Source organism: Hemiscyllium ocellatum, chromosome 11 (genome assembly GCF_020745735.1).
Source record: "Hemiscyllium ocellatum isolate sHemOce1 chromosome 11, sHemOce1.pat.X.cur, whole genome shotgun sequence".
Lineage (NCBI taxonomy): Eukaryota > Metazoa > Chordata > Chondrichthyes > Orectolobiformes > Hemiscylliidae > Hemiscyllium > Hemiscyllium ocellatum.
This window is the reverse complement of record NC_083411.1, coordinates 29246703-29535060: the sequence shown is the minus strand read 5'-3', so window position 1 is coordinate 29535060 and position 288358 is coordinate 29246703. Positions and strand designations below refer to the sequence as shown.

Below are 288358 nucleotides of genomic sequence, written 5' to 3'. Positions count from 1 at the left end.
ATGGAAGGGGAGTGGCTAGTTCTTCCAGATCAGGCTTTCTCACTTTCTTTTAGCTGTAGCAGCAGAAACTGTTTTGGTTCCCAAAAACATTGCAAGCCTCAGTAAGTGATTTTTAAGTGTGACTTTCTCTGAAATCTCCTTCGATGTTGTTCCCTTCTGGATTGGAAACCTGCCTATCAGCATCTGTGTTTGAATTTACCTTTTTGCCAAGGGGTGTGTTTGTGGGATGTTGCTATACTTGAACAGTTAATTAGTAATAGATACTGTATCTATTGTTCTGTTAAGTTTTCCAATAGTTAAATTATTCTAAAGACCTCTTTCTTTTGTTTGCACTTTAACTATAGTGTTTAAATAATTTGTTTTTCTTGATGTCGAGTAGTTTGGATAGTTGCATCACATCTGGAACACACACTTCATATTTACTTCTAAAATAAGAAAAAGTTAGGGTCAAGGATACTTTCTTAAAATATTTTGAGGGGGTCTGGTCTGATCCATAATGACATAGACTTTCAAAGGCATTCAATACAGAACCACACAACAGACTGTAAAGCAAGTAATAGGTCATAGAGTCATAGTCATAGAGATGCACAGCATGGAAACAGACCCTTCAGTCCAACCCGTCCATGCCGACCAGATATTCCAACCCAATCTAGTCCCACATGCCAGCACCCGGCCCATATCCCTCCAAACCCTTCCTATTCATAATTTCTTAAGTGATAAGAAATTGGGAAGTATTGATGACCAAAGAGACTTGGATTTTTTTGTTCATGAGTCACAAAAACAAGCACCAAACACTTAGGAAACCAAATGGTATGTTGCCTTTTATCAAACAGGATTTGAGTATAGGTGTAAGAGTGTTTTGTTTCAACTGCACATAGCCTTGGTGAAAACAGACCTGGGGTATTAACCTCCTTTGGTATCTACTTAACATACAGGCAGTGTAACAGGTTCACAAATTAGATCTTTAAACATGAGGGGCAGAAGCAAAAGGACACAAAATTGGCTGAGGGATGGAAAGGAAAGAGAAATAATCAGTGGATGTTCTTTGGACTGGAGGATGATTTGGAGTGGTGTTTCCAAGGGGCTACTTGGTGATAATATATATGAATGATCTAGATTTTGGTGTGCAGAAGCAATATCAAAGCTTGGCAAATGGCACAAAATTTGGAAGGATTGAAAACAGTACAATGTATTCTTTCAAAAAGACATTGACAAGTTGGTGGCATGATTGGATAGGTGCCAGATGAGGTTCAATGCAAAGAAGTGCAAGGTGATGCTCTTAATACAAAGAACATACAAAGATAGTATAGGTTGCGATGGTTCAGGCAAGACTCCCTCAAAATATTTTAAGAAGACAACCCAGACCCTAATTTTTTCTTATTTAAAGACAAACATAAAATATCTGCTCCTAATGCAATGTGACTGGTCAAACTACTCAATGTTAAGCAAAACCTATTTTTTAAAAAAACTGCAGTTAAAATACAACCAAAGAAAGAGGAAATTAGAATAACTTAACTATTGGAAACTTGACTGAATGATAGATACAGTAACTATCACTAATTAACTGCTTCAATACAGTAACATCCCATAAACACTCCCCTTTGCAAAAAGGCAAATTCAGACACAGATTCTCACATGCTGTTCTCCAATCCAAGAGGAAAAAACATTAAGAGAAAAATCAGAGAGAATGGCAGCCAGGAGACATTCACTTGAAGCTTTCAACTCTTTTGAGACCTCAATAGCTTCTTCTTAAAGCTAAACTTAAAAACAAAAAAGCTAAAAAGTCTAGTGTCTGAGAGTTGGCCACATCTTATCTGCCTCCATTGTTCCAACTTTAAAAGATAAATTTCTAAGAGATAGCTCGTCATCTCTGTCTTCCAACCTCTCTTCAAAAATAGAGGATAAAGAAAGCCACATCATCATCATCATCATCAGGTGTGCAGGAATATACAGATAAAGGTGTGCAGCAATACAGATCTAGGTGGATAGATACATAAATCATTGAAGCTAACAGATAACAAATAGAGGCAATAGTTAATAAAGCGTTCAGGTCATTCTGCTATAATACAAAAGTTGCGTTCCTCTGCAACCTCGCTCTATAGAAAATTGTGCTTTGAAAAACTGCTATAGAAAATTGGTATACCTGTTCAGCAGAAAGTTTGTGTTATGCAAACTGTATCCACAATCATCAATCACATTCTTGCCACTTCACTTTGACAAATTACACGTTATACTAAAATGACCTGTACAATAGTCTGGACTTCATAAATATTGTGTTGGGTATAAGAACTGAGAAGTTTATACAATTTTATTTTATATGAAGTTATAAATGATATGGGTTAGACTTCAACTGGTGTATTTTGAGCAACTCTGGCACTATACTACGGGAAGGACATAAATGCATTGGAGAGTGCAGAAGAAATTAATGAGAGTGGTTTCAGAGGCAAGACACTTCAGTTCTGAGGAAAGGTTAGAGAAGTTGGGACTGTTTTCCATGGAGAAGAGTAGGCTGAGAGGTGGTTCGATAATGTTTTAAAACTTCTAAGAGGGTTGGCCAAAGTAGATTGTGAAAAACTGTTCAACTATTCATCAATGGATCAGACTGTTTGGCAAAAGAAGAAAATACGAGAAGAAAAAAAACGTTTTTGACACTGTAAGAGGTTCAGGTCTGGAATATTCTATCTCCAAGCGTTGTGGAGGTAGATTCACGGAGGCAATATAGAGGCCATTGGATGATTACTAAAACAGAAAAAGGACTAGGTAAAGGCAGGAGACTGGGATAAAGTGAACAGCTCAAAGTATCAATGCTTCAGTTTCCTTCAGCACCATAACAACTCTGAGGCTGTGCTTCTCTGAACTTGCTCCTTGACAATTAAAGTGATTGCAGTCCTCATTTATTTTTATAGCTCCAGATTGATCTAGCTGCCACAATTTATTTCTCTGACATTATCCAGGATGTTATCAGGTCAAGGATCCACCAATTGATAGGTATCATCTTTTACAGGCCAGCCAAATGTATCTATACTGCAGCATCAACCCAGGCAGCACAGCCCAGAGCCAGAGATTTCTACAGGCTAATGAAAGCAAAATACTGTAGATGCAGTTTGAAAAAAAGTCCTCAACATGGAATGTTAATTCTGTTTCTCTACTCACAGGTGCTACCTGTCCTAGAATCATAAAATCAAATAGTACAAAAGAGGTCATTCAGTTCATCAAGTCTGCAACAGCAAAACAACTCTAAACCTGCACTAATTCCACTTCCAGCACCTGGCCTTGAATGTCATGACATTTCAGGTGATCATCCAAGTCCATGTAAAAAGTTGTTAGGATTTTCACCTCAACTACCCTCCTAGACGGTGCATTCCAGATTCCCACAAACTTCTAGGTAAAAATATTGTTATTAAATTTCCACACTGTAGGGAAACTAATCTAATCTAATCTTAAATCCTCCCCCCTTTCCAGAAGAGAAAATGCTGGAAAATCTCAGCAGGTCTGGCAGCATCTGTAAGGAGAGAAAAGAGCTGACGTTTTGAGTCTAACTGACCCTTTGTCACAGCTTTTATCCTCCTCCCTTTCACCTTATTACCTACCTTTCAATTCAAGAAAATAGCTGCTTTCTGTCCACTCTGTCCCTGCCCTCATAATCTTATACACTTCAATCAGACCCATCCTCAGCTTTCTCTGCTCTAAAAAAGTACAACCCAACCTTATCCAGACGCTCTTCGTAGCTAAAATGCACTCACCCAAGCAGCATCTGGTGAATCTCATCTGCACCCCCTCCAGTGCAATTATACCCTTCCTATAGTGAGGTGACCAGAACTGCATACAGTATTCCAGCTGTGGCCTAACCAAAGTTTTGTGCACCTCCAGCTTAACTCCCTGGTCTTACAATCTTTACACTGTCCTGTTTGCCTTCTTAACTACCCTATTAACATGCTCTGCTGCCTTCAGGGATAAGCCAAGATCCACTATTCCTTTGAGCTTCCTCGTGTCCTGCCATTCATTGAGTGCTCCATTTCCTTTTCTTGGCTGGTATTGTCCAAATGTTGTTGAGTATTTCCAGCATTTTCTGTTTGCAATTTTATATGATTGCTGGATTTTTCAGGAAGTGGTAGGCACCAACCAATTGAAGGATATGAATACGTTCCCTCAACAATACCTTCAAATCTCACAATAGTACCTCCTAGGAGGCCAAGAGCATCAGATGCCTGGGAACATCATCATCTGCAACATCCCCTTCAGGCCACACAACATACTGACTTGGAATTATATCGCTGTCGTTTCACTACCACAGGATCAAACTCCTGGAACTACCTCCCTAATCACAATGTGAGTACATTGACAGGCGGATTGCAACAGTTCACAATGGTTCAGTGTTATTTTCCCAAGAGCAATGAAGGATCAGTAGTAAGTGCTAACCGGCCAGTGATGCCCACAGTTTATGAAAGAATGTTAAAAAGGCACCATCCACAACTTCTCAGGCTTGGAAAACATTCAAAATAGGGTTTACAAACAGAAAGTATCATCCACAGCACACACATGTGCCAGATATTCATCTTCACCAAAGACGATGCAAGCGTTTCATTTTGATATTCAATGATGCTACCATCACTGATCAACACATCAGGGCTCAATGTATATGACACCTATATCCCATAAACAAACAAATAAAACGAAGAAGAATGGGGTTCCATTCCAACTGGCCTGTTTTGCAAATCATGGCACATTTTGGCACACCACTGCAAGGGGTATCATAAAACAGATCCTGCAGGATGGCCTCATTAACTGATCAACTCTAATGGCAGAACTTTAGCCTTGCCTTTTTCCATGGAAAACATGGCACCAAAAAAGATTGGTTCATTTCAACAGAACGGCACCCAACAAGTTTCAGCTGTATGAAGAGCACATATGATGGTGTATTTCCTGATCTGCTGTATTGTTCATAAATTAACAACTGACAAGACAAGTTCCCAATGGACTTTAAAACGATATGCCTTTTATTGCAAAATATCAGGGTGGAAGGTTATGTACAGAGGGATGGTGTAGTCATTGTAGTTGTTTGTATGAAGTCAAATATGTGTGAATGCAAGGGGAAGAGGATGTTCCGGGGTTGAACAAGACAATTGGCATGAATATTTTGAAGATGCAGTAATTCTACTTCCACTTTTAAATGCTAGGGAATTTGGTAGCACCCAGGGTAGAGAAAGAGAACTGAGGGAGATTGCAGTGAGATGCCATCCTTATCTGTCACTTTGAGTAGTCACAAGTGAGGTGCTGGAAGACTTGAGGTTGGCTAACATGGTACCACTGTTTAAGAAGGGTGGTAAGGACAAGCCAGGGAACTGCAGAGCAGTGGGCCTGACATTGGCGGTGGGCAAGTTGTTAGAGCTAATCCTGAGGGACAGGGTGTACATATTTTTGGAAAGGCAAGGACTGATTAGGATAGTCAACATGGCTTTGTGTGTGGGAAATCATGTCTCACAAAAGTGATTGAGTTTTTTGAGGTAGTAACAACGAGGATTGGAGGGCAGAGCAGTAGATGTGATCCATATGGACTTCAGTAAGACATTCGACATGGTTCTCCATGGGAGACTATTTAGCAAGGATAGATCTCATGGAACACAAGGAGAACTAGCCATTTGGATACAGAACTGGCTCAAAGGTAGAAGACAGAGGGTGGTTGTGGAGGGTTGTTTTTCAGACTCGAAGCCTGTGACCAGTGGAGTGCCACAAGGACCAGTCCTGGGTCGTCTACTTTGTGTCATTTACATAAATGATTTGGATGCGAGCATAAGAAGTACAGTTAGTAAGTTTGCAGATGACACCAAAATTGGAGGTGTAGTGGACAGCGAAGAGGGTTACAACAGGAACTTGACCAGATGGGCCAATGGGCTGAGAAGTGGCAGATGGAGTTTAATTCAGATAAATGCGAGGTGCTGCATTTTGGGAAAGCAAATCCTAGCAGGACTTACACACTTAATGGCAAGGTCCTAGGGAGTGTTGCTGAACACAGAGACCTGGAGTGCAGGTTCATAGCTCCTTGAAAGTGGAGTCGCAGGTAGATAGGATAGTGAAGAAGGCATTTGGTATGCTTTCATTTATTGGTCAGAGTATTGAGTATAGGGGTTGGGAGGTCATGTTGCGGCTGTACAGGATATTGGTTAGGCCACTGTTGGAATATTCCATGCAATTCTAGTCTCCTTGCTATCGGAAAGATGTTGTGAAACTTGAGAGGGTTCAGAAAAGATTTACAAGGATGTTGCCGGGGTTGGAGGATTTGAGCTACAGGGAGAGGCTGAACGGGCTAGGGCTGTTTTCCCTGGAGCGTCGGAGGCTGAGGGGTGACCTCATAGAGGTTTACAAAATTATGAGGGGCATGGATAGGGTAAATAGGCAAAGTCTTTTCCCTGGGGTCAGGGAGTCCAGAGCTAGAGAGCATAGGTTTAGGGTGAGAGGAGAAAGATATAAAAGAGACCTAAGGGGCAAATTTTTTCATGCATAGGGTGGTACGTATATGGAATCAGCTGCCAGAGGAAGTGGTGGAGGCTGGTACAATTGCAACATTTAAGAGGCATTTGGATGGGTATATGAATAGGAAGGGTTTGGAGGGATATGGGCTGGGTGCTGGCAGGTGGGACTAGATTGGGTTGGGATGCCTGGTTGGCATGGACAGGTTGGACCGAAGGGTCTGTTTCCATGCTGTATATCACTATGACTCTATGACTCTATGTCTTTCTGCACTGTTGATCAGTCCTGGCTCTGAAGGACTTTGGAATCAGTGCTCACATCAGCTCCCCACAAGCAGAATGACCAATATTGCTGCCAAGTTTCATGAAAGAAAGATTTGGGACTGGAAGGTTCCTGACTTGTAGCTCAAAGAAAAGTCTGGTCATCTTCGTCTGAGAAGCCATTTGGACTTGCTCTGCCTGCTGCACTGGGATGGTACTGCACAGGCACACCTTAATGACCATAATGTAGCCACTCTGGATCGTAGCTGTGAGTAAGATTCTGTCAAGTGAATTCGTGAAAATTGCCAATGAAACCATTTGTTTTTTTTAAAACTTTATTCCTGTTAGCCAAATGTCCAAGCATTTTAAAGATACACACCATTGTTGCACAGATGTTTCCAAAGGATGTCGGCAACTTTTTATAAATGCAAGTTACATCAAAATACTGCATTTAACTGTTCCTGGCCCATAACAAATTTCAGCAGACAAGCTCAATGCTCAAACTGCTCAGAGCAAAGGCTTTGACTTATTGCTTGTAGATGTTGAACAATGCCAAAACAAAGCAAAAGTAGCTGTTACTTCCTGGCATGTGTTGCTCATTGGAAGGAGCTTCAATCTTCAAACTAAAATGCTTTAAAGTTCTGTTTACAATTTATACAAAATGTCTACAACAGAAAGAAATCTGGTCTCTTAGGACCAGAAACACCTCTTCCTATAGCCTGATAACAGAGTCTCAAGTTTAAAACATCCTGTCATGTCCATGAATGGTTTATTTCCTAAGCTTGCAACAGAAGGAAATACAAAAACTGTGTTTAATAGAACAATGCCTTAAAATGCATATTACAAAGTGAGCATGAGTATACACAAACCAGGCTATGATTGTGGATTACTTTTTACAGTATCTTATTCAGCAATGCAAAAAGCTGAACGTGTGTCAAAAATATAATTGTAAACTGTTGACAAGGTCTTCAGCAACTGATCTCTGCATGTTGGCTCACTATCTGGAGCTAAAATATTCCAATGTTAATTTCTTACTTCAGATAAACAGATTTTTCATTCGGCTTTATAAATTTTTAGAAACTTAAGAAGAGAAAATCAAGAAAAATTGGCACTCCTGATGTTACCTAATGAGTCGTGTACATAGACTTTGGGTAATTAGGATCACACATGCTGACTTTTTTTTGTTCACTTTATCTTGGGCAACGTTAATTGCCCATCCCTAATTGCCCAGAAGGCAGTTACAAGTCCAAAAGGCAAATGTCCCAAACTGCCTAGAGGACATTTAGACCATAAGACCATAAGACATAGGAGTGGAAGTAAGGCCATTCGGCCCATCGAGTCCACTCCGCCATTCAATCATGGCTGATGGGCATTTCAACTCCACTTACCAGCATTCTCCCAGTAGCCCTTAATTCCTTGTGACATCAAGAATTTATCAATATCTGCCTTGAAGACATTTAGCGTCCAGGCCTCCACCGCACTCTGCGGCAATGAATTCCACAGGCCCACCACTCTCTGGCTGAAGAAATGTCTCCGCATTTCTGTTCTGAATTGACCCCCTCCAAATTTAAGGCTGTGTCCACGGGTCCTAGTCTCCTCGCCTAACAGAAACAATTTCCTACCCTTTCCAAGCCATGTACTATTTTGTAAGTTTCTATTAAATCTCCCCTTAATCTTCTAAACTGCAATGAATACAATCCCAGGATTCTCAGCCATTCCTCGTATGTTAGACCAACCATTCCAGGGATCATCCATGTGAATCTCCGCTGGACACGCTCCAGTGCCAGTATGTCCTTCCTGAGGTGTGGAGACCAAAACCGGACACAGTACTCCAAATGAGGCCTAACCAAAGCTTTATAAAGTCTCATTTAAACAGTCATTGCTGTGGGTCTGGAGTCACATGTAGGCCACACCAGGTAAGGTAGCAGATTTCCTTCCCTAAAGGGCAGTAATGAACCAATTGGGCTTTTCCTGACAATCGACAATGGTTTTATGACAATCATTTGACCTTAATTCCAGACTGTATTTATTGAATTAAAATGCCAACATCTGCCATGGTAGGGATTGAATCCAGACTCTTGGAATATTGGTTGAGCTTCTGGATTAATAGTCGAGTAATAATACCTCTAGGCCATTGCATTCCAATGAATGCCTCCTTATGTGATTTTTTTGTTTCATCAAAACCCAATGGGCAGAATCCTACAGGGGCCTGAGTGAAGTTTGTTTTGGTGAGATTTGTGGCAGGAGCAGGCGAGAAACCCATGGAGGCCTATCTCAACATCGGGAACAACCCAGTGCATCTTTTCTGCATCTGTCAAGCAGGGAAGCAAGGTTCTTGCTCAGCAGCAGTGAGTTACGAATTAAAGGGGAGTATCACTTGTTAAAACACATTGGTAACAACCCAACTCACCTCATTAGTATTCAGCTTCTTATTTTACCAAACGTGCTGAACAAGCTAACCATCAAGGGTTCTCCACATGGAAGTCAGAGCGGGTACTTGGCAGCCTCATCTCACTCTTTACTCAGAAGGACCTTCATGTTGGACCTCGGCACTAACATCTCAGCGCATGCTCTGCATGGTCCAGCTAAATACATGCCAAATTGGCATCTGATATGAACCAATCTCTAAGAACCTTCATGATATATTTTCAATCCACTTACAGGATGCTTCTGTATTTCAATGATGTCCTTGGGCTGCATTGGCAACCCTCACTGCAATGGTGCAGCAAAGACACTTTGCTCCCAGGGACAGGTACCCAGTTCATGGACTGGGCCAGGCCACATCTCCAGAATGTTTACATAGTGCTCACTCATTCTGAGCCTACTTGGATATTCTCAGCATTCCTAACTTGCATTGACTTGCCTTTGAATTTTTCCACTTTAGTCCTTCAGCCAGAGGTAACAGGCTCCTTTAACTTCTATCCTGCCTTGAAATTTAGCACAGAGACAAAGCCAGGCAGCTTCTCATGTGGTTAGCAGTTTTCCATCAAGTCAAGGAAGAAACCCTTTGTTCAGGGGACCTCAGGACAGTAAGTCAAGATGCTGTCCACATGAAGATTGAGGAACTGAACATCAGAAATGTGCCATCTCTTCTTGTCAGTTTCAGACCTATTGAAGGTCCTCTAGAACTGAGAGAGAGGCAGATATTAAAAGAGATTAAAGTGGGTTGCTGAGATGTTACTTTTGATTCAGATCCAGGGTAGTGCCCTGGGCGAGTAGGTAGTGCAGGGGGCATGGCAGGGTTAGTCATGTCAGGTGTTGAGGTAGGTGGCAGCAAGTAAGGAAAGATGTTACAAATAGTAGTGAGACTGTCAAGTGTAAGCCTTGGTGAAGGTGGGTACTGTAGCAGAGATAGAGTGAGTGTGAGGTAACAGAGATAACATAGTGACAGTTACATAGGCAGAATAGAGAGGGTCATTGACCTTCTTCCTACATTACTGGTTATTCCTCCAGACAACTGAGATTTGACTGATATAGCTGGCAAACTCAGACTAGGCCAATATGGTTTAGCATCATGGCCTCCACTGCTGGCCCTGGTGGAAGAGAATGTCCATTTCTGCTCCACCATTCCCACATTTTCTTTGTCTACTATATCTGTAGTAAATGTGTAAAACCGTGCAGGGCCTCTCACACAGATAGCTCTAGTCCAGGTGTACAATGATCTTTTAAATATAGTACAGGCATAAGTGAAGGAGTCATAGAATTGTACAGCATGGACACTGATCCATCGGTCCAACTCATCCACACTGACCAGGTATTCTAAACAAAACTAGTCCCATTTGCCTGCATTTGGCCCATTTCCCACTAAAGCTTTCCAATTTATGTACCTGTTCAAGTTTCTTTTAAAGGTAGTAATTGTACCCACCTCCACCACTTCCTCGGGCAACCCATTCATATACACAACACCCTGTGTGAAAATGTTGTCCATCAAGTCCCTTTTAAATCTTTCCCCTCTCAACTTAAACTTATGCCCTCTAGCTTTGGCCTCCCCCACCCTTGGAAAAAGACCTTGGCTAATCACCTTATCTATGTCCCTCATGATTTTATAAACCTCAGCCTCCTATGCTCCAGGGAAAAAGTTGCAGCCTATCTGGCCTCTCCTTATAATTCAAACCCTCCAGTCTCGGCAATATTCTTGTAAACTTTTTCTGAACAAATTCCTTCCTGTAGTAGGGTGATCAGGATTGCAGGCAGTATTCTAAATGTGACCTAACAATGTCTTGTACAGCTGCAACATGACATTCCAACTCTTATACTCAGTGGTCTGACCAATGAAAGCGAGTGTGCCAAACATCTTGTTCACCACCCTACCTGCAAATCCACTTTCAAGGAACAATGAACATGCATCATTATGTCCCTCTGTCCAACAACACTCCCCAGAGTCCTACCATTAACTTACCAAAATGCAACATCTTGCACTTATCTAAATTAAACTCCACCTGCCACCCTCAGCCTACTGGCCCATCTGCTCAAGATCTTGTTGTACTCTTACATAACCTTCTTCATAGTCCACTACATCACCAATGTTGGTGTTTTCCACAAACTTACTAACCAAACCTCCTATATTCTCAACCAAATCATTCATGTACAAATGACAAACAACAGTGATACCAGTCTCTCGGCAGCTATCCACTGAGTGGCATGTGGGAAGATGGAAACAGAATTGGAGGCTCACCAAAAGGGTCAGGTAGGTCGTTACTGAGAAGAGTTTGTTAAGATACAATGAGAAGTGTCGCTGGGCCACATAGCCAGAAAACCTCCAAAAACAACTTAACTCAACTCACACTTAACCCAGAAAAGTAACACCCAGCCAAATGTTTCAGGTCATGCCTGATCAAAATGGCATCCTAGTGGAACAAAAGGAAGGATGGCCAATAGAAGCAGTGCTTAATGGGCCAGCTACAATCTGTCCAAACTATACTTACAAAGTGCTTTATAACAGGAATCATGGGGAGCAGATATGCTCTTTCTGGATCTATAAAAAGCTTCCTGCCCATGACTAGAATTTCCATGAGATCTTAGCTCTAATCAAACTCAACAGGTGGGCAGAGACGATGCTCTCCCACCAGAGTGAAAAATTGGGGATGGGGAGTAACCATGGAATTGCTAACTGTTCACAAAGTAAGAACTATGGCAGTTTTGATTAAGAATAGTGAAGGAATGGCAACATAATCCAAGTCAGAATGGTGTATGACTTGGAGATGGTGGTGGTGGTGTTCCCATGCAGGTAATGTCCTTGTCAAAGTCATGGAGATTGCAGGATTGGGTGTGCAGTCACAAGAGTCTGAATGAGTTGCTGCAGTATGTCTCTGGATGGTACACACTGTGTATCGGTGATGGAGGGAATGAGTGTTGAAGGTGGTGGATGGGGTGCAGCTTTGGCTGCTTTGTTCTAGGCATCATCAAGCTTCTTGTATATTGTTGGACCTGCATCCATCCAGGCAAGTGGAGAGTATTCTGACACACCCCCGAACTTCTGCTTTGTAAATGGAGTATAAGCACTAGATGCATTACTCGCGCCAGAATCCCGAGCTGTTCACATGCTCACTTTATTCATAAGGCTGGTTGAGTTCTGTTTTTACTCCTGGTAACCCTGAAGATATTGATAATAGAAGATTCAGCAATGGTAATGCCAAAAGCACATATTAAGATCTTATTTGTTGGAGATGATCATTACCTGGCACTTGTTTTTTATTGTTCATTCACAGAATGAGGGCATCACTGTTTGCACCAGCATTTATTACCCATCCTTAATTGTCCAGTGAGCAAGTGACAGTCTGCAGTAGGTCTAGAATGACTTATAGGCCAGACAAGGTAAGGATGGTAGTCTCCTTCGCTAAATGACATTAGTGAAACAGATGGGTTTTTCCAATAATCGACATGGTTTCATCGTCATCATTCGACTCTTAATTCCAGATTTTAATCGAATTCAAACTTCACCATATGCCATGGTGAGATTCAAATCGGGTTCCTAAAACATTGGCTGGGTCTCTGGATTAACAGTTTGCGAGACCATTGCCTTCTCCATGAATATTTCTTGCTACTCATCAGTCTAAGCCTGGATATTTTTCATTTTTGCTGCATATGGACTTGGACTGTTCCAATGCCTGAGGAGTGCAAATGGTGCTGAATGTAATGCAATCATCTGTGACCATCCACATTCCTGACCTTACAATGAAGGGAATGTCATTGATGAAACAACCTAAGATGGTTGAGCCTAGGACACTATCCTGAGGTGTCCTGGCACTGAAGTGATTAACCGTTAAAAGCCAAAGCCAAATTCTTTTTTGCCTGCATCGAGTGAAAAACCTTTCCCCTGGTTTACATTGACTCCAATGTTTCTTGATTCAAACTATGTCAAATGCTGCATTGATATAAATGTTGAATTTTTATTTTGACAGGCACAGAAAATGGCACATGTCTAATTGAGTTGAGCTTCACATTCAAGCCAAGTGTTAAATGCCACAGGTCCTACATCATCTCCAGGAGGGATTACAGCCTTCTAATGCAATACTTCGGTCAGGAATTGAGTACCTTTGGTCAGTAATACAGATTTGCCAATGGCTTTCCAACATATGCTATGATTTCTCAATAGCTTTCCCTGAATGTTTTGTTCCTTTTCATTCTCTTCTTTATCTGCCTAGCAGCAGTAATGTTAAATCCTCAGGGAAGCCCCATTACCTCCTCATTGAGCATTTCATGATAGAGAAGGGAAATCTCAAAGCACAAAATGAATGTTAAGTCTGTCATCAAGGTTCTTTTGGAAGTATGTTACAGTACTTCCAGTGATTAGTCTGATGGAAAGTTATGATAATTACAGTGCACTCTTTAGGGTCTCCTCAAATCCCATTTCATTTGTCAGCTACTGCCTAGCACAACTGAATATTATACCACATTCTTCATGATGGGAAGAGCATAGAAAACAACCAAAAGGGACTGGATATCTTATGTGACAGTAATCTCTAAGTAGAATAGCATGTGACTGGCAGTATTTGCGTGGGTGCATTTAGTTTCCAACCTGACTTCACAAGGGAAATGTGAACTGAGATCAGAAATATGATGCAAAATGGACCCATTTCAATCTCCAGTTGCCCACGCATGCTCCAAAACAGAAAAGAAAATAAGAAAATCAATATTGATGCCTTCAGAAGAGGAAAGGTGACGCCTGCAATGGCGGAATAAATGATCAATGCTAGTAAGTTAAAGGAACCAATTAAACAATAGCTTCTGGATCCAAATTGCCAAGTGATGAGTTAGCACTCATTCCTAACTGGAACTACCTTCACAACAACATTGACCTGTATCATCAACTTGTATTATTAAAACTCCCTTAATGCAATTAAATGCCTACCCACGTTCATCAATCTAAACATACAGGAACAAAAAATCACCACCTTCACCTCACCTCTGGCTATCATCACGAGTGCAATTTTCACCAAATACTTTGTTTATTTTTTAATTTGTTCATGGGACATGGGCATTGATGGGTTGGCCAGAATGTATTGCCTACCACTAATTGCCCAGGATGTTGATGGCTTGATAGGCAATTTCAGTAGGCAGTTAAAAATCAATCACACTGCTATAGGTCTGGAGTCATATTTGACCAGATAAGGACATTGGTGAACCAGATGGAATTTTACAACAATCAACAGTGGTTTTATGGCTGCCATTAGGCCAGTTATTTTAATTTCAGATTTTTAAAAATTGAATTCAAACTTCATCAGCTGCAATGTTGGAATTCAAGCCTCTGTTTCTGGATTAATAGCCTATTGATATTACCAGAACACCACCATATCTCCCCAGTTTGAAACATAAAGACCCTCCAAGGTGGCTGAGATATGAACAGGGTCAATATTCTCCAGTGCTTAGAAGAATGAACAGCAATTATATTGAAACATGAACATTTCTGAAACAGCTTATACAGCAGATCCTGAGAAATTATTTCCACTTGTTAAGGAATGTAAAACATGGGGATGTAATCTCAGGATAAGGGAGCAACTATTTAAGGTTATAATCTTTGTGCTATCTGTTCAAGAGAGTTGTGGAATCTGCATCATTGGCTACGTTTTAAACTACGACAGAGAAATTTTTGATCCCTCGGGAAATCTTGAGAAATGGGGAGCAGGAGGAAAAGTGGCATTGAAGCTCAAGAACATCCATGGTCCTGTTGAATGGAGGTTCAGGCTCGCTGGGCAAATTCGGCTCATTTACCTTGTGTCCTTATGCTCTTAAGAGTTATGTACATTTTTTATCTGAACAGTCGATGAATCTTTGACTTGCATTTAATAAAGTTGCTGCATAATTATATTTTATGGAACTCACTACCTTTAATAACCCCAGTGTCATAATGCATACAGTAAGGTATGTCAATGTATTTTCCCAAATATACACAGTTTTGAATATCTTTCAGTGACTACAGCAAAGGTAAAGTGATTGTGTTGATATTAAACCTCAGCCGTTCTGTAGTATTATATATGATTCTCATAGGCACATGAAACAACACACGTAACAGTGACAATATAAAACCACTCAAACATTTCACTTTTCTAATAAAGTCAGGTTTGATTTTCAGTTTACGTTATGTGCATGCACATCAGGTAGGGGCTGGTCCATTGATCATTCATGAGGGTGAAAGGGAGACCTGTAGGCACAGCCGGAGCATCACTGATTAAAAAAAGGTTGGGATGGGGGGGAGGTCAAGGCTAAAAGGGGAAAGCAGAGGCATGTGTAGAGGTGGGGACAAGGACAGATTGGAATCCCCAGGTATGTGGGACGTGTAGGCAGAGCAGCATCAGAGGGCATGGTAGACCACAACAGGGCAGGACATGGCCATGGTAGTGACCACCACCGTGGCCTCCACAGGGGAATGTACAGGAACACGTTGGGACCATTAAACTTTAGTGGCAGTGCTCGGGAGCAGAGAGGAACGCTGGAGGCAAAATTTAATATGTTAGGTCTCCACATGGATGGAAAGGTTGAGTTCAGTGTGGAAATGGGCTGTCAGGGCAGTACAGGTAAAAGGGAGATGGAGGGGGTGTGGCTAGTGACAAGGTACTGCTGGTGTCCACCATGAGCTGAGTTTCCTGTCATCACTTGCTGTTCTCTCGATATGAAATGTAACGGAAAATGGCTGGAACAATGCCTAGGATGGGTGCAGTCAGTGACAGTTTGATTGGGGGGAAGCATAGGATCCACATCTGATGGACATTAGGATGTTGAAGGCACAAATACATGATGCAGGAATTTGCAAACTACAGCTGCATTTAATTATCAATCATTTCATTGTCCATTTGCTACGCGTGCAGAATGAAGGTGCTTAGGGTTCGAATGCTGGTCAAAGGCAACTTGCATCACACCATTGGAGATTACAAACAGAACGCTGACATCTCAATGATGCTGAAATTGGCAGCAAGTACTTCAAAAGAGACCAGTGTTGACTAAAGAAGAACCATTATTTGTGCAACTTGAAAGGGAGCTGTGGAGGTGCGTACAATTGTCCCATCATCTGTCATGCAAGTTCAATAATGATTTGTACTGAGTTCAATGAAAAGTTGTCAGGTGGATGTAGGTCTGCAATAGGAAGGGGTTTAAAGCACAGCTGAAAATGTGTTGCTGGTTAAAGCGCAGCAGGTCAGGCAGCATCCAAGGAAGAGGAAAATCGACGTTTCGGGCACAAGCCCTTCATCAGGATGCCCTTCAAAGAATTCTAACAGATTTATCAGACATGACTCCCACCCCCTCCCCCCCCCCCCCCCCCCCCCCCACCCCCCACCCCCTCCACCTTGATGAAACCATACTGGCCAGCAACACATTTTCAGCTCTGATCTCCAGCATCTGCAGACCTCACTTTTTCCTTTAAAGCACAGCAGGCAAACTCTCTTGATGTCGTGTATTGATCTCACATGCTGAGGCCAAAGCTGGAGACGTGTTCCTTGTTTCCATGGTGCAGCATTCCTCACTATCTTGGGTCTATGCCACCCTTACCTGCAGGGTATGCTGGCCCCCGTGGCTGCCTACCTGACCAGATGCAAAAGGACGAGTGCCAATGACAACTCCAGGAGCAGCAGCAGGCCTGCCACAGAGGCTGAGAATTACCCAGCTCAGGGAGAGGTCACTGCCCCAGGGACCCTCATATTTGTGGGGTCCACCAAAGGATCAGAGTTTTCTGACCCTGATATTATTTCCTGGGGATGGGCAAGATGCTGTGTTGATGCAGGCTGTGTTTGTCCCAGGACACAGATGGGACATTGCCAAAAGCTGGAGGAGGACCTGAGGGCTGCAGGAGAGGGAGGCCATCCTCTCCCAGTGGCTGTCACTCTGACCCCTTCCAGGAAGCGATGGGGACCTGTGTGGAAACTCTCGGCCGTACAAGTCGAAAAGGGTGGCACTGGAAAAGTACAGCAGGTCAGGCAGCATCCGAGGAGCAGAAGAGTCAACATTTCGGATATAAGCCCTTCAACTCTCAGTCATACACCCACAAATGCATCAGGACAGTGACCAATGTTATCTGTACAAGATCACACCAGTTCATTTTGTTCCTCGATGTTAAGGTCAGTGCTGCAACCCAGGCAGTAGGATTCAAGAACATGGCTGGATATCCCCAGTTTCAGAGTGCTGAAGCTGACCGTCCATACATGGCACTGACAGAGGCCTTTCACAACACTGCGGAATTCAACCATAGAAAGGCCTTCCATTGGATTGATATCCAGGTGATCTGTGATCACAGCTAACACTTCCTGGAGGGTGTGTGACAACTACCCTGGTAGCTGCCAACTCTAACATCCAGGAGCACTCTCATGTACTTGACATGCTTGAGGCTCCAGGGTCCCTACAAAGCTAGTTACTTGAGGACAGGGCTACTCACTATGACTATAGCTGATGACACCATTGTGCAATCCCTTGACTGATATATAGCTCAGGTTTATTGCAGCTGGTTGCTCAGTGCATATGAGAAAGCAATTTAAGACATGGTTCCACTACTTGGACCAGTGAGGACATTGGGTAATCCAGTATAGTGCTGAAAATGTGTTGCTGGAAAAGCGCAGCAGGTCAGCCAGCATCCAAGGAGCAGGAGAATCGATGTTTCAGGCATGAGCCCTTCTTAATCCTTTCTCCTAACCCATTATAGTCTAAAGAGAGTTGCCACATCATCATGGCATGCTGCGCTCTGTACAGTTGGAGCTGGCAATGGGGCGACATTCGGGATGCTGAGGAACTGAGAGAACAGGAGCAATCTTCTGAGGAGTAGGGGAAGGATATTGGTTGAGGAGGAAGCTCTCTTTGTCTATCGCAACTCAGCTGCATTGGGCAGCACAAACCAGAAAGGACCTGACTGATATGCGATTCCAGTAGATGCAGCTCTGGGTGCAGCAGACCATCATGAAATGTAGAATAGTCATGGGTCATAGAGTCATAGAGATGTACAGCACAGAAGCAGACCCCTCGGTCCAACCCATCCATGCCGACCAGATATCCCAACCCAATCTAGTCCTACCTGCCAGCACCCGGTCCATATCCCTCCAAACCCTTCCTATTCATATACCCATCCAAATGCCTCTTAAATGTTGCAATTGTACCAGCCTCAACCACTTCCTCTGGCAGCTCATTCCATACATGTAAAACCCTCTGCATGAAAAAGTTGCCTCTTAGGTCTGTTTTATATCTTTCCCCTTTCACCCTAAACCTGTGCCCTCTAGTCTGGACTCCCTGCCCCCAGGGAAAAGACTTTGCCTATTTATCCTATCCATGCCCCTCATAATTTTGTAAACCTCTATAAGGTCACCCCTCAGCCTCCGACGCTCCAGGGAAAACAGCCCCAGCCTGTTCAGCCTCTTCCAATGACTCAAATCCTCCAATCCTGGCCACATCCTTGTAAATCTTTTCTGAACCCTTTCAGGTTTCACATCTTTCCGATAGGAAGGAGATCAGCATTGCAAGCAATATTCCAACAGTGGCCTAACCAATGTCCTGTACAGCCGCAACATGACCTCCCAACTCCTGTACTCAATACTCTGACCAACAAAGGAAAGCATAGTAAATGCCTCCTTCACTATACTATCTACTTTGACTCCACTTTCAAGGAGATATGAACCTGTACTCCAAGGTCTCTTTGTTCAGCAACACTCCTGAGGACCTTACCATTAAGTGTATAAGTCCTGCTAAGATTTGCTTTCCCAAAATGCAGCACCTCACATTTGTCTGAATTAAACTCCATCTGCCACTTCTCAGCCCATTGGCCCATCTGGTCAAGATCCTGTTGTAATCTGAGGTAACCTTCTTCGCTGTTCACTACACCTCCAATTTTGGTGTCACCTGCAAATTTACTAATTATACCTCTTATGCTCACATCCAAATCATTTAGAGATGATGAAAAGTAGAGGACCCAGCACCAATCCTTGTGGCACTCCACTGGTCACAGGCCTCCAATCTGAAAAACAAACCTCCACCATCACCCTCTGTCTTCTACCTTTGAGCCAGTTCTGTATCCAAATGGCTAGTTCTCCCTATACTCCATGAGATCTAACCTTGCTAACTAGTCTCCCATGGGGAACCTTGTCAATCACATCTACTGCTCTACCCTCATCAATCCTCTTTGTTATTTCTTCAAAAAACTCAATCATGTTTGTGAGATATGATTTCCCATCCACAAAGCCATGTTGACTATCCCTAATCAGTCCTTGCCTTTCCAAATACATGTACATCCTGTCCCTCAGGATTCCCTCCAACAACATGCCCACAATCAATGTTAGGTTCACTGGTCTATAGTTGCCTGGCTTGTCCTTACTACCCTTCTTAAACAGTGACACCATGTTAGCCAACCTTCAGTCTTCCGGCTGTGGCTATTGATGATACAAATATTTCAGCAAGAGGCCCAGCAATCACTTCCCTAGCTTCCCACAGAGTTCTCGGATACACCTGATCAGGTCCTGGGGATTTATCCACTTTTATGCGTTTCAAGGTATCCAGCACTTCCTCCTCTGTAATATGGACATTTTTCAAGATGTCACCATCTATTTCCCTACATTCTATATCTTCCATGTCTTTTTCCACAGTGAATACTGATGCAAAATACTCATTTAGTATCTCCCCCATTTTCTGCGGCTCCACACAAATGCCGCCTTGCTGATCTTTGAGGGGCCCTATTCTCTCCCTAGTTATCCTTTTGTCCTTAATGTATTTGTAAAAACCCTTTGGATTCTCCTTAATTCTATTTGCCAAAGCTATCTCATGTCCCCTTTTGCCCTCCTGATTTCCCTCATAAGTATACTCTTACAGCCTTTATACTCTTCTAAGGATTCACTCAATCTATCCTGTCTATGCCTGGCATATGCTTCTTCATTTTCTCAACCAAACTCCCAAATACTTTAGTCATTCAGCATTCCCTATACCTACCAGCCTTCCCTTTCATCCTGACAGGAATATACTTTCTCTAGATTCTCATTATCTCATTTCTGAAGGCTTCCCATTTTCTAGCCGTCCCTTTACCTGCAAACATTTGCCTCCAATCACTATTTGAAAGTTCTTGCTTAATACTGTCAAAATTGGCCTTTCTCCAATTTACAACTTCAACTTTTAGGTCTGATCTATCCTTTTTCATCTCTATTTTAAATCTAATAAAATTATAGTTGCTGGCCCCAAAGTGCTCCCCCACTGACACCTCAGTCAGCTACCCTGCCCAAGAGGAGGTCAAGATTTGCACCTTCTCTAATAATATCCACATACTGAATCAGAAAATTTTCTTGTACACACTCAACAAATTCCTCTCCATCTAAACCCTTTGTGTGGAGCCACAGAAAATGGGGGGAGATACTAAATGAGTATTTTGCATCAGTATTCACTGCGGAAAAGGACATGGTAGTCCCAGTCTATATTTGGAAAGTTAAAATCCCCTACCGTAACCAACCTACCATCACACCAGTATTTGGTTAGCATTGTGGGGATGAGCCATTCATTTTGTTTGTGTTTGATTTTGCTGCCTGTGAATAAAAGTTCATATTCGGAATTGTTCAATTGTTTGCCTCTACGTGATGTTCCCATACTAGACAATGACAAGATGTGTGTGTCCAGTGGACAGTGGGGACAGATTAGCAGCGACCTGGAGAGGATGTTTAGATTGGGTGTAGCTGAGGACAGATAAACTGAGTGGTTTGGTGGTTAAACAGTGACTAGGGTGAGACAATGGAGTTGTACATGTGAGGGAGTGCCAGCCATGCCATGAGTAATGTGAATCGGTGGCTGCTGTGCCATTAAGTTGGCAATGAGGGACAATGTCAGACTGCACTTGTCCAGCGCACAGAGGCCTTCCAAAAATGGTAACTGATATCAGTCTTTCAGCAGATCTCTGCTGAGTAGCAAGTTACTCTGGAACAGCATGTGATAAGATGAAGATGAAATCAGACATGAGGGACACCATGGGGGCTGAATAGTTAGTTCATGAGGTGAAATGAGGCCTCACAGCAACAATTCCTCTAAAAAACCTCGGCACTACTTGTACTAATCAAAGACTGTGAGAGATTCAGCCCCTGTATAATGGTGCAATGAAGAATGTAGTGTTCTTGGCCAGGAAGCCAGGGTTCAAGTCCCTGTGAAATAATATCTCTGAACAGGTTGATTAGCTAAATAAAAATCTAATCTGACTTATTTGCTTAATTGGTGAAATGGGTAATTTGGTGGTGGGTTATATTAGGAAAGAACAGTCGATGTTATTGTTTTGGGATTGTTTCCCTCATATTATCTGTGAGTTACAGCTCAATTAGGTTCTATCATGATTGGTTTGGATATAGGTTGGAGTAATGTTTTCTTTGATCATTTTGTTTTATATTTAACACAATAAAAATCTCATGTTAAACAATATGTCTTCTTCCTTCTTCTAAACAGTCCTTTTGTTCTTCCCCGTGCTTATTATTTATTGTGCTGAAAATTAAGCATTAACCCATTCATCTACAGCTGCATAACAGTCATATGGAGAAAAATGTTCTTCAGGCTCAGAAAGAGCTATTATGGAGATGACTAGTAGGTAACTTTTCAGAAAAGTGTCTCAGATCATTAAATTAAATTGTGGGCTGAAGTCAATGAATGTGCTGTGACAGAATATGGTAAACTATATGCCAAAATGGTGCAACTACACTACAGGACTTTCTGATATTAAGTAAACTGATGATGAAAAAATATAATATGAGCAGAAAGGGAAGTAATACAAGTCTAACAATTCATCACTTAAATACTGACAAAATCAATAGAAAATGTTGGCGATTGTGCGTAGAATTACTGATTTGTGCTATTCACATATATGTAATCTGCAAAAATGGAGTAGACAGTCTTTCTCTCTCCATCCTTTCTATACCTACTCAACATATGCAAATCCAATAAACAACCCTATTTGAGTGCTTTGTAAACAAATGAATGAGTTAAAATAATACCCAAATTGTTATCAAAATTAGGATTGTTGTCCTGGTTTAAATATACCACTATTTCACAAATATCTTTTAAATCAAATTATAGAATATTTGTAAAAATAAAAAGTATTAATGCCAGGATTGGAAATTCATCTATTCATTATTTTAAAGGTGTAAAACATTTTCTTACAATATTGCAGTGTAATTTTGCATCAAGTCATCAATGTCAAAGATAGCTCAACATTGCATTCTTGTGGATACTTGGGATACTGCATGTACCTCGCAGTAAAATAATAGGATGGCCAAATCACCAGTCTCTGGATCATCAGGAACCAGATGTATGAATGAATTTGCACATTGGGATCCTGTGAGAGTCTGTCCACATTGATCTCTCTGAGCACTGTCCACAAAGTTTCAACTTCTAAAAGGTAATTTCCCTGCTTCCTGCAAATATCTCAGAATCTGAATTAGATTTAAAGACTTCAGACAGTTCTAATGTGTGTACAACACATTTTCAGCTCTGATACTCCAGCATCTGCAGACCTCACTTTCTCCTTGAAGATTTTAACCTACTGCGAATCTTCTTGCAAGGCTGCCTTCCTTGAAGAAGCTCTCTTCCTCCCTCTCCTCATTCCTGATGAAGGGCTAATGCCCGAAACGTCGAATTTCCTGTTCCTTGGATGCTGCCTGACCTGCTGCGTTTTTCCAGCAACGCATTTTCAGCTCTTTTTACCCTAGTAGTTACCCAGAAAATGTTAGACACAAAAAAACACTAGGGCTGAACTTTCCCAACCTCTGGAATAATGTGGGCAATAATGAGTCAACTGGAAAAACATAGGAAGATCAAGAAAATGAAACTTTCGACATTAAGAAAAATAAGTCTGATTTTCCACCTAAGGTGGCAAGAATTTTGTGATTGAGCAGTGAGAAACCCATTCCTATTCATTGACACTTCACTATGACATACTCTTGTTTCATTATATGTAAATTGCTATTCTCCCACGCAGTACAGAGAAAGTCAGAGTTTGTTCCTCCAGGCATCCATCTTGGCAGCAGTCTCAACATTTCAGGGAATACTCCAGGATAGCGATTGCTTGTACTTTCCATCCACAGACACTGGAAGCAAACATGCATTAGCCTCCCAACATCCTCATGGTACATTTCCAACTCACTTACAATATAGTTCTCCACTTCATGCTGCACTTCAGAGTCCACCGTCACTTTCCATTGTGATGCTGTTGCCAGGGCACTTTGTGTCCTGGGATCGAGACCCATTTCATGCATGGGAGCAAAATGTATCTCAGCACTCTTCGCAAGCTCTCTTTGCAGTCTCTCACTTTACAACTATTTGGATAATCACAGCATCTCTGCTTTTTCATGTCTTGCCTTTATGCACTGTAATACATCTTTCAAAACTTACAGGCTCGCTATAAATCTGTCTTGCCTTGCCTTTTAGCACAGACAAAACACCAGGTTGCTTTTCTTCATTTTTGTGATCAATCAAGTTAGTGGACGTATTGTTGTACTTCATGTTGCCACATCAACATCAAACCTACAGCATGTGTCCTCAACTTACACAGCAAACATTCTGCGTGTGCATCAAAATCTATGGGGAGATGACCTCAGTCAGGAGGAACTGTCATCACAGTTCCAGTCAAGGGCAGCATCCATTGGGTTTGAACATAGTCAGTCAGTACGTGGGCATCTTGGGTCAGGGATTCCATATCATTGAGTCCGGGGAGTGGGACACAGTTAGTACTGAAGGTCCAAGGCAAATAGCCTGAGCTTCCTCCCACTTCCTCCAAACTAAAGGAGTTGCCATGGGCACCCGCATGGGCCCCAGCTATGCCTGCCTCTTCGTAGGATATGTGGAACAGTCCATCTTCCGCAACTACACTGGCACCACCCCCCACCTTTTCCTCCGCTACATCGATGACTGTATCGGCGCTGCCTCGTGCTCCCACGAGGAGGTTGAACAGTTCATCAACTTTACTCACACCTTCCATCCCGACCTGAAATTCACCTGGACTGTCTCAGACTCCTCCCTCCCCTTCCTAGACCTTTCCATTTCTATCTCGAGCGACCGACTCAACACAGACATCTATTATAAACCGACTGACTCCCACAGCTACACCTCCTCCCACCCTGCCCCCTGTAAAAACGCCATCCCATATTCCCAATTCCTTCGTCTCCGCCGCATCTGCTCCCAGGAGGACCAATTCCAACACCGCACAGCCCAGATGGCCTCCTTCTTCAAGGACCGCAGATTCCCCCCAGACGTGATCAACGATGCCCTCCACCGCATCTCCTCCGCCCTTGAGCCCCGCTCCTCCAACCGCCACCAAGACAGAACCCCACTGGTTCTCACCTACCACCCCACCAACCTCCGCATACAACGTATCAGCCGCCGCCATTTCCGCCACCTCCAAACGGACCCCACCACCAAGGATATATTTCCCTCCCCTCCCCTATCAGCGTTCCGCAAGGACCACTCCCTTCGTGACTCCCTCGTCAGATCCACACCCCCCACCAACCCAACCTCCACCCCCGGCACCTTCCCCTGCAACCGCAGGAAATGTAAAACTTGCGCCCACACCTCCACACTCACTTCCCTCCAAGGCCCCAAGGGATCCTTCCATATCCGCCACAAGTTCACCTGTACCTCCACACACATCATCTATTGCATCCGCTGCACCCGATGTGGCCTCCTCTATATTGGTGAGACAGGCCGCTTACTTGCGGAACGCTTCAGAGAACACCTCCGGGCCGCCCGAACCAACCAACCCAATCACCCCGTGGCTCAACACTTTAACTCTCCCTCCCACTCCACCGAGGACATGCAGGTCCTTGGACTCCTCCACCGGCAGAACACAACTACACGACGGCTGGAGGAGGAGCACCTCATCTTCCGCCTGGGAACCCTCCAACCACAAGGTATGAATTCAGATTTCTCCAGTTTCCTCATTTCCCCTCCCCCCACCTTGTCTCAGTCGGTTCCCTCAACTCAGCACCGCCCTCCTAACCTGCAATCCTCTTCCTGACCTCTCCGCCCCCACCCCACTCCGGCCTATCACCCTCACCTTGACCTCCTTCCACCTATCCCACCTCCATCGCCCCTCCCCCTAGTCCCTCCTCCCTACCTTTTATCTTAGCCTGCTTGGCTCTCTCTCTCTTATTCCTGATGAAGGGCTTATGCTCGAAACGTCGAATTCTCTATTCCTGAGATGCTGCCTGGCCTGCTGTGCTTTGACCAGCAACACATTTGCAGCTGTGATCTCCAGCATCTGCAGACCTCATTTTTTACTTATTAGCAGCAAGTTAGCCAGGAATATGCAGAGAGATCAATCAGAGCTCTGGTCACTGTGTCAGTCAAGGATGTACTTCTAAGAGCATTATGGACCTGGACTATTGCCAGTCCAAGGGCTCTACTCACTGAAAGTCAAGGAGAATTATCAGGAGCCACTGCTGTGGAGAAGTCAACTATAGGGTTTGGAGATAGCATACTAGAAAGCAGAAGGGACAATATTCGTGATGTAGGCAGTTCTATACATAAAGGTGGGAGAAAGGCCATTATGACACAGTGCTAATATCCCACCCTCTCAGCCAGTGGGCATAGGATCAAGTCCCACCTGCTCCAGGATTTTACCATAACATTTCTGTGCATTAATGATTAAAGATATCTAAGACTGTGTAGGTACTAACATATATAAGGTAAAAACAATGACTGCAGATGCTGGAAACCAGATTCTGGATTAGTGGTGCTGGAAAAGCACAGCAGTTCAGGCAGCATCTGAGGAGCAGTAAAATCAACCTGCACCAATGAACCACACTGCCCTGTGGCCCAACATTTCAACTCCCCCTCCCACTCTGCCGAGGATATGGAGGTCCTGGGCCTCCTTCATCACCGCTCCCTCACCACCAAACGCCTGGAGGAAGAACACCTCATCTTCCGCCTCGGAACACTTCAACCCCAGGGCACCAATGTGGACTTCAACAGTTTCCTCATTTCCCCTTCCCCCACCCCACCCTAGTTCTAAACTTCCAGCTTAGCACTGTCCCCATGACTTGTCCTACCTGCCTATCTTCTTTTCCACCCTCCCCCCGCCAACCTATCACCTTCATCCCCTCCCCCCACTCACCTATTGTAATCTATGCTACTTTCTCCCCACCCCCACCCTCCTCTCAGTTATTTCTCCACCCTTCAGGCTCTCTGCCTTTATTCCTGATGAAGGGCTTTTGCCCGAAATGTCGATTTTACCGCTCCTCGGATGCTGCCTGAACTGCTGTGCTCTTCCAGCACCACTAATCCAGAAACTAACATAAATAAGGCTGGAAGATAGTGTAGATTTTAGGAATAGGCTACTGTGAGGTAGAGGGATCATTGACCCCACACATTGTCTTCAACAGACAGACAATGCATTATGATGATTGGCATAACTAAGCTATAGGAGAAAGTGAGGACTGCAGATGCTGGAGATCAGAGCTGAAAATGTGTTGCTGGAAAGGCACAGCAGGCCTGCTGCACCTTTCCAGCAACACATTTTCATAACTAAGCGATAGGGTAAGTGCTCAGAACTATGGAAACATTGGGTGGCAAATTGTAGAAACTCAATGCTGATGCAGTCGATAGAGAGTGGAAGGAAGAAAGGAGCATGAAGGTTTGAGGGTGTCCACTGATTGACAGTCTGAATTACCTGGCCAAACATCGCCTATGCTTTCTTCCATTCTCACCTGAAACATGAGGACACAGGGAAAATGTAAAGTGGCTTCCACCAACCCAACATGAGGACGTCAGGTGAGGTTTTTTCCAGACAGTATTTGTGAATGATGTGGGGTCCTTCAAGGTTAATTCCATCAATCAGGAACCTACACAATACAGATTGAAGACATCTGTAATCATAGAACTCTGAGTGTGAAATGTATGAGGTGACTAACAATGTGGGATTCAAATCCTGGCTACAATCAATCTTGACCATATTATTAGTCATCAAAAACTGATCATGGCCAGCTCTGTGAAGAAGAGTCATTGGTGACATTAAAAACAATCATTTGAAGGCCAAAATTAACAAAGATAATTGAAGGCCTCATAGACCGCAACAGATGACAGAGCTGATTTCCTCTCATCTTGGAGTATTTACCAACAGGCAATGGAGAAGTTAAGGCATCAGTAATCCTCTCACACTTACAATCTTCTGCTAAATTTGCAAGACATGGCTTATAATGTATGCTTAAGAATAAAGTTCCTGTGTCAAAGGCTCAGATAGAGGAATTCCATGGCCCTCCTTTGCAAAGCCCTCCGTGCCCCATAGTGTGGAGAAGCATTCAAAACCATCATTTATGAAAGATATGTATGCTGACTGCTCCCGTTCTATTCCTGATGCTCCCCACAGAGGCTCATTGGAACCATGACCAATGAATCCAACCACTGCAAGGGTGATTGTTGCTGTGACTGCAGTGGAACAACAGCACAGAGAGAATGAAGAGGAACAGATGCTCCATGAAGTTCAGAACCAGCTGCTGCTGTACAGCCTCCACATCTGTAGGTCCCCTCGGGATGGGGAGGAGGTGCTAGAGGCCCAAGTCTATCATATTTAATGCCATTTCCTCCAATAAGTGAGGTGCATTTCCATTGCAGGCTAAGCGTGTCTTGGGGCACTGTTACGGAACAGTGCCAACTGCTGGAGCAGAATCTCTGAGCTGAAGAAGTGCCCATACAGTCCATCAAGGAGAAGCTACACTAAATATTTATTCAAATGTCTGATTCCAAAGGATCCTCTGGTGACATGTTTGCAATGTCATAACTCTCTGTCCTCAAATATATCCAATTTGTGCCAGACCACCTTGCTTCATCTCATTTCCCCATGAGGAGGTGAGTGACATAGTTTGGGTAGTCAGATTCAGGAATATAGCTTCCCCAAAGAGGAGGGTGTTACAGACTGTACACACATCACATTGAGAGAGCTGTATAACAATGTGTGGTGAACATCATCAATATACAAGTCATCTGTGAAGTACCACATCTTAGTTGTCTGTCCATGTCTTTTGGGAGCTGTCATGATGCCCATATACTTGAGAATTCTCATGATTGTGCTTTGATTCAAGGTCCAAGTGTCTTACAAAAGGATGGTTACTGGAGGACAAGTGCTATCCTCTGTACCCACAACTGATGATTTCTTATGCAACCCTCTGTCTGAGGACAAGTGTACATGTAATACAGATTATTCTTCCACCAGGATCATCATGAAGAAGATAAAAGGCCTCTTGAGGCAAAGTTCTGATTTTTGGATCAGTCTGGGGCTTCCTTGCAGCACATTTCAGACACCAAGTCCAGGCCAAAGAAGGATATGACATACTGAAGAGCTAATAGAGAGTAGCAGCAATATTGTGAGGAAGAAAATGAGAACTTTAAGCAAAAGGAACAATACCTTCTGCATGATAGAGCACTCCATCCAAAGATGCAACAAGCAGCCAGGATTTCATTCTAATGGATACAAGCTGGGAGAAGTGGCCATCCCTTCACGGCAATTGTGTTGCTGCACAAATGACAAGCAGTCACCGTTTGCCACCCCTTTGGGTTTTCATTCTTCACTCTTCCTGTTGTTCAATAAAGACCACATTTTCAACTTTTTAAAGACAAAATGCAGAAAGTTATCAAATATGTAACTTGCTCCGCAGAGTTATTACAATTTCACCAGTTAGTTCCTGAAAAGATAGTGGCAAAAAGAGAGGGAACAGCAATGGTTTCCAATCACCAATGTCCCATATTTCAAGTTATCTTCAATGCCACTCAATTGCTTATATACAATATCATGCCCCTCAATTGGGTAGGATATCCATCACAGTGATAGGGAGAACCACAAAATTAAACAAGTGAACATTCATGGTGGACAGATTTTAAGTTAATTCCATGCACTAGCTATTATATAGAGAAGAGTCTAAAAAGCTACTGAGGGGACTTATTCGACTCTCTTTAATCCTGCCATCTGGCATTGTTAATGCAACCGTGAAAAACAACTTATCCAATATACAACAGTACCCATGTTGACACCAGTGTCATCATCAAACTTGATAACCTTAAGTAAAGCTTCAGGTCTGAGTGAAGATTAAGGATATTTTATGGGATGGCCCTATCAGAAGCTCCATAATCATCATAGTTTAAAAACAATGTGGAGGTTATGGGAAAATGGTAGGGGATTGGTGTTATGTTGAAATGCTCAGGGAGCTGATGCAAACACAATGGGTCAAATGGCCTCCTTCTGCATCATAACAATCCTTCAATTATACTGTTGTTGCACTGCTGTATCATCCAGAGAGTCATAACAATGGATGACAGCTAGAATATACATCCAAAACCAGAAGGGGATCATATTTCTGTAAGAATTCCACATCAATCAGCAATAGCCATCACAGAGTAGCAGGAGAGTCTTGTAGCTGAGTGTTGTATGGTCCCATTGCATTAATACTCATGGTGTTATGCGTTCACTATGCAAGAACCAAATATACCTTCAGGAACGTTAGCCTGTGCACGCACTCCTTTATTGCATTTCTTTCATCAACCAATACCTAATGTAAATCATTCCAAGAATAGTCTGTATGTAAACATGGCTGTTTTTATCTCCTTAATGGTGGTGTATATTTCTGGGCCCTCATACCTAACCTTGTGCTTCCTCTCAGCGCGGCAGTTAGTGAAGTAAATAGCTGCTGAGTGTCTTTGGAAGTCACTGTGAATTTAACTTGACCTCCCCTGATCATAAGAAGCAAAATAAAAAGGATTTAGCTTCTTAAGTACAGCAGCTCTTATCCTGAACCTTTGTGTGTTTTATTGGTTTACGGTCTTAAAATACTTTCACTGCAATTCCCTCTAAAGTTCAGTAAAGCCATCCTTGAAATGAACATCAAGCAAATTCTCTAAAGTTACCAAACATATCAACAATGACCACCGAAGTGCCAATGACCCATGGACCAGATGCTGTCGTGTTCAGTACCCAGCCTACGCTGAATTGGTTGATCTCAGTTAAAAGAGTATTAATTGTCCTTGAACAAGTTCCATTATTAACATAAGTCATGTGTTTGAATTTTGTTGCTCTTTTCTGTGCTTTGAACTTCATAAGTAGAAGTGTTTTCTACAAATTTGGGGAATTTATACTGAATTTGTATAAAGCTCTGATGACGGTACCAGGTAGAATATTGTATTCAATTCTAGTCACTATCCTTCAGGATGGATATGAGATTTCTTGAAAGAATGCAAAAGAGATTGACTAGAGTGATAGGGAATTTACTAGGGATGAAGGGTTTACCAGAGGGATGTGGATTTACCAGAGATTGGAATTTTAGCTGTAAGACTAATTTGGAAAAGCAAGGCCTGTTCTTGAAGGGTGACAGAGATTGAGGGAGATTTAAGATTATGACAGATTTAGGTAAGAAAAGCCATTCCCATTAGTTACTCCTATGTTGACTAGTGAACTATTTGGCCAAGAGATACAGGGATGTGAGAAAGAATTTTTACACAGCAAGTGATAATGGCCTGCAACTTACTCTATACAAGGGGAGGAGAAGCAAAGATGACAAATGATTTCAAAAGGAAACTGGACAGACACATAAGAAAATCTAAACTGCAGGATTCTAAGGACTGAGCAGGCAAACTACTATGAACCAGAATGGACTTAATGAACCAAATAATCTTGTGAGCCAGTTTCACTCAATGATCTCTCTGATCATTGCCTTCTCTAACTTTTTAATAACCTTTTTATTTGCTGTTACATCACACTAGTTGACGTTTTGTACATAACATTTGTCTGATTAAGCTCATTCCTTTAATTATAACATTTAAACATTACAGTTTACCATATTTTATCTCTTCTACCTTGTGTTTTGCAACATTGTAAATTATTCATTACCCATGCAGTTGTGAGTCCTCAAGATGAGTGCAGTCCAACTGAAGCAGTTGGTTTCAGAGGAGGAATCATCATGAGCTATCGTACCCATATGCAGGGTCAATTGCTACACGCTCCTTCTTATGATTGCTCTTTTCTGTGGCAATCTCAAGACAACAGTTCTTCAAATTTCTACATTAAAGTATAGAGATTTCAACTCAAAATGCTTCAGTCACATGCACTCTGTTCTCAAATTTGAAGCTAATCTGGCATGAAGTATTGTCCCACTTGCATTAATCCTTCACTGGATCTTGCAAGGGTCAGACCATCCTTGACTGAAAATTCCACGAGGGCTAAAATAACTGGAAACCCAGCTTCCCACATCGATATTTCGTTGAGGCAATCCTAATTGGGTCAGATTGACACTTCCTGATATAAATCTGATTTGTCTGGCAGATCCACAGTCACAGTAATGCCAGAATTGAGTGGTGGGACAAGAAGTAACTCCACTAGAAGAACGGTCACAGCTTCTGGAGTTCAGGTAAGTCTGGTGGCTTCAGGTGGGTATGACAGACCCCAGCAGGAGGAGGAGTCAAAGGAGGGGTTTGAGGGTCTGTGTTTTTGAGACCAGCCATGAATTGTCCACGTTGCCAAGCAGGGAAAACCTATGGTGGGATTGGTAAAATTGTGACATATTTGTATGGATATTCCTTTATTCCAGTCATTTATAGTTATCACTGACCTTTTTTAGATGGACAAAAACATAAATCATATCATAAATGTCTGCGTTGCAACAAAGTTCATGTAGTGCAAGTAATTTTATATACAGCAATGTCCTCTTGAACACAACATTTGCAGAACCTATTACAGCACTAAAGAAATAGAAACTATTATAGTAGAAATTTTCATCAAAATTCTTTGAAGAAAGTGGAGCATTTGATAAAAGAGCACAGAACTGTTAGGATACTTATGAAAAATCCATAACTATATTGCACTTTAACTGGCTAATGCCGGAGATATTTCCCTTGATCCTTTCAACAAAAATAAATGCAATCAATGTTTTATGTTCTGTTATTATAATATGTTCAAACTCTGCAGAGCTACTTTTTCAGTTTTGGTTGGCATTGGTCATCCATTTTAATAAGAACTTTAGCTTTTTTCCTTTCTGAAAAGTGAGCTCTGTCCAAATAAATAAGGATCAGATCAATATTATAAGAATAAGGAACATTCCAAATATCCAAATACTTGGAAAATTGGACTGAATTCCAATCACTGTGCCACAAAAAACAAATACAACTACTGGAGTTGCTGCAGAGTGAAAAAACAAAGCTGACCTCAAGAGTAAAATAGAATCAAAAAGCAGCAAAGCTGAAGAAAGTATTTCACTTTTGTGTCTTTTTCATAGACAGGATTATTTCAGCTTTCATGAATTACACCACAATTCTTCAAGCATGTCTATCCTTGTCTTGAGATTTAGGTAGCTTTTAGTACCATGCCTGGGAAGTGCTCAGCAAATGCTGTTAGGTCATTTCTTTATAAATATTAGATCATTCGATGTCTTCATAAGATTTTACTTCAGTCTTTGAAACTAAATTAAAATATGGAGAAAATTTGTTAGATAAATAATGTATGGAAACAATTGAATGGGGATTGAACAGTTGTATTTATCAATCTCCTCAAATGGGTAAAATAATAAAAGATTGCAACTCTAAGAATTTTCTGCTTTTAAGATATAACCCAGTATGGGCGAGAAATTGAAGCAATGATGCATCTCATAGTGAGCAAAGGTAATTGGTCTTTTTAACTGCACCTTCCACTTTGCACTATATTTCCATTTCAAATTGCTGACTGATATATTAAATTGAAATAATGCGCCAATTTCAATGCCACATTTGGGAGCTGGTGTATGTCGTTTCCAATAGACAATTTCCTTAATCAACAAATGATGTGTATAGAAAGTTACAGTGAAAATAAGTTAGAGACAAATTAGATACAGATTTGACAACTAAAGAGAATGAAAGAAAGAGTGAATTAAGAGAGAGACAAGAGAGAAACAAGAAAAGGATAAATAAGAAAAAGAATCTATTCCCATTTGCCAGCACTTGGTCCATATCCCTCTCAACCCTTCCTATTCATGTACCCATCCAGATGCCTTGTAAATGCTGCAATTGTACCAGCCTCCACCACCTCCTCTGGCAGCTCATTCCATACACGCACCACCGTCTGCGTGAAAAAGTTGCCCCTTAGGTCCCTTTTAATTTTTTCCCCTCTCACCCTAAACATATGCCCTCTAGGCGTGGAATCCATCACCCCAGAGAAAAGACCTTGTCTATTTATACTATCCATGCCCCTCATGATTTTATAAACTTCGATAAGGTTACCCCTCAGCCACTGACACTCCAGGGAAAACCTGTAGCTCAAATCCTCCAACCCTGGTTACATTCTTGTATATCTTTTCTGAATCATTTCAAGTTTCACAACATCCTTTCAATAGGAAGGAGACCAGAATTGCACACAATATTCCAAAACTGGCCTAACCAATGTCCTGTATAGCCGCAACATGATCTGTCCTATACTCAATGCTTTGTCCAATAAAGAAAAGCATGCCAAATGCCTTCTTCACTATCCTAGCTAACTGCAACTCTACTTTCAAGGAGCTATGAACCTGCAGCCAAAGATCTCTTTGTTCAACAACACTTCCCAGGACCTTACCATTAAGTGTATAAGTCCTGTCCTGATTTGCCTTTCCAAAATGCAGCACCCCACATTTATCTAAATTAAACTCCATCTGCCACTCCTCAGCCGATTGGTCCATCTGATCAAGATCCCATTGTGCTCTGAGGTAACCTTCTTCGCTGTCCACTACACCTCCAATTTTGGTGTCATCTGCAAATTTACTAACTATACCTTTAATATTCACATCCAAATCATTTATATTAATGACAAAAAGCAGTGGACCCAGCACCGATCCTTGTGGCACACTGCTGGTCACAGGCCTCCTGTCTGAAAAGCAACCCTCCACCACCAACTGCTGTCTTCTACCTTTGAGCCAGTTCTGTATCCAAACAACTAGTTCTCCCTGTATTTAATGAGATCTAACCGTGCTAACCAGTCTACTCTGAGGAACCTTGTCAAATGCCTTACTGAAATCCATATGGATCACATCCACCACTCTGCCCTCATCAATCCTCTTTGTTACTTACACAAAAAATTCAATCAATTGTGTTTAGGAATTTGGAAAAAAGGAAAATACTGAAAATGCCGAGCAGGTCAGATTGATTGTATGGGGAGAAAAAAGAGAGTTAATTTTACAGGTCAATAACCAGTTATCAAAACATAGAGAAGTTAGAGATGGGACAGTTTTGAGGCAAATACAGGCTCAGTGTCAAGACAAGAAAGGAAGGAAAAAATGAAAGAGAATGTCTGTGATGATGTGGAAGAAAGAAAGGATATTATATGCCAAAACTGGATGTAATGGGACAAGAAAGAAAACATGATTCTCAAGACATTAATAATAGCTGGTGCCCTAAAATCATGTGAGCACAATTAAAAATGCTAAACTCAATGTTGAGTCTGGGAGGCTATAAAGTACTTAAATCGAAAGGTAAGGTTACTCAAGATTCTATCGAGCTTCACTTGAATGGTTCAGCAAGCCGAGGACAGAAAGATCTGTGTAGAATTTGAGCAGAAAGGCTTAGCGTAAACCTTACGGACTGAATGAAGAGTTTCCACCAAGTGATCACCTAATCTGAATTTGGCCTCTCCACTGTAGACTAGACTGTAATGTAAGCAGGGGATACATTACACCATAGATGTCAGCAATATAAGTCAACATTTGAAACCTCAAAACGTTTTACCAAAAATGAAGACACAAAGTATTAAAGTGAACCACTGGCATGGGTGTGAGTGGTTGCCATTTTGAAATGTCATTAGCATCTGATGCAGATTGGGCACGTCTTAATCTCACATGTATCTTCACCAAGCAGCCCATATCACCTGCTGATCCTGTGCACTCGGTTAGAAGGTACTGGTAAGTAAAATATGCTTTTGTGGGATGAAACTTTGAGGCCAAGACCACAAGTTTGGCATGTGATGGCTAAACAAAGGTGGGCTGACTTATGTGATAGCATATACAGAAATAAAACTTTTGGGTCAGAAGTAGGGTCGTGCTTTAAGCTGTGATTTAAAGTATTACATTAGAAGCACAAATGTAAGTCACTGCTTCACTTGGAAGGAGTATTAAAGGTCTTGGTCAGAAGGGTGAGGTAGAAAGGTAGTGCACAAAGGACCACCCTGTCCCAATTCTGCCCCTCCTGAGAGAGGCAACACCAAACACACCTTTTCCTTCTCTGCAATTGTAGTGTTCGAAAGGAACTATTCCCTGCACAACATCCTGATCCACTCTTCAATCCTTCAAACACCAGCTCTGCTTCTTATAACCACTATCTTTTGGTATGAGGAAATGCACCATTCCCTTACATCTCCTCCTTCTGTGTCACTGATTATAACATGTTGATGAGATTCCACTCTTCAAATTTTGGGAATAGATTGGGTTGGGATATCTGGTCAGCATGGACGGGTTGGACCGAAGGGTCTGGTTCCATGCTGTACATCTCTATGACTCTATTTGAAAAGAACAACAGACCACGTTCTGTACAATGGCCACAAGAGGGCAGGAGCTGCTAACATACAAAGGTAAATGCTTTCCTTGTACTGCTTGTGGGCCAGGTGGGGTAATTGTCCTCCATCCTCTGGGAGACCAAGAAAGTCTTTCCTTTATGAAGCCTTTCCCTCCCTTTGATCTCTTTCTCCCGTGCTCACTTTTTCCCTTAATCTCCTTCATCCTCTCTGCTACCTTCTGAGGTATCCAATACCTTCATTAGCACACAGTGATTTCTCTAATTATCGAGGAGTGTCCCTTATTGTCTCTGACTGCAATCCAGATTTTCTAACCTGTCAACTGATCAATTCTTCAATCTGACTGAGTGCCACATGGGAGATGGAAGGAAAAACATTGCTAATGAGATCCTGCTGTTAAATTTAGAAAGGTTTTTACATTCTCAGGTCTCTCCCCAGCAAATACAAGCTCCCTAGGGTCATTGTTTTCACAGGCTCACTTTGAACTTAACATTCCTTTAGCTACACAGCTTGTCCTTCCACCTACCTTTCTGAACAAGATGAAACAGTATGTCATGCTCAAGGATATCTAGCCTCTTTGGAATATTTAATATCTTAAGTGACATTAATTGCCTACTTAATGATCACAGTTGTCCATACATAAACTGCTCAAACTTGATTTAGTCAGACCATGGGAAACCCACATAACACCTTATCATCCGATTAAATGCCCTCATTCACCAAACTCAACTGAGAGGGGATAGTAAATTACACCCAAAGAATTATTGAATGGTACACCACAGAAACAGGTCACCTGCTCATCGGGCGAGTTAATTGTTTTGAAGAACACTCTAGTTAGTCCCACTTTTCTGATATTTTCCATATCTCACTATAATTTTCTTCTGCATCTACTTATCTAATTTGCTTTTGAAATCTCGTATTAAAGAATGAGGAGAGATGGGATAATATTTGTTAAATATTACAAACACAGGTTCACCAATAGTTTTACAAAGGGGAATTAGATAAATACCTGAGGAAAGAAAGTAACAGAAATATGAGAAAAGTGAAGGACTCAAGGGGAGCGAGCTGGGTTTTTTCTTAGAAAGATCCTCCATTGTTGTACAATTCATTTATTTCTTGTTTCCCCCAATCCAATCGGCAGTACATTTGAAATCCTAACCATTTGTTACTTACCTTTCATTCTTATTCGATTACTCCCTTGTAATTTATTTGTGCAATAAATTCTTCATGTCACTTCTGGTTCTATTTCCTAACACCTTAATTAATGTCCATTGATTATTCATTCTTCAGCCAGTTGAAACAGTTTCTCCTTACTTACCCTATCCAAACTCTTCATTTCTGAGCTTTCCCTGCATCAAGATGAATTTGTTTAACTACTCCAGTCTATTTGCTGTAACTGCAATCCCTCGTCACTGGAAACATTCCAGTATATTTCATTATCTATCTGTTCTAAAGTCATCCAAATTATAATTCCTAGAACTGGACATGATATTGCTGTTGGAGCCAAAAATTAGTTTTCATATTGACTTAAGATAACTTCCAGCTTTTGTCCTTGATATCTCTTCCATAAATTCAGGAATCTGGTTTGATTTATTAACTGATCCAGCGACATTCAAAGATCTTGGCTTAAACAGCGTCATCCACCTCTTTCTGCATTCTCTACCACACCATGGTGGTCTCAGTCCAGCAACTGCAAGCAAAATGCAAAAGACCACTATATCAATTTATTTCAATAAGACATTCAATCAGATGAACGGGGCAGTCTATTTAAGGTGCTGGAGAAAATTGTCTGTCCCCAAAGTTGTTTAATGTGATTTCCTCTTTCCATGATAAATTGGTGGGTAAGGTCAGTTATGTTGGAGCAACATCTAAACCCTTTGTGATCTGCAGTGGGTCAAACTGGGTTGTGTTCAGACACCGACATCTTTGCTGCTGTCATTTGCCATTAGGTTATCTACATGAGTGTCTACTTACATAACAGAATGTACAGAAAACTGGTCAACACTTGAGATGCAAGACAAGGTTTTAGCAGAATGCCAGAGGTAACCAACCATGAGCAACACTACGTAATGTGATTCAAGACAGTTTCCTTAAATAATATGCTGTGGATCCAACCAAGCGTCAAGATACACATCTGGTGATGTGTAATGAGGCAGCTTTAATAAATGCCTTCAGAATTAAAGATCTTCTAGGAAACAGTGATCATAACATGGTAAAATTCAACATTCAGTTTGAGAGGAAGTAACTAAGGTCTGCAACAACTGTGCTAAATTTAAATATGGGTAATGACAAAGAAATGAGGACTAAGCTAGCTGGAGTGATCTGGGACAATGATTTAGCAGCAAAAATGATCAAGGAACAATGGTGGATGTTTAAAAAATAGTTCATGGCTAATAACAAAGATATAACCCAGTGAGGCAAAACATTCTTGCAAGTGGATAAGTCAAGCAGTTAACCAGCAAAGCTTAGCATCAAATTGAAAGAAAAAGCACACAATGTAGCAAAGATTAGCTGGAAAAGGGTTGGGAAAGTTTTTTTTAAATCAACAAATGATGACTAAAAACTAATAACGAAGGAGAAGATAAACTTTGAGGGTAAATCTGGCAGTATTAACAAAGTGGACTTCAACACCTTCTTTCAGTATCTAAAAAAGGAGACAGAAACTCTATTGAACATAGGCTTCTTACAGAATGAGACAGAGGAAATAGTAATGGTGAACCAGGGAATAACAGATGAGTTGAATAAAAGATTTTTATCAATCTTTGCAGTAGAAAACACTAATAGCATTCCAAAAATATTAAATTATCAAGGAGCAAAAGGAGGAGAGAAAATAAATTCAAAAATTATTACTAAAGGAAACTAATCGGGTTAAAGATCGATAAGTTCCCAGGTCCTGTTGGGATGCACCTTAGATTATTAAAAGTGTCATTACAGTGATAGTGGATGCATTGATAGTAATCTTCCAAGAACTGTTAAATTCTGGAAAAGTCCCAGAAAACTAGAAAACTGTCAAGGCAATATCATTATTTCAAAAGGGAAAGAGACTGAAAGCAAGTAACTGGAGGCCAGTGTAACATCTGTCATTTCAGAAATGTTAGAGTATATTACATAGGTTGTAATAGCAGAACATTCAGAAATATTGTCAAGCAGAGAAAGTATTGTTTCATGCCTCACAAACTTATTATAATTCTTTGAGGAGGTATAAGTCAGTAATATAAAGCAATAGTCAGACCATATCTGGAATACTCTGAATGGTTTTAACCCCTTATCTAAGTACAGACACATGGGCATTGTAAGTAGTCCAGAGAAGGCTCATTAAGCTAAATCTTTGTCTAGAGGAATAGTCTTATGAGGAGAGGTTGAGTAGTTTCTGCTTTTACTTATTGGCTTCAGAAAATTGAGAGGCGACGTTATTGGAATATATAAGGAGATCCATTAGGGTAGATGTGGAAAGGTTGTTTATCTATGTGGAGAATGTAGGACCAGAGGGCATCATCTCAAAATAAGGGATCACCCATTTAAGGGAGAGATAAGGAGGAATTTCTTCCCTCAGAGAGTAATGAATCTGTGCAATTCTTTATCACAGAGAACCATTGAGGATGGGTCACTAAGTATAATAATGGCTGAGAAAAACAGATTTTCAATTTGTAAGGACATCAAGGATCAGGGGGAAATGGCAAGAAAGTGGGTTGAGGGTTATCAGATCAGCCATAATTGCATTGAATGGTGTACCAGACTTGATTAACTGAATGGTTACTTCTGCCCCTATATCTTGTGTTCTAACATACATTAGGCAGGAGAATAATCTAAACAGTATCAAATTTCCCTCTCTGGGGTATAATCTCAGCATCTCTTGACAAGACAAGGTCACTAAATCAGAGAGGCATTGAGTCATGCAGCATGGAAACAGACCCTTTGGTCCAACTTGTCCATGCCAGCCATGTTCCCAAACTAAACTAGTCCCACTTGCATGCATTTGACCCATATCCTTTCCTATTCATGTACTTACCTAAATGTCTGTTAAACCTTACATCTGCATCCACCACTTCTTCTGGAAGTTCATTCCACACACTAACCACTATCTGTGTAAAAAAGTTGCCCCTCATGTCCTTTTTAAAACTTTCTCCTTTCACCTTAAAAATGTGTCCCCTAGTTTTTAACTCCCCACCTTAGTGAAAACGACCTTGCTATTCTCCTTATCTGTGTCCCTCATGATTTTACTTTTTTTTTCTTTTTTTTAATAGATATTTTTATTAGAAATTTAACATTTTAACAAATTTACAAAAATAAACAAAACTCTCAAGTACAAACATTGATATAGAAATAAATCTTAAATATACAATAATCAAAATTTAACAAAAGAAAAATACTGAAAGAGAAAAAAAACTCAATTAACTACTAATCTAACCTACAATTAGCCAGAGTGTATAATTGAGTCACTTACATCTTTCAAATAAGAGAAAATGAGAGAAAAAAAAAGAAGTGGGGGGGGGAGAAAAACCTCCAACGATTAACATAGAAGTTGGATATTGAAATACTTGCTCGGAATGTGTTAACATCAGATATAAGAAAACCTGTATTCGTATGGGATTCCTCTCCCAAGGGGCCCCGGACCAGCCATGTTTGTAATCTCAATTAAATAAAAGCCCTTGTTAGGATAGCCAAAATATCTATGTACAAGGGCTGCCATATTTTATAAAAAATAATTCGGTCTTTCGGTGCACCATATTTATAAGGAAGTCAAGGGGAATACATTCCATGATTAATCTATGCCAATTTGAAAATCCAGGGGAACCTTCAACCACCCAGTTTACCAAAATATTTTTCCTTATATGGAAAGAGAGAACAGAAAATAATCTCTTCCTATTTGACATTCCAGGTGCACCACTTAACCGACTGATCAACCATAATCATCCGGGTAAATCCGAGGCCCCCCGGGAGGGGAGACCCTACCTAAAACATCCCAAGCAAAGAGCATATAGAATTTACAAAAATAAAGGTTCTCTAATACACTCAGAACAGTATGATAAAAAGGAAACTATTTCTAAATAATAAAAAAAAACATATTTGAATGGCGATTATCCCCCTTGTTCCCAGGGGGTATCACTTCTTTTCCAACGGTCCAGCCTATCCTCTCCCATCCAGTGCCCCACCTTTGACCCAGGCGCTCCTTAATAGGATGAGGAGAATTCAGATATAATACCGAGCTAGAGTTAACAGTGAGCACCCTACACCCCCTCCCCACCCCCACCCATACCTGAGTATATTTGGTAGTATCAGTACCATGTATAAACATATATAACTATAAAATTACAACTTCAACAAATTATAATTAAATATAATAATATAAAATAGCAAGGGAAAATAACCCCGCTCCTAGAGGCAAAAATAAAATAGAATAAGGTAACCACCTCTCCCCACCAACATTAACTAAACCCCCTGGTTTATATATATACATATATACACATACATGCATACACACATATATGTACATACACACATACAAACGTATAATAATAAAATTTTTTTAAAAACCCTAAGGGGGGGAGAAAATCGTTAAATGGAGAGCAAATAAATAATTCCCTCTCCCCCCCCCCAAGATAATAATAAACAGTAAAATAGGAAAAAGAAAAAAGTGGGGGGGATATAAATCGGAGTGGGGAAAAGGCAAGCCAACATACATTGTCTCTTACGATTTATTTAAGAGAGTCCAAAAATTCCTTAGCCTTTTCTGGCGATCTGAAATTATACCCGGATCCTTCATGGTTAAAACATAGCGTCGCTGGGTAGCGTAAGGTGTATTGAATATTTAAGTCCCTTAAACACTTCTTCACCTCATCGAACGCCTTCCTCCTTCGGGCCAAAGCCGGGGAGAAGTCCTGAAATAACATGATCTTGGATCATTTATAGATCATGGCTTTAGGATCTTTTCCAAGATTGCTAGAGGCATCTAGGAGTATCTGCCTCTCCCTATAGCTCTGCAGCCGGAACAGGACCGGGCGTGGGCGCTGGTTCGAGCCAGGCCCGCGTATTGCGACCCGGTAGGCCCATTCTACCCACACCTGGCCTGGTCCAGCCTCCAGATCCAAAAATTGTGGCAACCACTGCTCCAGGAATGCTGTGAGCTGGCCTTTCTCTTCCCGTTCGGGAAGGCCCAGTAAACGAATATTTTTTCGGCGACCTCGATTATCGAGGTCATCGATGTAATTCTCTAAGGTCCGGACTCGCTGCTCGAGAGTCCGGACCTGATCCGCGGCCGATTGAGCTGCAGTCTCGGAGGTCGCGGCCTTTAACTCCGCCCCTCCGACTCGGCGCTCGAGTTCCTAGATGTCTCGGCCGTGCTTCTGCAGCTCGGCCGAGAGTGATTCCCAGCGATGTCGGGACTCTTCGATAAACGCGTCGATCTTCGCATCCAGCTTGGTAATCATCTCCACAAGGCTCGTTATTGTCGGTAAGTCCCCTGGGGCGGCTATGGACGCCTCAGCTGCAGCTGGAGAGGGAGAGGGTGGGGGAGGGGTTCCTGCTTGCTGAGAGCTGTGGGCTCTCCTCGCTTTAGTCATTTTTCCTAAGAGATTAGATTATTTAAATTTAATACTAACACTACCAAACAATTAATTATATTAAATAAGAGCTATTTTAGATGATTTGGTGAGTGTGGTGGGGGTGGAAGATCCACTTTGCCCAAGTCTTGGAAGGAGCACTGTAGGCTCAGACTTGCTGAGTCGCCGCCATCTTGAATCTCCCCTCATGATTTTATAAACCTCTATAAACGTCAATCTCTTACCTTCCAGTGAAAAATGTCCCAGCCTATCCAGCCTATTTTTATAACTCAAACCCTCCATGCCCTGGCAACATCCTGCAAAATCTTTTCTGAATTGTCTCCAACTTATATCTTTCTATAGCCGAGCAACCAGAACTGCACACAGTACTCCAGAAGAGGCCTCACCAATGTCCTGTACAACTTCCACATGATGTCTTAATTCCATCAGCGCGCACTCATTGTTAACTCAACAACTTCCATGTAGACTTGGCCAGATTCATCAGATGGATGGCAGCCATATACCTAAAGACCTTCTGGATTGGGAAACTGGCTACGAGGTTATGATCTGCTGAGCTTCTGGACCTCTGTTCAAGGCAATGTCCAAGTAAGATATGAAGATGGGGGATATGAATATGAAAATTTGGAAGACGGTCACTGTTGGCAATGATCTCTGAAGCTGCAAATGTGTTGCTGGTCAAAGCACAGCAGGCCAGGCAGCATCTCAGGAATAGAGAATTCGACGTTTCGAGCATAAGCCCTTCATCAGGAATTTATTCCTGATGAAGGGCTTATGCTCGAAACGTCAAATTCTCTATTCCTGAGATGCTGCCTGGCCTGCTGTGCTTTGACCAGCAACACATTTGCAGCTGTGATCTCCAGCATCTGCAGACCTCATTTTTTACTCAATGATCTCTGAAGGCTGACTGTTCAGAAGGGCATTGGAACAGGCAAGTAGATATCAAAAGCTCAGCCAGCTAAAGGGCTAGAGAAATAAAAGGCCAGAAATTAATGCTCTTTCTCAACCCAGTGTCTTCCTGCACAGCAAATGCAGCAGAGGATGCACACCCGAGTGGGCCTCTTGAACCACACCATGTGATATTTGGCACTGAATTGTCGATCACAGCACAAACCATCTTTTTGCGAGATGAAGGACCACCACTGGTAAAGTTCTCTTCCTTAGTGAACACTGGTGTAAAGTATTCAATTGGTGTCAAAAACAGAAGTTGTTGGAAAAGTTCAGCAGGTCTGTCAGCATCTGTGAAGAGAAATCAGAGTTAAAGTTTCAGGTCCGGATCCAAAACATTAAATCTGATTTCTCTTCACAGGTGCTGCCAGACTTGCTGAGCTTTTCCAGCAACTTCTGTTTCTGATTTACAGCATCTGCAATGCTTTCAGTTTTTATTTCATTGGTATCTCAGCCATATCGTCTGCCTCCACCAATAAACCTCCATTTAATCCTTAATTGGTCCCATCTCTCTTCTAACAATACATTACTATTTGGCTTGACAATTAGGTTCACCCTTGATTTAGCAAGCAACCTATTCCCAACTTTGCCCGTTACCTCATACACTTTTACACTTTTCTGTTTTTACCTTCGACATTTGGCATGGTTTTCCTTTTGTCATATGGCCTCTTTCTGAATCATCTTCTTGTCATCAATGGAGCTCTGGCTTTGATTGTTTTGATATAATAAGGACAGCTGAGTAATTCTAGAAAGCACATGTGCCTATAAGATGCACAGAGGGGTGCATTCCAGCACAATTACCAAGATGTAAGCATAGAAATATAGAAGATAGGAGCAGTAGTATGCTATTCAGCCCTTCAAGCCTGCTCCACCATTCATCGTGATTATGTCTGATCATCCAACTTAATAGCCTATTTTCCCACATATCCTTTGATCCATTTAGCCCCAAGTGCAATATTTAATCCTTGAAATTAAACAACTTTTTAGACTTGACTGTTTTCTGTGGTTATGAATTTCACGGGCTCACCATTCTCTAGGTGAAGAGATTTCTCTTCATTTCAGTCCTAAATGGTTTACCCCATATCCTTGGACTGTGACCCCTGATTCTGGGTATACCTTATTACAGCCCTGCAGCTGACACTGCTATGACTTCTGGATCAGGGTTATGGATCACAAGTCCATAGTTTGGGTAAAGATCTGGTGCACTCATCTTTGCTTGGAAGAAATTGGAAACTACAAGCCAAAGCTGGCTGGTGGATGGTGGCTCTGCAGTGTCTAACCCTTATCTATTCTCCAGAAGTGTTCAGTTTCCAGGAGAATCCAGAGACAATTTTGTTAATGGTCTATACAGATCAGTGGAGAACTATAACCAGCAAATTTTGAAATCAGAATTCATAAGAGAGAGAATTGTTGTTGGAATTCTTGATGAAACTTTTCCAGATTACTTACCATTCAAAGAAGATGTAACTTAGGAGAAAACTATTCAAGTCATCATGGGAGCAAAATCCAGAAAGATTTATAGACAGACCCCAAGAGAAGATCAATTTTACCTCAAGAGAGCAACAGAGTGTAATAACTCTATGAACAGAATCTAAGAATCTACTGCACAATGGGTATCCTATTGATTTTGCATTTGATACAGGAGTAAGTGTTACTGTCCTATCAGATCAGTTGTCAGGGCTGAAGAAATAAAAGTTATATTCTTCAGAAATACTCTACATGGCACAGCTGGAATAACTGTCAGACATATCTGAAAGCTACAAGGTACACAATGGCACACAAGAGAGTTGAAAATGAGTACATTGTTCACAATCAATTTCACTTTTGAGCTTGCTTACATGCCTCAAACTCAACTTCCTCAGAAGAGTTAGAAGAGATCAATGAACTCCCAGAGAGAAACTGATCCAGGAGCAAACATGTGTCCAAAACTGGTCCATGATCAACCAGTCAATGTAGTAACCAGTTGGACTTCACCAGATTTCTTACAGTCATGGCAGAACTCAAGCAGAAGAAAGAATCAAGTGAGATCACTTATGTTGCTAAACAAGAATTCTGTCAAATCACACTCCACAGGAAGTGGTGGGAATGTTTAAATCTCTGTCTTCTAAAACAGAACAGTCAATGCCAGTGTCCATGATTGTGCTGAGTGCGCAGCAATCTTTCAATAACATTGAGAGCCTGTAAAAGTCTAGTTCGAAAATCTACTGTCAGCAACTGAAGAGGTCCGGCCTGATCAACTACTCAAGGGAGATGAGCTACACGTGACTCCATGGGTGGAAGATCATTGCGTAGAAATGTAGGACAGAGTCAGGAGGAAGAAACTGGCCGGTCTAAACACCTAGAAGACTGAAATAAAGAGATCACTTCCTCCAGTTAGAAGGTGATTACCTGATCCAAAAATCAAAGATACAATGAGGAAGAGAGTGCTTATTTCAACAGAGCTGCCATCTTGCAGGAAGGAAAGTCAGTAGACTAAGTATCTACTTGATAGATAATGGAGCAACAACAATGTCTACAAAGAGAAACAGCATCTGTGAAGGATATCAAAGAGATAAAAGACCCTCCAGTGAAGAAGAAATCCACGGATCAGAACCAGGATCAACTGTCAGCAATCAAGAGATCTACCGTGCCTCCAAGTCCGAAGAGCATTCTTGCTGAGAAAAGTTTGAAACAACCAGACCACGTGCATTTGCAAAACTAGAGAACTGGGGGAAGATGTGGTGATGGTAAATGTAGTATAGTCATATACATGATTGTACAATGGGTTAATTATGGAGAAGGTAGTTTGGGGAAGATATATAAAGGAATGGTCTGAAATGGTTAATATTTGTCTCTACTGGCTCCACACATTTCACTGATGATGCACAGTTTGTGGGTGGCTACAAGGGGTTCTACTATAGTTTTTGGAGGGAACAGATGTATCTGTATTTGCTCCCTCGGGTTCCAGTAATAATGCCTGACCAAATGTAGTTATACTTATTGTTATTATGCAATTGTTATCTAAGACTTGTACCTCTTCTCCAGATACTCTATAACGGTGAATCCTCTATCACTATTCACAAGATTGTCTCAAAATAAAGCAAAGGCAAAGAATGGTTAGTTGTGAGTGAAATACTTCAAATAACTCCTACTCAATATCAGATACTGCAGAGGTGGCAAATACCACAATGTACCAGGAATGGTCACATAGGAAAATACTACAAAAACTTGAGAATTGAAAATAAAGGTGGCTTGCCCATTACAATCTTTGAGTGGGCCTCACCTTAGTGGTCACCTCTGTCACTGGATACAGATGGCAGTCTCAAATATTTGTTTTAATTGAGATTGTATGAAGTATTTTGGACAGACGCGATTTTCAGCTATCGCAGCAAAGAGTGTGCTATTTTTTCCTAGTGGAACTAGAAGCAGAGCCGGTAAAACTGTGACTCTGAAAGGAACTACTAGAGATCACGCAAAAGATACGAAAGTAAATACTTTCACTGAATATTTTCAAATATTCCCATTGTTTTCTGTTCTCTCCTCTCCTTTCAATTATTTTCTGTTAGCTCATCACAGCAAAGGGACTGCTCAATTTTCTATCCTGATTGATAAAATATCAGCATTTGTTTCAAACTCAAGTTTTTGGAGGAAAAATAAAATACTATAGTGTTTGGAGGGAACAGATGTGTCTGTACTAGCTTCCTAAGGTTCTAGTAATTAAGCCAGACCAAATGTAGTTATACTTACTGTTATTATGCAATTGTTATCTAAGAATTGCACCTCTTCTCCAGATACTCTATAATGGCGTATCCTCTATCACTATTCACAAGATTGTCTCAAAACAAAGCAAAGACAAAGAAAGGTTGGTTGTGAGTGAAATACTTCAAATAACTCCTACTCAATATCAGATACTGCAGAGGTGGCAAATACCACAATGTACCAGGAATGGTCACATAGGAAAATACTACAAAAACTTGAAGAGAATTGAAAATAAAGATGGCTTGCCCATTACAATCTTTAAGTGGGCCTCATCTTAGTGATCATCTCTATCACTGGATACAGATGGCAGTCTCAAATATTTGTTTTAATTGAGATTGTATGAAGTATTTTGGACAGACGCGATTTTCAGCTATCACAGCAAAGAGTGTGGTATTTGTGAGTGAAATACGTCAAATAACTTCCACTCAATATCACATACCACAATGTTCCAGGAATGGTCTTTTATTTACAACACAAGTTTTTGAAACCCTTTCATATAACGATCTACTTTCACCACTAGATGGCGAGAAAGATCATATAATGAACAGCATTCCCAAGCAAAACAATATCACTTCAAGAGTCTGTGAAGAAAAGTAGACCAGTTAAGTTTAAAATACATATCCATTTTAGTTTTAATGTTTGAGGGAACATACTCAATTGTAGTGAAATTATTTTAATTTTGGAGCAAGTTCTACCATTTTTTTGGTAATGAGTTGCGTTGTTTTACCAAACAAGTAGTCAAAGACTGAAGAGCATCAGGAACATCTAATCAACTTATTTTTTACTGAGATTAAATGACATTTTTAAATTTCATTTTTGTCTTTCTGTTTAGTTTTGTGCTCCACTCAGCCAAAAAGCAAAAGTTCCCATTCTGTTGGTCTGTCCTGGACTGGAAGGGCTTCAGTTAGCTTAATTGGCTGGATGGCTGATTTGCAAAGCAGAGTGGTGACAACAGCAACACGTTTTTCAGCATTGATTGAATCCAACTAAGATCACCTTGAAGGATCTCCCTTCTCTACCTCTCCCCTCGGCTGAGGCACGATGACCCTCAAGTTAAAACGCCACCAGTTGTCTCTCTCATGAGGCAGTAGCCTATGGTCAAGGCAGACTAGGGTTTACTTTTATCTTAGACTGAAACTAGATCCCCTGGATTAAAGCATAGTAACTAAATGAGTGTAAAAACTGAGTGTTGTTCAATAATCAATGTATATCAATGAATTATGATTTATCCATTAAAGCTACTGCATGAGGTGATATATTAATGTGGCCAGGATTGCTGTTATCAGGGTTTATGAAGTCTGATTTTCTTTTTATACTTGCAGCACAATCTTTCCTGATGAATCTAAATTGCATGATTTCTGATAAAATTGAATCTCAAGAGAGAGGGGGCAGAGAACACTCATCAGGATCTTGCCTGGGATGATAAGTTTCAGTATTGAGGAGAGACTGGAGAGGCTGATTTGTTTTTCTTATAGCGGAGGAGGCGAAAGAGGGATTTAATTGAGATATACAAAATGATAAGAGGTATGTAAAGAAGAGATTGTGAGAATCTTTTCCCCATGGCAAACATGTGTAAGACCAGAGGACGTATGTTTAAGGTAACTGATTTAGAGGAGATCTGAGAAATAATGTTTTCATCCAGAGGCTGGTAGAAATATGAAACATGTTGCCTGAGAGGGTAGTGGAGACAGATACCCTTGTAACATTTAAGAAGCATCTGGACAAGCACTTGAAACATAGTAGGCTATGGACTGATCGTAAGTATTTGGGATTAGTGTAGTTTTGTGTTTGTTGGTCAGCAAAGATATGATGGGCCAAAGGGCATCTTTCTATGCTGTATGACTCTGTGACTCTATGAAGAAAAGTCATGGCACTGGTCTCTCTGGTATATTGGCACTTAGTTTTTGCACTCAGTTGGTTACTACATTTTAACCCAGGGAAGCTAGTTTCAGTCTAAAACAAAAGTAAAGTTGCCACAGTCCGATTGGGACCATAGACTACTCTCTCATGAGAGAGACCAAAATATAACAGAATAATCTTGCCCAAAACAGAAAGAAAATGCTTACAGCTACACTGTATATTATTATCTTGAAAAATGTATTGATGTATGCAACACAAAACAAGTACTTTTAAGTTAAGCAACACTAGGGATGTTAAGTTCTCATCCTTGTTTACGAATCCCTCCCTGGTCTTTCCCCCCCGTTACTTCTCCTCCAGTTTCCCTTGCTGTCAACGATATCTATGCTCATCAAATTCTCACCTCTTAGACAACATTTAATTGCTCTCTCGTTGGTTCTAAGGCCTAAGCTCTAGAATTTAATTTCTCTACCTTTCTGCCTCTACATCTTTCTCTTCCTTTATTTGCTGCTTAAAACATACCTCTTTGAGAAAGCTGTCAGTCAACTCCCCTTATATTTCTTTATGTGGTTCAGCGTCAATTTTGGCTTTAACACACTCCCGTCAATGAGTATAATTTAGTATATTAAAGAGGTTACATAGATTAAAGTTCTCACTTAGAGTGCAATATGACTATCATTACCTGGACATATGTGTAACCACCCTGTCCAACAAATTCCCATATATACATGACTAATTTACATGTGTTTAGCTGTTTTGCTTAAGTTAAGATGTTGCCCAGTGAATTCAATATTCTGAGGTGTTCTGAACACTTGAAAAAGCAGACCGGTCATCAGTTAGGTATTTTATTCCAGAGGACATTTCTGAAACAGTTCAGGCTCCCTTAGCACTGCACTACAGCATCAATTTGAATTATGTATTCCACACGGGGTCGAGATTCATAATCTTTTACATCAAAAATAAGAACATTACAAATGCTTTTTGAAAAGCATCCCAGCAAGAAGCAATCCTAAAATTTGTATGGTGTTATGCAAAAGCAGGACATCCAACCATTTAAATGTGGATATTTTACTCTATTTTTAGTTTTCATTAAATTCCATTGTTTGTCTTCACATGAAAATCAAGTAAGCCCAAGCTTTACAGGTATGTTTGTTTTAAAATATTATATTTCCATTAGGAATTTGGTTTCATCAACACCAGGGAATTTACAGTAAAATTAAGGTAAAGTCACCATTGTCTTACCAGACCTATAGAGAGATATAACTGGTGGTGGTTTAACCTGAGGGTTATCACACCTCAGGCAAGGGGAGAGGTTGAAAAAAAGAATCTTCATAGTAACCTCAGCCAGTGCAGGAATTGAACTCACATTCTTGGCACCACTCTGCAATCCACACTAGACACAGTCAACTGAGATTCATAAAGAACTAATCTGTAAACTGTCCACCAGATGGTGCAAGAGCATATGCCTGCAGCTACACAACTCTGGTCTTGGGTTAAAAATCACACAACACCGGGTTATAGTCCAACAGGTTTAATTGGAAGCACACTAGTTTTCAGAGCGTTGTTCCTTCATCAGATGGTAGTGGAGGGCTCAATCCTAACACACAGAATTTATAGCAAAAATTTTACAGTGTGATGTAACTGAAATTATAATTAAAGCTAGTGCTTCCAATTAAACCTGTTGGACTATAACCTGCCATTGTGTGATTTTTAACTTTGCACACCCCAGTCCAACACTGGCATCTCCAAATCATGACCACTTTGGTCTTGGATTACAACAGATAGACTTTTTCACCTTGTTAAAGCCAAGGTAGGCACAATATAGAGATCACTGCAAAGTTTTCTTTTAACAATTCTACAATGTTCCTGTTTAAAATAATCTTGTCAAAGCTTTTATCAAAGTTTTCACAAAGTTTCTCCCCTAGCTTATCTCTCCATGCTTCAGGCTCACTGCCTTTATTCCTGATGAAGGGCTTTTGCCCAAAACATTGATTTCGCTGCTCGCTGGATGCTGCCTGAACTGCTGTGCTCTTCCAGCACCACTGATCCAGAATCTGGCTTCCAGCATCTGCAGTCATTGTTTTTACTTTCTTAATAACTCTGGTTTTAACATGCAACAAGATTGGCAGCATTGTAAAACTGCAATATCAACCTGGACATATATGTAGGTAAACCCAACAAAAGGATGGGAATAGTCATCTTTACAAGCATGGCTATGTCAACAAATGCATGTTGTTTATAATGACTGGTCCATATTTATAACCATTGAACCTACCATTAAACATGAATGGAAGTTCTTAAAATGCAAGTTTAAAAATGCTTTCTGGACTTGTGAAAGACTAATGACCTGCTAAATAATATATAATGCAAAAATACAAACAGGGCACAAAAGTAGGTTATTTGGTCCTTTAAGCTTGCTTTGCCATGCAATATAGATCATAGTTGATCTGCTTTAACCTCAACACCACACTACTGCATATCACCAGTAATCTTTCATTGCTTTGATAATCAAGAACCATGATTGATAATCATAGGGGTCATCCTCAAAGACCATTGCATATCTATATATATGGGCACCCAAGACACATAAAAGCAATGTCTCTTTACACTCTTGCACATACACAATCAGTCCTGCCCAACATGAGCTAGCCAAATGGTTGGAAAAATTGCTCCACCATTTTTGGCAAAAGATTCCTTCAAATAACTCAGCAGGTCTGGTAGTTTCTGTGGAGAGAAAGCAGAGTTAACTCTTCAGAACTGAGACTTTTTTTAAACGTCATGTCAAGCTCAAAATTATTTGAAGTGAGGCCGCAGAGAAATAAATAAGAACTTTGCTGAGTACAGAATGGTCAGCATTGGAGAGGATGAGGCCAGAACAGATGGTAAACACCTGACAAGAGATGGGGTTAGAAGAAGGGATGGAGTCAGAGGGAAGGGGAGGGGAGAGGGGCGTGAGTTCTAAGGAAGGGAATTGTTAACTCTGCTTTTTCTCCATAAATACTGCCAGACCTGGTGAGTTTCTTGAGCAATTTCTGTTTCCTTTATAAAAGATTCCTTCACATTTGAGAAGTCTGTATAAAACTTGAATATCAATAGTGATGCCTTCATGTGCTCATTTCATATTACTAACATAATCATAAATGTATCACTCAAGGAAGCCATAGATATCTGCATTACAGCACTACATTGTAGCAATCTAAACCCCACCCTTTGACCTTTTAGAGGATCAGAATTGATTGCATTTATGAACTCAACAACTTTTCACAAGACAATGTATGTCTAAATAGGTATTGTTGCCTTGAGGTTCCATTAGCCCATTTATCACAAACATCTTTGTCACATTCCACAAGAAACATGTCTCTAATGCAATTACACTTTACCTCCTACCCTTGGCATATTTCCAAGATGGTTTTTTTCGCTATGTTTGAATCCACGTATGTATATAAGAATTTCCTGACACATCCTAATTAGTACCATCTTGTGCTCAGATTCATCTTTGAAATAGACCAGTCAAATGAGCTCCCATTCCATCATGTCCTAGTTGAGAAATCGGTTAGGAGGACTCATTATTACTGACTACCACAAGTGGTCAACATACCTATTGCAATTCCCACAGTATCATACATTTGCCCTTAACAGCAATGTTGTAGCTATGTCCTGAATTATTTGTTCACCATGCAAAATTGATGCAGAAATAAGGCACGTAAAGGTCACCTTCAGGGTAAAGGTTTCCTTGAACAGGTCATTTCTGACCGTATACCAAGCAACTTTGTGAATGAGTTGAAGGTCTTTGCATATGACCCTCAAAAATGCCCTGGCTATCTCAGAGGGTAAGATATCTTAAATGTTTGAGTTTTGCAGGCTGTTTCACGCTGCCACTATGTAATAGCAATAAATATGGTGCTTACCACTAACAAAGGCTGCTGTCAAACCAGAAGGACATTTGGTTTTCACACAATTAATTAATGTGGTATGTGAATTTCAGTGCCGGTGTGATGTTACATATGTAGATTATAATTCCAAACACTAGTGCATTAAATCAAACAACATATCACTTCAGCTTCTCCCAACATGCTCGGTACTATCTGCATTCAAATAGCCCCTGCCTGCAAAAGTCAAACACTGCACTCAACATTAGAAACCATTCCATGACCAGACAACATTTGCTAAACAACCCTAAGCGTGTGGAGAATTATACTAACAGCCAAGTTAAGATTGTCATTTGGGTTTGCAGTCTGACACTCTTACATGTATTAAAAGCTGTGTCTAGCAATACACAAGGCCTGGTCTTTTGCAAACAGAAAGAACATGTATAAACACTGCACTTGTCTCAGCTCAATAAAATAGCTGACAGCCATTCTTTGATTAATGTCTCAAGCAATACCTTGACCAATCATAATAAACCTGCCTGATTGAAAATTTAAACAAAGCTTGGCATATAATTATCAGCCATCATCTAACTGGTGCATTCACCATGGTAATTCATCAATCAGAGGCCACTTGCTAACCAATCAGTACTCTCTTCACATACAGTATAAATTTTGTTTCTCCATTGCGTATGTATTTCTTAAACATTACACTCTTTTCAATGCACAATAAAAGCTTTGTAAAAATGTACTTTCTCAGCAGTACTAAATTCTGTACTAAAAAAAACCATAAAACTATTTTATTTAGTATGATCAAGATGCCAGAGAGTAATGAGGATGTGATACTGCCAGGAGCAGCATAGATGTGTTTAAGAGAAAGCTGGATAAATGCACAAGGAAGAAATAATAGGGTTTTGCTGATAGTGTTAGATGAAGTAGGATGAGAGGGGGTTTATGTATCGCATAAACACTGGTATGAAGACCCAAACAGTCCATTTCTGGGCTAAACTTTCTAAGTAATCTTTATAAATTACTTGCAATCATTAATGACATTTTGTAATATTTAATGTACTGTCAGATAACATTTAAATAACAATTTTACAGTAATTAACTATTTGTTTGGTAGAGGTGAAAGAACAATCTTCCTTCCATCTCTCCCTGCATCCATCCATTTTTGATTGCCTTTAATGAGCTTTGAAAGTAAATATTTAATTGGCTATATGGGTGATTACAGGTGGTAATTAAAAAGGACAAAAAACAGTTTAAGAACAGAGTGATTTTGGAGGTAGGAAAGTTGCACAGGTGTGTATGATAACCCTTCTGGGTATAAAAATAAAGGACAATCTTTGATGTACTTCCACGGACAATACTTTGTTTACAAATCTATAGTAATATTTAGTTTGACACAACTTTACAGCAGTTTAGAATACACTGTTAAGTAACAAGACCTCGTTTAGCCAGTTTTGTTGACATTGTCACTGTACATTAATTTATGATGTTTAATCCTGATGTTAAAAAGAACAAATAACTTATACTTTTAAAGTAAAACTTACTGCTGATACTTTGTAATTAAAAAGTACCTGAACCTATTACAGAAATGAATGTGTTAAGGTCTCTTGAATCAGACAGCTATGTTAATATAAATCAGTGTAAAATTTAATAACCTTTCAAATTTACAGATCCCTCTGTCCTCAATGCATAAATAACATGTATTATCTTATCTTTCACATTCTTCCTGCACCTCTGAGGAATATAAAGTCCTGAAAAAGGGTTATACCAAAACATTGACTTCTACACCTCCTGATACTGCCTGGCTTGCTGTGTTCTTCCAGGCTCCTGCCTGCCTACACTGAATATAAAGCTGTAACCAGTCAATGCTATTCAATTCTGTCTGGGATTTCTACCTACAGTTCCAATATTTTCAAAGACACTTCACCTGCATCACCATTAATGTGTTGCAAAAGAGCTCCTCCTCATCAAATTCTAGCTCCTCTCCCACATATGATCCATTTCTATATTTGCATAGGGGTCCTTGTGTCAATCATTCTCAAAAAGCAGCCAATGTAGAGCCATTATCTGTTCTGAACAGTTATAACTTGGATATTGTCACTAGATAATTAGATTAGATTAGATTAGACTTACAGTGTGGAAACAGGCCCTTCGGCCCAACAAGTCCACACCGACCCGCCGAGGCGAAACCCACCCATACCCCTACATTACCCCTTACCTAACACTACGGGCAATTTAGCATGGCCAATTCACCTGACCCGCACATCTTTGGACTGTGGGAGGAAACCGGAGCACCCGGAGGAAACCCACGCAGACACGGGGAGAACGTGCAAACTCCACACAGTCAGTCGCCTGAGTCGGGAATTGAACCCGGGTCTTCAGGCGCTGTGAGGCAGCAGTGCTAACCACTGTGCCACCGTGCCGCCCACATCTAGAGACCAAAGTAATGTTCTGGGGAGACAGGCTCAAATCCTCTAGGTAAAAACAAATCTTCCCATGCTGGGTGGTTGAATTTGAATTTTTCTTAAATCTAGAAGTTACCTGGTTTATTGATGACCATGAAACCATTGTTGATTGTCGGGGAAAAAAATCCATCTGGTTCACTAATGTTCTACAGGGAAGGAAATCTGCCATCTTTACCTGGTCTAGTCTAGATGTGAATATAGAAGCACAACAACTTGGTTGACTCTTACTGTTTTCTGGCCAGTTAGGGATTGACAATTAATATTGGCCTAGTCAGTCCCACACTTATCCTCTGAATCAGTAGAAATAGAGAATTGGGAATATCTGTGATGCATTTAAAAACTGCTTTATTTATCATTTTCTGATATTACAAAAACATCACAAGCATCCACACTAGAACCGGTTATCTGATTCAGGTAGCTGTAGGTTGTTGCAAGGCAATGTGTTGGCTGAGGATCAGAAGCATGGGGGTGCAAAGGACTTCAACAATTCCAGCATGAAAAATAACCACAGGGTGATATAAAACTCAAAGAGGTAATGTGCTGTAAATCCTTACACCAAAACCATAATGATAGAAAAGCCAAATGAAAGTTATAGATCTTTAATGGTTTACTTGAACAGCAGAATTCAATTCTCACTTAATCAGATAGGAGGTTATTAAAGCAAAGAGATGTGATCATCCTAAGTACTGTCTGAGACATAAATAAGCAAAAACACTCTCTCTATCTCACCAATAAGGGCAATGAGACAGTCATTCACACGTTGCAATGTTCTGCAATTCTGTCACTTTTTAACAAGCCTTCTTTGAATTTATTACTCGGTTTTACAGGACAACTATCTTTAACTGTGCTTTTGACTAAGCATGCATCGCTTTATTTGAGATAAACTGTCTATAATGTTCACTTTTATGTGATTGTTAGGAATGTCTGTAATTTTTAGTAACTACTCACATCTTGTAACTAAAATAGGCAGGGTAAGAAACATTATACAAGGCAAATTAGCTAGAGTACTGCGATAATTTGTGCAGACAAGTTCTGAACAGTTGATTAGCCACCCTGTTATATAAGGTCATGATATAATAGATTTCCCCTCTACTCATCTATTTTGCACCTTTAACTTTTCATTACCATTAATTTCCTTTACCCGAGCGCAAATTAATTTCCTTTACCCAAGGCAAAACCTATCATTTATGGAAACATTCAGGTGCTAAATACTGGCGATGGAAATGTCTACAGTATGCAACAGGCAGAAAGATTTCCATTAGCAATACGTATGACTGTGAGGAGAGATGCTTTTGCTAATTATTTTTCTCAACAAATGTTGTGATGCAGAATAAGGCCAAATTCTTAAATGTCAAGATAAACATTAAAAGTAGGAAAATCTGAGATTGACAGTTATTTGTTAACTACAGGTAAGAAGAAATATTGGAACAGTTACAGCATGAGTTTGCAGATAAGCCATAATCTTATTGAATGATAGTGCATACTTCAGGGACTAAGTGATCTACTCCTGCTCCTATATTATTATATTCATTAGAATAACAGGTGCTTTGTTTAAGCTTTGCAACATTATCATGGTGGCATCAACCCCTCCAAGGTTAATATTCCTACTTCAGGTACAGTTCCAGAACTGAATGAACTCCTTCAGATGGGGTCTGATTCAAGGTTCCATACAACTAAAGTACAAAATCTGCTTCATTGCATTCCAACATCTTTGAAATGATTCCAAAATTACGGTATTCCAGATCTGGCCTTAGCAGCACCTTGTACAGTTGCAGCAATTCCAAATTAGCCTCTTCCATTGCTTAATGTAGCTGCCTGTTTTAATGGTTTGCACATATGGAAGGCTGAATCTGTTGGCTCTGCACAGTCACTCCTTTGTTACATTTAGAAAATGCTCTCATTACCTTTTTTTTCGATATCTTAATCATGGATTCTATCTGACCTACATTCCCACCTCGAATTCTCCTGACTCCTTGCAAAATTAAATATTATCCATTGCATTATCCATAAGTTCTAGTATACACATACGTCTATGCATTCATAAGACAGTGTTTTGTCTGGTATGTCAGCATAATATTAGTCACGATCCAATCCAAGCCCATATCCGATTACATTGATCTATCGCTAGGCCCGACATTTGTAATACACTGCAATTCTTTATTTTCATCAATACGATAGAACCTGTTCCCAGCTTCAAATTGACAGGAGGCCACTTTTATACTGCTCTAAGGCCTATAACCAAGCCCAAAATCTTCAAAATCAGTCTTAGTCCCTTAATGATGTCCTTGACCCTCCAATAATCACATGCACAATTGTTCAAAGGCAAAATATTACAGATCATGGAAACTTGAAACATATACAAGAGAAATTCATAAGGCCTGGCAACATCAATGGAGAGAGAAGCAAAGTTAACGTTTCAAGTCCAATGTGATTTGAAGAGTCACTCAGATGCTGCCAGACCTGCTGAGTTTTTTCAGCATTCTATGTTTGTTATATGACTGCTTGTTTCCCACTCTTTAGATACATATAAAACTATAAAAACATAAGAAATTAGCACTGCTGCCTCACAACGTCAAGGACCTGGGTTCAATTTTAGCTTTGGGCGACTGTCTGTATAGAGTTTGCCCATTCTCTCCATCTCCATGTGGGTTTCCTCCAGGTGCTCCAGTTTCTTCCCTCAGTCCAATGATGTACAGTTTAGGTGAATTGGCCATGCTAAATTGCCCACAGTGTCTAGGGAAATGCAGTGTTACAGGGATAGGGTAGACGGGGGAGTCTGGGTGGGATGCTTTTCGGAGAGTCAGTGTGGACTTGTTGGGCCAAATGGCCTGTTTCCATATTGTAGGGATTCTATCATTCTAAATAAGTTTAAGAAAAGGTTATTCAGCCCCGCAAGCCTGCTCCACCATTCAATAGAATCATGGCGGATCTGGCATTCCCGTGAACACTTTCCTGCCTTTTCCCCATACTCCTAAATTTCCTTTTGGATCAGAAATCTATCTCAGCCTTAAATATACACAAGGTGTGTGGTTCAACCCCACCCACCTCCCTCCCTGCCCCCACAGCATTTTGTGGAATGAGTTCCAAAGGCTCACAACCCTCTGAGAGAAGAAATTCCTCCTCAACTCAATCTTAAATTGGCACCCCTTTATTTTGACACTATACCAGTAAGTCCTAGACTCTCCCACGAGGGAAATCATCATCCCAGCATTTATCCACTCAAGCCTATTAAGAATTCGATATGTTTCAACGAAATTGCTTTTCATTCTTCTAAATTCCAAAAAGTAGAGATCCAATCGGTTTAAGTTTTGTACAAGTGAAAACCTCCATACTGAGGATCATCCTAGTGAACTTCCTCTGAACTGTTGCTGATGAAATATCTGTCCTTATATAAGGGGATCAAAACTGCTCACAATCCTCCAGATGTTCTCTTACCAGCACCTTGTACAGTACACTTCCCTACTCTAATACACCAACTCATTTGAAATAAGGCCAACATTCCATTTGTCTTCCTGATTATCTGCTGCACCTGTGAGCTACCTTCTATGTATGGTGCTGGAGTAACCTCCCTGCTACCCACCAACCTCCCCCATCCCCCGCCCTTTGTGTTGTAGCTTTGTGCAGTTTTCCTCCATTCCAGTTCCTTTGTTTTGCACTCCAAGTTAATTTTATGGGGAGTCATAGAATAACCGTGTGCTTTTATTATTGTGAAAAAATTGAAACGTACCTTAAAAGCAAATTGTGTGAAGCAAAAATGAATCAAAAAAGAAACAGATACAGGCTACAAAACACGCTAAGCAAAAGATGGTGACCATTGTCTTATATTTTCACGTTTAAAATTTTACTGAAATGTCCTGTTCCCTGGCTAAGGATGAATTACACATTTGCCGCATGCGGAATTCATGTCCCGTCCAATATCAATTGGAATTTAGGAAGTGCTCAGAGATAGGACCAGTTGGCCCGCTTGGACTGCTCTATAATCGAAAGCAAAGGACTTACAAAAGGTGTTTTATGTGGATTTTTTTCCGACTGTAAACTCAAACTTTACAATCCAGCAGTGAGCTCTCCGTGTGTTTCTAAGAAGTTATATATGAAACGTTCTTCTGCATTGGTGGACTGGGCCGAAGATGAGGATTTTGCAAATCCTACCCTTGGTCCCTAATCTCAGACAAATCGTAAGAGTGTAACTGCGTTTTACATTCATAAAATAATGCTAAAACCAGGCAAATCTTTTCTTCTGGAGTGTGTTTTATAACAGAGCTGTCCACGGGACGGTAAAAGTATATATCTTCCAATTGAACGTGACCCCTTGATCAGATACACATTCCTTTTGAGCGGGGATGGATTTAACAAGTGACACTATAACTGTGAAGAACTTTCAACTGCAATGTTCGCATTAAGGGAAGAAACCGCTTCATGATACTTTGCACCTCTTTGCACCGTCAATGGTTGTGTCAAATGGAGTTGTTCTTCATCTACATAACAATCTGAAAACTAGTGGACTACGTCCCTTTCGCGTGGTTTTATATGTTAAGAGTTGAAACTATCATTGCTGTACACATTGCTAAACAAAAATCCAAGAAGCGAGTAAAATAGTTTTATTTTGTAAATTTCAGAAAGCCACCTTATACCAGTTTGCATTTGCGCTTTTAAGATATTTAAGATCGGAAGTATCATTCAATATCCCACAAAACCAGGTAAACATAGAAAGATAAGGTTCAAAATTTCTCTTTCAGAATCATTCTCAAGTGAGAGGCCCACACGATTTCATTAGTTCTGTGACCCCGGGGGTAGCTTCATTGCGAGGGACTTGTTTTATCCTTCTCAAATTTATCAGGAATTTAAAAATGAAATCAAATGATCCTTACAATTTGAAAAGTATTATTGATCATTTGATTTCTTGCCCAATTTGAGCAAATCTTGAACCAGCAAATGGGCAAACTATCTGGTAAGTACATACGTTGCATCTGCCTGAAAGTGTCCTCGGGAGTTCAAATCATTTGGTTTCTATCACTGGTTGACTGCGGCCAGAACGCATTGAGAAATCCACTTAATTACTCGGCTTTAAAAAGCAACATGATACTCAAGGTCAGATATAAAGTATGCCACCCCGGCAAATGGAATAGTAGTGTGTGCATTTTAATGTGAAAGGAAGAACCGCAGATGCTGGAAGTCTGAAACAAAGCTCGAGAAACTCAGCAAGTCTGGCAGCATCTGTACAGGGAAAACAGAAACGTTTTAAGTCCAGTGATCCTTCTTCAGAAGGGTGTGTGTGTGTGTGTGTGTGTGTTTTGATTAATGATTATGCCCGTTAAAATGTTTGCTTCCCAAAAATAGACATCGTTCCTATAAGTCCTAGGAGCACATTACAAAGCGTATCCCATTGAAAATTTCAGATTTGCACGAAAATTCAATTTCTCTCCAAAGTGCAGGTGTCTCGGTGTTATTGTCGTGCTTTTGGTGTTTACAATTTATTGCTGAGGTGGACTTCTCTGGCAATAGGAAGTGCCACAGAGCAGAAAGGTGGCTTTATGTTTTAAAAAAAACTCGTTCTTATTTGAATGCAAATCGATGACCAGGCGGTGCAATGACGTCGCGGCGCCTTTGGTACACCGTTAGTAGCAGGGTCCTGTCAACAATGGTTAATCGTGTGTGATAGGGGCAGTTCAGTATGAGCCTCGCCAGGCAAATGCCAGTCCAAGTAGACAGCCACAACTGGCTGCAGCATGCACGCAAACCCTAACCCTCGCCATGTATGTGGGCTATATATTGGATAAAGAAGTAAGCATGTACCCAGGACCCGTTAGACGACCAAGCATCAATTTATCCACACAGAACTTCGTTTCTCCGCCACAGTACTCGGAGTACGCGGGATATCATGTGCCTAATATGGAAAACCATCCCCAAACCTCGGTGTCTTGGGCCTCTCCGTATGGTCCAGCAAGAGAGGACTGGAGTTCTTATGGGCCCGGGCCATCGAACACAGTGCCAGTTCAGATCAGTAACTCTACTCCAGGGCAGGTTTCTTACAGCTCGCCTGACTATAACCCCATGAACACCCCAGCTGCAGGAATCCTTCCTCCTTTAGACGCAATCTCAGGGGGGCAAACGTCGCCCAATAGTCAGAGGCGCAATCCCTATGAATGGATGAAGAAAACAGCACAGATCTCTGCTGCAGGTAAGAACTCTCCAACACTTGAAAAATCTTCTGGTTACGTACAATTCGGGGCCCAGGTAAAGTAGGTGCATATTAAACGGTGGTCGGAACATGGAGAGCTATATTCAGAAATACAGGTCTTAGTCACTTGCAGTTATAATATTTAACTTAAGTATTAATGCAAGTGACAATTTTGGCTTCTAGAAAGATATGTTGATATTATTCATGCTTGGCTTTCTGTAGATTGAAATCTGATGTTAAATGACGATAGTGATTAGTGTCCTGGGTACAGATCGTTCCATGTGGTCATTTTCACAAAGAATCCTTTGTCTTTTGTTTTGGGAAACGTTTATAGAAATGGGGTTCATCTATCAACAACACTGAGCAATCTGCTGGGCCGGGTGTGAAGCGTTTGTGTCGATGCTGGGGCTCTGTTTTAGAATGTTACTGTTAGAGTAGGGTTAGGTTCTCCATTGCGTTGAGTGCAGGAAAGGCCAGTTTGAGTGTGCGTGCTAAGCCCTGTGGAAGGCTGTATCACTGTATATTACAAAAAAGTCAGGATTTGGCAAAGTCTTACTAATAATTACGAGGCCTGAGGCTTTTAGATTTTGTTTGCAAATCTCATGTTTATACGATTGGCAAAATGTTTAAGTTTTATTAACTTCAACTTTGCACTTTTTTGAAATCATTGCAATTACTCGGCTCTTTTTTTTGAGAAATATTGAAACTGAGGGAACTGTACCCAAGCCAAACCTGAGCCCTTGCCTATTACAGGGCAAGAAATTGGGCCAGGTCACGCAGTTCCATTTACGTCGATGGAATGGAAACGCTAAGGCCAGTGATTCCAATCCCCTAATGTGTTTTACATGAAAGGTCGGCCAAGCCCTTCGTGTGTCCCGTCTTGCAATGTGGCTGCACGGAACACCTTCCAAATGCTTGGCTAGCCAGACTCTACATGTGAAAGGAAACTGCTTTCCCAGACTTCGACTATCTCCGCATGGACTCTAATAACAACAGGACTATTGGAAGGTGATTTGGAGCATGTCTGAAAGATTTGCTGGATCATTGCATGCGGAAGAGAAGCTGACCAGTGTGTGGTGACTGCCTTTCTTTTGATGCCTGTTTGTATCAGACTGAACAGATTGGTGAAATTTTAGTTAAATAAGGAAGTACGAGTGGTTCTGTTTTACAGCCTCAAGTATTAGCCATTTGAGATAAGAAGTTGAACCATTTTTCATTTGGTGTCCAACCCCTCTTTCAGCCGGTGAGCTTCTTAGGTATTTCTGGTTTACCGAATTACATTTGAAAGGGTTTGAAAATAAATGTTGTGATCTGGAGCCAGTTCAAAAAAAAATCATTGCTGAATATCAATTAAATCCAGATTTGTTCACTTGAAGCTTTCCTGGAACTGGCCAAATGATCGGATCTGGTCCCCACAATCGTAGGCCAATTTCCATTGCTTAAAATCCCTGGGACAACAAAATACTGGCGGATTTGAGACATGCACAATGGTTAGAGGACCATTTTAACAACCACTCCACACACTTCCTAAAGCACATTAAAACTTACTGTCCAATTTGAATTAAAATCAAAGAAGTGTAGGAGGAACTCAGCAGATCTGGCAGCATTTATGGAGCGAGTACAAAGAATTTATAATGGATTCAAAATATTAATTTTTTAAAAAATCTGCTGATGCTGTGAATCAGAAACAGGAAGAGAAATTGCTGGGAAACTCAGCGAGTCTGGCAGCATCTGTGGAGAGAAAGCAGAGTGCACTCAACAGATTCTGTCAGACTTGATGAGTTTTTCCAGAAATTTCCGTTGTTTGTTTCAAAATATGAAATTATTATTTTCTCCACCATGACAGCCGGCGCTGAATTTCTACCGAATTTTCTGTTTTTGTTTCAGGTTTGAAGCATCCGCAGTATTTTGCTTTTATTTTTCCAATTTAAATAATCGGATTGGCAGCGGCGAGCTGTTAAGGTCGGAAAGTGAACTGGAAGGTGTTAGTTTCTGACTTGGTTTTGGAAAGGCCAGCCTGGACGCGGGAACCAATCCCCTGTAAGCGCCTATTGTAAGGTTACACAGAGGTTACACTGTGTGAACGAACCTAGGTCCGGCTTCGCATGCTCCCAATGTTAGTCCTACCCAGGGTGTTGCTTCCACCTTGTTCCTGTTGTCAGTGTTGTGTCAACACTCCCTTCAACCCAATAGATTTCTGGAGCTAAACAGATCTCTTCCCTGTTATAATTTGCGTGAAGGTATTGTTTTTAAAGAAGTTTCCAGCAGGGGTAACAAAACCAGATTATTCTTTTTTTAAAAAAAGCGACAGTGTAATTGAATTGGGACAGTGGTCCCAGATTCCAGTGAGAGAATCCCATGCAAATTGCAGGAGGTGCGAATGTAACCAGGCGCCGGTCTCGGTTTGAATGCTAATTTGCCATCCTGTAAACTAGCTGTGAGGTCCCGTTTCTTCAGTCACCACATTGTTATTTGTCATATTCAGGCGGCATGCCCTTTCAACACTTTGCTAGCTTTGATATGCGCCCTGTTACGCTTCCTAACTCCTCATTATCTGGGAACATGGAGGCTTTATATTACCGGAAAGGGTGACGATTTTCACAATAAATAATGAATCTTGTCCTTGTAGCATTGTCTGGCTCGCAATGTCTCCCGAATTTTATTACCAAGGTGAATAATGCGAGTGCGGATGGCCGCGTTATAAACCGAGGTCATATTTACATAGGCTTCGGGTAACCTGTTGAATTTTAACCCTTGGCACACCCGCAAGACAGGTCAATTTTTGTTCAAATGCAAATATGTTCTATCTGTGGCCTGGGGGAGTGTAAGTAAATTATAAATCAAACTCATTTCTGATTTGGAATAAGGGAGGTTTGAATTGGAAGCTAGAAATGGTTTGAAGAATTTTCTTGAAATTGAATACATTTAACAGTTAGAATTGTGAGAGAAACATATTAAGACAATCTGCACTTAACAAGTGAACCAAATGTCAATAAGTACAATTCTAAGAATATCAGCTCATGCTGGAAATCCACAACTCTTTGGTCAAGAACTGTAAGGGAAGTGATTGCAATAGTGTAGGAGAGAATAAGGGTTAACTTTTAAGTTGTCTATTCGAGGCTATGGTCCATTTTGGATGAGAGTGACAATCAACACTTTGGTCCCTTATAGAGATATTAAAACTGTTCATAATGAACTAGACCACACATAAATTGTGCACCAGCTAGAAGCCTGGACAGAAAAGAGATTCAATAATAAATCACAGAATACGAAGTAACTGCAAAATGTTCTGGACCCTAGAAATGTCTGAATCGAGCTGTTATATTTAGAAATAAAAGCAATGAGTGTTATGTAGAAGAGGCAAGTTTTGGCCCATTAGACTCTCACTCATCAGTTTGAAGAGCAATCATTTAAATACTGCACAACGGCTTATTTGGTCAAGATTCAATTTAAAATACGTTTTTTTTTAGAAAGGATCCTTAATTTTTTTGTAGATTTATTAAAAATGAGTAAATGAGAAGATATTCTAAGAAACAGTATTAAAGGTGATCAATACTCGTGTTAAATGCAATGGAATAGTTTATTCTGAAGTTTCAATTGCAATTTGAATACCAGCTCATATTCAGTACTACTCTTTTAAAAAGTTTGGCTCCCTTGTACTCAAGGGCCCGAGAGCCTGCAGACGCTTCGGTTTCGATGTTGTATTTAAAAGATGCTTTTAAGATGAAAGTAAATGCCGCCAGTTGTTTATGTGAGGGAAATCAAACAGATTGCCCTGTGATCTGACTACTAGAAAGTCACCCTTTTGTAAAATTAACTTGTAGCTCTTTGTGTGGAGTGTGTTCGCTTTATCATATGAATACCGCGTTGTTAACATGTCCAAGGGGGTGTATGCACCACAGAGTGGTCTGGTCTCATCTTTCAAGTAGGGAAACGAGTTGCAAACATTTACAAGGATTAAAGAATCCCCGTTTGAGGGGACGTCGAGCTTCATTTCCATTTCTCGAAAGGATTTAAACTGAAATTCCAAGTACCTCACATGACAGTTTAACCTATAATTTTTTGTGACATTGCTAAAGGTGGGCGCATTGCACAACGTAGACAGATCTAACATTATCATTTTTGTGACTTCACCCCACTGTCTTTTCTTTTCCAAAGATAAAATGCTTGTTGTATCTATGTTTTTTTCCCGTAACTCGTGTTTGTGCTTTGAAACTCGCGGTTAGGCTACCAGAAACCAGACGACTGGTTGACATTGCATTGTAGTTGGGAGAGATTTGCAGAAAAGCTCTCCTGTGGAAATCGACACTTGGTTGAAGTGTTATTTCGTGCACTTAACTACATTTTGTTTTGAGAATTTACTTATCTGGGATGCAGGTCTGGTGGGAAGGTAAATATTTGTCGAAATGTAAACATACAAAGCTGAATTAGGATAGCTGTCTTGAGAAGTTCGTAAACTAGCCAAGAGAGATGAAGTATTCACAATAGGAATGCATCCTTGTCACTTTGTGGTGCTCAAGAAATATAAATAGCAATGTCAATTTAAATTTGACTCCGATCCGTTAGGAGGATTACAGAATATTTGTTTCATTTATTACATTCATTGCTACATTTATTACAGACACTGCTATACAACGTTTTAAAAAGAATACAATATTCTACGTTGGCATATTGCAACGTGTAACTTATTTTACTGGATAACATTAAGTTATTAAACGTTAGTTATTTCTTGTTCGACACAAAAACCGAATACTAAACATGCCAAAAAGTCCGAATTAATTTCGGGTATCTGGCCCCATCTCCGAGAATAATAAATATCACTGATGCGTGTAACAGATAACTAGTAAAGAATTAATGCAGAAATTTAAATCTAAAACAATAAGCTTAACTAGAGTTTGCTGGTCAAATAAAAGAGAAAGTCACTCTTTCAGATTCGGCTTTACTGGATTCGTCATAATGTTGCTTTAAATTCCACGATATCATTTTTCAGGTAAAACCCGGACAAAAGACAAGTACAGGGTAGTTTATACGGATCATCAGAGGCTTGAGCTGGAAAAGGAATTTCACTACAACAGGTACATTACTATCAAGAGAAAATCGGAACTGGCAACGATCCTAGGACTCTCAGAAAGACAGGTTCGTTAACAAAATCTTGTAGAGAAATCTGCATTGACGTTGGAAAATATTCGTAAATACAACACCCCTTTCTCCTGCCAGATTGTAATTGGGATCTGCGAAATAATTGCGCTCATTTTCAACATTGCCCTAAAGTCCCTACACACTCAAATCAAGAATTTCATGTCATTGCCTCTTCCATGCCTGAACTCCAGTCTGATATTTAGACACCCGTTGTGCATTTCCAGGTGTCGTTTCTGAAAATCCAGTATTAAGTGTGTTTCTTTGAAAAGGAAGTACTATTTCTCAAAACTGCACAGAGACAAAGTTAAAAATCACACAACTCCAGGTTATAGTCCAACAGGTTTAATTGGAAGCACTAGCTTTCGGAGCGACGCTCCTTCATCAGGTGGTTGTGGACAATGTTTTTTTTTGTTTTATTTTTGTGCCAGTCCCTCAGAGAAAGCCTGCTGATCAAATCTTTCTGCTAGTTTTATTCTTGCGACTAAATCACAATTAAATGAAAATCACTTCATTGCAATGAAGAAATATCCTTTCTGCTCAGTGGTGTGAGATTATTCATAACTGTCAGTAAAAGATTACTTAATTCTTTATTTGGTATTATGAATCTCATATAGGACTCTTCAAACTTAAAAATCTCTCAACAATAGGCAAATGAAACAGAAGCAAATGATGTAATTTACAAAAATCAGTAGAGGAAGGGTGAAATTCACCAGTGGCAGTGGGGAAATGATGGAGGTAAAAAAAGAGATGAATTTTGTGATTATTTCTAAAAATGAGGAGGTTTGATTTGAAGAGAAAATTTATATATAGAGACACGATTATTAAATGAAAACAGAAAATGAACAGGGCCAACGAAAAGCTATAGGAAAGTTAATGGCACCTAGGTTTTCCACCACAAACATTAATTCCTCCTTTCAAATGTTGACTGGCAATGTATATTTCCAGCATTTTCAATTTTCATTTCAGAGAATCAGCATTTACGTCTTTTCTCATTATCTGAAGGCTGCAGATCTGCAAGGTAACTATTCCAGCCCCCAAACTGTAAGAAGTAAATTCTCATGTGAAGCGTTTTGAAACATTTCAAGATATGGTACGAGTGCAAAAGGACAGTGGAAACATACGACCAAACATAAGAATATACAAGTTGGGAGCAGGAGTAAGCGATTTCGCTAAATCAGCCTACTTCACCATGAATGGAGCCCTCTACTCCCAAAAATTTGCTGAGTGGTTAAACATTTTAATACTGCATTTTAATTCATAGTTGGTAAACAAGACAGTAAGGATAGAGAAACCAAGGGCAGTAAGTAGTTTGATTCACATCAGCCATAATGTGCTTGAATAGTGAACCTCTGTGGACAGAGCGAATGCCCTTAACTTTCTAAAGTAAAATTTATTTCAAGTTATGACACTTGTTTCCCAACTATTGCCATATGCCTTACAGTTCTAATTCTGTTCTGATTTAGGTTAAAATCTGGTTCCAGAATCGAAGGGCCAAGGAACGGAAGATGACCAAGAAACAGTTAGCTCAATCTGATGGCTGTCTGGCTCCCCATGGTCCGGGTCCAGGGAGTCCTGTTGAGATGCCGGGGCAGATGCTGCTTGGGGGCCACATTTCTGGAGGCCCTCCTGTGGGGAATATGGCCCAAGTAACTGTCACACTCTAACCAGTGCACAACAGCAAGGACCTCAGAGCTTGTGAGGATGACCCAGCCATATACCAGGATTATGGACAGAGGAGCACTCCATTTAAGAAAAAAAAAGGCGCTTTACATTTTCAGAAGATGTGAATTTTATGGATATCAGGGAATGATTTGCAATTTGTAAAGTCAATGTAATGACAAGCAGATGCTTGATATACAGATCAAACTTTGTCTTCAACATTAAAAGTTATTCAAAAGACTTTTTTTTCCAAGAATCTCGGTAACATTCCAGGCCATATCAAGTTGCTTCTTTAAATCATAAGTTTGGATACAATATAGTAAAACCAATATACATTCAAAAAGCTTTTAAAAGGCTTTCCAAATATTTTAGAGGGGAAAAAAGTCACCTCTGAACATAAAGGGACAGCAAAGAGCATTGTGTCGCCTGTTGTATTACTAAAAGTGGAGTCGTATTCTGTAAACAATGCAGAACTGTATACTGGTACTCAGCTAAAATACACATGTTGTCTGGTGTGTGTTCAGCAAATTAATCTCTGGTCCCAGTTGCTGTGCTTCATGTTTTTTTAATCTAGACATGTATTAACTTACAAGAATTAATTTTCTGGCATCTTAAGGTACAAATTGTTATCTAACTTGTTAATAAAAGGGTGTTTGGGATGCATTTCATTCTGCATGTGTAGTACCAAGGAACAAAATTACATGGATTTGGGCAATTTGGAATTTTGCTAAGTTTTAAGGTGTGGGAGTTAAATCAATTAGTAAAGCTTAAATGTAAAATAATTTCTCACTGGTATGGATTATCTAACATAGAATTTTGAGCTTCTGGTTGGAACGTCACTCGTCAGTGGCATCTATAATTTGGATCTCCTGCTGGCCAATGTTAAGGACCAGAGGACTCATTGGTGTTATCCTGCACACACTAGTCCCAAATTCAAAGAGTTGAGCTGAGATATGCTTCCATCAAACAGAAGCTGCTAGGGTGGGGAAGAAGGACATAAATGCACCAAAATATTGCATTGGGAAAGTGAGTGGATCCATCAAAATAGTATGCCTTCATGGACTACTCAGAATCTGGTTCAGAAGTCTCAATAAAACAAAACTACTGAACAACTTTTCGTAACAAATTATTTCACAAGATAAAAACAGAACTAAAAGATTGCAGCAGTGTTAGCCTCTACTGCTTTGCTGTCATAAAATAAACAACATATTACTTATAATCAGACTGATCACAACCATCTGCAACTGCAGGTATGTTCCAATCAGACAGCTTGCTGCTTACACAGCCTGACCAGAGCTTCCATTTCTACTACCCAGCAGAGAAATTAGTGGATTTTTGATTACAGGCAACCTGTCAGCTCCCTCCTCAACAATTACATTATTTTAAAACAGCATAAGTGATGGTGTCTGCATTCTCAAAGCATCTGAGATCAGTGAAAACATACTTTAAAAGTGTCCACAGAGGATCTAAGTATCTGCAACCATTTCACATGCCCTTTCAAATATAGGAACTTACTATACACAGACTTAAAGTTATAAAGGAAATGCAAATGTTTTCCTGTCAGCAAGTTTGAATCATTTCAGGTTAAACACAACTAGCATCATAGTAAGAGGCACATCTAAAGACTGTGGTGCAAGTGCAATTACCCTTCCTTCAGGCTTAGCTCCATGCTTGGGGAATGGCATCCCTCAAGCTCTACATGACCAGTTGAGAGATTCTGTGGTCTGTTGTGGACTATGGCTTATTACTAGAACCCTGTATTTAGTTAAAAAAATCACCAATTTGATAAAGTTCAGAGGTCACATGTCTGGCAGAAGCATAACTTAGGGCCACATACATATTTTATGACCATATGTACAGTTTTTAAAAAAATTTCTAAATATCTTATTAAATCAGAGGGTATACATTTCTTACATCGGAATGTGCACACTGTATTCGTTATTTTGCATGCTGAGGTTTCACCGTCCTGCCCAATGCCAGCCAACAGCAAAAATGAGAATAACAAAAGATAGCTAACATTTACTTCTGTTATTATCTATCAGCTCTTCTCCCTGCTGTACTGAAGGTATTATCTCTGTCTGAGATACGGAGTTGGATCTTCAATCACTGGTGGGTTTGGGACCCAGTCTGGGAGCAATTTACAAAATGCAGAGATTACCTCTGGGACAGTTTCCAAATTTCATAATGGTCTCTGGGAGAGGGAATGAGGAAACCCATTCATCTCTTATAAGAGTTGTAACAGGTTGAGGTCTCCAATCTTTAAGGAGATTTTGGAAAAATGAAAGTTTTGTGCACATTGATGCACAATTGTCAGATTCACATTGGGGAGGACAGTATTTCTTTATATATTGAAAATTATTGGAGGGCCTGGATTATGAGCCTATTGTCTCTGTTTTGTCCCTGTGCCTCAAGCAGAAGCTCCATTTGGAACTCACCCCAACCAAGTAAATTATCAACCTATAAATCCTTCAACACGTGCCAATGCTAGATCATAAGAGTGGGAGACATTTCTGGACAGTCATGTAATGGAAAGTAAGTTGGGACCCCTAGCATCACTGTCCACTAATGTGGAGAAAACAATCAAGACCTCCTCATTGATATGTACCACACTATCATTTTGCCTTTTTGCGTCCAGCCCTCTAATGAGGAACAACCCAACTACTTTCTTGCATGCAGTGGCAGGCAGCTGCTACCCATGAAGGCTGTACGTGTTACAGCTAGCAGTGTACAGGCAGCTGGTGCATCCCTGTGACATGTACATTTACTCTGGACCAATTAAGGTATATGTATTTCCATATCTTACATTACTTGATAATGGGATTTAAGATTCATTTTCTGAATTTGTCATTACCTGGCCTGGCTGAGGAATCTAGAACATGGAATCTATTCTTAGGGTATAAAGGCTGATCATTTAGAACTGAAATGAAGATCATTTATTTCATTCAGAATATTGCGGAGTTTTGGAATTCTCTACCCCAGAGAATGTCTGTGCTCTGTCCTTGAATATATTGAAGTCTGAGATAGAGGGGAGACTTAGGAAATTCCATAGTATGGTGAGCGGGTAGGAGAATGGAGTTGAAGCAAAATATTGGCTATGTTCATCATGAACATCTTGCTATTAATTGGATCAAGGATAAGTGAATCAAAAGTGTCCTTTTCTCATAGTCAGAGATTTAGGCTGTTTATGAATTTTGCTTTTCTGTCATTAACCACTTTCACATTTCCTCCATCTGTGCAACTGGTAGCCCACACAGTAGATGGCCAAATGTATATCCAACTGGCTAGTGTTTAAAATGAGGACCTAAGCAGCAACAAACTTCATGCAATGGAATCTTTGGTATATTTTGTATTTTGCTCAAAACTTTGAAGAATAAACATAGCAAAAGATTTTAAAAAACAAAGAAAATAAAAACTAGTATAAAAATAACAATATCAAGTATCACTATTCACTTTTCGATAAGTTCATATTGATCAGTTAAGGTTCCTTTAAAGAGATGAGAGGTTAGTTTGGCAAGATTTAGTCTGTCAAAAGGCCTGTTTTATGAATCATTTTAATTAAATTCAAAATTAAACATCAGAAAAGTAGATTCACTCTTGCTTAACATGTTTCTCATCAAAGAGCAGGAATGGGAATATAAAAGTTAATCATCAACCTGGAAATCAGATGAATGAATGAGTGAATTGATACTGCTCATCATTAAGGAAAGAAGGATCAAATATTCTGAGTTTTAAGTAAGGGTATGAAGAGTTTAAATGTAACTGAAATTGCATCTTACAAATGCTATGCTAATGCCGAAGCTAAGCTGTACCGGTCGGACTCCGGTGCTTGTTGAATGGTGAGAGTAAGATAAGTTATAATATTTGCAACATTCTCTGCTCAGGTGAAATGAGTGCTACTACATAAACTCAAATTGTGTATTTCATATATCTGCAGAAGTGGGGCTGCTGACAGCTGGTGAAACCTGATAGAAAAGACTTGATGGGATAATTGGCTTTCTTAAACATTCAAAATGGAAAAATATCAGTGGACTGAATGGCCTTTTCTAGAGTTGCCAAATGTTTTCATAAAGATGTCAAGCATTGCAAAAATAAAAGCTTAAACCCCATCAAGCCTGTACAAATGATTGTTGTTGTAATGACTTTCTTTTAAATTTTAATGTTTCACCTCAGTTATATTCCAAACAATAAATAGCTGAGGATGTGAGAGACTTTCAACTAATTGAAAATACCAGACATCCAATACAATACAACATTATTGGCTATGGATATAGATAAGCATCATTTGTTGAAGTGGTCACAACAGACTGGTCAAATAATGAAATGTTAATTTATGTATTGCTGTGTAGAAAGAATCAAGCCCAAAATTGGAAAATACAACCAGAAACCTAATTATAAATGTCCTAATTATGATTCCAGTAACTGGAAGTGTATCAAAAGCACAAAAATGCCAAAAACCCACAGCAGACCAGGCAATATCTGCAGAGACAACATTTCTTACAATGATCATTCAGCAAAACCCAAAGGTTGCTTTAGCTTTCCAGCAGCTGTCACTTTTTATCTTCACGTATACCCGTACATCTGTTATTTCCACAGTGCATTGTAAATGGTGGCTATTCCATAGCACTTTCAGCCTCCAGCACATTGCAGAGTCTAAATGCTTCCAGATCAGAAAAAACAGCCTTCATTCTTCATAAACTGCTTGAGGGATTAGTTGGTTTTCAAGGCTCAACAGAGAATTAAAACAAAGGAGGAGTCATTTCACAAGCAATTGGAGTCTTACAAGCCTTTTTATCAGGTGTGAATTGGAAACATCATAAGTTATCTACATCACACAGGTTACTTTACCATGCTAGAAATGAGAAAAAGAGGTCTCTGTCTCCCTCTCTCTCATGGAATAGCTCTTCTCACATGATTCCGAAAACAGAAGTTTCCATAATGTGGCTGAAAATGATTGTGCAGTTTTCCACACAATATAAGATAAATTAATGTAGCGCCTTTCATGTCATAAAGATTTCTGAAAATGTTTCAACTAATTAATTACTTTTGAAATGCAGTCACCATTGGCAAATACGGCAAGCAATGTACATATTGTATTGCAAGGTCCCATGAACAGCAATGAAGCAATTAACCAATTATCCTATGCACTAAATAATAAGGCAATCAAAATATCATTAAATTATTAAACACACAGTGCAATATATAAAATTCAAAACATCCTGTTTGGAACAATATTAATTTGTTTGTTTGGCTAACATACCTTTATATCCTGAGTGAAAACAACAAATGCTGGAGATCACAGCAGTCAGACAGCATTTATGGAGAGAGAGCAAGCTAACGCTTCAAGTCTAGATGATTCTTCATCAAAGCTGAAGTAAAGTGTGCAGGGGACAGCATTTATGCTACAGTTTGGGAAGGTGTGGGTAGTGGACGGAGGCTCGCTGTCTTCATTCCTGATGAAGGGCTTTTCCCTGAAATGTCGATTTTCCTGCTCCTCGGATGCTGCCTGACCTGCTGTGCTTTTCTAGCACCATTCTAATCTAGACTCTGACTTCCAGCATCTACAGTACCCACTTCTGCCTTGTGGATGTGGAGTGCCAATTGAAAAAATGTTGATAGTTTAAGTAATTGGAATGAGAGAATGGCAGAACAATGGTTCTTTCCTTTATATCCCCTCATTCCAGTTTTAATTTTTAGGAAATTATTGCAGCCATCAGTGTCCTGAAGACATGTGTCAGTTCTATGAGAAATGGTTCTATAGGTGCCAAGTATCCTTCAGTATCTCTTCCAAATAGGGGTTATTCATGCATGAGCCTTGAGAACAAGCAGACAATACAAACTTCAGGCATATCGTAGCCAAGTATTCACTCAGTGTTCAAAAATGTGCACTGCTAATCTGATTATTGATAGAAATCAATGCAGCTAAAAGGTCTGTTGAATGCAAAATGCAGTAATTTTCACAAGTAGCTTCTCCTCCTATGTCAAATGAAACATTAGGTGCTTTCATTTACTCATTTGTTTTTCTTTCCCGCAGTAATATGCAAACCTTGGCAATACTTAAATTGAAAAAGCTCCACATTGAAATATTCACAAATCTCTGGATCAATAGCCAGTGCAATGTACACTGAACTCTGCTTACTCTTTTCTTCTCTTTTGATCCTTCAGCAGGAAATGGTCAGACTTTAGTAACATGTGCCTGACTCTAACTACCACCTATTATGCACAACCCTCTGAATAAAACAATGTATCTTCATCTCAGTCCAAAGTAATCAACCTTTTATCCTGAGAATGTGCCCCTATGTTCCACAGCCAGGGACAATAAATGCTCGTATCAACCTGCCAAGCCCTTTCAGAATCTTGCATGCTTCAACAAGATCATCTCATTCTTCAGAGAACATGTATCCAATTTACTTGGCCTCTCTAACATAGGGCAACTCACTCATTCCAGTAAACCTCATTTTATTATCTCAATAGAAGTACATAATCCCGTAAATATGGAGATCAGCACAGCACATAATTGGCTGGACTTTGCCACAGGTGGGAAAGCAGGTGTGTGGACACATAATGTAGAGTGCCGTGCAATGGACAGCGAACCCACTAGTGGTTCATTCAGATATGCTTTGTTAATCTTTCACAAATAGTGGGGGGTTAGGGGGTAGAGATAGTGGGCCACCAAGTAGCTTATGATCCAATTGAAACAATTAAACAGAGAGGGCATAGATTCTAAATGATGTGCGAATGGAGCTATGGTGACATGAATTTTTTTTTACACACAGCAAGTAGTTCAGGTATAGAATGCACTGCCTGGGAATACTTGGGGGAAGGTTCAATTGAGGCATTCAAGAGACTAATGGATGATTATTTGCATAGAATTAAAATTGGAATTAGATTTTATTGTCACGTGTACTCAAGTGCAGGAATACGTAAGTGTAGTGGAAAGTATACAGAGTCACCATTCTCTGGCGCATCTTAATTACAAATCTAGAATTTTATAAAACAAGAAACATTTTAAAAAGAGCCAAAAGGTTAGTTGTCAGAATCTTAGTCTAAAGTCTTATCTCCATAAAGTTGTTTGGAATGCTCAGTTACCGATGTAGGCACCCGGGCCTAGTTACAGTCAGGAGTGTAGGTCAGCCTGTGAATCTCCCATCGATCACTGGGAGGAGCCACATTCTTGTTACTGCTGATTATGCTGCCATTATGTCCAGTCACGGGAGGAGCTTTAACACTGCTGAATTTCTGTGAATTCCCACTTAAAGGTCCCATCCTGCCACCACTCTGATTCACCAGTTCCCGATATATACCCCCGCAGAACTGTCCCTGTTATTACCGGCCAGTGAAAATGGGGATTCCTTCCAAATCCACAGAGGTAACTCGAGGCACGGCCCTACAATGGCATTCCCTCCTGTGTTCCACCCTACCCTCTGCCTTGTCCAAAATGCAGTCCCAGACCCTCATTTTCCTACCAGACACTAGTAAGGAGCCTGAACCACATGGAGGGTCTGAGATTATCACTCAACTCCTCTCTCTGCCCTCCAATTGCGGGTAACAATTGAGTACGAGTAAGTCACTTATGATAGTAAGATGGTGTACAGGCCTGGAGGAAGAACACCTCATCTTTCGCCTCGGAACACTTCAACCCCAGGGCATCAATGTGGACTTCAACAGTTTCCTCATTTCCCCTTCCCCCACCTCACCCCAGCTCAGCACTGTCCCCATGACTTGTCCGGACTTGTCCTAGCTGCCTATCTCCTTTTCCACCTGTCCACTCCACCCTCTCCTCCCTGACCTATCAACTTCATCCCCTTCCCCACTCCCTATTGTACTCTATGCTACTTTCTCCCCACCCCCACCCTCCTCCAGCTTATCTCTCCACGCTTCAGGCTCTCTGCCTTTATTCCTGATGAAGGGCTTTTGCCCAAAACATCGATTTCGCTGCTCGTTGGATGCTGCCTGAACTGCTGTGCTCTTCCAGCACCACTAATCCGGCATCTAACAATAAACGTTTGGTTGGATGTAATACAAGGGAAGAAACAAAGCAAGCTTGTCAGATAAATAAAACAGTAACCACAAGATGAAATACAAGCTTGTGTCAGATATTCAGTCCCTCAAGCTTGCCCTACCATTCAACAAAATCATGGCTGATCTGCTGCAAGCCTCAATTCTTTTCTCACAGCCCGCAACTCCCCAAAACTTCAAAAGTCAATCCAGCTGGTGTTTAAATACTTCCGGTGATCTAGCCTCCATAACTTTATGGGGTGGAAAATTCCAGATGCTCAATATCCTGCAACAGAAGAAATTTTTCCACATCTGCTTTAGATGACTGATTCTTTATTCTGTAGCTATGGCTGCAAGTTCAAGCATCCCAACTCGTGGAAATATCTTAATAGTTACCCTTTCAAGATCCCGCAAAATCTTGTATGTTTCACTAAGATCACCCTCAGCTGTTCTTCATAAGTCAATCCGTTCATCCCAGGAATCAGTTCAGTGAATCTCTTTTGACCTGCAGTCAATGCCTATAGATCCATACTTAAATATGGTGACTAAAACAGTTAAGCCCTCCGAGTCCAAATCAGTCTAGTCCAGTCCATCTCAGCCTAGTCCTTCCTACTCTAGCCTTTTCTAACCTAGGCTAGACCTCCCCACTCTAGATCAGTCCAATCCAGCCCACCCTAATCCTGTATATCCCATTCAGTCCTGTCTGGCCCAGCCTAACCCAATCTATCCCAGTCCGGCCCAGCCTAACCCAGTCTACCCCAGTCCGACCCAGCCAACCCAGTCTACCCCAGTCCGACACAGCCCAACCCAGTTTACCCCAGCCTAACCCAGTCGGCCCAGGCAAAACCAATTTAGTCTGGACAACCCCACTCCAGCCCAGTCTCTTCCCAGTCCACCTCACTCTTGCTCACCCTATTCTAGCCTCGTCCATCTTGGTACAATCCACTTGATTCAAGTGCAGCTCTATTTTGCCTAGTGTATCCCAGTTTAGCCCACCCCATTCTAGCCAAGTCTATACCAATGCAGCCTACCCTAGCCCAGGATATCACAGTTCAGAGCTGAAAATGTGTTGCTGGAAAAACGCAGCAGGTCAGGCAGCATCCAAAGAGCAGGAGAATCAACGTTTCGGGCATGAAATTCAGAATTTCTGAAGAAGGGCTCATGCCCAAAACGTTGATTCTCCTACTCTTTGGATGCTGCCTGACCTGCTGTGCTTTTCCAGCAACACATTTTCAACTCTGATCTCCAGCATCTGCAGTCCTCATTTTCTCCTCTCCCAGTTCAGCCCACCTTAGACTCGTGTATCTCAATGCAGCCCAGGATATCCCACTGTAACCCACCCTAGCCCAGTCTATACCAATGTAACCCACTCCAACCCAAGGTATCCTACTGAAGCCCACCCTAACTCAGTGTATACCAATGCAACCTTCCCTGGCCCAGGATATCCCAGTGCAGCCTTCCCTGGCCCAGGCTATCCTAGTGCAGCCTTCCCTAGCCTAGCATATTCCAGTGCAGCTTTCCCTAGCCAAGAATACCCCAGTGAGCTCATCTTTGCCCAGTGTATACCAATGCAGCCTCCCTAGTTTAGGATATACCAATGCAGCCTGTTGTAGCCTAGGATATGCCACTGCAGTCTGTTTTAGCCCAGTCTATACCAATGCAGCCCATCTTAGACCACTGTATACCACTGCAACCCACCCTAGCCCAGGATACTCTACTGCAGCCCACCCTAGCCCAGGATACTCTACTGCAGCCCACCCTAGCCCAGCATATCCCAATGTAATGTATACCCTGATTAAAGACTCTTGCCCGAAACGTTGATTCTCCAATATGTTGCCTGACCTGCTGTGCTTTTCCAGCGCCATTCTAATCTAGACTCTGATCTGCAGCGCTCACTTTCTCCTACCAATACAGCCAAGCCCACCTGGGCTGCTGGTGCTGCTGCTCCAGGCGAATCAGCACGTGGCCGTCAAGGCGGCAGGCGGTGCTTGTGACGTCAGCGGGGCCGGGGCGTGCGCAGACGCGGGGGACGGCCGTGCCCCTCAGGAGCAACATGGCCGACTTCGATACGATATATGAGCTGGACGAGGAGGACGAGCGGGTGGTGATGGATGAACATTTGATCCGATATACTCCCGACCCTGTGGTGGTGCGAGGGGCTGGCCATATAACTGTGTAAGTTGGGGCCTAGGAGGAGCGGGGTTAGGGAGGAAGGGTGCAGCTCTGTCTCCCCGAAGCTTGTCCTCTCCGCTGGGAGTGTGGCTCGGCGGCGGCCCCGCTCCGGCTCTCGGCCGCTGCTGACAACGGGCGGCTGTAACCAAGCAAAAGGACGCTGAAGTATTCCCAGGGAGCGCGGGGCTGGCGCACTGCTGGTCCTGCAGGACATTATTATTGGCGTGATGTTGTCCCCTTGCTTGTCTCTATTCTGCGTCTGTTTCTTTTTTTTTGACCCGGAAAAACTGATCTGGTTTTGTAATCGTATTTTCAAGAATTAGTTACGGTGGCTACATTTGTAACAGCCGTTTTTAATGCTGTTTTTGTAGGATCAGCATTCTGTCACATGTAAGTAACAGCGCGTCCTGAGATTTATACAATCGGAACGATTGATTGTGAGCTCATTCAAACAAGTCGATTTGTTGACTGTATTTAACTAGGCTGTATTTATGTCAGAATTAATGTGATTACTTGGATCTTAAAGACGGGAAACTTGTGATCCATAAATTTGTTTCTATTTCTATTGATTAACTATACAGTGTAAGTTTCTGCGCTCCTAAATTTGGCTGTAATTTCGTATTTGATTGCTCCTCCCCTTTTGAAATTACGCTTGTGCTTTTAGTTCACAGCTGTGTTTTGGGGTCTTTCTTGAATAAACTCGACGTTTATTGACAAGAAACAATGTAATCCGTCAACGTAAATGTGTGTTTTTAAATGCAGTTTTTAAAAGTAGATGTTCATTTTGAAGTGATCTATAAAAAGATGTGGCTTGCAATTTTGAATAAACAGTTACACAACATATTAATGCAGAAGAGGGATTTGCATGTGAATGGATTTTGCTATTGCCCCATTGTGGTTGTTGTAAAGTGAGTTTTATAAATACTTCTGAGAAAGGTAGCTTACTGCAATAGCTAAATTTATGGGCTTGTAAACTGGAGGCCTGGGCTATTTGATTAAATGACTTCAAATCGCAATGGGATGGCTGGAGAATTTAAATTCAATTACTGAAGTTAGATTTGCAAAAAAAAGGACTAATACCAGTAATAATCACAATTGTAAGATATCATGTGTACACAAATGTACTTTATGGAAGGAATTTTGCAATCTGTACCTGGTCTGACATATACATTACTCTGGACCCACAGCAGTGTGGGGGATTCTTGCCTAACGACTGGCTAAAAGGGTCATGTAAGCCATGCAGTTGTATTGAGGAAGCTGGCTCTTAGCCTCATAAATTAAATCAATTAGAGGTAAGCAATATAATATCCATTTTCTGAGTGAACTGATAGGTTGTAGGAATACCTTGCTGTTTTGTGGGTGACGGACATATTGGGAAATGGAGCAAACTCCAATGTTGATTTAAAATGAATGAAAAATTTCAGATTAAGGATGTGATTTTCACAAACAGAAAATGTAGCTAGCAATTCAAGTCTGGAAACATCTCCCTATATCATTAGTGACAATAGTGTATACTATATACAAGATTCATTGTAGCGATCGCCAAATGCTTTACTTCATTGCCTTTGAAAACTGTCTGCTTCCAACTAGAAGCATGATTTCATCAGTTGGAATATCTCCTTCCAAATCAGTCTTTCTGACTTAAATAAGTTGTAGTTCCTATTTGTCACTGAGTCAAAAGCCTGAGGTTGGGACCTAATAACTGTTGCATAAACCGAGAACATTCAGACATTGGCAGTTAAAGAAGGTGGCTCATACAAACTTCTATTTTGCAATTAGGGATGCAATTCTTGAGCATTTGATTGAATACCTTTTGACATTTAACATTTCAGATTGATCTTATTTGTCTTTTGTGTAATACTGGCAGGTCTGCTGACTATAGCCATGCAGTTTTATTTTAAATTTTCCATTATCTGCAGTATTTTCGCCACTGTTTTCATTCATCTTCGGTAGAAGCAGCTTCTGTCATGTACAGGAAAAGAAACATATACACATGAAGGATTTCACCAAAGATTGGCACACAGATAAGGTATGGCCCCAGGATGAGCTATAAGTTCATAAAGTATAGGAGCATAAATAGGCCACTCCAACCATTGAGTCAGCTTGGCAGGTCCATGAGACCATGGCTGGTCTAATAATCCACAATTCCACATTCTTGCTTCTTCCCTATAATTCTTGATTCCTTACTGATGTAAAAAAAAACTAAGCATATTCAAGATTTATATAAATAACAAATTCCACCAATTCACTACCATTAGAAGAAATTCCTCCTCTTCCTGGTCTTAAATGTACATTCCCTTCCTCTGAGACTATGCCACTTGGTCTTGAACTCTCCTCCAATGTAGTCTAATGTCAACACCTTGTCAAATACTTTCTGAAAATCAAATCTATTACAACCACTGTTCCTTTTTCAACCTGGTTGTTTCCTCAAAGCATTTGATTAAATTTGTCAGGCCACATTTGTCCTTCATGAAGGCATGCTGCTTTGCTTGATCATATTATGTATTTCTAACTGTTGTGTTGTCACGTCCTGTATAACAGACTCTTGAAATTTTTCTCAATAACAGATGTTGGGTTAACTGGCATGTAGTCCCCCCCCTTTTTTTTTGGTCTCATTCTCTTTTCTTTTAACATAAAGCTGGTGCTTTTGCAGTTTTCTATTCCTCTGGATTTTTTCCAGAATTTGAGAAATCCTGGAAGATTGCTAACAGTCCATCCACTATCTCTGCAGCTACTTCCTTTTAATATCCTAGATCCATCCTGTCAGGACCAGGAGACTGGCCTTTAGCCCCATTAATTTCCCGAGCATGTTTTCTCCAGTGATAGTTATTGCGTTTATTTCCTTTCTTCTTTTTTGCCTCCTGGTTATTCACTAACATTGGGATACTGGTAGTGTTTTCTACTATAAAAACAAACACAATCTGTTATTCAATCCCTCTGCAATTTTTTGGTTCACCATTATTATTCCCCCAGCTTCATTCTCTAAAGGGCCTATGATCACTTTGGCTCCCCTCTTTCTTTTTCAGATATTTGAAGAAAAGCTGTTATTGTCCATCTTGATATTACTTAAAGCTTGCCCTCAAAATTTTTTGTACCATTTTTAAAACTTTACCACTTCTCTAGTTTACCAGTAATCTTTGCACATTATATGTTTCAATTTGATGCTGTCTTCAACTTCCTTAGTAAACTATAATTTACTTACCCACTTCCTAGAATCCTTCTTTCTCACTATAATATACCTTTGCTGTGAGCCATGAGTTTTTTTTTTAGAAATCTGCCATTGTTTCTCAACTTTTTTTTTGTTGCTGTAAACTCATTTACCAGTCCATTCCAACCAACTCTATACTCTTCTTTACAGGTCTAACCCATATTTATGTTTGGCAGATGTTTCCAACCTAAGCTCCTCACTCTCAAACTGATTGCTAAATCTTGCCATGTTTTGATCACTGCTTTCTAGGGAATCTCTTCCATTCTGATATGGTTTATTAAACCTGCCTCACTGCACATCACAAAATCCAAAATAGCCTAATCTCTGACTGTTCCCACAACTTTTACACTGAATTGTTTCTCAGGGTTCCCTCTGCTAACCTGACTCTCCCAATCTACATGAAGCTTGAAATTACTCCTGATTAATGTACAGACCTTCATTATCTCCTGATTTTGTGTCCAACCATATAGCTACTGTTAGGGGATGTATAGAATATTCGTATCGCTATCTGTCTCATGTGCCTTTTTCTTTGCCCTTACCTTCACCTGTATGGATTTTTGCCTTCTGATCAAAGATCATTTCTTTCTACAGTACTTATGCCATCCCAAACCAACATGCTACCCCACTATCCTTTTTTTTCCCTAACTGTCAAAGTCAATAACCGCAAATATTTGTATTGCAGCTTTGTTCTCTTTGTAACCACGTCTCTATAATGGTTGTAAGATCATATCCATCAACCTGTATTTAACCTGTTAATTCACTTTATTCCAAATATGTGAGGAGTTGGGAGGTCATTTTGCAGCTGTACAGGACATTGGTTAGACAACTGTTGGGATATTGCGTGCAATTCTGATCTCCTTTCTGTTTGAAAGATGTTGTGAAACCTGAAAGGGTTCAGAATAGATTGATAAGGATGTTGCCAGAGATGGAGGATTTGAGTTGTAGGGAGAGGCAGAACAGGCTGGGGTTGTTTTCCCTGGGTCAGCCTGAGGCTGAGGGGTAACCTTTTATAGAGGTTTACAAAATTGAGGGGCATGGATAGGGTAAATGGGCAAAGTCTTTTCCCTGGGGTCGGGAAGTCCAGAACTAGAGCATAGGTTTAGGATGAGAGGGGAAAGACATAAAAGAGACCTAAGGGGCAATGTTTTCACACAGTGGTGCGGGTATAGAATGAGCTGCCAGACAAAGTGGTGGAGGCTGGTACAATTGGAACACTTGAGAGGCATTTGAATGGGTGTGTGAATAGGAAGAGTTTGGAGGGATGTGGGACTAGACTGGGTTGGGACATCTGGTCAGCATGGATGGGTTGGACCCAAGAGTCTGTTTCCATGCTGTACATTTTTTTTAGATTAGGTTACTTAGTGTGGAAACAGGCTCTGCGGCCCAACAAATCCATACCGATCCTCCGAAGAGCAACCCACCCACACCCATTCCCCTACATTTACCCCTTCACCTAACACTATAGGCAATTTAGCATGGTCAATTCACCAAACCTGCACATCTTTGGACTGTGGGAGGAAACTGGAGCACCCGGAGGAAACCCACGCAGATAGAGGGAGAATGTGCAAACTCCACACGGTTGGCCGAGGCGGGAATTGATCCCAGGTCTCTGGCGCTGTGAGGCAACAGTGCTAACCACTGTGCCACCGTGCTGCCCATACCTTGAATGCACATAGTCATAGGTAAGAGCCGTTAATTTGGTCTTTGATCACACCTTCGTGCGCCCCCCCCCCCCCCCCACCCCGACTGTGTTTACTGCTGTTTAGTGTCTGTATACTCTGTCCCAGTCTGGGTATCATTATCCCAATAACTGCTCAGTAAAGATCTTGCTTTGCAAGCCTAAATTGTTGATAACAACCTGGTTACAGGACATCAGTCAGACAGTAAAGGTACACGAAGAACTGCTTAATCATAATAATTTAAGTATGATGGAGATATGTTCTCATCAGTTGTTGCTCTTATGATGTAGAAATCATCGTTGTATGCTTGCCAAAGGAGAAAATATCTGTGGAAGTACCTTATGGAGTAGTATGACAATTGGCTTAATTTGTCTATTAATGTTCACCTTTCCTCCATGTGTTAGTGTGAATTGGAATGTTTTTTACATTAGATTCTATTGAAGAATATGGCATCCATGGTGGACTTTAAGGGATGTGTTATAGATGTTTATGCACTTCTTAAAAAGACTGTTTTCTTTTGCTGGAAAAAATATTTTCTGCTGGTTTAACATTCTACAGATTGTGTTTAAATGCAAATACGCAAACTTCTCCCAAGTGTTCCTGTTCACACGTGTTTCAACATTTTCACACGTTGAAAAATGTCCATGTCTTGTACCGCTAGTATTTAGAGTCTGTATGTATACCAAATGGTGTAGTATTGAGTCATTGAATGCACCACCTGATGGGAAATTGAACCACAGATCAGTAGTTTCCCAAATTCAATTCTTGACTTGTCCCATTAGCTGATTACCTGTACAGATGGAGGTGTTACAAACGGCATCCGATCTCCTGTGTATATATATTTTTTTAAAAGTCATTACCCAAAACTGAGGAGACTCTGAATCTCCTGGTCATTTTTTTTTCTCTCTTTTTTTTTTCAGAGCCAGCACCCTAAACAGGAGAGATTCTAAATCTTCTGGTTGTTTGTTTTCCCTCTCTTTACCCTGACACTACCACCTAATTACGGTACCGCTTATATTTTCCCCATCACCCATGTTGTGTGTGTTGAGGTGTGAGACAACAGATGTACAAATCTTTACTCAATTTCCACCACCAGGAAGAAAGGAGACACCCGGATGGGCAATGCTGTGTGATCAAAAAAGTGAAAGGAAGAGTAGGAATTAAATCAAAATAGAGTTGGAGGAGGAAATAAAGCACTCCACTCCCTGCGGTGCCCACCTCTCCCTGAACAGCTCAAGGGCCGATCTCCTGTATTAGGGAAAAGGAAGATGCACCAAGTATTTCAAATTCTAATTGCTGCCTCGTGACTGAGTATGTGTTGAGATTAGGTGCAGGGATATAAATTTTCATGGGAGACGCTTGTCTAACCTCTTATTGCCAAAGATGTTGATCTGACAGGTGAAAATGTTGGGTGTACATATTTTTTAATACGTAGAAGCAAAGTTGACTGTATGTACTGTGAGGGCAGTAAAATGGAAGACCATTCATTTATATGTATTACTTATATGATGTCTGGAAAGTGGCTGATTTAATATTGCCAATCCAACAAATTGTGAGTAATCCTTTTGGGTCATGCATTATCCTCACTCTGCTTAGGAAGTCAGCCCAGGCGGTGCCTGTTGTGACTTGATAATGTACAGACAAAGTAACTATGGTACCCACAAGTTCATTGGTAATTATGCAGTAAGTTATAATCTGGAACTTATTGGCAGCAAAGATATTGGAACGAGAATAAATCACAATTATCAAAATAGATTTGGAAAAGTCTTAAAGGACACATCTTTGCCGTGTTGGAAAAGGGAATGAGACTTTTTCACCAATATAAACTGTAATACTATAAGTTTTTTAAGATACGTGTAGTTCTCTGATAACAGGCAACTTGATTGTAATATTGCTGAGGAATTGAGGAACGGTATTTTCGAGAATGCTTACCTCTGTTCACAACAGCGCAGTTCCAGTGACGATTTGTTTCAGGCACTTTGTTCTGCGTGTACGCCAATGTTGGCTCCGGTCTTCATGCCATTCTGCATATGCACTAATGTCAGCCGCAGTCAGCAGCTTCTGTGAGATACGTTGAGCAGCTTCCTGTGAAAAGTACACTACTTCTAGATTATCCCTGTTTTTGATTTTAAAAAAAAGGAGGGGCATAGTGACAAGAATGTTAGTAAGAAGCACCCTGGTGATAAAATTGCACATGTGAATGGAAGAGCAAGGCAGTAACACTGGAATAGAAGCTAGATATTATAAAGCCTTTTGAGCTTAAGGAGAGAATTTATGATATAGCTCACTTAACAGGAATGAGGGATTCTACCTTACACACCAGGATGACCCCTCTGTCCCTGCATTAACAATCTTTTTTAAATGTACTGTTAAATTTACTTTTTGTTTCATTGAGAAATATGATTTTTATACTTTCATTCAGACTGTGCTATACTTTTTGTGTTCGACTTTTAAGTTTTTTTTTAGCAATAGTGAGTGAGAATTTTTGTTGCTAGTCTGCCCCATAACCCACTTTTCCCGTAGGCCCCATTAGTTATATTGTGATTTTTCTATTAAGTGAGGTTTCCTGGAATGCAACTATGGTTTTATAGGAGGGCTACCCATAGTTATAGATAAGGAGAAGACTAGCCCTTGAGTGAAAGTGCTAAGTTGGTGGTGGCTAACTACAACAGTATTAGGGAAGACCTGGAGAAATTAGGTTGGGGTGGCTGTTTGAAGGTAATTCCCACATGTCAAATGTGGATTTTTCTAAAGGCCAGTTGACCAGAGTTCAGGACCAGCCTCTTCCTGTGAGCTGAATGAAAGATAAGAATGGCAAGATTCAGGAACCTTGGGTGATGAGTGATATTGAAAAAAATTAGTGAAAAAGAAAGCATATGTACCGTTTAGAAAACAGAAATCAAGGCCCTTGAGTAAAAAAAAATCTTAAGAAGTTAGGAAGGCTAGAAGGTACCATGAAATATCTTTGGAAAGTAGGATTTAAGAGTAATTGCAAGGTATTCTGTACAAACTATAAGGAACAAGAAAGTCGCTAGGGAAAGGGTAGGTCCATTAGAGGACAAAGGAGGGAATTTATGCAGGTAGCCAGAGGAAGTGAGTGAGATCATTTTTTTAATAAGTACTTTGCATCAGCCTTCACCAAGGGGAAGGACACGGATGATGGTAAGATTAGGGAGGACACATGTTGACATTCTGGAGCATCCTGATACTAAGAAGCAGGATATGTTGGTTGTCTTGAAAAACATTTTAAGGTAGATAGATCCCATTAGGTCCTGGTACCTATCTCAAGATACTGAAGAAGACAAGGAAGTAAATTGCTTTTTATTCTCTTTTAGCTGCAAGTGAGGACCGAGAAGACCAGAGAATAGCCAATGTTGGTCCTTTGTTTCAGAAGGGCAACAGGGATAATCCAGGAAATCATATGGTAGTGAGTCTTGCATCAGTGGTACAGAAATTTAATGGAGTGATTCTTCCGGACAGGCTTTACTCGAATTTCGAGAAGCATGGTCTTCTTAGGGATAGTCAGCATTACTTATTGCGGAGGATGCCTTGTCTCACAAACCTGATTGAGTTTTCTGAGAATTAATGAAAATGGTTGAGGTTCGGGTAATGGATGTTGTCTACATGGGGAGAAGGTCCTCCTGGTAGGCTAGTCCAGAACATTAAGTCACATGGGGTCCATGCTGAGTTGACATGTTCGGTAAAAGCTTGGTCATAGAAGACAGAGTGATAGAGGTGTACAAAGTGATGAGAGCCATAAATAGAATGGATAGCCAGAGTGTTTTTCTTTTCCCATGGTGGAAATGTCGATCATGAGGGGGCATAATTTTAAGGGATTGGAGGAAGGTCTAGGAGAGATGTCAGAAGTAGGTGCTTTTACAACTACTGCTGGTAGTGCATTCCATGCACCCACCATTCTCGGTGTAGAGTCAGATGCATTAGGGATATTTAAGCGACTATTGGATACGCATATGGAATGATAGCACAATGAAAGGTATGTAGGTTGACCTGATCTTACACGAGGATATAAGGGCTGAACATCGAGGGCTGAAGGTCCTACACTGTGCTGTACTATTCTATATGAGGTGTTCCAGGGTTTGAAGGAGATGGGGAGCACTGTCAGAGCTGGACTAGGTGACACAGATGGGGAGGGTTGTGGGGACTGAAGGGGGTTATGGAGTTAGGGATTTTGCAGAGAAACTCTGGAAAGAGGGACAGGTATTGGCCATTTGGCAACATGAGCCTGCCACATCATTCAATATGATCACAACTGATTATCTAATTCAGTACACTGTTCCTGCATTCACCCCATACTCTGCTGTTGCACTGACTGGTGGAATGTAGTGATGCAGAGGGCTGTAGAAATTTTAAGGAGGTTTTACCAAGATGGTGACAGCTATGGAGGCTGGAACAGGTGATAGATATAGGGAGGATTTTAAGAATGGGGAAACATTATACAGAAATGGAGATATGCAGGGATGTGACGTGGTTGGCACTGGGAGGATTATAGGAGCTCTTGTAGGTTATGGAAATAATGTAGTCATGTTTGGAGGTGGTTAAAGGTGGAAAGGTTTGTCATGACTGAAGGAGATTACATGCTTAGAGAGGGTCGCCAGAGTTTGTAGAGATTGAATGTGTTTTAGAGACAGGAGGAGGTCATAGTCATTATTTGGATTGTAGATACTAAATTATGTGATAGAGAATGTAGCTCTGGATGGTGCCCAGAGACCAGGAGGGTTCTAATATCTGGAGGCGGTCGCTCAGGTAGGGAGTTTTCTTTTGCTGTTGTGATAGAGGAAGGTTACATAGATAGTGAGGGTAGCAGGAGTTTGACGTAGTTACAAAGGTAGGAAGATTTTTCAGGTCTGGAACAAAGCACCAAAACAAAACGCACAAGAGAAAGAAGAGAGTAGTTTTTGGAGGTGTACTTTTCTGACTGCAGGTCTGTGACCAGTGGTGTTCCAAAAGGATCATTGCTGGGACCTCTAATATATAAGTTTGCAGACGACATGGAAATTGATAACCTCCTCATGTCCACAATTTCAGCAAAGGATACTGACAATGTAAACCAGTTGGAAATTTGAGCAGAGAAATGACAGATGGTGTTTAATCCATATAAGTGAGGTGACACATTTTGGATGGTCAACTGCAAAAGGAAACTGCAGTAATCGGCAAGACCTTTGGGAGCATTGATATACGGAGGGAACAGTGGGTGCAGGTCCATAGCTCCCTGAAGGTGATGGTCATATGGTGGACTGAAAGATTTCCTGTATTGTAAGATTTTATAGTTTGATGCAGATCATCTCCGTAGAAGACATTTTATTTATGGTTTTAAGACAAAATACTGAGCTTGTGCAATAAATTCATGCTGGCAATTCACAGAGTAAACATAACATAAATTCATGTGTAGAAATTACAGCATGGAACTAGGTCAGCTGTTTCATCGGTGTCTGTTGATATTTCCATTTCATGTGAGCAATGATTTATCAACAACGAGCAATAAGAAATTGTCCAATTTTAGTGCTTTAAGAGAGATGTTGTGAATCTTGAAAGGGTTCAGAAAAGATTGAGGATGTTGCCAGGGTTAGAGGATTTGAGCTATATGAATAGGCTGAATAGGCTGGGGCTATTTTCCCTAGAGCATTGGAGGCTGAGGGGGTCACCTTTGTTGTGGTTCTGTTCGCCGAGCTGGGAATCATCTGTGTTGCAGACGTTTCGTCCCCTGTCTAGGTGACATCCTCAGTGCTTGGGAGCCTCCTGTGAAGCGCTTCTGTGATCTTTTCTCCGCCATTTGTAGTGGTTTGAATCTGCCGCTTCTGGTTGTCAGTTCCAGCTGTCCGTTGCAGTGGTCGGTATATTGGGTCCAGGTTGATTGTGCTTATTGATTTGAATCGGTGGAAGAGTGCCATGCCTCTCGGAATTCCCTGGTTGTTCTCTGTTTGGTTGTCCTATAACTGTTGGCCCAGTTGAACTCGTGTTGCTTGTCATCTGCATGTGTGGCTACTAAGGATAGCTGGTTGTGTCGTTTCTTGGCTAGTTGGTGTTCATGGATGTGGATTGTTAGCTGTCTTCCTGTTTGTCCTATGTAGTATTTTGTGCAGTCCTTGCATGGGATTTTGTACACTACATTGGTTTAGCTCATGCTGGGTATCAGATCCTTTGTGCTGGTGAGTTGTCTGGGGACGAAATGTCTGCAACACAAATTCCCAGCTCGGCGAACAGAACCACAACATCGAGCACCCGAGCTACAAATCTTCTTCCAAACTTTGAGGGGTCACCTTTTTTATAGACTTTTATAAAATCATGAGGGACATAATTAAGGTAAAAAGCTGAAGTCTATTCCCAGGGTAGGGGAATCCAAAGGGCATAGGTTTAAGGTGAGAAGGAAGAGATTCAAAAGGTGCCTAAGTGCAACATTTTCCTGTAGTGGGTGGTGGTGTATGGAATGAGCTGCCAGAAGAAGTTGTGGTGGTTGGTAGCTTTTAAATATGTTATAAAACTATCTGGATGGGTCTATGAATAAGAAAAGTTTAAAGGAATATGGGCCACGTGCTGGCAAATGAGACTAGATTGATTGATTTAGGATATCTGGTCGGCATGGATGAGTTGGATTGAAGGGTCTGTTATCCATGCTGCACAGCTCTGTGACTGTATGACTCTCAATGACCATTACAGCAGAAGAGCATGAGAGTTTAAGGTTTTTAGAATTGTGAAGATTTTAATATTGTGAAGAAGGACAGGTATTTCCTTTTGGTTTGGTGGTGAATGATGATTGTGGTTAATCCATTTAAAAATTATTGCTGAGAATAAGGGGAGTAGTTAGAATGTTTTGTGCAAAGAGTTGTCAAAGCAGCAAATGCTTTATCAAAGGCACTGGTTGAGGGATGCAACAAAAGAAAGGTGAATGAATTATTAACCCTAGCAAAGGATGACCAAGCTGTAGGGAATCCACAGAGCAATGGGATTATTCCTTGAATACTCCCAACAAAGAGCACGTACAGATATGATTTGGATGAATTAATCTGTTGTCGTGCTTTTACAAGAAACATTTACCTAATGAGCGAACAAGATTTTCCCCAATTTATAAATTTTATTAAAAAGATAGCTGAAGCATCCTTAGTGGATACACAAACCTGCAAATGCATGAGAATACTGATTGGGGAGGAAACTGCTTAATTCAAAAACAAAATTGGAAAGAAGCAATAATAGAGCCAATTTAAAAGTAATACATGGAGGGGATAGTACACACTTGATCAACACTTTTTGTGCACAATTGAAAATAGTATCTTGCTGTAGAGGATGAATGAATCACAGTAATCTGTCCTAACATTTTAGCTGTACTGCTTTGATTTTTGTCTGGCAAAATGCCTTTCCACACTCAAAGCATTAATTTGTCTGATTTCCCAACAATTTCTGATTCAGTCTGCTCTGTTTCCAGCACTTTTTGATTCAAATGCTGAGCATCCTGAGATGTGCGGAAGGGAAATTAGTTGAGTTTTGCTGTAATGCTCTCCGATTCAGGATACTGATTGAAGAGCGATATTGATATAATCATGGAAGTAATATCATAGAATCCCAGTAGTGTGGAAACAGGCCATTTGGCTCAAGTGCAGCCCAACTGTCTGAAGAGCATCCTACTCAGACCCAACGCCTTACCCTGTCCCTGTAACCCTGCATTTCCCATGGATAATCTGCCTAACCTATGTATTCCTGTTATTAGGTAATTTTGGCATGGCCAATCCACCTAACCTGCATTGTCGGAGGAAACAACTGGAGCACCTGGTGGATATCCATGCAGACACTGGGAGAATGTCTGTCTGTATGGAGTTTGCATAGTTGCCCAAGGGCAGAATCAAACCCAGGTCCCTGGTGCTATGAGACAGCACTGCTAACCATTGAACCACACTGCCACCCTAATTTGATGAAAGAGAATATGGCCTGAGGAGAAAATAAAATGGAGATTTTTTTTGTGATAATGCATGTAAATTGAATTTTGTTTCCAGAGGTCATAAAAACATAATCCTCTGATTTAACAAGCTTTTATCATGTAATTACTTGTGCTACAGTATCAACCTTTCATGAGCTGCAAAATCCATTTGTACTTGCCAGAATTGCTATTGATGGTGTCCATGTGGACATTAATGTGGGTGTCTTTGACTTCTTCAATTAGTTACAACATTATATTGCTAGTTGATAAGGTAGTTAGATGGTTAGATTGAATGTTGCTTTCCCATCGAGAAACAGCCTATTGGATAGACAAAGTAACTTGTTTGGCATGTATAGTTTCTAATAACTTTGATTATTTATACTTGGTTTTGTGTTACTATTGGCAAGAAAAATGTTCCGCAATACATTGTAATCTGTAAAATCTAGTAGGCAGATTCTATTTCTTACATTTTTCTTCATTTGGGTAGCAGAACATTGGAAAGTACAATTCTGCTTTCGGAACTGTAAGTCAGCTAGTGCCTATTTTTCAGAATCTAACAGGACACCATTGAAATAATGCTTGAAGCAGAAGGAGAAGCAGGTGTCACTGCATTTCAAAGCATTCAGATCTGTAAGATACCTGCCAGTAGCTTCAATTGGCAGCAGTATTATATCTTTGCTGCAAGTTAATCTTAAAGTGGCACAGAGTAAATGTTAACACTAAGTCATCGCTAAAAACTTTTGAAGCTCACATCAATTTCCTTTTCCAGTCTGTTAGCAGTGTTTATTTTAACTAATGTTGGTTGGGCAACAATTTTTTTGTGGTACAGTTTGTAGTTTCTTTAAATTTGCTGCATGTGTTTTGTAATAATGCATGTGGCTCTTTGTTTTAAGTGTCTAAACCTTCATTTGGAAAACACGTTTTAAGGACGACAAGTACTTGTATATTTTCATATCTTTCTTCTCCCCCATCCCTCCCATCAACTGTATGTGTAAAAACAATATAATGCAAGTGATTTTAAGTAATATATGATATGTGTGCAGTACTATTGATGGCAATGTGGTGATAAAGTGAATGTGTATGCCTCTCGTCTGAAGTCTATAGCTGGCAGGAGTTTAAACATTTCAGTGACTGATAGCGATTGTAACAATGACAGGAGTAATTGTTTGTGATGATGGAAGGAATATGGAGCTAGAAGCTGGGACAAGGGTCGCACAGAATATGGAGAATTCCAAAGTTGAGACCAGTTGGTTTCATCTTGGACAGGGGTCATGGTAATGGTTTGAGTTGGTGGTTAGGGAATGAAGGTTTTTGGGAAGACCGACTTTAATCTTCCCAATTTATAATTGAAGGAAATATCTAGTCTTTTGTGGCTAGATGTTAGATAAGCATTGTGATCAATTGGAGACAGTCGAGAGAGAGCTGGGTGGCATCAGTGAAATTCAGGATCTGTTTTCCAATGATGTAGTTTGAGGTGTAACAGGAAAAGAAGTGTTAAGAATAGCAAGCGTACCTCCATCAAGGAGCGGTGCTCTAAAAGCTCACCAGTGTGTTTCCAGTTAAACCTGTTGGACTATAACCTGGTGTTGTGTGATTTTTAACTCCATCAAACAAGTTGACTTTTAGCTATTCATTAGGTAACTGACCAGTGAAATATGGAAGCTTTGCTAAGCTTGGCTTGTTTTAACTCCATTCCTTAAAAAGGGAAAAAATACATTGCACACCCTGGCTTTTTGCAAGCTTTTGAGAGCTTGAGAATGTAATTGCAAGGATTGATGACAATTTCGATAATTGCTTAGTTTTAAAAATAACCTATTAAAGATATGTACCCTTTTTTATTGTGTTCGAATCTAGTGAAACTTTGGATTATAAAATTTTATTTCTATTTACCAGTACTACCTGTAACTTGATATGTTACTGAACTTTCTATTTATAGTAAACAGTGAGTTATGATCCTTACAAATATTTTGTATTTGTGTGCACTCCATTCTGAGATGGAAAGAATTTTATTTAAGTGAGTCAGGAAATACTTTCACCTCTCCCATTTTTCTGTGTAATATGAAATCTTCTTGCAGGATCAAACACATTTGTCAGCTTTGATTTCTTGTACTTGAAACGTCTTAGAATTGTTTTGACATACTTTCATAGAATTGCCATTTTGTTGACAATGCAGTAAACCAAGTATTCTCAGTCTGGAGCAGCTAATGCTCCTTTTAGGGAAACGTTCTAAATTGAAATGCTGGCTTGAAATTATTATTCCTGAAAATGTTGTTGTATTTAAATTGACCAAGGTGCTATTTAGTATGTTCGCTGGCTTCTTGGTGTTCAACTTGCCATTTTGAAACCAGTGCTATTATTTGGTATCACGCTAAATTATTCAGGATGAAGGAGCAGCGCTTCGAAAGCTTGTGATTTTTAAATAAACCTGTTGGACTAGAACCCGGTGGCATGTGACTTCTGACTTTGTCCACCCCAGTCTAACACCCAGCACCTCCACATCATGGGCTAATGGTGATTATGTTGGAATGAATCTGAACAGCATCTTTTGGATCTTCCATGGAAAATCTTCAATCATTGTGGCAATTCCTAGGTTTTGGGGAAAAATTCTATTCAACAATTAAAGTGTAGCTTTGGCTTTTTTTTATAAAAGAAAATGTATAATTGTGAACTCTTGAATGGTACTTGCGCAGTAACTTTTGCCATAAAATCGTTCTTCTTGAATAACAAGCATTTACACATTTGTTTCTTGTTAAGGTTTGGCCTCAGCAACAAATTTGATCCAGAATTTCCTTCTGTGCTTACAGGGAAGGTGAGTAGTTATTGAAAACTGATTTTTGTTTTCCCTGTTTTTGATGTCCTGCTTGATCTATTTTCCTTTGCTTTCATTGGGCCTATCCTGTTGAACAGCTTAAATTAACACCTGAGGCTTTTCAGAAAATACTTCGGAAAGTTCAGGTGACAGCATGAAGTATATTACGTCGTGGCTAATTATTTACTGACCCAGTACGTATTATTATGAACGTCTAAGGGGTAAATTTATACATCTTATTTGGTAACAACTACTGAACTAAGATCATGGAGATTTGCTGGCCTTTAGTCCCTTCATGTGTAGTAGCCCCTTAGTTACTGTCTTTCAAATATGAAATTTGTCTTCTGCTATTGTTCAATGCCTCTGGGATATCCTCATTCTTCATTTTAATTGCATTTGCCTCTGCTTCTAAGAGACCAACAGTTACTTCAGCTTCTAAAGCATAGTACATGCTCTCCGGTCTTTGTTGTACTGGCCTTTTATCCTAATCTAAGATCAAACTAACTTGCATACCCTTCATTGTACTATCCTCCATGTGCCTATCCAAGAGTCACTTAAATGTCCCTAATGTATCTGACTCTACTACCGCTGCTGGCAGTGCATTCCACGCACCCACCACTCTCTCTAAAGAACATACCTCTGATGTCTCCCCTAAACCTTTCTCCAAACACCTTGAGATTAAGCCCCCTCATGATAGCCATTTATGCCCTGGGCTAAAGTCTCTGGCTATCCACTCTAACTATGCCTCTCATCATCTTTTACACCTCTATCAAGTTACCTCTCATCCTCTTTCACTCCAATGAGAAAAGCTCTAGATCCTTCAACCTTACTTTGTAAAACATGCCCTCCGTCCAGGCAGCATCCTGGTAAATCTTCTCTGCACCCTGTCTCTTAAAGCTTCCACATCCTTCCTATCATGAGGCAACCAGAACTGAACACAATATTCCAACTGTGGTCTAACCAGCTTTATAGAGCTGCAGCATAACCTCACTTTTTAAGTGTATTTGCAAAAATTCTTACAATGATTTTCATTTTCCTGATTATATGCTCTTGTGCTAATTTTTCCCTTTTTATTTTATTCAATATTTTGGTTGCTCTTAGCTTCATCCTAAAACTCCTAATCCTCAACGTGCTGCTATTCATAGTAATATTTTGTAAGCTTATTTTAATTTACTAGTTGTGGTCTTATATAGCACAGAAACAGACCCTTCCGTCCAACTAGTTCATGCTGACCATAATTCCAACCTAAATTAGTCCCATCTGCCTGCGCTTGGCCCATATCTGCCCAAATACTACTTATTCGTGTTCTTATCCAAGTGTCAGGTTGTAAAGTTGTTCACTGAGATAGTAGATTTGTTCTCAGACATTTTTTGTCACCATGCCAGGTAACATCATTGGTTGACGTATGGCAGGGTGGCTAGAGTCTTTGGGCGTATTGTGTCGTCTTGCCTAGGTCTGTTGCGCAGGAATCCATGGACTGTGTTTATCTAATACCCATTGTTCCTGAATATGTCCTGATGCAGCTCTGTTATCAGAAACTCAACTACAGGTGCAATCATCCCAACACCCACAGAGTTGCAAGAGGACTTTTTTTTTAAAACCAGCCACAACACTGCAGCACCCAGGAACTACAGGAAGTCGAGGAAAAAATACCTATACATTGTATTCAGGAACAGCGAGTACCTGATGACCACTGTCTGATTCCTGCCCAACAGATCTAGACAAGAAGACACAATATGCCCAGAGACTCGAGCCACTCTGCCATACATCAAATAAATCTCTGAGATGACGACCAGACTACTCCGGCCCCATGGCATTAAGGTAGCCCACAATCCTACCATCACACTGAAACAGGTCCTGATGAATTTAAAGGACCCCATACCAACAATGCACAAAATTAACATCTATAGAAAATACCCTGTAAAGACTGCAACAAACATTACGTTGGACAAATGGGCAGGAAACTAGCCACCACGACACATGAGCATCAACTAGCCACCAAAAGACCTGACCAACTGTCACAAATATCCATACACACAGACGAAGAGGGATACCAGTTCGACTGGGACAATGCACCCAAACCTTGGACAGGCTAAACAAAGACATGCATAGGAATTCCTAGAGGCCCGGCATTCAGACCGTAACTCCATTAACAAACACAGATTTGGACCCCATTTATCAGCCCCTCAAACATACCCAGAAATGATATCACCGACCATAATAAATAGATACAGATAAATACAGATATATGGCAGAAGTGGATACTGCAGATGCTGGAGATTAGAGTAGGGCTGGAAAATTTATCTCCACCCCCCACTCCCCCCAAGGCTCCCAGCCTCATCCCTGATGAAGGGCTTTTGCCCGAAACGTCTGTTTTCCTGCTCCTCGGATGCTGCCTGACCTGTGCTTTTCCAGCACCACTCTAATCTTGACAATACAGATAAATAGCAAGTGGGGCAGAAAACTGACACCACCAGAGGCTCACTGATGATGATGCTGAGCGTAGTGACAAAACCTCTGAGAACAAATGACCAGCTTCAGTGCATTTGCATTCCCCCTTAAATAAGGAAACCAAAACTGCACACAATATTTGAGATGTGGTTTTGCCAACACCTTGGATAACTGAAGCATAATATCAACCCCAAAGAATAGTCAGATCTGACTCAAAACATTACTTTCGTTTCTCTCTCCACAGATGATGGTGCCAGACCTGCATTTCTCCAGCCTTTTCTGTTTTTAATTGTTTTTATGTAATAAATACTTGTAATAATTAGCATCTCATTAGCCTTCTGGATTGCATGCTGTATCTGAATAGTAATATTTTGAGATTTGAGCACTGGAGCACCTAAATCCCTCTGCACCTCAGAAGTCGACAGTTGCTCTCAAATAAGTAATGCTGTGCTCATTTATTCTTCCTGACGAGGTGAACAATTTCATGTTTTCCAGCATTATAGTCTATCTGCCAATTTTAACTCACCCTCTCAACCTTTCTTTGATTCGTTGTATCATCTTCACAACATACCTTCCTGTCTAACTTGGTGTCATCTGCACCTCCTAGCTGCTACACTTTTGCTCAGTCATCTAAGTCATTGATTTAAATTATAAAAGATTTCAGTCATCACATTCTGCCAATCAGGCAAAGATCCAATTATGTACGCTGCTTTCTGCGAGACAACCAGTTTTCTATCCTTATAGTATGTTATCGTCTACATTAGTGCTTTTATTTTTCTCAGTTTTTAGGTGTGGCACTTTTATGTATTCTGTAAATCTAAGTACAGTGTATCTACTGGCTCCCGGTTATTCACCGTGCATGTTACTCCTTTGAAGAACTCCAATCAATTAGTTAAGCATGATTTCCCTATGAAATTCTCCTGACACTTCCCGATTATATTTCACATTTCTCGATGTTTACAGCTATAATCCCTTTTAATTCTAGATCCTCCCCAAGATCAACATCCAGCTATGTGGTCTATAGTTTTCTGCTGCCTTCCCTCCTTGAGTAAAAGGGTTATATTTGCTACTTTCCAGTCTGTCATCTTTCCTGAGTCTAGAGTACTTTGGTAGAGTAATATCAACATGTAATTCATTACCAGCTCCTCAGCCACCTTCCTTCAGACACTAGGAAAAAGTATGCCTGGACACAAAGTTTTCAGCTTTCAGATTCTTCAGTTTGCTTAGTGCCACTTCCCTGGTGATTGGAATTTAGTGAAATTACACTGTCGCTTTCCAAATTTAGAGCTACTACTGGAAAGTATCCTGTGTAGCAAAATGTTTGTTTTGTTTTGTTTTTTCCCAATTATCTACTAATAACTTGCCATTCTTGCTCTAGAATCATGAATCTATACAGTACCAAAGAGGCCCTGCAGCCCATCTGCACCAACAAAAACAACTGCTGTAAATCTACACTATTCCCACTTGGCCCATAGCCATGATTGTTATGACATTTCAAATGTTCATCCAAGAAATTTTTAGCAGGTTTTGAGGTCTCCTACCTCTATCACCCTCCTAGGTAATACATTCCATATCCCCACCACCCTATGGATTAAAAGTTTTCCTCCGATCCCTTCTAAGCATCCTGCTTTTCTTTTTAAAATTATGTCCCTTTGTCACTGACCCTGCAACTAAGGGGAACAGCTGCTTCCTATCCACCCTATCCGTGTTAAAGATCACACAACACCAGGTTATAGTCCAGCAGGTTTAATTGGAAGCACACTACCTGTGTTGTGATTTTTAACTTTGTACACCCCAGTCCAACACCAGCATCTCCAAATCGCCCTATCCATGGTCCTCTTAATCTTGTACACCTCAATCAGGTATATTGGGACCCCGGGTATGGAGCAATCATTAAAAGGCTTTTGTGGCACATGTGCTTCTATAACAATTTAATAAAATTGTTCATTACAGTTAGTATTTGAAATTAATGATATGATCTGAAGTAGTACTTTTTGAAGAGTGTATCTTTTATCAGGACAGGTGGGAAGTGGAAGAGAGTGGAAGCTGGTTTTGAGACAAAAATGTCTGAGGTGTTAGTTTGAATTTGTTAAGAGTATCATAATATATTTTTGGTATTTAAAAAAAATTAAAATTTTTAAATGAAGCTGTAATCCAGTTTGTTCCAGTATAAAGTTGCCATGATTTAAAAAATAAAATGTAGTTGTCACAAGATAAATAGCAACAATATGCTAGTTAATTTAGTTTCAGATTCTGACTACAAGATGCATGACTAGTAAGCCTCCAAGATGTTTTATTTTAGTAACAGATGTTTACCTCAAAATTTGAGTGGGTTACGCTGTTTCAGACACTAAAAGTGCAACACACAGGACTTCACAAGCAAAGTTTTAATTTTTCAAATTGAAGTGCACTTGTTTTGCAGATAATGATCTAATATTTTAATTCTGCAAGAAAGGCCGTCCCAAAGAAACTGGGAGACTTATGCAGTCTCATTTTGCAAGATCTGTTAATGTGTATTTCATAACTTCGATGATTAGGCACACTTTACTAATACCTGATACCTGCTGTGCTTGTTCATTTTGTTTAATCATGTTCCTTTTATTGCCTTTTCCATTGCATTGGTTTTATGGCTTTGCTGTTAACAAATCCTTGCAGAATTCTATTCTTGACTTGTGTATCTTCTCTTCCCCTGCATCTGCCTCCACCCCCTCACAAATAAGCAGGATTAAGAGTGTAGTGTAGTCACTTGTGGTGTCGTATGTAGCTCCAGGGGATATGCTGGATGAGTAAATCCTACTTTATCCAGGAAGAAAGGAAGCTTCCTACTCTAAATCTGCAACAAAGAAAGAGCCTGTGGAGAAGTGGTTGTGCATTGCAGAGAAGTGTAAGCAATAAACAAGTGAGTTGCATTGTGACTGTACCTGACAGTTGATAGATTAGAGGGCTTTCTTATTATGATTGAAGAGGTATGGTTAGCCTGCTGGGCTTTGCTAGTCTTTTCACTATTTGTGAAGTGTTTTTGCATCCTGTCGTAAAATGTTACAACCATGTTTTATTGGTAGGACCAATATAAAGCTAAGAGGAAGTAAGTCATTTGCAGTGTGGGAAGCATGCCTTACTGACCAGTAGCTGGATGCCAATTTGCATTTTTCTTATTACAATGCCTGGGTTATGGTTTGTAACAGAAATCTATTGCTATTGGTAATGATTCAAATGTTTTCTTGTGACATTTGATTACTTTTGAAAATATACTACTTTGCAGATCCTCCATGTTACGATGTTTTATACAAGTTATACAGAAAATAAGGAATGTATTTGAATATGGGGTTTCTATTAAGGCCACAAACTGCTGTCTGCCAGTATTAAAATGATGAGGATTGAATAACTTTGAGGACCATGTATGCATAGAGCGTGCAAGTCCAGCTGAAATAACACTCATTGAACTTGATCTTAAGTGCATTGTGTAATTGTTACTTGGCCCATAATCTGAAATTGCTTTCTTGACTAAAAGGTACTTATAATTGAAAATTGCTCAATTAGTCTTTGATTAGAAATTTTAAGCCAACTAGTAAAGCTTTGTAATTTTCTCCCTTTTTAAAGACAAATTGCAAGTAATTTTACAAGTAATACAATTTATTTTCAGTTGCTCTGTGGCACACCGTTTATTTCATTGTTAGCATTTTGAGTTTGGTAACATTTTTAAATCCCATAATCCATTTTGCAATCTTCCCCCTCAAATGCGTCTGTACCTGTTGATAGATTTGACTTTTTTTTTCTATTTTCAAAGTCTACAAAACTCACTACTTAAAATTAATAATTGACATTTTCTATATTTGTTAATATTATGTGTCTTTGCAGTTGGTGCATTGGAACTTTATTTGGCTTCCTTAGTCTTTGGAAGACTCTTAAAAAATGCTGTTAATTAGCCATAAAACTGCCTACTGTTGTAAACAAAGGTGATATGGACAAAAAAACATGCTTTCCCAAATCCCAATATTGTAAATATCAAACAAACAATTGACGAGTATTGTAGAAATTAATCCACTTGAGTCCAATAACCCAAATGTAGGAAAGGGAAATCATGTTGAAAATTGTCATGTGCTATTTATTTCCTTTTTTTTGAAGTGTAAAAGGAAAGTGGACTAAATTTAAAGATCTTAAATACAATATTTTTATACTGTTTTGCTTTGATTTCACATTTTTGTTAAAGAGCAACTTCAGAAAATTAATGGACATTATTATAACATGGACACAACAAATTCCTGGTTTTGTTTGCAGATCAAATGATTCCAATAATAATAACTGTTTTTATTCATTCTTTAAGTTAATTTGACTTGAAATTTGTTTTTTGCTATAAATAACTTTTAATGCGCCTTTCTCTTCCTTTTTTTTCCTTTTTGCTCTAGGTGGCTCCAGAGGAGTACAAGATGAGTATTGGTCGGGTAAATGGATGTTTAAAGAAAAATCTTCCCATCAATGTGAAGTGGCTTCTGTGTGGTTGTCTATGTTGCTGTTGCACCTTGGGCTGCAGTTTGTGGCCTGTCATCTGTCTCAACAAAAGAGTAAGAATTTAATTTCAATCTTCCACAGCTTATACCATTTATACACATAAGTGGTTGTAATGGTAGCTGTAGCAAATTTAGAAATAGAGCTAGTGCAGAAGCTAATTCTTCTTCTTAAATCATCTCGCGAAGATTCACAAAAACTCATTCTCGCTGAGACATTTAGTTTCTTACTGCTATGTAAGTACCAAAGGAAGTGGTCATTTTTTTGGGCATATTGATCAAGCAACCAGTATTCATGAGTGATATTGGTAAATATCAACAGGTAATTTGAGTCCGAAAAGCACAGCTGAGCCTATTTCTAACCATGTGCTTATTTTGGCTGTAGTTCCTTTTAACAGTAAAACTGTTTTCCTCAAGTTTTGAGAGGATTTGTAGCTCCGGTTGAGGTTCTGGACATAGGTTTGCTCGATGAGTTGGAAGGATCATTTCCAGACGTTTCATCAGCCTATTAGGTAACATCTCTTCAGTGGGCCTCAGGCGAAGCATTGCTGATAAGTCCTGCGTTCTGTTTGTATGTCTGGGTTTCTTTGGGGTGGTGATGTCATTTCCTGTGGTGAATTCACTTCTTGCTCTTTCTCTCAGGGCATGGTAAATGCGGTCTAACTCGATGTCTTTGTTGATAGATTTCCGGTTGGAATGCCATACTTCTAGGAATTGTCATGCGTGTCTTTGGCTTGTCCTAGGATGGATGTGTTGTCCCAGTCAAGGAAATGACATCACACAGGAAATGACATCTCCAACCCAAAGAAACCCAGACATACAAATTGAAAGTAGGACTTATCAGCAGTGCTTCACCTGAGTCCTGCTGAAGATGTTTCCTAGGAAGGTGATGAAATGTCTGGAAATGAACCTTCCAGCTCAGCGAGCAAACCTACATCTAGAACTCTTTTCTTGTCCTTACTCAGTGGCTGAAACCAGCTAAAGCACATTAAATATTACTCACTCAATGCACTTATGGCTATAATTAGAAAAATCTTAACATAAGATTGCAAAATGAGGGCCTGGGCTTAACCAGTCCATTCCAAAGCACTCGACAGTAACATTTTACATTAAAAATATGACCGGTCTCTGCAAAGGAGACATCAAACTATATAATCACAACCTTGGTCAAATAGGTAGGTTGATGTCAAGAATCTTTTAAAGGATGAGTGAAAAGTAGTCACAGATGTTTAGGGAGGGAGTTACCAAGGCAAAGCAACTGACACCAGAGCCACCAATAATAGAGCCCTTAAAGTCAAATGTGCAATTTGCCAATACAGGTCGTTCTGTTATAACACATGTTTTGTCAACGCAAATCCAATGTAACATGACTGACAAACTGGGGGCACTGTTTCAAAAGCAATAACTTTTTTAAAATGTGTGTTGGCTGTAACAATTACATCACCAGCACTTTAAGCGCTGTTTCTAAAGTAAAATCTGTCTATAACACTGGGTTGCATAAGAATGCAACCATCGCGTTATAGAAGAATTGACTGTATTGCAGAAGTGAAGAGATTTCAAAAGCTTGAGAAACTGGAGAAAGTTACTAATTAAGTGGTATTATCATAGAGGATTTAAAAAATTAAGGGCTCAACTAGGAGCCAGCGTAGTTTGTCATATGAAATGATGGGTGATTGGTCCTTTTGTACAAATTAAGATATAGGCAGCACAAGTTTTGAGATGTGCACAAATTATGTTGGGTATCAGAAAGAAAATTGAGGAGAGCACTGAAATAGGCAATTTTAGAGCAGATGAAGGCATGAATGAGGCTTTAAACAAGAGATTAGATGGGTTAGGATTGAAGCCAGGCAATATTATAAAGGAGGAAATAGACCAACTTGGTGATGGAGTATATATTTGGTTAGAAATGCATTACCAGATCAAACAGAGCATCCATAACTCAGCTCTCATTCCTGATGAAGGGCTTACGCCCGAAACGTTGATTCTCCTGCTCCTTGGATGCTGCCTGACCTGTTATGTTTTTCCAGCACCATACACTCAACTACTGATCTGCAACATCTGTAGTCCTCACTTTCTCCACAGCATCCATAACTGTTAATTATTTGGTTTGCATTCAGATAGTTGATGTGGAGAGGGATGAAGCTGATGGGTGGGAAAAGACATTTGTGATGACAAGTTGCAATAAATTTGTGTCCTTGCACACAGTTTAGAGGGGTGTGGGGGCCTCCATGTCAATGATTTAGCCGGAAGAATGAAATCTGCCTTGCATAATTTAACTCGGTGGACTCCAGTCTCATTAATACATTTGGTTCTGATATAACCAAATAGTTCCATTCTCGTTATTTAAAAAAAAGCTCATTAGCTGTGCTATTTAAAGTAATGGGGCCACAATCCTGTTGTAGCCAATACAAATCACTGTCTAAATTCTTCAATTGTGTTAAAGCCAGTTTGCTTTGAAGAAACACGCATTCTAGTAGAACCAACTGTATTTAGTTCAGAAAACTTGCAGTCATCCAATACTGGATGTAAAACGAGACCAATTCGGGCATTTGGAGAGTTCCAGAAAATTTGAGGTGCAATAAATTTCAACATGCACGTGAAACCTGAGGCCATAGAGTCTGCTCCTGCTCCTTTTTCTTATGATCCTATGTCAAAATTTTCAAAGTAAAGTCTAGATCATCCCCAGTAGCTAACTATTTTTAATCTTTTAGTGAAATTCAGGATTTTAATGCAAAGTTTGAGATTAAAATAAAAGTCTTGACCCCATAAATGCAGGAAGTCCACCCGCTCAGCAATGAATTTTACTGGAGGCAGTCTCTTAATTGGCCGCCTCCAGGCTTACCATTTAATTAAGGATGATAGGCAATTCCTCATCAGAAGTGAGCACCATTGAGGCAGATCAGAGCCTGAGAGTTCTTCAGCGTGGAGACAATCTTGAGTAAGTTTTTTTTTAATGAAACTTGTGGGGAAATGTTTGGGATACAGGGCGCAGTCTTTCCTTTGTTCAGTACCGTCAGACACAACAGAGCCTCTGTTTGCAATATCACTCTGGACTGCTGCAGGAAACCTGGCAGCCTTACCAAATGGCGGGCAAGTGTGGTTTGTGTTTTGCCACTGACAAAATGCCCCTTGTCCTATACAGGTAATCCTAATTGACTCCTGAAATATTTGCGTTCGTTGCATGTCTCCATTGATTGGGTAACCACTTTAGGTCTCCATCCAATATTGATACTAATGGTAGCCAGAGAAAACTCTAGATCACCAGAACCATTTGTAAAATATGTCGCTCCAATAAGGAAGAATTTTAAGACCATAAGACATAGGAGTGGAAGTAAGGCCATTCGGCCCATCGATTCCACTCCGCCATTCAATCATGGCTGATGGGCATTTCAACTCCACTTACCCGCATTCTCCCTGTAGCCTTAATTCCTTGTGACATCAAGAATTTATCAATCTCTGCCTTGAAGACATTTAGCATCCCGGCCTCCACTGCACTCTGCGGCAATGAATTCCACAGGCCCACCACTCTCTATTTCTAAGGCTGTGTCCACGGGTCCTAGTCTCCTCGCCTAACGGAAACAATTTCCTAGCGTCCACCCTTTCCAAGCCATGTATTATCTTATAAGTTTCTATTAGATCTCCCCTTAATCTTTTAAACTCCAATGAATACAATCCCAGGATCCTCAGCCATTCCTCGTATTTTAGACATACCATTCCAGGGATCATCCGTGTGAATCTCCGAATCTCCAAATTTTGGAGAATACAAAGAGACCACTTGATCTGTAATGCCAGCTTGAGCTTCTGACAGGTGTAAATTTAGTCCTATTTTGGTTATGTTTTGGTTATGCACACAGAGGGCTCCCTGCATTCCAGCATAAATGCCGTTGACAATCTGGGTCGCCCTTTTTTTTTTCTTTTTGTTTTGCACGTGACAGCTCTTAAGAGGTAAAATTACAGTTTGTCTTGAGGCTGTTGACCAGTTAGTGACTGGCAGTCCTTGAAGGAATCATATCCATGCTGGTACTGATTATTGATCGTGGCGATGAATGTTCAATGATTCATTTGGGCACATCCAGGATTTCTCTGAAAACAGACTGTCAGGTCCAATAAGATCAGTGTGGGCATGTTGTACACGGTTGGGGTAGAGAGATAGATGCGGAGAGGCAGAACTATAGCAAAGGAACTCTGCTTGGCACTGAGTCTTGGCAAGAAGCAGCTTCCCCCTGTCAACTAACCAACAACCTGCAGGGTTAACCCTACCAGGCTGCACATTGTTGATCTTAACAGCTCGCAGGGCTCATTGAGATGAGGGCCATGGTTGGTTATTCTAGTGTCTAATTTAAAGCTTCAACTGGGCTACTGGTCAATGATTATCATGCCACCAGTAGCATCCTGTCATAAAGTTACAGTCCAGTCATCTGCCTGTTGAAGTCTCATAGGATTCAGTTTCTAAGTTTGTTTTCATTTTTGCTTTCAAATATTTGTTATTGTCCCTTGCTTAAAGATATTACTAAGACTGCTTTCACTTTCTGTTAGCGTCAAATCTTACATACCTTTCTCTCAAATAGTTTCCTAGTAATTCCATTCTCTCGATGATCTTTAAATTTGTCTTTCAGTTACTAGCTTGTCCGATAAAAATATATCTTCTCTCTTTATCATTAGATTGCAGCTTTTATATCTTCTATAACTATTTCTGTCTTGCTCTAGCTTTACTTAGCTACTTGGTAAATCATTTCTGCTCCCTATCCAATGCCTTCCTGAATGAATGAATGGCCCAAACCTCAACAGCGCTATAAGGCAAAGGAGCAGAATTAGGCCGTTTGGCCCATCAAGTCTGCTCTGCCATTTTAATCAAATCATCTGATCGACTTGTCAACCACATTCTCTTGCCTGGTCCCCATAACTATTGACCCACTTGCTAATCAAGAATCCATTTACCTCTGTCTGAAATACACTCAATAAGTTGGCCTCTGTAGGCCTTTGTGTCAATGAGTTCCACAGATTCATTACGCACTGAAGAAATTTTTCCTCCTCCGTCTGAAATATCATCCCTTCACACTTAGGCCATGCCCTGATTCCACACTCTATATTGCTAGTGGGAACCTCTTCTCCATGTCCACTCTATCCGGTCCTCCGTATTCTGTAAGTTTCAGTCAGATCTATGTCATCCTTCTAAACTCCATTGAATACAAACAGAGTGTTCAACAGTTCCTTGTGTGACAAACCCTTTGTTGCCAGGATAATTCTTGTGAACCTTCTCTGGACCCCTTTCATGGCCAACACATCCTTCTTATGATGCAAGGCCCAAAATTACTTGCAATATTCCAAATGCAGTCTGACCAGAGTCTTCTGCAACCTCAGCAGTACTTCCCTGCTCTTGTTTTCTAGTGCTCTTGAAATGAATGCTAAATGTGCATTTGCTTTTCTAACTGCCAACTGTACCTGCATCTTAACCTTAAGAGAATACTGAACTGGAACTCCCAAGTCCCTTAAGGCGTCAGATTTCTGAAGCCTTTCCCCATTTAGAAAATAATATACACCTCTATTTTTCCTACCACGGTGTATAACCTTACACATTGAATTCCGCCTGCCACTTCTTTGTCCATTATCCAAGACTACATCCTTCTGCAGCCTTTTCTTTCCTCAACACTGCCTGTCCCTAGATGTATCTTTTGTGGGTAAGTTTGTAGATGACATAAAGCCCTCCATTCTTTCGACCAAATCATTTACTGTATAGTATGAATAGTTGTGGTCCCAATACTGATTTCATTTGTCATTGGCTGCCATACTGAAAGAGAATCTTTTTATCTCCATTCTGTGCCTTCTGCTAGTAAGCCACTCCCCCTATCCATGCCATACCTTGCCCCAAAACACCATGAGCTCTTATTTAGCTACCTACTGTGCAGCACATTGTCAAAGGCCTTCATATCCACTGGCTTTCCTTTGTCTAACTTGCTCTTTACCTCCTCAAAACATTCTAACCAATTTGTCAGGCATAAACTTCCAGCCCTGCTTTACCACACACTTTTTAAAGTACTGCGCAAATTCATCTATCATAATGGACTCTTAAAATCTTACTAATAACTGAGGTTAGGCGATTGGGCCTATAATTTCCTATCTTTTGCTTCCCTCCCTACTTAAACAGCGTTGGTACGTTAGCCATTTTCCAGTCCTTTAGCACCTTCCCTAATTCCAGTGATTTCTGAAGGATCACCACCAATGACTCCACAATCTCTTCAGTTATCCCCTTCAGAACCTAGGGGTGTGGTCATCCGGTCCAGCACAATCTAACTAAACTCTGCCTAGTTATTTTATAAATTAAAGCATAACAGCAAAGTGGTAATGCTCTATGCCCTTCCAAAAGAAACTTAATGTAAAATTTTATTACCTTATTTATAAAAACTTGTCCTCCAGCTTTTAAGGAATTGTGTCTATGCATCCTTTAGTGATCTTGCTTATTTAAACCTTTACACAATATTGTCATTTCATTTCCCCCCTCAATGCCTTTAATTGCATACTTATCAGCATTAGAGAGAGTACTGTTTTATATCTATCCTTCCAAATTTGTTGGGAATGGCCTTGGGAATCTTCAGTATTAACTCTGAATTCCGTGAAGTCTCCAAGCAGCACGTCAATCCAGGTCACGAAATCTGCTGATCACCATGCTGCACTCCATTCACATCTGATGATTTAATATTCTCCATATTGAATGTCAGTGAGAACATGCTGTGAGGGAGGTAAGGGCACCCATCCCACAATCTTGGGACATCAATGTGCATAACCAATGATGTTGCTACCAACATACAAGATCTGAAGGACCAGCATCGCATTTGGTGATAACTTAGTATTGGCATTTTTATCTACTTGATTTGCTACTTGTCACAGACTTGCCTATCCACAATTTTGCAGACAGATGCCACTGTAAATCCTTTGTGGAGTTGATATCTTGACTCTAACGTGACAAAATTATTCATCATGTGTGGTGCAACCACCGTGTTAAGTGAGGGGGGAAAAAAAATTGATTTTGCCACCAAATGTTGTGTGCATACATTACTTTAACAGGAAAGTTGTGCACGAGCACAATTTGTGACCCAGTATTGAAGAACGTCCAGCATTCCATGACCACCATCAAACCAGAAGATCAATCCTGGTGTTCAAAGACTGAGCAGAAGCAACTAGTATAACTTAGAATGAGGTACTAATCTAGAGAAGTTATTAAAATGGTGCCTTTCTGTTAAACATTTCCGTTATAAGATCCTGTGTCTGCACCTACATACATAGGCATTTTCATTATTTTAACACTCTCTTTTTGCACTCCATTACTTCCTCAAAGTTCTCAGTTATCAAATATGACTTTCCTTTGACAATTTCTAAGTATTAATTTTGTAGATTTTAGAAACTTACCAACTGTTGACATTTGGTTGATTTTTTTTTGTGATGTTTTAAGCATTTGTTTCACTCCCACTGTCTGGAGTAGAATTTGTGTAACTTTACACTTGCTTTTTGTGATGGGTCCTAGTGAGTTAAGTTTTTTTTTCACCTAAGACCAGGTTGTAATTAAAAAGGGTTAATAATTTCATCTTTCTACTAGTCAACATAAAATAGGCAAGAATAAACTATCTGAGGACTCAGGCTTGCTACACCATTTGATATGATCCTAGCTGATCTTTTATCTCATTCCACTTTCTACCTGTTTCCCATATTTATTTCATTCTTCATACTCAACAACGGAATGTCCTCAGCTTTCGAGGGTAATCATTTCTGAAAATTTGTCCCCCCCACCCAGCCCGGTAAGTATATTTTTCAGCAGGTCACTGGACTCAAACCATTAACTGTTTTCTCTTCACAAAAGTTGGCAAATCTGCTAAATTGCTCCAGCAATTTCAAGTTTTGTTTCAGATTTCCAGTATCTGCAGTTGTTTTGTGTTTTGTTTTGTTAAATAAATTTCTCAGCTGAGTTCTCAATAATCAGCCCCTTGTCCTAAGTCTGTGCCCATATTCTAAATGCCCTGCCAGGTAAAATATTCTCTGGTTTTGCCCTTTTTAAACTATTTAATTTTTTTTGTCAATGCAATCAACACTTTCTTCCAAATTTGTAGACGTAATTAACTCCATCTTTCATCTTAGGATAATTCTCTCATTCCAGGAACCAATCTAGTGAACTTCTTACCTGTACCACCTCCACTGCAAGAATATCCTTCCTTGCACATGGAGACCCAACCTGCACCAGGTATTTGTAGATGTGTTTCCTAAAGCCCCATACACTGTATTCAGCCTTGCTTTATCCTTGTGCCCTTTTAATCCTGTAAAATAAGACCAATACGGCATTAGCCTTTCTAATGTACTGCACGTTAAATTGTTCCTTGTTTGAGTACAGCAAAAGCTTTCAATATCAATGTTTTAAAGATTTCATGCTTTTTTAAAATCTACTTTTCTACTAGACTGTATACTGTTCTATTGAATCAAATATTTTATTTTATCAATGGGCTACTTAATTGCACGATTTAAATAGTAGAACATAGAACATTACAGACCCTTCAGCCCTCAATGTTGTGCCGATCTTTGGAACCAATCTGAAGCCTATCTATCCTACACAATTCCATTTTCATCCATATGTTTATCCAATGACCACTCAAATGCCTTGGAAAGTTGGCAAGTCGTCTGCTATTGCAGGTAGTGCATTCCATGCCCTACTACTCTGAGTAAAAGGACTATCTCCTGACATTTGCCCTATATCTATCACCCTTCAATTTAAAGTTATGTCCGCTCATGGTAGCCATCGCCATCAGAGAAAAAAGGCTCCCACTGTCCACCCTATCTAACTCTCTGATTATCTTTTATATGTCTCAACTAAATTACATCTGAACCTTCTTCTCTCTAACAAAAACAGCCTCAAGTCCCTCAGCCTTGCCTCATAAGACCTTTCCTCCATACCAGGCAACATCCTGGTAAATAGGAGAAAGTGAGGACCGCAGATGCTGGAGATCAGAGCCAAGAGTATGGTGCTGGCAAAGCACAGCAAATCAGGCAGCGTCCGAGGAGCAGGAGAAAGCCCTTCATTAGGTATGAAGTTTATGAGCCAAGGGGGTGGAGAAATAAATGGAAGGGAGGGAGGTGGGGCTGGGGGCAAAGGTAGCTGAGAGTGCGATAGATGGATGAAGATGGGGGTAATGGTGATAGGTCAGAGAGGAGGGTGGGGCGGATAGGTGGAAAGGAAGGTGGCCACGTAGGGAAGGTCATGCGGTCAATGCGGAGTTGGAAGGTTGGATCTGGGATAAAATGGGGAAAGTGAAAATGAGGAAACTGGTGAAATACACATTGATGCCATGTGGTTGGACGGTCCCAAGGTGGAAGATGAGGCATTCTTCCTCCAGGTGTTGGGTGGTTGGGGTGTGGTGATAGAGGAGGCTCAGAACCTGCATGTCCTTGGCAGAGTGAGAGGTGGAGGTGGAGTTGGAGTGTTTGGCCACTGGGCAGTGGGTTTGGTTGGTGTGGGTGTATCGGAGATGTTCTCTAAAGCGTTCCGCAAGTAAGCGTCCTGTCTCACCAATGTAGATGAGATCGCAACGGGAGCAACAAATACAGGTGGCGCGATGGCTCAGTAGTTAGCAGTGCTGCCTCACAGTGCCAGGTCCCAGGTTTGATTCCAGCCTTGAGTGACTGTGTGTGGAGTTTGCACGTTCTCCCTGTATCTGCATGGGTTTCCTCCGGGTAGTCCGGTTTCCTCCCACATTCCAAAGATGTGCAAGTCTGGTGAAATGGCCATGCTAAAATGTCCATAGTTGTCAGGTGCATTCGTCAGAGGGAAATGGGTCTGGGTGGGTTACTCCTTCAGAGGGTCGGTGTGGACTTGTTGGGCTGAACGGACTGTTTCCACACTCATCTAAAAAAAGTAAATGATGTGGGTAAGTGCAGGTAAAACTCTGGCTCTGGAAGGCTCCTTTGGGGCCTTGAATGGAGGTAAGGGAGGAGGTGTGGGTAGAGGTTTTACAATTCCTCGTAAATCTCCTGTGCACCCTTTCCAAAGCTTCCACATCCTTCCTATAATGCGGTGACCAGAACTATATGCAATACTTCAAGTGCACCCACACCTGAATTTGGTACAGCTGCAGCATGATCTCATGGCTCCGAAACTCAATCCCTCTACCAATAAAAGCTAACACACCGTATGCCTTCTTAACAACCCTGTCAACCTGGATGGTGACTTTCGGGGATCTACGTGTATGGATACCAAGATCTCTGAGGGTGGTAGTGGAGGGTTGTTTTTCAGACTGGGGGCCTGTGACCAGTGGAGTGCCGCAAGGATCGGTGCTGGGCCCTCTACTTTTTGTCATTTACTTAAAAGGTTTGGATGCGAGCATAAGAGTTACAATTAGTAAGTTTGCAGATGACACCAAAATTGTAGGTGTAGTGAAGAGCGAAGACGGTTACTTCAGATTACAAGCAGATCTGGACCAGAGGGGCCAATGGGCTGAGAAGTGGCAGATGGAGTTTGATTCAGATAAGTGCGAGGTGCCGCATTTTGGGAAAGCAAATCTAAGCAGGACTTATACACTTAATGGTCAGGTCCTAGAGAGTGTTGCTGAACAAAGAGACCTTTGAGTGCAGGTTCATAGCTCCTTGAAAGTGGAGTCGCAGGTAGATAGGATAGTGAAGAAGGCGTTTGGTATGCTTTCCTTTATTGGTCAGCGTATTGAGTACAGGAGTTGGGAGGTCATGTTGCGGCTGTACAGGACACTGGTTAGGCCACTGTTGGAATATTGCATGCAATTCTTGTCACCTTCCTATCCGAAAGATATTGTGAAACTTGAAAGGGTTCAGAAAAGATTTACAAGGATGTCGCCAGGATTGGAGAATCTGAGCTATAGAGAGAGGCTGAACAGGCTGGGGCTGTTTTCCCTGGAGTGTCGGAGGCTGAGGGGTAACCTTATGGAGGTTCACAAAATTTGAGGGGCATGGATAGGATAAATAAACAAAGTCTTTTCCCTGAGGTCGGGGAATACGGAAGTAGAGGGCATAGGTTTAGGGTGAGAGGAGAAAGATATAAAAGAGAGCAAAGGGGCAACCTTTTCACGCAGCGGGTGGTACGTTTATGGAATGAGCTGCCAGAGGATGTGGTGGAGGCTGGTACAACTACAGCATTTAAGAGGCATTTGGATGGGTATATGAATAGGAAAGGTTTGGAGGGATATGGGCCAGGTGCTGGCAGGTGGGACTAGATTGGGTTGGGATATCTGGTCGGCATGGACGGGTTGGACTAAAGGGTCTGTTTCCATGCTGTGCATCTCTGACTCTATGACTCTCTCTGCTCACCCACACTTCCAAGCATCTTACCATTAGCCCAGTGCTTTGTAATCCTGTTGCTCCTTCTAAAGTGAATCACCTCACACATTTCCACATTAAACTCCATTTGCCACCTTTCAGCCCAGCTCTGCAGCTTACCTATTTCCCTCCATAACCTACTATATCCTTCAGCACCATCCACAACTCCACCGATCTTTGTGTCATCTGCAAATTTGTTAATCCACTCTTCTATGCCCTCATCTGGGTCATTTATAAAAATGACAAACAATAGTGGCCCCAAAACAGATCTGTGTAATACACCACTAGTAATTGAACTCCAGGATGAACATTCCCCATCAACCACCACCCTTTGTCTTCTTTTAGCTAGCCAAATTCTGATCCAAACCACCCTCAATCCCATGCCTCTGTATTTAGTAATATAGCCTAACGTGGGGAACTCTATCAAATGCCTTGCTGAAATCCATAAACACCACATCAACCACTTTACCCTTATCCACCTGTTTGGTCACTTCTCAAAGAACTCAATAACATTTGTGCAGCACAACCTACCCTTCATAAAACTGTGTTGACTATCTCTAATCAACTTCTTCCTCTACAGATGATTATAAGTCCTATCTCTTGTAACATTTTCCAACACTTTATCCACAACTAAAGGCTCACTGGTCTATAATTATCAGGGTTGTCTCTACTCCCCTCCTTGAATAAGGGGACAACATTTGCTATCCTGCAGTCTTCTGGCACTATTCCCGTAGATAATGACATCATAAAGATCAAAGCCAAAGGCTCTGCAATCTCCTCCCTGGCTTCTCAGAGAACCCTGGGATAAATCCCAGCCGACCCAGGGGATTTACCTATTTTCACGTTTTCCAGAATTACTAACAGCTCCTCCTTGTGAACCTCATCCCCGTCTAGTCTAGTAGCCTGTTTCTTAGTATTCTCATTGACATGTCTTTTTCCAGTGTAAATACTGACAAAAAAAATATTCATTTAGCGCTTCTCATTCTCCTCTGACACCATGCACAACTTTCCACTACTGTCCTTGATTGGCCCTAACCTTTCTCTAGTTATTCTTTTATTCCTGATATACCTATAGAAAGCTAAGGTTTTCCTTGATCCTATCTACGAATAACTTCTCATGTCCTCTCCTGGCTCTTCTTAGCTCGCTCTTCATGTCTTTCCTACCAACTTGTGACTTTCTAGTACCCTAACTGAGCCTTCACATTGCATCCTAATATCAGCTGCTGTCTTCCTCTTGACAAGCGATTCAACATCTTTAGTAAACTATGGCCCTTGATCAACCACTTTCTCCCTGCTTGATAGGTACATACTTATCAAGGACATGCAGTAGCTGTCCATGAATAGCTCTACATTTCAATTGTGCCTATCCCTACAGTTTCCTTCCCCATCCTCTGCATCCGAAATCTTGCCTAATCGCATCATAGTTGCCTTTTCCCCAGCAATAACTCTTGCCCTGCAGCATATACCTATCCCTTTCCATTGTTAAAGTAAGCATAATCAAATTGCGGTCACTATCGCCAAAGTGCTCACCTATCTCCAAATCTTACACCTGCCTGGGTTCATTACCTAGTACCAAATCCAATGTGGCCTCGTCCTTTGTTGGACTGTGTCTGTCTGGAAACCATCCTGCACACATTGGACAAAACTGATCCATCTAAAGTACTTGAACTATAGTATTTCCAGTCAATATTTGTAAAGTTTTAAGTCCCCCATAACCACTCCTGTAACACTCTCGCTCCTATCCAGAAACATCTTTGCTATCCTTTCCCCTACATCTCTGGAACTATTTGGAGGCCTATAGAAGACTCCCAACAGAGTGACCTCTCCCTTCCTTTCTAACCTCAGCCCATACGACCTCAGATGAGACCTCATCAAACATCCTGTCTGCATTGTAACACTGACCTTGACTAACAACGCTACACCTCCCCCTCTTTTACCACCATCTCTGTTCTTATTGAAACACCTTAATTCTGGAATCTGCAATAACCATTCCTGTCCCTGCTTTATCTATGTCTGTGAAATGGCCACAACATCAAAATCCCAGATACTAACCCATGTTGCAAGATCACCAACCTTATTCCAGATGCTCCTAGCATTGAAGTAGACACACTTCAAATCATCTTCTTGCTTGCCAGTGAACTTGTGCAACCTTGAAACCTTATTTCTGAACTCACTACTCTCATCCTCCTTACACTGAAACTACAATTTAGGTTACCATCACACTGCTGAGTTAGTTGAAACCTTCCTGAAGAGCATTAGCAAATCCACCCGACCTCCACCCCAGAATATTATTATTCCTCTGGTTCACGTGTCGACTATCCAGTTTGTAGAGATCGTACCTCCCACAGAAAGAGCCTCAGGTATCCAAAACTCCCTCCTGCATCATCCCTGTAGCCATGTGTTCAACTCCTTTCTCTCCCTATTCCTCACTTTACTAAAACATGGTACGGGAAGCAAACCAGAAATGATGACTCTTTGTTCTAGCACTAAGATTCCACTCTAGCTCTTTGAATTTCTGCCTTGCATTCCCATCCCTTTTCCTACCTATGTCATTAGTGCCTATGTGGACCATGACTTGGGGCTGCTTCTCCTCCCCTGAAGGATCCCAAAATCATGATCCAAGACATCACAAACCCTGGCAGCTGGGAGGAACACACCAACCATGAGTCTCTCTTGTTCCCACAGAACCTCCTATCTGAACCCCTAACTATGGAGTCCCCAATGACGAATGCTTCCCCCCCCCCCCCTTCTGACAACAGGGACAGATTCTGTGCCACAGATGTGTACTCATGACTTACCCCAGTAAGTTGTCCCCCCAACAATATCCAAAATGGTATACTTGTTATCGAGGGGAATAGCACAGTGGTTCCCTGCACTGCCTGCGTGTTTCCTTTCTGACCCTGACTGTAACCTATCTGCTTTTTTCTTGCACCTGAGGTATGACTGCCTCCCTGTAACTCCTCTCCGTTACCCCTTCCTCCTCTCGAATGATCCGAGGTTCATCCAACTACAGTTCCCTAACATGGTTTTTATTGAGCTGGACTTGGGTGCGCTTCCTCCAGAGGAAGTCAGCAGGCACACTTATGGTGACCCTTACCTCCCACATTCTGCAGGAGGAACATTCAACTGTCCTAACCAGCATTCCTACTATTCTAAATTCCTAAAGAGATAGTAGAAAAATAAAGAATTTTTGAAAAGGTAGTTAACTTACCAGTTCGGTGCGCAGAAACTACTTCTTTTGGTTAGAGGAGTTGGATGGCTGGGAGACATTACCTAAGTAGTGATTCTGGTAACGCAACCACCCAAATATTACTTTACTTACTCAGCAGCCCCATGTCTGCTCTTGCTCAGTGTGTGCTCCACCTTACCTATTCACAAGGTAAGTTTTTAAATCAGTGATTCACTTTCCTGTCAGCCCCCTGTCGACACTCCCGCTCTTCCTGCTGCTGAAACAAAAATGGCATCAATGAATCACATTAGGATATTGTCATGAAACTATTAGTTTTGAATGATAATGTGTTCTAATATTGCACTATTAAAGTAAAATGAGTTCATTAGAGCTGAAGCTGATATGTTAGATTCCCTACAGTGTGGAAACAGGTCTTTCGGCCCAACCAGTCCACACCAACCCACCCAGACCCATTTCACTCTAACCAATGCACCTAACATTATGGGCAATTTAGCATGGCCAATTCACCTGCACATCTTTGGACTGTGGGAGGAAACCGGAGCACCCAGAGGAAACCCATGCAGGCACAGGGAGAATGTGCAAACTCCATACAGACAGTCACCTGAGGCCGGAATCGAACCTGGAACCCTGGTGCTGGTGCTGTGATGCAGCAGTGCTAACCACTGAGCCTGGTGCTTTTTTTTTCAAACCGATGCCCAAATTTTCACACATAACCAAATTGGTACCATAAATACAAGTTTACAAGTTGTGAAGAAAGTTGGTTTTAATATGAATCATTATGGCATGTTACTTAATTCCATGATCTGTTATGCATTTGTATCCATTTTTCTGAATTAAATGATTACACAATAGTACATAGAAAAATACAGCGCAGTGCAGGCCCTTTGGCCCTCGACGTTGTGCCGATCCAAGCTCACCTAACCTACACTAGCCCACTATCCTCCACAAGTCTATCCAATGCCTGTTTAAGTGCCCATAAGGAGGGAGAGTCCATCACTGCTACTGGCAGGGCATTCCACAAACTCACGACTCGCTGAGTAAAGAATCTACCCCTAACATCTGTCCTATATCTAACATCCCTTAATTTAAAGCTATGCCCCCTCATAATAGCTGACTCCATACGTGGAAAAAGGTTTTCATGGTCAACCCTATCTGAACCCGTAATCATCTTGTACACCTGTATCAAGTCACCCCTAAACCTTCTTTTCTCCAATGAAAACTATGGAGTCCCCAATGACGAATGCTTCCCCCCCCCCCCCCCCCCCCCCCCCCCTTCCCTTCTGACAACAGGGACAGATTCTGTGCCAGAGATGTGTACTCATGACTTACCCCAGTAAGTTGTCCCCCCAACAATATCCAAAATGGTATACTTGTTATCGAGGGGAATAGCACAGTGGTTCCCTGCACTGCCTGCGTGTTTCCTTTCTGACCCTGACTGTAACCTATCTGCTTTTTTCTTGCACCTGAGGTATGACTGCCTCCCTGTAACTCCTTTTCCATGTGGGCGGCACGGTGGCACAGTGGTTAGCACTGCCGCCTCACAGCGCCTGTAGACCCGGGTTCAATTCCCGACTCAGGCGACTGACTGTGTGGAGTTTGCACGTTCTCCCCGTGTCTGCATGGGTTTCCTCCGGGTGCTCCGGTTTCCTCCCACGGTCCAAAGATGTGCGGGTCAGGTGAATTGGCCAAGCTAAATTGCCCGTAGTGTTAGGTAAGGGGTAAATGTAGGGGTATGGGTGGGTTGCGCTTCGGCGGGTCGGTGTGGACTTGTTGGGCCGAAGGGCCTGTTTCCACACTGTAAGTCTAAAAAAAAACAGCCCAAAGTGCCTCAGCCTTTCCTCATATGATCTTCCTACCATACCAGGCAACATCCTGGTAAACCTCCTCTGCACCCGTTCCAGTGCCTCCATCCTTCCTATAGTATGGTGACCAAAATTGCACACAATACTCCAGATGCGGCCGCACCAGAGTCTTATACAACTGCAACATGACCTCAGGACTCCGGAACTCAATTCCTCTACCAATAAAAGCCAGTACGCCATATGCCTCCTTCACAGCACTATTTACCTGGGTGGCAACTTTCAGAGATCTGTGTACATGGACACCAAGATCCCTCTGCTCATCCACACTACCAAGTATCCGACCAGTACTCTATCTTCTTGTTACTCTTACCAAAGTGAATCACTTCACACTTACCTACATTGAACTCCATTTGCCACCTTTCTGCCCAGCTCTGTAGCTTATCTATATCCCGTTGTAACCTGCCACATCCTTCCTCACTGTCAACAACCCCACCAACTTTCGTATCATCCACAAACTTGCTCACCCAACCTTCTAGCCCCTCCTCCAGGTCATCTTTATAAATGACAAACAGCAGTGGTCCCAAAACAGATCCTTGCGGAACACCGCTAGTAACTGCACTCTAAGATGAACCTTTACTATCAACTTCTACCCTCTGTCTTCTTCCAGCCAGCCAATTCCTAATCCAAACCTCCAACTCGCCCTCAATGCCATACCTCCGTATTTTTTTGCAGTAGCCTATCATGGGGAACCTTATCAAATGCCTTACTAAAATCCATATACACCACATCTACCGCTTTACCCTCGTCCACCTCCTTAGTCACCTTCTCAAAGAATTCAATAAGGTTTGTGAGGCACGATCTGCCCTTCACAAAACCATGCTGACTATCCTTGATCACATTATTCCTATCCAGATGTTCATAAATCCTATCCCTTACAATTCTCTCTAAGACATTGCCCACAACAGAGGTAAGACTCACCGGCCTATAGTTACTAGGGTTATCCCTACTCCCCTTCTTGAACAAGGGAACCACATTTGCTATCCTCCAGTCTTCTGGCACTATTCCTGTAGACAACGAGGACATAAAAATCAAGGCCAATGGCTCTGCAATCTCCTCCCTTGCTTCCCAGAGAATCCTAGGATAAATGCCATCAGGCCCAGGGGACTTATTTATTTTCACCCTTTCAAGAATTTCCAACACCTCTTCCCTACATACCTCAAAGCCATCCATTCTAATTAATTGTGACTCAATATTCACATCAGCAACAATGTCCTGTTCCTGAGTGAATACTGACGAAAAGTATTCATTCAGTGTCTCCCCAATCTCTTCAGCCTGCACGCGCAACTTCCCACTACTATCCTTGTTTGGACCTATTCCTACCCTAGTCATTCTTTTATTCCTGACATACCTATAGAAAGCCTTTTGGGTTTTCCCTAATCCTACCAACCAAGGAATTTTTATGTCCCCTCCTTGCTGCTCTTGGCTCTCTCTTTATGTCCTTCCTGGTTACCTTTTATAACTCTCAATCGCCCCAATTGAACCTTCACGCCTCATCTTTACATAGGTCGCCCTCTTCCCTTTAACAAGGGATTCCAATTCCTTATTAAACCAAGGCTCCCTCACACGACCCTTTCCTCCCTGCCTGACAGGTACATACTTATCAAGGACACTCAATAGTTGCTTCTTGAACAAGTTCCACATATCGATTGCACCCTTCCCTTGAAGCCTACGTCTCCAAGCCACGCATCCTAAGTCATGCCTCACTGCATCATAATTTCCCTGCCCCCAGCTTTAACTCTTGCCCTGCAGTGCACACGTATCCCTCTCCATCACGAGAGTAAAATTCACCGAATTGTGGTCACTGTCCCCAAAGTGCTCACCTACCTCCAATTCTAACACCTGGCCTGGTTTGCTACCCAGAACCAAATCCAGTATGGCCTCACCTCTTGTTGGCTTGCCTACATATTGTCAGGAAACCTTCCTGTACACATTGGACAAACACCGACCCATCTAACGTACTCGAGCTGTAGCTTTCCCAGTCAATATCTGGAAAGTTAAAGTCCCCCATAACAACCACCCTATTACTTTCACACTTCTCTTGAATCATCCTCACAATCCTTTCTTCTACGTCTCTAGGACTATTAGGAGGCCTGTAGAAAACTCCTAACAGGGTGATCTCACCTTTCCTATTTCTAACCTCAGCCCAAACTACCTCAGATGGCGAGTTTTCAACCATCGTCCTTTCCACCACTGTAATACTATCTTTGACAAGCAATGCCACACCTTCCCCTCTTTTACCCCCACCTCTGACCCTACTAAAACAATCCAGTGGCTTTGTTTAAAAGGCTGTTTTGGACAACCTGTAGACCTGATGAGGCACTTCAACTTAGCAATTATCTTTCCAGTGTAATATTAGAAGGTGTAAAATGTAACTAGTTTCATATAGATTGTCAGACTGTAACAATTCGTCCCTGAGTTTCTATTTTTGCACTACTGATATTGCCGTTCCTTTTAGCCCTTTTTTGTATTGTTCCGATTTAGCATTTACCAGTTTAATGAAATTAACATTCTTTGGCTCTGTCCATTTCAATTCAAATTCTTTGACCCTCCTTGTTTGTATAAATGTTTACCTTTCTCAACTTTCCCTTCTTTCTTGCTTTTGAAATCCACCTGTCCACTTTATCTTTTCTTTCATCCTGTTTTTAATCTTGATGGCATCAACTGATGACTGAGCTCCCAAATAAACTTTCTTTGCAACACCAAGCTTTGTTTTTGGGCAATGGTTTCGCTGCCACCTTTTAAGGCTGTTTATATGAAGTGATTCAGTGGAACACCAAATGACTAAGAAAAATAAGACATGATTCTTTTATTTATCCATTCATTTGGAAACAATGCCTATTATATTTCTTGTTCAGTAACATTTTATGGCAATTTAATTGTTAAGGATGCAGGTTTTTTTTGCTAAGTGAAAGACTTATGTTTTTCACTTCCTTTTGTTTTAAAGAATGGATAACCATTATAGATTGCTTTACATTATTTGGTTTCGTGAGATGTCGCAATTCTTTTTATAAAAGACATTAGAAAGGATCTGACCTGGCACTAGTGGATCATAGAGAACTTGGCGTTCTGTCACTCTGCTCTGGTATTGTTTCACATCACTTTGTGAAAATAAACAAGATGTGCTGCTACATGGCCATTAAGTACACTCTCCTTCCATCCACTTTTTTGAGGAAACTGGCCCTTCAACATGTAAATTAGAATATATATATATATATATATATATATATATATATATATATATATATATATTCATTCTGCATTAAAGGGTTGAGACCATAAGACGGGATAGAAATTAGGCCATTAGACTCGATGAGTTGAAGTTTCTCAACCCCTTTCTCCCGGTAATTCCGGAATTCGTTGATACTCAAAGTCCTATCTATTTCGGTCATAAATGTAATCGATGACCTGGCCTCCACAACCTACTATGGCAGTGAATTCCATCGATTCACGACTCTGTCTGAAGAAGTTTCTCCTTATTTCCATTCTAAAAGGTCTTCCCTTTACTCTAAGGCTATGTCCTCTGGTCCTGGTCTCTCCTACCAATGGAAACATCTTGCTAACATCTACTGTAGACAGTATTCTGTATGTTTCAGTCAGTCTTAGAACATGGAAAAATACAGCGCAGTACAAGCCCTTCGGCTCTCGATGTTGCGCCGACCGAAGCCTACCTAACCTACACTAGCCCAATAACCTCCATATGCTTATCCAATGCCTGCTTAAATGACCATAAAGAGGGAGAGTCCACCACTGCTACTGGCAGGGCATTCCATGAACTCTCAACCCGCTGAGTAAAGAATCTATCCCTAACATCTGTCCTATACCTACCACCCCTTAATTTAAAACTGTGTCCCCTAGTAACAGCTGACTCCATTAGCGGAAAAAGGTTCTCACTGTCAACCCTATCTAAACCCCTAATCATCTTGTACACTTTTATCAAATCTCCCCTAAACCTTCTTTTCTCCAATGAGAACAGTCCCAAGTGCCTCAGCCTTTCCTCATACGATCTTCCTACCATGCCAGGCAACATCCTGGTAAACCTCCTCTGCTCTCGTTCCAATGCCACCACATCCTTCCTATAGTATGGCGACCAAAACTGCACACAATACTCCAGATGAGGCCGCACCAGAGTCTTATACAACTGCAACATGACCTCAGGACTCCGGAACTCAATTCCTCTACCAATAAAGCCCAGTACACCATATGCCTTCTTCACAGCACTATTTACCTGGGTGGCAACTTTCAGAGATCTGTGTACATGGACACCAATTCCCTCTGCTCATCCACACTACCAAGTAGCCTACCATTAGCCCAGTAATCCATCTTCTTCTTCCTACTACCAAAGTGAATCACTTCACACTTAGCTGCATTGAACTCCATTTGCCACCTTTCTGCCCAGCTCTGCAACTTATCTATACCCCGCTGTAACCTGCCACATCCTTCTTCGCTGTCCACATCTCCACCGACTTTCGTGTCATCCGCAAACTTGCTCATCCAGCCTTCAAGCCCCTCCTCTAGGTCATTTATAAAAATGACAAACAGCAATGGTCCCAAAACAGATCCTTGTGGAACACCGCTAGTAACTGCACTCCAAGATTAACCTATACCATCAACTACTACCCTCTGTCTTCTTCCAGCCAGCCAATTCCTAATCCAAACCTCTAATTCACCCTCAATGCCATACTTCCGTAGTTTTTGCATTAGCCTGCCATGGGGTACCTTATCGAACGCCTTGCTAAAATCCATATACACCACATCTACTGCTTTACCCTCGTCCACTTCCTTGGTCACCTTCTCAAAGAACTCAATAAGGTTTGTGAGGCACGACCTGCCCTTCACAAAACCATGCTGACTATCCTTGATCACATTATTCCTATCCAGATGTTCATAAATCCTATCCCTTACAATTCTCTCTAAGACATTGCCCACAACAGAAGTGAGACTCACTGGCCTATAGTTACTAGGGCTATCCCTTCTCCCCTTCTTGAACATGGGGACCACATTCGCTATCCTCCAGTCTTCTGACACTATTCCCGACATAAAAATCAAGGCCAATGGCTCCGCTATCTCCTCCCTAGCTTCCCAGAGGATCCTAGGATAAATGCCATCAGGCCCAGGCGACTTATCTATTTTCATCCTTTCCAGTATTCCCCAGATCTCCTCCCTACATACCTCAAGGTCATCCATTCTAATCACTTGTGACTCAATATTCACATCAGCAACAGTTCCTGAGTGAATACTGACGAAAAGTATTGATTTAGTGTCTCTCCAATCTCCTCCGCCTCCACGCACAACTTCCCACTACTATCCTTGACTGGACCGATACCTACCCTAGTCATCCTTTTATTCCTGACATACCTATAGAAAGCCTTTGGGTTTTCCCTAATCCTACCAACTAAGGACTTTTCATGTCCCCTTCTTGCTGCTCTTAGCTCTCTCTTTAGATCCTTCCTGGCTACCTTATAACTCTCAATTGCCCCAACTGAACCTTCACGCCTCATCTTTACATAGGCCGCCCTCTTCACTTTCACATGGGGTTCCAATTCCTTATTAAACCACGGCTCCCTCACAAGACCCTTTACTCCCTGCCTGACTGGTACATACTTATCAAGGACACCCATTAGCTGTTCCTTGAACAATCTCCACATATCATTTGTGTTCTTCCCTTGAAGCCTATTTTTCTAATCCACACATCCTAAGTCATGCCTCACCGCATCATAATTTCCCTGCCCCCAGCTATAACTCCTGCCCTGCAGTGCACACTTATCCCTCTCCATCACTAGAGTAAAAGTCACCGAGTTGTGGTCACTGTCCCCGAAGTGCTCACCTACCTCCAAGTCTAACACCTGGCCTGGTTCATTGCCTAGAACCAAATCCAGTATAGCCTCATCTCTTGTTGGCCTGTCTACATATTGTGTCAGGAAACCTTCCTGCACACATTGGACAAACACCGACCCATCTAACGAACTTGAGCTATAGCTTTCCCAGTCAATATCTGGGAAGTTAAAGTCCCCCATAACAACCACCCTGCTACTTTCACTCTTCTCCTGAATCATCCTCGCAATACTTCCCTCTACTTCTCTTGGACTATTAGGAGTCCTGTAGAAAACTCCTAACAGGGTGACCTCACCTTTCCTATTTCTAACCTCAGCCCAAACTACCTCAGATGGCAAGTCTTCCTCCATCGTCCTTTTCACCACTGTAATACTAACCTTGACAAGCAATGCCACACCTCCCCTTCTTTTACCCCCATCTCTGACCCTACTAAAACATTTAAACCCTGGAACCTGCAACAGCCATCCCTGTCCCTGTTCAACTCACGTCTCCTCTTAACTCCAATGAGTATAAACCCAGAGTCCTCAAATGTTCCTCATAGATTAACAGAAAGATTGATTGAGAATGTTATTGAGAGAAAATCAGAACATTAAGTAATCAGATCAGCCATGGTCTTATAGAATGGCAATGCAGGCTTGAGCAACCTTCTCCCAATTCATATTTTTGAAGGCTATCTTCAGTGCTATGCAGGGAAATCTTCTGTGGTCAAGTATGATCAATCTGCAATGAGCACTTGGTACTCTTAAATGTCTCCCCAATGAGACCAGGTGGAAATAACCTTTCTTTAAAATAAAATAAAAAGTTATCTTTAAATTTTTTATTTTTATAATTATTCATAGATTCAGCTTCAGTGAAATCTTTCCATTCTGTCAAGACTTCTGAAGGTCTTGCATGGACATAAACACACAACAGCACAGCAACAGGCCCGAGACCTACCATGCCTGTGACAACCTCAACATCATTCTGAACTAATCCCGTATGTCTGCACATGGGCCATATCTCTCCTCTTCCCTGTTCGTGTCTGTCTAAATACCTTCTAACCTTTGCAAACGTATCTGCTACCACCTCTCCAGGCACCTTCCACACTGTTTAAATAAAAACTTGCCTCTTGCATATCCTTCTAGTTAATAAGCTCTAATCTTGGCAACATCCTGGTAAACCTCTTTTGTTCTCTATCCAAAGCCTCCACATCCTTCTGTAATGTAACCAGAACTGCACACAATGGGCCAAATGTGACATAACTAAAACCTTACACAGCTACAACGTAACTTGCCAATATTTGTACACAATGCCCTGACCAATGAAGGCAAGCATGCTGTATGCCTTATTTACCACTTTATCCACTTGTATTGTCACTTTCAGAGAGTTCTGGACTTGCACCCCAAGATCCCCCTATACAGCAATGCTTTAAGGGTCATGCTATTTATTGTATACTTTTCCTCTTGAATGTGACCTTCTTAAATGCATCGTCTTCTGCTTTTTCTGATTAAACTCTGTCATAACGCTAGTTTCTTTTTTCTAAAAACTGTTCCTTTTCTCAAGGGCACTGTATCCTTGGTTTTTTTTTTCCAGATGGGTCATGAACTGCTATCCGTGCCCATTAGACTGGTTTGGTACAGAGATAAAGGGCTTTAAGAGGCCTTTTTGTTTCTATGTAAATAGATGAGACTTCAGGCCAAAGTGGCCATGTTTTAGAAGTGACCTGTATAATGAAAGGGGGGAGGTCAGCTCTAGAGCTGAAGAGTTCAGTTTAGTCCAGAAGTAGTTGGGAGTGTCTCTGTCTCTCTGTGTCTCTCTGTGTCTCTCTGTGTCTCTCTGTGTCTCTCTGTGTCTCTCTGTGTCTCTCTGGCTCTCTCTGGCTCTCTCTGGCTCTCTCTCACTCTCTCCCCACACCAGGGTGAGGCTGGGGCGTTGTTTCCCACTGGAGTGTCGGAGGCTGAGGGGTGACCGTAAACACTTATAAAATCATGAAGAGCGTAGCCAAGGTCTCTTCCCTGGGGTGGGGGAGACCAGGGTCCAGATAGGTTTAAGATTAGAGGGGAGAGATTTAAAAGGAACCTGAGGGATAACATATTCATGCAGATGGTGGTGCATGTGTGGAATAAGATACCAGAGGAAATTGTGGAATTGGGTATAGTTGCACCATTTAAAAGGCCTCTGGATGGGTATATGATAAGGAAGAGTTTAGCGAGATATGGGCCAAATGCTGGAAAATGGGGCTAGATCTGTTTAGATATCTAGTGGACATGAATGAATTTGACTGAAGGATCTGTTTCCATTCAGTATAACTCTGACTAGTGGTGGTAATGTTCAAATCTTTGTACCTAGCTGAGCTTTCCTGATATCTGTGTGGATATGGGAGATGATAACCCTTGTACCCTACAACTAGGTATCCGTTTTAAACTTTTAAAAACTACATTCTGAAATTTTTCGCTAATTTGTTAGGTCTTTGATTTTTTTTTTCCATGTACACTGCTCCCTGTCTTCAGAAGTTGCATATTTTAGGCAAGTACGGTTGGGAAGTTTGTAATGGGCTATCTCTTTGTATTGTAGTCAAAAGTCCACAATGCAAGGTAATAAAATGCTTCCAAAGCCTAAATCTTTACTTTTCCATTTCATTATGGAAATGCTTTGCATTTTAATTATAATTCCAAGAGAGAATCTTTATTGCTTTTCAGACAAGAAGATCAATACAAAAGCTGTTAGAATGGGAGAACAACAGATTGTACCACAAGGTGAGGAAATTAAAGAATTCTTTCCATAAATGAATAGTCGATAAATATTGTAGTTTGTTATTTTGAGTTGGCTAAACCTTTTGCTGCCAGAATCTGAACTTTGTTGAGAATCTTTGAGTAAACAGGTTTAAACCAGTAACTCCACTTGATGGCGCTATATTTTACGAACCTGGAACAGTACAGCACAGGAATGGGTCTTTGACCCATGGCGTTGTGCCGAACATGACACCAAATTAAACTAATCCCTTCTGCTTGCTTTTGGTCCAAATCCCTCCATTCCTTGCATATTCATGTGCTTATCTAAAAGTCCCTTAATTGCCCCTATTGTATCTCCACCACTACCACCACCATGGTAGCGTGTTCCAGACTCCTATTCTACATTTTGAAAAACATACTTGCCCCTCACATGTCCTTTTGAACTTCCCCCTCTCGTTTTAAATGTGTTCCTCTAGTATTAGACATCCCTACTCTGGGGGGAAAGATTCTGACCTTCAACCCTATCTGTGCATCTCATAATTTTATAAACTTGTATCAAGTTTCCCCTCCGTCTCTGCCACTTCAGAGAAAACAACCTGAGTTTTTCTAGCCTCTTTTGCTGATACCTGTATACTGTTCACATCTTGACTTGCAAGAATCATAGAATGGTTACAGCACAAGTGGCTGTTTCGACCATTATGTCCATGTTACGGCAAGTTTCACTCTTCTGACACTTTCTCCATTGCTCAATTCTACTGTAATGAATTTCAGAATGATCATTTTGCTTTAAATGAGAATAGTCATCTTTTCTGTTTAACCTGATTTACAAATTAATAACTTCATTAAGCATCCTGGTATTGTGGTGGGCCTATTTGAAGAAAAACTGTTTACAATATATCTTAATGACTTCGAGAAAGGAAGTGAATATGATGTTGTCAAATTTGCAGAGGACAAAAGTAGGTGGAAAGATAGAATTAGAGAGGTATGCAGACATTTTACAGAGAAATATTAACAGGGTATGTAAATTGGCAAGAAGTTGGCATATGAAGTGGGAAAATGTCGTGTTAGTTTTTGGCAGAGAGAACAAAGGACAGCGCTATTTGAAAATATCTGCCAAAAGCTGCAACATAAAGGGATTTATGGATATTTCTGTACAAAACCCAAATCTAGTGGAATATTCACCCTTCGTTTAGGGGGTTGCAGTAGAAGAGTCTTATTGCAACTATACAAGGTGCTGGTGAGAACACGTCTGGAGTATTGAGCAATTTTGGTCTCCTTACTTAAGGGAGTTTTCTTTTCTTGGAAGCAGTCCAAAATAGGTTCACTAGAGTGATGCTCGGTGTAGAAGGATCGTTTTGAGTTGAGGCTAAACAGTTTGAGACTCTACTCAGTGGAGTTTAAAGAAACGAGAGGTGATCTCATTGAAATATATAGGATCCTTGAGGAGTTTGACAGGGTAAATGCTGAGATGATGTTTCTCCTCATGGGAGAGTCCAGGCCCAGAGGATAGATTCTCAGAATTAAGGAGCACCAATTTGAGACTGAAGTGAGTAATTTCTCCTGATGGTTGTTTTTGGAGCTCCTTGCCATGGACAGCTGGGTGGGCAGACTCTTCTGTATATTTAAGGCTGAGATAGATTCTTAATCAATAGGGGAAAGGGCAAAAGAGTACACATGTGGAGTGTCACATCAGCCATCATCCTACTGAGTGATGGAGTAGGCTCGAGGGGCCGAACAATCTTCTCCTGTTCCTATTTCTTCTGGTCTAAAATGAAAAGCAAACAACTTCAGGGCAGATGCCAACATAGTCATAGAGATATACAGCACAGAAACAGATCCTTCAGTCCAACACGTCCATGCCAACCAGATATCCCAACCCAATCGAGTCCCACCTGCTAGCATCTGGTCCATATCCCTCCCAACCTTCCTATTCATATACCCATCCAAATGCCTTTTAAATGTTGCAATTGTACTAGCCTCCAACACTTCCTCTGGCAGCTTATTTCATATGCTTACCATCCTCTGCGTGAAAAGGTTGCCCTTAGATTTTTTAAAATATATATCTTTCCCCTCTCACCCTAAACCTCTGCCCTCTAGTTCTGGACTCCCCCACCCCAGGGAAAAGACTTTATCTATTTATCCTATCCATACCCCTCATGATTTTGTAAACCTCTATAAGGTAATCCTTCAGCCTCCGCGCTCCAGGGAAAACAGCCCCAGCCTGTTTAGCCTCTCCCGATAGCTCATATCCTCCAATCTTGACAACAACCTGGTAAATCTTTTCTGAACCCTCAAGTTTCACAACATCTTTCTGATAGGAAGGAGACCAGAATTGCACGCAATATTCCAGCAGTGGCCTAACCAATGTCCTGTACAGCCGCAACATGACCTCCCAACCCCTGTACTCAATACTCTGACCAATAAAGGAAAGCATACCAAATGCCTTCTTCATTATCCTATCTACCTGTGACTCCACTTTCAAGGAGCTATGAACATGCACTCCAAGGTCTCTTTAGAACATAGAAGAGTACAGCACAGAACGGGCCCTTCAGCCCACGATGTTGTGCCGACCATAGATTCTCATGTATGCACCCTCAAATTTCTGTGACCGTATGCATGTCCAGCAGTCTTTTAAATGTTCCCAATGACCTTGCTTCCACAACTGCTGCTGGTAACGCATTCCATGCTCTCTCAACTCTGTGTAAAGAACCTGCCTCTGACATCCCCTCTATACTTTCCTCCAACCAGCTTAATACTATGACCCCTCGTGTTAGCCATTTCTGCCCTGGGAAATAGTCTCTGGCTATTGACTCTATCTATGCCTCTCATTATCTTGTATACCTCAATTAAGTCCCTTCTCCTCCTCCTTTTCTCCAATGAAAAAAATCCGAGCTCAGTCAACCTCTCTTCATAAGTTAAGCCCTCCAGTCCAGGCAGCATCCTGGTAAACCTCCTCTGAACCTTCTCTAAAGCATCCACATCTTTCCTATAATAGGGCGACCAGAACTGGACGCAGTATTCCAAGTGCAGTCTAACCAAAGTTTTATACAGCTGCAACAAGATCTCACGATTCTTAAACTCAATCCCCCTGTTAATAAAAGCCAAAACACCATATGCTTTCTTAACAACCCTGTCCACTTGGGTGGCCATTTCAAGGGATCTATGTACCTGCACACCAAGATCCCTCTGTTCCTCCACACTGTCAAGAATCCTATCCTTAATCCTGTACTCAGCTGTCAGATTTGACCTTCGAATGCATCACCTCGCATTTATCCAGGTTGAAATCCGTCTGACACCTCTCAGTCCATCTCTGCATCCTGTCAATGTTCCGCTGCAGCCTACAACAACGCTCTATACTGTCAACGACACCTTCAACCTTTGTGTCATCTGCAAGCTTGCTGACCCCTCCTTCAATCCCCTCATCCAAGTCATTAATAAAAATTACACACACAGTTGAGGCCCAAGGACAGAGCCCTGTGGAACACCACTCATCACTGACTTCCAGGCAGAATATTTTCCTTCTACTACCACTTGCTGTCTTCTGTTGGCCAGCCAATTCTGTATCCAGACAGCTAAGTTCCCCTGTATCCCATTCCTCCTGACCTTCTGAATGAGCCTACCATGGGGAACCTTATCAAATGCCTTGCGGAAGTCCATATACACCACATCCACAGCTCGCTCCTCATCAACTTTTCTAGTCACATCCTCAAAGAACTCTAAGGTTTGTGAGGTATGACCTGCCCCTCACAAAGCTGTGTTGACTGCATTACATCAAGCCATGCTCTTCCAGATGGTCATAAATCCTATCCCTCAGAATCCTTTTAACACCTTGCAGATGACAGACGTTTGACTTACTGGTCTGTAATTGCCGGGGATTTCCCTATTTCCTTTTCTTGAAGACAGGAATTACATTTGCCTCTCTCCAGTCCTCCGGTACGACTCCAGTGGAGAGCGGGGATGCAAAGATCTTCGCAAGTGGTGAAGCAATTGCATTTCTCGTTTCCCAAAGCAGCCAAGGAAAAATCTGGTCCGGGCTTGGCGACTTATCATCTTAATGTTTGACATCAGCTTCCTCTACCTCTATCTATTCCTGCATGCACACCTGCTCTTCAAAGGTTTAATTCACTACAAGGTTCGTTTCTTTCGTAAAGACAGAAGCAAAAAACACATTTAGGGCTTCCCCTACCTCCTCAGACTCCACACACAAGTTCCCTATGCTATCCCTGATCGTCCCTACTCTTTCTTTGACCATTCTCTTGTTCCTCACAAGTGTAAAATGCCTTTGTGTTCTCCCTAATCCGTTCTCCCAAGCCTTTCTCTTGCCCCCTCCTGGCTCTCCTCAGACCATTTTTGAGCTCCTTCCTCACCTGCCTGTAATCCTCTAGAGCTGAGGTTGACCCTAGCATCCTCCACCTTATGTAAGCTACCTTCTTCCTTTTGAAGAGAAGCTCCACCGCTCTCGTCATCCAAGGTTCCCTTATCTTACCCCTTCTTGCCTGTCTCAGAGGGACATATTTATTCATCACTCACAACAGCTGTTCCTTAAACAGTCTCCACATGTCTATAGTGCCTTTACCATGGAACAATTGCTCCCAGTCCATGCTTCCTAACTCATGTCTAATCGCATCAGAGTTTCCTCTTCCCCAATTAAATATCCTCCCATTTTGCCTAATCCCCCCCTCCTCCATAGCTATGTAGAATGTGAGGCAGTTGTGGTCACTATCACCAAAATGCTCTCCCACCACAAGATCTGATACCTGCCCTGGCTCGTTTTCGAGCACCAAGTCTAGAATGGCCTCTCCCCTCGTCGGCTTGTCAACGTACTGAGTTAGGAAACATACCTTACTAAAACAGCTCCATTCAAATCTTCTGCTCGAAGGAGGTTCCGATCAATATTAGGAAAGTTAAAGTCACCCATTACAACAACCCTACTACGTCCACACGTTTCCAATATCTGCCAACCTATGCTTTCTTCAATCTCCCTGCTGCTATTGGGGGGGGCCTGTAGTAAACCCCTAATGAGGTGACTGCTCCCTTGCTGTTCCTAATTTCCATCCATACTGACTCGGTAAGCAGATCTTCCTTGACAATGGAAGCTTCTGTAGTTGTTATACCCTCTCTCATTAGTAGTGCTACACTTCTTCCTCTTTCTTTTTCCCCCCCCTCCCTATTCTTTTTAAATGCTCTAAACCTTGGAACATCCAGCAACCATTCCTGCCCCTGAGAAACCCATGTCTCTGTTATGGGCACAAAATCATAGCACCAGGTATTGATCCACTTTTATTCCTGATACTCCTTGCGTTAAAGCAAACACACTTTAACTTATACCTTGGTTCCTTCCCAGGAAAATCCTTCCCACTAGCTGGTCTACCTCTTGCTATTGCCTCATCTGCATCAACTCTCACCTCTGGTATACAGCTCAGTTTCCCACCCCCATTCCATACTAGTTTGAACCCTCTCGAGCTGCTCGAGCAAACCTTCCTCCCAGGACATTGGTCCCCTTCCAGTTCAGATGCAACCCGTCCTTCTTGTACAGGTCCCACCTTCCCCAGAAGGCATCCCAATTATCTACACATCTGAAGCTCTCCTACACCAGCTGCGCAGTCACATGTTAAGCTGCGCCCGCTCCCTGTTCCTCGTCTCGCTATCTCGTGGCACTGGTAGTAAACTAGAGAACACTACTCTGTTCATCCTGCTTTGCAGCTTCCATCCTAACTCCCTGAAATCACTTTTTATATCCTCAATCCTTTTCCTGGCTATATCATTAGTGCCAATATGTAACACGATTTCTGGCTGTTCGCCCCCCTCCCCTTTTTGAACCTTATACACCCGATTGGAGATGTCCCGGACCCTGGCACTAAGGAGGCTACATACCTTCCGGGAATCCCGATCCTGACCACAAAATCTCCTGTCGATTTCCCCTATCGACTCCCCTACCACAAGTACTTTTCTATTCTGCCCCCTTCCCTTCTTTGCCACAGTGTCAGGCTCAGTGCCAGAGAACTGACTACTATGGCTTTCCTCTGTAAGGTCACACACACACACACACACACACACACACACACACACTTTTTGCTGAGGGGAATGTCCACAGGGGATCTCTGCACTGTCTGTCTGTTGCCTTTCCTCCCCCTAACTAACCCATCTATCCTTGTCTTGACCAACTCCCAGTAACGCATCTCAGTTACCCCCTCAGCCTCCCAAATGATCCGTACTTCATCCAGCTTCAGCTCTATTTTCCTAACACAGTTTTCAAGGAGCTGGAGTTGGGTGCACTTCCTGCAGATGTAGCCAGCGGAGACGTGTGCCATGTCTCCCACCTGCCACATTCTGCAGGAGGAGCAAGCAACTGCCCTAGCATCCATACCCCACTTAGCTGAACACCCACTCAATACTAAAGTAGAAAGCTTAGTTCAAGTTGCTATAAAATTAATAACAAATTTATATTCAATAGAGGAAGTTTAGAATGAACCTTACCTTATTAACTAGGTTAGTGGAAGAGGCTGGGTGCGAAACACTACAGTTGTAGAGTCTCTGGTTTAGCCACCTTGCTGATATATATGGTCACTGCTTTCCTTCCTGGCTGCCCCTCTGGTCCTCCTCACTTCTTCCGCTCCTCCCTCGCCTACTGTGAAAGAGAAAACACTGCTGCCCGCTAATTTTTAAAAAAACTACCTTACCTTAGCTGCAGTCTTCCAGGTTTGTCTTACCTCCGTTGCTGCTCGCACACTTTGTTCAGCAGCACTCCCTAGGACCTTACTGTTAAGTGTATAAGTCCTGCTAAGGTTTGCTTTCACAAAATGAAGCATCTCACATTTATCTGAATTAATCTCTATCTGCCCCTTCTCAGCCTATTGGCCCATTTGATCAAGATCCTGTTGTAATCTGCGGTAACCTTCGCTGTCCGCTACACCTCCAATTTTGGTGTCACCTGCAAACTTACTAACTATACCTCTTAAGCTCACATCCAAATCATTTATCCAAATGATGAAAAGTAGTGGACCCAGCACTGATCCTTGTGGCACTCCACTGGTCACAGGCCTCCAGTCTGAAAAACCAACTTCCACCACCCAAACATAGCTAAGCTTATTCATTTTAAGCTATTAAATATGTGGTCAGCTCCCCCAAAAACCTGTTTGAATCTACCTAGTCCATTTTTCACCACTGCCATTGCATTGTAATAGCCCTAGTTGAAGTCACAAATGACATTCTTTGTGTCCAAGATCATGTTTGCTGCTCCTGTTTCACTGTTCTGAAGTAATAAACAATAAAATAAGAATGGAATTATGCATTGAGCTACTTCTTCATGGTTCCGTTCCATTCCATGCGACCTTTGATCTTCATATTCGATTATCTTCAGCCGCTTTGCTGGACATCCATTGCTTGAACTCTGTAAACATTAAATTTTCCAAAATGAATTGTTGCTATCCTGCACTGTTGCAATCATTAATTTAACTTTTCCCAGTAGTACTGTTTTTTAACTCCCTGCCCTCATTTTAAAATCTAGAAGTATGGTGCAGGAAAAGCACATCCAGTCAGGCAACATCCGAGGAGCAGGAGAGTTGACGTTTCGATCGTTAGCTCTTCATCAGGAATGTGGGGGGCAGGGCCCAAAAGGATTGAGAGATAAATGGGAGTGGGGGTGGGGCTGGCGGGAAGGTAGCTGGGAATATGATAAGTAGATGAAGATGGGGGCTGATGGTGATATGATGGGACAGACAGGTGGGCAGGAAGATGGACAGGTGGCACAGTTCAAGAGGGTGGTGCTGAGTTGGAGGGTTGGATCTGGGATAAGGTCGGGGGAGTGGAGATAAGAAAACTGGTGAAATCGACATCGGCGCCGTGTAGTTGAGGGTACCAAGGCGGAAGATGAGGCTTTCTTCCTCCAGGTGTCAGGTGGCTAGAATTTGGCAGTGGAGGAGGCCCCAGACTTGCCGTTGGCAAAGTAGGAGGGGAGTTGAAGTGTTCGGCTACAGGGCGGGGTTGTTTAATGCATGTGTCCCAGAGATGTCCCCTGAAATATTCTGCAAGTTGGGGAGACAGGATGCCAACTTGCGGGATGTTTCAGGGAACATCTCTGGGTCACACACATTAAACAACCCTACTGACCCGTGGCCAAACACTTCAATTCCCCCTCTCACTCTGCCAAGGACATGCAAGTCCTGGGCACACATCCACCGCTAAATTTTAGCCACCTGACTCGTGGAGGAACAAACATCATCTTCCGTCTTGGGACCCTCCAAACACACGGGACCAATGTCGATTTCACCAGTTCCTCACCTCCACACTCCTGTCCTTATCCCAGATCCAACCCTCCAACTCCATACTACCCTCTTGAACTGACATACCTGGTCACCTTCTTTCCCACCTGTCCCATCTTCCTTCCCAACTATCCGTTCCACCTTACATTCCAATCTATCACCCCCCACCTTCATTTACCTGTTGCATTCCCAACTATCTTTTCCCCAGCCCCCTCCCATGTATCTCTCAGCCCCTTGGGCCCCACCCACATTCCTAATGAAGAGCCTATGCTCGAAACGTCAATTCTCCTGCTCCTCTGTTGACTGACTAGCTGTGCTTTTCCAGCACTCCACACCTTTTTCACTCTGATCTCCAACATCTTCACTGCAGTCTTCACTTCCCCCTCATTTCAGAATATGACATTGTCTTAGACTTCCTACTTTGCACTCCTTTTGAGCCATACATCCTTTTCTTTTTATTGAACCTTTTTTTCATCCTCTCATTGAACCTTGTAATGCGTTTGGCAGATCTTATGCTTTTTTTTTAGAAACTGAACCTTAATCCTCTACATCTGTGTCCTCCTTTACACATCTTCCAAAGAGCCATCTTTCTGACACAGCATTAAGTCATTTCTTTGATCTCTTTCATATAGGCTGTAATTTTTATTAATAGGCTAGGAGACAGGAGTGCAGGAAAATGTATCCAAATGGTATCAGAAAGGGTTCCTATCTTTTTCCCACCAGCAGGAAAAGCAGTAACTTAGCCACTACTGACTTGGAGACAGACAACCAATATAAATAGTTGAGAGTCCAGCTGATGTCTATTTACCTAATGCAGACTCAGCCTCTACATGGCTTTTTTTGTGTGGGTAAGGTGGAAAAGTAATGCAGGTGCCATGAATTCCAGAGACTGCAGAACTTAAAGCGGTGATTCTTTGGTAATGATCTTCTGAGAGGAACCAAAGCCACCTCCGAAGAGGTCGTCCCACTAATCACTCACTGTGTCTTGACTGCCTGGCCTGGCACAAATGAAATTGTTTTTCTCCCTCAACAATACCTTAATGTAGTAACGTTCTCTCTTTCCTCAACCTTCAAAGCAGCCACTTGCCCTGATTGTTATAATGAGTCTGAGGAGTTATCAGGCCTCTAGGGTGGAAGTTGTGAAGTGAGCCAACAGTTTCTTTGACCACTGGCCTCAATGTGATTCTTGGGCCCCAATACTGGGTATTGCCTTGTGCCAGCAAAAGTTCATTTTGTCTCTGCATCTCTATAAAGCATCTTAAGATATTCCCACTGTTGGAGTTACTACATTGGTGAAAAATGTGCTTCACCTGAAAACTTTGTCGAATGTGTAGAGAAGGCATGGCATTGTTCGCTGATAACAAGACCAGTTAAGTTTCCTCCCTGCTTTTAGAACAGAAGAATGAATAGGGAAGCTGAAAGTTGGACTTCTGAGTACTGACCATCTTAGTATTGAAAGGCAGCTGCTTTAGTAAATGAGACGTTATTGGAGTTTTGCTTTATCACATATAGAAGTAATCAATTTACCCCAAAGACTGAAATCTTCTGCTGCATAATATTGCACTTGCACTAAAGCTAATAAGGGTCAATTCCAAATGTGTTTAACTAAATGTGATTTTTTTTGTTTTGTTTTGGGATTAGCTTGGTTTGCACTGGAAGTTAAGTAAAAGGAAATGTGAGTCCAGTAACATGATGGAATATGTAAGTTCATTTTCATTTAGTTAATCTTGTTACAATTTTTTTGGTTTTGCCAATATTCTCCAATCTTCCTCTGAAAACATTACTAGACCATACTTCATGGCCAAAGCCAGTAACCAATTTTTGTTGATTCTAATCAATGAATATCAGCAGGATGTTTGCAGGCATTGTGTGATTTTACTCATGCTTAAATCCATATGAACGTTCTCTAACTGGACTTGCTAGGTACTGAGTAAGAGTGAAAAATTGCCTAATTTTGCTGGAAAATAAAATAATTACTTGTCTGATTTGAAATTAAGAACCAGCAGCAGATCGGACATTAATATTAGGAAAATCAATAGGCTGGTCACCTGAATTGTCTTGATTCTTCGTGACTGACTTGAAACCAGCCACGTAAGAGGTCTGAGACTGGTTTCCCATCAGCGTTCTTGGTTTGACGTAGCAAAACGTGCACCACCTGAAGCTTTTTTTTTCTACTGTTTATTAGTTATTCTGGTATTTATATAATGTTACCTCCTTAACTTGTACTAATTGACCTTATTTGTATTCCACAAGTTTTTTTTTAGTTTTCCTACAAGTTTTAGATCGTATTCTGTAGACAATGAAATGTGAAATATTATTGAACGAACAAATATTTTCTTGTTCTTTACAGGTAATACTAATAGAATTCTTACCAAAATTTCCTATATTCCGACCGGACTGAGAAAAGCTTCAGTTGTCGAAGTAACAGCATATCATTCCCGCCCTTAGTGCCTTGTAGATATATGAACAGATGACTGCCAATACAGCTGTTTTAACAATAATCTACCGTGGTGATTGTAGATACCTTTCTAACCTACTTTCCTTCTTTCACGAAGCACATTTTGCACATGTATTATTTTCCCTTTCTCTAAAATGTTGCACTCAATCTGTTACAGCATTCACTTGTTGAATGTGGAGATGTTCACTTTGGGGGGAAAAATAACTCAAATCTTGTACGTAGTGCTTCAGTCCATACTGTACAGTGGCTATATTAATGTTTACAGAATGTAATGTTGCTCCTTTTACTTCACCCCAAGAATCTAAAAATATGGAAGGACATTTTAATTAATTATGAATTTTTGTGCAGATTTTAATCTGTATACTATATTCATAATAGGATTAGCAATGCAACTGGATGAAGAAGTGCCTTTATTATAGTAAGACATAATTTGCATTGAAGTAATGTACACTGCATGTGAAAAACCGCTAAGGAAGTGGATTAGATAAAACTGTTATTTCTGTGTTAGAACTTAAGTATTCACATAATTGTTGGCATCTACAGGTAACTAAATTGTTATTAATTACAGCAAAAGTTTTGAATATTATTTTAATTTGGATGAAGGATGAAATGGAAGATTCACTGTATGGTGCTTATTAGAATGGAGTACCATGGTTAACATGTTTCTCTCAACCCCATAATCATCGTTTAACCTCTGCTTTGCCTGAGTAGTTTTGCTGAAACTGAAAGCCATTTCACATTTGAGAATCACTTTTAGTGGTGACACCTTTCTTTTTCATCACATTGCTAAATAAGGATTTTATATATTGTGAAGTTTTTATTATGAAAGAAGAATCCATTATCAATATTTATGTCAACAAGAGTTTTTAATTTCTCTTCCTTCAAAGCATACGCCTGGAGTCATTGTTGCCATTCTATGCAGATTTAGGGGACAGAATTAGTAAACATGCCAATTAATTGTTGCTAAATTATTAGGAATATTAATTTTGCTGAATTTTATTTTTTAATTAAGCACAGTTTTTAGTAAGTGGTGTTAGACACTTTGCAAACCTTTTGAGGCGCCAAAATTCCTTAGTGTCTCATTGAATTTGCCTTTGTAGACTTTCAGTAACGCCTTTTTGCTTCAAGGATATATTAACTAGTGTCATACTTTTTTGCAACTTGAGGCAGAACGTTATGAACCTTTTTTTTAGTACATGTACCTGCTACACTTCTACTGTGTTCTGTAACAATGTTTCTTAGTTGACCGTATAGATACAGAGAGGGTGTCTCATTTTAAGTGTTAGAGCCTTTGTTGCACTGAAGCTCATCTCTCCAGTAGCCAAAATCTCATCACAAAATCCAGCTACAGTTTTACTGATGTTTTAGTTCATTTGCCTCCACTGCTCTTCATGCAAACTATTGCAAAGCTTAAAGATCATCCTTTTGAATTTTACATTTGTCCTTTTTAATCTTTCCTCTTACTTACATTGATATACATTAACATTATACATTTTTTTTAAGGTAGTTTGTTGAGTTGCAGCTCCTGTTTGGTTTCTGTCTCCAGTCCCCATTCCTAACTCGTACTTCAAATTAACGCACTTTTTATTGTCAAAACTCATATTTGTCTGTTTGCAATTTTAAAACCAAAATCAATCTGAAATATAAATTTAGCACACGAATTTTAGCCACTTATTGTTAAATTAAGTAAATTTGATCTATAGATGTGGTGAAGTGCCAAATTAGCTAAGTGGTTTACCTGTGGAAATAGTTGTGTTTATGACTATCATTACCTACATATTTGCCAGTTAATCAGAAAAGACAGATTTTAGGATAATTTGCTGTTCAATTCACCTTGATTTTTATTCTGCAGATTATCACTGCCCAACCAATTTGCATATTATTTTACAGTAACTTCTAATATGAAGGGAAATTTGGTTCGCAAGAGCCAAAGTCATGGTCATGACCATAATCTCTCTGTCTTGTCTTATTTTAATTTTGGCATGTCATTTATCTAACTCTAAATGGGTTATTTAAAGACTATCTTATTGCAACAATGCTGTTTAAAGTGATAGTAAGAAAGGGATATGTACTGGATTGCTCTGAACTAAAATAAATTACATAGGATTTCCACAAATCTCATATCAAACATTGTATGTTTAGCATGTTAGATATTAGTATTGGCCTGAATTCTTGTACTGTAATGCAGTTCATGTTGCCTATTTTAGTATAATTATGTTCTTTGCAAGGATTTTACTTCGTAATTTAATAGAAAATGTTACAAGATAGTAATTTGAAAGGTTCATGAGATGGCTATGTGCACCCTTGTGTTCCTACATTTTTTTAATAATCTATACAGTTGCTGGTACAGGTCCTAAGATGAAGGAGAATGTTCCATCTCCAATATTTTTGAATGTTTCACTTATTAAAATCTTAATTGCAGTTTGTTTTATTCATTTGGAAATGCCACAAATTGATCTTGTTAACCGCAGAAAACAAAGTTTCAAAAACAGGTTATGCTATTAGAAGCACTTTCTACAAATCTGCTTGTTGCTTGTGGATGAAGCAATTTAAAAATTGGTCCAACAATCAGGACTACAATATGGTGGCATGGTGGACTATATACAACTTAAATTGCATCAGAACTTAAAGCAGTTATTTCCTGGCAACACTTTGTGAAGAATGTAGAATAAACATTTCACTACATGTAACTTTTTTAAACTAATTTTAATTATTTAGTAAGTTATTCGACAGCTTAAAAGATTCTTTGTGAAGTAGAGCTTGTTTTCAGTCAATACTCAAATGATGTTAGCAGAAGAAAGTAAATTAATTCAAGCATTTTTATTTAAATAAAGGAAAATTTGCAAAGGTTTACCATAGTTGCATAATTGGTTATGTTATTAAATATGGGCTGGGGAAAGAAGAAAATCTATCCTAATTGTTTAAACAGAAATTGAATTTCATTATTGTCACACCTAAGCTTTGCAATGTATTCCAATAACATCATTTTTAGCATGTGATTTGGATGTTGTGTTGTAGACCAACGGAAAGCACATGGATAGAGATCATGTTTAATTAAACCTTACAAAACTATTGGCTTGATCAGCAAAACGCTGTTCTTCATTTGAATTGTACATGGCGTTAGAAATTCTTACCTGGTCAGTAATTCAAACAATCATATTGCAGTTGTTTGAATCTTTATCACTTAAAATATCTAATTCCCTTTCTTCTCCATCCGTCCTATTGTCATAATTGAGCTTACAATTGTCTGTTTTGTGTATTTATAAAATGTACTATTTTCATTCTACTGGGTCACTTATGAAAATGCATAAATTAAAAAAAAGTTTAAAAATAGTGTGCTGTTTTGACTTTGTCTCCCAACTCACAAGTCATTATCTTGTTACAACAGTAAAATTCCGCAATTGTAATTTTGTGTGGCAAAGTTGGTAATTCAGGTGGTGATGTTGAATGAATTCCTGATGCATGTTACCTGATGAGCCTCAAAACATTTTATCTTTTGACAGATATACTGATTGGTCACTACATGTTAAATGAATGCAAGAGTAGAAAGAAGATTACAAAAATATTATTTGGTCATTATCACGTGACAACTGATGTGCCTAATTCAGTGTCAAGTGTGGTGCTGGAAAAGCACAGCCAGTCTGGCAGCATCCAATATGCAGGAGAATAGACGTTTCGAGCATAAGCTCTTCGTTAGGAATGAGGATTATTCCTGACGAAGAGCTTATGCTCGAAACGTCGATTCTCCTGCTCCTCTGAATTAGTGTATTAAATACTGTAAGCAGCTTTCTTTAATCATTACCTGGACTGGGAAAAAATTATCTTTGACTCACCGCCTAGATGCATTAAAGTGGAGCATTGCACTGTTGTTCACTCCTGTATTCAGTAAAACTTTTTCTCTTTCATCTGTTTCTTTGCTTCATTGTTCACAAAGTGAAAATACTGTATGCTGATTATCACACATGCAATTTTCATTTATAAAGTTGATCTGAGCTGTGGAAATTTTTCAAACTATCTCTTGAAACTGCACAAATGTATTTTAGAATGCAATGTTTTATTTTGCAGGTGGTATCAAATGATCTAAAGCAGTCATCAATAAGCCTTAAAATTTTAAGGTCCTAACAAACTACTTTGTCTCCAGAAATTCCTTTCCAACTATGCAACAATTATTTTTGTAGCTTTTTGATCAAAATCATGTGCAATATTGTAAAGAGTTTTGGGTGTGAGTCACTCCTGATTGGAATTAGATTGATTAGAATCTGGGACCATCTCCAGCATTAGCAAGAGGAAATCGTCAATCAAATAAACTCAAATTCACTGAATAATTGAAGTATCTTTACCAACTTACTATTGTCTAATGGCTGCTCGTTTACTGATTTATTTCATCTCATGCTGAATACATTTTTATTCACAAATTCAATTGGTATTAAGAATTAGAATGATGTTTGTTCAGTCTATGATGTATTAGTTAATGTGAAGGATACTGTTTTTCTTTGTACCCTTTTTAATGCTCTTTGCCCTTGTTCTGGTTTCAGATAAATTAATCAATTAAGTGATTGAGTTTAATTCACCATTTTGTTAGTCATACAACACTCTTTCTTTTTTTAACATTCCAAGAGGAAAATTGGAATTATGACTGACTTGGCTTCAGTAATGAATGATTAACTTAGATTGTGAAATCCATTTTCATTACTTTTGGGGAAAATGGACATTGTTTCCGTCTTTCCAGTACCACATTTGTTATTCCACAAAAATAATTTTCTCTCATACTCATGCAGCAGGCTTAGTGAATTCTAATAAAACACAACTGTGGGTGCTGAAGATGTGAACCAAAAACAAAGTGCTGGAGAAGTTCAGCAGGTTTGTCAGCACCTTGAGAGAAAACAATTAATGTTTTGAGACCAGAAAGGAGTTGGGAAATGGTGGTATTTATGTTGTTGACTGGATCTGAGGAGTAAGTCAGACAGCTGGAGGCAGTGCGTAAAGTGAGCAAGCAAGAGGAAGTGGTAGGGGGAGAAAAAAGAAGCAGACAGGGATTGCTGATGGTAAACAAAAGTGCTGAATTGGCGCTGTCAGGAAGTATGAATGGTTAAAAATGGGTTGGCTGTGTTGGGATTACGTGTTACAGAACAGGACCTGAAGTTGAGGATAGATAATAATCACTGAGGATGCTGCTCATATTGTGTGAAATGGTTAGACTGCTGAGTTCTGAGGTCTGTAAAGTACATAGGTGGAAAATTGTGGTAACTGCAGCAGGGCTGACACAAATGTTGGTGTGCAAACATGGTGTATTGAAATAGCAAATGATTCAACACAGTCATGTTGTGGAAATGTTTCACAAATCAGTCACTGTGTTTCATCTCCCCAAAGTAGATCACACACTACATTGTGAGCTGCAAGTAAAGTAGACTAGATTGAAGTGCAGGTGAATCACTTTGATCTGGAAGGTGTCTAGGGCCATAGGGAGGAAGTAAATGGGCAAGTGTTGTATTTTTTTTGCAATTGCATGTGAAGGTGCTGGGAGGTCATGCGTGGAGGAGATGTCTACCATGGTGACCTGGACCAAATGGTCCCTGTGGAATGCTGATGGAGGGAAATCTATCTGTTGACAAGGGCCAGTTATGATCCTTTTGGATACAGAGGCTGATGGCTGAAAAGGTGAGAATTGGCAGAAGTATTGGAAACTAGTTAACTGTGCATTATTCTGCTGTTTTGACTTTCTTTATTCCATGTTACTACTATTCCACTCTAAAGAAATCTACCAATCACTATTAAGTGGAGAAGAATATACTGGGTTTGGAGAAACATTATTCAAGTGAATTCATGTCTCTCATTTATATATCCAGATCAGACCTAGGGATGAGTTTATTGATTTGCAAAACAAATTCAATTTGTAAACTTTTAATAAATTCAGTATCTTGCACTGATGAGAAATTAGGTTAGGGTGAATAAAACTACTGGAGTATAATGGACATCTAAAGCCATTGCATTGTGAACATAATGATTAAAAAAATTAAATATTTTCTCTGCATACAACTTTGATAAAATCAGAAAATAATACACTAACATTTTCTAGATTATTGCTTTCATAAAAAAGTTAGGTGGTGATTGATTGATTGATTGATTGATTGATAACTACCAAGCTTTGTTTAAATTTTTTAAACCAGGTCTGACTTCCATAGGGAGATAGCAGACCTGGCCCACGGCTCTAGTATCTTGTTGGCACCTTATCAATGTCATCTCATCCAGAGTTAAAAATCACAACACCAGATTATGGTCCAGTAGGTTTAATTGGAAGCACACTAGCTTTCGGAGCACCGTGCCTTCATCAGGTGATTGACAAAGGAGCGGCGCTCCGAAAGCTAGTGTGCTTCCAATTAAACCTATTGGACCATAACATGGTGTTACGTGATTTTTAACTTTGTACACCCCACTTCAACACGGCATCTCCAAATCATAACTACTATCTCATCCAGGCACATTTCAAGTGAACCCCTCTGATCCAGGAGGAATAGTACAGTCTGGAACAAGTTCTGTGTTAGCACAGTGGGGTCACTGTTTGAAGACACCGCCTGAATCAGGAGAACTCTTGCTGCCAATGAAGGATTCACATTTTATTTAGAAGTTTTGCAGTCACTGTTGATGTGGATGCTTTTTAATCAACCCTTTCCCACAGAGTCTGACAGGTCTGAAGTAGATGCTGCTTGAACCTGGACCTCTTGCCCCGAGTACTACGGCACCACATGAACTCTCTGCTGCACTTGATATTCCCAGGTGGCCTGCTGTCTGAGTTTTAACTGAGTCTTTTGAGCTTCCAAAATCTATATCTTTCAGATTAGTATGGCCCAGATTCTCCATTTCATACCATGCCTTGACCTGCCTCTAATGAAAGGTGAATTTTGTGTGTTGTCAAGTGTTTACATTTGTGTGATGCTCAGGGAGGGAATCAGGACAGATAGATAGGAAGAAAATACTCCTGAGACCACCTCTGTGCTTTGCTGAAGATGGTTTACATGTTCAGCAACTGCTGTCTGGTGCCCTCCCTATGAACTGTCAGGTAGTGGAGTCTGTCTGCTTGCTTGTCTTTACTTTGCCTGAAATGGATGTGATAGTTATTCTTGTCATGGAAGTAACTCTGGGGGGCATCTCCAGAGACTGCACCTGAATCATTGTGGAGTAATGCCCATCATAGCAACTCTGTCAAAGAGGTCAGGAGCTGAAATGAAGACGAAGCCCTGTGAGACATGATACTTCATCTTCCTTAGTGATATCCTCAACCCTTATGTGATGCTGCAGATGACAGCAAGAGAGTGCCAGATGGAGCACAACTGGGATCCTTTCCAGTACTGCTGCTTATTCATGCTGCAGAATGTAGCATAAATCTGATGCTTGTCAGTGGTCAGGGCACTCATATAGCTGCACCTCGTTCTCCATGAGTTTGGCAACTCTCTCCCGAAAGGAGCTCATGTGCACAAGAGATCTGTGCCATTTTGTTGCACATTAGATGCATGGAGAGTTTAAGGCCATTGAGTTCCTCTGGTAATCAGGTGCCTCTGATCGTAGCTTCCAACAGCCAGAGGTAGGATTTCTCCAAGGTAGGATATGTCCAAGGCTTGCTAGCCATTGGAGGACTGACAACTATTCTGTCTCAGCAGTGCCAATGAGGGTAGTGATGGCTGCTGGTGCTGCAGTTGTCCTTTAACTAGCACCAGTGCTAGAGGTCTGGAGTGAAGGTAAGTGGTGCATTCTCAATGGGGCCAGTAAAGAGACTCCAACAATGGGGAAGTATGATGGAGAAGCTGGAGTTTTTCTTCAAGAAAGTACATGGTTGAGCACCGACTGCCCAAGCAAGGTAAGTTGTCACCATTTGAGGCTCACAGTCAAGGTGCCAGTATATACCTGACGGGCCCCTTAAACGTTATTCTTTCCCCACCAACATCCATGCTACTAATAAAATACCAGCAATGATGCAAGGAGGATCTTAAGGGCCTCTGCATCACCAAGGGAGGTTCAGCTGAATATGACCAACTGGCTGCAGGTCAAGAACACATGGCACCAATTTATCATTGCATCAAATTTTACATTTATCATTCAACTAAGCCTGCTTCTGGAAGGATCACAAATACCTCATTAAAGTATACAGTTAAATTCATATTACCATGGCATCAGTCTCAATCTCATCATTCTGTCCTCGCTTCCACCAATTTTTGTACTACCAAGGCATTTCAAAGGGCAACAAGTATTGATGCAATCTGAAAATAGTTCATGACCTTGGTTTAGAACCCAAGCACCTATACATAGCAGGTCTACAATGAGAGTCATGCTGCAAGAAGGAATCGCACTGGACACCATCGCCATCCTCAAACGACACTTCCACTGTTTGGACTGTTCTGGAAAAGCCCTGCAGAACTCACCTAAGCAAGTATTAGGATGCATGATAGTATGCTGTGTGATGAATAACCCAACCATTATAAAGAACAGCTCTTGTCACCATGTAAATGAAGAAGTTGAGGAGCAGTACCAAAAGGGAGATGAGAGGTGGAGAAACAAGAGGAGCTCGGGAGTTTAAGTGTAGTTAGTATACTTCTGTCCAAGCTCCGTGAAATGCAAGACCAGTAACATTGACCACACCTTCATATTCATAACAGTTGCACATGCTCTATGACTGAGCAATACATCATCCTCTTGGAACAACACAATTTAAAAAAAACCCACCAGAACACAATCCACCTTGATAACTTCAATCATTATGTAATGCAGACATAAAATTAACACCCTTATGCATTCTTTGGTGTCGTTCTTCTATGTACCATTGTCTGTCCTACTGCTCCTACAAGGTGCATCCCGGTGACTGCGCCATGGGTAATGAAAGGCTATTGACATCCAATTGAGATATCTGCAGATGGCATTGTAAAAGGGTTCCATGTCTAAGAAGCTTGAATACAAACAGCATCATCTCAACATTAATAGCAGTAATCTATGTTAAATAGGTGAATGCAAGAGCACTTGGTTGAGTAGCAGCACTAGGAACATAAATGTTAGAACATTTTTCAGTACAGCACAGGAGCAGGCCCTTTGGCTCACTATGTCTGTGCTGACATTATGTCATTCTAAACTAATCCTATCTACCAGCATGTGGTTCATATCCCTCTATTCTCTGCCTGCTCATGTGTCTGTCTAAATGCTCCTTAAACTTTGTTGTTATTTCTGCTTCTACCACCTCCCTAACAGCATGTTCTAGACAATTATCACCCTCTGTAAAAATACTTTCCTCGTACATCTTTAAAACTATGTCCCCCAGTATTTGACATTTCCACCCTGGAAAAGAGACTTTGACTATTCATTCAATGCCTCTCATAATTTCATATGCTCATGTAGGTCATCCTTCACACTCCAAGGCTCTAATGAAAATAATCTACGTTTGTCCAACCTCTCCTTATAGCAAATACACTCTAATCCAGGCAACATCCTAGTAAACCCCTACTGCAGCCTCTGAAGCCTCCATTTCCTTGCTATAATGCAGCAACCAGAAATGCACATAATATTCCAAATAGAATTTGAGCAAAGTCTTCTACAACTACAACATGACTTGATAACTTTTATACTCAATGTCCCAGCAACTGAAGGCAGGCATGCGAAATGCTTTCTTTACCACCTAATCCACTTTCAGGGAGTATGGACTTGGACCCCAAGATCCCTTGAATATTAATGTTCCTAAGAGACCAGACATTTACTGTCGGTTTCCTTCTTCATTTGACTTCCCAAAATGCATGGCGAGACATGGGAACAGGCTCGTACACGTTGGAGCTGCTGCTAGTCCTGCAGGGTGGTGACTCAGCAATCATAATGGTCCATTGCAGAATGGGTTGATTGATATTTGTGATGCCCTGGAAGACCATTTCAACAGTGATATTCATAGTTATGATGCCAGCAATCAGAATGACAGTCTGACATTGCCCATCAGAAAATACATTATGGTGGTTCCACAGATGTGCTGATGGAGGTGACCATTCAATCCATAATAGAAGGGATGGGCTCTGCACCAGCTCCGTGCCAGGTTGGGAATTGACGCACTATCTCTGGTTAACTAAAAAGGTTAAGGATAGTATTAAAAGATAAAATTGTGCAAAGACAGGTGAGAAGTCAGAAGATTGGACTATTTTTTAAAAAATCACCTGCTGCACTTTGATTCACAATCATTTTGAAAGAAGTAATTTCTCCTCATCTCTGTTTTAATCTTCTATCCTTTGTACTAAAACAATAACCTCTCATTCTAGGTTGCTCCACAAGAGGAAACGTTCTCTCCACATCTGCTTTGTCAATTCCCTTAGCATCTTATAAACCCCAATTAGATCACCTCTCACTCTTCTAAACTGTAGAGAGTATAGGCCCAAACTGCTCAATCTCTCACACCCCTCATCTCTGGAATCACCCTAGTGAAATTCGTCTGAGAAGCCTTCAATGCAAATACATTCTCCTCAAGTAAGGGGACCAGAACTGTATGCAATACTCCAGGTACAGTCTCACTAATGCCATGCACAGTTGCAACAACTCTTCCCTATTTTTATACTTTATTCCTTTTAGCAATAAATGTCAAAATTCCATTTGCCTTCCTTATTACCTGTTTCTCCATTTTGTTTAACACTTATTCAACGCCTAATATTGTCTCTTTGAGTGTGTATTTGTATGCACATGGGAATTTTAAAAAGGGGTAGAGTTTACATTATACGATTATAAGTTAGCATTTCATGTTTCTTTCTTGCTGTTGGTTAAAAACAGTTTAATTACAATAAACAGTTTTTTTTGTTTAATGTAAAATGCCTGGTTTACATTTCCTTTTAACCTGAGGTAATATTGGGCATGTCAGTGGTTTAAATCAAATCTAGGAATAGTGGGGCATGATTTCCAATGCACTACACCAGTGTGTTGTGACACCAGACAAATGCAGCTGCAGAACAAGTATGTACAGGTAGTTCTTCTATAATGCGATGTTTGCATTCTTATGCAACCCCATGTTATAGAAAAAAATAGCTTTAGAAACAGCTCTTAAAATTTTGGCAATTTTATTGCATTACAGTCAACACATTTTAAAAGTTTGTGGTTTAGAAACAATGTCCCCAATTTGTTAATTACGTTACAGCGAATCTGCATGAATAAAATGTGTGTTATAGCAGAACAACCTCAGGAAATGCACAAGAGTATTTCATGATATGTTGGGTGTGATATTGGTTACTGCTGAAAATGTGTTGCTGGAAAAGCACAGCAGGTGCTGGAAAAGCCCAACAACACATTTTCAGCTCTGATCTCCAGCATCTGCAGTCCTCACTTTCTCCTGTGATATTGGTTAACACTGCTATTGGAATGATTGCTTTCTTCTGATTTTCATTTCAAAATTTTGAGTAAGATCACGTTCCACCAAAGAAAGATGGTAAGCCATAGAACCGATGAAAAAATGGTTACCCAACTCTAATACTGTGTTCATGGACAGCTCATCATAATGCTGGTGTGTTAGCTGTGGCCGGGTTCCTTCCTTGCTGTTCTCTATAGGTACTCACCGAGTGTGTGGTAGCAAACTTCTGCACCAGGCCAAGTTGTGGAGAATGCAGCCAATTATCATGAATTGTGGTATCCATTCCATTGGACAATTCTACAGAGTAGTCAAAGCAGCAGAAACATGCTTCAGCAACAGCTTCTCTCATGACAGCGTGGCTCTCATTATACAAGTGCTGACGTCCTGTGGTTCTCTGCAGAGGGAAGTTGCCAGGCAGAGAACGAGTCTCTGTTGCCAAACAATCATCCTTTGATTAAGATGATTGCTCAAAGATTTATGGGACAAGGGACTGGTGCAGGATAAACGTACCATGACTTGTGTCAAAATAGTGGAGTTTGCACATTCTCCCTGCATCTGCATTGGTTTCCTCCGGGTGCTCCAGTTTACTCCCACAGTCCAAAAATGTGCGGGTTAGGTGAATTGGTCATGCTAAATTGCCCGGAGTGTTAGGTGAAGGGGTAAATGTAGGGGAATGGATATAAGTGGGTTGCTCTTCGGAGGATCAGTGTGGACGTTTTGGGCCGAAGGGCCTGTTTCCATACTGTAAGTAATCTAATCTGGAAGTAATCTAATCTTAAATAACACAATGTGTGTGATTATTAGAATGGGCCATCAACACATTGAGTGAGAGCTTACATTTGTGGTATTTGGTGCATTTCACTATTAAGATGTGGGCCCCACAAAATCCCACAAAATGGCAGTGGGCATGAAGGGGACAGCCTGCTGTCCTAGCAATTTTTTGTGCAAGCTTCTTCTGCATCTGTCTGACTTCTGTCGAAATGTACAGAATCTCTACCACTTCTCAATTTCAGCATTAGATGTGAAAATGTTTGATAGGCTGTTTGATTCAGCTTGGAGGGATCCGTTTGAGAAAACAAATCAAGCCCACAGTCACTGGGAGTACTGTCCTCATTCTGTTCTCTGAGACTACATCTTCAGTATTGTATTGTTTTGTGATCACCTCCTTGACTGTATGACTCTAATACAGTTGCTCATGTAATAGAGTCGTACAGTCATACAGCACGGAAACAGATCCCTCAGTCCAACTTGTCAATGCTGACCAAATTTCTCAAACTAAACTAGTGTCACTTGCCTGCATTTTGACCCATATCCCTCTAAACCTTTCCTATTCATGTATCTGTCCAAATGTCTTTTAAATGTTGTAACTGTACCAGCATCTACCATTTTCTCTAGCATTTCATTCCACACATGTACCACCCTCTATGTGAAAATGTTGCCCCTTAGGTCCCTTTTAAATCTTTATCCTCTCACCTTAAAAATATGTTCCCTAAGTGTTGAACTCCCCCAACTCTAGGGAAGACATCCTTGTTGTTCACCTTATTTATGCTCCTCATGTGTTTATAAATCTCTAAACACTTCGACTGGACAGTGTGCCAAACAACTCGGAGTGGAATCCTCAGTGACCCACTGAGGGCACTCATGAGCGAACACCATCAAATAAAGGGATCTTTCAATCGCTCATCCAGAAAGCAAAAAAAAAGCAACTCAGAATGGCAATGTGAATCACACTGCAGCTGGATAAGTAACCGGTAAAATAACATTCACAGTGTTAACAGAGATGATGTGGGTGAATCTGAAAGTAAAAGTTCTGCATTTGGCAAGTCCTTTTCAAGAGAATCATGCATGTCTTGAGTAATAACTTCTCGGTCACATGGGTGTAAAACAGCACTCACAGTCAATACTAAGAAAATGTTCTCCTTTCATCAAAGGTGGGGAAGAACGAATAACAAAAATGGGGAGAAGGGTTCATATGGCACTTGTTTTTGAATGGTTATTTGCATTATACTGCATTATGCTGAACACTGCAGCAAAACCAGCAACATTATTATTGGCTAGCAACAAAAAGGCTAAAGTAATTGATAACTGTAAGCAATGTTGTAGAGAGGTGCTTGTGTGAGCCATTATCACGCCATTTTCCATAAAACCAGCTTACCCTGCACAGTGCCCCAGGGGTACTGGTATGCCTTTATCATCTTATTCCCAATCTATTTCTTCTGTGCTCTCAACTACAGCAAATGCCAAGTGTGCATTCATCTTTCTATTGATTACTCCAGACTTATGTAAAAGATGGTGAATACTTCCCAAAGATTCTTAAGTGGATAATGTTTCCTGCTCTTCTCCCCTCCTGCAAAAAGCTCATCCTCTTCGGTGACTTCACTCTATCCTCTCCTCATGCTGCAGAGCAAGGAGGGTGACAACTATGTCCCCAGTGAGTCGGGGCAGAAGAGAACTTGCAATGGCAAACAACACCTCACCAATGTCGCGTATCACTTCCTGCAGACTTACCAACTCTTCAGTGCTCGAAAGATATTGTACTTCCAGAATTACTGCAAAGGTTAATAGAAAGTAATAAGCAACTAACCTGCAAGGTGGATGATGCTGATTTTAAACAGCCCTATTGGAGTCTGGGGACGGATGAGGGAAGTGGTCCTTTGTGTTGCCGAATGCAAGCATAGCTGTGTGTGTACTTAAGAGAGGGCCATAAATCACATAGTGTGGTCAAAAATGGCAGTTCAGGTTTGAAATCAATATAGGCACTAATATAATCTGCTCCTTCATGTGCTTCCAGCACATGCATATATTGCCTAAGCAAACACTGTCAAGATGATGTTTCTTGCACAGTGATCCTGAGATAATAATGAAAATGCCAAAGTACAGAACATACTGGTGCTATAGAGCCAGATTTTGTGAACATGGTTTGTTATCATACCTATGAGCTCCTGCACTTCTCTCTGAAAATAATTTACAGATTTTCTTTTCTTCATCATTTCACTCTTGAATAATTTGTCACCTGGCTATTGCTCAAACTTGTTTGGCCTCCTTATTTGAGTATATTCAAAAAATGTGCTTAGACCTGTTCTGACACACCTCTGTGGCAAGTGGGGCTTGATATGACTGAGAGGTAGTGACAACAGCTGACGACAAGAGCCTCCTGATTTTGAACCTTAAGTTGTATATATATTTTTAATCAACCTCTTCACAGATGTTAAAACACAACTCTGGGACAGGTTGGACTTGAACCCCAGTCTTCTGGCTCAGAGATAGATACACTATCACTGCATCACAAGTGCCACCTGATTTTGCTTATATACTTTTATTTTTGTATTCTGCCCTTAAATATGTTTCATTTGTTCTTTATTGAAATGTTGTTGAGCAAACCTCTCCAATCGATTATAGACTGTATTTTGTTTATATTCCATCATGCATTATTAGTTTCCTCTAACTATGTTTTAAGTAAAACTTTATAATGATACATTCACTTGGCTAACAATATGATGACCTCCTGAGATGTCTAGTGGAAATATGAGCTGTTTGCAAATATCTTGGTATGTAGTTTGGTGAATTATGTTCGTTGGTTTGTAATTCATAACTCAGTCCCATTTTGGGATAACTCCCATTTGCCATTTGTGGAACAGTCAACCAAATCAACAATGCCCCCTCAGATTTGGTTGTGTGCTGTATGTTATCTTTTCAGGATGGAAATCTACCATCCTTACATGGTCTGGCCTACGTGTGACTCCAGATGCACAGCTGAAAATGTGTTGCTGGTCAAAGCACAGCAGGCCAGGCAGCATCTCAGGAATAGGGAATTCGACGTTTCGAGCATAAGCCCTTCATCAGGAATGAGAGAGAGTAGCCAAGCAGGCTAAGATAAAAGGTAGGGAGGAGGGACTTGGGGGAGGGGCGATGGAGGTGGGATAGGTGGAAGGAGGTCAAGGTGAGGGTGATAGGCCGGAGTGGGGTGGGGGCGGAGAGGTCAGGAAGGAGATTGCCGGTTAGGAGGGCGGTGCTGAGTTGAGGGAACCGACTGAGACAAGGTGGGGGGAGGGGAAATGAGGAAACTGGAGAAATCTGAATTCATACCTTGTGGTTGGAGGGTTCCCAGGCGGAAGATGAGGCGCTCCTCCTCCAGCCGTCGTGTAGTTGTGTTCTGCCGGTGGAGGAGTCCAAGGACCTGCATGTCCTTGGTGGAGTGGGAGGGAGAGTTAAAGTGTTGAGCCACGGGGTGGTTGGGTTGGTTGTTGAGCCACAGCAATATGTCCCTCTGGGCAACTAGGGAGGGTAACGAATGTTGGCCTAGCCAATGACAATTGCATCCTGTGAACTATCAAGCAAAAATGTCGAAGAATGGTCGAGGCCAAGGACCTCTGCTGTTGGGCTAATGATGAGGTGTTGGTTCTTTTTGCATAGGTCCCACAATTCTTTTGATCTTGCAAGCATGTTGATGCCAGCTGCAAGAATATTAGCTGCTTTTTCAGTATTTCCATGATGGAATATTTGAATGCGAAAGGAGACAAAGGTAATGACCACATGGTAGGAAGTGAATCATCTGGACATTGAGAAATAAATTTGTCAGGAGATCTCAGTTATCTGTGAGAATAATAGGGTGATTATGGCAGGGGATTTTAACTTTCCAAACATGACTGGTTCTGCCATGGTGTTAAGGGTTTGGATGGAAAGGAATTTGTTAAGTTTGTACAAGAAACTTTTCTGATTCTGTACGTGGATGCACCAACTAGAGGTGTAAACTTTGACCAACTCTTGGGAAATAAGGCAGGGCAGGTGACTGAGGTGTCAGTGGGGAGCACTTTTGAGCCAGTGACCATAATTCTATTGATTTTAAAATAGTAATGAAAAAGGATAGACTGGATGTAAATGTTAAACTTCTAAATTGGAGGAAGGCCAATTTGGCAGTATTAGGTTGGAACTTCCAAAAGTTGATTGGGGGCAGATGTTTGCAGGTAAAGGGACAGCTAGAAAATGGGAAGCATTAAAAAATGAAATTACAAGAGCAGAGACAGTATATTGCTGTTAGGGTGAAAGGCAAAGCTGGTAGGTGTAGGGAATGCTGAGGTTTTGGTCAAGAAAAGAAGGATGCATATGTTACATATCGACAACAGGAGCAAAGTGAATCCCTTGAGGTGTATAAAGACAGTAGGAGTATGTTTAAGAGGGAAATCAGGAGGGCAAAAGGGAAACATGAAATGGATTTGGCAAATAGGGTTAAGGAGAATCCAAAGAAATTCTACAAGTACATTAAGGACAAAAGGGTAACTTGGGAGAGGTTAAGGCCCCTTAAAGATCAGCAAGGCCACCTAAATGTGGAACTGCGGAAGATGGGTGACATAGTAAATGAGTATTTTGCATCAGCGTTTACTGTGGTGAAGTATATGGAAGATATAGAATGTGAGGAAATAGATGGTGACATCTTGATAAATGTCCATATTACAGGGGAGAAGGTGCTGGACATCTTAAAATGTATAAAGATGAATAAATCCTTGGGACCTGATCAGGCGTACCCTAGAATTCTTTGGGAAGGAAAGGATGAGATTGCTGAGTCCCTTGCTGATATACTTGTATCATCAATAGCCATAGATGAGGTGCCCAAAGATTGGAGACTGGCTGGTGTTGTGCCACTATTTAGGGTGAGCCTGACACGGGTGGGCAAGTTATTGGACAGAATCCTGAGGGACAGGATTTACATGTATTTGGAAAGGCAAGGACTGATTAGGGAGAATCAACATGGTTTTGTGCTTGGGAAATCATACATCGCTAACTGTATTGAGTTTTTGAAGAAGTAATGAAAAAAAATAATGAGGGCAGGGCAGTGGATGTGATCTATACGGACTTCAGTCAGGCATTCAACAAGGTTCCTTCTGGTAGACAGGTTAACAAGATTAGATCACGTGCAATAAAGGGAGAACTAACTATTTGAATACAGACCTGGCTTGAAGGTAGAAGATAAAGAGTGGTGGTGAAGGGTTGCTTTTTAGATTGGAGGCCTGTGACCAGGGTATGCCATAAGGATCGGTGCTGGGACTACTGTTTTTTGTCATTTATATAAATGATTTGGATGTGAACACTGGAGGTATAGTTAGTAAATTTGCAGATGACGCTGAAATTGGAAGTGTTCTGGACAGCGAAGAGGCTTACCTCAAAATACAACAATATCTTGTTCAAATGGGCCAGTGGGTTGAGGAATGGCAGATGGAGTTTAATTTAGATAAATGTGAAGTATTGCGTTTTGGAAAGGCAAATCAGGACAGGACTTACACACTTAATTGTAAGGTCCAGGGGAGTGTTGCTGAACAAAGAGACCTTGGAGTGCAGGTTTATATTTTCTTGAGAATGGAGCCCCACATAGATAGAATAGTGAAGAAGGCATTTGGTATGCTTGCCTTTATTAGTCAATCATTGAGTATAGGAGTTGCAAGGTCATGTTGCAGCCGTACAGGACATTGGTTCGTCCACTTTTAAATTATTGGTCTCCCTCCTATAGGAAGGATATTGTGAAATTTGAAAAGATTTGCATGGATGTTGCCAGGTTTGGAGAGTTTGAGCTGTAGGGAGAGGCTGAATATGCTGGGGCTATTTTCTCTGGAGCATCAGAGACTAAGGGGTGACCTTATAGAGGTTAATAAAATTATGAGGGGCATGGATAGGATAAATAGGCAAGGTCTTTCATGTGGGGGAGTGGGGGAGTCCAGAACTAGAGGGCATAGGTTTATGGTGAGAGGAAAAAGATATAAAAGGGACCTAAGAGGCAACTTTTTCACGCAGAGGGTGATGTGTGTATGGGATGTGTTGCCAGAGGAAGTGGTGGAGGCTGGTACAATTATAACACAAAAAAGGCATCTGGATGGGTACATCAATAGGAAGAGTTTAGAGGGATATGGGTCAAATGTTAGCAAATGGGATGAGATTTATATAGGATATCTGGTCAGCATGGATAAATTGGACTGAAGGATCTGCTTCTGTGCTGTATATCTCTATGATTCTATGACTCTTAATAAATGGGAAGGCCAGTAATACTCAGAATAACTCTAAGATGGTGGCGCCGAAATAGGCAGTGTCTGCGTTCCTCAGCTTGGTGTTCATCCATTCCGTCTGCTTTATTCTTTCTTATCTTTACTCGTTTTTCTTCTCTCTTTTAAATTTTTCAAAAAATGTTGTGTTTGGAAACATACCTTTGAAGCGACAGTGACAACATCGGAGTAGCTGAGGGTCAGAGCAGAGTGGGCTGGAGGCATGGAATGGAGCTGGCTCGAGGCCCAAGCAGAGCAGATGGCCAGTGGGTTGGAGACCCGTGCAGAGCGAGACGGCTAGCGTGCCACCAAGTGGAGTGGGACGCCCAGCAGCCTAGAGACTCGAGCAGAGCAGGATGGCCAGTGTGCCCCCAAGTGGAGTGTAACGCCCAGCGGCCTGGACACCAGAACAGAGTGGGATGGCTAGCATGGCCCCAAGTGGAGTGGAACACCCAGCGGCTGGAGGCCCGAACAGAGCAAGATAACCAGCGTGCCCCAAGAGGGGATGGTTGTTGAACTGGGGACAGGAGCGGCCAGTGAGCGGTTTGTGAGCCCAGTCACACCACATGTGGAAGCTCCCTGCATTGATTTACTGAAGGTCATTTATGGTCATAAGAGAAGGACCATAATGTTTAGTTTTAACTTTAGTTCTTATTTTTCTAATTTATTCTATTAAGGTTATTGTAAGGTTATTTAACTTATTCTTATCTGTCTATTTTGTATCTAAGATTTTTACCTCAGTACTTTGTAGCTAAGATGGCATCATGTGGGGTGGCACTGTAAACTTCCCATGGTAGTGTACTACTGTATTTGAGTACACGTGACAATAAAGGATATTCCAATTCTAAAGATTCTTTGCAACTCATGGTGTATGATGCGAGTACAAATCACTCAGATGATTGGCATTAGAATTGATAACAAGCACTGGTTTAACTTGTTGATGTAGGTTTGCTTGCTGAGCTGAAATGTTCATTTCCAGACATTTCGTCACCCTACTAGGTAACGTCTTCAGTGGGCCTCAGGCGACGCATTGCTGATAAGTCCTGCTTTCTATATTTATATTGGTTTAACTGTATAATCCTATATGACAGCACAGGGCCACCAACTAATAACTACCAACATCGGGTAAATACAGCCATGAAATAATGTGTAAAGGAGGGGGACAGATTAAGGATTCATTTGAACCAATATAAAGTGAAACAAAAATATTGCTGGAGAAACTCAGCAAGTCTGACACATCTGTCAAGAGAAAGAAATGATGTGGAGGTGCCAGCATTGGACTAGGGTAGACAAAGTTAAAAATCCCACAACACTGGGTTATCGCCCAACTAGTTTATTTGGAAGCAATAGCTTTTGGAGTGCTGCTCCTTCATCAGCTAGCTTTGGAAGAGAATCATAAGACAGAATTTACAGCAAAAGATTACAGTGTCTTGCAACTAAAATGAAATATTGAACAAACCTAGATTACTGGCAATCAATATTTCATTTCAGGTGCATGGCACTGTAATCTTTTGCTGTAAATTCGGTGTCTTGTGATCCTCTTCCAAAACATCCTGACGGAGGAGCAGCGCTCCGAAAGCTAGTGCTTCCAAATAAACCTGTTGGACTATAACTTGGTTGTTGTGTGATTTTTAACTGAGGGAGAGAAAGAGGGAGTTGATGTTTGGAGTCCGGTGATCCTTCCCCTCTACAGACGCTGCCAGAGTTGCTGACTTTCGCCACCAATTTTAGTTTCAGATTTCCAGCAGTTCCTTGCTTTGTAAAATTCTAGCTTTAGTTTTGTAAGCAGGCGTGTTATTTATTAGTCAATAGTTCGCTTCGTTAGGTTCTGCCAGGTTGACCGTTGCGTTGATGTTTGTGTTGTAGATTATGTGCTGTACACTTTGGATGTATGTGTATGTGTGAGGAGGGCGGGCGCTATGACCCTGCGGAAGAGTGCCGGCAGTTGATGGCGGCGCGGACTCGGTAGGGTGGACTTTGCTGCCGTGTCCCCGACTGTGCTCCCGCTCCGGAGGCTGCAGTACCATCCGGTTTCTCCTCCTCCTTCCAGCCCCCTGCTCCGAGACCATCGGTGTGGACCCCAACGCTTCCCCTGCCCCGGGGCACTCACTCGGAATGGCGACCGAAATGGACTCGCTGGGCTCGGCTGCAGAGAGTACGGCAGCGCCCGGCGGCGGCCTGGACGCCGATGATGATGAAGAGAACTGGCTGTATGGAGGTGAGCAAACCCCGGGAAAGCAGGGGGCCGGGGACGGCGCCACTTCCCCGGGAGCGGGCTTGCCTCGGTGCATTTTATTCAGGAGTGAACGAAGCGCTGGAAGTGCACGTTTGTGTCGTGTCTGCAAATGTTTCCAGAACATGGACTGTCCGGGGATCAGTCAACGTTGCCTTTAAAGGGACAATGCCCTTTTGTTGGCCTAAGTCCCCGAGCAGAAAGCGCGCACAACACTTACTTTTGCAGTATTCTCGATGTAAACAGATTACCTGCGACCTTTCACTAGTGTCGAGATAATCAGAAGCATTGCATTGCAAGTGATTCACTCAAAGTCATTCCAAGCTTCCTAATTTTATTTGAAAGGAGAAGGGGTAACGACCGAGTTTTAAATTGCTCTTCCTATGAGTGCAGCAATTAGATTTTACTTTTTTTACAAGTGAAATGCACTAAAGAAACAACTTGTGTTTACCATCTCAGCATGCCCTGCAGTGCCACTCAGTTCATGAATCAATTATCACAGTTTATATAGGTCAGTTTAAGGGAAAGCATTTTCTTCTGAATTGCCTCATAAATAGTTACTAGTTTCTAAAGTCCCCCATTCCATCCAATGCACTTCTTCCCTTGTAACCCATGCAGATTTAAGGTTTCACTGATGCCCTCCAAGCGTTCATTCTAGGTCATGTATTGTCAACCTGGCTAAGATCAGGTAACTCGATGCAGTGTGGATTGATCCCTGATGGTCTGTGCGGTTGTGCATTTAGTCAGAATTTGATGTCAACACAATAGTGAGTTAAATGGCAGCAAAATTATTAATGTGTAAATTTCTCAGCAATTTTTGCCAAGGAAACAATGTGGCATAAATTGACAATTGCCACGATTTGCTGGACAATTTGTGCTGCTACACTCGTCAGCCTCTCAAAAAAAGTGGATCAATTTGCTGTTGAACTTCCTGAGAATCTTGTGAAGTGGTTGCATTTGTGCATTAACTGCCAATAAATCCCACCACGGAAAGTTTTGTACCTAACCATGTAAGGTTTTTTAAATGGAATTGATGTTCCATTGATGTCAATCAACCCCCATATTTAGGAAATGCTGACAAAAAGTGTACTCTTAGCACTGAGTACCCTCCTCTCCATGTTGAATTTGTAGGAAATTAGTCAGAAGTGTCATAATTTTTTTGAATAACATCCCTAACTTGAAGAAAACAAGAGAAGTAATGTTAGATAGAACATATTTCCATGCTAACTGATCAAAGGACATCATTGTGTCTCCCTCAAATAACTCGCCCATGCAAGACACACCCCTAATGTTTGAATCCTGAATCTATCATCCCTGGATAACAAGCTAGCATACCCCCTATAGATGTAAGAGAAGATGTTTTGCCAATATTGCCTCTCCTTTGCCGAGTTGTCCTTCCTGCTTTACAACTATTGATAACAATTGGGTTATGGCAATATTCCTTAACTGTCTTAATTATATCCAAAAGTAGCAAGCTACTAAGGGGGCACCCTTCCTGAGAGGTTTTGATATCTAACCATTGAAAGAGTGTCCCCACAAGCCCAATCACTCACTTAAGATAAAAGTGAGCTTAGTTGATAGTTTTTAATGTCCAGGAGATCCACTCACCCCAATCGGTGAGGCAATTGCAGTTTAGCTAATTTTAATAAGGGGCCGCTTACAATGTCAAATAAAAGAACTGAACCAACGTTCATATCAAAAATCACGGGGAGCAGCCATATAGGGTACAACAAACGGGGGAGAATATTTATCTTAGTAAGAGCTATTCGACCTAACCATGAGACCAGAAACACCTCTTTAAGGTCTTGTTTGATTTTATTAAATAATTGAATAAATAATTGAATAATTAGCTTTAAAGAACTGAAGATAAGCAGGGCAGCCTTTGTGTGGAGCCACAGAAAATGGGGGAGATACTAAATGAATCTTTTGCATCAGTATTTACTGTGGAAAAGGATATGGAAGATATAGACTGTAGGGAAATAGATGGTGACATCTTACAAAATGTCCATATTACAGAGGAGGAAGTGCTGGATGTCTTGAAACGGCTAAAAGTGGATAAATGACCAGGACCTGATTAGGTGTATCCGAGAACTCTGTGGGAAGCTAGAGAAGTGATTGCTGGGCCTGTTGCTGAGATATTTGTATTATCGATAGTCACGGGTGAGGTGCTGGAAGACTGGAGGTTGGCAAACGTGGCGCCACTGTTTAAGAAGGGCGGTAAAGACAAGCCAGGGAACTATAGACCGGTGAGCCTAATTGGTGGTGGGCGAGTTGTTGGAGGGAATCCTGAGGGACAGGATGTACATGTATTTGGAAAGGCAAGGACTGATTAGGGATAGTCAACATGGCCTTGAGTGGGAAATCATGTCTCACAAACTTGATTGAGTTTCTTGAAGAAGTCACAAAGAAGATTGATGAGGCCAGAGCTGTAGATGTGATCCATATGGACTTCAGTAAGGTGTTTGACAAGGTTCCACATGGGAGACTGATTAGCAAGGTTAGATCTCATGGAATACAGGAAGAACTAGCCATTTGGATACAGAACTGGCTCAAAGGTAGAAGACAGAGGGTGGTGGTGGAGGGTTGTTTTTCAGACTGGAGGCCTGTGACCAGTGGAGTGCCACAAGGATTGGTGCTGGGTCTTCTACTTTTTGTCAATTACGTAAATGATTTGGATGCGAGCACAAGAGGTACAGTTAGTAGGTTTGCCGATGACACCAAAATTGGAGGTGTAGTGGACAGCGAAGAGGGTTACCTCAGATTACAACAGGATCTTGACCAGATCGGTCAATGGGCTGAGAAGTGGCAGATGGAGGTTAATTCCATTGAGATAAATGCGAGGTGCTGCATTTTGGGAAAGCAAATCTTAGCAGGACTTATACACTTAATGGTAAGGTCCGAGGGAGTGTTGCTGAACAAAGAGACCTTGAAGTGCAGGTTCATAGCTCCTTGAAAGTGGAGTTGCAGGTAGATAGGATAGTGAAGAAGGCGTTTGGTATGCTTTCCTTTATTGGTCAGATTAATGAGTACAGGAGTTGGGGGGGGAGTCATGTTGCAGCTGTACAGGACATTGGTTAGGCCACTGTTGGAATATTGTGTGCAATGTCCTATCGGAAAGATGTTGTGAAACTTGAAAGGGTTCAGAAAAGATTTACAAGGATGTTGCCAGGATTGGAGGATCTGAGCTATAGAGAGAGGCTGAACAGGCTGGGGCTGTTTTCCCTGGAGTGTCGGAGGCAGAGGGGTGACCTTATAGAGGTTTACAAAATTATGATGGGCATGGATAGGATAAATAGACAAAGTCTTTTCCCTGGGGTCGGGGAGTCCAGAACTAGAGGACATAGGTTTAGGGTGAGAGGGGAAAGATATAAAAGAGACCTAAGAGGCAACTTTTTCACACAGGTGGTGGTACGTATATTGAATGAGCTACCAGAGGATGTAGTGGAGGCTGGTACAATTGCAACATTTAAGAGGCATTTGGATGGGTATATGAATAGGAAGGATTTGGAGGGATATGGGCCGGGTGATGGCAGGTGGGGCTAGATTGGGTTGGGATATCTGATCGGCATGGACAGGTTGGACCGAAGGGTCTGTTTTCATGCTGTACATCTCTATGACTCTATAACCGATCTAGAACTAAAGTGATGAATATGCCCAAATAGATAAACCCCCGCTGTGACCACTTAAATGGGAATTGATATTCACCCTCAAGACCTAGCACCTTCGTAAGACCACCCATAGGCATAGCCTCTGATTTTGCAAAATTAATCTTGTACCCCGAAAAGGTGCCAAACATGCTGATGTGTTGTATCAGGTGAGGCACCGAAGCTGCTGCATTTGACAAAAAAAACGTCATCTGCGTACAACGAAATCTAATGTAATTTTGACCCCACTTCTGGAGCCGATATATCGGAATCCCTACTAATGGCCACCACAACTGTCCAATTACCAATGTAAAAAGCAATGGTGAAAGGGGACAGCCCTGCAGGCTGCCCCTAAAAATGTTAAATTTGCTTGGTTGCAGCGAGAGGATCACTGTAGAAAACCTTTACTCACTTTGTAATGGCTTCGCCCAAGCCAAACCGCTCCAGAGCATAAAAAAGGCACAGCCACTCAACTCGGTCAAATGCCATCTCAGAGATAGTAGGAGACGATCATGACTCTGAGTCATTGAACATGTTGAGCATCGGGTCAGACAATATGTTTATGTTTATAAATTCCTTGTAGAATTCACTGGGAAGACCATCAGGACTGGGTGTCTTTCCACTCTGAAGCTGTTTCACAGCCTCTTGTATCTCTTGCTCTGATAAGGGGACATTGAGAAAAGATTCTTCTTCAGGAGTCATGCCCTGGAGTTCCAGATCCTTGAAAAAGGACTCCATCTTGTTCTGCCCCTCCTCACAACCCCCAGATTGGTACAACTTCACTTCTACTATTTTAGATTCCTCTGGCTCTTAATTGAAGATACACTGTACCCCTAACTAAAAGTTAAATGCCAGTTTACGCTGTCAGTGCCCATCCCAGACCAGGCCTACTCTCTGACTTCTGCAGTGAGCCCTGAATTGTTTCCTAAATGTTTGAACTTCTCTGGGCATCAAGATTGCATATCAGCACTGCGCTACACTGTAAGACTGTGAAGTGTTGCTTAAGTTATAAAATAACTTTGATTAGCTCAAGCCCTTAGGGTGACCCTGTCTCTGGGCCAGAAGGCTGGGTTAAGTCCTGACTGCACTAGAGATATGTCATAACACACTTGAGCATACTGCACTTAATCACGTTTACTTAAATATATCTACACCCTTTCCGACTGCTACAGTCCCCTCCTGAGCTTGTCACTGGCCTACCAGTTTTTCTGGATATTTTTTCAGTTTCGGTTGCAGTTTGGTTCCTGGCCAGAGATTCACTCTTCTGTATTGAAGTACATTTCTGTGTGGCTTCTCAAATTTCGGATGATCTCCAATCACACCAATGTCTTTTCAATACCTTGTAACTGTTTCTGCACATCTTCTGAATCGTATTCCCATTCAACTATGGTCATCAATGTGGTGGTACAAAAGTAAAATACTGTGATGCTGGAAATCTGAAACCAGAAGAAATATTGGAAAAACACAGTCCAAATGATATCTTTGGATGAAAGCCATGTTAATGTTTCAGATTGATGACCTTTCATCAGAATGTTACATGAACAATTAGCAGATGCATTGATGCTCTACCTTTTAAATGGATTCAGTACTTAAATCATCAGGTGTGCCTTTCTCCAACCTGATCAAGAATTTGTCAATTTTACAGGTTAACTCTATCTGCATCAATTTTATTGGACTGTGACACTATTGGAATACATCCCCCTTAATAACCAGACCTTTGGAACTTAAGTTGTCCCTCCACTGATATTTCCTATTTTTATAATAGGTTATTTCCTCTATACTAGATTGGGTTGGGATATCTGGTAGGCATGGACGGGTTGGACCGAAGGGTCTGTTTCCATGCTGTACATCTCAACGACCCTATGACCTCTCTCTCCTCTCACTTCTTCATATTAGTACCCTCCTAATCCCTACCACAATCATTTTATAATTCTTGACCTTGGTCCTCTTCTGCCTCGGGGCCCAGGCTTGATACTTTCTTGGACAAGGCTACAGCTTCCCTCTCTGCCGTTCTTGGTATCTGACAAAGTTCACACCGAGTCACTTGTAGCTGCCTCCTCCTGAGCAGCAACCCTAACTGCTTCACTCAGCACCTTTTTAGACATTATTACCCGATATTCTGTCTGGTGCTAATCTTCCTCTTCCACTCGAATCTCTTCCTTGCTTGATTCACCCCTTCTTATTTACTTTTTCAGTTGGTCAGTTGCCATTACATTTCTCTTTGTCTTGTTTTGATTGATACCCTAACTATGTGCATGATTGTATTGACATCTGGACCTTTTTTCCCTAAATGAAACAATAGTGATACCTGCCTGTACCCTCCAACACTTGCCCTGCCCACACCATTGCAATGCTGCTGGGGAACTTGTATCTCACCAATTTACTACAATTCTTGAGGTAACAAGCAATTCTGAGGATAGATTATGGGGAAACCAGAGGATGTAATGTATTTGGATTTCCAAAATGTGCTTGATAAGAACCACTCGTGGAGTTTCCACATTCTCCCTGTGTCTGCGTGGGTTTCCTCCGGGTGCTCCGGTTCCCTCCCACAGTCAAAAGATGTGCAGATTAGGTGAATTGGCCATGCTAAATTACCCGTAGTGTTAGGTGCATTAGCCAGGAGTAATTGGAGGAGAATGGGTCTGGGTGGGTTGCTTTTCAGAGGGTCGGTGTGGACTTGTTGGGCTGAAGGGCCTGTTTCCACACTGTCAGGAATCTAGTCTAATCTAATCATAAGGCTACTTAATAAGGTAAGAGCCATGATGTTGGGGATAGTATATTAGCATGGATAGAGGGTTGGCTAATTATCAAAGACAGATTTGGGATAAAGAGGCCATTTTCAGGGTGGTAACTTGTAACTAATGGTGTGCCATAGGTATCAATGCTGGGGTGACCGTTATTTGCAATACACATTAATGACTTGGATGAGGAAAATGAATATACAATCGTCAAGTTTGGGGTTGACACAAAGATGGAAATGCAAGCAGTTAGGGTGACACAAAGAGTCTGCAGTGGAATATAGACAGGTTACTGAATGGACACAAGCTTCACAGACAGAATATAATATGGGAAAATAAGTTGTTTAAAAAAAACTGAAAGAACTGAGGAATTAAAGGATGAGTAGGGTAGGAATAGGGCCAGTCAAAGACAGAAGTGGGAAGTTAAATGTGGACCCTGTGGAGATCGGAGAGAAGCTAAACGAATATTTCTGATTGGTTTTCACTCAGGAAAAGGAGAATATTTCAGAGGAGAAGAATGAGATACGCGATATTAGACCAGAAAGGATCAAGGTTAGTCAGGAAGAAGTGTTGTCAATTCGAGAAGGAGTAAAAATAGACACGTCCCCTGGGCCGGATGGGATTTATCCAAGGATTCTCTGGGAAGCTAGGGAGGAGGTGTTGGAACCTTTGGCTTTGATCTTTGAGTCGTCATTGTCTACAGGTTTTGTACCAGACTACTGGAGGATTGCAAATTTGCCCTTTTTCAAGAAGGGCAATAGAGATGACCCAGGTAATTATAGACCAGTGAGCCTTACATCTGTTACAGGAAAGGTTTTGGAAAGGATTAATGAGAGATAGGATTAATAATCATCTCGCAAGCAACAATTTGATTGCAGGTAGTCAGCATGCTTTTGTCAAGTGTAGTTCATGTCTCACAAACCTCATTGAGTTTTTTGAGAAGGTGACCAAGCAGGTAGATGAGGGTAGGGCAGTTGACATGGTGTACATGGACTTCAGTAAGACCTTTGATAAGGTTCCACATGGCAGGCTATTGGAGAAAATGCAGAGGCATGAGATTAAGGGTGATTTAGCAGTTTGGATTAGAAACTGGCTTTTTGTAAGAAGGCAGTGAGCGGTGTTTGGTGGAAAATTTTCAGCCTGGAGTCCGGTTACTAGTGGTGTGCCATAAGGATATGTTTTGGGACCACTGCTGTTTGTCATTTTTATGAATGACTTAGACGCAGGCATAGGTGGATGGGTTAGAACGTGTGCAGATGACACTAAAGTCAGTGGAGTAGTGGACAGTGTGGAAGAATGTTGCAGGTGGACTTGGATAAACTGCAGAATTGGGCTGAAAGGTGGCAAATGGAGTTCAATGCAGATAAATATGAGGTGATTCACTTTGGGAAGAATAACAGGTAGGCAGAATACTGGGTGAATGGAAAAATTCTAGGTAATGTGGATGTGCAGAGGGATCTTGGAGTCCATGTACATAGATCCCTGAAAGTTACCGCCCAGTTGGAAAGTGCTGTTAAGAAGGCATACGGGTATGTTAGGTTTTATTGGTAGAGGGATTGAGTTCCAGAGCCGCAATATCATGCCGCAACTATACAAAACGCTAGTGGGGGTGCACTTGGAATATTGTGTATGGCTCTGGTTGCCATATTTCGGGAAGGATGTGGAAGCATTGGAAAAGGTGCAGAGGAGATTTTCCAGGATGTTGCCTGGTCTGAAGGGAAGCTCTTATGAGGAAAAGCTGACAGACTTGGGTCTGTCCTCATTGGAAAGAAGAAGGCTAAGAGGGGATTTGATAGAGACATACAAGACGATCAGTGGATTAGATAGGGTCGACAGTGAAAGTCTTTTCCCTAGGATGATGACATCAGCTTGTACAAGGGAGCATAGCTACAAATTGAGGCGTGATAGATTTAAGACAGAGGCAGGTTCTTTACTCAGAGATTGGGAAGGGCGTGGAATGCCTTGCCTGCCAATGTAGTTAATCCAGCCACATTAGGGAGACTTAAACAATCTTTGAATAAGCACATGGATGATAATAGGATAGTGTAGGGAGATGGGCTTAGGTTAGTTCACAGTTTGATGCAACATCAAGGGCCGAGGAGCCTCTCCTGTGCTATATTGTTCTATCTATTTAACTGTGGATGCTGAAAATCAGAAACAAAAGCTGAAATTGCTGGAAAAGCTCAGCAGATCTGGCAGCAACTGTGGTGGGAAATCGAGAATTAAAGTTTTGGGTCCAACGACCCTTCAGAACTGATGGTAGCTAGGAAAATGTTGATTTTTATGCAAAAAATAAGGTGAAGGTCTGATTTTAATTGTTTTACATTGAGAGCCAAACCTTAAGCTTCTGAGACCTTAGGACCTCGATCTCTCTTTTAAGACATTAATTAAAACCATCTTTAGACCAAATATTTAGTCATCTGTGCCTAATACGTGACTTGGTGTTGAATTAGACTTCTATGATGTGCCTTGGGATGTTTGATGTTAATAGTGCTATATAAATGCACTAGGAGAAAGTGGGGACTGCAGATGCTGGAGATCAGAGTCAAAAAGTATGGTGCTGGAAAAGCACAGCAGGTCAGGCAGCATCTGAGGAGCAGGAGAGAAACACTTCAAGCATAAGCTCTTCATCAGGAATGTGTGGGTGTGTAAAGGGGCGTGAGAGATAAATGGGAGAGGGATGGGGCTGGGAGGAAGGTAGCTAGGAATGCGATAGGTAGATATGGGAGGTGCTGGTGATAGGTTGGAGTGGAGGATGGATCGGATAGGTGGGAAGGAAGATGGACAGATAGGACAGTTCAAGAGGGTGGCACTAAACTTCACAAGCACCTTCTGCCCTGACCTCAAGTTCTCCTAGACCATCACAGACACCTCCCTCCCCTTCCTAGACCTCTCCACCTCCATTTCCTGCAAACAACTCAACATGGACATTTATTTCAAACCCATCGACTCTCACAGCTACCTGGACAACACCACCCCCCACAACCCACTCCTGTAAAAACTCTATCCCTTGCTCCCAATTTCTCTGCCTCCACCACATCTGCTCCCAGGAGGACCATTTCCACCGTAGAACATTCTGGATGGCTTCCTTCTTCAAGGACTGCAATTTCCCCTCCCACATGGGTGATGATGCCCTCCAGCATATCTCTTCAGCTTCCCACACTTCGCCTTGAACTCCACCTCTCCACCGCAACAAGGACAGAACCCCTCGGTCCTCACCTGTGAACAGACCCCACCACCAAAGCTATATTTCCCTCTCTACCCCATCTACACTTTGCACAGACCATTCCCTCTGCATCTCCCTTGTTAGGTCCATGCCCCTCACCAACCCACCCTCCACTCCCGGTGCCTTCCCTTGCCATTTCAAGATGTTTAAAACTCGCATCTACACCTCCCCCCTCACTTCCAGCCAGGGCCCCAAAGATCCTTCCATATCTGATTGAGATTTTCCTGCACATCCAAATGCTTCATCTACTGTGTCCATTGCTCACTATGTGGTCTCTTCTACATTGGGGAGACAGAACGCCAACTTGTGGAACATTTCTGGGGCACGTAGTAAACAAACCCACTGCCCTGTGGCTGAACACTTCAACTCCCCCTCCCACTCCGCCAAGGACATGCAAGTGCCGGGCTGTCTCCATCGCCAAATCCTAGCCACCTGACATCTGGAGGAAGAATACCTCATCTTGCACCTTAGTACCCTCCAACCCAAGGAATCAATGTCATGACTGGTTTCATCTTGTCCCCACCCCTTCACCTTATCCCAGATCCAACTCTCTAACTCGGCACCACCCTCTTGAACTGTCCTACCTGTCCATCTTCCTTCCCACCCATCTGCTCCACCCTCCACGCTAACCTATCACTATCACCCCCCCCATCTTCATCTCTTATTGCATTCCCAGCTACGTTCCCCTGTTCCAGCAACAACCCCCTCCCATTTATCCCTTAGCCCCCTTGGGGGCCCCCCTACATTCCTGATGAAGAGCTTATGCTTGAAGCATCGACTCTCCTGCTCCTTGGATGCTGCCTGACCAGCTGTGCTTTTCCGGAACTGTACCTTTTGACTATATATATGCACTGTTAATACTGTATCACCTGATGCTTTTTATTTACAAAATAAGCTGCTCAGTGCTTCTATTGGCAGGTGACAAATTCATTTATAGCTCTGTCAATTATGGGGTATTCCACTGCTGAAAACCTTTCATTCTGTATATGCACTAATGTTGGGCACTGTGTATGTGTGACTGAAGGATTAATATGAATTTTAGAGCAGATTACCTTTTTTAAACAAGAAGTCCAGTCTTTGGCTTTTTATTGAACATTTCATTTTAAAATAAGGATGCCTCCAGCATTGTCATGAGGCTATTTTGCAAAAATGGCAACTTTTACATCTTTGCTGCAGTAAGCTAACTCTGTCCTCAAGCAGTGAAAGATTACTTTCTCGAGTTAGGTTTGCACTTTACACTTTAAGTAGGATCAAGAATTGAATTGCGAACTTGATTCCCATGTCATACTTCACCATTTTGCACTTGCGAGGCAGCTTTACTTCAGTGTGGTAGTCGTGATATTACCAACCCATGAGATTTCCCTCGCAAGGTTATACTATGCAAATATTAGAAATTTTCAAGATTATTACATTTTGAAATTATTACTTATCTGTTGAAAACCACAAATAGACTTCTCTCTTTCTACTAATAGATGAAAACCCTGGAAAACAAGAGGAGGTGGCTTTGGTTGATGGGTAAGAGACAGGATTTTAATGTGCAGTACTGTATAAGAAAGTTGAATTCCATTCCCATTTCATTTGAAATGTAAATGCTGATCCTTATGTGTATATACACTTTAGACAAACCATTTAGTCATTTGTTCCTTTTACTGCGTTTGGAGAAAAGTTTGTTGTACACTGCGTTGACCTCCCCATATTTCTGCACGCATGTATACCTCACTTACTGAGGTTCCTTTGTTTTCCTTTATTTTGTTGTTTAATTGTGATTGCAGCATTAGGGCAATGATGAATCAGAATTTCCAGTTGTGTATTGTATGTGTGCTGTTTCATTCTCAGTTTTATAAATCTACATTCTTCCTGTAAAATCCAGCACCATTTTTTAATGTGCATGATACTTGGATTCTTGTTGAGTTTTGAGAAGATTTGTAGCTCAGGTTGAGGTTCTGGATAGAGGTTTATTCACTGAGCTGGGAGGTTCATTTTCAGACGTTTCGTCACCATACTAGATAACATCTTCAGTAAGCCTCCAGACGAAGTACTACTGATGATTCCTGCTTTCTATTTATATGTTATCTAGTATGGTGATGAAACATCTGAAAATGAACCTTCCAGCTCAACGAACAAGCCTACATCCAGAACTTGGATTCTTAACCACTGACTGGCATGATTTGAGAGTTGTAGGTCTTTAAAATCCTGTTTTTCTAACTGTAAATAAGCTGCCATAATTGTGGTTTCAAAACCAAGTCTTCGTGTTTTCATTATTTCTGATTTTCATTTTTGGAACTTTTGAATTTAAAACAAATCAGGTATTATACTGTAATACTGAGGCAACAGGCACTTGCTCATTTTTTCTAGTTCACCTTCTCTCACCACTGTAATCCTGCTCTGGCTTGTGTTTTTTTCAAGTCTAAATGGAATTAAATGTACAAAATGCAGACTAACAAATATGAATTGAATTGCCTTTTGTAACCTTTGGGAGTGATGTTGGTGAAGCATATTTAACAAATGCATCAGTTACATCATAGAAACATCCCTATTCTATTGAAGTCTGTGTTCTTTTTTCCTGTCTTGAGTCCCAAAATATGATTTTTTTTTATTTTGGTCTTGGTGTACCTTCATCCTAGTCTTAAAGAAAGTTTGTTGATTACCAAGAAATACTTTATTCCATCCTGAAAGGATGCATATCATTGTCATATCATTATATACTTTACCCAAAAACTTAATGGGAAATATCAGTCTTGTGGCTCTCTTTATAGAGTTCTACTAGCGAGGTAAATGTTTATGATGTTGTATTTCTTACAAAGAATCCATAATCTTGAATTGAAAATTGGGCAAATAATCATAAGTCAGAACTGTTGGTATTGTCCAGACAAACAGCTAAGAATGGCTGTCCGAATAAAGTCCTAAAGTTAGCGGCAATTTCTGTGCAGCTTTGGCTGCATGAGTCGGTGCCTTCCACGAAATGCATGGAAAATGAGCATTTAAAAAATTAAATTGTTGATAATTAAAGAAGAAAATGCAGATAATCTTAAGACATCTTCTCCTAAGAATGCTAGTTATTTAAAATTAAAATCATTATTCAAATTTATCATCTTATGTTTTGTTTTGATGTAACTTGGTTACTTGCTTGTACAGGGGTGAAGATTCTTTAAAATCGCTGCAGGAGCCGTCACAAGAATTCAAAGTCAGCAATTTGGAAATGGCTGAGGCTGTAAGTTTCAGAATGGTGTTCTCAGCATTAGTTTGCTATTTGTTTAGTAATTGGGTAAAGTCTCAGTTAAAAAGAATGAAGTATTTCAGATGGAGAGTTCTGCGTATTCCATGTCAATGATTTATGATTTAGTCAGAATGTGCCTCAGGGGTGGTCGGATTAGTTCGTTAGGATTGCACCATACTTTTTTATGCTTTCACTGCTGCTTTTTTGACAGCTGCATTGTTTAGACCCTTCATTTTAATCAGAGGAAGTTGTAACGTTGAAGGACATGGGAGCACATGTGCTATTGTGTATCTTATGCTTGCACACTCTCGTCATTACCTGACAAAGTACAATTTTCCTCTTTCTGTCTTTAAACTCTGAATGATAAAATGCACAGATGTGGACAGTGAAGCTTTCATTTTTGAAAGGAAATGCTGCAGGTCAGCTGAAAAAAGACTGAAAAATTAGATCAAAAGAGGTGATCTCCATGTGGTATATTATTATGCTAATTATTTTTGGACAAATTCATAAAGATGCACAGCACAGAAACACACCCTTTGGTCCAACTTGTCCATGCCAACCAGATATCCTAAATTAATCTAGTCCCATTTGTCAGGATTTGGCCCATATCCCTGTAAACCTTTCCTACTCACATACCCATCCAAATGCCTTTTAAATGTTGTAATTTTACCAGCCTCCATCACTTCCTCTGACAGCTCATTCCATACGCTGTACATGAAAAACTTGCCCCTTAGGTCCTTTTTAAATTTTTCTCCCTAATCTTAAACCTATGCCCTCTCGTTTTGGACTCCCACCATCCGACAGAAAAGACCTTGTATATTTACCCCATGCATGCCCCACATGATTTGATAAACATATGTACTGTCACCCCTTAGTTTCCAATGTTGCAAGGAAAATAGCCCCAGCCTCTCCCTATTGCTCAAACCCTCCAAGCCTGGCAACATCTTTGTAAATCTTTTCTGAACCGTTTCAAGTTTCACAACATCCTTCCGGTATCAGGGTGGCCTGAATTGCACACAGTATTCCAAAAGTGGTGTAACCAATGTCCTGTGCGACTGCAACATGGCCACCCAAATCATATACGCTGAAAATGTGTTGCAGGAAAAGCGCAGCAGGTCAGGCAGCATCCAAAGAACAGGAGAATCGACGTTTCGGGCATGAGCCCATCTTCAGGCTCATGCGTGAAACGTCGATTCTCCTGCTCTTTGGATGCTGCTTGACCTGCTGCGCTTTTCCAACAACACATTTTCAGCTCTGATCTCCAGCATCTGCAGTTCTCACTTTCACCCAAATCATATACTCAATGCTCTGACCAATAAAGGCAAGCAAACGAAATGCTGCCTTCACAGTCCTATCTACCTGCGATTCTACTTTCAAGGAAAAATGAGCCTGTACTCCAAGGTCACTTTGTTCAGCAACATTCCCCAGGATCTAACCATTAAGTGTATAAGTTGATTCCAAAATGCAACACCTCACATTTATGTAAATTAAACTCCATCTGCAGCCCCATTACCTAATGATAAATTGTACTGGTTAAACTAAATGAATCTGACCCTGACTTGCTCAGTATATTTGCTGTCTATGAATAACGCAATCAAATTTATTTGTGTCAAATTTTTCTTGATTCACCTTCAGAATGTTTAAAGACACATGAAAGATATAGATATTCAGTCCAGGACACAAAGGAGTACAATGTATTAAATTCTTATGTGCTTTTCATTATTCAAGTTGATGTATGACAGTGAAATTGTTATCTTAGGAATGATTTCTGTTCTACTGAAGGTGTATCAAATAGAATCAGCAAAGGTTTAGTCGTTGACCCTGGCTGTGAAGGGAGAAACAATGGACTGAATTTAATGGAAGCGTACCGGTTGGGACAGGGGGCAGGGTGGATACCCTGTCACTGTTCAGACTCTCCAGTTAAGTTCAGGGTGGAAGGTTCAAACATTACCTTTCTGTCCACAGACCAGTTGAGGTCTTTAAGTGCCACTTAAGAGCCTTATTCCCTTGCCCTGGTAATCCCCAACCCCCTCGGGTAGGTGGGGGGGAAGGGGGGGGGTCACCTGTCGTCTCGGGTGTTCTGTACCCAAAGAAGTGACCTACTAATAGAAACCAAGGGACCTTCAGGGACACAACCCTCTACAATTGACAATATCCCCATGCTGGGACCCCACTGCCCTTGATGTTTCTGCCCATCCACCTTTGTTCAAAGAGGTTCAGCTCTGAACCTTCTAGTCAATTCCACTCCAGTACCAGCAATGGCTATGGTTCCTGGAGGTACTGTGAGCGTTAGAGAGCTGCAGATTCCAGGGTGTGAGATCTACATTGCACAGGGACATTGTTGAGAAATTGCTCCTTATGGCACCGGGGACCTCAACAGATTGGTTAATTGAGATTTTATCTCAGTAGGGCTTCTAGAAAAGCTGTGAGAACTGATGGGTTGGCACACCATTACAACCATTGAAGTTTGCCAATGTTTAAAGGCAAAAGAGGAAAAATAACATTGTAAGGTGGCAGAGGAATTTCCACTTATTTTCATAGGATGATGGTTAAGCTTCAGGATATATTAATGTTTCCTAGCCAACGATCCAATGTGTACAAAATCATATCGACTTGAAAGGTATCAGCCTTTTCTCTGTTTGGGCAAAGTAACCTAGCCTCAGCTAGAGTAGCAGTAACCACAGCAGGCAAGACTAGATGGAAAAATGATCAGCAATAATCTTATATGTGACTGGTGTCAAGCAATCTTTTTGAAAAATGCAAGACTTTGGGTGAGGCCTGGACTTCCTGGGTTCTTTGAACAAACCTTGAAAATAGAGATTTCTCGATGACTATGAAAGATGTCTTTGAAATGTAACCTCATCTCACCTAGTCTGCCAAATGACAGCAGCTGAATTGAATGTATTGTAGGCCAGCCCAGCACTTATTACACATCTTTTATTACCCAGAGGGCATTACTAAGGTCTGGAAGCCCAGGAAGATGACAGCTTTCCTTGCTTACCGACTATTAGTAAACCAGATGACATTACAATGCCATTAGGCTAGTTTTTTATTCCAGACTTTATTGAGTTGAAGTTGCACCATCTGCTATCATGACCCATATCCTGGTTAATATCATGGGGTCCTGGATTACTCGCCCAGTGACAAATACCACTACGCCAACACCACCTTCATGACCTAAGCCAGCTAAGAACTGGTTTGAAGCAAGGTTTTTTTCACAAGTGTATTTTATCCCATCAGTCAGAATTATTTGTTAAATCCATGTGCTGATGCACTACTTCACCATCTTTCCAACCTCCTTAAGTCTTCAAAACCAACTGTACTTTAGCTGCTCCTTTTGCATGGAGCGAAAATAATTTCCACTTGGCCAAAAACAATCTCTCTGCTGTTGGTGTATAGTGCACCCCACTGTCACTATCTGCAAGAAGCACTGTAGTGACTCACCAAGGTTCCGTTGAGGGTCACCTTCCAAAACTATGAACTCTACCATCTAGAGAAACCAAAAGCAGAATGGTAACACAAGCAGCACTAAGTTCCATTCTAACTTGGCAAGTATTGGTGTTCCTGTTCTGTTGCCATATCCGTATCCTAGAATAGCCTCCTTAACAATTCTCTGGGTATACCTTCACTTCAAGAAGGCAGCTCATATCTTTTTTCTTCAGGGAGAATAATTAATGCTAACCTTGCCAGTAATGCCCACATTCGATGAATGAATAAATACATATAGCATATCTGCCTCTTGTTATTTAAACAAATAGCTTATAAGAAGGGATTGAACCAAAATGTAACCATTCTGACTTAATAGCAAAATTGATACTTCAGAAATTTATTAACATGTTAGTTGGTTGAAAGGGATTGAATGTATGTATTTTAGGCTTCACAAAATGGTGATGAGGATGACAGTGACAGCGACAGTGATGACGATGATGTGAAGGTCACTATTGGCAACATTAAGACAGGTGCACCACAATATATGTAAGTGAACTTGTTTGTTATTATATCTATTTGTTTATTACTATAACAAAATAAACTGTGGGCACTGGAAATCTGAAACAAAAACAAAAAATTCTGCTTTTGTCTATGTATTACATTGCTTTATTTGATCGAACATTGTAGAATAAGACAAGTAGCAATTAGAGAATCTAATCTAACACTTGCTTGGACCACATAGCCTTGACCTTATTTAAGTCTTGGCCCAAACATAAGTAAAAGAACTGAACTCTAGAGGTGAAGTGAGAGTGACTGCCCTTGACATCAAGGCTGCATTTGACCAAGACCTGTATAATGTGACAAGTGGCAAATAACAATTATGCTACACAATTCCCAAGGAATAACCATCTCCAATGAGACAGTGAATTTAGGCATCGCCCTTTGACATTCAGTGGCATCAGCATCACTGAAGCCCCCACTATCAACATCCTGGGAATTGGCATAGATCAAACACTGAAGAGTACTAGCTGTATGAATTGTGACTACAAGAGCAGGTTAGAGTCTAGGAATTCTGCAGCAAGGACCTAACTTCCCAAAGCCTCTCTACCATAAACAAGGCATAAGTCTGATGAAATACTCCAAACTTGCCTAGATGAATGCATCTTCAACAATACATGGACTTGTCACCCTCTAGAACAAAGCAGTCCACTTGATTGGCACTACATCCACAGGAAATCACTATCCATCACTAATGCATTGTAGTAGCAGCGTGTACCATCTGCCAGATGCACTGCAGAAATTCACTGTAACTCTTCAGTCAGCATCTTCCAAACCCATGACCATTACCATTTAGAACAGCAAGGGCAGCAGGTATATGGGAATGCTACCTGCAGGTCTCATGCCCCCTAACACCCCACCAAGCTGCTCAATATCCTGACTTGGAAATATGTTGCTAATACTTCCATTTGCTGAGTCAAAAACCATCCCTCCCTCTCTCCCTACCTGTCAAAATTGTGGGTCTACCTATATCAAATAGACTGCAGCGATTGGTGAAGGTAGCGCACTACCACCTTTTTGACAAAATTGGGGATGGGCAACAATATTTGGCTCAACCAGTGAAACCCACATCCCCTAAATAATTTTTTGTAAAAAATGAGCAAGAAGTTGACAAAGTTTCGTTTAAATCAACATAACTACCAGATCCCTCAAATAAGTTTTGTCTCCACTAGAACATGGCAACATGTTGCTTGCCCCACTGAAATTTCCTATTAATCTTTTCCTTAAGTTTGTTATTCTTCATATAAAGAAATGAAATGTTAACTTTCTTTCTTGTTATTGACATTAACTTGAAGGAGTTCTAGTATTTTCACTCAGCAGCAGTGAAGGATAGGCAATATCCTTTCTAAGTAAAATTGGTATATGTGGATTAGATTAGATTACTTACAGTGTGGAAACAGGCCCAACAAGTCCACACCAACCCTCCGAAGAGCAACCCATCCAGACCAATTCCCCTCCATTTTACTCTTTCACCTAACACTATGGGCAATTTAGCATGGCCAATTCACCTAACCTGCACAACTTTGGACTGTGGGAGGAAACCAAGCAGACACAGGGAGAATGTGCAAACTCCACGCAAGCAGTTGCCTGAGATGGGAATTGAACCCGGGTCTGTGGCGCTGTGAGGCAGCAGTGCTAACCACTGTGCCACCGTGTCGCCCAAATTGGAGGGGAAGTTACAAGTTGTGGTATTCCCATGTCTCTGCTGCTCTTGTCCTTTTTAGATCGTAGCGATTGTGGGTTTGGAAAGAGGCTTGATGAATTTCTGCATGGATCTTGTAGTGGTATGCACTGCTGCTATTGAAAGTCCATGGTGAGGGAGTGAATTTTGTAGATATGGTACCAATCAAGTGGGTTGCTTTGTCCTGGTTGGTATCAAGCTTCTTGAGTAGTGTTGGAGCTGCACTCGTTCAGACAAGTGGGGAGTATTCCCGCAGACTGCTGTCCTGTAGATGTTAGACAGGCTTTGGGGAGTCAGGAGGTGAGTTGCCTACTGCAGGATTCCTAGCTTCTAATCTGCTATGGTAACCACAGTATTTATGATGAGCCGAACTTAGTTTTTGGTTAGTGGTAATTTCCAGAAAGTTGGTAGTAGAGGTTTCAGTGATGGTAACCGCGTTAAAAATCACATGGCATTGGTTAAATTCTCTTTCATTGGCGATGGTTGCTTGACATTTATGTGGCATGAGTGTTATTTGCCACTAGTCAATGCAAGCCTGGATTTCAGCCAGTGCATATGGACACAGCTTACTTGAGTCATTGAGTCATACAGCATAGAAACAGAACTTTCGGTCCCACTTGTCCATGACAAGCAAGTTTTCCAAACTAAACCAGTTCCACTTGCCTGCATTTGGCCATATCCCCCTCAACTTTTCCTACTCCTATCCCTATCAAAATGTTTTTTAAATGTTGAAACTGTACCTGCGTCAACTACTACTTCAGGCAGTTCATTCCACGTACGATCTATCCTGTATGAGAAAAAGTTGTCCCTTGGGTCTTTTTTAAATCTTTCTCCTCTCACCTTAAAAAATGCCCTCTGGTTTTGAAAGACCCCACCCTCGGGAAAAGACTTCTGCTATTCATTTTGTCTATGTTGCTTGCGATCTTAAACCTCTATAAGATTACCCCTCAACATCCTACGCTCCAGTGAATAATGTTCCAGTTTAACCTTATAACTCAAATCTTCCTGTCCCGGCAGCACCCTGGTAAATCTTTTCTAAACCTTCTCCAATTTAATAGTATCCTTCCTATTGCAAGGCAACCAGAACTGTACAAAGTACTAATACCTGAGGAATCACAAATGGTGCTGAACATTTTCCAATATCAGAGAACATCCTCACTTTTTTTCCATTATGCTGGAGGGAAGATGATTGAAGCTGTTGAGCATGTTCTGACCTGAGACTGTACCAAGATAATTTTTAGCCCTGGTTCAGTGGTAGCCCTCTTGCCACAGAGTTAGACACTTTGGTGATACTCCAAGGATTTGGTCACAATCTAGGCTATCATTCCACTCCTGTACCATTCTAAGGTACTGTATTTTAGACAGGACTTTATAGCAAGGCCTCATTGGCTCCATCGAGTAGGCCTAAGTGATCTCTTGATGATATTTTGAAGAAGATCAGATAAGGTTGTTCTGGTGTCCTATCACCATTTACCTTAGCCAACATAAAAACAGATGATCTGATCAGTAATATTTTACTGTGCACAAACTGACCTCATGTTTCCAATATCACAAGGTCTGTGTGTCAAATGCTGTTTCATTTGCTGTAAAGCCCTATAGAATGTTCTGCATGATGGTATATGAATGCAAGTCTTTATTTCTTTATAAATCAACACATCTCAACTATTCAGTTTTTTGAACTAAGAAAATTTGTTGTCATTTTTCACATATGTCAAAATCTTTCTTAATCACGGATACATTTTACTGTAGGCTGGGTAGGGTAATGGCCCACTTACTGGAACTTGTTAGTAATACAATACATAGTGATAAGTATTTAAAAATGAAAAGAAATTGAAAATTGTTTTAATTTATTTACTTTTAATTTATGCAGGGGGACTCCGATGAACTTGAATCTGAAGAGTGGACGGCCTTATGGCTCTTCTGCAGGTCAGTGAGCTGTCTGTACAGCAATTTTTCAGTGATAATAGTAAATTATTAGATTACGCAGGGCTGTTCATTTTAATTGAAAACCATTAGGTAGCCCATGACCAGTTTTACTGGCATGTTGAAGACCACTGGGAACGAACAAGACTCGCGGTTGGTGTGTTGCCTCCCAGGTGCCAGGGTCCGTGATGTCTCGGATCGTATCTTTGGGGTCCTGAGTGGAGAGGATGACCAACCTCAAGTTGTTGTCCATGTAGGTAGAAAGAGGGATAGAGATGTAAGGCAGGATATCAAGGAGTTAGGGTGGAAGCTGAGAGCTAGAAAAGACAGAGTTGTTATCTCTGGTTTGTTACCCGTGCCATGTGATAGCGAGGCAAGGAGTAGGGATGGTGCAGGAGGGAGGGTTTCAGGTTCTTGGACAATTGGGGCTCATTCTGGGGAAGGTGGGACTTGTACAAACAGGATGGTCTTCACTTGAACCAGAGGGGTACTAATATCCTGGGTGGGAAATTTGCTGGTGCTATTCAGGTGAATTTAAACAAGCTCAGCAGGAGGATGGGAACTGGAGATGTAGCTGCAGTGCACAGGAGAATGAGAGTAGGAAGGACAGGGACAGGATTTCAGGATCACAGGACTGCGCTGGCAGACAGCGAAGTGGTTTGAAGTGTGTTTACTTCACCACCACAAGTATTCGAAATAAGGTAGGTGAGCTTGCAGCATGGATAGCTACCTGGGATTTTGATGTTGTGGTCATTTCAGAGACATGGAAAGAGCAGGGTGAGGAATGGATGTTGCAGGTTTCAGGGTTTAGATCTTTCATTAACAGCAGGGCAAGGTGGTAAAAGAGGGAGAGTCATGGCCTTGTTAGTCAAGGATAGTATAATGGTGGCTGAGAGAACTTTTGATGAGGACTCGTCTACTGAGGTAGTGTGGGCTGAGGTTAGAAATAGGAGAGGAGAGGTCACACTGCTTGGAGTTTTTTATAGGCCTCTGCAGAGTTCCAGAGAGGTGGAATAGAGGATTGGCAAAATTTTTCTGGGTAGGAGTGAAAGGAACAGGGTGGTCACTATGGGGGACTTTAACTTCCCCAACATTGACCGGAAATACTATAACTCTAGTACGGCTATAGATCAGTTTTTGTCCAATGTGTACAGGAGGGTTTCCTGACAGTGTATCGAAGGGCTGACAAGAGGGGAGGCCACATTGGATCTGGTGCTTGGTAATGAACCAGGCCAGGTGTTTGATTTAGTTATAAGTGAGCACTTTGGAGAGAGTGACCATAATTCAGTTACGTTTGGTCTAGCAATGGAAAGGGGTAGGTTCAAGCCATAGGTCAAGAGCTATCGATGGGATAAGGGCAATTATAATGCTATTAGGCAAGAATTAGGATGCATAGAATGAGGTAGCAAAATGCAGGGGATGCAGATAATAGAAATGTGGAGCTGGTTTAAGGAACAGATATTGCGTGTCCTTGATAGGTATGTCCCTGTCAGGTAGGGAGGAAGTGATAAGGTAAGGGAACTGTGGTTTACAACAGAAATTACATCTCTTGTTACGAAGAAGAAGGAGGCTTATGTGTAGATGAGGCAATGGAGAGTTACATATCAGCTAGGAAGGATTTGAAGAGAGAGTTAAGAAGAGCAAAGAGAGGACACGAGCAGTCTTTAGCAAATAGAATAAAGGAGAACCCTAAAGCTTTCTATAGGTATGTGGGGAATAAAAGGATAATTAGGGTAGGAATAGGGCCAATCAAAGACAGAAATGGGAAGTTTGTGGACCCTGTGGAGATCGGAGAGGTGCTAAATGAACATTTCTCATTGGTTTTCACTCAGGAAAAGGAGAATATTGTTGAGGAGAAGAATGAGGTACGAGATATTAGACTAGAAAGGATCGAGGTTAGTTACGAACAGTAACTAACAATTGATAACAATTGTTATCAATTCTAGAAAGACTGAAAGTAGACAAGTCACCTGGGCCAGATGGGATTTATCAGAGGATTCTCTGGGAAGCTTGGGATGGGATAGCAGAGCCTTTGGCTTTGATATTTGAGTCGTCATTGTCTACAGGTTTAGTACCAGAGCACTGGAGGATTGCAAATGTTGTGCCCTTGTTCAAGAAGGGCAGTAGAGATGACCCAGGTAACTATAGACCAGTGAGCCTTACTTCTGTTGTAGGAAGGTTTTGGAAGGTATTATAAGAGATAAGGTTTATAATCATCTAGCAAGCAACAATTTGATTGCAGATAGTCAACATGGTTTCGTCAAGGGCAGGTCATGTCTCGCAAACCTCAGAGTTTTTTGAGAAGGTGACCAAGCATGTAGATGAGGGTAGGGCAGTTGACGTGGTATACATGGTCTTCAGTAAGACCTTTGATAAGGTTCCACATAGTAGGCTGTCGGAGAAAATGCAGAGGCATGGAATTGAGGGTGATACAGTTTGGATTAGAAACTGGCTTTCTGAAAGAAGGCAGCGAGTGTGGTTGATGGAAAATATTCAGCTTGGAGTCCGGTTACTAGTGATGTGCCACAAGGATCTGTTTTGGGACCACTGCTGTTTGCCATTTTTATAAATGACTTAGACGCAGGCATAGATAGATGGATTAGTAAATTTGCAGACGGCATTAAAGTCAGTAGAGTAGTGGACAGTGTGGAAGAATGTTACAGGTTTCCGGGGGACTTTGATAAACTGCAGAATTGGGCTGAGAGGTGGCAAATGCAACTGATTGTGAGGTGATTCACTTTGGGAAGAATAACAGGAAGGCAGAGTACTGGGTCAATGGAAAGATTCTTGGGAGTGTGGATGTGCAGAGGAATCTTGGAGTCCATGTACATAGATGAAAGTTGCCACCCAGGTGGATAGTGCTGTTAAGGCGGCATACGGTGTGTTAGGTTTCATTCGGAGAGGGATTGAGTTCCATAGCTGCAATATCATGTTACAATTATACAAAGCGCTGGTGCAGCCACACTTGGAATATTGTGTACAGTTCTGGTCCCCATATTTCAGGAAGGATGTGGAAGCATTGGAAAAGGTGCAGAGGAGGACCAGGTTGTTGCCTGGTCTGGAGGGAAGCTCTTATGAGGAAAGGCTGAGAGACTTGAACCTGTTCTCATTGGCAAGAAGGAGGCTAAGAGGGGATTTGATAGAGATATACAAGATGATCAGAGGATTAGATAGGATAGACAGTGAAAGTCTTTTTCCTAGGATGACGACGTCAGCATGTATGAGGGGTGATAGATTTAAGACAGATGTCAGAGGCAGGTTCTTTACGCAGAGAGTAGTAAGGGTGTGGAGTGCCCTACCTGCTAATGTAGGTAAAAACAAAGACTGCAGATGCTGGAAACCAGATTCTGTATTAGTTGTGCTGGAAGAGCACAGCAGTTCAGGCAACATCCAAAGTGCAGTGAAATCGACGTTTCGGGCAAAAGCCGGAATAAAGCTGCCCTACCTGCTAATGTAGTCAACTCAGCCACTTTAGGGAGATCTAAATAATCCTTAGATAAGCACATGAATGGTTTTGGAATAATTTAGGGGGACGAGCTGAGAACAGTTCACAGGTCGGCGCAACATCGAGGGCCGAAGGGCCTGTTCTGCGCTGTGTTGTTCTATGTTCTATGTCTATGTTCTATAACCGGAAAGCAACAACACCCCCAGATTGTATGGATTACCTAAAGTACACAAACCAGACATCCCACTCAGACCCATAGTAGCAGAAACTGAAACACCTGATCAGCGGATCCAGGCACTCTATACAGTCAACACAAGAATTCTTGGACATCATCAGAAATAGACAAGGAAGAAACCATTGTCTCATTCGATGTAACGGCACTGTTCACCTCTATCGACAAAACCCTAGCCAGAGAAACAATATCCAACCTGCTGGACATACAGAACAGACAACAGGACGTTGAACCTATTAACAAAGACGGCATACTTAAACTACTGGACCTGTGCCTCACAACACACTTCACATTCAACAACCAGATACTTGAACAAATCAACGGAACACCCATGGACTCACCGATCTCTGGACTCATAGCAGAAGCAGTAATGCAAAGGTTAGAACAAACCGTCTTACCGCAAATACAACCCAAACTCTGGGTCAGATATGTGGACGACACCTTTGTAATCATTGAAAACACAGAAATAGAGAACACACACCGGATCATCAACGCCACACTCACGGGAATCCGATGCACGAGAGAGGCAGAAAAGGACGACCAGCTCCCATTCCTAGATATGATGGTACAGAGAACATCGAACGGAGAATTCAGCACGAAGGTATACAGAAAAGCCACACACAGACTAAATCCTGAACTATGAAAGCAACCACCCCAACACACACAAACGAAGTTGCATCAGGACACTATTCAAAAGGGCCACAACACACTGCAGTACACCAGAACTGCAAAAAGAGGAAGAAGAGCACCTATACAAGGTATTCACCAAAAACGGATACCCACGCAATTTCATCAACAGATGCCAAGGGAAAGACAATTGAACGAGGACATGCCGCAACCCAAAGGACTAGCCACACTAGCACACATCAAGAGCATTTCTGAACTGACAGCCAGACTGCTGCGACCACTAGGACTCATAACAGCACATAAACCAACAGCCACACTCAGACAACAACTCACCAGGACAAAGGACCCGATACCCAGCATGAGCAAAACCAACATAATGTACACAATCCCATGCAAGGACTGCACAAAACACTACATAGGACAAACAGGATGATAGCTAACAACCCGCATCCACGAACACCAACTAGCCACGAAAGGACACGACCAGCTATCGTTAGTAGCCACACACACAGATGACAAACAACATGAATTCGACTGGGACAACAATAATATTATAGAGCAAGCCTAACAGAGAGCAGCCAGGGAATTCCTAGAGGCATGGCACTCATCCACTGATTCTATCAACAAACACATCAACCTGGACCCAATATACCGGCCACTGCAGCGGACAGCAACTGACATCCGGAAGCGGCAGAGACAAGCCACTATAAATGCCGGAGGAAACATCACAGAAGCATTTCACAGGAGGCTCCCAAGCACTGAGGATGTCACCTAGAAAGGGGATGAAACGTTTGCAACAAAAACTCCCAGCTCAGCGAACAGAACCACAACTATGTTCTATAAGTTGACAACAAGGAGGAGGCAAGTGAAATGATCATGTCTGTGCTAGTTCTTTACTAAAGGAATTAGGAATCAGGAAATAATTGCACTGCTCTATTCCTTCCATTAACTATATATCTTCCACTCCTTAAACTATATATCCCTTTTAAAAAGAACAAAATTTCTGTCCAGACTACTAATAAAGTCATATGAATTAAGAACAGGAGTCAGCCACTTAGCCACTCCAGCCTGGTTTGCTTTTCAATAAAATCACGGCTGATCTGATTATCCACATTTGAGTCTATCATGATAAACTTCCACCACCATACCTATAAAGAATCAGTCTACTTTTGTGTTAAACATATTCAGAGTTTCTGCTGCCACTGTCTTTCAAAGATAAAAATTAGAAAGATGCTCAAGATATAACCCACCCATTGCAGCTATTAGTGAAGCAAGTTTTCTCTGAACAGCTTTCCACACATGTACAACTTTCATTAATTAAGGAGATTGACACTACACAAGAGTTTAGATGTGGTATCACCAATGTCCTGGGCAACTGAAATATACATTTGTATGCAATGCACCTTGCAAATAAAAGATAATATTCCATTATGTTTATTAATAAACATTAATTTCATAAACCCTGACCAGCAGTTGTTTTTTTTTATTTACTCTATCAAAATCCTTCATAATTCTGAAAACTGATACTAAATTTCCTCCAGTTTTTTGTAACTCTTGTTTTCCATATTACTAGTTTTTTTCACTCATATGCGCAACCCACTGCTCCAAATTTATTCCATACTCTCTTGGCTTTGAATTTTCTAAAGATTGCCCAAAATGAAACCCCATACTCTCTGAAAGATTTGTTACCTTCTGCAAATATGTCATCACATGCCCTTATTTAGAAAATCCAATTTTTGGCCTACTATTGTTTTACATATCTATATTTCTACATCTAATGAATTGTGTACATGTTGCTCCTTAGCTTTGTCTATTCATCACACTTTTCAGCTCCTTTATGTTGAATATTTATTTCCACTTCTTTTTCTTTACAAGGTTCATATCCCATCATGGTAGCTGGTAGGGTCACAATTAATTCAGTTAATAAATCTGAAAGTGAAAGCGATTTTAGTAATGGTGACTATGAAACTATCATTGCCATAAAAATCTATCAAGTTCACTAATGTTCTTTAACATTGCGAAAACGAAAAAATAAGTCAACTTTTTGTTTTACTTTGACTTCTTGTTGTCTTTTAGCAATGTTTAGATTCTGTACTACCAAGCAATTAATGTTCTTTAGGGAACTTATTTTTTTAATCTGCTGTCCTTGCCCAGTATGGCCCACATGATGCCAGACCCACAGATATATAATTGATTCTTCACTGCCTTCCTGCATGCCTCTCAATCAAGACCAATTCGGGATAGCTAACAAATTTTGGCCCTGCATCCAACATCTACAAGCCAGGAAAGAATGGCGTGGCTGTTTGACAAATTGCTTTTCGTTAACTGAGCTGTAATAAAACTTGTTGTTCTGCAGATACTTGTTGCGTTTTGAGTTTAACAAAGCATGTTGTTATTTGAGCTATCAGTTCATGCACCAAATTGCGCTCTACATAGCCAAACAGGCAAGGAAGGACCTTGGTCAGTCTCTAGGATTCCCTGTTTAGGGTTGGTTTTCTTAAATAATTTTGCTCATTCATTAGTAGGACCTGCACAGAAATGAAGAGATGGTAACGGTCAGAATTTTATTTCAGTTTTAACCTATGGATATATGGTACTGTAGAGAGAGAGGGTTAGTCTCAAATTGGTGTCCCTTTATTCTGAACCTAAGATGAGAAGTAATTTCTTCTGAGGATTGTAAGCCTTTAGAACATCTTACCACAGAGAACTGTGGGAGCAGAGTCATTGCGTATATTTAAGGCTGCGATACACTGTTGATCAGTAGGGGATTCTATGGTTGTTGGGAAAATGCAGGAGGGTGGATATGACTGATGTTGGATCAGCTATGATCCTAATGAATGGTTAAGTAGGCTCGAGGGGCCAAATGGTCTATGTCAGTTCCTATTTATTTTGGTCTTACCTGAACATCCATTTATCAATATCCTTTGAACGGTTTTGATGATGGCAACTCGACTGTCAAGAGTAACTTTGTCTATGTAACTTGTGGTTTCAAATTTAACCCAAAGGAAATTTATAGATTATCATATGTAATACTTTAATGTTGATTCAAAGAAATCAAGTACTTAAAGGGATTGATTTGTGCTGATGGAACGCCAAAGTTATTAAAGCAGATAAAGAGTTAATGCACTGAAGTGACATACTGAGTTATTTCTGTTCCTTTATTCTACTTGATGGCTGAAAGGCAATATCCTGAACCCATTTCAAATAATAGGCTTAAGCAAGAGCACATTAGTTATCTGTTAACTTATCATATAAGCTTAAAAGGTATAACAGCACTGAACAGCTTTACTGTATAAAACACCTGAAAGCTCTACTGTGATTTTTGAATCCAATTTAATGTGCAGTTTCTGATGTTCATGTGACTATTTTTCTTTGGTGTAAAAATGATTAAATAAAGTCTTTAATTGTGATGCTTCTATAAATCATTTTAGTTGTTAAAAGTTCTTTAGCCAATGCTGTTTCTAGGGAAAGGAGTTAATGTTAATTGAACCAGTTTATACAGGAGAATTCAAAATGAACTAAATGAAGTGCTATGCGCAAAACCTTAAATAAAAGTGTAAATCGTACGTCAGTTTTCTCTGAAAATCACTGGTCTGTTCTAAATTAGTTAATCCTGACATATTGGAGTGAATCCATCGTAGTTGGCGTCCCTATCCCCGGCTTAGAAATAAGAATGAGAGATTGGGCCTCTGCTACTCAATGGCCAATGTAACAGCGAATGAGCAGTTGATACTCCTCCCAATTGAATACCTTGGCGCAGGTTGTGCAGACTTTCTCTTGAATTAATAGTTGCACAAATGAGATATTAGAGACTAACCACTCCATTGGGAACTGCACAGGTCTGTATCAATCACCACAAAATGAGGAGTCTTACAGAAATTGTTCATTTAAAGCAAATGTATTAACAAAGATGACTAGAAGTATTATTGCAGAAGCAATTAGATTTTTATTGGCTGAGTATCACTTCAGTAGAATGCATTTTAATAGAGTTTGAAAATTTATGCTACAATGTCTACTCAGTTTCTAATCAAATACTGAGGAAAGATTGTAAAAACTGGACAGCAACAAAGGAATTTAACAAATGTTCCTAAATAAGATCCATTCATGGATAATATGTGGATAATTGGACATTGCTTGAAAGCAGGTCAGTTTTCTCTCTTCACTTTGAGAATTTTCTAATAGAATATTGTCATAGCTCTTGTGTTCAAACATGGTACTTTTAATATTTTAGTAGACTAGGTTAGATTGCCTACAGTGTGGAAACAGGCCCTTCGGCCCAACCAGTCCACATCGACCCTCCGAAGAGTAACCCACCCAGACCCATTTCCCTTTGACTAATGCACCTAACACTATGGGCAATTTAGCATGGCCAATTCACCTGATCTGCACATCTTTGGACTGTGGGAGGAAACTGGAGCACCCGGAGGAAACCCACGCAGACACGAGGAGAATGTGCAAACTCCACACAGACAGTTGCCCGAGGATGGAATTGAACCTGGGACCCTGTGCTGTGAGGCAGCAGTGCTAACCACTGAGCCACCGTACTGCCTACTTGGTTTATATGCAAAATAATTTTGCTGCAATGAGTACTTATAATTGTTGAAGCAATTGTCATGGGCAATTCACTGGTTATGCTGTAAAGAGATTGAAATTTTGTTGAAAGGAAATGTATTCATTGTAAAAGTGTCTTTTCTGTTCTTGCTACAGCAAAGTTGCATTCCCGAGGTATTGACTTAGATGCCCCTGGGAGCATCAATGGGATTCCAGTTATTGAGGCAGATTTAGATTTGTTTGAAGACAAACCTTGGAGAAAACCAGGTAAGTTTTGAATAAAAATAATTATGTTTTTGGTCCAAACACACACAATGCTGGAGAAATTCAGCTACCTTGGCAAAATCTGTGGGGATAGAAACAGAGTTAACATTTTGAGACAGATGTGGCTATTATTCAGAAGCCTATTTTTATGCCTAGTATGATTCTGTTATAGACAATAGGTGCAGAAGTAGGCCATTCTGCCCTTGGAGCCAGCACCACCATTCATTATGATCATGACTGATCATCCTCAATCAGTATCCTGTTCCTGCTTTATCCCCATAACCATTGATTCCACTATCCTTAAGAGCTCTATCCAACTCTTTCTTGAAAAGTTTAATGAAATTGTTTAATGCATGGTGAATTGAAAGACCATGCACTTACTTAACACCTTTCATATCGTCAGACGTTCAAAAATGTAGAATCATTAAAGTGTTGTCACTATTGTTACATTGTTAAATGAACAGCGAATTTGTGGATGGTTGTCTCTCAGACAAGACTTGAGACCTTTTTTACCGTGGATTTTTAGTGTAAGTTTTTAAATTGAGAAATGTAAACCATTTACAACTAAGAATGTTTAAAGTGCAACTGTGAGCTATTCAGTAACTCCTTTGGAATTGCCATTGACTTCCCAATTCCAGTGAAGTTCCCAAACATGATTATTGACACCAAAATGGAGTCAGAAATTGACAGCCTTCAGACTCCAACTTCGATGTTGCCTAGAAAATCCTTTGAAGGATGTGGGTATTGACAATGCTGAATTGCTGCTGTATTTATTTATCTATGCTGCAAGAAGTAACATATATATTTTGATATAAATTGGGAAAGTAATTAAGACTAGGACTTTTTATTGCGTGTGCAAATTTAATTGTGTGTTTCTTTAGAGACCAAAATTCCCAAAGTGAATGTGAGTGCCCCCAACGGGGTTGCGAGCTGACATTTGGGTTTGAGATTGCGAAGGCAACATTGGCTCATACCCCCAAAAACATGGTGTTGTGGTGGGAAAAGATTTGGGAAACACTGTTATGAATGCTTGAGACCCAGGTGATGAATGTTTAACTCTTTTTGTTATTAGGTCATTGTCCTCATCCTTGTACAGTGCGAATGGTCGGGAAAACCAACTTTTGTGAAGGAAGCTATTGGAACATGGAATATTTTATCACAGGAAGTTGTTGAGACAGAAAGAATTGCAGCTTTTTAAGAAATAATGGGTAAATATTTGAAGCTGAATAGGTACAGAGCTATGAAGAGAGCACAGGGCTGAGAGGTGAATTTGGGGTTGCTCTGGCAAAAAGCCAGTGCAAACATTCTAGGCCAAATACTGGCTTTCTGTGCTGTAGTCTTATAATTGTTCAATTGAGTGAATGGTGAGGTAAGGGTTATCGAGTACCAATATTTCATTTGCAGGTAGGAGGGAAAATAGTTGACTTTGACATAACATGCCCCTTTATTTTTCCATTTACTTCCTTTCTTAGGAGCTGATCTTTCTGATTATTTTAACTATGGCTTCAATGAAGAGACCTGGAAAGCTTATTGCGAGAAGCAACGAAGACTTCAGTTAGGACTTGATCCTATACTTGCATCTGCTTCAGAGAGCAAAAAATTGGTACAGAATACTTTGCTGCTTAAAGGGTGAATGGGATAACAATTGGTTTGTTGCTTCACTTTGTTTCACAGTTTAAGGATTTTATTTTCTGTTTTGAATGAGTTACCAAAATAAAACAAAACTCTTAATGTAGTTCAGAAGATACTTCGATCAGTCTGTTTTATTGATAGATAATTCTGTTCTGTGGTGAGTTAATTGCGGTTATTTTGTTTGGAAATCTGAAGACTTTTGAGCAGCGTCCTCATCATTACAGGTACTGTGTGTGATGTAATACATGTCAGTAATTAATTCTCCAGTCAATGTTCAGTTATGTTTAAGTAACACAATCTACAGCAATAAGGGCTGATCTAGTTTCCACACTTATTGGCATTTGTTAGTAATAAAATAACTTTCGTTTCTGTATAGCAACTTCTGAGTCCCAGGAAACCTGAAGCACTTTATTGCTAATTGATACATTTGAGGTATACTTGCAGGTCTTTCGACTTGGTTTGATGGAAAGCAATGTTGAGAGATAAACAAGTTTTGAGGGAGGAATGTTAACTAGACTACTCTTTGCTCTATGTTGAATATCACCAGAGAAGCTTTCCACCTGAACTGGAGTCTCTTTTAAACATCACCTCTGAAAAATGAAGTAGGCCCTTAGTACAGTTCTCAAGGAGCAGCCAAAATTAAATGCTAAAGTTTTGCTTGCTTACATGTTCTTGAAACTGTTTAATGTTAACTTAATGTTTAAGTGTGATATGTGTGTTTTGCACAAATTTTACAAAAGGCTTGTATTTACTCATTGTTTCCAACCATCTCTTTTGCCTAGGTTCAGCAAGGGAAAGTGAGCAATATAGAGAAAGATCTGGAAAATAATTTACCCAAAATGGAGTTGAAAGCTGATTTTACTTCTCCTCCAGGTGGAAGGATGAAAGCAGGCCCACCGCCTAATAGGTAAGATGCATTGCTACTGAGGATCAATACGTACTTCACTTGTGAAAGCTGAATAAACATAAAAACAAAATATAGTGAGTTTAGGTAGAACCCAGTCCAGTCCTAATTCTCCGCAAAGAATAAATGAACTGCAATTACTGAGGATCTAGAATAAAAATTAAATGCTGGAAAAACTCAGAAGTTCTCACTGCATCTAAGGACAGAGAACCAATGTTAATGCTTTCAGTAGCTCTTCAGCAAAGGCCTGTAAAATAATTCTCTTCTGATGTCCTTTTTGTGAAGGTTGATTTTTGTTCAGGTGGTGGGGAGCTGTTGGCTTTGAACTTTCAATCTTATGACCTAAAATGGAAGATAAGCACTCTTCGAATGAGGAATAGATGTGATACATCATTGGGTTGTGTCAGTAAAGGATACTGATAGAAAATAGAGTTAAATCTTTCTTTCTGCTGTTTAAGACTTTTCAAAATTCTTGTGTATGTAGCACTTTTTTTTCTTGTAAATTTTTAATATTCTTTTGTTAAGTACATTAGTAGTTTCTTGCGAATATTTTCAGTGACCAATCACCATGTTAACCAAATTGTAAACAATAAATTTTACAATTTATCAAGCCGGGATTCACTCTGGCTTCTAATTGCTTATTTGGGATTAAGGGCAGGATTTGGCTTGGCTGTAATATGCTCACAATTTAAAAGGTTTGCTGTGTAAGATCACTTAAATAGAATAAGGTAGTGGAAGTTGACCGGCATTCCAGCAAGGGTCAGATTGTTTAAGAAGGGAGAAAGTTGTTGAATAACTAGTGTCGCTTGTGGAATTAGATATTTTAATTTTGCAATTTTTTTTTCAAAACACCAAACACTTGCAACACAGGTGAAACTTTGAAATGTTGATGCTCAGAGGGATTTGAGTGTACTTGTATAAGGAAGATAAAGTTAACGTGAAGGTAAAGCAAGCAGTAGAAAGCAGGTGACATGTCAGCCTTTATTAAAAGTGGATTGAAGTACAAGGATAAAGGAATCTTGTTGCAATTGTACGGGGCTTTGGTCAGACCACATCTAAAATACCGAGTGTTGTTTGCGTCTCTGTAATTAAGGCAAGATGTACATTCATTGGAGGCAGTTCAGTGAAGGTGAGTCCCTTGCTGAGGGGATTGTCCTATGTTGAAAGGCTGAATAAATTGAGTCTGTATCCACTGGGGTTCACTTAAAATGGAGGTGGCCTAATTGAAACACAGAAGATTCTGAGCATGTTGGCAGGGTTGATGCTGGTTGTTTCTACTGGGTAATTAGAACACAGCAGACTCAAGAAAAGGGGGAAATCATTTAGGACTGAGATGAAAAGATATTTCTCTTCCATGGTATGTTGTGGGTGCTTTATCACTGGATATATTTAAGACTGAGATATGGATTTATTTGACACCTCAGCATCCAGGGATATAGGAAGTGGGCAAGAAAGTGGGAACCCAAGATCAGTCATGATCATTCTGAATGGCAACATCAGCTGAATGGGTGGTATCATCTGTTCCACTTCTTTCTTGTGTTGTTATTAGCCAATTGGATCCTTCGGGTGTGCTGATTTTCAGATATTTTTGTTAGGTGTTGGTTTCAATCAAGATCCATGATAACACTAATAGATTCTAATTTGGCATCCAAAAATTTTAAAATTCTGTGTGTTGCGTGTTGGACAAAAGTTAATGGTTGGGAATAACTAGTTTTGCAAGAAAGTTCTGTCAGGCAGCTAAGAATGTATGTATTCCGTGAATTGGCAAGCTGAATCAAACTGCAGGAATGACCGATGTCGTAATCAAGTATGCCACAGTAGTTCTGTTCAAAGAGTGTGGCTGATCCAATGTTTTGGAACAGAGGCACCTTTTCTCTGCACTTTCAGTGATCCAGTAAATCTGAAATTGATGATATCCTTCATCTTGAATGTCAACAAAAAATATTTTTGTTAAGTGGCAGTGACATGTTTGGAGGAATTGCTGGAAATATCGTGTGTGACACATCTTGAGTTATAAAAGCAATTTCCCTCCGATGAGGCATTTCGTGTACTTGTACTGTGTGGTTTATTTCTAGTCATTTTTCTTGAAGATGTTATCAGTTCAAACTTAAGTAGAAATATTCAACTCTTGAGAATCCATGGAATGAGTTGTAAACTCAGTTTCATTTGTTGTGTAGTGATTTTATTTTTATTAGTGACTTTACCATGAAAGCGTATTTGATGAAGTTCAACTTTATTTGAGACTTTTTTTGCATAACTTATTGCAACATATATATGCCTAATCATGAAGCAATATCTACTTCTTTAAATTTTGAAATTAATTTGCTAAGTTGCATTTCTGTGTACGGTTTCTGTATGGCCTGTGGAGCCCTGGGTATGATTTCTGTTCCTGATTCTTCACAAAAATAATGATGTTGGAGGAGACTTTTAAGCTGTGCCATTTAATCCTGGTCATTACCTTGCTTTTTGATACATTTATCATACAGAGCAATACAATCAGTTTTGGTTCTGAATGCTGCGAGGACAATTCAGTAAGATGGAAAACTAAATATTTGTTTTCTTTCAGTATTGTCTGAATTGTCTGGTTTAAAAGAAAAATGCTTCTCCCATTGTATTCTGACCCACACTTTCACTTAAGTGCTGTTGCAGGATTGTAAGGGATAAACATTTACCCAGATGACAATTTGAATTGTAACTTGGTTTGCTACAGATGTGGCATTGTTGGAAAACCTGAGCTTATCAGTACGTCAGAATATTAAGTACAGCTTTCAAAAAAAAACAAAAAAGGACTGATTCTTGCAGTACTTTTATGTGATCTAACGCTTTAGAACTATCAGATTTAATGTAATATTAAGTTTTTCCTCCAGAAAACTTGCTGGCGCGATTGACGTTATTAGTGGATACACTGGTTCCATCAGGAGGGTAGAAGGAAGGCGACGAGACAAACATGGAGGAGATGAGAGTGCAATTCAGGTAAAATCGTTGCTTTGTATGTTAATCACAAAAATAAAATTGGGACATGTTTATGGTAAAAATGAGTAATCTTTTCAGAGACTGTAAAAGCTGATGGGCACAGCACATGTTCTTTCAATGTTCTGTTCCATTGAATTGAAGGTAGTCAAAATGGAAATTTGAGATGGCCACAAGGAGTACTTAGTGCCCTTGAAACAGTGCTGCAGCAAGACGTCAGAATTTTCAGCTTTGAGTGGAAGGAAATAGACAGGAAAAAAACTGTTTACCCTGATCTGTACTGTAGGCATCTCTAATTGTCGTGGTTAAATAGTCTAGAGTTCACTTCCTGAAGGGTAGACCATCATCATATATACAAGAAGAATAGTATATTGTTTCCAGGTGACACATTAAGTAGTGATCTCTTTAGTTTGTTCAAGCAAGTGTAAAAGAGTCCATGATAAGAGTGCACTGAGACAGTGCACTGACTCAGTGGTTAGCACTGCTGTCTCAAAGTGCCAGGGACCCGGGTTCAATTCCACCCTTGGGCATCTGTCTGTGTTGAGTTTACACATTCTCCCTGTGACTGCTCTGGGTTTTCTCTGGATGCTCCTGTTTCTTCCCACAGTCCAAAGTTGGGCAGGTTAGGTGGATTGGCCATGCTAAATTACCCACAGTATCCAGGGGTGTGCAAGCTGGGTGGATTAGACATGAGGAAATGCAGGGTGACATGGATAGGGTGGGAGGGGTGGATCTGGGTGGGATGCTTTTTGGAGAGTTGATGTAGATTTGATGGACTGAATGGCCTGTTTCCACATTCTAGGAATTCAATGATACTATGAACAATTCAAATAAGAGTCCTAGCCGGCATTTATTTCTTTCTTTCTGTCTGTAGTTGCACAGTTTATCTTATAAAACCAATGGGGCTTAAAAACTGTTATTGTTAGCTTTAGATAATCCTTTTGCTAGTCTACACCCAGGGTGTTTTGCACTGTCAATTGATAAATCAGATGTCCTAGCCAATAGTATGATTTCTGGAAAATTGCTCTTTAACTCTCAAGACAACTTCAAGTGTAATCCTTGTTTAATATAGAGCCATTTCACCATAATTAGTTATTGGATAATTTAATGAAGGGAAATCTTTCCCTTTTCTAAATTAAAACCACTAAAGTTATTTGTAGTTTGTCCATCAAATTTTGAATGAAATCAGCAAGTTAGGCATAGTCTTAGCTTGTTTTCAGGAAAGCCTATCTCAAGTGATCTGCAGAAAGCCCAGTGACACTTTGTATCTAACTTTTCAAAATATGTTTGACAGAATGTCACACAATGGGCTCTTGGTTAAACTCAAAGCTATGGTGATCACTGAGTAACCAGAGTATCACTTTGTGAAATGGTTGTAAGTTGTGAACAAGTAATCAAATAATTTACTGCCCAGTGCTCAATATTTATTTAAATCTTTGAGTTTATACAAATGCTCTACTTTAAGAAACTTGATGCAAGGTAATTAGTTCTGCATTGTAGTGGTGGGCAGTTAATATTGAGGAAACAGCTCAAAAACCAAAAATGACTTGGGTCAGAAATGTGTAGACAGAATTATAGCGAATAACAAGATAAATACAAAGTAAAGCACCTAAGAATGAAGAATAGTGATTCATGTGCTCCATGAATTAGGGTTACAAAAGTTCTCACAAATCTACATAAAATCTAGGTGCTTTGGTAGTTGATGCTAAAAAATCTAATATTAAACGATAATCAATGTTGTACGCAACATAAATCTGGTCAGAGAAAATTAGTGATCAGACTACAGTGCTGTGGTCTAATCATATTTTAAATATCACATTCTAATCTGGTGCCAAGATTTCATTGGTGTGCTGGAGACAGTGCTGAGAAGAGACACGAGATTCATCTCTATTATCAAAGTTTTGACCGATGAGGAAAGGCACTCAAGAATTTGATCTTCAATAATATAGACAGGATATGCAAGTGAATTTTTTAAATGTAGAACTTCAAATTATATAAGTAGGAGAAGAGTCTGTTGGTTTCCATAATAAAAGGTAAATTTAAGACTGGAATTAGGGTATTTTTCACATAAGCTGATAAATTCTGATAGAAAGAAACAAAGTCTGGGAAACATTTTAAACCAACTAAATTTTATGGTGAGATACTCTGATCTTTTTGAATGGATTAATAAAATTGTGTCAAATGGCATTCTTCCTTGGTAACCATATAGTGACCTGGGCCACTTTGGTCTGTGTTGCTCAGTGGTTAATTGGGCAGTGCACTTACCAGCTCAGTCATTAAAATAGTTGTAATGTCACAATTGTAACAGACAAATTGATTAAAGGAACCTGACTGCATGTCAGAGAGCAAAACTTTACCAGAACTTCCATAAACAAAAATCCAAGTGTATTTTTAATGAAGTCAAATATTTGAACTGAATGTGTTTCTCTCTAGAATTTCTTCCCTTATACTACAATGCCTGTGGTACTTAGTTATTCAAACCACACTGCTCAGGTTTGGTTCCATATCTGTCACCTGATGATTTCTGTTGGGTTGCAAATAGGTGAACTAAAGTTAGCCACTGAACCACAAAGGAAGGATTCCTGCTTTGGTTCTGAGCGATGGGATACATCAATGCCCCACAGCCCGCTAACACTTGGGGGGAAAATGGCCATGGGCATGATACCAGAGGGCTGATGATGAGTGGGAATCATTAGTCAGTTCTTTCACAACAAGAAGGGAGCAAATTTTTTTTCAATTTTTCTGCTGTGACTAATTTGTTTTATCTATTTGTTCTTTTGTTGGGGTATGATCTTCTGGAACAACAGTGTCTCAGTTGGCTGTCTTGAGTATTCAGAATTAGATTTCTGTTATCGTACAGGGATTTGAGTAGGGTTAGGAAGTGGACAGACAAATGACAAATGCAGTTCAATACAGACTGATCTAAGATAATGAGCCTGGGGAAGATAAGTAAAACAGTGGGAATTCAAGTTTAAAGACTGAAGGATATACATCAGAGCACCTTGTCAATTTTTGGAATTGGGGAACAGAGTCCATTTACGTTAAGCTTGTTCGTTGTCAAGTTTTGAAATGACTTGGAGTTATTATTGGTTGCGATGGTTATAATTGTCCAATATAAGTAAGACTTGATTCCTCCTAATGTCTAATCAATCGTATCAAAAGGCCTTGGGTGGAAGTACAATTTCTTTCTACCTAATCCTCGATTGTTCTAGGTATAAGTGCTTTAGTCAATCTCTGTCCTTAGGAATTAATTCTTATGTTTTCTTTACATAAAACTTTTGGTGGCAAATTTATTCTAATCATTGCTACCTTATTATTTGACTGGATCATTTACAAAGGATGTCCTATATCCATTTATCTGCTGAAGCCAGATGAAGATCTCTGAGCTTCCCATGCCATGATTCTATCAGCTGATAAGCATTTCAGTTCCAGTTTTTCAGCAAAGGAACGAAAATACAGTGGCTCTTGCAACTTTTGCAGCTTTTGCTGGAAATTTAGCTGTTTATGATCTGATTTATTTCAAAACCCTAGGTGTTAAAAATCTTTAGTTATTGAAGACCAAATGCTTAAGTCATTCCTCAGCCTTTACTTACAATGTATCACCAACAGGAATAAAAATGTTAGAATCAATTTTCATTAAGTTAGATTTTGTTAATAAGCAAAAAAAATCTGATGTGGGGATTTTCCTGTAACCTTATATAGTAGTGTCAATGGATACCTTGTTGAAAAATACTAGGCTCTGCAGCAACACTAATGATGACTAGCAAGATTTTAGTCTGCATAACTAACTCCCGAGATAATGTTAAAATTTTATGGAGCGCTGATTTGGACTGGTCTTTGCAATTCACTTTGAGTCATTTTTAAACTGGAGAGGTTAGACTGCAAATGATGCTGTTGATTAAATACTTGAGCTTTAAAGAGCACTGAGGGAAATGTGCAATAAGATCCTATATTATACGTGGGGTTATAATTGAACCACAACTAATATCACCAAAATATTACCATGGTTGCCAATTTTATTAAGTTCAAAATGAGAAAAATAATGATACAAAAATAGATATGGCATTTTTACACGAAGTGGTAAATTTGTGGAACAGAATGCCCAGCAACATTGTGAGGGTATATGCAAATTCAAGAAGGAGAAACGTACAACAGCCCAATGATCTTTTCAAACTTGTATCTTTCTAACTCTGTACTTTAAGAAATGTAATTCTGACACACAAGTGTATCTGACTGAGCTATAAGAATATTTTCTTTTGTTGAGGATATTTAGGTTCTTGGAGACCATGGAAACAAAAGACCACCATTTCCAGCTCCCACAGGTCCTCCTCCTCCAATACCTGGACCACCCCCTCATTTCTTGCATCCACCCCCTCCTGTCAGCAGTGGACCACCACCCATGCACCCACCAGGTAAGATGCTTTGATTATGTTTACTTTTTTTGATAATTTATTTTAGTTTTATTTTGTGGTTTTAATAATAGTTAAAGATTCAACAAGAGTAGAATACAGAGATGGGAAGGATATTGGAATTTCTGGTGTTAGTGATACCGCGTGTCGTTAAAGCAGTGTGTGACAATTACAGCTTCGGAAGTGTTGCAAATAGGATATTATTCAGCCAGAAATTGAACTGGTATAATTTTAGCACTGTCCTCCTAGTTTACATCTATTAGGGAGCGACAGCAATGGCACAGTGATTAGCCTTGCTGCCTCAGAGGACCAGGCACCCAGGTTTGATTCGCAACTTGGGTGACTGTCCATGTGGAGTTTACACATTCTCCCCGTGTCTGTGTGGGTTTCCTCTGCGTGCTCAAGTTTCCTCCCACAGCCCACAGATTGCAGGTTAGGTGGATTAGCCATTCTACGTTGGCCATAGTGTCCAGGAATGGACAGGCCAGGTAGATTAGCCATGGGAAATGTAAGGTTTTCGGTGGATGGGTCAGTGGAATGCTCTTCAGAGGATCCTCAACCAGAGGCTCAAGGCAGACTTGTTGTGGCGAATAGCCTCTTTCTGCACTATAGGGTTTCTATGATTGTATGAATTTTTGACAGGTTCGTGTGAGGTACAAAAGACTTTCTGATTTGAGTGTGGCCTACCAGATAAAAGGGATTAAGAGGGATTTGTTGAAATATTTAAAGTGAGCCTGCCCCCTAATCTCATGATTTTTCCTTCATTAGTATTGTAGATTTTAGGAAAGCATCAATCTTGATTTTCCTTCATATATTCTGCAGCATCTATACATTTGGTTTTTTATGTGAACATGCAAATTACGAGCAGGAGTAGGTAATTGAACCTGTCAATTCAATAAGATCATGGCTGATTTGATTGTAACCTCAAATCCACATTCCTCTCTACCCCAATAAACTTTTACCCTTTGCTTAACAAGAATCTCTCTGCTTTTCCCATCTTTTCAGGAAGAGAGTTCTAAAATTCCTGACTCACTGACAGAAAGAAAATCACCTTATCTCTGTTTTAAATGGGTGACCCTTGATTTTTAAATGGTGACCTCTAGTTCTAGATTGTCATTGGAGGAAATCGAATCCATATCTGTCTTGTCAAAGTCACTCAGATCTTACATATTTTAATCAAGGTAACTCCTACTCTTCTAAAGTCAGCTGCTGCAAATCTTATTTGTCATAACATTCCATCAATTCGAGGTATTTTAACAACAGACTTCAGTTTATTGCCAATTGTAAGGCATAAACTAAATGAGCTGTATATAAAAGTGTAGACGTTCTTATTCAACATTTGTATTCAGTCAGTCCATTGTTTATTGTAAATGGTGGGAAGCTTGCATGTCCATCCTGGATCTAGATTTAGTTACACTCTGATCCACACCATAAATGCTTCTTTCAGTATGGCATCAGAGTGGTTCAGGTGAAGATAGATTCCATGAGGGTAGGTGCGGGATAAATGTGCTATCTGGTGTTATCCTGTTTTTAATTTCTGGTTTGTACTGAATGTTAAGGGTTCAGTAATTGGATATTATTACCCCTGTATTATGAGTATTTGCTGGAAAGTGCTTGTGTGAGAGTAGTGAGGGAGAGGCTATCTGGTTTGGGTGTAATGATACTGTGTCACATAAGCTGCCAACAGTTGGTCCAAGTAATGGTGTCCTCTCCATGGTTATAAAGGACGGATGAATTTGGAATTCACTTCCTTTTAAACGGGAAATAATTCATTTCCACCATAGTTTTTCTACAGATTTATCTTGACACTGCATAATGATTCAATGGATTAAATATAGAATTGCAACAAAATGATGCAACTAGGTTTTTCTTTTCTTTTTTTTGGGGCAAGGAAGAAGGTGGACTATAAACTTGTTTCTGAGAGTTACCTTCACCCAGTGGGTCAAAATGTCAATTTGATGCCTCCTGGGCTTGCATTTATATCTACCAGTTATCTTCCAACAACAGGATCAGGCCAGAGAAGCTTACCAGTTTATTTCCCTTGCTTCAATTGTTGATTTTCCTCAAACTGAAGATCAAATAGATTAGTTAAATTCTTCATAAGATCCTCATAACAAATTGTGAATAATAAATGGATTTTTTTTTTGAAAAAGCCTTTATTCAGCTGGGCTAAAATCTTCGCTTGGTATATAGGAACTAACTGAAGTGAGGAAGACATAGTTAGCATTCATCTAAATGGAGATACAAACACAGCATAAAGTAATCAGTGCAGGCTTCAAATTGGCGAAGTTGCTTAGAAAATGAAACCCAGAGTGTAGTTTGTGGGAAATAATTTGTTTCCGTGGATGATCATCTTTTTGGGATGTTGAAACAAATAACTTGTGCACAGTGGTACACCTTTTTACATTCATGTCTTCATTCAGTGACATTAAAATCAATGAAGTGCAAAATGGAGTAGGTGTAAAGCATCCTACCTGTAGCAACGTTTATGTCAAATAGATCAGATAAAAATGGGACCTCTCTTTGCTGCACCCTGATCAACAAAATGACCAGTCATTCAGTGGATAATTGCAACAGTAATCCAGTGTTTTAGCAATGTAACTATGTTGTTGGTGCCTGTTTACTGTAACTTAGCAACCCTATCATTAGTTTAAATTTCTTTCCCTGCCACGGGTTGGTTCAGAGGGAACCACTCTTCCAGGTAATTGGAGAACATTTTTATTAAACTCAATGTTCATAGTCACCTAATATTTTAATGCAGTTGGTTTGTTTAAAGCTAGTGAAATTTGTTGTATTCACAGGAATGCCGCCACCTGGGCCTCTTCCAGGTAATTGTACTTTTGATTTATATCTATGAATGTAAGAAGTGCGCTTGGTTGAAGAACCTATGGATTTATAATTTTAATGGCACAGTTTTACTGTGCATTTAGCAATAAATCCTTTTGCGCAGAATTCTAGTGGACTGTAATAATGTTGATTTCCCAAATATTAGTAACAAGACCAAAGAAGTGCTTTCATTTAGCACTAACTGTCTCAAATGTAGGCACTATTTGGGTCACTTTTAATTATTTGATAGAAATTGTTTTTTCTAACTGAGTGAATTTCACCAGGATTCAGAAGCTGCTGATCAGAACTGAATGTAAGCAAATTTTAAAGCTGCATACATAAAGTTCTACTTTCCTGATGTGAGCATAATGTAAGAGGCAGGTATAGATGTGTTTGCCACATGTGCCACACTTTGCTGATAACTCATCACCTTTTGTATTATAATAGGGAATCTAAGCTGCTACCACCATGATTGTTTCTTCATGCATGAAGAAACAATGTAACTAATTTTAAGGCCTAGCAGCAATTCTGAAACAGCAATGAACTTCCTGATAAGAGGAGCTGTTGTTCATGTTTCCCTTCCTTAATGCTGAAGTCACTTTGACATTCCTGTTGGCGCTAACACAGCTCTGATCAGGGATCAAACTTTGAACCTTTTTAGTTTGTATTGCTATACCAGTTGCATGATTAATATTGGGACGTGGGTCGAGATCTATCCAAACATGTATCCATAGTGTTGTTTCTGCAAGAGATGTGTTTGAGATCAATTATGATGTGTTGAACGTTGCTGACCAAAGATGAAATTCAGCACTGTATATGTTTAGCAGCATGAAATACTGCAAAAGATAACCTTTGCAATCCTGATTGTTCTACATTATTGTACTATTTTGGATTTTATTCAGACATGTAAAATGAACTGAACTCTGCCTTCTTTTTTCAGCATTATTTCCACCACCAGTTGTGCCCCCTCCATCATTACTTATGCCAACCATAGACGGGTAAGAAACGTGTCACTAACTTGATTGTATGATAACAGTGAAGAGGAAACTGGTGTTATAAGAAATCTTCCTTGGATAGCATCTTTCATATATTCCAAAGTACTTGACAACCAATACGTTACTTTTGTAACTGTTGTAATTTAGGAAATTTGATTTTTGAAAAGATTTCAATAATGCACTGTATTATAGACTATGTTTTAAAGTACAAGCATGTGGAATTGGCAAATAACAGAACGAATAGAAAGCTGCTTTGGAAAGTGGGGTTCAAGAGGAATTCTTGTTGGGGCCTATGTTCACAATTAAGATAAAATGATTTGAACATGGTGATTATGAGCACAATTTCAGAATTACAGTCACCACATCAGGAGATAAAGCTAAAATTGAGGAAGAACTCCACATAATTGTAAGACATATATAATCTTGCAGAATGGTTGTGCAGCCGAGAAACTAATTTCAATATAAGCAGGTGTGGATAGTGCTCTTCCTTCGGAAGATTAAGGAGACCACATACTGCCTGGATAATAAGAATAACTAGGAGATCTTGGGTATACAACACAAAAAGTAGGGAAGCACGTTTAAAAACAGAGCAAGTGAAACTGGAGCTCTCGGAGAGCTGGAGTTCAGGAATAAAATTAAAAAGCCATTTTATATAATTACGTTTTATTATGTAAGAAATGGTGACAAGTGATCATTTTTACACTGTTTTTGTTAGTGTAAGTTTAACAATTTGTGCCTAATGAAGAATTTCTGACTCTTCCAGTGGTCCACCTCCAGGCTATGACAACAGGCCACCTCCTTTATTCCCCTATAGTACTGCAGGTAATTGTTCGTCAGTTCTACTGGAAATTCATCTTTTAATCTAAGTAAAACATAAATTGTGCTGCCAGCCAATTAATCGGAATCTTTGATAAAATTCATGGAGATTCTTCGGGGCGTCAGGAGATGAGTTACTTATTGTCTATTCCTAACTTCTAACCAGCCACCACAGTACATACTTTTTAAAGTTTTATTTTGGTTTGTTAGTCTTTTCTGCTTTGTTGCTGAAGGTTGATTCGTGCTGAAGTATGGTTAAATTGGTACCAGATGCCCTCTAGTACTTTATGCAAGTGGCCATTCTACATATGTCTGGATAATGAATGTTGGGAAGCTGTATATATGTGAGATATGTCATACATAAGCCTGATCCTATTTTCACTGAACATACATGCAAGTGCTTTTTCAGTAAAGGTCAGATACCATTAATAGATATGAGGAATGGGTACTCTGCTTGATTGATCACCTTGTCCGCAATCTTCTCTTCATCTAAGAAGCGGTGAGGCCAGAACACTCGGGTTTTAATTAGTAAACTTTCACATTTTATCTTTTTATAATTTTACATAATGTATAAATTAAACACTAAGATTAGATTTTAAATTTTAAACCTGGGCAAAATAAATTTAATTCCAAAGGTGAGGTAAGAGTGACTGTCCTTGACATAAAGGCTGTACTTGGCTAAGTGTGGCTTCAAGGAGTCCTAGGCAAAACTGGAGTCATTGGAAAGCAGGTGTGGGAAAGCTCTCTGCTGGTTGGAGTTATGCCTAGCACTTAGGAACGTGGCTGAGGTTATTGGAAGTCAGTCAACTCAGCTGCAGGACAGCTCTGTAGGCATTCCTCAGGGTAGTATAATAGGCCTAGCTATCTTCAGTAGCTTCATAATGACTTTCCTCCATCATTTAGATCAGAAGTGGGGATGTTCAGCACCATTTGCAACTCCTCTGATACCGAAGCAGTCTGATGCAACATGATCTAGACAATAGTTTGGCTAAATATGGACAAGTAGTCAAGCCACACAAATGCTAGGCAATGACCATCTCCAATAACAGACATCTACCACCCCTTGATATTCAATGGCATTACAATTACTGAAATCTTCACTACGAACATGAAGGGAGTGTTACCGTAGGCTGTAAATTGATCTGGATTCACCATATCAATGCAGTGGCTGGTTAGAGGCTAGAAACATGCAGTGAGTAATTCACCTCCTGACTCCCCAAAGATTGCCCACCATTTACAAGGCACAAGTCAGAGTGTGATGGAATACTCCCCACTTACCTGGATTAGTCCAGCTACACAAACACTCAAACTTGACACCATTCAGGACAAAGCAGCCTGCTTGATTGACAACATATACACAACCATTCAGTCATTCCTCCACAGATGCTCAGTGGCAGCAATCTACAAATTTGCCAGAGACCCTAAGACAATACCTTCCAAACTCTCAACCAGTTCCATCTAGAAGGACAACAGCAGCAGAACATTGAGAACTCCAGAACCTGCAAGTTCCCCTTCAAGCAGCTATCCTGGCTTGGAAGTATATCACCATTCCTTCACTGTCACTGGGTCAAAATCCTGTAATTCCCTCCCTAACGGCATTGTGGGTCAACCTACAGCACACCGTCTGTAGCAGTTCAAGATGGTAGTTCACCACTATCTTCTCAAGGGCAACTAGGAACGAGCAATAAATGCTGGCCACCCAGTGATGCCAACATCCCATGAGTGAATTTTTAAAAAAAGCAATACTTGAAGTATTGCAATCAAGCTCAATATTGGACATAATGAAGAGTGTATCATTAATTGGACTGTAAATGGCAGAGCTGCAATTGAAGGACAAAATCTAAATTGTGTACAGGTTTATTGATAGTATACTTAAGTTTCTGTCATACCTTGGGCATCACAGATCAGATTAGTTTATTGCAAACAAGTTTAGTGCTGACTTAAGTCCCTTGAAAGAAAGGCCTTTGTGCGCTTTGATTATCTGCATTTATTGTCAAATATCCAATTACTTTATTTGAAAGTTCTTTTGTTTTGACAATTATGGTAGGTCAGAAAAACTAGTTATATTATCAGACCTTTCATTAAACATCCAATATATCCAAGGAAGATCAGTTCAGTTGCAAGCTGAGTATGTTTAAGCTAAAAGTTCAGTGCTGAAATACTTATTTTCCTGAGGTTCTCAGGTTATCTTCCAGTTTGTCACCTGTGGGCTCAGTGTTATAAATAATGTTCCTCCTTTAGTAATGGGAGCTTATATCTAATCCCCAGCTCATCTGCCTTGATTATTTTTCTTTTCCCCCAGACTCTGGACTAATTGGTTATCCTGCTATCTCTACAACACACACGTCCTGGATGAACACAGTTGAGAAAAGTACCAACAGCCACTGGGAATACCAAGGGCATCGGCGAGAAAGAGAGCGAGAACATGATCGAGACAGAAATCGTGAGCGAGATCGTGGCCCAACACCAACAACATCTGAATACAGGTGAGTGAACACCTTGATTATCAGAAAAATAATGGATACTGGAAATCTAAAATAATAATGAAAGAGATATTTGCAGAAAACATGTAGAGAAAATTATGATAAATCATTGAGAGGACAGCTGAGCTAAATACCTCCTTTTATAATGATTTTCTTCCCCACCCTCATAGTGCTGTCAGAAAGGTTCTATCCTCGGCCCTAATTCTCATTTACATGTCCTTGGAAACACAGAGTTAGGCCTTATGGTAACGCAAAGGTAGGCGACAGGGTAACATGTCAGCAAAGATTGCAAATCGATTAACATACAATAGGAATAAACGGGTATGGTTTGGCTGGCTAGCAGGAGGTAATGAACGAGGATCAGTACTTGTGCCTCAACTTGAAACAGTGACATGCAACCACAATTAAAGGAATTCAAGATATATTGATTTCTTTTTATGTCTGAGGGTTTGCAGTTGCTGTGACTAAATAATGAAGGGCCAAACCAGATTCTTCCTGTTTCAAAAATAGCTGAATCATTTTAGAATGCTGATTTAAATAATCACACACTTGATCAAAAATTAATTCATCTGGCTATTTTGATCGTTCCTTGTTCAATACTGTAGTTGTGTTTGTGTTAACTAACCCCTTAAAAAAAAGGCTGAAGCACAGGAGTGGAATGTGTTAATACTAATTTAATGTTAAGCATAGTGTACAGAAGGAGGCAAATGCTCTGCCTTTTGGAAGCAATATATTTTCAATCAGTTGATCAGAGGTCCCTTAATAGTTTTTGTGTTCTCAAGCTTGGAGTGAGCATCCTGAGATGATGATTAAAGGCAATAGGGCTTTGTGACTATGTTAAGATGTTCAAGAGGTTCTGCAAAATATAGAAACTAGGAGCAGGAGTAGACCATTCAGTCTTTCTATGCCATTCAGTATGATCATGGCTGATCCTTTATCTCTGTGCCATATTCCTACTTCTTATATCCCTTAATTTTTTAAAATTTCTCTTTTTTGAATATATTCATTGATATCACCTGCGCAAACTTCTCTGTTAGAGAATTCCACAGTTCTCACCCTTTCGGTAATATTTCCTCATTTCAGTCCAAAATGGCAAATGTTGAGACAGCATCCCCTCACTCTAGACTCTCCAAACAGGGCAGGCATTCTTCTGGCATCGAGTCTGTCCCTCCTGGTTAGAATTTTTATACATTTAAATCAGATGCCCTTATCATCTCTTTCGAACACAGTCAAGCTAATCTCTCTTCACAGGACAGCTCTGCTATCCCTGGTATCAGCATAGTGAACTTCCACTGCACTCCCTCAATAGCAAGTATATTTTTTCTTAGATAGGGAGACCAAAACTGCACACAATACTCTAGGTATGGCCTCTCCATAACTTCTGTAAGACATCCTACTTCTGACCTCAAATCTTTTTGCAATGAAGACCGGTTTTCAAATTTGCTTTCCTAATCGTTTGCTGCAGGATAACTAAGGTCCCTTGCCATTAAATAGAAGCAAACTTTTGCCATAGCTCATAGTCCACCGACTTTATGCAGTGAAGATAATGCTTATTGCTTTTTTTTCCCAGTAGCAGAGAACGTAACTATGACAGAGACTATCATCGGAGCAGAGATCGCAGTAGAGACCGAGAAGATCGCCACAGGGAACGGCGGCACAAAGACAAAGATGATTCCAAGCACAAGTCCTCGAGGCGGTATGCACTTTATATCTGGCTGACTCATAGTTAAGATGAAATGTCACTAATGAGTGGTATGGTACACAGCTAAGTCCTGTTGCTATAAAGGTTAAGTGTAGCAAGGAGTTCTCACAGCATCAAGCTTTAAATAATTTTTAATCAACTTGTTTGAGCAAGTTATGACACATTTCTCGAGACAGGCTGAAGTTCTGCCCTAGAGGTTGGGACAGAAGACCCTGCACAATAGGAGTCCCAAAAATCAGTCTTTATTGACAACTTCTGGGGTTTTATAATTATGGAATGAAGGAAAATAACACTTGTACCATACTCCTAAGAAAGAATATCTTAGACCACTTCATTAGGAGAAAACAGCACATATTAATGAGAAAATGATGGAATTTTATACAATGGAAGGAAAAAAAAATGCACAAATTATTAGGCTACAATACTTGAAAACAAGGAGAGGGATGGCATGGAGCAAAAGTGATTTGGAAAGGAAAATGTAGTTCATAACAACGATCCCTCTACCTTTTTCTTCTCTACTGAAGTGTGGATTAAATTTTGTTTTATTCCAATATCCTGCCAATTATGGATATAAGCCACAGTAGAAACACATTAAACTGTCATGTAAGAATTTTCTTACACACGTTAAATGCATTCTATCCACACTAAAACTCATTTTTGAAAGAAAAGTCTGATGAGCTTCCTTTCCTTGTTGTACTGGCTGAGAAATCCACAAATGGATAATCTACTGCTGTTTCCTGCAAGTCTACTCACTAATGAATATATGCATTGTGATTCCTACAGCCCCATCCTAAGATTAGCCTCATTGGTAGACTTATAAATAGGACCTCAGCCATTTACTCTTAGTTAGCTTTGATATGCCTTATTTTGGTATTAAGCTATTCTGCAGGATAATGGCGACCGTGATCAGATCATTGCTGTGTATCTGTGAAACTGTACGTTACTTCAGCTGTTTGCAATAGGCAAAGTACTGAACCATCCTGTGCATTGCAAAATTTGAAACATTATACCTGATGTTATATCTGCTTCCATGATTGGACAATTTGAGTAGATAGCTTTTGATGCCAAAGCTATGAGCCAAATGTTAGAAAGGGGACTAGAATATTTAAGTGCTTGTTTTTGACAAGCGCAGGTTCGAAGGGCTTTTTTGTACTTTAGACCTGACACTATAACTTGATAATCATTAGGAACAGCAGAAAGCCATTTAGCCCTTCAAGCCTGTTCTACCATTCTTAATGTAAACACTGCCAGAAACTAGATACAGAGGAACCTCTATTATCCAAACAAGATCACAAGGTCTGGGCTAAACTGCGTTATCCTGCATTCGATTATCCAAACAAAATATTCCCCACCCATATCGTTCAGATAATCGAGGTTCCTCTAGCTGAATTTAGTTTTATACCATATTGAAGTGCTTTACAGCAATTTCTCATGATGCACTCCTGATATGTTCCTAAAAACAAAGGCTAAAAGAAAACATGCAAGAATGAGCGAATGTTTTGTCCTGTAATGTTTACATTTAAAGCAAATTGGCTACCTTCAACCTAACTGGTTCAAGATTCCTCTAATTCTTGACGTAGCAAGCAAGAAGTTACTTTGAGTTGTTTTCTGTCACTCTCCTCCCAAACCTTCCCACTTGCTGCTTCTCCAAACTATAGCTATTTCTGTGAATCCTCAAAAACACAAGAATCTGGAGACAGCAATTCAGTCCTTTGAGCCTGCTTTGCCATTTACTATGATCGTGGCTAATCTCATCTTGATTTTACTTAATTCCACTTTCCTACTTGTTGTCCATAACCTTTCAGCCCATTCTGAATTAAAAATTTATCTGTTATATTCATTCAGTATCCTGGCATCCACCAATTCATGACCTTTGAGAGAAGTAATTCTTCATGTGTTTTAAATTTGCCACCCTTTAGCCTAAAACAAGACCTCTTGTTTTCCCTTGTAGGGTAATCTAGAACATCTGCTCTATGTCTACTTTGTCAATCGCCTTTAGCATATTTAAATATCTCAATTAATTTTCTTATTCTTCTAAACTCTACCAAGTATAGACCAAACTGCTTGTTCTCTCTCATCATGTTCCCAGTCCACACTAGATCCTCACCAGCAATGTGAGTAGCTGTATTTCTGCAGAGGACATCCAAAACTTGTGCTGCAAATAAACGTCTCCAAAGAGCTATCAGTCCCTCAAACAGCAGCACCTTTTATCCACCCTCTCCCACTTTGAGCCTGTCCTCTTTTCCTGCACTGGTCACCATTCACTAACACTAACTACAGCATACCAATAATGAATGCTGTGCAATGCAACAAAGAGGAGATTGGGCTTTACAGCGTTAACCATAATTTTGCCAAGTTATTTTCAACCGGAGGTGGTTTCACGGGAATTTCCAGGTACCTCGGTCACGCGGTCATTATTCATGTCTGGGTTAAAACAGTGAATGGCAGCTGGTTATTTGACTGAACAAGCTTGTTGCTTCTAAATCTGATATTCACAGATCACTGCAGAGAAAAAGCCCTGTGCATTTTGAAAGTGCTGTTTTCACAGAGCTGAAGGGATTTTGCTCAATTCACTAATTGAACAGGAATAGCATTTCATTTATTGGAAATTGTGCGTAGTTTTTCCTTTTCCACCATTACTTCTACAGAAGGGCTGAGAGAACCCTGGGAAATGGGTAACTTCCTGGGATTTTTGTGCTTCACAAATAGTTTCAGTAGACTCGCAGGAACCACCCTGAAGCATTCACCCATGCTTGTAGCTCACTTTTCTGTATACAAGTTTTACTGTTGATTTATTTTCACAGCAAACAGCACGAGAGTGAGGAAGGAGAAAGTCACAGACGTCACAAACACAAGAAAAATAAACGAAACAAAGAGGATAAAGAAGTTGGGGATGAAGGTGCTGCAGAGACCGAGGGAACTGAAACTAAAGACTAACTGCTGAGTTGGTAGTCTTCATTGGAGAATACTACTCCTGATGAACAGTTAGCTCTGATGTTTTGGATCATTTCCTATTGAAGTTGCATTCACAGCACCTTTTAAAAGCAACAAAAACTAAATGGACAGTAATGCTGAAGATGGCCTCTGCATAATATTACAATGTGAAGCCTGATCCCACCTTTCTACGTATTTACACTTGTCTTTTTTTTGTAAAATGTGCTTGTAAAACAAAAAAAATTAAAACAGTTTTTCTAAATCTAGTTTGTATTCAATGCACATTAAGTTCAGAAATTACCAAGTCAAACATTGCAGATTAAGATTTTTATATTTAAAAAAATCAGACATTTTCTAAAGCTTACATTTATGGTTCATAAATCAGTTGTACAACTTCTTAAGGCCGTAATCAACCAATTTTCTTAGGTTTCATAATTTAACTTACAATCACAGCAGCATTTTAAAGTCTCCAGTGCAAAAACATTTTTCCACAGATGTAAACAGGAACTATATTAAATTGCAACAACCTGGAGGATTATATAATGCACACTTGCAGTTTTGAGAAAAAACAGCAGTAATGTTTCTGCCTAATGAACAATTTAATTCTAGCAAACTTAAACTAGAGATTACAGTAATTACTTTTCTCCCCATTTGTTTCTCGGCTGATTCATTTCCAGGCTGCCAGGTACCAATACCCACCTTGTTGGAATGTTCTTTGTGACTTTAGTACAGAAGTTCTTCAATAAATCAAATTGCCTGCAGAGGTTAAAGCAGCATCCTATAGTATGCAAAATCCAGATAAAATTGGAGATTGGTGAACTGCTACAAAATCCAAGGAAAGTATAATCTCAGTATGAATCCTGACATTGTCAATAGTCATGTGGAAGTTTAGCTTTCTGCCCCAAGAGAAATTTTTGCTTTGGCTATAGCCATACTATTAGAAATGCTTCATCCTGCCCTCAGAAGCAGCACAACTTTGACATCCTTGTATATGATCATCTGTATGACCACAAAATTACATTAACAAATTGATTCAGATTGCTGAATGTGGGAATTCATACATTGGACATCTGTTTGGAAATTATGGTCAGCCTTTGACTTTTATCCCACCACCCCATGATTCACTCATTGCATTTTTAAACTATTTGGTATTTTGCTGGAGTAAAGTGAAATCACAGGTCTGTATTTTTAAAAAAAAGTTTGACAAATGTACTTTGGTAATCTCGTATTTTTCTACTTGACCACATATTGAGGTGGTTTCTTGTTTTCTAAGTTGTACTGTGCCATTTCATTATTTAAGTTTTGAAGGAAAATGTCTCATCAGTTCACTTTCTTTCACACATTACTTCCTGGCCATGAGACGACAGTAAGAGTGACTCTGTTCCTCTGTTCTTTTAGCATTGGAATTACAGCTGAATTGCTCATGCCTGCAGTGGAAACTCCATTTACAGCTACAATCTCATCCCCGCATCTGTAAGACAAAATATGTAAAACAATGCTGTCAAGAGGAATTCAATCTTGAGTAAAGATTATTTAGTGATAGTTGCTCTGGCAGGCATTCAGTTCTTCAAGCCTGTTCAACAATTAGACTCTAGCTGATCTGTACTTCAATTCCATGTACCAGTAATCCATCAGTCAATCCCAATTCATATATTTATCAGCTTGATCTAGCATTATTTACTTTTTTCTATTTAGAATTGGAGGAGAGGCAACGTTCGATGTTTTCACGGCACTTGGGTATGACAAAAGTACTTTTGTCCTACCCGACAGTCCAGCTTTTCTGTTCCTATGACTATATAATATCTTGGTCTGGATTCTGCTATTGCCATCTACCCTCAAATTATTTTGAATCATTAGTTCAATTAGCTCTTCCTATTCAAGTACAAATCTAGTCATAGTAAACTAATTACCTGAATGGATACAATTTCTCATGTTTCCAGCATGATCACAATGAAAAGAAGCATTCAATTCAATATGTTATTCCATTTTCTTAAGAATTTTGTAGTTTTTGCCAATGTCTGGTTTGCACTCACATTAGAATGTAGCCTTCTATGAAATGAAATAAAGCCTAGTCCTTTATTGTACATATAGTGGAATAAAGTGAAAAGGGAAATTAGTCTTTTCTTTCCAAGTGCGCTGTCTGATATGCTGAGTGTTTCCAAAATTTGGTGTACCACATAGTTTTCTTTTAACCTTCTACCAGATTGTACCCTATCCAGTTTAGACAAGCATTCTTGACAACAGAGTAAGACTAGTCTGACTATACAGCATGGAAACAGACCCTTTGGTCCAACTCATCCATGCTGACCAAGTTTCCCAAACTAAACTAGTCTCCTTTATCTGTATTTGGCTCATATTCCTCTCAATCTTTCCTATTCATTAACTATCCATGTTGTAACTCTACCTTTGCATACCACGTCCTCTGGCAGTTCATTCAGTGCAGATCCAGCCTCTTGTTATAACTCAAATCCTCCAGTCCCAGCAAATCCTGGAGTAATTTTTTTTCTGAACTCTCTCCAATTTAATAACATCCTTCCTGTAGCTAGGCGACAAGAACTATATACAGTATTTCAAAAGTGGCCTCACCAACATCCTGTACAACTGCAACATGCCTCCTGTATTCAATGGTCTGAGCAATGAAGGAAAGTGTACCAAGCACCTTTATAACCATTCGGTTTACCTGTGATACAACCTTCAAAAGAATTGTGTACCTGAACCCCTAGGTGTCTCTGTTCAATAACACTAACCAGAGCTGTATTGTTTGTCTTAGCAAAATGTAACAGTTCGCATTTATCCAAATTAAACTCTGATTCTGAATAGGAGACTATGGGATTGGAAGCTCAGCTCAAAGACTATCTATTTGCGTGTTTGTACTGTTGTTTGTCCCCACATAATTGCTGTAGAAACCCTCTGCAATGCCTTTGTTACCACTAGACTGAACTATTCCAGTGGTCTACTAAGTGGTCTCCCTTATTCCATTTCTGATGAAGGGCTTATGTCCAAAACATCAACTCTCCTGCTCCTCATGCTGCCCGACCTGTGCCTTTTCAGTGCCACACTTTTTGACACTGATCTGCAGTCCTTACTTTCTCCTCACTTATTCCATTATCTATAAACAATACATCTATAAACTGCTGCCTAAATCCCACCTTACCAGCTCCTTGACCTGTATTGATTCACTGTCCGTCAAGACCTCCATCTTATCTTCTTTCTAAACCCCTCCAGTTCTACCATCTTCACAACTTATCATTTCTCCAATTCTGGCAACTTGTGCATCCCACCACGGACTCCAGCCCTCTTGGTCCTACACTCTGGCAATCCCTTTCCACATCACTTGACCTCTTTCTTTGAAGATAATCCTTAAAATCTACCTTTGAACTAAAAGGCGACATTATGACTGGTGACCAAATGCTTAGTCAATGTCCAATTGTGTTTGATTACACTGTGAAATACATCTTGAAAGGGGCTTTAATTCAGCCGATTAGTTGTGGAGAGTTGGTTGATTTTTTTTTCTTTTTACAGAAATCTAGGTTTGCAGTCTCCTCAAGACACCTTTCAAAACAATGCATTCACAATTTAAATGAATCATTTTGTTGCAAAGTCTTCTATATTCTGAAGAGCAATAATAAATGTAGGTTGTGTCTGACCAATTCTTTACTGAACAATTAATCCTCTTTTTGCTTCCTCTCTATAAGCATGTCATTTTCCTTTTCCATAAAGTCATATACCAGGCTGATCTTTCTAGAGCACGAGGTGGAATAAGGCATTTGGTCCTCTGAAGCTGCTCTCGTGATAAGGAACAATTACTTTCAAATCCACCATTTTGCCTTATTCCCATATTCCTAATTTTCCTGGTACCTGAAATTTTGTTGACATCTATCTTAAATCTATTCAACAAGGAAGCATCCTCAGCTTTACGATAAAGTGAGTTGTTGGGATCCATAACCCTTCGATTGAAAGCATTTCTCCACATCTCAAATCTAAATAGTTGATCCCTAATTCTGGGACTGTGCCAGGCATATTCTAATTCTACAGCCAGAATAAACATAGTATCAGCATCTACCTGGTCCAGTCTCTCATTGTTTTAATGAGATCACCTCTTGTTAATCTGCGATCCAGGGAAAACAGACCTAGTCTAGGTCTAATGAACGTTTCCTCACAGGACAGTCAAAACAGTTGTAACTTACTTGAGTCTTCCATCAAAGTATGCTGGTGTGCCTGGTACAATGGTTTTGATAAAGAAAGGCTGGTTTTCTTGGCTTTCCTCTACGCCCCCAACGATGCTAAATCCCCAGCTTTCAGAATTACTCTTATGCAGAGTAATGTCATTGCAACAGTGAAGATAACTTTGAATGGAGAACAGGAAATAAGATGTCAAGATTAATAATTTTAAAAATATTTTTGGAAGACACTTGATCTGAAATATTCTAAAAATCAATTTTACACCACTATGTTTAAGATACACATCTTTTATGTTCTATCCATTTTTAAGATAAAGTATGGATCTGTTTGTAGGTGTCAGCAATTTTGTAATGTGTTTGAATATTTGCCAATGTTCATGTCTTGGTACGGTTGTGATTAAAATGTATTCACGATATTTACAGCAAGGGTGGCCAAGCTTCACATGGCAGGGTGCACATTTTTAATCTTTCTCTTTGCAGGGGGCTGGTGAGCAAATTTTGAAAAGGTAATTGTTGCCACAACACAATAAGACAGGGATGTCATTAAAAAGAAATTGAAAAATAATACGTTGATAATTTAATTGACCAATTAACAAATTGTCACATACTGCCAATCAAAGATTTATTGACAATGCTAATTTTTGTCTCCATGGTCAAGAAGCAGAGCTAAAGAGAGAGGGGGGAGAAAAAGCCCCAATTTATGATCATCCAGGTAAGGCGATGTCATGCAGGACTGAGCTAAGTAGTTATGTTTCACTGATGCTAATCTTGCAATGCCTCTCGTGGGGCATATGCTGAGCTGGCTCAGCAGAATTCACATGTAAGTGAAGTTTGGAATGTTAACTTTCAGCCTGGAGTTTCCTCTTCTCAGTCTGCTTTCCTCTCCTTTCTCCCATTTCCCACATTCTCATCCTTTTCCCTCCACTCTCACTCACTCTGCCTTACTCAACACTTTTAACTTCAATTATAAGAAATAATCATGGGCTTTCTGCTCCAGACATTTCCACTATCACCAACACCCCACCAGCAAATAGTTTGCCTTGAAATGAAAGTGGCCAAGATTATTTTTCCTGGAGAGACAACCTAACTTGGTAGAAGACTCCTTTTTTGTATAAATGAAAGGAAAGAAAAATCAGGTCACTCCTAATTTTTGTATCATTCCCACTTGATCCCTCTCACCATTATAGCCCAAGTTGCAGCTCTCTTCTGCCTTCTGACATTCACTGGCTACTCCCCATGGTATACTCATCATCCCGCTCCCCAAAGCCAACAAACCTCCACTTTACATATTGTTTTTCCTGCTTTGTGCAGGGTTATGTAGTTATCAATAATGGGAGCCTTATGAATAAGCTGTAAACCCATGTATCAGCAAAGACTGCATCAGACATTTAGAAAAATGCTGATATCAATAACCCTATTCAACTGGGAGTAAAGTGGCAGTAAAAAGAAAATCTCATTATACATTCTAAATTGGCATTTGTTCTAAACCAATTAAACAATTTATCTTTTTTCTTAACTCACTCTGACTTACGTTATTGTAAAAAATATTTCCATTCCATGCAATCCTTCTGCCATTAAAAAAAAGTTTTGCACCCATTGCTGTGAAAACAGTACTCACCTTGGTAACCCTAGCCATGTGACCCAGAGAGGGGACCAATCATAATCATTCTCCTTTCCTGCTTCCATGAGCTCCTCAGATGTTGGTGCCATCTCAGCATTTGGCAAATCCAAAATCTTTAGCAGCACTGCAGAGGAGGCTGTATTCAATTTGAGAACTGACACTGCTTCATTATAACTCAACTGTGTGAGGTCTACTCCGTTTATGCTCAGCAGTACATTTCCTATGAAAAAAGAATGAATCATTTTAGTGTCATACGATAAATTATGAATCTCAGAATGAATGTGTACATTAAAGAAGAATACATGATTGCAAAATTTTTTTTCGCCTTCCCTACAGGACTTTCATGTCAGGTATGCTTAGACCGGCCAATCCAAATAACCATTCTTCATGTGCCAGCTCTAATCACCAAAGAGAAATTTTAACCTAATCATATTTATCCTTTGCACTCCACCCAATCTGATGTCATTGGCTTCCTATCAGACTAGATTAGTTTAAAACGTTAGTGAATTACTCAGCTTTAGCTCAACCTACTCCAAATTTCTAGCAAAGGTTGCCAGACTTCAGACGAAGTTTCTTTAATGTGGAGAAGTCAGTGTTGGAGTGGGATAGACAAAGTTAAAAATCTCACAACACCAGGTTATAGTTCAACAAATTTATTTGGAAGCACTAACTTTCGGCATGCTGCTCCTTTGTCAAGTGTTTGTGGAGTCCACTATAACCTGGTGGTGTGAGATTTTTAACTTCCTTTCCTTGGTACAGGGCTGTAGATAGTAATTACAACACTCTTGCCACCATCACAGTTAACTGAATACTTTGGAAGTTTCTTTAGTTTCCATGATGCAGCTATTCTCTACCTGAGCTACCGAGGTAAACTGAATTTTATTGCTAAATTCTAACAATAAAAATGTTAAAGACAATTAACTATCAGGTGATCAACAGCACCAGTTGTCTCCAAATGTCTCATTTTCAGAATTCAAAATTTGGCATGATGAAAAGCTTTAAAGGGGAAATAAACACAAAAGGGAATTCATGAGCAGCCTGTTCTATTCAAAATGATTCTATTTGCGTCTTTATCAGAATTAACACTGATGTAGTCAAAACACAGTGGCATGCAGTCAACAGTCATTTCGTTATTCCAAGGGATTTGATAATGGGTGTTCAGACTGAGTGCTGTCTGAGGAACAAACCATATGTTAGGTCATTCTGCAACTTGAAAAATATCTAGGAATGAAAATTTAAAGTAGTTTCATCCATGTTTCACTGTGTTTTTCACCTAAAACATGAATTTCAGGTCACCTGGTCTGTCATGCATGATCTTCCATGGGAGTGAGCCAGCTGCCAAATTGAAAGTGGGAGTGTTCCAGACATGAAGGGATACCAATTGGAATCTTAATTCTGGTTGTGAAATCCTGACTGGATTAATGTCTTCCTGACTCCACACAAAAAAAAACAAAATATGGATTGCTGCCATCCTACCATTCTACCTCTCCCATTTCAGGATCTGAGGACCAGATTATGCAGATAAATGTGGGTGGCCTTTGTTTTAATCAACACAACTAGACATGAAAGTAGAAATTACGCATTATGCCAAGCTTTCTGAAAATGAGAATTTATTACATCTTTCCTTCCTCTGCTATGTAATTCCCTCAAGTTGCCTGCACTGAAACTCTTCGAAAACAATACAAGGATGGAGGAAAGGAGATTTACAATAGCCTTATAATATTGCAACAGCTTTGCTTCATAAAAAAAGTAGTATCTATTTTTTATTTCAGTTCAAATCAGAAAATAAGAAAAAATATTTCGATGCCAAGAAGAACTGGTTTTTATATAGCATCTGCTTAATGTAATAAAAAGTTCCAAGCCATGTCTTAAAAGGAAAACTAAGGTAGAGGGATAGAAAGGTTTAACAAGTGAATTTCAGTCATTAGGACTTTGTAGCTGAAGGCATGCCAACCAACAGTACAATTAAAACTCATTAATGCTCAAGAAGTCTGAATTAAAAGTATGGCAATATGGACTGGTAGAGATTTCAAAGTAAGGCCATGGAGGGATCTAGCAACATGAGAACTTTTAATCAAAGCATTGGCTCCCAATTGTGTAATGTAGATCAGTGAGGTGAGGGATGACGGATAAATGGGACTTGATGTGAGTAAAAACACAGGCTGCAGAATTTGGATGCTCACTCGAGTGGAAGAGGCTGACCAGGAGAGCACTGAAAAAGCCAACTGGAGAGATGGAAGAAGTATAAAAGAGCATTTCAGCAGCAGAATTAGGCAACGTTACAGAGGTGGAAACAGGCAGTCATAGTGATGGTGCTCACCTGTGCTTAAACACATTCTGGGATCAAATATGAACAACCTGATTTAGGAAAACTGGCACTGTTCTATCAGGCAGCATACGGATGAAAAATAAGGAGGACAAAAGGTAGAGTGTGTGTGTGTGTGTGTGTGTGTGTGTGTGTGTCAGGAGTGCACATGTAACCATGAGAGTGAGAAGCCTTTTCAGCCAATTCTTTGGAACTGTAAAAGGAACAAGGTGAGCGCATCCCATCCAGATGATAATAGCGGAGAGCCAGTGGAAGATAATAATGTGGTCAACTCTGGCAAAGATTGCAAACAATTTGAGTAGGACAAGAACAGTTAGCCTATGTGACTCTAATAAAGATAGACAATCATTTGATGACTTTGAAAAAAAAAGTATGTGATTGGGGAAAAATTTGGAGGATTTCAAACAGTCAAGTTTTGAAAACAATGGGCATAGATTTGGGAGACAAGTGTATATTGAAAGATTTTGGAAAGGAAGCAGGTTGGAAATGGGGAAATAGCCTGTAAGGACTGGAAGGTCATGGACTGTTTGTGTTTTGAAAGAGGGGGTGATGTTGGGAATTTGAGGAGAGAAGAACAATAACTGAAGAGACAGAACTGTAAATGTCATCAAGTAACATGGGAACCAGGAAGGTAAATCAAGTGATCAACAGTTTAACGGGAATAATGCTAAGCATGCTAGGCCACGGCCTACTGTTATTATCAATGGACTGTTAACTCAGAGACCCAGGTAATGTTCTGGGAACCTGTGTTTGAATCCTCGCACGGCAGATGATGGCATTTATATTCAATAAGGAAAAACATCTGTAAAGAAGAGTTTAATAATGACCATGAATTCATTGTCAATTGTCGTCAAAACCCACCGCATTCACTAATGGCCGTTAGGGAGGAAACTGCTATCCTTACCTGGTCTGGCCTACATGTGATTCCAGACCAACGACAATGTGGTTGACTCTTAATTGGCCTCTGGGCAATTAGGGATGAGCAATAAATGCTGGTCTAGCTAATGATATCCTCATCTTGTGAATAAATGGAATAAAAACATAGGAGGAGGTGGGAACTCTAATCAATAAATATATCAATATACACCATAAGCTGTCTTTCAGTTTTTAAATTACAATTTTATTTCCATTCAGAGGCTGCAGCGCATTTCTGGCAAGGCCAGCACTGAATATCCCTAATTACCCTTGTGGTGATGGTGTTGCACTGCCTTTCTGGATCACTGCAGTCAGGAAGTGTGTTTTGGAATTTTCACCCAGCAATATTATGATAGTTTATCTCTGGGCAGATAACTGGAACTGATGAAATGTAAACACAAATACCTATATATGCTGTTAAATAATCCATGAGAAGACAGATTAAAATTTAAATATACTGATAAAACAAAAAGTCAAAATAGGAAACAAAGATTTGATATAAATGCAAAATATTACAGACGTTTAAAATCTGTGATAAAACCGAACAGGTCAGGGAGCATCTTCTGAGAGAGAAAAACAGAGGTCGATGACTTTCATTGGAACAGAGTTTATATAGAAATGATAATGCTATTAAAGCCAATGGAAGGGGAAAGCGATAGGGCGAATCGAAGAGGTCTGTGATAGGGCGAATCGAAGAGGTCTGTGATAGGGTGGAGACCAAATAAATAAAAGGTTTCATGGTGCGAAAGCCAAAGAGAGTGGTAATGAGTTCAGTGTATCCAAATGGAGGCAGGAATAGTTACAAGGCCATTGTCTGACTGTAGGGATAAAAAGACAAACAAAACAAAATGAAATTTTTCTGAGTAGCAAACAAACAGAGAATATTGAGACAAAGATCCGGATCTGAAATTGTTGAGTCTAGCAGGCTGACGAGTTCTGAGTTGCACGATGAGAGTACTGAGCTTCATTAGAACATTGAGGCTGGCCATGAACACAAAGGTCCGAATAGGAGCAAGGCAGAGAATTAAAATAACAATTAACAGGAAGCCCCTGGGCCATATGTGCTTGCTCTATGCCAAGTTAATTGATTTAGTGAAGTTAGAGGTTAAAAAAAGATAGAATTGGCTCACGTCCCTACATTATGGAAAGAAAATTGTGCTTTTGAACTAACATGCAGATATTTGTACATTGGTTGAGGGCAGGCTGGTACTCTATTGTGATGCCTGCTACAGTTAATATCTTGGAAATAATTAGTGTTTGAAGTTTGCATGAAGAGAATTATTTATATGAGACATAGGGGAACAAACAACACCTGCTGGAAAATACTTCAATAAAGAGAAAAGGAAAATATCACAGTTGATGCAGTAATTAGCTAGCTTAAACTACAAATGGAGAGGTTAATTAATGCACAGACTTTTAGGCATACAACCAATATCCTCTAAACAATAGGCAGAGCTCTACATATAGCTCTGTATCCTGAGAGTGCAGATGGCTACACAGGTATGCTACAATCAATAAATGTCACTGAAATGTAATCTTACCCTTTTTGATTCTGCCATCTCTATAGAGGCAGCCCACTGGCTGGATGCTGGTCACATAGATCGGTACCTTATACTTATTTTCACGACCACCTGAAATAGTTATTCCCAGAGACTCACGAGGCTCCTTTCTCACCGGAACGGTCTTCTCCAGGCACAGTGAATTCTGGGAAGGATCCTTAGGGAAGATTACATTATTGAAGGATAAAATAAAACTGTAAATGCACAACGTATTGAGATTTAGCTAATTTGATACTAAGCACAATATTTCAGCCCTATTACTTCAAAACTAGTCAAGGATTACAGACAATCTTTGCTCCAGTCTCATCATGTCTTTTTAAAATATCCCTATAAAGATTAGCCACACGGAAATTCAAATGAAAGTGACACCCTCCCTAATCCAAGAACTGAAATTGGTGAGACTATAAATTGTCAATGCTATTGGTGAAGTAACCCATGGTGTACCTCCCATTTTTAAATATTCCTCCTGCCTTCCTTTTAGTTAATACATTTTATTTTCCATCGGAGTATTGGGTTGAAACTTATTCCCAAGCCTTTATCCCTCTCTCAACTGTCCCACCAGGATGATGGATCATGTTTCTGCTTACTTAAATTGGTGTGTGTGTGTGTGTGTGTGTGTGTGTGTGTGTGTGTGTGTGTGTGTGTGGGGGGGGGGGGGGGGGGGGGGGAGAGAGAGAGGAGGGAGAGAGATACGCTGCCATGTGTTGAGGGCATACATGTCAGCCTATGCATTTTCACTAATGGTAGTGTGATACTGATCCATATGGAGGGTTTGAGAACTAATCATAAAATAGTGAATGGAAGATAATGCAAGGACGGAATACTTCTCATATATTCATGAGCAAACTCCTTTCAATGATGAGGCAGACTAAAGGTAAAATCAGAGAGAAGGCATGTTAATCCAGAGATACTCATTTCCATTATGTCTCCACACATCATTGACGTAATCGAGACATTACAGCTCAGAGGAAATCATTTAGTCCTCAAGGCATCATTAAAGAACAAAGTGACTCCACCAGTGACTGAGAGCTTCCAGCTTTTTCAATGCTCGTCAGCATTTTCTCACGATAGAACTTGCCAGGCATCAGAGTCAACTAGTAGAGAAACGTCTTACTGTTTTGGTTTCAAGCATGTTGACAGGAAGACAAAATCCTGGATTTTGGATTTGTTTTGTAATAACTGGGAATTGCTGAAGGGAATAGACTTAAATACTAAATTGCATGACCTTGTCTCAAAATAGATACAGTAAAACCAAGCTTTCAATTGTCGTTCAGAATATTTGGCAAACAAAGTCTTGTTTAAACCTCACCTCACTAACTCCCAATCTCCTTTTACACAACATGAATCAATCTCATAGCCCAAGGAAGTTTACATTCAAATGTAACTTTTGTACTCAATTTATGCCTTAGACATGAAAAATGAAGCATGAGACCACCTTTACTGCCCAATTCCCATTTTGACAAAAGCAACCACAGTTCCTTTGGAATCAGTTTTGCACTTTTTTTCCCCTATACATTATTTTATCAATTAAACCTGATATAATGTATAAAATTTAAAACTAAATACTGCAGTCTCCAATAACCCTTTGCGAAAGGGAGGAAAAATAACTGCTTTGCAATCCAATAAGAACACAAGATCAAATTACTTTTCCTACATTCTGAAAATAAAAAAAAAATCTGTTCTGTTCTAGGTTAGCGCTTATCAAAATAGTTGCCTGCTTCGTGTTTCAACTGTGAATGGAGTGGGTACAGAACTCTGATGGAAAGCCCATAGAAATGGTTTTTATTCACCATCATATTATGACTGCATTTACCTTTTGGTAATGGGAGCGTCGACGGCAATGATGCTGCAGTGATTTACTGCGCTGGCGAGGGGGACTGCTGTTGCTTGATCCAGCTTCATCAATAATCTCGGAGCTTTGCTGACCAGTGTACCTCTGAATCACAAAGTTAACATTTCCTTCACTGGACTAAAGACAGGAACAATAATTGGTTCAGTTGTTGCACAGTTTATTCCAATTTTAAAAAAAACATTTAGGTTGATATGCATTTGCAGTAGAGCAAGAGAGAACCAGAGATAAAAGGGAAACAGAGAGGATGAGTTTTCGAAGAGGGCAAGTGAAAAAGGGTGAGGGATGGAAGAGAGGAGGAGATGGATTAGAGGCAAGGGGGGATAAGAGAGATGCACAGGAGAGGGATAGAGGGAGAGATAAATAGACAGGAGGAGGAGGGACAGGGAGAAAAATGGGAAGGGGGGGTAACAGAAAAGCAGTGAGATAAAGAAAGCATAAAAAAAAATGCAGTGGTGATCAGCTAAGGTATGTACTCACTTGGTCTCAAATGGACTAATCCTTAAAAGAGTCTTATATTTTGAAACAAGAGGTCAATCTCTGAAGTTATCTGGAATACCTGTGAAATTACCTGGATTATCTGTGCTGCAATTTCTGGAGTTCCGTTTTTGAGGTCCTGCTGATTAATCATAAGCACTTTGTCATTATTACGCAGCTTTCCATCCCGAGCAGCCAAGCCCCCCGCCAGGAGATCCAAAATAAACACTCCTGGCTCATCCGCCTTCCGAATCAGTTTAATCCCCAATGGTTCGCTTCGGTCCCTTTTGTGCAAAGTTACATTCAGAATCTGCTTGTGGCTGCTGTTGCTCCTTTCTTGTGAAGAACTTCGAATGGCAAAGCCTCTTTCCTGCAGCACTGAGAGCCGACAGACAGTGCTGGGCTGCCTCAGTACCTTGATGGCGTAGCTGTGTGGAACACTGGTGATGTTCACACCATTTACCTGTGAGGAATAGAATGGGATAAGATCCTGATGGTGTATATCCAGGTGTGTCTGATCGACATTAGTGATCAAATTGGGAGACAACTGGCAAAACCGATAACTGCAGTGATTTTAATTCCAGATGCCTACTGCATGCTCACAGGCACCTGTCAGCCCAAAGCTGGTGATGATTGCCAGGTATCTATGAGCATGGGGACATTTTGGCATAACAGAACAGGCAGCTGGTACGGAAGGAAACGTCACTGCCACTTGAGCAAGTAAAGTCAGGCAGACCTAATGCTTTCTTTGTTCAACTTAGAGATCCACTCTTGCTGAAAGAGGCATGAATTCCAGTCTCAGTAATATCATCCACACCAGTCTAAACTGTTGGTATTGGATGTGAAAGAACTGCTGTATTATTAAGGCTAAACATGCATGCTGTAGAGAAAGGTGCTAGGCCTCAAAGAAAGAGGCTGAGCCTTTTCGTTTTATACAGGATCTACACAGTCATCAAAAAGAAAAGACTTCCATTTCATTAATCTATGCACACCTTGAAATTACCATGACTTCTGTGACAGTACCTTACAAATGCACCACTATCTATAAAGGCAGGACAGCTATACACTGGAGCACCACCTGCACGTTCCCCTGAGTCATACACCATCCTAAATTGGAACTTCACAGCTAATCTTTCACTGTCACGGAGTCAAAATCCTTCCTAGCAGCACTGTGGGTGTCCCTACCTCCCAAGGATGGCAGTGGTTCAGAAGGCAGCTCACCACCACTTCCAGAGGCAAAAGAGGATGGGCAAAATAAATTCTGGCCTACATCCCATGAACTGATGGAAAAAAACCCAATAATGAAGTGAAACATTGCTGGACCACTACACAACTTAGTTTCCTGAACGAGCAATTATTTTGAAAGTACGTTAATATTCGAAAATCTAAAATGGCATAAACAATCTTAGTTTCAGTTAGCAAGTTTAAAATAAAGGCCAAACTGAAACCCCAGACTTTACAAGTTAAGCTATACATCTGATCACCTTCAGAAGCAGTTACCTCTGTTATATGGTCTCCAGGTGCAAGTTTTCCATTTCTAGCAACAACGCTGTCCCGAAGAATCTCCTGAATCACAATGTTACAGAGTGGTGTATCTTTACCACCCACTATCCGAATTCCTAGCTCCTCCTGAGGATCTGCACGATGAATTTCAACAATCGTTGTTTCTGCTAAGAGGCTTGACAATCGAGGCAGGTCTGCAACAAAAGGAAAATCATGTCAGTTTCATTTGAGAAGAACAAATGACGACCAATCAAGCTAAAACTGATCACACATTAAACTGATCTACCACTGCCAATAACATTTTATGCAATTAACTGTTGCATAACCACGTAAGTGTTGTGAGGATTGCTGCCTCAACCACACTTCTAAGCATTGAGTCCCAGCTTCCCAACTCCCTCTGGGCAAGAAAGTATTTCCCCTTGAATCCCCTCTGAACCTCCTATCTCTTACTCTAAATCTATGCCTCGACCATGGTTATAAACTCCTGTGGGTATCCACTTGTTACATCTTGCCAACCTAAAAATGACCCATTTACTCCTACTGTTTTCTGTTACCTATTCTGTTACCCCCTAAAACATGAGCTCTGATTTTGCATAGCCGCATCCCGTCAAATGGAAATCTAAGCGTGGTAAATGCAAAGGTTCCCAATTATCCACGTCATTATGATTTCTTAAAGGAACCCCAGTCAAACATAATTTCCTTTTCACAAAACCATGTTGATTTTGCCCAATTGAATTGGTTGGTATGGGGTTCCTTCGGTTGGGGTTGTACTGGAAGATGACTGGGGGCTGGGGGAGGAAATCACAGACATCAGAAGCAGGGGCAAGGGTTGGCTCTCAGCAGCCACCCCACTGCTTGTTGTCCAGTACCTCAAATCAGGTGCTAGAGTGTGTACTCCCCCAGGCCTCAGCTGGCAGTGGGCCAGAAAGGTCAAGCATTGGCTCCTCTGCCTAGATTTGACCATCCTACCTAGAATTTCATCCAGTTGGGACTTACAAAGGTGACCTCCCATCTCATTATTTGGCTATCCCTCTTCCAGGGCAGAGGATTCCACTGCAGTTCTCACATGTTATGCATTTGCCTCAATTGTGCTAAGTCACTAGTGTTTGCCTTTTACAGGTGTTACCCTCTCAGTCTGTTTGAACAAACTAAACCTCCATCTGGGTCATCCTAATACAAGCAAGAACCTTACAATCGGTTGCACTGTTGAAGTACTGTTCCTCAAATAATATTTTCAGCACTGATATGAAAAGTGCCAGAACCAGAAACACCAATCTTTACTTTTCAAAGAAAAACAAGCACCTACTGCAATCAATCCCGAAGTTATTTTTAACTTTGTTGCCTTTCCTATAGCAGTCTACATGCAGGATAATGAAACAGGAGTATTAAAAAGAATATCCTGTGCTAGATTATATATGCACGTATAAAAAATGTAGAATATATGTCATATATGAAAAGATTAGCATTCGTATAGCACTTTTCACAACAGCAGAACAACTCAAAAATACTTCCAAGCCAATTAAGTGCATGCTAACTATCAACACGGTTGTAATTTTTGACACTAGCCAAGCAAAGGAGAGCTTGCATTCATGTAAGAGCATCCTGCTGAAGTACAGTCCATCGGGTGATCTCAGCATTCTGTCCATCCTACTCTAAAAACATTAGCAGGCTCATGCACCTCGATTGTTCATCCCTCAAGAAGTAGCTGGAATTATGAAACATTATTTTCTCCCATGTCCATCTACAATCCAATCAAGTTTTAAATGTTTGTTTCAAAAAGCTGCCAGCCCAGCTTTCAAGCACCTCAAAATTTGTAACAATCCAAGTCCTGAAAGATACTTAAATTGTAGGAACTAGAAACGATAATAGATGTGTAACAGAAAATTTAACAATATATATGTTTGGATGAAAAGTTGTTGAGGGCCCAAGTTCGATCTCTTAAGAGTTTTGATTAAGTCCTTTTTTATTGTAACTATTTGAAACATGTAGAAGCCAGCAATATCAGAATTGTAATATTCAAGTAACAGACAGTTCCAAATGGTTGCTACCTTTAACTTTTCCATTGCTAAATTCAATCCTGCTTTGCAATGAAGACCGTGCAAGGTTTTCAATAGGTCCCTAAACCAACTGTGGCACCACACTTGATGAAATCAATGATCACAATTGTGGGGGGGGGGGGGGCGGAGAGAAGAGAGAGAGAAAGAGTGAGAGAGAAAAAGAGAGAGCAAACCCCTTGTAGTCATGCGACTCCTGTGGGGATGTCTTGGACCTGAGTTGACTGATCTCCAATAACCACGACCACCTTTGTTTGTGCCAGGTATGGCTCCAACCAGTGAAGAGCTTCCTCTGATTTCCATCAGCTCCAGTTTTGCTAGGTCTCCTTGATGCTACATGGAGTCAAATATTGACTCGATGTCACACTCATCTCACCTCTGGTAACCATCTCTTTTGTCCATGTTTAGACCAAGGCTGTCATGAGGTCAGGTGTTGAGTGGCCCTGGCACAACTCAAACAATGCGTCTATGAGCAGGTTATTGCTGACATGTTCGAAAGCACTGTTGATGGCACTTTCCAAAACTTTACTGCTGAGAATAGACTGACAGGACGGTTATTATCTGGGTTAGATTTGTTCTGCTTTTTGTGTACATTGCAATGTTCTAGCTGTACTGGAGAACAAGTCTTTAGTACTATTGCCAGAATGCTATCAGGGGCCATAGCCTTTGCAGTATTCAGTACCTCCAGCTGTTTCTTGATATTGCATGCAGTAAATTGAATTGGCTGCAGACTGGAATCGGTTGTACAGGAGACCTCTGGATGAGGCCGAGGTGGATCATCCACTTAGCACTTCTGGCTGAAGATTGTTGCAAATGCTTCAGCCTTATCTTTTGCACTGATGTGCGGGGTTCTTCCATCATTGAGGATGGGGATATCTGCGGAGCCTCAGCCTCTTCCAGTAAGTTGTCCCCCACCATTCACAACTTCACTTGGCCATTGGCCGTATCTGCTTCATCTAAATCTCATTTCTTGAAACACGTTCTACATAAATGATTTTCTTCACTGGCCGACTTGTTCCTGAAACTTACTGAATTGACAAGCAGCTCACCCATTCCGTTGGAAGCCCAAATTCTATTTCATGGACAGCCACTTATTTAATTAATTTTCAGGCACCCATTCCCACTGAGTCACATTTCATTTGACCAAGCTGAATTTTATTTCATTGTTTTAATAGTACTCCTGCCTAACTTAAAACCAATGCAAATTTAACTAATTCTGCTTTTGGCAATGCAAATTTGGAAAAATAGGGATTGAAGAGGGGCTCTAAGGTGGCTCTACTAAATGTATAAAATAACGGCATGCATGAGACAGAGATCCATGTGATATCGCAAATTACAGCAGTGAACCTAACGCTAAATAATACTTCACCTTTCAAATTACACCATGATATTAAAGTAAATAATTAAATTAATTCAGTGATTTATTTCAGTTTTAATTCAAAATCAAAGCCTTTAACTTACTTTAAAACCAGAGAATCCTTACTGTGCAGAAAGAGGCCATTTGACCTGTCAAATCTGCACCAACCCTCCAAGGAGTGGCACACCCAGACCCAGCCACCATATTCCTTTTTCCCCTGAGCAATCCACCTAACCTGCATATGTTTTGACTGTGGGAGGAAATAGGAGCTCCAAGGGAGAAGGTGCAATCTCCACTCATGCAGTTACCCAAGGCTGGAATCGAACCTACAGCTCTGGTGCTGTGAGGCAGCAGTGCTAACCACTGCCTCCCAACGTTGGGCAGATATTTTGGATTTGATGGATGGTTTTCTGGTCTGGACAGTAATGGTTGAATATAAATACTTAGGCAGCCAAATTCTTACCATCTTCTTCCCGATCTTCTTCAAAAGCAGGGTTAACAAGTCCAGGCTCAGCAGTTCTGAGGGAGACAATAGCTGCTGCAGAACCTTCCGAAGCTATTGTTTCATCATCTGGTGCTGGGTCTTGGTTTATCTTCAAGCTAGATTGCCTCTTGTTTTCAATTTTAATTCTGTGCTTTGTCAGGCCAGGGCACCTAAAGCAAAAAAAAATTAGATCATCACTATTGTAGGGAGACCACGACACAATGATCCAATCTATACTAATTGTTTCACTGCATGCAAAATTTGAGCTTCTGATCTACTAACTTTCAAAGGACTTTAATCTGTGGGAACACCTGCAATTGCTGACTCACATCAAGGAACGCTTCTCTTTGAAAAGGTATTTCACAGTCAATTACTTGTTATTTCATTTGGGTAGGCATAACATCCAATGGTGAAAGTGAGGACTGCTGATGCTGGAGATTAGAGTCAAGATTAGAGTAGTGCTGGAAAAGCACAGCAAGTCAGGCAGCATCCGAGGAGCAGGAAAGTTGATGTTTTGGGCAAAGGCCCTTCATCAGGAATGAATGCATTCATTCCTGCTCCTCGGATGCTGCCTGACCTGCTGGTGTTTTTCCAGCACCACTCTAATCATAACATCCAACGGTTCAATGTCTAATCAAAATCAGTAGGACAACAACCAATTCAATTTTAGCAGTTTACAGATGAATTAGAATTGAGAGAACTCTCACGCTTTTTCATTAAGACAATGAGATTTAATGTTCTTTTAATTTTTTTTGTTGCTGAAACTCATTTATTGCACTGTGTATAAAAACAGTGACTGCAGATGCTGGAAACCAGATTCTGGATCAGTGGTGCTGGAAGAGCACAGCAGTTCAGGCAGCATCCAAAGTGCAGTGAAATCGACGTTTCGGGCAAAAGCCCTTCATCAGGAATAAGGGCAGAGAGCCTGAAGCGTGGAGAGATAAGCTAAAGGAGGGTGGGGGTGGGGAGAAAGTAGCATACAGTACAATAGGTGAGTGGGGGAGGGGATGAAGGTGATAGGTCAGGGAGGAGAGGGTGGAGTGGATAGGTGGAAAAGGAGATAGGCAGGTAGGACAAGTCCGGACAAGTCATGGGGAGAGTGCTGAGCTGGAAGTTTGGAACTAGGGTGAGATGGGGGAAGGGGAAATGAGGAAGCTGTTGAAGTCCACATTGATACCCTGGGGTTGAAGTGTTCTGAGGCGTTCTGCCTCCAGGTATCTGCTGGTGAGGGAGCGGCAGTGAAGGAGGCCCAGGACCTCCATGTCCTCGGCAGAGTGGGAGGGGGAGTTGAAATGTTGGGCCACGGGGCGGTGTGGTTGATTGGTGCGGGTGTCCCGGAGATGTTCCCTAAAGCGCTCTGCTAGGAAGCGCCCAGTCTCCCCAATGTAGAGGAGACCACATTGGGACCAATGGATACAATAAATGGTATGAGTGGATGTGCAGGTAAAACTTTGATGGATGTGGAAGGCTCCTTTAGGGCCTTGGATAGAGGTGAGGGAGGAGATGTGAGCACAGGTTTTACAGTTCCTGCATGGCAGGACAAGGTGCAAGGATGGGAGGGTGGGTTGTAAGGGGGGGGCGGGGACCTGACCAGGTAGTCACGGAGGGAACGGTCTTTGCGGAAGGCAGAAAGGGGTGGGGAGGGAATTATACCCCTGGTGGTGGTGTCTTTTTGGAAGTGGCGAAATGTCAGTGGATGATTTGGTTTATGCGAAGGTTGGTAGGGTGGCAGATGAGCACCAGGGGCGTTCTGTCCTTGTCACGGTTGGCGGGATGGGGTCTGAGGGCGGAGGTACGGGATGTGGACGAGATGTGTTGGAGGGCATCTTTAACCACATGGGAAGGGAAACTGCAGTCTCTAAAGAAGGAGGCCATCTGGTGTGTTCTGTGGTGGAACTAGTCCTCCTGGGAGCAGATACGGCGGAGGCGGAGAAATTGGGAATACGGGATGGCATTTTTGCAAAAGGTAGGGTGGGAAGAGGTGTAATCCGGGTAGCTGTGGGAGTCGGTGGGTTTGTAAAAAATGTCAGTGTCAAGTCGGTCGTCATTAATGGAGATGGAGAGGTCCAGGAAGGGGAGGGAGGTGTCAGAGATGGTCCAGGTAAATTTAAGGTCAGGGTGGAATGTGTTGGTGAAGTTGATGAATTGTTCAACCTCCTCGCGGGAGCACGAGGTGGTGCCAATGCATTCATCAATGTAGCGAAGGAAGAGGTGAGGAGTGGTGCCGGTGTATTGTATTCTATGCTACTTTCTCCTCACCCCACCCTCCTCTAGCTTATCTCTCCACGCTTCAGGCTCTCTGCCCTTATTCCTGACAAAGGGCTTTTGCCCGAAACGTCGATTTCGCTGCTCCTCGGATGCTGCCTGAACTGCTGTGCTCTGCCAGCACCGCTAATCCAGAATATTGCACCATGTGGTTCATTCCAACTTGCTGTGTGGCCACATGTGCATCTTAGAGATTTGGCTGGTTGAGCATGGCCTAATTTTTGTATTTGAAGTATATTCCCGGTTGCTGTTTAGCACCAGGACAACAGGGAACATTGTTGGGCACAGCCTCGGATCAACAGTTCATTCAAAAGATGCCACACAACCTACAATGAAGCAAACCCTTCGCATTACACTGATCATGACCTCCTGAATATTAAGCCAACTTGGCAGTTCCCAAAATAATGACAAGAGGAAAAAAAACCAAAGAAAATGCTGAATGTAAAATTGACTCCATTGACTTCAGACACTGCCACTCTGTCCCAACATAGATTTGGTACAAATAACTTAATCTCAATGTAAATTACTAACCACAGGAAAAACCTTCAGAAACACAGGCCCACCCTCCCTTAATCTACAACTTGATTGGCCTCTTACCAAATAGAAACTCAATACCACCGCAGTTAGGCGGTAGTGTGGGGGTTAAGAAAAAAAAGAAAAAAAAATATAGAAACTCAATACCCTGTACTATTTATGATTTAAAAAAACACCAAGTCAGTGAGAAATTGATAAAAGTGCAGCTAAACTGATTAAGGATTAACAGAATCAGTTTCTAATTTTGCACAATCTCCTGTGATCTTATTTAAGTTAGTCACAAGATTTAAAATGAATATGCGCCAATGCAAACTTTCGGAGACATTAGAATTAACATTAATCTACCCTTCAACATACCTGAGGATTCACATAGATGTTCTAGGTATGGCCTAGATTTGAAAAAAATATTTCCTTTCTTTGAAAAAAATAATCAAGCCCTCCCTCAACTAATTTATTGTCTGATCTACCTTGTAGATAAATTTCTTCGCATTAAAAAAATTAAGGGCTCTGGGCAGAAAGCAGGATCAGGGTACTAAGTTGGATGATAATACTGAATGATGGAACAGGCTCGAAGGACCGAATGGCCTACTCCTGATCCTATTTGCTATTTCTGTTTCATTGCCTCTTGGCTAAACAATGGCTTCATGTTAAAATTCTCGGCATCGCTTTCAAATCTCTCCATGATCTTGCCTTTCCTCGATCTTTATCATTTTCTCCACCCCCAAAACCCTCTTGACCTACCTGTACTAATTAAAACTGGGGATGCACAAGAAACGAGAATTAAATATCTATAGCTGTGCCTTCAGCTGCCACAGGTCCTACGCTTTGAATTCCCTTGACAAACCTCTCCAAATCTTCAGTTGGATTTCTTCCTTTAAAAAGGTACCCCTTAAACCCTCTATGATTTTTTTGACCATCTGCTCTCAGATTTGCCTTATGTAGTTCAATATTAAACTTTGCTTAAGACTGTTTTAACATGAGGACACTCCACAACTTAAATTTCCTCCTTAGCAGTTCCTGTGCTCGGCTTATTGATCCATTCACAATAATAATCTCCTTGCAGACCATTACACTGTAAATACTACAATTTCCACATCTCTGCAAATATATATTTTCAGCTTTTGTTGCTGTGTTCATGCAAACATGGATTCGGTTGTTTCTAGTAAGATAATAGTTGAGTCTTCAAAAAGGACAGAGGAATTTAAATTGCAACATTAGCAGCAGCGTATCTTTAGATTTAGTAAGTAAAGCCTATTTATATTATGGACTGAGACTGAATGCAATTCCTTTTTGAATGATCTTAAAGTGATAAAGGTTTTTAAGTAAAAAAATTGCACCTTCACTGGAGGTAAATACCAAATCGATGAGCACAACAGAAATTAACATGAAACTGGCTGCAATGCCTTCACTTGCTGAGATCACTGACTAGCTCCACACCCAAATCATCAAGTTTGTTCTCATTTCACTTGAACGGCAGCTGGTTCAGAATAGTTTGTACTGTACTGCATGCATTCTATGGTCTAACAGATCAGACAACAGTTATCAAAGACCCCGGCAGTGCTGTCACCAGTTTCATTTAGACTAAGCAGTACCCATTCACTGGAAGGCATTCAAATCAATAGACTCTCAGATATAATGAAATGTGGCTTATGCATTTTGTGTGTATAACAGGAGTGCCACTGATGATAAGACGTCTAGTAGTTTGGCAGTAAGTTGCATTTCCAGCAAAAAGGACTTGATGTCTGGGGAATCCACAACATTGTCAATTTACGAAAGTATGGATCTATTAGAACATGGGTTTCTAAATGTGCCACCATGTTAAAAGAGTGAGATTCAGTAAATACAGGGAAGACTGTTCTTCCCATTTCATTAAAACAATTGTTTCTCTGTGTGCCATAGTGGAGCCCACTGTGATAACATCTGGCCCAAAGGTATAAATGGAAAGGAGGGGACGAAGTAGTTACATTTCTCAGGTAGAAATAACAGGATACAGTATAAACATTTTTGAGACTAAATGTGAGGGCAGGTACATTAGGCATTGTCTAGCTCACTGTACCAACTAACCAACTCTTAAAAGACAATCAGAGAATGTAACAGCAAAAGAAAACCTTTTTCCGCGTCCACTACCTTCAATTTTTCACAGGGCGTTGTGTTACAGGCAGAGCGGGGGGGGGGGGGGGGGGGGGGGGGAAGGTTCAGAAGTAAGTGAAGAGGGTTGCCACACTCCTGTTCTCCCAACTGTTCTTCTGATTGACCACAGGCTGGTGCAGGTGGGTCAACCCGGTTAGGATTTCAGGAACCAATCATTTCTCTCCCTTGCCAGGAAGCTGGGTAACTGTGGAGATGTTGTGTTGAGGTCTTTGAGTTATGCCCCATTAACGATTACTTAAGGAATTTAAATGACGGTGGGTTGAGAAAGAGCCTTCCTATCCAGAGTTTAATTGATGAGGCAATAAGAAGCAGCTAGTATCTCTCCATGGCCAATTCGTCCAATCATTTCCCCATCCTTCCACCTCCAGTGAGGGTAAAATTCCATCCAGTCTAACCATTGAGTGGAAAGTACTAGTCATCATATATTGGCACCTCAGGGTGTTGGCAAAATACCAATGGCTCACAGCATGAGATACCAGTTAGCAATTGTACACAAAAAGATTTCGTAATTTATCTTATTGCTGTTGGCAGAACCTTGCAGAACACCCTGATGGTTCCCTGATTGATTAGAAAGATATTTTGGCTATCCTCAGGCCAAAAAGGTGCTGCGTAAACATAAATCATTTTCTTTTTATCCTGAGAATGGAACTTCACTAATTAGAAACATGCATTGTTCACACACCACCTTGTATCATGATTTGGAGATGCCGGTGTAGGACTGGGGTGTACAAAGTTAAAAATCACATAAACCTGTTGGACTATAACCTGGTGTTAATTGGAAGCACACTAGCTTTCGGAGCGATGCTCCTCCACGATCGTCTGATGAAGGAGTACCGCTCCTAAAGCTAGTGTGCTTCCAATTAAACCTGTTGGACTATAACCTGGTGTTGTGTGATTTTTCATCTTCTATCACTACATAATCTAAGAAAGATGATTTTAACCAAGAATTTAGTCACTTTTCGAGCTGTGAAATTCTGCAAAAAGATAATTTATACCTTAAAAGCATTGTTAAATATTTACATTCAGTGTTTATTGCACTTTGTTCCTTCTGTTTCTAAGGATGTTGGTTAAACTGATAACATGCTTTTCTTGAATTTAAAAAGGTACTGAGAATGTGATGAGCATTCATCATTATAAAAAAAGGAACCATGACCCTTGAGCTTGCTAATACTGACATTAAGATATATGCATAACTACTCGCTGACTGGAAACTCCAGTCATGAGATACAGTTAGTTAGAAATATTTAAAAAAAAGCATTGGAAGAAAACCTTAACTAGAACTGTATAATCAATGTTTATTCTTCTCATCCATAATCTCTAGTTTGTTCCACATTCTAAGACTCCAATGCTGTCATAACATCTCCTCTCACTGAATCTCTCAATAGTTGTGGAGATAGACTTAATGGTCTTTGTCTTCGTACAATAATGTTAGTGGTTGGCAACCAGAAGTGTACATGCTCATCAAATTGGAAAAACAATTTGAAATATAATCAAACCTCCCTGACAAGCAGCATTGCTGACAACATCTATGAAGACACTTTGGATATGTTCCAAAAGAGAAAACAAAATTATACTTCAAAAAACAAATGCTGCCATAATCCTACAACGAGTCATATTGCTGACAGCTGAGACATGTAGCCGCAGTCATGGTAAATCAACTTGGGGATAATTTTTGGCTACTATGGGACTAGTCAAATGATCCAATTAGTTTCTCTTGTTACATGCATAATCTTCTACTTTGCCAATTAACCAGTGCTGTACCAGATTTCAGTTGGCACAAAAAGGTGGCAACCTGACCAACATAATTAATCCAAAGCTAAAATTGTCCTGAACTGCTAGGACATCAACAAATCACATTGCAAACATTTACGCTTGTCTTCGATTATAAATTGTACTGTAAGAAAATGTGATATACCAAAACAGTAAAAAAATTGAAATGCTTAAACGCATTGTTTTGGGAACAGGTTCGATGGGCCTGCAGATTTGTTGATAATTGTATAATCAACAGATTTTTGCAAAGACAGAGGAAAGTTTCGAGATAAATGACAGAATAAATTAAGAGTACCAATAAAGAATTGAAACAATTTAGTCATTTAGTAAGATAGAACTTAAGTAACACTGAAAAGATATACATTTTATTAAAGCTTTTTGTTTCACACTCATCAGGACAATTCATCAGGAATATCAATGTAAAAGGAAAATTAACGTTTGTACATACTGAAAGTTACATATCAAATGGAAATAAAATGTTTCTATTTCGCCAACTTTTCAATCTAGTATTACTACATATCAGTGCAGAAGAGCCAAATTGTTACAGACAGAAATAACATGTCCACACAACGTATCTGTTTCAACTCAAAAACATAAGTGATATCCATTCTCTGATACTTTTCTCAAGACAATGCCTGGACAAATCAGAGTCAACCTCAGGTTTAAACTTTAACAAAGTTTGATAGTCAACTGTCAGTCACCGAGGTGATGCATCCTCTATGGCAATGCCTCTATCAAGCAGAGTCCACTTTTCAACCAATCAGTAATCTTTTCAAACATTATATATGCTGTTTTCCATTTCTGTTGGTATTCTTGCAAAATTTTCCTGATGAATGCCAGATGAAACCCTTCAGAAAAAGTGTCTCTGAGTAATATGCTAATTGAAGCATTATCGGCCAGTTAGGGATTTAACATTAAAGGAATTTCTGCTGTTAGCATTGTTATCAATGCAAAACCACCTCATCTCAGTGTAAGCAAAGCTTGTCTGGTCTCAATTATTGTGAGCTTTAATTTAAGCAGATTAGTTTAAATTATATCTGCTGTGACAAATACCTTAAAAACACAATAACAAGACTAAAGTTGAAAGAACATAATCATCTCATTGTGATTTGAGGAGTGCATGTCTCCTCATGTCACAAGGCACACTCCAGGTGAGTGAAATGCTCCATTTAAAACTACAGCACTTGTAAAGAGACAGACTTTATTCCAGACTCCCCACTAAGAAAAGGAGGGTTGACAGGAGGGCAGATATTTATGGTACAACAGGAAATTATTATTTTTTTTAAATCTTATTCAGAGAGTAGTCCCCCAAAGGCACACAGTTGTAATGCCAGATTAAACAAAAAAAATCAGCAAAATAAAACATTATATTTCCAGCTGAACAGCCCTACTGTGCCTGTTTGATCCCCTTATCAATTATTAATGAGCTGAAAGTATCTATTCAATCTAAATCCATGGTTAAAGTCCACTCCTGTTCAGAAACAAAAGTCTTGTGATAACATCTTGTTTACCAACAGATGTTTTCACTGAAAATACTATTGTCCAAACTCTCCCATTACTGTCTCATAAATACACCAGTCTAAAGGAGGTCAGGTCACTGGAACAAGAGTCGCAGTCAGAAATGTTAGCAACCTAGTTCATCAAAATCCAGCAGGCATTGTTTGGCTGAAGTAATAGCCACCATATGGGAACAATCGCTGTGGTTGCGTTACTAAATTAGTAATGTAGAGGACTGGATTCGTGTTCCATGGCATAAGTTCAAATTAAATCTGGCTAGTAAAGCTCAAAATCAAGACGGGGGTAGCCACACTTCTAGATGTGTACTGCCACATCCCAACAAATGGAAGACAGTTAGAGGACCAAATAAATAGGGAAGAAGTTCTGAGTCTACAAACAATCGGTTATTAACAACTGGGGACTTCAAACACCCAAATATCAACTGGAATACAGCTAGTATAAAAAGATCTGGAGGCACAAAATGGCTGAACTCCATTCAACTGGACTTTTGTTTGCCAGCCATAAAAATCTGATGTTTTTTTTAAATAAACCTAAGACTGTCTCATACAAATAGTTTTAGGTTTAGTCTCAGAAACTGGACAGGTGAAAGAAATAGTGATCCTTTTGGACACATTTAGACTTTTCATCCTGATGGATAGGGTCAACAATAGAACAAGAATAGAATTTCTAAACTGTGCAAGGCAAACTTTAACAAGCTAAATCATGATCAGGCAAAAGTGGAATAGTTACAGCTGTGGTAAAACAGAGGGAGACTTGAAAGTTGTTGTTGTGACCCGTCTGGGAAAACTACAAGTTGGGGGATGGGATGGGATGGGAAGTGAGAGTGTGGGAGTCCATCAGAGGGAGAGTACAACTATTGTAAGTCAGTCAGAACACTGAAGTGGCTACTTCTAAGCTCATAACCCCAAAACCTCAGCTTTTAACTCCACTTAGGGTCACAGACCCCACTTTAGAAAACCTGGCCCTAAGTTTCTTTCAAAGCTCGCATTACAGTTTTCATCTCTACAGGTATCAACATCATTGTGTTAACAAGAGTTTGTCTGAGATTCTTGCCCTGTTCTCAAGTAAAACATCATATAAAGAGTAAGATCAAGTAGAATTCTTTTCAAATGTTCAAGGAATGTGGGCATTGCTGGCTGGGTCAGCATTAATTCCCTATGAGAAGGTGGTGCTGAGCTGCCTTCTTGAACTGCTGCAGGAGATTCTCAGAAGTTTCAGCATTTTGAACAAGTCCTGAACAATGTCCTCACGTTGAAAGTCAATACTTGTCACTCAAATGAAAAATGTTTCTATTCAGTATTTTTCTGTGTCCACTGTTACTTCAATGGATTGACAAAAGGTAAAGATCCTTTTGTTTTGACCGAGTAAAATCCCTTAACTTCCTGCACTCTCCATAATGGTAACACCATCAGCTTCCAAACCTAGTGTTCAATACAAAACAGACACAATAATGAAAATTTATTGCCAGCTTTGTGCCACAACTCAGTCATATAATCAACTGTCTAATCTTGAACCACAATGTTTGGTTTTGGGATGAGTTATTTGGAACTTATAAAAAATAAAACTAGACATAAAATGCATGTTTTAATGATTGCCTAAGACAATATGCCCTCCGTATGTATGCAGAGTGGAAAATAAGAGCTGTTTTCTTTTAAATTGATTCATGGGATGTGGGTGTCGCTGGCTAGACCAGCATTTATTGCACATCCTTAATTGCTCTGTAAAGCTGGTAGTGAGTTTGCTGTTGTACAGCAGCTACATGAAAGAAATCCAAGATGTGAAGGGCGGTGAATGTCTGGAATTCTTTACCACAGGGAACTGTGGAGGCCAAACCACCGAAAGAGGAAATAGATAGCTTTTGAAATGTTGGAGGGTTGATGGTTATGCCGAGCTGGACCGAAGGAGGAGTTGACACCTGGTGCAGATCAGCCATAACCTTATTGAATAGTGCGACACACTTGTGCAGCTGAAGAGTCTACTCCTGCTGTTTTTCTTAAAAACACAATTCAAATGTATTGAGATTAGCCACAGAAAATAAACATGCCTTTTGTCAAAAATTCTTCCAGTGGATGAAGTGCTTGATTCTTGTTTTATAACATTGAACTACTCAATGGGGTATTGAACACTTCCTGTCCCATTATGCTCCACAAGCGGAGACATTCCCTCCAGGAAGACTGAGTGAGGTTTTAAAAATGCCGAAAAGGGTGTATATTTGTCTCATACAAAATAACGATTTACAATTTAGCTGAAAAAATACACAACTTTGTGATGAGAGCTTATGAAGGCAAATACATCTTGGTTAATCCATGAAATTCACAGTATTGGCAGAGGGTTCGCAACTGCTCTCAAAGTGCACAATTCAAACTATCTTTACAATGAAAGAACTGCAGCTATACCACCTCCTGCATTAGCAGAGTCTTAGTTATTTCTATAGTTCAAACTGGAAAAAGTTCTGTTTGAACCAGATAAGTACAATTCCCTGCATTTGGATCTAGAAAAGTGACTGACTTATTAAGATGGCATCAAGCTTGAATTTGCTGTTTCAGAAAAAACTCTGAGCAAAGTTGGTATCTGTTTTTATTCACAGTTCTTTGCTCTTGTCAATCAGGTTTCTATATCACATACTATAGCCCAGCCCTATAAGGGAGATCAGCATACAATGCAAAGGAAGAATGCAAGTGTTGCTTGGAGGTTGTCTGAAATGGGAAGTTTTTAAAGCATGAGATCATGCTTTCACAACCATATATACAGTTAAAAATATTTTGACCAGTGAATCCCTTAAAAAACAATAACAAATGCTACTCTGTTAGCAGTGCTGTGCAACTACTTGTATTTGCATAGCTCCTACAATGTCATAAAAATTCACAAGGTGCTACACAGGAGCATTATCAAATAAAATGTGACAATGTGCCACATAACATAGATTACAAAAAGCTTGGGGTATCATAAAAGAGAGAGGGCAATGAAGTTTACAATTCCAGAGCTTAGGGCTCAGAGGTAGGGGGTGTGATTAAAATTGGGGACAGACATAAAAGGCAGGGGTGGGTTTGGAGGAGATTACAGATACAAAGTGAGCCAAGGCCAGGCATGGAACAGTATGTTAAACATCAAGGCATTGCTTCAACTGGAGCCAAATGTAATTCAATATGAATGATCCTGTTCCCGATGCTTGCCCTACTAAATTTGGCTCTATCAGCAGAATTGCAGAATGTGTATCGTGGTCTACTATTGAGACAACGCATCAAAATGAACAATTTAAAACACCAGTAATGGGTTAACTGGGCAAACTTCCTGAATAATTATTAACTAAATGCCAGTATAAAAATGGTTATTGCCTACGGCCATACTAGTCTCAAAGCACTCAAACTAGTCTGATCTCAGAAGCTAAAATGACTCAGGTCTGGTTAGTACTTGGATGAGAGATTGCCTGGGAATGCCAGGTGCAGCAGACTGAAGGGCTATTGTAGTACAATGGTAGTGTCCTTGCCTCTGAGCCAGGAGACCCAAATTCAATTCCCACTTGCTCCTGGTGATGTGTACTAACAGCTCTGAACAGATTGATTAGAAAATATTTAAAATTGATTGAAACTCACTGCATGATGCACTTGTTATTTTATGCCAATCTCACCTAAAGGCATAGGTCCACAATTACCAGTGACTCAATGGTCACCATCTTCTCAGGGCAACTAGGAGTGTGCAATAAATGCAACACTTCCCAGCAAAATCTGCATTCTATGAATGATTAATAAGAAAATCTCCCAGTGTCTGGTCAAAATAACAGCATGCTTGACCATAATGGCTATAACTGCCATAATAAATCCTCATCTACCATCTCAGTGTGAATACTTAGCTGTAATCAGTAGTTTAAACCAAAAATATGTGTCCTGTTACAGTGTTCAAATGCTTCCTGAATTAAATTAGATTAATCAATGCAGAGGAAATTCTACCTGGGTGCGTCTGCTATGGAATGACGCAGTGTGACAGACATTCCCAGGGTATGATTTGGAGATGCCAGTATTGGACAGGGGTGTATAAAGTTAAAAAAAAAAATCACACAACACCAGGTTATAGTCCAACAAGTTTATTTGGAAGCACTAGCTTTCGGCTCTGACAACCACCTGATGAAGGAGCAGTACCCCGAAAGCTCGTGCTTCCAAATAAACCTGTTGGACAAAAACTCGTGTTGTGTGATTTTTACCCTTGCACATTCCCAGGGTAGGGGAGTTCAAAACTAGACGGCATAGGTTTAAGGTCAGAGGGGAAAGATATAAAAAGGACCTAAGGGGCCACCGTTTCACACAAAGGGTGGTGTGTGTATGAAATGAGCTGCCAGAGTAAGTGGCGGAGGCTGGTACATTTAAAAGGCTGCTGGATAGGTATATGAATAGGAAGAATTTAGAGGGATATGGGCCAAATGCTGGCAAATGGGAATAGGTTAATTTAAAACATCTGGTTGGCATGGATGTGTTTCACCAAAAGGTGCTGCATTTTGGAATGACACATCAGGGCAGGACTTATACACTTAATAGTAAGGTCCTGGAGAGCGCTGCTGAACAAAATGACCGTGAAGTGCAGGTTCATAATTCCTTGAAAGTGCAGTCGCATTTAGGTAGGATAGTGAAGACGATGTTTGGTATGCTTTCCTTTATTGGTGACTGCATTGAGTATATGAATTGGGAAGTCATGTTGCAACTGTACAGCACACTGGCTAGGCCAATTTTGGAATATTGCATGCAATTCTAGTCTCTGTGCTATAGGAAAGATATTGTGAAACGTGAAAGGGTTCAGAAAAGATTTACAAGGGTGTTGCCAGGGTTGGAGCTATAGGGAGAGGCTGAATAGGGTGTGGCTATTTTCCCTGGAGTGTTGGAGATGAGGGGTGGCATTATAAAGGTTTATAAAATCATGAGGGGCATGGATAGGATAAATAAACAAGGTCTTTTCACTGGTTTGGGGGTGGTCCAAAACTAGAGGGCACAGATTTAAGATGAGAGGGGAAGGATTTAAAAAAGGGACCTGAGGGACAACATTTTCACACAGAGGGTGGTGTGTGTACGGAATGAGCTGGTGGAGGCTGGTACAATTAAAACATTTCATAGAATCATAGAATCCCCATAGTGTGGAAAAAAGGCCAATCAGCATCTGGATGGGATATGAATAGGAAGTGTTTAGAGGGATATGATGCAATACTGGTAAATCAGACTAGATTTATTTAGGGTATCCATCTGGTTGGCATGGATGAGTTGGACCGAAGGGTGTATTTCTGTCCTGTGCATCTCTGTGACTCTATGACTATTTGTGTTACATAGGAACTCAAACTTCTGTTCAGTTTTGTTTCCATGAATGTATTTCAAAAGAACTTTGGTAGTGAAGAGCTTGACATGACCCAAGGATATAAAAAAAAGGTGCTATACAAAGACTAGCTAACTCTTTCTCAATTAGTTTCAAATTTATTGTTTTTTTTTGGCAGTGATGTGGGGGAGCGTAGACAAGGACACAGACGTTTCTAAATTTCCGTATTAATTTTTGCATTACTTTATCTGCACCACTTGCTTCTCTTCCCATTGAAACTGGAGCGCACACAGCTTACCTATTGCGGAGATGTGGGTCGAGTTCACAGCGTTGCATCACCTTCCCACAGTCCAATCGAAAAGGGCAAAAAACGACCAGCTTATCGAGGAGGTTCCGCACCAGAAGGCTGGATTTCCGACAGTGCTGGAAGTGAAGCCTCTTACGATCCATCGGGCAGAAATCCTGCTCTTGCAAGAAATTCTCCAGGCACTTAAAACAAAACGTGTGGCCGCATGGGGTGTCCAGAGGTTGCAGCAGGGGCTGCAGGCAAATATGACAAACTAGTTCATCATCCACTTCATCTTGATAGTCATACAAATGGTTCTCTACCACCATATGGGTCTGACCGCACTCCCAACACAATTCACTCACAGTCTGGCTTGCATCTTCAGGATTAACGTCACTCATGATGTCCACCTGGTACTGAGAGCTCCTCAACGAGTTGCAGATCTTTACTGGAAACTTTCAAATCGCACTTGTTAGTGTCTGTTTCTTTACTGCAAAAGAAAAATCATGAATCAGACATAAATATTTATTCCTGCAACAAGAGTAAAATACTTCAAATGCTGGAAATTTGAAATAATAAAAGAAAACATGAGAAATATTCAGTAGATCAAATAGCATCTTGGAGAGAAACAGAGTTCACATTGATTTATTTATATTTCAAATATTTAATAAACGAGAAGAATTAGCCAACAGGCAGTTTTAATACTTCAGGGTAAAAGACGGAGGTTCAGCTAAACGGGAATTACCGGAATGCTTTTTAACAAGTCTGGCAAGTTGTTTTGCAACTTACACTCTAATTAGAGTGATACTGTTTCGAGGTATCTGTATCAATAATAGGTGCACCCATTAACTCCACCTTTTCTCAAGTATCATGTTCAAAGTAAAAGCCATGTGACGCACAAGCTCTTCCTATGAATGAGCTGTTTACCTGAAATCGTCACAATACGGAGGTCAGTCCTTTAACAGTCATTTTTGCAAGGTGGGTCTATTGGTGGCATCAAGTACGGTACTGTAGTATAGTGGTTAAGATTCTGGACTGTTAATCCAAGGGCCCTGGACTAACATTCTGGAGACAGGAGTTCAAATATCACCATTGCAGTTAATTAAATAAATTTGGAACTAAACGATGACTGTAAAATTAATAAATTGTCATGGTTCACTAATGTTCTATATAAATGACTCCAAATCCACAGCTTTGTGACAGATTCAAAAGCACGCTCTCAAATGACAAGGAAACCACTCCACTGTACCAAACTACCATGAAAAGCTATAATAAAAATAAACTCAGATGAAATACACAACATTGACCTGGACATCAGGTTTGGAGGCACAACCAGCCTAGTCCATTATGCAAAGTCATCCTAACATCTAGAGACATAGGAGACTGTCCTCACATAGTAGTCAAACAACAATAATAAAAGCAAAGAACAACAGATATTACAGATCTTAAACAAACAAAAATCAAACACTACTAGAGAAACTCGTAGACAGAAAACAGGAGTTCCAAGATCTGTAAAAGCCTGATTAAAAACAGACCCAAGTCTCAAAATGTCAACTGTTTTTCTCCACAGATGCTAGCAGACCTGACTTTCTCCAGCAATTTCTGTTTCTTAAATCTTAATTTTTAAGTTGTTCATGGAATGTGGGTGTTGCAGACTAGGACACCATTTATTGCCCATCCCTAAATGCCCTGGGCTTCCTTCTCAAACTGCTGTGGTCTTTGATGTTTAGGAATTCCCACAGTCCCTTTAGGGATGGAATTGCTGGGTTCTAACCCAACAAGCATGAAGGAACAGTGATAAATTTCCAAGTCAGGGTGGTGTGTGGCTTGGAGGGGAACCTTCAGGTGGTTGTATTTCCCATACATCTACTGTCCCTGTCTTTCCATGTGGTAGACACCATGTACGGTATTTGGAAATGGTGTTGAAGGAGCCTGAGTGAGTTACTGCACTGCATCTTGTAAATGGTACATACTGCAACACTGTGCATCAGTGGTAATGGGTGTGAATGAAACTTGAATTCAATAGAAAATATGGAATTGAAAGTACAGCAATTATAAAAACCTTTTTTCCTGAATTTTTAAATTGTGGACTGAAATGGGAAAGGACTGTTTTAAAAACTAAGGATTGTGGGAAGAATTCCTGCACTTTCTAAAAAGCAGGTTACTCACAATAAGTGCTGCTTATACTGTTGTTTGTTCAAGCAGCAGTGGAAGTTTAGTTGCTGAGGAACGGACACCAGGGAGCATGCCCAAAATGGGAATCTGCCTGCAACAAGTGGTTGATTGCCATTCCACTAAACAATCAGTTCTTGATGACAAAGGCCTTCTCCCCAACAAATGTGAGATTGGCTCTAGTAGCTGAACAGCTCGTGCGTGTAAATGTTTGGTCAGAGTCTTTAGACTTCTGAAAAGTAAGGAATTACCCGTTTTCTGCCGTAAAGGTCATCTTAAGCCTGAAGAAAGCCAGTTTACTTCACTCATCAATTGCTGTAACCGAAGGCTCTTAACCAACAATTCAGAGACTTTGTAAGTGTGAACCGGTCACTCTGACTCCTGCAAATAAGTGAAATTACCTGGAGAAGGAAGATTGAGGAGCAGCATCATCTCAGTGAACCCTATCTATTGGCGGGATGGGACCATTCGCCACGCCGATTCACCGCCGCCAATTAGCCACTGCCCTTTCACCGCTGGGGACGCTTTGTCACCGCCCATTGGCCACTGACAGCAATTCACCACCGCAAGTGTTTGTAACTCATTTTTTATGTACAAACCAGTAAAATTATATTTATTTCACCTCATTTTTTTAATCAATACGTTCTATGTCGTTGTATAAATAAAGGGGACTGAGAAGTACGAAAGAACAGGCGGGAGGGAAAACAATCAGGAAATATATATATTTCCGGTGGCGAATAGTCTCCAGAGGTCAAACGACCCCAGTGGAGAAATGCTGGTGGCGAACCAGTAGTGGCTAATCGGCAGCGGTGAATGTGCCGTGCCGAATCGTCACCAACCCATCGACTTGGACCATTGATCTGCCTTCCCAGTCTTTTCCTCTGCCTGCCACAAATTTTTTTGTATTTGTCTGTCTATATAGGAGAAGAATTTTAGGAGGATAGAACTAGTAAAGTTCACATCCATGGTTCATAATTGTTTACCTGTGGTTAAAATCTACTTTTTTGTAATAAATAGCTAATTCTTGTTAAGTACAGAAAGCTAGTCCTTGCTTTCTGTCAAACTTGTATTAAAACAAAACGGCAAAACATGACCCCAAGAAGCCCAGAGAAAAGATGTCCTTTAATGCTTAATCGGTTCAGGCTTGCATATAAGATAACAAGAGGAAAAGCTCTGATATTAAAGGGGAGGTGATGGCCTAGTGGTATTATCACTGGACTATTAATCCAGAGACCCAGGTAATGTTCTTGCAACCGAGGTTTGAATACTGCCATGACAGATGCCGGAATTTGAATTCAGTACAAATTTGGAATTAAGAATCAGTTCAGCCCAGAAGCTCACCAGGAATTTGTCCAATTCTGAACAATCTTCCAACTGCTCCAGAAATGAACTCTCCACCATAAGGAGATGCTTGCTGATTATTGCACACTGTTTAGTTTCATTTGCAACTCAGTCAATGACACAGTTTCTACCCACATGCATCAAGGGCTGGACATCCTTAAGGCTTGACAAGGAGTAAGTAACATCTGTGCCACACAAGTATCAGGCAATGACAATGACAATCTCCAACAAAAGAAAGAGTATCTATACTTCTCCCCTTGAAATTCAATGGCACGATCATTGCTAAATTTCCCAATATCAATACCCTGGGAGGTTACCTTTGACAAAATATATAACTGGATTCTGGATTAGTGGTGCTGGAAGAGCACAGCAGTTTGGGCAGCATCCAAAGTGCAACGAAATCGACGTTTCGGGCAAAAGCCCTTCATCACTGGGCCAGCTAAAATGCAGGGAAGAGATTTCTACTGCCACCACTGCTTTATCATCATTACTGGGTATGATAAAGCAGTACTTGTTTGGATATTACCATGTTAACAATAGATTTGAAATTATGACAAAACTTTATCAAGCCAATAATGAAATCATTGAGTAACGCAAAAAGAGAGTTCACTGTTCAATTCATAGGCACACTGTACATGTATTTTGATAGCTGAGCAAAGAAAAGCATTAAGATATCACAAGTGGAGGTTTGCTTCTATATTTGGCAATGCTCAACTTTCTGCAAAGATCTACTGTTTTTAGTTTCTTTTAAAAACATGACCTGCTCTATATTAGGGTACTTTCCACTGAAAATACATTAACGATCTCCAAATACTCTGAGTATTTTTGCCAGAACAGTTAGGTTTAGTACTATTTGTAGATCAGAACAAGCATTTAAGAATATAGCATGCACGTTAATTCAAGTATCAATGCATCAACTGAAAATAAATTTTAAAATTCAGACAATTGCATATTGGAAAGCGAGCTGAGAATTGACTAAATAATGATGCACTGTGTTCATGTCCACTACCTAGAGAAGGAGCACTTAATGGAAATTACAGGGGAAAATGGATAGCAACATCTATCACCTTAAGGAGTACAAATCAACAACAATGAAAGGCCACAAAACTTTCAAGTATAGATAAACTCAACTCTCTCCTGAAACAAAGTTGTTGTTTAATTGACCCATTTCAATTATTTTCTTCAATGCTTCAAAATATATGAAGGCATGATGAAGCTATTTTTGATATAAAATTTCATTTTAACTAAATGATTTATTTGATGATATCCACCAAAAAGATGAAGCCCATTTTGGTTCAGCCTGTTCATTTTTTAGTTTCCTGCATTAAAACAGGATTTTTGAAAAATTTATTTTTAAACCAATGATTGGATTGCCCATTTCTGACTCTTTCCCCATGAAGACTCTAAATAGTGGCCATGTGACTTGGTTAAGTCATTACATCAACACCTCATACTTTTCCATGACCTCAAAGCAATAAAACTGTATGCCTTCCTTAGTGTACACTCTTGTACAATCTATGGATTTATGTTTAAGAGTTTGGAACCACCCAACAATTACCATGTGTCACGACTGTGTCTCATACTCTTTCCAATTTTGCTACTGAAACTATGGTCTCTTCCTTATGTTTCTCAATTTTTCACCTTTGACAAATCTATTTCTTAGCTTTAAGTCACACTTCCATTCAACCATACGAAAAGTCTTTGATTAGACCGGGCAATCATTAATTGGACAAAGCCATCATCACCTCTGTTTGGTGGAGTTCAGTATTCTTCTAGCTAGTTCCATTAATTTCACATTTCACTCCTCCAAGGAGAAAAGTCCCTGGTTCTCTAATTTATCCATCTAACCAGAACTCCTCATCCCTTGAACCATTCATTCAGTACCCTCTCCAAATGCATTCACAATTTTCTTAATGTGCAGGAAGCAGAAGTGCACATGACAATCCAATTGAGGCTTTGGAATCAGCACTTTATAAAGATTCAATAAAATGTCCACCGGTCCAGCCCAGGATCCCAAATGTCTTGTTAACCACTTACTTATGCCCTGCCACCTTCAATAATTCATGCACTTAGACCCCCAGCTTGCTCTGCTCTGTATCCCATTTAGAATTGTGCCCTTTATTTTACAATGTCTCTTCTCATACTTCCTACCAAATTGAAATTTAGTGCAGAGAACAGTGAAACAATACTGTATGCCACAATTTGTTATTGCACCAGTACTATGTCTTCTTGGTGTTGATCACTATCCTGCAGACAGGTCAAGTTTTTATTCTTTCAAGTTTTGTCTCGCTTTTCTGTAATTCACTTCGGGACATGGGCATTGTTGGCTGGCCAGCATTCACTACTTGTCCCTAATTGTCTTTGAGAAGGTGGTAGTGAGCTGCCTTCTTGAACCACTGCAAGCCATGTGCTGTAGGTAGACCCACAATGCCCTTCAGAAGGGAATTCCAGGACTTTGACCTGGTGACAGTGAAGGAGGGGAACTTGCAGGTGACAGTGTTCCCGCGTATCTATTGCCCTTGCTCCATGGAAGTGACTGTAGATTTGGAAGGTTCTTTGGGGAATTTTATAGATGTGGCTTGTGGATGAGGTGCCATCCAAATTGGCTGCTTTGTCCTGGATGATGTCACGCTTTGAGTGTTTCTGGAGCTGCACTTATCCAGCCAAGTGGGGAGTATTCTATCACACCTTGCATCTTGGAGAAGGTGGACAGACTTTGGGGAGTCAGGTGGTGAGTTACTTACTGCAATACTCAAATTTTGAAATTATGACCTGAATGTCAATTACCTTCTGTTTCCCAATACATGTTACTTGACAAGTTTCAGATTTATTGTCCTAAAGTGGGTTTTCTCTTTGGCTGCTTTTGCTCAGATAGCACACCTGTTGTTAAAACTACATCATTCAAATGGTAGCTAACACAGTCAGTTGAGTCCCAGTGGGATAACTCTCACCTGATTCAAACGTTTCACTCTAGAATTTTCAGCACATTATAGATTAACATTTCAGAGTACAGTAATACCAAAGTGGTGATACTCTGGAGGAAGGATCAACTTTTTACAGAGACATTAAACTTGCCCTCGCAGCTTAATGTAAACTATCCAGTTATACCATCTGAAAAAGAGCTGTAATATTCTCTCCAATGTTGTGGGCAAAACTTGCCCTGCAGCCAACATCACTGAAATAGATTAAGTGATTTATTTAATTGTTATTTATGGAAGCATACTGTGTACAATTTGGATGGAGTGCTTCTACATTGCAAAACAGTCATTTCACTTCAAACATACTTCAACACGCAAGATATTCTGAGGTTGTGCATGGTACTATATAAAAGAAACACTTCCCTTTCAGCTTCTTTGGATTAACAGACAGTGGAACGCACTAGTGTCATGTTTCTCATTACCGAGCTGTCTGGGAAACAGAAAGGGAAACAGTGAGCATTCCAAGATCAACATAATATTTCATGAGATGTGACACCTGATGAACTTTGTCCATCTGTTTATGCCAAGCAAAAGGATGTAATGTATCATGAACTAGACCAAAGATGCCTGAATGCATGTTGGAAATGTTAACAGTTACAATTAAAATGAAATGGAAATGAGAATTTTGGAAGTGAATTTGTTTTATAGAGGTGGATCAGTTTTTAAGGGCTTTACATTTAAGTCCATCTTGGAGAGAACTATTTTCTCCCTCTGCTAGACATATTACACATATTTGTATACTTTCAACCTAATGAGTAATAGGTACTAATCTGCCCAAAACTATCCAAAATGTGTCATGAGTTGTCATTAACATGTCAGCTTTAAGAGAGGTGACTGAAAAGACAAGGTAGGAAATAAAAATTAAAACTGTTTTGGGGATGAGGCTAAGGAATAACTGTAGGCGTACAGCAAAGGATATTTTGGATCTGGCTGGATTATAACTGACCCAAAAGGTATTTGATCTTAAAACTGATGCTAAAAATGCATTTTTGTTTTGAAAACTTGTAGAGCCCATGCACACTGAAGGACAATGAATTACAATTTGTACAAAAAGAAAACTTGAATCCAAATGCAATGGACGCATTATAACCATGGTGGATGAATATGCTGGTTAGGTATGATACTCTATCACCATCCATCTTTATGCTTCTCTAAGAGACTCATTTGAGAAATACCCCACACACTGTGGCATTACTACAGAATTAATTGACATTGACAGTTTAATTACTCAACTTTACCCCTGTGATATTCCAGATAGTGAGTGGTCAAGGAGCAAGTCTTAAAACAATAAGTCGAAAACCTATAACACTCAGCATCATATGACATTTCTGTAACAACTCACTATTTAGTTCACTGGCTTCTTCCTTGGTACTTTCGGCTATGCAAATCCAAATGCAAAAGAAAATCAGTCGCAACATTTAGATCAGGTTTCTCTAAATTAATTACACCTTGTGCATTCAGAGCTATGGTATGAACCCCTGAGGGCAAACCATCCATCAACAGCAGAGAACCATTTCATAACATGACAAAGCAAAGAGAAATATTCTTAATGCTGAAAAATATAAAGTACCAGAGTGAGCACTTGAGCAGTCTCCCAGCAGTCCAAACTTTCTGCCTATGACTCAATACTCTACCAGAGGTGGGAATGGGCATTTTCAGGGGTTACTAAACTCCCCACCTGAAAGCTTGCTAGATCAGACTCCAATCAACCAATTATGAGTTGATCAATGAGCTTTTCAATGGAATCCTTAAGCAAAGCTCTATTCTTCCAGAAGCTACCAGCCAACCAGAAGCCAGCACCTTCTGGTTCCTAGTGATCATGCTGAAAGCCCAGGCTTCAAGAGATCCAACAGCAAGAAAGCACCTCAATTTCTTTTCAGTCTCACAGATGAGGCTGGCCACCCTTAGCTGATGCAAATTAAGACCATAGGCCCTAGTTCTCTAGTTGGAGAACCAACCACTTTTGCCTGCAAGGAAGGCAAGTATTTGGGCCGGTTGTGATGTTGAGGCCTTTAGCTAACTCTTAATTGGTCCCTTAAGGGTCTTTATTCATGACAGCTCAAGAAGGCCACCAGCATTTCATTACTGGGGTGGCAAGAAAGAGGCAAATATCTCTCAAGGCAAAAGTGAGGACTGCAGATGCTAGAAACCAGAGTTTAGATCAAAGTGGTGCTGGAAAAGCACAGCAAGTCAAGCAGCATCCAAGAAGCAAAAGCCCTTCATCTCTCTCCACCCTGGAGGCTTCTTGCCTCTAATCCTGATGGAAGGCTTTTGCCCAAAACGTCAATTTTCCTCTCCTCAAATATCTCTCAAGTCCAACTCACTCAATTTTGTACCCTTCTCACCACCTCCTAGGAGGGAATAAATGAAGCCTCAGTGTTACAGTCGATATGTCAAAAGTAATGGTAATGTCTATCCAATTTACAAAATATGAAATAACAAACAGTTGAGAGTAACAGAGAGACCAAGTGAATTGCATATTTCTGTAGTAATTTTCAACTTCTCAAACGTTGTTGTCTATGGATCAGAGGGGGAACCTGATTGAGGTGACAGAATGAGGAGGAGCATGGACTGGATGGACAGGAAGCAGCTGTTCCCACCAGTTGAAGAGTAAATCATTTTAATGATTAGATTACCTACAGTAAAGAAACAGGCCCTCCAGCCCAACAAGTTCACAGCGACCCTCCAAAGAGTAACCCATCCAGATCCATTTCCATACCAATTTATTTACCCCTGACTAATGCACTGTGGGCAATTTAGCATGGCCAATTCACCTGACCTGCACATTTTTGGATTGTGGGAGGAAACCGGAGCACCCGGAGGAAACCCACGCAGACACGGGGAAAATGTGCAAACTCCACACAGATAGACAGTTGCCCGAGGCAGGAATCGAACCCGGGTCCCTGGCGCTATGAGGCAGCAGTGCTAACTACTGAGCCACCATGCTGCCCAAGTTATAGAAATCTTACAGTATGGAAGCAGACCATTCAGCCCATCAAGTCCACATTAACCTTCCAAAGAGCATCCCACTCAGACCCAACCCACTGTAACCTTGCATTTTCCCCATGGCGAATCCACCTAATCTGCACATCTTTGGACTGAGAGAGAGGAAACCTACACAGACACGAGGAGAATGTGTGGAGTTTACACAGACAGTTGCCCGAGGGTGGAACTGAACCCAGGTCCCTAGCGTTGTGGGGCAGCAGTGTTAACCACTGAGCCACCAAGCCATAGAGGCATAACTGTAATCATAATTTTAAAGGTGAAGAGAAAGAGGTTTACAGGGGATTTGAGGAAAAGTGTCTTCATACAGAGGGTGGTGGGAATCTGGGATACACACCTTGGGAGGGCAGTAGAGATCGGAGTCCCACAAACTTAGAAAAAATGGATGAGCACTTGAGATGTCATAACATTCATGGCTATGGACCAAGTGCTGGAAAGTGGGATTAGTGTCAATAAGTCAGCACAGTCTTGATGGGCCAAATGGCCTCTTCTGTACTGTATGACTTGATGTCTCTATGACTCTTAGTGACATTAATTCATCCAAAGAATTACAATGGAATGGATATAGAGAGTCTGAAACCTTGCCCTAGTGAGTCAGGATCTCTAAAACGGGCATGCATGAGCAAAGTAAGATTCTTAACATATCTTGTGAAGGACTATAATATTAATCATCATGACAGTTTGTTCTTAGATTTTGCTTATTGGCAATTCATATAGATTTTGATATTTTGATTTTATACACTGGATATTGAGGCTTACATAGGGGCTCATAATGTGCTCAGGCAGACTTTATGAATTCATCTCTCATCTAATAAACAGGCAATATTTTTAAATAGATATTTAATTTTAATATGCAAATAATCCAACAACAAATACCACAACTGGCCAACTGTTTCAGGCAGCAGCTCCTGTGAATAAGTGATCCGTGCAGCCTCTGTATGCAACCAATCTAAGAATATCTTTTATCAAATAGAACATACACCTGTCGCTGTACAAAGCTGTCAAACAACCACACCCATTCTTAATGGGGACAGCCCTTACCAGGACCTGTACTTGCAAATGGCTGTGAAGCAGCTCTCCTATAGGCTCCTATTCAAAGACAGAGAGAGGCTTGGCAGCAAGTCAACTTGTTTTCCATTTCATCATCTAGCTGCTGTTTGTCTGTTGCCTGTAGATTAATCAGCATGAACCATCTGAGAAAATGGAAAGAGACCTGCCCACTGCTGGCTGCCTTACTTACATTACCAAGCTGTGTGCCAGTGTTTAAGGATGAATAGAATCTTCAAATATTCAAAGTCTACATCCAAGGAAAGCAGAGAAAGGGCAGTGTTGCAGTTATCTTAACACATAATTGACAATTTAAGAGATTATGCCTTGATTTGCCGTCTGAATCACGGTTGAGAGAACCGCATGTGATAACAGGCCATGTATTGTTCATATTTCAATTACAAACTCCTGGAAGTTAATCTGAAACATTCCCTTGTATACTGACAGTAAGGAAACTGTCTCTGAAATTAAGTGAAACCTTAAGTGTGTTTGGTTTCAGTTGCACTTTGTTTGGCAATGAAGTGAAATAAATTCAACACTCTACCCACACCATCCTCACTGGAGTCAACTTACCCCACCCGAGAGCCACTATCTTTCCAGATCAACCAATGAACTGCTTGGTCTAATAGGCTCAGCAATATACTAGTCTGTGCCTTTAGTAGCTGAGTAGTCAGTAGTCATTACTTTTATAAGTATGTGATCTCCACAGCAGCACAGCAACATCAATCAGAAAATGCAACAGGCAATTTACATGCAGCAAGGTCACACAAGCTCCAGTGTAAATGTGAACAGACCATCGGTTTTAGTAACATTGTCCAAGACAGCGTTTATCCCTCAAGCAATGGAGAGAAGTTCCTATTGTTTTCCAAAAGAGTGCTGGATATTGGGACTTACATAGGGGCTCATAATGTGCTCAGGCAGACTTTATGAATTCATCTCTCATATAATAAAAAGGCAATACTCTTAAATGGATATTTAATTTTAATATGCAAATAACCCAGCAACAAATACCACAACTGGCCAACTGTTTCAGGCAGCAGCTCCTCTTCAAAGAGAGCATTTATATCCAGCTCAGGTGGCTGAGAGTTGCCTCAGTCTAAGAAAGCATTGAGAAGGAGGAGGAAGCAATGTAGATTAGGATGAGCAAATTTTCCTTAACAGTGCATTGCTGATGATAGAAGTATCTCAGATATATAGATTTGCAGTTTTTGGAGCATACAGTATACCATCCACTGCTGATGCAGGTGTGACAGCATATCACAGAGTGGTTATTTTAAATCAACCTACTCAGCCATTTAACTACACACTTTTAGATCAGGTGTGACTTGAACCCAACTCTCCTGATCCAGAGGTGGGGATATTACTACTGCAAGGCAGAGTCCTCACATCGAGTTAATCTAAATGTCTAATACCTGCAACAAACTTATTATGTGGAAATTCAGGAAAAAAACAATTCCCCAAATAAAATAGTGCTAGATTTTGCAACATATTTATTGTGTTCATCACTATCACAGTAGTCTGTTCAGTAAATTAATACTATTCCCAAATCCACAATGAAGAATTTGGGTGCTCAGTGTATCACGTTCTTCGGGGACTATTCCAAATCCCAAGTCTTGTGGTCAATGAGTAAAATTTTGACATTCATTAAAATATTATTTTGTTTTACTTTGATGTATATTTTGTCATTTAATAAATTAATGCAATGTTAAGTTTATTTAATTGAAAGCAAATGAGTTTTCCCACTCACTAAGCCTGGGGCACTAGGAAACTCAAATCTATGCCATTCCAGGCTTGGAATTCTTGGCAGGTTTGCAGTCACATTCCCAAAGCTTTGTCATTGCCACTATCAAAGGATCAGAACAACAGATTTTCAGAGGAAAAAACCTCCCACTCCCTGTATAGAATTTCTAATTGAAAGCTGACAATTAAAAATTCCCTGAACAGAAAGTATTCACTTAACTGGAACAAAATATTACCACAGTCTGTGTTTAGGAAGGCCTTTGACCAGGTCAGTTACAGTCCTGCTGTTACAGTGTCATTTCTTCAAACAACGAGAACATAATCAAGCTTTAGTAAATGATCTTGGCTACCATGTTATTCAATGCAGACCCAGTACACGTTTTGCAATCTATCCAACATGAACAGAATGTCATCATTTGCAGACTTTACATACAAAGAGGCCTGTAAAGGCATATTTCGTACGATTAACTTCTGCTTGAAGTCCCACAGTGTGGTGCAGGTTATTTACGGAAATCATTCATTTGCATGCTGGTATCAATATGCTTGGGGGGGGGCGGGGGGGAGCAAATGGGGCATCACAATTCTACTTGCAGTTTACTTTCTCATATGAAGGAAAAGAGTATCTTCCTAAAGAAGATACTCTTAACGCTGCTGCGCCCCAATACAAACTTGCACAGTCAGACCCAATAAGTGCAAACACTGGGGTCTCCACAATGGCATTGGAGACTCACATTCTTCTGGGTCATTAGGGACATGCAAACAGAAGTAGACTATTCAGCCCCTCTCACCATTCAGTAAGATCATGGCCTAACTCCAAATGCCTGCCTTTGGCCCAAATCCCTTAACGCCTTTGCTTAACAAAAGTCGATCTATCGTAGATTTAAAATGATCAACTGTTCCAGCATCCACTGCTGTTTGTGGAAGAAATTGAAGCCATACTGCTATCATCATTCTGCACAGCAAACCAGCCATCCTGCTTATGAACTTACTGACCCCCTTATCTCTTGATATGACTCTGGAGGTCTGGCCTGTTTTGTAGCAATTCAAAGATTCTGAGAAGATTCAGATGTGGCAGCACATCAGGTATCATAAACTGCATCATTACACATCACACACAGCACAAATCGATAGAACAGGTTTCTTCTCAAGTGTTTCTGTTCTCAAACTGAGGATTTTCATACTAAACTGGCAGAACAGTCCATGCTACCCCATGTCTCCTAATAAGATAAAAGATAGTTGACCACATGCCCAGCCTATGGGGGTCACAACTTTCTGAATCAGCTTATTATTCCTAGTGGAATGGAAATAGAGTGGAATTAAAACACACATGAAAGGATGGAGATTAGATTTATACCACATACCTGCATCTAGAAAATGTCATTGTTTGCTCATTTGAGTCTTTTGCGAGAGGACTATATCCAATTTTCTCCTCTACCCTGTGCCAAAGATACAAATCTTAGGGGGACACAGCTCAGCTGTGCCTGGCAATCCTGAGTGTCTCTGCATGGTCATTCTCCACATTTAAGATATTCAACTGCGGACACGGTGGGAGGCAAGCCTGCGTTTACATGAAGGTGGCACAGATGCTTTACAATTTTTAATATGTTCCTTTAATTATGTGCAGTAGTAAGTAAATAAGGCATGAAGATAAGATCATAAGGAATTGGAACAGAGTAGGCCTTTGACTCCTCGAGCCTGTTCTGCCATTCAATGCAGTCTTGGCTGACCCAGCATTCCTCTTGGTCACTTTCCTGCCCTTCTTCATAACCTTTGATTCCATGCTGAGATGGACTAGAAATGTCAAAAGTGTGGTAATAAAAATATCCCTGAACATGGGCTGAGGGGGCAACTTGTGAGAAAGTAGCAGGGACTCGACTGTGAAGTAAATGCATTGACCAGGAAGGTCCAAGTCTTATTCTGCGCTGAATTAGTTGATCCAAGCTGAGACAGGGACAGAAATGCTAAAGAAATTGAACTGCATTTCACTTTACATAATGTCAATGGGGAGGATGATAGCATAATGGTTACTAGTTCAGCAACCACTGACACCTGGAGTAAATCTCTGCAGATATAATTTCAAATCCCACCATTGCAGATGAGCAGATGTAAATATAATCAATAAAAAAACCGGAATAAAATGCTGATTCCATGAATATTAATCATAAGTCTAAATCATTTAGTTGTTAAAAACCCACTTGGCTCACTAATGTGTTGCATGGAGGCAACTTGGTCTGGCCAACATGTGATTCCAGACCCACAGCAGATTAAAATATCACAGAATCACTGAGCTGTACAGGATGGAAACTGACCCTTCGGTCCAATTTGTCCATGCCAACCAAACATCCTAACCTAACCTAGTCCCATTTGCCAGCATTTGGCCCATATCCCTTTAAACAATTCCTATTAATGTACCCATCCAGATGCCTCTTAAATGTTGTAATTGTACCAGCCTCCACCACTTCCTCTGGCAGCCCAACCCATACACACACTACCCTCTGCATGAAGAAGTTGCTCCTTAGGTCCCTTTTAAATCTTTCCCCTCTCACCTTAGACATATACCATCTAGTTTAGGACTCCCTCATGACAGGGAAAACACATGGGCATGGATAGAGTGAATAGTCACTCATGATTTTATAAACCTTTACAAGGTCACTCCTTAACCTCTGATGCTCCAGGGAAAATAGACCCAACCTCTTCAGCCTCTCACTATAGCTCAAACCCTCCAACCCTGCCAACATCCTTGTAAATCTCACTGAATTACATCAATCTGCTACAAAAAAAAACAAAGCACTATGAATGTACTTGTACCACATGGACTGCAGTGATTCAAAAAGGGGGCTTAATGCTACCACAAAGTCTCATGATGGCTCAGTCATTAGCACTACTTTTCTTACAGCGCCAGGGATCCAGGTTCAATTCCACCCTTGGGCAACTGTGTGGAATTTGCACGTTCTCCCCATGTCTTCGCAGGCTTCCTCTTGGTACCCCAGTTTCTTCCCACAGTCCAAAGATGTGAAGGTTAGTGGAGTGCTCATGCTAAATTGCTCACAGTGTCCAGGGATGTGCAGGTTAAGATGGGTTAGCCATGGAGCATGCAAGGTTTGGATAGTGAGTGAGTCTGGGTGAAATGCGCTTCGGTGGGTCAGCATGTGCTCGACGGGCCAAATGGCCTGCTTCCACACGTTCGGTATTCTATGATTCTTCCTGACAACAAATTTTAAAAATTGAAACATTACCTAATATAATTTTCCAAATGTTATGAATAAAGATTATGCTGAGAAATATGTTGACAATTACTTTTTGGTCTACAATCCAGTGATAGCTACAGGAAGTGGAAATGAGTGAATGCTTAGCTGAAGATAAAGGCACTCCCAGCTGAGTTCTCCTCCTCTGTTACTCTCATACCTTAGACATGAGCATAGCCACTCGAGAGAATGACTGCTCTCCACAGAACCACTCAAGGAAGGATGTCAACTTAATTAACAAAGCAGCGAAACAAAATCTGAAGGAAGCAAGAGTGTTTTGGTTTGCTTTTTGTGCAATGGTATACTGCCCTATTCCCGCAAATGTTTTCTCTGTAAATTATGCACCCATAATTGGCTATGTTTTCACAATTACTGGTAGGGAACACTTTATTACATTGCCAAAGGGCCAGTTCCATCTATGAGGCTGCAACTGCCAGCAAATTGTGTGTCCAAAACAGTCCCCCACAAGATGTAAAACCACCATTACATCAGAAGCCAAGGGCCAAATGATTAGAATTTGGAACAGTGAGTATTTTTTTTCCTCATACCCAGTCCAACCACTGCTGTGGAAACTGAACCAATCCAGGAACATGCTTATTTGGATACCAAACTGTACAATAAATTTAGCAACTGATCAGGTACACTTTGTTTCATACGAGGTTTAACTCTGTTGTGATGGCAACAACAGCCAAAACATATTACAAGGTGGAGCGACAACAGCACAAAATGCTTCGCAGTACTGTGGAACTTAGTTGGAGATCAAATCACAACAGACACATTACACGAAGATCTTATTAACAACAGACACTGAACTCAATTATTTAGAATCTTGGAAAAATGACAAAGTCCATTCCACCTGATGAGCTCATGGATCTGTGAAACTTAGCATTACTGAGCACTGCATGACATCAAACAAGAATTTTAAGGTGTCATTGTTTTTTGTTGTTCATTGTCATGGTAAAATACACTTAACAAATTTACATGTTACAATAAAAAGGCAAAAGAAAGCAAGACTTTGGGAATAATGTGGACTGTTTTTCTCCTGTATTTTCCCTGAACGAACTGCTTCAACTCTTTGCTAGGCTACAATATCTCAAGTCAAGATTAGAGTGGTGCTGGAAAAGCACAACAGGTCAGGCAGCATCCATGGAGCATGAGAGTGGCTGTGCTTTTCCAGCACCGCTCTAATCTTGACTCTGATCTCCAGCATCTGCAGTCCTCACTTTCGCCTACAATATCTCAAGTGGCAATCTCTCTTCAATAACTGGTGGGGTACCTGCAAGAGGGCCCAACTACTTGGGCTCAAGCTATTCAGAAGAGAAAGTGACAATTTGGAGGTGGAGCCCATATGAAATATTCACAGATGATATAAAAGCCAAGCCAGAAACAATGTGTTGTGAGGAAGTCTTCAGTGGTTTTAGGAGGACATGGACAGGCTTAATGAATGGCCAAGAACATGGTAGAGAGAATATAATGTGGAAAAAGTGAGGTTATCTGCTTGGTAGGAAGAATAAATGTACAGAGTTTTTCAAATGGTACGAGTTGGAAAGTGTAAATGAGCAAAGGAACCTGGGTGACCAAGTCAGTAAATCACTGAAGACTAACAGAGGTGCAGTAAGCTACTTGGATGGCTGAAGGAATTTTAACCTTTATTGCAAGAGGATTCAATTCCAGGAGTAGTGATGTCATGCTTCAGCTGGACAGAAGCTTGGAGTACTGTTCAAGAAAGCTATTATTGCCACTGAGGGAGTACAATGAAGATTCACCAGACTTGTATCGTCAGGATGGCAGGATTGTCCTATTAAAGAGATTGAGAATACTGTTTCTGTCCTCTCTGGAGTTTCAAAGCATGAATGTTGATCTCCTGGAAATTTACAAAATTAATTAAAAGGGATAGAGAGGGTAGATGCAGGCAAAAATGTGGAACCTGGTTAGGGATTCTGGAACCAGAGGGTACAATTTAAAAATAAGAGGCATGCCATTTAGGACTGAGATGAGGAGAAAGTTGTTTTCTCAGAAGGATGTGAATCTTTGGAAATCTCTACCCCAGAGTGCAAGCTCAGACTTGGAGGTTGATAAGATTTCTGATTACCCATAGCATAAATGGTTATGGGATGTTGTGGGTAAAGGGCATTGTATTAAATGGCCAAGCAGGATCGATGGGCTGGGTGACTTCTCCCGGTTCCTAGGTTCCAGTTTCTCATCCAGGTGTAATGGTGGTGGCATATCAGCAAACAATGTAACCACGTATATTGCTGTACCTCCAGCCAGGGTCAATGGACAATGAGCAAAAAGTGAACCCTAAATGAATATTTCATAAATAAAGGGTGATGCAAGTAACTACTATTTCCAGGAATAATGTTTTCAGAGGAACAGTCTCAAATTTTCTGGATGTGAAATTGCCCTGACTTTCCAGACAAAATCACAACTATGTGGAAAGCCCTGACTTGTTGTTTCTTGAGTGTTCTGAAGAAGGGTCACTGGACCTGAATCATTAATTCTGCTTTCTCTCTACAGACTGCCAGACTGCTGAGTTTGTCCAGAAATTTCTGTTTTTGTTTCTGTTTCTTGTACTGCCTTGAAAAGACAATGACGTAATCAATGTTTCCAGTAATGCAGAAGGCTCTCACATTCATCCTGAGTTTGTTTCCTTGCAATGATAGGTAGGAAAACAAGTTGGAAAGAGGACACGGAGTCTGCAAAAGGGATATAGATATGTTGAGTGTGCAAAATTTTGCAACATAAGTTTGTGTACTTTGGCAGTATTACCAGAAAGCCAAATATTACTTAAATGGAAAAAAAAACTGCAAAACATTGCATTGCAGAGGTATCTGGATGTTCTATTATGTGATTCACAGGAAGTCAGTATGCAGGTACAGCAAATAATTATGAAGTGAAATGAATATTGGCCTTTATTGCAAGGGCAATAGAGTATTAAAGTAAGGAAGTGTTGTTACAGCTGTACAGTTCTGATATTAATCATGAGATCACATGGCACAAATGGTGGCCATTTGGTGCATGGTAAGCCCCATTCTCTGTTCTTTCCAATATCCCAGTAATGGTTTCTTTCAAATGTGTAGGTTGAATCCCATGTGAAAATTACCACTGATTGTGCTTCTACTACCCTGTCATGCAGTACCATCTAAGGTCATAACAAATCATTGCACTTAAAATAAATTACCCTGCATTCGAGATAATTAACAAAAGAAGCATGCCCTTTGGTTACCAACCTCCTGCCTGTGGGAATATGCTCTTTATTATTTATTCAAAACCCAGAACCTTTTCTGCTTTAAGAACAATTCCAATATCATTAATCTCTCCACATGACTGACATCCCTCACCCTTGGTATTTTTTACTTTAGGAACTCTCCTTTGCACCATTGCCAGGGTCCGGATATCCTTCCTAAAAGCATGGTGTTCAGAATCACAGACAATACTTTTGCTGGCATCCAACTGAAAACAGTTCTAAAGACTTAAATTAACTTTCATGCTTTTGTAAAACTGATATTTATAAAGCCACAGATCCTGGATTTTTTTTTAAATTATAGCTTTTCCTGCCACCTTCAAATATTTGTATTTGGAATATGATCTGTCAGTGATTCTGGTATTAAAAGGTGATATCCTTACCTGAAAAGCTCTTTTTGCTTGAATTTGCTCTAATCCTTTTAGAGAGAATATGGCACGGCTGCAGAAGGGAATTTTTATGCAATGAAGAATGATGTCCTTCACCAGCACAGCAAGCGTGGATTAATTTAGTAATTAAAAGGGATAAATTATGAGGGTATGTTGTATAGAGTAGGCTCATATTCCACTGAATAGAGAAAATTAGTGATAATCTAATTGAGATTTTAAAACGATGAATGCATTTGCTGGATGGAGAGTATTCAACTACTTCCCTTCACGGAGATAAGAGGCCATAACATTAAAAATCATTAGGCTGTACTGGGGTTCACCTCTCACAAAATGTAGTGAGAATCTGTAACTTTCTCCCCCAAAATAAGACCAATTGAAATTAGCAAAACTGAAATTGATATTAAGCAAAGATATTAAGTGTTACGGATCCTGAGAGAGTAATGGAAATTAGGTCATAGATCAACCTAATCTAAATGAATGGTGAAACAGGGTCAAAAGGGCTGAGTGACAATGACAGCTTCACAAGATTAATAACATCCAAACCCAACAACGATGTGCATTTACATAGCACCATTAAATAGTAAAACACCCCAAAATGTTCCACAGGAATGTTATAAAATAAAAATTCCTGGACTTATCTAAAGTGCAAAATTATGATGAAAATGTGTTGCTGGTCAAAGCACAGCAGGCCAGGCAGCATCTCAGGAATAGAGAATTCGACGTTTCGAGCATAAGCCCTTCATCAGGAGAAACGTCGAATTCTCTATTCCTGAGATGCTGCCTGGCCTGCTGTGCTTTGACCAGCAACACATTTTCAGCTGTGATCTCCAGCATCTGCAGACCTCATTTTTTACTGCAAAATTATGATGGCAATTTGCTATAATTATCCAGAATAAAGCATTTACAGTTGCAAAAAGGAGATATTATTTTTCTTCAATAGATTGCTAACAGTTAAGCTAACAGACATCCGAGAAAAAAAAGCCTTTTATTCTTTGCACTGATGTTTGAATGATGAAGTTGTTTTTACTTTTCCTGAACCAATAATTGGTTCTTAGAGAGATTATCGTGGACAAGAATAGCATATTGAAAGTACCCTTTTATTGAGATCTAATTGGCAATTTAACAAGTAGTTTTCAAGCAAACTGATACAAATGTTAAATAAAAACCAAAGAACTGTGGATGCTGTAAATCAGAAACAAAAACAGTTCCGAGGAAGGGTCACTCAAACCCGAAATGTGTACTCTGTTTTCTCTCCACAAATGCTGCCATACCTGCTGAGCTTTTCCAGGAATTTCTGTTTTTGTTTCTGATAACTGTTTTTGGGTTCTTGCTAGGTACATTGGTCCAGACTACGGGATTACCTCACTTATAGCAGCAGAAATCAGGTCAATCATAGGCATCAATATACAGTTTGCACTTCACAAATATTTTGCTGGCAATTTAATGAGCAAGGATGTTAATCCTACTCTGAATAATAGGAATTATATTAAGCACCACATCAAAATTTCACAGCCTGATTAACTGCTTATACTGTTTGTCTCACTTTGAAAGACTATTATTTCAGATGTCAGACCTCAAGTATTTAGTATTTTGTATAATCAAGTCTGAAATTCCTAAAAATAAAACTAAACCACAATCAGATTTTGCAAATTATAACCATCATCCACTTCTATAGGTTCCATTAAAAGGTTCAGGCAATACTGCAATAAAAATGTACAAACTGCAGGCAGTTTAAAACAGGGTTTCAAAATCAAAATACCTCTGCTGTAACACAATAACAATTGAAGAGTCTAGGTTCTGCACATCTGCATGCTCAAGTCATTGGTAAACAGCATAATAGTGTAAACAATAGATACGTGGAATTGACTCCAGATGTTTACCAGGCAAAGAAAACAAGCACCTTCTCAAAACCAGAAACACAAAATCCAACAAACGCAGTTCTTCCATATTGTCAGAGCTCTGGAGACAAGCATCCTGATGCCGTGTCACCAAGATTAGTGGTAATGATCCCACCATCAGTGTCAATAAATTACTAAAACCAACAAACAAACAGTGAATGCTAGTTTTAAGTAACTGGAAATATGCCAAAGCAGCAGTAAGGCCAGTGCAGCTTTGGGTACAGCCCATAATGTAAACAAAGAGTGAATTGAAAACAGGAAATTTTGGGAATACATCAGAAGTCAATCAGCATTTATAAAGACAGACGTTTAAGTGCTCTGAGTATTTGCCCTTCCAATTAAGAAATAATTGGGATCAGCAAATGCTTTACGTTCCATTGAAGAGTTTTGCAATGTATATGGGGCACAGTGTTACAAAAAATATCCGTGAAAACTGCGTTGAGAGATATGCCAAATGTGAATACTAACATTTAAATTTGGAAAGTAAATACAAAGCTTGATTGATTTTTCCCATCTTTACCTGCCTGGCTTACCCCGAGCACGATTCATCACCTTCCTTCCCCAACTCGAACTGAACAGATACATAAATGACTCCTCTCCCTGACTCATGCACACACACGTCAATCAGAATCAACACCATTCCATCAGTGTTTGGTGTCCCGATGCTGTTTAAACAGCAAATACTTTGATTAACTGGCCTCACAAAGCTTTCGATAGTCTGAACTTTGCCTTCGCTGATGAGCATTAATCTCTATCACAGTGCCCAGAACTGCGACTGACTACAATGGCAATTTCAAAACTCCTGCAAGTCTCCAACTCTGTTGCCTTTAGTCCTCTGATCTCCCAAAACGCTACTAACGGAAAGCTAATCTTAGCCCCATTATTGTAATAAATCTAGACTGGGATTTCAATGTCACCATTATTTTAATTCGAACACGATCACTCGGTTAACATCCCACAATGTTCCGATTCGTGTCATGCCACAACCCTGGGATTTTGTTTTCTTTGTTCCGTCTCTGTATTTATTGTAAAACTTTTTGCTTTATAACTAACCAAGTGTCGGTGATTTTACAGCAGCCCGCACCATCACGGAAATGTAACCCGTCCCTACCTGCTTGGCTCAATCCACACTGACGCCAATCATCATCGATCCGGAGAACAAAGAACTGGAGCACCAATCTTAAGAGAATCAATAAGAAGCAGAACCCGAATGGGAAACCGGAGCCCCCCCCCCCAAATGCCAGCGCTTTGTAACGCATGGTTTAACTGCAAATTTGGCCGCGCCTGAAATTTACCTGTCGAACCTTTCGAGCGAGTGGGAGGGAATCACTGAAGTCGAACGAGTCCTTTTCTGATTGAACAGGAACAAAGTCCGCTCTTTCACGAGCAAATGCTTCAAAACACAGATCTCTCCCTCTCCCAGCCAAAATTAAAGGCACATTCAACACTGCACTGTATTACCAGTCGTCACAATAGAAAGTACACTCTCTAACTCCAACCTCACTATTCACCTAATCCTTTTACCAAGGGGGAAATAAAGGGAAGGAACTGACGTTGAGTAGGCGGGCTGCGTCAGCATGGAGACCTGTACGTCAGACAGCCACATGAAGAAGGTTCTGGCTCAGTGACTTGTGAGGAGTGCCCTTGAGTTCCATAATTCAGCTGTGAAATATGAAGCTCCTTAGTCTAGGGTATAACCTACTGCAAAATACAACTATCCACTTATTGAAAGTTACTTAGGTTTGCAACAGGGATTGTCACATTAAAATCCAACTCAAAACCAATGGACACAGGGTGTATCTGAAATTATGTACCTACTCAATCAATATTCATTGAAAATGTTATTAACCCGCTCGCCCACAACTTGGAACACAGAACAAAATAATATTACCTCAAACAGAATCCCTGAAGATGAATTTTCTGGGCTGAACTGAACCACTGATTAAAAAGCACAAAGTGAACTTTATTTTCCCAAAATTAATGAGATCCAAAGCCTGTTTGAAGCTCAGTTTTGAGAGGACTGACCATCTAAACCTGGAGCAGCATTTAAGATATTCGAGTTTGTAAAAATGCCTGTCAGCAATTTTGTTGCACACAGGCGAACAGCTTGGTATAGCACCAGACAGAATCATGGACTACTGCAAAACATCAAGTTTCTCCACCATTGAATCTGAACTGGCTCTTTCTAAGAGAAATCTAGTCAGACCAACTTACTTGTGCATAGTCCTGCTACTCTTTATCCCTCAAGTATTTTTGCAATTCTCATTTCCATAAGATATAGGAGCGGAATTAGACCATTCAGCCCATCAGGCCTGCTCCACTATTTGACCATGGCTGACATGTTTCTCAACTGCATTCTCCTGCTTCTCCCCATAACCCTTGGTCTCCGTACTAATCAACCTTTCTATCTCTGTCTTCAATACACTCAATGACTTGGCCTCCACAGTCTTCTGCAGCAATGAGTTTCACAGATTCACCATCCTCTGACTGAAGAAATTCCACCTCATCTCAATTCAAAAGGGTCCTCTCTTCACTCTGATGCTGTGCTCTTTTCCTAGTCTCTCCTACTAGTGAATACATCCTCTCCATGTCCACTCTATCCAGGCCTTTCAGTGTTCTATAAGTTTCATCAGATTCCCCCCTCATGCTTCTAAACTCCAACAAGTATAGACCTAGAGTACTCAACCGTTCCCCATATCACAGGCCCTTCATTGTCAGGATTATTCTTGTGAGTTTCCTCTGGCTCCCTTCCTAGGCCAGCACATCCTTTCTTAGATATGGGCACAAAACCAATTGTATAACTGCTTCTAAAACTGCTGTCACTCCCTTCAACATATGCCCTTAAGTTTAGGTATCATCTACATTTTCCAGCATCATTCTCTGACAGATTGTTACCCACTCACTCAACCTATCAAATCCATCTGCAACTTCCCCTTACATCTTCTTCACAACATACTTTCCTGCAGTGCAATAAGACCAAAAGAAGTAAGAAGGTGATCTGAAAGTCTTTGCCTCCAGTTTCATTTGTATTCATTATCTACGAATTTAGCTACTATGCCTTTGCTCACCTCATCTAATTCACCGAAGTAAAATGTCAAATGTTGAGGCCCCAATACAGACTCCACTTATGGGTCTCTCCATTTTCTGTGAGTCAGCCAATCATCTATCCACGTTAACATGTTAATCTCTATGTCATAAGCGTTTAGCTTTTGCAATAACCTTTAATGTGACATTCTATAAAAGCAGTAAGTCTACATGCTTCCTGCTATTCACATAGTACATTAATCCTTCAAAGAACTCCAATAGTTTTAGATTTAGAATTTATTTCACATGTACTCAAGTACAGAAGGAGTTCAGTGAAAAGTAGTTAAACATAATTTCTATTTGATTATTCATACAGAGGGACTACGGATCCAGGTACACAATTCTCTGAAATTTGCATCACATACAGACAGGAGACCTTCTAGAAGTTTATAAGATAATGAGGTGTGTAGATTGGATTAATGGTAGTGTCTTTTCCCTGGCATTGAGGATTTCAAGAGAGGGGAGAGATTTAAAAAAGGCAGAGAGGCAAATTGTTTGCAACATTTAAAAGACATTTGGATAAATATATGAATAGGAAAGGTTTGGAGGGACATGGACCAGGAGCAGGCAGGTAGGAGTAATTTGGGATTATTTTCGGCATGGACTGATTGGACCTCAGGGTCTGTTCTGAACTGTATGACTCTATGATTATTTCAAACTATGTTGAATGCTTCCCATGAAAGGGAATTCTGTAGAAGGACACATTTTATGTCTACAATTTATATCTGGAATTTACTTCCATTCTCATATTCACTGGATTCAAGAAAAATCATCCTTCCATCTGAATATAATTTTATTATGCACCATGGACTGCACTAAAATATCACTGCTTGTCCTTCTGACAAAATCAAACACTTGCCTCTTCTTTGCAATAGTCTGCAAATACACACCCTAGAGCAGACAGTAGTGGGAATGGAGTTTGATAAACCCACTACCCAACAGACTTGTTTACATTCTCACTAAGTAGTTGAGTCCAAGAATGCAAACACCCCTTATGTCTGATTCTATCCCCCTTATTACCTGCTGTTCTTGGAACAACTCACTATTTAATGGATATCTGCTGAAAGACCAACATCCCTTCTGCTCATCACATTCCTGCTCACTATGCTACTCCTGTGGAGGCAACCATTCCCCGACCTCCCCCTTCCCCTCCACCCCGACACATAATTGACTGGAGTGAGGATAAGCCTCCACTCAGTTTCTAACATAACCATCTGCGGTGTGTTTATTGCACAGGGAGCTGGTACATGTTACTGGTGTTAAACTGACACCTTGGTGCGACATACAACAAGACATTCCCTCCTGGCAAGCATACAAGCAACCTGGCTGTCTGCAAAAGAGTACATCACTGTGGGATTACAGATAATGCATTTATGGTTATCCAGGGCCGAAAGCAAGGCAAGACATGATATGAATGCTGTGAGAACGTGGGTGAGCACTAAGTGATTAAGTGCTAAGAGAGCAAGCAAACAGCCCTGAAATGCAGCCTGGTCCAATCTGTGAGCTGGGTGCCCACTTCTGCATGTAAACTGTCCCTGTGGCAGCTTTTCAATGCTGAAGGTGTGCCTGCATTGCAAGTCTGTGATTCCTAAACACCCTGTAAGCAAATTGGAGAGGTGCTGTGATGGCCATGATGGGTTGGCATGTGTTGGGTGCCAGTGTCAATGAGGGATTCATGCAACTTGTGCCCATGGATCATGCCCTGAATTGAGCCAGGTACCTGCTCTGACCTCCATGTTGAGAATTCCCAACATCTAGCTTATTTGGCACATTTTGTTATCTTGAATGCTGATTATTAATGAGTGGAGTTGTGATATTAACAAAGCGTTTAACAAACAATATTTCCTTTCAATTGGCAACCCATTGCTACCTGGGACAAACCCACCTCACTGTAACACAAAACCTTAAAAGATGCAGCCAGCTGCTACTGATATCGAGATACGTCTTGTTTTTCTTCTCATCTTTGTCTACCATAAACCTCCCCAGAGCCCATGTCACTCAGACCTCTGTAAGGTTCCATAATAAGAGTAGACATGACCTCTGGGTAAAATGTTTATTCATCTTCTGATGCCTCCTGTAGAAATCTAACTTCTTACTGTGTCAAAGGGTAAATTTTACTGAGGGCTGGTCATTTAGTATTACTAACCATTTCAATAGATAACAACTTTCACTGATTGCTTATATTTTAAGCTGAAAATGTGTTGCTGGAAAAACGCAGCAGGTCAGGCAGCATCCAAGAGCAGGAGATTCGACGTTTTGGGCATAAGCCCTTCAACTCAAGATATATGAAATATTTAGATAAATTGTAACCTTAAGTGCCCAAACTAATTGTGATTTTACATCCTCTGATGTGAGAGAAGGCAATATTTGTGTTCAAATCAACAGCAAAGTTGGGCTTGCTCTCTCAGCATGTCGACTCACAGGTTTGCAACATCTGTGCTATGCCTTGCCATGCCATTCCTGTTAGATTAGATTAGATTCCCTACAATGTGGAAACACAACAACTCCACACCGATCCTCCGAAGAGTAACCCACCCAGACCCATTCCCCTCTGACTAACACTATGGGCAATTTAGCATGGCCAATTCACTTGAACTGCACATCTTTGAATTATGGGAGGAAACCCACGCAGACACGGGGAGAATGTGCAAACTCCACACAGACAGTATGTCTGGAGGCTGGAATCAAACCTGGGACCCTGGTGCTGTGAGGCAGCAATGCTAAACACTGAGCCATCATGCTGCCCTAGCATATTGGTGTTTAAGGCAGAGCCTAAGACTGGCAGTACTATCACATTGAGGTCCATTTTAGTGCAGATACACAGAGAAACAGCAAACACATTGTGCATTATTGTCCATTCACCAAATGGTCAAATTGGTAACTGGGTGGGGACTCGTCCTCCCTTCAGTCAAAGGTAGGCAACCATTATCGGTCAGAGGATCCTGGTATTGTCAGTCATGACCAGAGTCTGCATTAAATCCACGGGCTTGGACACAGTCAGTTATTCGCTTGGGCTGCTCATGGTCTTGGGACATGTCTGACTACAGTCGGGGAGTGGGCAGCGGTATGTTCTGTTGGATCAGCATCAGCAAGTAGGGGGATTACATATCATCCGTTAGGGAGTTGTAAATACAATGCTCAGGGGTTAGGGTTAGGGCAACTAGGTGTTGCCTGATGCTGAAGTGATCTCAACAAGCTGCGCTCCTTGCCATCACTTGTCATTCTCTAGATGCGAAGCACAATTGGAAAATAGCCAGGCCAATGATCAGGGTCAGTTGCACTGGGCTCTAGAAACCAGACAGAACCTGATTGACACCTAATTCCAGTGGATGGGAACTGGATGCAGCTGACATCACAGAGTTTAAAATAATCATTGGTCATCACGCCAATATTTGGCTTGTATTATAGGGGAGAACAATATGGGGGAGAAAATCAGCATGGCTTTGTGTGTGGGAAATCGTACCTCTTGAATTTGATTGAGTTTTTTTTTGAAGAGGTGACCAAGAAAATAGGTGAGGGCAATGCAGTAGACATTGTCCACATGGATTTTAGTAAGTCCTTTGACAAGGTACTGCACATTAGACTGTTGAGTAAGGTGATGGTAGAGGTTTGTTTTTCAAGCAGGAGGCCTGTGACCAGTGTTGTGCCAGAAGGAGCAGTGCTGGGTCCACTGTTATTTATCATTTATATGAATAATTTGGATAAGAATTTGGGGGGTAAGGTTAGTAAGCTTGCTGATGACATCAAGATTGTTGTTATAGTGGACAGTGAAGAAAGGTATCTGAGAATGCAGCAAGATCTTGATCAATGGGGCCAGTAGGCCGAGGAGTGGCAGACAGGGTTTAATTTAGATAAATGCAAGGTGTTGCATTTTGGGAAGGCAAACCAGAGCAGGACTTACACAGTCAATGGCAGAGCCCTGGGGAGTGTTATAGAACAAAAGGATCTTAGGGTACATGTTCATAGATACTTGAAAATTGAATCACAGGTGAACAGGGCAGAGAAGGCGGCTTTCAGCATGCTAGCTTTCATTGGTCAGAGCATTGAGTAGGGAGTTGAGATGTCTTATTGCAGCTGTACAAGATGTTAATGAGGCCACATTTGAAGTATTGCATGTAGTTCTGGTTGCCCTACTATAGACAGGATATTATTCAACTAGAAAGAGTACAGAAAAGACTTACTAGGATGCTACATGGACTAGAAGGTTTGAGTTTTAAGGAAAGGTTAGATGGGCTGGGACTTTTCTCCCTGGACTGTGGGAGATGGAGGGCTGACTTGGTAGAAGTGTACAAGATGACGAGAGGCATAGATAGAGTGGATAGCTAGAGACTTCTTCCCAGGGTGGAAATGGCTATCACGAGGGAGCATAATTTTAAGATGATTGGTGGAAGGTTTTGGCGAGATGTCAGAGGTAGATTCTTTACAGAGAGTGGTGGGTGCATGGAATGCACTGCCAGCAGTGGTAGTAGAGTCAGATATATTAGGGACATTTAAGCGACTCTTAGATTGGCACATGGATGATAGTAAAATAAAGGGTATGTAGGTTAGGATAAAGTGAGGACTGCAGATGCTGGAGATCAGAGTTGAAAGTGTGGTGTTAGAAAAGCACAGCAGATCAGGCAACATCCAAGAAACAGGAGAATTGATGCTTTGAGCATAGGATAAAGGTCAGAAAGTCTTTACTCAGAGAGTAGTAAGGGTATGGAATGCTTTGCCTGCAACGGTAGTAGATGCGCCAACTTTAAGTACATTTAAGTCGTCATTGGACAAGCATATGGATGTTCATGGAATAGTGTAGGTTAGGTGGGCTTCAGATTGGTTTGACAGGTCGGCGCAACATCGAGGGCCGAAGGGCCTGTACTGAGCTGTATTGTCCTATGTTCTATGTTTATGGAGGTATATAAAATCATGAGAAGCATAGAGAAAGTAGATAGCTGACAACTTTTCCTCATGGCAGGGGAGTCTAAAACTAGAGGGCATAGTTTTAAGGTGAAAGGGGAGAAATACAAAAGAGTCTAGGGGGCAATTTTTTCACACAGATGGTGTCAGTGTCTTGCCAGATGTAGTTGTGGAGCTGAATACAATTTCATCATATATACAAAGCTTTTAGACAGGTACCTGGATGGGATACATATGGATGGATACGGGGTTGAAAGTGTGGTGCTGGAAAAGCACAGCAGGTTAGGCAGCTTCCAAGGAGGAGGAGAATCAATGTTTCAGGCAAAAACCATTCATCAGAATTCCTTTGCCCGAAACGTCGATTTTCCTGCTCCTCGGAAGCTGCCTGACCTGCTATGTTTTTCCAGCACCACACTCTCGACTCAGATCTCCATGATCTGCAGTCCTCACTGCGTGGAGTTTCTCCACGGAGGGATATGAACCAAACACAGACAATCGGGACTAGTTTAAATTGGAAAAACTGAGTGACATGGGCCGAGTGACATCCAATCTGTAGATCTCTATGACGCTATGATTGTATAACTGCAGGCTCTATTGGTCTTGTTTGTGTTTCTTTTCTTAAAAAATAAGCTCATCTTTGGAATTGCTCATCTGCTTGTCTGCATATGATGTTCTTCTTCTGGACAATGACAAGATGTGAGTACCCAGTAGACACTGGGGGAAGTGTGACGTTGACATTGAGAGGATGGTTAGATTGAATGTAAGTATGGACAAATAAACTGGCCTGATAGCAAAATGATAACAAGGGTGAGAGTATATTGTATGTTCCAGGGAGTGCAAGCAATGTGGATGCTCTGCTATTACCTTTCCAGTGAAGAGCAAGGCCAGATTATCGACATTTGTCTAGGTGCAAGATAGCCACAGGGATCAGTGCTGGATCCACTGTTATTCATCATTTACATGAATAATTTGGACAAGAATTTGGGGGGTAAGGTTAGTAAGCTTGCTGATGACACCGAGATTGTTGTTATAGTGGACAGTGAAGAAAGGTATCTGAGAATGCAGCAAGATCTTGATCAATGGGGCCAGTAGGCCGAGGAGTGGCAGATGGAGTTTAATTTAGATAAATGCAAGGTGTTTCATTTTGAGAAGGCAAACCAGAGCAGGACTTTCATTGGATATCTGGTGTGTGGCAAGTTGTTCCAGGAATGGTGAATAGTAAAGTGGAGATAGAATTAAATGTGAGCGACACCAAAGGGATAGTGGAGGTAGTTACGAGGCCTAATTGGTAAGGTACGCAAGAAATCCTGTTGGTTCTCATGGCGAAAATCCCTCCAAGACACTCACTGCATCCCGCAGTTATTCAAAAATAAAACCCATAAGATTCAGTCCATGATGTTGCGGGCTGTTTGGTGCAATTTTCAAGATATTTTGATAGTAAACTGCCACACGCTTGGCCACTGTAAATAGAATTTGCAGAGTCATTATTATTTTAGAGTCATGCAGTATTAGGTTGAATTAGCTCACACCAACCATGTGGCCAAACTAAACTCGTCCCTCTTGTCTGTGCTTGGCCCTTATCCCTCCAAACCTTTCTTATTCATGTACTTATCCAAATGTCTTTTAAATGTTGTAACTGTACCTGTAACTACCATACAGTCATAGAGTTGTACAGCACAGAAACAAACCCTTCGGTCCAACACGTCCATGTCGACCAGATATCCCAACCCAACCTAGTCCCACCTGCCAGCACTCGGCCCATATCCCTCCAAACCCTTCCTATTTATATACCCATCCAAATGCCTCTTAAATGTTGCAATTGTACCAGCCTCCACCACATCCTCTGGCAGCTCATTCCATGCACGTACTACCCTCTGCGTGAAAAAGTTTCCCCTTAGGTCTCTTTTATATCTTTCCCCTCTCACCCTAAAACTATGCTCTCTAATTATGGACTTCACCCCAGGGAAAAGACTTTGTCTATTTAACCTATCCATGCCCCTCATGATTTTGTAGACCTCTGTAAGGTCACCCCTCAGCCTCCGACGCTCCAGGGAAAACAGCCCCAGCCTGTTCAGCCTCTCCCTATTCTCCCTAAACTCCATCATCAACTTCTCAGCCCGTTGGCCCATCTGGTCAAGATCCTGTTGTAATCAAAGGTAACCTTCTTTGTTGTCCACTACACCTCAAAGTTTGGTGTCATCTGCAAATTTACTAACTCTTATGCTCACATCCAAATCATTTCTGTAAATGACTAAAAGTAGAGGACCCAGCACCGATCCTTGTAGCACTCCACTGGTCATAGGCCTCCAGTCTGAAAAACAACCCTCCACCACCACCCTCTGTCTTCTACCTGTGAGGCAGTTCTGTATCCAAATGGCTAGTTCTCCCTGTATTCCGTGAGATCTAACCTTGCTAATCAGTCTCCCATGGGGTACCTTGTCGAACACCTTACTGAATTCCATATAGATCATATCTACCACTCTGCCCTCACCAATCCTCTATGCTACTTCTTCAAAGAACTCAATCAAGTTTGTGAGACATGATTTCCTATGCACAAAGCCATGTTGACTACCCCTAATCAGTCCCTGCCTTTCCAAATACATGCACATCCTGTCGCTCAGGATTCCCTCCAACAACTTGCCCACCACTTCCTCTGACAGTTCATTCCACACACGAACCACCCTCTATGTGTGAAATTTGCCCCCCCCAGACCATTTTAAAACATTCTCCTCTCACTTTAAAAACATGCCCCCTAGTTTTGAACTCTCCCACCCTAGGGAAAAGACCCTTGATATTCACATTACCTATGTGCATCAGGATTTTAGAAACCTCTCTAAGGTCACCCTCAACCTCTTACACTCCAATGAAAAAAGTCACAGCCTATTTTTGTAACTCAAATCTTTCATTCCCAGCAACATTCTGGTAAATGTTTTCTAAACTTTCTCCAATTTAATAATATTCTTCCTATAGCAGAGTGACCAGAACTGCACACAGTAGTCTGGGAGAGGCCTCACCAATGTCCTGTACAACTTCAACATGACATCTCAACGTCTATCCTCAAAGATTTGAACAATAAAGCAAGCATGCTAAACACCTTCTTAACCGCCCTGTCTACCTCTGATGCAAAGTTCAAAGAATATCTAGCTGAACTCCTGGATCTCTCTCTTCTAAACAATTACCCAGGGCCCTACCATTGTTTGACTTCTGGCCTTGTTTCTTTTAACAAAATGCAATAACTTGCATTTATCCAAATTAACTCTTATAGACCCAATTCATCAAGATCTCTATGTAATCTTAGATGACCTTCACTCTCCACTATAGCACCAATTTTGCTGGTTTTGAAATTTCTCTATAAAGTGCTTCAGGAGCTGTGCTAAGTGGTGTGTTTTTGGGGGTTTTGTTTTCTTTTCTTTTAGCTCAGCCGCGCACAGCGCACATCACTTCTCCTCCACATCTTGTGCACTAATGCCTTGCGTGCACAGTTAAAAGTCTTGGAACCTTGCCTTTGCCCATTTTCAAGGATAATTAAATTCTGTGGGCAAAATATTCTGGTTTTAATGACAGGAATGCTATCATTAGGCCAAGCTGGGAGTGAAAGAATGTAACTAAGACAGAATATCAACTAAACCTCTCTAGATTTATACTGAAAAATCTTATTTTGGTTTGGTATTTACTCAGGGGATATGAGCCCTCATTGCCCAGCCCGAGCTGCTGTTGAAAGGGTGGTGGTGAGCTGCCTTGTGGAACCGCTGTGGTCCATTTAGTATACATAGGTACACTCAACCGTTAAGGAGAGAGTTCCAGGATTTTGATCTGGTGATGCTGAAGGAATGGTGATATGTTTTCAATCAGGATAGTCACTGACTTGGAGGGGAGCCTGAAGGTAATGGCCCATGTATCTGCTGCCTTTGTACTTCTAGAGGGTAAGGTCATGGGTTTGGAAGGTGCTGTCTAAGGAGCCTTGGTAATATTCCATAGTGTACTTTGTAAATGTTACGCTCTGCTGCTACTAAGCATCAGTGATAGAAAGGGGTGGATCTTGTGGGTGTGGTGTCAATCAAGAGGGCTGCTTAGTCCTGGATGTTGTCAATCTGTTGTTGCAGCATTGTCAGAGCTGCACTCATCCAGGTAACAGAAATGTTATGACTTTGTCTTCATTATTGTAGGCTATTTTCCTCCTGGAATGAGAGAAAGTGCCTATAGTGGGACATAAAAGTGGGTGAGAAGCTATTATTTTGATGCAGGTGGGGCAACTGTCTCAAGTTGATGAGTAGCAGGGTAGAGACCATGCAGCATTAGTGGTGTTGGGAATTGGGGTGGGTAAGAGCGAGTGAGGGGAAGATGTTGAAGGCAATAGCGAGAATGGAACCATGGGCCTTGCGAGGCAATGAATGGAGTATCAGAAATAGAGTAAAAGTGAGGTAATGGACAGCGCAGTGGATGGAAGCGCTTATACTGATGGAGTGGAGAGGGACATTAACCTTCTTCCTGCAGTGCTGGGCACCCCTCCAGATGGCTGCGACTGCCTTAACCTAGGTGCCAACCCTTGGACCAGGCTGGCATGGTCAGGTGACATGGGGTCTCCACTGCTGGTCTGGGGGGGGGGGGGGGAGCAGGAAGTCCTGTTGCTGCACCTCCCTGTCCAGCAGGGCTTCCAGATTCCAAATCCACATGATGGGGCACCAATGCCCCCTGTCTGCCATGTCCAAGACAAACATCAGGAATCATCCAGGCCAGTTCCAGACAGACAGCTATTTAAGTATGGTGCGGGTGCAAAAGGTGTGGTAAATTTCAGGATACCCTGTTAGTGGCCAGTTGTTCCATGGGTGACCAGTGGTAAAATGAGGGAAAGTAAGAACTGAAGATCAGAGTTGAAGAGTATGGTGCTGGAAAAGCACAGCCATTTCAGGAGCATCTATGATTCAAGCATATGTTTTTCATCAGGAATATGTTGGGGTGGGGGTGAGCAAGGGGGCTGAGAGATAAATGGGAGGGGTTAGGGCTGGGTCAAGGTAGCAGAGAATGCGATAGGTAGATGAAGTTGAAGGTGAAGGTGATAGGTTGGAGAGGAGGATAGAGCAGATAGGTGGGAAGGAAGATGGACAGGTAGGACAGGTCAAGAGGGTGGTGCCGAGTTGGAAGGTTTGGACTGGGATTAGATGGAGTAGGGGAAATGGGGAAACTGGTGAAGTCCCCATTGATGCCGTGTGGTTGGAGGGTCCCAAGGCAAAATGCCGATTCTCCTGCTCCTTGGATGCTGCCTGACCGGCTGTGCTTTTCCAGCACTACTTTTCAACAGTAGTAAAGTGAGAATCAGAAGTTAGGGTTATCGTGCGTAGGGTTTTGATCATTAATAAGTCTGATTTGGTGAGATACAGTGAAAAAACTCACTAGGACTCATGGTGAAAAACCTTCCAAAACTCCTCAACACAATTCACAGTTAGCCTAAAAATGTAAGATTCAGCTCACTGTTCTTTATAGCATCTCTTCGAATGTTGTGTGAAGGTAAGATTATATGGACACCTGGTGGACAGGCATAGAATTGCAACACATCTTCAATGCATCAGTACAGAAATTAAGTTCTCACAACTTTCTTTTGCCAGTGAGTGATTGTGCCATCTAACCAAGGACAATTCCAGATTAGATCTCCATTCTGTATTGTTGGTTATTCACACTTGCATTACTGGAATCATTACAGCTGAATTTAGACAAGATCAGGAATCACATGACACCAGGTTAGAGTCCAACAGGTTTATTTGAAATCACAAGCTGTCAGAGCGTAACACCTTTGTCAGGCGAAGACTACTTCAACCGACAAAGGGGCAGTGCTCCAAAAACCTGTGATTTCAAATAAACCTGATGAGCGATGACCTGGTGTCTTCCAGTCCGTCGAGAGTGTAGTGCTGGAAAAGCACAGCAGGTCAGGCACATCCAGGGAGCAGGACAATCCCTGTTCCTGGGATGCTGCCTGACTTGCTGTGCTTTTCCAGCATCACACTGTCGACTCTGATCTCCAGCATCAGCAGTCCTCACTTTCTATTTGTCCATCTCAGTCCAACACCAGCACCTCCACATAAGAACAGGAGTTCAGAATTAGCATACAGAAACTTGGTCTTATATCTCACTCCAACTGCCTGGCTTCACATGGCACCATTCAAGCCTAATGTGTGGGTGGAATTTTACCCAGCAAGTCATTACTTTCACAAGAGAAGGGCCTAGAAGACTAAGAAGTAGAGCTAAAATTGTAGGAATAAAAAAATTATCAGCCTTACCCGTAAATCTAATCATTGTCTCTGATATACAATTGCAGTTAGTATCCAAACTTGCAATCTCTAATCACAGTCACTGCTGTCTCAATAATAAATCGAAGACTGATTAAAGCTACCTTCTATACAGAATAGCCTACATAATACATGAATGTTGATTACTGGCAATCCATCACAACTATATTACTTCCTATGCTTAGTCTTAAATTGGTGTGTTTTTTTTAAACAGGTTTCAGGAACTAACTGAAAGATGGGGGAAGCTGAAGAGACAGAGAGACTTAAGAAAGGGAACCCCATTGCTTTGAACCTAAGCAACTAAGTACACATCTGCCCACTGGCAATAACGATAGGGCAAGCAAAGTGAAGTCTGCCCATCAGAACAGAATTGGAGGAATACAGAGTTCAGTGAGGAGGAAGGATTGGAAGGGATTATCCAAAGGGTGGAATACATGGAGAAAATTAGAGAGGAAGAAATTCGAAGCCGAGATGTAGATTGTGAAGCAGTCAATGTTTGTAAGACATTTGTAGAATCTACGTTTCTCAAAATGATAAACAGCTTGTTCTGTAACACTTTAAATACTATTGAAACTTCAGTTTTAATGCAGGTTTTAGTTTAGTTGAATTGTACCCACAGAAAATGTCAAAGTAACAGCAGAATTAGATTTTGGAATGTGACTGTGAGCATATTAAAAAGAATGTCTAAATTGTGGGGCATAAAGTTAGGACCGACAATTTAAAAAAAAACGATCAGAAAGTGACTGAGCCGCTCACACTCCGTTTATTTCCAACTTCCCACTTCAGCGCAAACAACCATTTATCTAATTTTCGGAGGAACTTTGTCGTTAATTCAAATTAAATCAATCTGACAGCCTTGCAGTAATTATCTGGTTTATGGCATCGGAAGAACACTGGGGACAACAATTAAGTATTTAACCTTCGTGCAGTCAAACGTTGCAGCGGAGTTGGGAGTTTGATCCTTCCCCGTCCCTCCAGTTGGGCCTGAAGCTCTCGACACTGCGGCTCTGTTATTATCCCCTTGCCCCGGAGCCACGTCTCGGATCAGAGTTTGTTTAGCAAATCTCCCTGTGGGACAGGTGCACAGAAGGATTTCCCAACTTGTGCAGGTTTATTGCCAGTCGTAAAAATAGGTGGCAGAAGCCGATGAGCAACTTGCCCGCCCCATCGTATCTCAGTCCTTCCTTGTAAGTGGGAGAAAACTGCGAAACATCTGCTCGGATCCAGACGTACGCACACACTCAGATTCTGTCTGCTTCGCCTGGCGGTATAATTACTTTCTGCTCAACTGCTCCCCGGTGACCATAAATTGAAAGGCCCGCACGTTGCATCTAGAATTTTTTTTAAAAAAGGAACAAATACGAAATAATAATGTCACTGCATGTTTGTAAATTGAACAGTGGACGGCCTGAGTAGATTAAAACGCTCGATTTGCTGCCACAGGCTACAATGAGCTGTTCAATCTTTGGGGACGAGTTCAATCCCGGTTTTTTTTTGGACAATCAGTTATCAGCACGTGAGGTTCCGGTAGTCTAATTCCCGACCCATGATGCCGTTGTTGGACTGAGGTGTACAAAGTTAAAAAATCTGGTGTTGCCTGATTTTTAATTCCTGAGTAGAGCTAACGCATCCAGACCAAAGAATGCTGCTCCCATTATCTCCGATCAACTGGAAAGCGTTAAAAAAAAATTGTCAATGTTCCCACAATCGACTGCAGTTGGAAAAAATGCAGTGCATGCAGAGGACCAGAAATTACTCTCGCTACACTGCAGCTGTACACATGAAGGCTATTTAAACTGTAACCCAGGATCAGTCAGTGTTTTTTTTGTTTGAAAAGAGCAGCAGTTTTAATTTCTGGCAGCGAAAGTTTGAAACAGGACGCTGTTGTCAGAAATCTGTTGCCTTATTAATTACATTGAAAAATACGTTTCGCACTGTCTTATATCTGACCACTCATAACATAAAGCTTCTCATATGTTTGTCTCTTTCTGGATCCTTTATTCTCTTTATATCTTTCTGTTCTATTCTACTTACCCCCCATCCCAACTTTTCAGCCACTTCCCTCAACTCCTCATCCCAATAACTCTGACCCCGCTACACGCCTTCCCTTTTATCCTAAGCCCTTTGCTACATTATAACCGAGGATGAAGACAAGTGGTGCTAGTTCCTGAAATTACCCTCACAATGGAATATTTGCTCACATGCTTTAGCTGGCACGTGAATTAACCCACTGAACATTCCAGGAACCTTATATAATAAAAACTGTCCCGTTAGCTGGAATAAAAAATACCGCGTTAACAGCATCTTCCAGGAACCACACACCAGTTTCAATGGGGCAAGGTGCGCCCCCTGCCGTTGATTGTTCTGTAGTCATCGACTTCGCTGCATGTGGCTAAACCAGAATATTGTATTCGGACAGAGCTATGATTGGCAGGTAGGACAGGGGCAAAACAAAAGCTAGAATTTCTAGAAGAAACACAAAAATTATTCAATGATTGGGTATTGACCTGCAATTCTAATTACAAAACTCATTTTGTTTTTTGCAATCGATTTTGAGTCTCAGCCCTTTGGATTTTCAAATTGCTTTTCATATTCAACAGTTTAGGAAGTTTAAAGACATGGAGAAATTAGTAAATTGTTGGAGGTGGGCAAGGTTGGTACACGCAGACAGACCCCAGCGGCCAAGGGGTCAGACAGCTGGCCACGAGTAATCAACGTTTACATTTTAAATAGATCCCAATCATTTAGGGATCTTGACCTGGAAAAGTTGTTAGCTATTTGACAAAGGGTAAAAAGTGAGGTCTGCAGATGCTGGAGATCACAGCTGAAAATGTGTTGCTGGTTAAAGCACAGCAGGTTAGGCAGCATCCAAGGAACAGGAAATTCGACATTTCGGGCATAAGCCCTTCATCAGGAATCTGGCTTATGCCTGAAACGTCGAATTTCCTGTTCCTTGGATGCTGCCTAACCTGCTGTGCTTTAACCAGCAACACATTTTCAGCAGCTATTTGACAAAAACTTGTAACGTCAACAGACAAACTAAATTGAGCACCCTTGTGGATGCTTCTTCACCAGCTTGGTCAATTTTGTGCCAGAGATCTCCACAAATTGGTGGAGTTGTCAGATTTTTTTTCAGAGAGGTGTTCATGACATTTGAAGCATCTTCTCAAACCTTGTGGCAATGACTCACGACAGAGCTCAGAGTGAAGTGCTTGTTTTGGAAGTCTTGCATCAGGCATTTGGACAATGTGGCCCACCCAATGCATTTGAGTAACCAAGATTACTGCCTTGATATTGGGGATGTTGGCTTGAGAGAGGACACTGATATTTGAGTAGGCAGAAGTGAGGACTACAGATGCTGGAAACCAGAGATTAGATCAGAGTGGTGTTGGTAAAGCACAGCAGGTCAGGCAGCATCCGAGGAGCAGGAAAATTGACATTTCAGGCAAACACCCTTCATCAGGAATAGAGGCAGGGAGCCTCCAGGGGGGAGAGATAAGTGGGGGGTGTGGGGGGGAGGGATGTGGGTTGGGGAGTAGGTAACAAAGAGTACAATGGATGAATGGGGTGGGAATGGAGGTGATAGGTCAGAGGGGAGGGTAGAGTGGATAGGTGGGAAGGGAGATTGGCAGGTAGGACAGGTCATGAGGACAGCACTGAACTGGAAGGTTGGAGCTGGGGTAAGGTGGGGGAGGGGAAATTAGGAAACTGGTGAAGTCCACATTGATGCCTTAGGGTTGAAGTGTCCTGAGGCGGAAGATGAGGCATTCTTCCTCCAGGCGTCGGGTAGTAAGGGAGCGGCGGTGGAGGAGGCCCTGGACCTGCATGTCCTCGGCTGAGTGGGAGAGGGAGTTGAAATGTTGGGCCATGGGGCAGTGGGTTTGATTGGTGCGGGTGCCCCAGAGATGTTCCCTGAAGTGCTTTGCGAGGAGGCATCCAGTCTCCCCAATGTAGAGGAGACCGCATCGGGAGCAACGGATACAATAAATGATATTGGTGGATGTGCAGGTGAAATTTTGATGGATGTGGAAGGCTCCTTTGGGGCCTTGGATGGTGGTGAGGGAGGAGGTGTGAGTGCAAGTTTTGTAATTCCTGGGGTGGCAGGGGAGGGTGCCAGGATGGGAGGGTGGGTTGTGGTCTCTAAAGAAGGAGGCCATCTGGTGTGTTCTGTGCTTTTCCAGCACTGATATTTGAGTGTCCATCCCATCATTCGATTTGTAGGATTTCGTGCAAGCATCATTAGCGATATTTCTCTAGGGATTTGAGGTGTCTGCTCTACATTGTCCACATTACTACCCTGGAGTCCATGCATTTGGTGCTTGGTTTGAGGTCTTTGTTATGATGCATGTTTTTCAGACCGTGGTGGGAATGATGTTAACATTTGTCGTCAATATCTGTCCTCACTCACAGGATGCCCTGAAGTGATTAGAATTAATATACGTTGTTCAGTGGCTCACTATGGATCATGCTAACCAATAGTCGGTGTTGTATGTGAGCAGACTGATAGGGGACATTGCCTTCCTGATATTTAGCTGAAAACCTATTCTCTCATTGGCCTCTGATTATGCACATGTGCCAGCATCATCTGCATACTGCAGCTCAATGACAGAGATTAGGGTGGTTCGGGTTCTGGACTGGAGGTGCATTTTGCCTGCTCATCCTGTAGAGAAGATCAACTCCAACAGGAAGTTGATTGATATGGAGTGGAGTGTTTAGCAAGGAACATAGAGGAGAGCATTGATGTGATGACACAGCCTTACTTGACCCCAGTTTCTACATGCATTCGGTCTCTGGTGAATTAATTGGTGAGGACACAGCTGTCAGATGGATTTTTTCAACCTCTTGTTGGGCTGGGGATGTGCTGAGATGATGGCAGGTAGCATGCTGAGGAGTGTGGTCAAAGTTAGCCATAATGAGGACTGAGACTTGGTTGAGGACATCCTTTCAATGAGTGCTCACTGCCTGCCTGTCTTTGATGAGGCCAGTCCATTCTTAACTTACGATAGAATAGGTCCTTGGGAGCGTAGGCCTCAGATGTCTTGACTGCACTAAAGAATCCATGTGAAACATTGATATTGCTGAGTTGCTGTATTTTCTAAACTCTTTCCAGCCATCATGTGTTCTTTCGGACATAGGTTTTGTTGAACCTTAGGCTTTACTTGTCTATAGATCCACTTTCTTTCCTTTGAGAATTGGTTGTGTTTCCAGTTCAGGAATACCTTGTGATTGTGATAGAATAGCTTCAGCATCTCCTGGTTATTCTTGTCAAACTAATCTCATTCTGGTAGAGAAACCCAGGAGCCTCCTTGTAAGGGCTGTTTAAGATTAATTTAATGGTGTCAAAATATTCTGTTGTTCCTGTTGAATGGGCATGACTAGGTTGGCTATGAAGATGAGTCTGCAAATGTTCCAGCCATCAAAGGATCTCAAACAAGCTCAGGTGGAGACCAACACAAATAGTAAATGGACCATGTGAAAACCCTTTCACTTCTTCAAACACTATCTGCCCCATCTGCAGCATGGTGCATAGATCCAACATTAGAGAATTTACTCACCTCAGGGCCACAACTCCAGAGTGGGAGAAAGTCATCCCCAATCTTGACAGATTGTCTAAAAAGAGAAATAAACTTGGGCAATGCAATGAAATCTGGTGATGACAAATTGACAATTAAGGATACACCATCAAAAGTGAAGGCTGATTAGCTTCTGCATTGATCAGATTAATACCAACAACATACGTTCCATCCCCTTCATAGAAAACTTTGGGCCTGCCTCTGGGCCCCACTTCCTCACCCTAACCATGAGACATTGCTGTCATTCAGTTCATTATCAAAAAGGAGCTGCCTTCGATATGGGAACTAAAATGCTTAAAAGTAATTTGTTTTAGAATCCCTACAGTGTGGAAATAGGCCAAGTAGCTCAACAAGTCCACACCAACCCTCCGAAGAATATACCACCAAAACCCATTCCCCATTACTCTACATTTCCCCTGACAAATGCACCTACCCTACAGATCCCTGAACACTATGGGCAATTTAGCATGGCCAATTCACCTAATCTACACATCACTGAATTGTGGAAGGAAACTTGAGCAACAGGAGGAAACCCACACAGACACGGGGAGAATGAGCAAACTCCACACAGACAGTCACCCGAGGCAGGAATTAAACCCTGGTCCCTGGCACTGTGAGACAGCAGTGCTAACCACTGAGCCACCTTATTTATGCATCTCACCAAAACATAACAAAGACGTAGCACAAAAACGAAGTATGAAAACTAGGAATCATGACAAACTCAGGATAAATCAGGCACTGACTTGGTGACCTTCATGCTCTATACACCTTGTACCATTAATCACTAAAAATATTCTAATTATAATATTACAACGCTTCTCTTATCTAGCAGGAACATTTTATTCCATAGATCCAATAATTTTGTTCACTAATTTATGCAACACATGAAATCTAACTATACCAGAGCAAATACCAAAATAATGCTGTATTAAATGAGACATTTTAAGACAATTCAGGTCATGTATAGTGCTATGTATTTATAGTTCCCAGGTTAGTGTCTGCATTCCCAGCATTGGTGGATTAGATTCCATGATGAGGTAGATTGAATGTTCTGCAAAACATGAATGAGTTAAGACCCAAAAGATTTTCCTCATGTCACCCGTTAGAAATATAAGAAACGAAGTTCCAGGGATTGAATTTGTGACTTTTCTGGTCCACATGACTAAGTGATACAGCACGACGCCTATGCAACAAAGGGAATTTCAAAGTGTACGAGTTTTTTTGGAGATGACGTTTTTGAAAAGAATGCTATTACCAAAACCTTTAATAAACATTATCTCAGAAAGCAAAGTATTTTTAGTTGCTTAAGGCCTGACTGCCATCATTAGGCCAGCAAAGAGTAATTTTATTGTCTCAGAGACAATTTACTGAGAAATCTTCTTTCAGGATTTGCTTTAAGACATGATATCTGACTTCCATCTTGAGTAATAAGTGTTGAAAGTGCCTTCAGCATAGGAACTTACAGACAGCTCTCTGAGATTTATTACTTTCCAAAGCATTTTATCTACAAACAGGGAAACATCCGGAAGATTTGTACTGTAAATTTAGTTCACTGAGTAAGGCCAATCTATCGCCCAATGAATTTTCAGAGCCTGTGATTTTATACAGTATATCTGCTTCACTAAAAACTTAAGTAAGAAGTAAATTGATGTCTTGTTTAAAGTGCATTCGAGAACTATTATCTATATTCCAGATAAGCAGAGCCTCCCTTTATTACACTGCTGGCTTTTCAATGGCCATGGTACTTATATTTAAGCCATTCAGATACAAACTTCAGTATTTTGTGCTTCAATGAATTGATGTTAACTAATATCCTGATAGTCTATGGTCTGGTAAAGAATGTAGAGATTAAAAAAAAACATGCCTGAAATCTGAAATAAAAACATCTTCAGGTAACAGTATTTGAATAACAGAACATACTATCCCATTCCCTCTGCCATTCTTCAAGTAGGGCTTTGGAATTGGTGTCCAGAAAGCTGCCCGATGTAGGCACAAGTTTGATAAAGTTGCACAAACTGAGATTGTATTAGACCTACCTGCCATTTTCAGGCACTTTGGTGTAGAGAATGTTCAGCCCTGGACTCATCCAGCAGTACTGGATAATAATAGATATAAATAAGCACTCAGTAACTTTTCATCATTTATATAATTGACTTGGATATGAGCATAAGAAGTATTGTTAGTAAATTTACAGGTGACACCAAAATTGGAGATTTTGTGGACAGCAAAGTAGGTTACCTCAGATTACAACGGGATCTTGATCAGGTGAGCCAGTGGGCTGAGAAGTGGCAGATGGAGTTCAATTTAGATAAATGTGAGGTGCTGCATTTTTGGAAAGCAAATCTTACAGGACTTATACATTTAATGGTAAGGTCCTAGGGAGTGTTGCTGAACAAAGAGACCTTTGAGTGTAGGTTCATAGCTCCTTGAAAGTGGAGTCCCACATAGATAGGATAGTGAAGGTGTTTAGTATGCTTTCCTTTATTGGTCAGAATATTGAGTACAAGAGTTGGGAGGTCATGTTGTGACTTTTCAGGACATTGGTTAGGCCACTGTTGGAATATTGTGTGCAATTCTGGTCTCCTTCCTATTGGAAAAATGTTGTGAAACTTGAAAGGATTCAGAAAAGATTTACAAGCATGTTGCCAGGGTTGGAGGATTTGAGCTATAGGGAGAGGCTGAATAGGCTGCGGTTGTTTTCCCTGGAGCTTTGGAGGCTGAGGTTTATAAAATCATGAGGGACAAGGGTAGGATAAATAGACAAAGTGTTTTCCCTGGGGTCGGAGATCCCAGAACTAGAGGGCATAGGTTTATGGTGAGAGGGGAAAGATATAAAAGAGACCTAAGGGGCAACGTTTTCACACAGAAGGTGGTACTTGTATGGAATGAGCTGAGGAAGTGGTGGAGGCTAGTACAATTGAGGCTAGTATAATTGCAACATTTAAAAGGTATCTGGATGGATATATGAATAGGAAGGGTTTGGAGGGATATGGGCCAGGTGCTGGTAGGTAGGACTAGAATAGGTTGGGATATCTGGTTGGTATGGACAGGTTGGACTGAAGGATCTGTTTCCATGCTGTACATCTCTATGACTCTATGACTGTAATATTTAACAGGGCATCCATAAAAGGCTGAGTTGCTGACACCGATGCATGTTCATTGAATGCTGGGAAGAGGGACAGAAGGACATTGGGATCTGGGAGAGAACAAGAGAGGAGGTGATGGAGGGGGAAGAGACTGGGCAACACAAAAAGTAGAAAGAGGGGGAGTGACCTCTTGTTTCTGGACCATCCTTGCAGCACACCCTCTCTGGCCCTGGCTGTCCTCCTCAGAGAAACATAGAAGATAGAAGCAGGAGTAGGCCTTTTGATCCCTCGAGCCTGCTCCACCATTCAACATAATCACGGTTGATCTTTGAGCTCCACAACTAAGGGCCAGCTTTCCCCCATATATTTGATCCCTTTAGCCACAAGCGGTATATCTACCTACCTCTTGAAAACACAATGTTTTGGCCTCAACTATTTTCTGTGGTAGTGAATTCCACAGCTCACCATTCTGTGGGTGAAAATATTTCTCTTCATCTCGGTCCTTAAACATTTATCCGTCATCCTTAAACTATAACCCGTTGTTTCTCGACTCCGCCACCATTGCGAGCATCCTTCCTGTATCTAACCCATCTAGACCTGTTTAAATTTCACAGGTTTCTATCAGTTTCCCCCTCATCCTTCTAACCTTTAGTGAATACAATCCTACCGAACTCAATCTCTCCTCATATGTCAGTCCTGCCATCCCAGAAATCAATTTGCTAAATCTTTGCTACAAACCTTCAATGATAAACATCCTTCTTCAGATAAGGACACCAAAACTGCACACAATATTCTAAGTCTTGTATAAGTGCAGTAAGACATCCTACACCTCCTCCCACCCTGCCCCCTGTAAAAACGCCATCCCATGTTCCCAATTCCTTCACCTCCACCGCATCTGCTCCCAGGAGGACCAGTTCTAATACCGTACAGCCCAGATGGCCTCCTTCTTCAAGGACCGCAGATTCCCCCTAGACGTGATCGACGATGCCCTCCACCGCATCTCCTCCACTTCCTGCTCCTCCGCCCTTGAGCCCCGCCCCTGCAACCGCCACCAAGACAGAACCCCACTGGTTCTCACCTACCACCCCACCAACCTCCGCATACAGCGTATCATCCGCTGTCATTTCTGCCACCTCCAAACAGATCCCACCACCAGGGATATATTTCCCTCCCCTCCCCTATCAGCGTTCCGAAAAGACCACTCCCTCCGTGACTCCCTCGTCAGGTCCACACCCCCCACCAACCCAACCTCCACTCCCGGCACCTTCCCCTGCAACCGCAAGAAATGCAAAACTTGCACCCACACCTCCTCCCTTACTTCTCTCCAAGGCCCCAAGGGATCCTTCCATATCCGCCACAAATTCACCTGCACCTCCACACACATCATCTATTGCATCCACTGCATCCGATGTGGCCTCCTCTATATTGGGGAGACAGGCCGCCTACTTGCGGAACATTTCAGAGAACACCTCTGGGACACCCGGACCAACCAACCCACCCACCCAGTGGCTCAACACTTTAACTCCCCCTCCCACTCCACCAAGGACATGCAGGTCCTTGGACTCCTCCATCGCCAGACCATAACAACACGATGGTTGAGGAAGAGCGCCTCATCTTCCGCCTAGGAACCCTCCAACCACAAGGGATGAACTCAGATATCTCCAGTTTCCTCATTTCCCCTCCCCCCACCTTGTCTCAGTCAAATCCCTCGAACTCAGCACCACTTTCCTAGCCTGCAATCTTCTTCCTGACCTCTCCGCCCCCACCCCACTCTGGCCTATCATCCTCACCTTGACCTCCTTCCACCTATCACATCTCCATCGCCCCTCCCTCAAGTCCCTCCTCCCTACCTTTTATCTTAGCCTGCTGGACACACTTTCCTCATTCCTGAAGAAGGGCTTATGCCCGAAACGTCAAATCTCCTGTTCCTTGGATGCTGCCTGACCTGCTGCGCTTTTTCAGCAACACATTTTCAGCTTTGTTTCTGTAGTTGAAGACCAACATGCAGTTTGCCTTCTTTACGACCTGCTGTTATTGCATATTTACATCAGTGACAGGTGCACGAGGATACTCAGGTCTCACTGAACAGTCCCTTCTCACAATTTACAGCTGTGTGTATAATAGTCTGTCTTCCTGTTTTTGCTACCAAAGTGGATAACCTCAGGGGTTAGGTGGGGAAGAAGAGAGACTTAGGATGATGTACATTATGGGGGAAAGTGGAAAAGAAGGTGAGCTGCAGATTTAAAAGATGGAAGAGTTGGGTTAGGAAAGAAAGAGGTGACCAGGTGAGAGGAGGAGGTGGGCAGAGAGTGAGTTAGGAGAGATGTGGATAAGGAGGGTTGGGAGAGATGTGGATAAGAAGGGTCAGGGAGAGGTTGAAAAGGAGGGTTGGGAGATATGTGAATGAGGTGAGTTAGGAGAGATGGGGAAAAAGAGGATTATGAGCGATGTGGATAAGGAGGGTTAGGAGTGATGAAAATAAGGAAGGTTAGGAGAGATGTGAATAAGGAGGGTTAGGGCGATGTGCATAAGGAGGGTTAGGAGAGATGTGAATAAGGATGGATGGAGTGATGTGGATTAGGAGGTTTGGGAGAGATGTGGACAAGGAGTGTTAGGAGTAATGTAAATAAGGAGGGTTGGGTGAGATGTTGATACGGAGGGTTAGGAGAGATGTGAATAAGGAGGGTTAGGGAGATGTGAATAAGGAGGGTTAGGAGTGATGTGCATAAGGAGAGTGTGCAGAGATGTGGATAAGGAGGGTTAGGAGCGATGTGGATAAAGAGGGTTAGGAGAGATGTTAATAAGGAAGGTTAGGAGAAATGTGGATGAGGAGGGTTAGAAGAGATGTGGCTAAGGAGGGTGAGGTGTGATTTGGATAAGGAGGGTTAGTAGCGATGTGGATAAGGAGGGTTAGGAGAGATTTGGATAAGGAGGGTTATGAGCGATCTGAATACGGAGGGTTAGGAGAGATATGGATAAGAAGGGTCAGGAGTGACCTGGAAAAGGAGGGTGAGGGATGATATGGATAAGGAGGGTCAGGAGTAATGTGGATAAGGAGGGTTAGGAGCGATGTGAATAAGGAGGGTTAGGAGAAATGTGGATGAGGACGGTTAGGAGAGATGTGGATGAGGAGGGTTAGGGGAGATGTGGATGAGGATGGTCAGGGAGATGTGGATAAGGAGAGTTAGGAGAGATTTGAATTAGGAGGGTCAGGAGAGATGTGGATGAGGTGAGTTAGGAGTGATGTGGATAAGGAGGGTTAGGAGAGATGTGGATAAGGAGGGTTAGGAGAGATGTGGATAAGGAGGGTTAGGAGACATATGGATAAGAAGGGTCAGGAGTGACATGGAAAAGGAGGGTGAGGAGAGATATGGATAATGAGGGTTAGGAGTGATGTGGATCAGGAGGGTTAGGAGACATTTGGATAGGGATGGTCAGGAGCGATGTGGAAAAGGAGGGTGATGAGAGATGTGATAAGGAGGGTTAGGAGTGATATGGATAAGGAGGGTCAGGAGTAATGTGGATAAGGAGGGTTAGGAGTGATGTGGATAAGGAGGGTCAGGAGTAATGTGGATAAGGAGGGTTAGGAGTGATGTGGATAAGGAAGGTTAGGAGTGATGTGGATAAAGAGGGTTAGGAGAGATATGGATAAGGACAGTCAGGAATGATGTGGATAAGGAAGGTTTGGTGCGAGGTGGATAAGGAGGTTTACAAGAAATGTGGATAAGGAGGATTAGGAATGATGTGGATAAGGAGGGTTAAGAGAGATTTTGCTAAGGACAGTTAAGAGAGATGTGGATAATGGAGGGTTAGGAGTAATGTGAATAAGGAGGGTTGGGAAAGGTGTGATTACGGAGGGTTACGAGTGATGTGAATAAGGAGGTTAGGAGAGGTATGAATAATGAGGGTTGGGAGAGAAGTAGATTTGGAGGGTTGGTAGAGATGTGGATAAGGAGGGTAAGGAGTGATGTGGATAAGGAGGTTGAG

General features: G+C 40.9%; 4 protein-coding genes across 7 annotated transcripts; 3 read left to right on the top strand and 1 right to left on the bottom strand.

The window, feature by feature from the left end:
- The first annotated feature begins 60825 nt into the window (after positions 1 to 60825).
- Positions 60826 to 68055, top strand: cdx4 (caudal type homeobox 4). The gene is made up of 3 exons (XM_060832329.1): positions 60826 to 61252; positions 66243 to 66388; positions 67855 to 68055. The coding sequence occupies exons 1-3, from the start codon at positions 60826 to 60828 to the stop codon at positions 68053 to 68055; spliced, it is 774 nt and encodes a 257-aa protein (XP_060688312.1).
- A 10017-nt stretch (positions 68056 to 78072) lies between these two features.
- Positions 78073 to 139522, top strand: chic1 (cysteine-rich hydrophobic domain 1). Its single transcript, XM_060832107.1, has 6 exons — positions 78073 to 78220; positions 93786 to 93840; positions 100698 to 100853; positions 125681 to 125737; positions 135616 to 135675; positions 136325 to 139522. The coding sequence occupies exons 1-6, from the start codon at positions 78099 to 78101 to the stop codon at positions 136373 to 136375; spliced, it is 501 nt and encodes a 166-aa protein (XP_060688090.1). The 5' UTR covers positions 78073 to 78098; the 3' UTR covers positions 136376 to 139522.
- A 17202-nt stretch (positions 139523 to 156724) lies between these two features.
- Positions 156725 to 208511, top strand: LOC132820155 (pre-mRNA 3'-end-processing factor FIP1-like). 3 transcript variants are annotated; one of them, XM_060832106.1, is made up of 16 exons: positions 156725 to 157028; positions 168124 to 168166; positions 169787 to 169862; positions 173743 to 173843; positions 177407 to 177462; positions 186471 to 186581; positions 188051 to 188181; positions 188993 to 189117; positions 191982 to 192087; positions 196358 to 196496; positions 199295 to 199321; positions 200260 to 200317; positions 201078 to 201136; positions 203433 to 203616; positions 205184 to 205309; positions 208120 to 208511. In XM_060832106.1, exons 1-16 carry the CDS (start codon positions 156926 to 156928, stop codon positions 208250 to 208252), a joined length of 1578 nt encoding a protein of 525 aa, XP_060688089.1. In that variant the 5' UTR covers positions 156725 to 156925; the 3' UTR covers positions 208253 to 208511. The 3 variants fall into 3 exon arrangements, with proteins under 3 accessions (XP_060688089.1, XP_060688088.1, XP_060688087.1); XM_060832105.1 differs by having other exon boundaries at positions 191970 to 192087; positions 205187 to 205309; XM_060832104.1 differs by having other exon boundaries at positions 191970 to 192087.
- Positions 208512 to 208615: 104 nt separating this feature from the next.
- On the bottom strand, positions 208616 to 262972 carry lnx2b (ligand of numb-protein X 2b). Of its 2 annotated transcripts, none has more exons than XM_060832501.1 (10): positions 262744 to 262972; positions 240404 to 240881; positions 226555 to 226745; positions 222678 to 222874; positions 221272 to 221640; positions 220665 to 220820; positions 218834 to 219008; positions 214049 to 214271; positions 212437 to 212595; positions 208616 to 209720 (listed from the first exon to the last, which is right to left on the bottom strand). In XM_060832501.1, exons 2-10 carry the CDS (start codon positions 240790 to 240792, stop codon positions 209585 to 209587), a joined length of 1995 nt encoding a protein of 664 aa, XP_060688484.1. In that variant the 5' UTR covers positions 240793 to 240881; positions 262744 to 262972; the 3' UTR covers positions 208616 to 209584. The 2 variants fall into 2 exon arrangements, with proteins under 2 accessions (XP_060688484.1, XP_060688485.1); XM_060832502.1 differs by having other exon boundaries at positions 220665 to 220787.
- Between the last annotated feature and the right edge of the window lie 25386 nt (positions 262973 to 288358).

What these genes read in the sequence shown, in the direction of transcription:
- cdx4 (XM_060832329.1), top strand. Translation starts at nt 60,826, where the DNA reads ATGTATGTGGGCTATATATTGGATAAAGAAGTAAGCATGTACCCAGGA. An exon ending in AGCACAGATCTCTGCTGCAG is followed by an intron (nt 61,253 to 66,242) that starts GTAAGAACTCTC and finishes ATCATTTTTCAG; the next exon opens with GTAAAACCCGGACAAAAGAC. An exon ending in TAGGACTCTCAGAAAGACAG is followed by an intron (nt 66,389 to 67,854) that starts GTTCGTTAACAA and finishes GTTCTGATTTAG; the next exon opens with GTTAAAATCTGGTTCCAGAA.
- chic1 (XM_060832107.1), top strand. Translation starts at nt 78,099, where the DNA reads ATGGCCGACTTCGATACGATATATGAGCTGGACGAGGAGGACGAGCGG. An exon ending in CTTCTGTGCTTACAGGGAAG is followed by an intron (nt 93,841 to 100,697) that starts GTGAGTAGTTAT and finishes TTTTTGCTCTAG; the next exon opens with GTGGCTCCAGAGGAGTACAA. An exon ending in TCATCTGTCTCAACAAAAGA is followed by an intron (nt 100,854 to 125,680) that starts GTAAGAATTTAA and finishes ATTGCTTTTCAG; the next exon opens with ACAAGAAGATCAATACAAAA.
- LOC132820155 (XM_060832104.1), top strand. Translation starts at nt 156,926, where the DNA reads ATGGCGACCGAAATGGACTCGCTGGGCTCGGCTGCAGAGAGTACGGCA. An exon ending in GAGGTGGCTTTGGTTGATGG is followed by an intron (nt 168,167 to 169,786) that starts GTAAGAGACAGG and finishes TTGCTTGTACAG; the next exon opens with GGGTGAAGATTCTTTAAAAT. An exon ending in ACCACCCATGCACCCACCAG is followed by an intron (nt 196,497 to 199,294) that starts GTAAGATGCTTT and finishes TTGTATTCACAG; the next exon opens with GAATGCCGCCACCTGGGCCT.
- lnx2b (XM_060832501.1), bottom strand. Translation starts at nt 240,792, where the DNA reads ATGAGTGACGTTAATCCTGAAGATGCAAGCCAGACTGTGAGTGAATTG. An exon ending in CTGGAGACCATATAACAGAG is followed by an intron (nt 221,641 to 222,677) that starts GTAACTGCTTCT and finishes TATTCCTCACAG; the next exon opens with GTAAATGGTGTGAACATCAC. An exon ending in AGATGGCAGAATCAAAAAGG is followed by an intron (nt 214,272 to 218,833) that starts GTAAGATTACAT and finishes CTTTTTTCATAG; the next exon opens with GAAATGTACTGCTGAGCATA.